The sequence below is a fragment of the Orcinus orca genome, chromosome 12 (assembly GCF_937001465.1).
Source record: "Orcinus orca chromosome 12, mOrcOrc1.1, whole genome shotgun sequence".
NCBI classification, from domain to species: Eukaryota; Metazoa; Chordata; class Mammalia; order Artiodactyla; family Delphinidae; genus Orcinus; species Orcinus orca.
The window spans coordinates 47,741,687-48,010,796 of NC_064570.1; the positions used below are offsets into that span (position 1 = coordinate 47,741,687).

The 269,110-nt window shown below is 40.5% G+C and overlaps 4 protein-coding genes, 1 long non-coding RNA gene, 1 other non-coding gene and 1 pseudogene across 8 annotated transcripts; 2 read left to right on the forward strand and 5 right to left on the reverse strand.

The window, feature by feature from the left end:
* Window positions 1–1,192: 1,192 nt before the first annotated feature.
* Window positions 1,193–143,861, reverse strand: SLC16A10 (solute carrier family 16 member 10). Its single transcript, XM_004264718.4, has 6 exons — window positions 143,349–143,861; window positions 56,910–57,054; window positions 46,584–47,046; window positions 22,251–22,394; window positions 11,767–11,995; window positions 1,193–9,448 (listed from the first exon to the last, which is right to left on the reverse strand). Exons 1-6 carry the CDS (start codon window positions 143,692–143,694, stop codon window positions 9,216–9,218), a joined length of 1,560 nt encoding a protein of 519 aa, XP_004264766.2. The 5' UTR covers window positions 143,695–143,861; the 3' UTR covers window positions 1,193–9,215.
* Window positions 112,140–112,212, forward strand: TRNAW-CCA (transfer RNA tryptophan (anticodon CCA)). The gene has a single exon. It is a non-coding gene; the product is annotated as a tRNA-Trp (tRNA).
* Window positions 117,683–118,713, forward strand: LOC101280962 (mitochondrial dimethyladenosine transferase 1-like). The gene has a single exon (XM_033418646.2). The coding sequence runs from the start codon at window positions 117,688–117,690 to the stop codon at window positions 118,711–118,713; it is 1,026 nt and encodes a 341-aa protein (XP_033274537.2). The 5' UTR covers window positions 117,683–117,687.
* A 6,027-nt stretch (window positions 143,862–149,888) lies between the features above and the next one.
* On the reverse strand, window positions 149,889–175,632 carry LOC117199370 (uncharacterized). Its single transcript, XR_007470628.1, has 4 exons — window positions 171,757–175,632; window positions 168,269–170,275; window positions 167,944–168,131; window positions 149,889–151,188 (listed from the first exon to the last, which is right to left on the reverse strand). It is a non-coding gene; the product is annotated as an uncharacterized LOC117199370 (long non-coding RNA).
* An 18,867-nt stretch (window positions 175,633–194,499) lies between these two features.
* Window positions 194,500–231,815, reverse strand: RPF2 (ribosome production factor 2 homolog). Of its 3 annotated transcripts, none has more exons than XM_033418650.2 (10): window positions 231,664–231,815; window positions 229,546–229,678; window positions 228,563–228,600; window positions 223,214–223,274; window positions 219,202–219,283; window positions 218,457–218,533; window positions 212,633–212,732; window positions 202,126–202,228; window positions 197,177–197,321; window positions 194,500–196,429 (listed from the first exon to the last, which is right to left on the reverse strand). In XM_033418650.2, the coding sequence occupies exons 1-10, from the start codon at window positions 231,684–231,686 to the stop codon at window positions 196,250–196,252; spliced, it is 942 nt and encodes a 313-aa protein (XP_033274541.1). In that variant the 5' UTR covers window positions 231,687–231,815; the 3' UTR covers window positions 194,500–196,249. The 3 variants fall into 3 exon arrangements, with proteins under 3 accessions (XP_033274541.1, XP_004264767.1, XP_033274542.1); XM_004264719.4 differs by having other exon boundaries at window positions 195,032–196,429; window positions 223,214–223,253; XM_033418651.2 differs by lacking the exon at window positions 231,664–231,815 and adding an exon at window positions 231,361–231,617 and having other exon boundaries at window positions 195,032–196,429.
* Window positions 215,933–218,438, reverse strand: LOC117199372 (ubiquitin-conjugating enzyme E2 D3-like; annotated as a pseudogene).
* Window positions 231,816–235,514: 3,699 nt separating the features above from the next.
* Window positions 235,515–247,112, reverse strand: GTF3C6 (general transcription factor IIIC subunit 6). The gene is made up of 7 exons (XM_033418653.2): window positions 247,102–247,112; window positions 244,703–245,039; window positions 244,271–244,351; window positions 241,971–242,034; window positions 241,823–241,867; window positions 240,275–240,388; window positions 235,515–237,112 (listed from the first exon to the last, which is right to left on the reverse strand). Exons 1-7 carry the CDS (start codon window positions 247,110–247,112, stop codon window positions 236,811–236,813), a joined length of 954 nt encoding a protein of 317 aa, XP_033274544.2. The 3' UTR covers window positions 235,515–236,810.
* Between the last annotated feature and the right edge of the window lie 21,998 nt (window positions 247,113–269,110).

Sequence of the window (269,110 nt, forward strand, 5' to 3'; positions counted from 1 at the left end):
CAAAAAGACACATGCACCCCAATGTTCGTTGCAGCACTATTTATAATAGCCAGGTCATAGAAGCAACCTAAATGCCCATCGACAGACGAATGGATAAAGAAGATGTGGTACATATATACAGTGGAATATTACTCAGCCATAAAAAGGAATGAAGTTGGGTCATTTGTTGAGATGTGGATGGATCTAGAGACTGTCATACAGAGTGAAGTAAGTCGGAAAGAGAAAAACAAATATCGTATATTAACACACATATGTGGAGCCTAGAAAAATGGTACAGATGAACCTGTTTGCAGGGCAGAAATAGAGACACAGATGTAGAGAACAAACGTATGGACACCAAGGGGGGAAAGTGGGGGTGGTGGTGGGATGAATTGGGCGATTGGGATTGACATGTATACACTGATGTGTATAAAATGGATGACTAATAAGAACCTGCTGTATAAAAAAATAAAATAAAATTTAAAAAAGAATCGCTCAACTATGGAATGAGTTTACTTTGCGAAGTAAGCAATCGTCTATCATTTTAATTTAACAAAAAAAGTGAGTGAATTTTATCCTGCTTAGGATCAGTAACAATTTGTCATATCCATTCTCTTCCATTTCCCTCAAAAGCCCTCCTATGGCCTGTACGTCTGGTACCTATTTACAGGCATATAAATAATATATTCAATGCATATTGCAAATTTCATGTTTGATGTATAAAATCTACTTAGCACCATTAAACATCAATAGTGATTTGCTTTGTAGTTAGGTCTCATCAAATAATAAACATCTTCTGACTGCAGCCAGTTTTTCTCCAAGTGAGTAATCCACAATAGCAGGGGATTTTTAAAAAAGTTCCAGCCTGGCTCTTGATCATCCCATGAAATTTTCAGTGACTAGGAGATCACTTAGTACCAGCTGAATTAATCAGTTTAATCAGTGTAAGTAAAAGAAGCAATAATGTAAGTAAACTGCAAAAAAAAAAGTATCAAATATAGTTTTTGGACTATCCGGTGCTTTTGGTTTATTTCTATCTGTGTTCTTTGCCCTAGAGAAATAACAATACCCAAACACACTTGAAATACATATAGGAAGCTTTAAAAGCACACAGCTTATTTCTCTTTTATTCCACATAGACTGTTTCCTTTTCTTTAGTAATTTTTCCTTCCCCCTTCTCCCCAGGGAATTTCATAAATATAATCACAAAGCCTTATAGAAATTTGCTAAAAGTTTTTTATTGTATTTACTGAGAACATCACATTGTTCCACAGTAAAATGATCTTATCCTCCAAATGATTACAAAGCACTTTTCATTAAAAAAGTTTCGGTTATCTATATTAAATTGCACATTATAAAAAAATCAGTTATAAATCATACTCTTTAAAAAGAAACATAAGGCAAGTACTAAAATACTGCACACTGATCAAACCCAGCATAATCATTTCACATAGTGATCTATATTTAAACAACTACTGTGCCAAAAATGGCATCCTGTGTAGGTAGGTAGAGAAGCAGACTCACACTGCAGCGTGCAGCGTGCACTTGGAACAACTTGCTTTTGATGTCTAAAATAAAACATGTTTTTCTAACTTTGAAAATATGCAAAATAATTTAAAAATTACTTTTCAGGTAAACATTAAAATAAAACAAGTTGACATAAAAAATATCATGTTATACTAGGAGATAGTTAAAATATCCAAGCTCTCTCTCAGTAATACTGCAGGGTTCAGTTTGTCATAGCTATAACTTTCAGGCTAAAGTAAACTGGTAGGAGAACAAAATGACAAAATGCAAATTTATCAAGCATTGGGCAATGCCTTTATAATCTTACATTTCTCAAACCACAATATTTTAACAATTACATGAGAAGTTATTACTAAAGGGATATTTCACCTCTAGTGTAATTTTTTAAAAATTTTTATTGGAGTATAGTTGATTTACGATGTTGTGTTAGTTTCAGGTGCACAGCAAAGTGAATCAGTTACACATACACATATATCCACTCTTTTTTTTTAGACTCTTTTCCCATATAGGTCATTACAGAGTATTGAGTTCCCTGTGCTGTACAGTAGGTCCTTATTAGTTATCTATTTTATATATAGTGTGATATGTCAATCCCAATCTCCCAATTTATCTTCCCCCTGTAACTTCAGATTAACAAGCCCCCGTTCTCCCTTCCACATACAACTAATGTTAACAGTAGAATGGAATTATCATTAGTTAACACAGAATCCAGTACATTCCAGTAGATTCTAAATGTCTGGTTTTCCTAATTAGGAAAATGATAGTGTTATTTTCCTAATTTATATTTTTAAAATCTTCATAAAATAGAGTTAAGGCAAAGTCTACAAAGACAGCAAGGTTAAATAAAAACCTGTGGTCCCCACTTCCTGTGAATACTACTTACAGGTACATTAGGATTCAGAGACCCACGTGGAATTTGGGGTAGAGTTTTAGGTGCGTGTCACACAGTCAGCCACGACCATGATGCTGAGAGCCCTTGATAATCATAGGTCTGAGATTTGCTGACACTGATCCAGACACAGTCCTTTCTAATTTCTTTATGTTAAATCTGAAAGATGAACAGTGATACTTTCAGTGTCATTTTTTTAAAAAAGTAACTCATTGTCCAAGTTTTAAGATTGATGACTCCCAAAACTCTAATCTTAGCCTGAAAAATAGCTTAAAATATCTACTTAAACAAGCTCAATAGAAAGCTATTTTGTATATATAGCTATATGTATAATAAAATATACATAACATTTTTTCACATACCCTCCGAGTCACAGAATACCTTGAATAGCTAACTATGCTAGAAACATTGACCAGGGATTTTTCTTTAAAGGCATTACGTTGGGGGGCTGTGTTCATCATTAAGTTTTCATTTGGTGATCATTTTCTGACTTTCATAGTGAACGCCTTCTGTGTTAACAAAAATTGCATACCTCTAAGAGATTTTGAACTCAGTAATTATTTTATAGGAGGTTTTTCTCCTCAGACATATAAACAAAATGCAACATGCATAGTACTGCTAGATCTACACATTTCTTATTGACATATATATTTAAAAAGAAAAAATAATTTTGCAAGGAACATGAAATTTAGCACCAATCTTGATCTGATCTTTCTCTGGTAGGAAAAAAAGGCACCAAATACAGTCAGTTCATAGCCTCAGGTCAAAATACAGCACTCTTGATAACAAACCCTGGGTCCCTGAAATAATATTCCAATATAGGCTAAATTACGAAAGATATGTTGACCCATTACTGTCTAGCATTTTAGAACATACTATAGAAGATTACATTTGGTGAAGATAACAGTAGAAAAGGTTTATGTGTTTACACACATATTTAACAAATGGACTCTTCTAATAACTGACAGATACTGAAAAGTATTATCTGATGAAGAATAAAAGTCATGTATCAGAGGCTCCAAAATAGTGTCACAGATCTAATTTGATTTCTAAATGTTGTTTTATATTGATAGTGATATCACATACATGCTTAGTGACATTCAACTCCAAAATACTCTTCTTACAGCACACATATAGAAAGGCTAGAAACATCTTTAGATTGGGAACTTGTGGGTTAACTCCTACACTATTGCCACACTCAACGGTAGCATTTTCAAAAACTCCAGCAAGACAAAAATTCATTGCCACGGTCCCTGTTCCACTAGGAAAGGGGTGCCTCTTACAGGAGTTGTTTAACATGTAAGCTGTAAGGTTAAGGCACAAGCATACAATCTTATGTCAGTGATCATCCATCTTCCTGCCAAAGAAAACACAGATGAAAACGACCTCATCGTCAAGCTGCCAGTGTAATTTGAAAAGCCACTGGTGAAGCATATTAGTAAGTGTTCATTATTGTATATAGATTATAAATTTCTTCACTTTTTTCCTTTTTCAGATTATCCACAGGCCACAATAGTTAATATTCCATTTTTGTTCCTTTTAAATCCATTTATCAGAAAAAAACACTTAAATTTTATCGATATTTCGACCCCCTTAACAACTTGTATTCCCTTGCCTTTTAATCCCAGAATCACCATTAACTCACTGACTAAGCAAGAATTAAGCTGGATTTTTAGTCAGACACTGAAAGCTGAGGTAGGTGGACCGCCATGATCAAGTGAGTGTCATGGTAAAGCACTTAGAAAGGTTTTATTTCATTCCCACTGTCTTTCCAACATACTAATAAAAGATTGAAATCTTGTTTCATAAATGAGGTAGCCTATTTTATATCTGTCAAAAAAAATAGTACCATGGAGAATTTCCTTGAATGTATAGAGGCCAAGATGATTAATGTTTACTTTAAAAAAAATTAATAATTTTTTTTTTTTGGCTGTGCCAGGTGGCATGCGCAATCTTAGTTTCCTGACCAGGGATCGAACCCACGCCCCCTGCATTGGTGTGCAGAGTCTTAACCACCGGACCGCCAGGGAAGTCCCCCAAAACTAATTTTTAAAAGGACAAGCTAAATAGACTACTATGTCCCAAATATCAAGGTTTGGGTGGTTCAAAGATGTGACAGTGAATTGTTTCATGGGTCATAAGGAGTTATCTGATAAAATCCGTATTTATCAGGAATTATGATTCTAAGTTATGTGCAGGTTTCATATTTAGCTATGGGCATTTGGCCCTTTATTCTTGAAAATTGTAGCCTATCACTTGTAGTATATTTATAAAACAAAGCATTAGTCTCTGCCAACAAATAAAGTGATAAAATATGGCTGCAGCTATCCCATTACAGTGAACCTGGGAGCTGTGTGTGCCTGTTGTCCACATTATTCTTTGCTCCTTCTTTGCCAGCTACAATGAAGTTTTCAGTTAGAAATTTCCCACAGAGTTTTAAATACTTATATAAATTATTCACATATTTAAAAACTACAGACTTAATTAGCTTATACTTTTCACTTGTATCTCTAGACTCTGGGAAGTTACTCTTAATACCATTCACCATAAAGTGTAACCCAGCCTAAGGCAGGTTCATTAGGAACTGCATCCCAGAGGCCCCCTACATTCTAAGGCATCCTCCATGATGTGCTTTCAGGACTATGATTTAGCAAAACGTTAATGGAATATGAAAATCAAAGTTAAAAAGTGAGCTCTCTGAAAATATTTATATTAAGAACTTGAGAGTCTTTTCTCTCAAAGTATTTACCTTAAACATTTAAAGTTTTATATGTTAGCACAAAAGATGACAATTATATGAAACTTATTACCCCTCCCAGTTTTAATCATGTAATTAAAATTTTTTTCGGTGTTATCATTAGAACTCTAAGTTGAAAGCTAAGAGCAAGCCATTCTCCAGGTTACACAAAATTGGATGGAGTTCCATCCTCTGAAATCACAGGGACTGGTAAGCAGTGCAGCTAAGCAACCAGTAGCACTAAGCAAGGATATTAATGGACTTTTCAGCAGGTTTTTGAAGGATGTGGGGAAGTAAAGGGAAAAATGATAAAGATAATATAAAAAGAGGCATACTAAAGGGTCTGAAAGTTTACCATCACCAGGAAGTCCTCAGAGGCACCCATGCTATAGGTTGCCTACCTCAAATCTCATACCACATTTTCTATTCAGTCTTATTTAACATCAAGAGTTATCTGGACATGGGACAGCTTACAAATAATAATAGCACAAATTAGAATGTTCTTAAGTGCAGTTAAAAGGGGTATAATTACCAGAAGTAAACATGTTTACTTTACAACCAAGTGTACATTGACTTTAAAAGTGGGAAGTTGAAGCTAATAGAATTAAAGTATTTTTTTTTCCATACTTGGGCAGAGCCCATGGGTCTGCAAACATGTATAAACAGATAATGCATGATCATGAAATGCAAATGAAGTCCTGTTTCTATTTATGAATAGAATTTGAAGCTTAATGCAAGCACTATGCAGTTTTCAGTGTAAATTACACATCTTGTAGTAGGGCTATAGACGAAGCATTACAACCATGATCAAAGAGATTTATAAATTTTGAATACAGTATCAATAATCTGGGTGGTTTATTATTACTTAAATGGATGCATCCCAGCAATGTCTACTGCAATAAAATTTAACCAGAATGTTTCTGTAAGATCCTTGGGCATCTGTTACAATACCCAATCCAGCCTTTCTGTAAAGTTGCTCCTCTTCTTATGCTATTGTTGGCCTCAAATGCCAGAACCTTTTAAATTTGAGTTCGCTTAGTCCTATCAGAATTAGGAGGATGAGATGAGAAAGTAGAGTTCTGTATCTATTCCTTTTTGGGGGTGGGGAGTGGGCAAGGAATAGCAACTTTATTCAGAAAGCCAGCCGAACAAGAAGACGGTGGACTTGTGTCCCGAAAACCACTGCGCCTGAGTTAGAATTCAGGCTTCTTTTATACTAAAAGGGGAGGGAGTAAAGTCAAACATTTCCTGGTTCTGTTCAGCCTCAGGAGGGGATGTGTTAATTTCTTCCTCCCTGCAGTCATTCACAGGTGGGCCTGGTCAGGATGTTTCCTGTGAGCTAAACAAAGGTATTTTATTTTATTTTTATTTTTATTTTTTTTACAAAAAACTTTTATTGTATTTGAATTATAACGTTGTGTGAATTTCTGCTGTACAGCAAAGTGACAGTTTGTATCTATTCTTTTAAACAAGTGTCTTGGATTGAACAAAAAAAAATGTAGGCCCATCAGGTCACTTTACTGCAACAGTAACACTCTGTTCAGAAATTAGAAAGGATTTACTTTGAAAGATTAAAGTAATATTTCTTGGTCTAAAACAAATCTTTGTGAATATTAATATTTTTTATTTTCTTAGTATATATTTTAGATGTTTATAACTATTTGTACCAAACATATTACTAAATATGCATTTTATGGAATTTAGCATCTTACCTTTCATACTTTTTAACTTTATATTATTACAGCACAGAACTCCCCATAAGAGTCTATGTTAGTGGAGCCTTTTCAGTGTTGTAGATCCTGTTTGATTCATTCCATTAGACTGAAAACTAACATATGTATAATATTATACACAAACACAATATTCTGAGATCTAAGTTTTATTATAAATACTTGTCATGTTGCTCTTTTATCATGGAAAATAAGCAAGATCAAGTCTTTGAGTTTCAGATTATTACTTTTCTTCCCCTAAAATCAGCAACATTTTGAAAGGAAAAACATTTTGGAGGTCTTTACAAAATAAATTTTCTATTTTAGATCTAGTCTTTCTGTAAAATTGGGAGGTAGTCAGGAGTTTGTGCTGAAACTGTAGGAAAAATAAAAATAATGGCAGGTTCGATGATTGTACTTAGTTGTATGGTTTTGCTAATTTCAAAAGCACTGATAATAATGAGGAAATAATGTTTTATATAACTGGGCATGAATAAATGAAGAAACTAATAATGTATTACATTATCATTTCTAAGTCATTTTGTAAAAGCTTAAATAAAATAAGAACATCAAAGGGCAGCATGGTCAAAATATATATATATTTTTTTTTAATGCAACAGAACCTTCCAAAAAACAAATTATCTAAGTCCCCTGAATATGAAATGTGGAAGAATTGGAAGTAGTAAGTTGCAGAGTGTCTCCAAGATCAAAATTATTTAAAGTTCTGTTAGAAATAAATTCCATATTTAGTATTTACACTTTGAACCTTCAAGGTTGCAGTATTTACACTTTGAACCTTCAAGGTTGATACTAAAAGGAAAAGTTATTGGGTTTTCTAGAAGTTTAATTAACAGCCTCACTTTGCTCCTCCCCCTGCCTGCCCTCCTTTCCCATCAACAACTGCAAATCCATATGCTTTCCAGGCATCTCCATCCTCAGCTAGAGACAGGACTGGAAGGACTTTGCCTTTCACAAACGATCGAAGCTGAAAAGAGAAGTAGGGAGATAATAGGTTTCATTTCTCTCAGCACAGAGACTTTAGAAACAGGTGAATCCTGGAGGTGGTTTATAAAAACAGCATTTTCCCAGGTGAACAAGCTACATTTGAGGAAGATCTAAAATACATATGTATTTAGGATTTAAATATGCTTTGCACATTATTAACTTAAAGACCTAAATAAGAAAGAAAAATGTACTAAAATATAATTTCAGGAATGAGGGACGTGTTCTGATGTTTTTTAGATGAATATGGGTCATGTCATGACTTCGGTTTTAATTTTAAGTCTTTAAAACTCAAATAGCCTTCTTATATTTGTCTGTGTATAAAAATATTTTTAAAAATACAGACAATGGTAAAGGGGAACACAATAGGATAAGTACATATGAACGCAAATTTCTGTCAGAAAGTTTTACCGATTTGAGCAATTCTTTCTATCAGAAATAGATATTTTCTTCACAAATGTTTTTTTCCCATTTGTGCCTAAAACTGCAACTTGATAACATGCACTAGGACCTGATATTTAAACAAAGTCTTACTGAGCAACAAATCAGAAGTCAGAAAAATTCTAAGTTAAAATGCCAGAATATCTTTCAGTTCTTCTATTTTACTTTATTGTTACAATTTAAACAAATTCAGAAATCTGGGGTGTTTCTGGCTACTTGAGTAAAACACACTGCAAATCCAAAGGGGAAAAATGTAAATGGAAGAAATGTCTGATTTCTGAACTGTTCTGCCCTTATGAACATGATCCTGTTCATCTCACACCTCGATTCTGAACACCTTGTCAGTACCTGCTCCAAAAAGGTCCCTTGACACTGGAGCAAGTCAGAATAACTTACTTTCAAAGCTTATTTAAGAGCAGGGGAGCAATTTTAACATAGACTTGAGATTTAAGTAGATCTGATATTATCTAGAATCCAGGCTTAAATTTTGTTTCCAAATAGCAGAAGAAATTAAAGATACCAAAACTAAAAACGCCAAGTGAGACAACAAACAATATTTCCAGTCCTAACCAAACTGCAACCCTTTCAATACAGCTTGAGGTATTTTTAAATATTTGTATAAGCTAAATAGCGCTCACAGTTTCTGAAGTTACTTTTTACTGAGATAGCTTCATATTCTCATAATATTTGACTTTCAGACAGGTTTTCTTGTACATGAAATTGAGTCTGAGTCTCCGGCCTCAGACTCATGGAAATATTGGACAGCTTTCAGTGGCAGAAAATGATTCTTGTAGTAATAAGGTTCTATTTCCCAATTATTGTGCTATTCCTAGGATGTGATTAAAAAAATAAGAAATTTGCAATTCATATAAAAGGAAAACTTGCTTAAACTTCTAAAAGCAAGTCCAGTCTGGTGGAGGTATATAAGACATTAAATAACAGAGTCAGATTCCTTCTTAAAGATTCCAGATGAGCTTGACAACAGAGAGTTCTGGTTCTCCAACATTTTCTCCATCTTTTCTCCTCCAGTGGTTTTATTGATCTCTCTTTGCTTCTTACTATGGATCCATGGGATAAAACAAAGGACAGCACCTCCAATAAGGGGAGGGATTCCAGCGAGGTAGAATGCCACATCATAGGAGCCCAGCTTGTCACGGAGTAACCCTGGGAAGGGAAAAAACTGTCACCAAGAGAGAACAAGTATGGCTCTTGGGGTCTCAGATTAGTCACTCTGGTGGCCTACTGCCAACCTAGTATCTTCATCTCAGCAGGATAGTTCAAACATCTCAGATATCAGACATTTTTAAGGAAATGGGTCTGAAATATAAACCTTTTCTGATATGAGGAAGGAAAAGATCTCATTTCTTTAATCTTGTTGCAAGTCTGTGACAGGCCTTTGAGTTTTCCTACCAAGATATTACACGGAAAAAATATTTTCAACCAAGCCTTGGCTTTCTCAAAACCCTTCAGAGGCCATTTGGGATATTCTGACACATGGTGTAAAGGTCCTGTTTTAGCTGAAGGTGGACAGACCGTCAAGCTGAAACTTCTCTCATACACACAGACCTCAAAATGTCTACGTTTTAAACCTTTCTTGGGCCTGTTTATGAAATAACATGAAACTACTTAAAAGTATAATCCAAAATCATGAAAAATTATAAATCTAAGAGTCAGGATGAAAAAACTAGGTTGTTAAATACATTTTGGAAAGAAACTAAGGTTTGTCAGCACATGGGAGGAAAATATAAGAATATATGTGTGGTGCTCTAATAGATCCTAGGGCTCTGCTTCTAAAAACTGTCAGAATACTCCTTATTTCTAATTTCTCTAACCAAATCCAGATTTTAAAAGTTATCTTAGTGTTTTAAACTTTTACTATATAACCTAAGTTATCTGAAATGTTCTAGGAACACATTGTACTGAATATCTGACTCTGCTAAGTAAACAGCTGAGGATTTGTTCAGGTAAGTACCAACATCAAAAAAAAAAAAAACAAAAGAAAAAGGTGTACAGTCATTTCAAATAGAAACCTAAAATATACAACATATCTAAATATATGCTTTTCCTATCCCCTGAATCAGAACATTCCACATATAACTGAACCTTTCATCCTTATGAACATAAATTAATATGTTTGTTTGTAATACTATGATCCCTCAGAACCTCCTGCTGTTCTGCCTGCTTTGAAAGTTTCCTGTTAACTCCTTCATTCTTGATCTGTTATAGTCACTTCTAGTAGCAAACACCGTTTCTACAAAAGTGCTGCTTGTAATTTGCTGTGGACTTGGAAACCCTAACAAACTAAGCTTGTAAGATGTAAAAATAGTGTATTACCTGGGGGAGAGGGGAAGGACTGGAGGGTTTTCCCTAAAAGGAGACTGTGATCTTGAGAACTTATCTTTTATTTGGTCTGCTCAGTAGTGGTTCTGCTTGCTTGATACATGACTAGATTCCCAACTGGCAAATTTGCTGATATGTGTGGTTCTGAATGTGAGAATGAATTGAACTGAACTTTCACTGAGCCACTCAGATACCAGACACAGATGACAGTACATACATTTAAATTTTATAATAATTTTAGCAAATCTTATCATAATTTACAGTGGCACCCAACTAATACTGAACGTGAAACATCTTTATACTATCATTCAGAAGATTTCTAAAGGTGAAATTCACATAACATAAAATTAACCATTTTAATGGCATTTAGTATACTAACAATGTTGTACAACCACCACCTCTCTCTAGTTCCAAAATATTTTCATCACACCAAAAGAAAACTCCACACCCATTAAGCAGTTACTCCCTAATCCCCCATCCCTCCAGCCCCTGGCAACCACCAATCTGTTCTCTGTCTCTATGGATTTACCTATTCTGGATATTTCACAGAAACAGAATCATATAATATGGGACCTTTTGTATTTGGCTTCTTTCACTTAGCACATGTTTGAGGTTCATCTGCCTGGTAGCATGTATCAGTACAGCACTTCATTCCTTTTTATGGCTGAATAATACTCCGCTGTATGGATATACCACATTTTGTTTATCCATTCATCTGCTGACGGACATTTGGGTTGTTTCTACTAAGTGTTATTTTTCATTAACTACTTCTCAGGGGGCTATGATCTCTTACACAAAGCATACATATTTAGAAATCTTTCAGAATCTTCACCTCTTCCTAAAAAGAAATCACACTGCTATTCCTCCAAAACACATACTAAGTGAAATATAGGAACTCTGAAAGCTCAAAGTCCAGAACCTAACTGCTACACATTTCACTGAGAGTTTTAGATATCAATGAGAATAAGAGGACTCATCGGCAAATTTTTCCAACATGCCATCTACAGCTGGTCTTATTAAAAATGTTATAGATAAGGCACATACAAAGCAAGACACCAGAAACCAATAAATCATAATATATTTAACACATAAGTGAGACTTAGGACCTACAGTAGAAAATGCTATGAATTAATATAATTTACCTGCAATGGGTGGGCCCACAGTCATGGGTATAGACATGAATCCGAGTAGAAATCCAATTGCTTGTGAGACATCCTGGTCACCAACTAACTCAAAGGCAATGGGGGCCATAATGGAAATGAAGCATCCATCGAAGAGACCCATGATGAGACAGACAGCAATGAGGGCCCCAAAGAGGCTGCACAGGGGAATCATCATGGACATCAGACCAATGAAGAAAAAGGACAGTACCTAGGACAGACACCACAATGTCAACTCTGCTCTCGGGAAAAGTGAACATCACTATTACTGAGCAACAGGCTTAGGACTTTTAAGTGGTTACTGGTCAGTCGCCTCCTCAGCCCAGTTCGCCTTGATTTTATATACATAACCAACTCCCATAATCATCTCCCCCAAGTTTCCCCAGCACTTTCTCAATATTTCCATGAAGGGACAAGAAGAAAGTAAGGATTTTTTTTAATAAATTTATTTATTTTATTTTTGGCTGCATTGGGTCTTCACTGCTGCACGGGCTTTCTCTAGTTGCAGCGAGCGGGGGCTACTCTTCATTGCGGAGCGTGGGCTTCTCATGCAGTGGCTTCTTTTGTTGCAGAGCACGGGCTCTAGGCGCGCAGGCTTCAGTAGTTGTGGCATGCAGGCTCAGTAGTTGTGGCTCATGGGCTCTAGAGTGCAGGCTCAGTAGTTGTGGTGCACGGGCTCAGCTGCTCCATGGCATGTGGGATCTTCCCGGACCAGAGCTCGAACCCGTGTCCCCTGCATTGGCAGGCGGATTCTTAACCACTGCGCCACCAGGGAAGCCCAAAAGTAAGAATTTTTATATACTTACTTTTCTTTCCAGGCTGAAAGCTCTTTGAGATCAGAATCCGTACAAAAGTCATCTTTGAACTACATATTATAAGGTTTAAGGATCTTGAACCTGGGCACTGCTCAATACATATTTGTTCCTTGAATATCAGCTCAAATTCACTTATCAAACATGATTTAAAAATTTTACCCTTGAAATTATATGCACTTTACTGGTATTAGTCCTCTGCATAATGAAAATATGCCAGCCAGATCCGTCCTTCACATCACAGAGCTTCCAGTTTGGAGAATACAGAGATGTAAGTTTTAGATATTTAAATAATCAATTTAGAATATAGTGCCTGCTAATATTCCAGACATGGTGAGCATAGGTAGATCAAGTGAGAGAGATTAAAATAAGTAGCTATGATTTGATATTCTATAAATGTGTACTGAATTTTGATTATTCCAATTCCAATTAAATTTTGACTGTCAGAGGAAATATATGATGCATAATATGCAGTGAAAACAGTGAACACATTCTGCTATAACATCCTAAGAACTCATTTATATAATCCAGTTTTATTTACAGTGTAAATCAGTGACTATTATTGCCAAAGAATATTTTCAAACATTGTCTTTTGATGCTAAGTCATAGATATACCCTATTTAAGCACCCCAGAGTTAAGGCTGAGAAATATTTTGCACCACAGAACACTTTCATTTTAGCGTTAGAGTAATTAATAGAATCAAACACTTGATTTTCCCTGCCATTTGGTAGCTACTGTGCTATGTTCTGTGTACGGTGCTATGTGAATAACACCTGGTTCCTACCCTTGGGTTGTGGGGAGATGACCGTGTAAATAAATAAATGCACATGAAGTGTTCTAGATGTTGCTGTTGTATATTCAAAGTATGGTGGGTACAAAAAAGGAAGGAGTGGCCAATTCAATAGCTTTTTTAGGCAAAGAACTAATTAAAATTGGATCATTCACTCATTAGTGGAAGAAATGTTTTAAAAAGAATCAGCTTTTTAAAAAAGTGTTCATATAATAGCAACTATTATTTATTTAATGTTTATGAAATGCCAGGCATTTTTCTAAGGACTTTAGATCGTGATTCTCATAACAGTTTTATGAGATGGGTACTAATGTTTTCCCCGTTTTACAGATGAAGAGAATGATGCTGAGAGGTTTAGTAACCCTGGATGGAGCCAGCCTGGAACCCATGGTCTGCCTGGGCAGTAGGTAGCAGGGAACGATGGAACAATTTCTAGAGGGTACCCTCCGATGACAGTGGGGCTGGGGAGGAAGGGAGAGGCCACATAAAGCAGTCATCTGGATCACCGTCTTCATCTGCTCTGTTTTTCCCAGGACCCACTAGGCACGTCTGTGGCATACCAAGCTTGACTGCACGCCTCAGGGCAGCCCCTCACAACCTTAGTGCACATCAAGATCACCTGAGGAACAGGGATCTGGGAACGGTGATTTTCACAAGCTCCCCAGGTGACTCTGACACAAGTTGTCCACTGACCCCACAATAAGAAACACACTGTTGAAAGAGGTTTTAAACTCCAAGTTGGTTGCTTTTTGACAACAACATATTATACAGCTGAATCAATTTTTCTTCTTCATTATTAAAATACAGCTTTGTGGTAGAATTATGATTAGTTTAAGACTCTGAGTCGGCTGTTTGAAAAGTAAGTCTGGCACTTCACATTTTCTAAAGAACATAATCTCCCATATTCCGATTTTCTATGTTCTACTTAAACATCTTTTTCTCCAATCCAATTTCCCTCAAAGCGTAAGCATAATTTCTTAGTGGTGGGTAATTACTGGGTTTGCAGCCTATAGACTGGAAATAACTAATAAGGCTCAGAGGGACAGACCGGGCTCTAGCTCTCTGTGACCTTGATAAAAAGACTCCCTGATGCTGCCCATCTACACAAAAAGAGATTTAAAGCTAAATCAGAATGTAGAAAGTGGGTTGAAACTAGCAAGTAAGTAAAGATTTGAGTTATTTTTATTGAAAAACTAATAAAGACAAATCCTAATATTATTAATTAGATACATTTTTACTCTATCTACAAACACAAAAGAAGATAAATACTTGAATCTTAGAAAGGTATCTATCATTACAAATTCCAGAGAACCTGGAATAAAATGTTAGGACATCACGGGGCCAGATGGAATGGGTTTAACTGGTAAAGCCACATACCAAATATTCCCAACCACACAACTGTAATTCTACTAGGTGAGCTTTCAATGTGCTTCCTATTCTTTTACTGTTTTGTTCAGAACAAATCTCTCCCAAGGTAAGACAACCAGAGTGACTGTTGAAAGCTTAGCCCAAAGTCATTTTTGCTCAATAAACAAATGTTTTCTTGGACCAGTTTATGTAACATGAGACCGAGGCACTTATGTTAGTTATCCTGATCTTTCTATCCATTTTTGGCCCCTTCAACTTTTTGTTCTTTGGTCAGTTTTGTAAGAAATCATATAAGAGGGGCTTCCCTGGTGGTGCAGTGGTTAAGAATCCGCCTGCCAATGCAGGGGACACGGGTTCGATCCCTGGTCCGGGAACATCCCACATGCCGCGGAGCAACTAAGCCCATGTGCCACAACTACCAAGCCTGCACTCCACAGCCCATGAGCCACACCTACTGAGCCCAAGTGCCACAACTACTGCAGCCCACCCACCTAGAGGCCGTGCTCTGCAACAAGAGAAGACACCACAATAAGAAGCCTGCGCACCGGCCCCCACTCGCCGCAACTAGAGAAAGCCTGTGGTCAGCAACGAAGACCCAACACAGCCAAAAATTAATTAATTAATTAATTATTTTAAAAAAGGATTGCTAGTGTATAGATACACAATGGATTTTGTAAAAAAAGAAATCATGTAAGAGTTTCGAATTTATTATTATATATTTTGAGCATATTACTTCTTAATACTTTACCTGACTGCAAGTTCTCCTTTTCTCAATTCAAATTATGTTAATTTATATTCTTTTTCAAATATTTAAAACTTAAATTTTAATAACAATTGTTAAATAAAAATTATTAGTTGTTATTTAAAAGTAAAATTTCTTGGTTTTTCTTTAAGAATTGAATTATAGAAATTTACACATTTATTCTTTAGCATTTCTCAGAAAATACCTAGCTACTTCTGCCTTATTTGTAGCTATAGTAGTGAGAAACGCTGCTCTTTCTCAGCAGATATAACTACCCCAAATGTAGCTAAATTAGGAGGTAAGCAGGCCAAGCTGGTGAGGACATACATATTCCCCACATGCAGGGACATCTGAGCCACAAGGAGCACAGGCCAAGGTTTATTTAGCACACTGCGTGTAGGAGGTTCATCACTTCCCCAAACATCTACTGATCTATAGATACTAGGCCCCAGTTTGAAAGGTGAATAAATTTAGTGTTACAATCTTTTTTTCCGCCCCAAACGCAGTAACTCTGGTTAGATTTAAATAAGAGATTCAAAGGTTCCTAATCCTCTTATAGGCTCTGGCACTGACATTTAATAAGGCATTGACTGTTGAGATGTCTTCCTTGCTTTTGTTTCTTAAAACCATACAAGGAAATATCTCCTGTCATAATTTAACAGGCTCTAGAAGAATAACGCCCCGCTTAAGTTAGTTTATGTACCTAAGAACAAACAAACAAAAAAAATGGGGTTTTTTTTGCTATTACCGTTCCCATTTCTGTCACAAAGAGAGCATTTTCAGAGAACTGTCAGGGGAAGTTTTGCTCAGGAATCTAAGTGTATGACTGAAGAGGAAAAATGAGCTGCACCTGAATAGCAGAAGGCACTTTCAGAGGCGGGCACACAATTGGCCACAGTTAGAATCAAGGGTTGCTCCTATAAATTTATTCACTATAAAGTTTCCAGACTTTCAGAGCCTCTGGCTAGGAACCCAGTAGTTGGCAGCAGAGACCTGCAGGTCCATCACACTTAAGGGAAGTGTTTAGGGCACAGCCAGGTGGCTGGCTTCTTCTAAAGCACACAGTTCTCTGGAAGTGCTTCACAGGGAGTCTGTTCAACTTTCCCCACGGCACGTGAGTACCACCATTTCTGCCTGGAGGGGGAACTGGCCCCAGTGCCACAGCCCAGGCAAGAACAGAGAATCAACGTCTGATTCCTTACTCAGGCCGGGGAACTACTAAATATTTGAATACCATTTGGGAAATAGTTTATGTTTGGTAAAGCATCTACCTTTATCCCAATGTATCTTCAGGAAAACATAAAATGCTAAAAGGGAACAAAAAGCAACAATAACAGCAACAACAAAAAAAAGAAAACTGGACAACGCTGATCAGTTCATTCTACTTCAACCAGAAGAGGAAGCTTACACAGGAAGTTGGATCCAAAAGTGATTAATTTTTCTAAATTACAAAAAAAGTTTCTGAATTTCAAAAGTAACTCATGAATACATTCTTGAAAAATTTCAAACCTTAGAAAAATATATAAAGTAATATATGAAACTCTCCCTTCAACCCCCTCCCACCCTCAACCCATTCCCACTTTCCTCGTCAGGAATAACCGCTCAACAATTTGGTGAGCCTCCTAGACCTCTTCTGTGTACACACATGTTGTTTGGGTTTGTCTGCTTTACATACATGGATATGACGTCCACACTTCAGTATGTCCATGGCACAGAGAAATCTGACACGATGGGAAAGTGATCTAAACCCAAAGTTTTTGATTCTGTCATTAGAGTTACAACTTCCAAACCTTTGAAAAACACTTTCACACTTTTACAACAGTTACATATTAAACACACAAATCTACAGTAATTTAATGGTGACTAGAAAAACAGGTCTGTGAAGTTAAGAAAGATGGCTGAGAAGATACCAGGACATAGCCTTTCCTCTCCTAATAAAGTACTCCAGGAACCCTTGCAAAGATTTTCTTTAACCATCATTATTCATCATTAATGCAGTTCGGTCATCTCTTTGCTTGGCATTTAGAATTGTTAGGCTGAAAATACCTGGAACCCAGGACCCTGATGGAAGTTTAAATTCAGAACTCTTAAGCAGAAGTGTAAGATATATTCCTAAACTCTGTTACCTATAAGCAAAGATCCCCAAATCAGGATAACCAAGGTCTCCTTGATACCTGTTCCAAACCAGGATCTGCCTCAGTATTTAATAGAATACTAAAACAATAAAAGCAAGGATCTATTAATGATCCACTCTGGGCCGGCACTTTAAATAAGCTGTCACCGGGACTTCCCTGGTGGCACAGTGGTTAAGAATCTGCCTGCCAGCACAGGGGATACAGGTTCGAGCCCTGGTCCGGGAAGATCCCACATGCCGTGGAGCAACTAAGCCTGTGCGCCACAACTACCGAGCCTGCGCTCTAGAGCCCGTGAGCCACACCTACTGAGCCTGCGAGCCACACTTACTGAGCCCGCAAGCCACAACTACTGAAGCCCGTGTGCCTAGAGCCTGTGCTCCACAACAAGAGAAGCCACCGCAATGAGAAGCCTGTGCACCACAACGAAGAGTAGCCCCCACTCGCCGCAACTAGAGAAAGCCTGTGTACAGCAACGAAGACCCAACAGCCAAAAATAAATAAAATAAAATGAATAAATTTATATAAATAAATAAGCAAGCAAGCTGTCACCATGAGTCCTCACACAGCCCTCTGCCGGATCTAGAGACAAGTCATATCACACTCCAGAGCCTGTGCTTTTCTACTCTGCGGCCTCCCAAACCCAAGATGACTGTGCCCCAAAAGTAGAACATGTGGGAGGCTGTGAAGTGTGTTCTGGGCCCGGAGGCTACTCAGAACCCGTGTGATGGGGACAGAGAGGGAGGGGAACTGCCGTGGCCCCACCAGGCTGAGCTGTAACAGACGAAAGCAAGGAGCAGGCACATCTGAGAAAACACAGCACCAACAAAAGGCAGGAGAGGAAGATAAGCAGCAGAAGCCTTCCAACCCTTGAAGGCCGCCAAAGGGCGGACAGCCAGGCAGGGAGACAGGGAGAGAAGGAAGAATAAGCAAACAGGCAGAGCTGGAGTTGGTCGCAGCAGAGAAGAAAGAGCCAAGAATCAAAACCCACACTGAATGTTTGGGAGGTGGGGCAAGGAAGCCAGGAACAGAGCGGGGTGGTGAGCCCGGCCGCCTGTGTGGGGTAGGCCTGCGTTGGCCCCTGTGCTGTCAGTGGCTCCCAGCAGCACAGGACACACCGAAGGCCGCCTTTCTCCTCCACGGGCCTCCTCGGGCTGGACTGCAGTCATCTCGCCTGTGACTCAGCCCGCACTACCAGGTGCTACACACACTGCACATTTGGATGAAAAAAATCAGATGCGACCTAAAAGAAGCCAGGCTGTGACTAACCTTTCATCCAAAACGAAATTACTGATTCTTAACGCACTGCCATGTAACTGCAGACCAAACATGGGACAAGCTAGGAAAGGCTATATTTTCTTTCATAAATCACATGAAATACTAACGTATGTGCCCCCAATATGTTGTAAGTGACCCGACTGCCCTGCCTATAGGGGGAAACTTTCTAAAGTTATAGTTGTTCCCGAGTAAAGTGCTGATGTATAAAACATACCATGACTTCATCCATCACAGCGCCTTAGTCTGGGCCCCAATCGCCTCGACCCGGGACACTGTATTGGCCTCCTAACTGGCCTCCCTCCCTCCAGCACTCCTGCTTCCCTCCCAGTAATACAGCCTCCACACACAGAGCAACCACAGCGACTAAGATGTAAAATCACGTCATTCCCCAACAAAGACCTACTATGCGTCAAGTAAAATGTCTGCATCAGGGATTTCAAGGTCCTGTTTAATCTGGGCCCTCCTCTTCCCAACCTCTTCCCAGGCCACTCTCCCTGTCTTCTTGAGTTCCCATTCACTCCCAGCTTCCTCCTGCCTCAAGTCTTGCTCCAGGAACTCAGGGACCACGTCTGTCTTGTTTGTATCACTCCTACCAGGGTCTGGGCTGGTGCTTGGGGCACAATGGGCACTCCTTTTTTATTTTAATAAATGAAAGGAAGCCAAAAGTCTGTAATACAACCAATTTCCATTAGAGGGCTCCCTTGACACTTGAGAACAAGACAATGTTCTGCTAAGTGTTCGACAGGGATATCCGCAGTTGGGTATTAATAAAAGGGGGAATGATCCTAACACAGTGAATATTTTTAAAAGTAGCACTCTACTAGCTGTCTGCACTTCCTTCTTGCCGTGTGACCAGACTCCTTCCTGCAGCTCTCTGCCTGGCCCTATACACAAACACCCACAGTGAGGTAGCTTCTCTGTTCTTCCGTGTTGGCATCCAAACAGCGACGGTGCCTTCCTCAAAGGGCTGGGCAAGGAGGAAAGAAGATACTGTACGTACACCATTCAGTTCATCGTCTGGCACATGGAAGTGCTCAGTAAATGGGGATGGCTATTATTTCAAATCAATTAAAGGCAATTTATCTGTAATAAATGTCTTTTCCAACCATGTCCTTCGCCCAAGTTCTACCTTTCCTTCAAGGCCCTGCTCAGATACTGCCCCTCATCTCTACAGTGAACGGACGTGCTCAATCCCCAGTCCCAAGCCCCCATTTTGTCTCTCCTTTACCTTCCTTCCACAGCCAAGCCCTTGACAAAGTTGCCTGTATTTCCATTTAATCAGCTGATCATGATCAGTCTTTTGCACCTGCCACTCCACTGAAACTCCCCTCTGTTGCTAAATCCAGTGAAAACCTGTTAGTCTTTAACATGCCTGCCCTCTCACTAGTTACTGACACTGCTGACCACTCCTGCCCCTGGAAACACTATGGTGTTTTTTTCCTACCAGGCTGGCCACTCCCTTTCAGTGTCCCCTGCACACACTCTACTCACCCCATACAAGCCCATGAATGCTGAAGTCCCACAGGGCTCTTAGCCACGCTCTCCCACGAGCTCCAAACTCAACTTGGCTTTCCCACAAGCACTACAAACTTAACATGGCAAAAACAAACTCATCATCTTACTCTGTTCTACTGAATTACTGATCTTGATAAAACAGCAAAACCTTCCACTGTTACCTGAGCCACAAATCTCAGACCCAGCTTAGGCGGCTCCACTGAATTCTCATTTCCTGTATCCCTGTTTTACTCCCTGTTTGACCCCAACATCTCTGCCCTGGTTCCTCCTGCCTAGACTATTTCAATATTCTCCAACTAGTCCCTGTGCCTCCGCTTTTTAAAAAAAATAATAACAATAGCTTTATTGAAATATAAATTCACACACCAAAGAATTCACCCACGCATTTAAAGTGCACAATTCACCGCGGGTTTTAGTTTAACAACAAGATTGTACAACCATCACTACTGCCTAGTTTTAGGATATTTACAACACCCCAAAAGAAACCCCATACCCAGGAGCAGTCACTCCCCATACCCTCCTTCCCCCAGCCACTAGCAACCACTAGGCTGCACTCTCTGTCTCAGGATCCGCCTATTCTGGACACTTCATATAAAGGGAACCACATGATATGTGGCCTTTTGTTCTGAACTCTTGCCCTTCCTCCTCTGTATTCCACCCTTCACAGTCACTAGGTTAAGCTTTATAAAATACAACTCATGTCGGGCTTCCCTGGTGGCGCAGTGGTTGAGAGTCCGCCTGCCGATGCAGGGGACACGGGTTCATGCCCTGGTCCGGGAAGATCCCACATGCCGCACAGCGGCTGGGCCCGTGAGCCATGGCCACTGAGCCTGAGCGTCTGGAGCCTGTGCTCCGCAACGGGAGAGGCCACAACAGTGAGAGGCCCGTGTACCACCAAAAAAAAAAAAAAAAAAAAATACAACTCATGTCATGTCACTCCCTTGCTTAAAATCCTTAATGGCTCCTGGTAGATTTCAGGATAGAGTTCAGCCTCTTCTGTGCTCATAAAGGCCTTTCCCAACTTGACTCCTGCCTATCCCTCAGCCAATCAATCTACTATTCTCTCTTTAGTCCATTCAAACATTGTTTCCCAGACCTAACATCTCTTTGCCCATGTGGCTTCCTCTGCTTGCAACAAACACCCTTTTCTGTCTTCCTTATCTATTTAACTATTGCTCACCTCTTAACACTCCACCAGCCCAGGAAGCCTGCTCAAACCTCCTCTAGTGATTTAGATGCTCTGTGCCTATGTTTCTATGGCACCCATCTAGCATACCATTATTCCACTGTGCTGCAGCACTGCTTTATCTTTCTTCCCCGGAGACCATTAACTACTGAGCACACAGACCATACTTCAGCTGTACCGTTTAGCACAGCGTCTGGCACGGAGGAGTCACTTAAATACTTGTCAAATAAGTGTCGACGTGATCTTGGAACAGCACACCCCACAATACCCAGGAGGCGATCTGCAGTAAAGAAACTCAGAAGACATGCACACCCCTGAATTTCACAGCGTATTGCAAAAGGCACGTGACTATGAGAACTATGCCAAAAATAAATCATTCTTAGAAAAAACAATGGGCAAACACCATTTTGGTTTGGTGGAGTTCCATGACAAGACAAAGATTGTTGTTTGTTCGCCAATTTCTCATGTTGAAAACCCAAAACTCATAACTGATTTTGCCCTTGAAAAACTGCTTGTAAAAGTTAGGTTCTAGAAAGTATTTCTCATTTTTACAGAAGAATTTAAGCAAATAAGTACATATAATGAGCCATTAGGTGGTAAGGATAAATTTGCTGGAGGAAAAAAGGCTTATTAAGAAAGCACCTGTAGATAAACTTTCTTCACACCAGGCACATAATCTGCGATCCGGCCGAAGAGCAGCCGTCCAACTCCTGAAGTGATGCCGATGCACATGAGAACCACCTCTTTATTTTTCTCATCTTGAAAGCTTTCATTCACATGTTTCATCTGTAGACCAAAGAGAAAGAAGCCACACTGAATGTGGTAGGAAAACTGGACAAGTTTTGAAGCTTTGTACAAATGCCTTTGTGTCTCTACCATGTTATGGACTCTCATCCCCTTCCAAATTCAAATATTTATAAAATTTGTTCTGTAAAAAATAATGTATAAAATTTTTCATGAGAACACATGAAGAAAAGCTAACATGGTTTAGCTTGTTTATAAATAAGAATTTTTATAAGAGGGTTTAAAAAAATTTTAATAAAAAGTAACCAGCACACCCTTTATCAGTTACCACCGGGCCATGAGCTAAAGGAAGAGACCTTTGAACACACCGTGCCACCTTGTCCTCACAAGGTCACCCGAGGATCCAGCCATCATCTGCTCCCCTGAAAGGTAGTTTAAGGCTCAATTCTGGAGTTTCCTCTCTTCTAGGAGGACCTGAACCAAACTGAAATAAGTTATACTGGAGCTTACAGGATAAAAGCATAAGGTTCTCTGCCTGAGGATTTGCCTATTTGTGTGGCATTAGAACAGATAAAAATAGAGTCAGTTTAACAGAAAGAAGAAAGGCCTGGAGAGAGAATGTTTGCATTTAAGTCCTGGTTCCATTCCTTGCTAGCCTTGTGACCTTGGGTAAGTTGTTAATCTCTAGGGCCTCAGTCTCCTTGTCTGTAAATTGGAGACAGCAACAGTACTTCAAGAGGGTGTTTGTGAGGATTAAATATCTCTGTAAAGAACTTAGTGCCTGACACACAGTTAATAGTGATATTAATTTTAGCCTTTTTTTTTTAAAGGACCTTTTCCCTCAATTTACAGTCTACTTAGAATAGTGACTGCAAATCTACAACCCAACAATGTTTTAAAAGGAGTGTGACTAGCAGGTGTTATAATGGGTGACAAAACCTGCGGCTCAGCACCCACTGCCTAACACAAGCTTTGCTCCCACGGCCCCTAAGTTCCACGCTTTCCACCTCTTGCTCAGCGCTTCCACTTTCTCAGTGATCACCTATCTGTGCTCACAGCAAGAAGAAAAAGCAGGTCTGTACTCCCACTGCTTTCTCTGAAATCACTGAGCTATCATAACAAACAGTTGTTTCAAACAGACTCACTGTCCCCTACACCAAACGCTGGCCTGAATTCTGAAAGCCTGCAAAGCAAATTTGCCGGAAAGCGCGATGGCCCAGCTGGTACCCTGCCGCACTCACCCCCTCACAGCCTGCCTCCCTCCGTTTCAGTTACCACCACTACTGCTGGCCCAGCTACCCAGGTTTAGACACTGGACAACCATCCTAGATTATGCCCTCCCTCCCTTCAGATCCAGCAGTCACCACCCAGTTCTGATGATTTTACCTCCTAAATCTCTCAGACACTCTTCCTTTGGTCCATGTCCCCCTCAGTGTTTGAGTCTGGGCGATCACTCCTCACCTGGACCCCTACAACAGCCTTTAACGTGCTTCATGCTACAGCCCCCAACTCCTGAATCTCTAACCTGCATTCTCTGAGACCACCTGATTAAGTTCAAAATTAAAAATAACACTGCTCTGCTATGACCCCACAGCCTTCAGGGTAAAGCTCAAACTCCTGGTTTGACCAATAAAGCCTCCCTACTTTGCTGCCCAGCCTCACCATGTCAGCACTGTGCTGTCCAGTACGGTAGGTGCTAGCCACGTGTGGGCTATCCAGCACTTGAAATGTGGTTAGTTTGAACTGAGATGTGCTTTAAGTGTAAAACGCAAAAACAAAATTTTAGAAAACTTAGTGGAAAAAAAAAACACAAAAAATATCTCAATAATTTTAAAATACTGATTCCATGTTAGAATAATAGTTTGGCTATATTGGCTAAATAAAATATATTATGAAACTAATTTCATTTTTTCTTTAACTTTTAAAAATGTGGTTACTAGAAAATTTTAAATTACTTATGTGGCTTGCATTATATTTCTACTGAACAGTGCTGGTCTAAGAAATTCACTTATGGTCACAAAGATAAAACAACTATTGATAAAAGTGACCTCAAACTGGCTAATTCCTCCAAGTCCTTATCAGAGATGGATTCCAGCTCAATTCTGAAGAAAATGAATAACCTGATCTAAGGCAGGTGAGATAATAATTATGTGTATTCATCAGCTTTATTTGGAATTTGAATCCAGACTCTGATGTATTAATCCACTTTAGGAAACACCCAAAGGATCTAGAATAACTTTTTAAGACACTCTTTAGTATTCAAATAAGACTGAATATGCTAGTCATTCTTTTGATGAAACTAAGAACACCTGCCTGCCAAATCGCTATTATCCTTTATTAGTCGTTTATTTTTTCCCCCTGTTCTACACTTTGTAATCCTTAAAAGAAATAATGAGGTGAAATGTTTTGGGTCTCTTGAAATAAGGTAAATTTGGTAAATTCAAATTACACTTAAGTGGAAACTTACTTCTTCAGCTATAAGGGGCATTATTTCATTGAATTTTATTATTGTTGTCATTGTTTAAGTAAAGCAAGAACTACAGCTTCTAATACTTCCTTCCCCACCCTCAGCCAAAATCTGCAAAATAAAGTTGAGGTTTATTTTGTTTTTTGGATTTTTGTCAGGAAGTCAGGGAATCTGGGTGACTGGAGAATGGAATCGGGGGGTGCTGCATCTCTGGATCTTAGAGAGCCTTTCTTGGTGAGGGAGTAGCACCCAGGAAAGCTGGTGTGTTCTACTTGCAGCCTGGGCCTCCCATGACTGCCACCAACTATTCTACGAATCCCTGCCCATCTCTCTATCCTCTGGAGACTGGCACACATTTTAGTTTAGCAGAATGCACGAACGCTGGGCAAAACTGATTACTTCCCATAAAGAGTCACATGGAAAGGGACATGAAAATGTTGAACAGATGTTTCCGTATTTAACCTAACTTATTTAAACCGATGCAAAGCTTATATTAGAAGCCACTATCTACACAGGGGATAACGCCATTTTGTATGGCAGTGGTTTAAAGTGGACTTTATCCAAATGCGTAAGTGCCTTTAGGGAATTAGTCTTTTGTTTCTATTCTAAACATGTGTCTACTCCAGGGCTGCACACCTTTCAGGGATTACCAGAGCCTTGCTGACTGACAGCTTGAACACTGCCTGCTCCTGAAACATTTTCCATCATTCAAACAACTGTCGCTAACCACAGAAGCCATTTTTGGATTGTGTGAAACCCTATTTATTGTTTTGTTATCCAAAAATAACCAAGAACTTAAATCCCATAATATCTGCGCATTCTTTATCCACGGGTGAAAGAAAGACACACTAGCTCACAGCTTACCCCCTTTCCTCCTAACCATCCCCACTTCAAGTAAATGGTGATTCAGCCTCTCTATAGATGACATGTTTCTGACCGGCCACATGAAGAGAGAAGTTCCTCCCCCCTCACTAGAGCCCAGAGGCAGAGCCGTTTTTGAGAGGTCGAGGGCAGCAGCCTAAGAAAGTGACCCTCCTGCTGGATCGGCCTAGCCCTGGCTTCTCCCCTCTCTACCTCTTCCCTACAGGGAGCCTCAGTACCAGACATCTGGAGACATCAGAGAGTGTTCTTCCACTGAGATCCCAGGCTGAGTCCTCTGGCTGTCAGAGAGTCAACCATGAAGGAAGCTCAGTTTGGGGTGGCCATAGTACAAAACCAGGTCCAATACAGCTGACGTAAATGCATTAGAAACTCAAGCTTCTCCTTGACAAATGGTTTCACGACAGAAGATGGCCCAACAGAAGGGCATCCCAACTCACTTTACGGAAGCCCCTGAAATCCAGTGATGCTACGCATCTGCAAAACAAGGAGGTCACTGGTCCAAAAGGTCCAATAATTAGGGAATTCCCTGGCGGTCCAGTGGTTAGGACTCGGCACTTTCACTGCCGAGGGCCCGGGTTCAATCCCTGGTCAGGGAACTAAGGTCCCACAAGCCACACGGTGCAGCCAAAAAAAAAAAAGTCTAATAATTACTTATAGTTCTGTTTTCTAAGATTGTGTTATTTGGCCATGCCATGATGGTCATTAGCCTCACTGTCCTTCCACACACACAACTTTTTAAGGGGATGGGTGGTTTTTGTTTAATATCTTTTATGTAACTTATTACATAAAAACATGATAAAACGTTGGTATATACAATTTAAACTATACATCTTTGGGGGTGTATAATAGTTAAGAAAGGAGGGCGGGCTTCCCTGGTGGTGGAGTGGTTGAGAGTCCGCCTGCCGATGCAGGGGACCCGGGTTTGTGCCCCGGTCCGGGCCCAATAGAGCACTGCAGGCTATGGGACTAATGAAACTACAACTGCCTTTGCAGGACTGAGGAAAAACAAAACAAAACGACAATATTTATCATCCACTGTTGTTGCAGTTACTACGTCCTTTGGGAGATTAACAGATTCCAGACAGCAGTCATCATCTGTCCTTGTCTGTGAGCATTTGATTCCCTGATCCTCTGCCCTCCTCTTCAGATCCATACCATCAAGCTGAAAAGAAGGTGGGCAACAGGTAGTCATGTGCACTCCTTCTGTGTCTGAGAATAAACTCTTGGCGAGGACAGGGGACCTGTATCATTTACATTTACGCAGTACATTCAAAAATGGGATAGTAAATGCTACACAGTATTTTCAGGGGTTGTGGAATTCAGAATGATTTCTGCAGCTTCCTACTTCCCAACAGAGGTGCTGCATTCAGAGTACTTCTCACTTGCTGTTCACTCCTGAGATTAGCAGTTTCAGCTTGTTGCCTCTCATTTGCATGCAGTTTCAGCTTGTTGCCTCTCATTTGCATGCAGTTTTTCTAAGAATATATCCTTTCAACATCTGAAAAGCTACTCCGTAACTCTAAAAGACCATTCTACTTAAATATACTTTTTGAAAGGTAAACACAAAGAAAAGAGCCTGGTCCCTTTAAAAATTAGATGTACATTTGAAAGGCAGTAGAAGGCCTGCTAGAGTGGTTAATGGATAATCTCAGATTTTGTTGCAAATCAAAACTTTATATTACCCTTTGACTTCAAAGAAAGATGAACAGAAATCTTCTGAATGGAACGAGGGTTTGGTTTGGTTTTTTTCTTTCTTTTTTAAACAACGGTGTTCTCTCTATCTCTGTTTTTGCTAAGAAAAGGAAGAAAGGGCATTCATTCCCTGAGCAAGTTTTACATGGGCAGTGTACACCAGCAAGCCCAGTGAGGTGACTAAAGATAGCAGGAAACTAAGTCCATATATATGGGTACATAAAATTAAGCCCTTTATATCATATAATATTGAAATCGGACTCTATAGCCAGAAGACAGTCATTGATTAGGTCAGCCTCAAAACATCATTTTAACTTGTGAAATTTGATAAACTGTGCTTTGAAATAAAACAGCTCCAAGATGTACTTGAAGTGAAAACGCAGAATTTCCTTGCCTGCCAACATTTTTAAGGACTAACATCTTAGGCAGCCCACTGTCTCTATACTAGTAAGATATTTGACATGACTAAACCCGTGGTGCGGGTACCGCCTGCCTGCTCAGCAGCTGACCCAGTGGAGGGCAGACCTTTGGCCTGGCAGGACTCTAGGAGGCATGGGTAGTTGGTTGTTTGTTTTTTTAAACGGCCAGTCTTTCCATTTCATTAAGATGGGTTTCCATAGTGCAAGTGTTCACACATGGCGCTGTTAAGACAGATAAATGTCAGGACTGAGAAAAAAAGAGGGAAGAGTTTCCAGGAAAATTATTTAACAGCCACCAAGGGGTAGAAAAAGAGTTCAGAAGGAAGGAAGATAGCTAATTATGTATATAGGTAGGTTTCATGACCTAGGAATTTTGTTTCAGGAGAGAAAAGGAGGCACTGGGTCTAACTCTAAAAATTCTTTAAACCCTTCATTTTTCTTTGTTTTTTTGAAAAATAATTTTCCTTAGATTAAAAAAGAAAAGTCCATCCTTAACATAGCATTATTTAGATCAGATCAAGATTTGGCAACATGTTCTAGAGGAAGTGTCTGTCAAAACCAATTTGGATTCAGATACCAGTTCAAATAATCCTGAATTACAGAAGTTAAGATGAACTTCATTTTAAAATAAAAAATAAGTCACTAGGATTTTTAGGTAACTTGAAATTATTTAGTGACCCTGACAATAATTTCTGTGTCAGATATTTCTCGAATTATCAAAAATTATTCTAGTCCTTCCAGAACAATGAAAGATGTTTAATCCATTTTTTAAAAAACTTTTATTCATTCCACCTAAATTCAAATATGATTCTGAAGAGTTTCTTTCTTGAAGTCTCATTCTTGGCACACCAGGGTCACCACTCTCTCAGACCCTTGGTTCCTGGATAGTTGGGATGAACACAATGGACTGTGAATTGTTAAGACAGTGCCCATCTGTGAAGGAGGTAGACTGTCTCTACTCTGGTCAAGATGGCTCGGGAGGTCTCAGCCATGGTCCACTGCATGACCGCCTGACTAACGCTTTAGTAGAGTACTTTGAAGATACACGGTGATAGAAAGGTCTCCGAAGATGTGGACTCCTGGTTGTGATTAATGCTCTTCTGAGGCATCATGTGTTTCTATGTTTGTATTTGTTTAAAAAAAGGTGGGGGGGGATATGCTCTTTTAAACTTACTCCTGGATTTATCTGGTGATAAAATCACCTATCAGCTAAATGTACATGCAAATAGATAGGTGTGGGTTATGGAGTCTGCAGTCATTAGCTGAATTGCATGAATTTGGAAAAGTAGTCCAAATTGAACAAATATACCCAACAAAAGGCTAGTTCAATTAAGGTTAAATTTTAGAAGTTTAAGATAGACTTCAACTTAAAATAGAAAGGGATAATTTCAGAAAGTATTATTTAAATCACTAGGATTCCTGGGTAATTTTATAACTTTACTTAATGACCCTGGCTATAATGCTAATAAGCCAGATATTTTGTAAATTATCATAACTGGTTCTATTTCTTCTTGAACACAGAAAGATGTGTAGACTGTTGTTTTACTGAAATTTTAATTTAAGGTAGATCTAATTTTTGAGAGAAATTAGAGCACTATTAGTTCTTATTCAGCTTAATTTTGCCCTTAATTCTAAAGTGAAAAAAGATTGATCCTTCCATGAAAATTCCACCTTCTTCTACCCTCTCCTCACTAAGATTCCCTCAGCCTAGTGGTGCTGGCTAGAGAACCCTTTTACCAAAAGCCATCTGGCCTCCTTTCTCCTCTAGTCTTCATAAGGCACACCATAGTGAGTGTCTTTTCTATTAATTCTAAGAGTTATCTAATTGCCAACTCTCTCCCTAGTATCACATAAAATTCAAAAAAAATTTTATCTGAATGAAGATTAAAAATTATTAGGATTAGGGAATTCCCTGGCAGTCCATTGGTTAGGACTCCGAGCTTCCACTGCAGGAGGCATGGGTTCAATCCCTGGTTGGGGAACTAAGATCCCGCATGCTGTGGGGCGCATCCAAAAAAAAAAAAAGCAATTGTTAGGATTAGGCCCAGAAAAGTTTTCCTTCCACTGCTGTCGCTTTCACATACTTCTGAGATTGTCTACCCCGATTTTTTACCCTTTTCTTAAGAATAAGGCTATTTCAGAGTTTGGGGGTGTTGGTGATTAACATTATTTTAAACATGTTCAGTCCTGTCTTGTGATTTTAGTGTTCAGGAAGAAAAGGACCACACCCCTTTAGGATAGATAAGAAAGTACAAAGCCTGAGTGGTCTGGATTAAGGCAGCTGGCATGGCAAAGAGAAAACTTTTGTGGACTGAGAGTTGGAAGGCCTAGGCATAGCAGGAAGAAAAAAGTCTTTGGAGTCAAATTATGAGCTCTACTCCTTATTGAGTCTAAGATCTTGGGCATCAGTTTCTTAGTTTCAAACCAATACTGCACACTGGTTCACAATAATGGCAGTACCACTCCCTTGGGGGTGTTTCGGAAATCTGTGGAGGCTATTTTTATCTTTCTGATATAGTTGTGTCCAAGCATTACCTTTTTTCCAATTATTGTTTTTTATTTTAACAACATTTATATCACATAACATTTACCATTTAAACCAGTTTTGAGTGTGTATAGTCATTGGCATTAAGTATTCACCTTCTTGTGCAAACATCACCACCATCTATCTCCAGAACTTTTCCATTTTCTCAAACTGAAACTCTGTACCCATTAAATAATAACCCCCATTTTCCCCCCTTCTCCAAGTCCCTGGCAGCCCCCATTCTACTTTCGTCTCTATGAATTCGACTCCTCTAGGTATCTCATCTAAGTGGAATCATAGACTTTGTATCTGGCTTATTTCATTTAGCATAATGTCTTCAAGGTTCCTCTATGTTGTCACATGTATCCCAAGCATTACCTTTATTTTATTCAAGAATTACTTTTTATTTCTCCTTGTGTTACAAGTGGGGCATTACTGATTTTTTTAAAAATTATGGGGTTTCCCTGGTGGCGCAGTGGTTGGGAGTCCGCCTGCCAATGCAGGGGACGCGGGTTCGTGCCCCGGTCCAGGAGGATCCCGCGTGCCGCGGAGCGGCTGGGCTCGTGAGCCGTGGCCACTGAGCCTGAGCGTCCGGAGCCTGTGCTCCGCAACGGGAGAGGCCACAGCAGTGAGAGGCCCGCGTACCGCAAAAATAAATAAATAAAAATAAAATAAAATAAAAATTAAAAAAAAAAAATTATGTATATAGGTAGGTTTCATGACCTAGGAATTTTGTTTCAGGAGAGAAAAGGAGGCACTGGGTCTGACACACTGCTCTAGATGTGTGACAGGGTGGCTGTGAAGGTGAACGTGATACAGAACTTAGAAAGCACCTCACAAGGAAGAGGTAGGACGGGAACCCTAGGACTGGGCAACCCCTACTCCAGGATCCAAGGCAGCCCCGAGAGCTGAAGAACAGGAGACACTGGCAGGGAATCGTGAGAAGTCCCTGAGACAGCTCCCGAGGAGAAAGAAACATAAAAGGAAAAAATGTATTCACAGAAGCAGATACAGTTAAGTAGGAACAGGGATACCGCATGTACGTTGAGGCTATTATAATGCTTCATAAATTAAATAATCAACATATGGCAACATTTTAAATTGCACAGATGGGTACATGGGTCAAGAGCGTGGGTCATCTGTTAGGCTACTTATTGGGCTGTGGTCACCTAGGCATCCCATTCTCCTGGAAGCAGCTTGGAAGATGGTACAAGGCCTAAGAGGTATTGTTTCACCTCAGCAGGGCTGACTATGTACCTCGAGCCACCCATTTCCGTATCTTTAAATTACTCCACATTGACACTAGTCTAGATAAGCATACTTTTACTTCTATTATTTAACCTTTAAACCACACCCTGTCACTAACTATTTGTATGTGGCCAGAGAAAGTCTCAAAAGCAACTAACTCCTCTTCCTATAAAATGGAGATAAAACTGTTCTCACCTCCAGGGGTTGTATATTGAGGATCAAAGAAAAAAGAATTTGAAGAACATAAAGTATTATTAGAATGAAAAGTAGTCACGAGTAGGGAAATTAGTAGACATCATATTCCAGCAATTCAACCAACCTATAGCTCAGCCTCAAACTGGTCAAAAAGTATTTGTGTGCCAGGCACATGCTCGGTGCTGGGGATGGAGCAATGGAAAGGAGGCTCTGTCCCTACCCTTGTCTAATCTACCTTACCTGGTTCTTCTTTATCATTTCCTGAGGTGTTAGGACACTCCCCACACAAAACTCCCCAATGTATTTTGTAGATAAATCCACAGTTTTCACCAGCCTTTCCCATACTTACATTGAATACATTATACAGGATAAGGGCCTAACAAAAATACACTACTGCTGCTTTTCAACTTAAGTTAAAATTAGATATTCTTAAATGTTTGTGGATTTCGTTCTCCCTCCAAATTTTAAATCTTTTAGCAGTTTGGGGCCTACATTCTAGGGATAATTTTCATGCCTGAATAAACCATGCATCACTTCTAAAAACTATTGTTGAATTATTTGTAAATACTTATTTTTGGCTAAATAAATACAATTTGGAACACATGACAAACTTACTCTACCTTACTAAAAGCAGCAGCTCTGTTTTAGTTTATTTGTAAATAATCAGTTTTCTAGATTTCTTATGTATTAATTACGTAATGTCTTCCTATCATGTTCCTATGCTAGTGTATTACAATTCTAAAGAAAAAAATTCCAAAAAAACCCAAAAACAACCCGGCTAGCTTTTTTTTGATGAAAATGTTCTGTAGATATTTAACTTTGCCATTAATTAGTCACACACAAGTGGCCAGAGAAGTAAAGATCCTTATTCATCTCAAGTAGGAGAATGCTGGTGAATACTGCCTAAGGCACAAAACTGATAAATGGGCAAATTTTCACTAACCTGAGTAGTCAAATTTCAGCAGATGTTGAGATCTGCAGGGAAATAAATGCAAGGTTAGAAAAGCAAGAAAAGCATAGACACCATTGAAAAAAATCTGAAAAGTGGGGATAAAGTGATGGAGAGAGGATGTCTATTCACTCCTGTAATAATCACATGAGAACTGAGAAACTGTAGTGTATTATCAGAAGTTATAAGTCGTGAATGAAGTATCTGGAGAAAAAGCAACGCTTGGGTCCTATGCAAGAATTTTAAAATTCTAACATGCAGATTTGAATATATCAGGTAAAAATAAGTTGAATAAAAAAATTCATCAACTGTTGGCTGGCCTTAAAGATGGAAACTAGAGAAATTCCATGTCACAGGCTTCCTGAGGGCAATAGGAAGCTGTATCATTTTTGTATCTTCCAAATACCTAACGCTACCCTTCACTGAGAGAAGGCACCTACTGGCACCTCCTCAAAGAGGCTGTCCCTGACTTTACAAACTAAGGTTACGTCCCACCATCACCTTCCATCTCATTTTATTTTCTTCAAAGAAAATATCACTATATGAAAACTACCTTGTTTATTTATGTGCTTACTTATTTATTGAGCTCCGTGAGAGCAGAGATCACGTCTGTTCTCACCACTGCATCCCCACACCGAGAGGCACCCAACAGGTGCTCAGTGAATATTTGTCAGATATTCACTTGAATGCTTGAATCTGCTCAACCTGAATCTGTACAACTGAGTTGTAATTAGAGGAAGTCACATATGTGTAAGAAAATACAACAGTGACAGAATGGAATAACCCATTCTAATTCTATTCTAATAACATCCTGCCACTGACTGTGCAACTTTGAGCAAAATACCACCTCTCTGATGGTCAAGGTTCTTATCTATTAGTGGGAGAAACCAGTATTAGCACTGCTTTCCTCATAAAAGGCTGCTGTCAGAGTTGAATCAGAAAATATATGTGTGAAGGAAATACCTTTATATTCTTTCTGGAAGTTCATTGGGATGGGAATGAATGAATGAAATGAAAATAAGTGAACAAACAAAACATTTCCAGACCACATAATAGGGAAAAAATGTAGGAGTTGTGCGTGGGTATATATAATCAGCACACAGGGAATCTTAATGGTTAATTCTGATATTTAAATTAATACACTATACAAAGAAATATTCTTGTGTCAAAGAAATTTTATAAGCCTATTTTTGAATGAAAAATAGAAGAAAAATTACTTAAATTAGAAAATCTTGGTGAAAAAGCAATGTGATTACTTTTTATTCTGCAAACTACCATAGCATTCTGCATAGCTAATAAGTGTTAAAGTAACAATAATCAGAATAATAAACCAAATCAAGAACAAAAAGAAGGAAGGGAGGGAGGAAATAATGAAACTTTAGCCCCTAGTACTTAGCCTCTAGTGTTTAGTGCCCAGGCTAAAAACAAAATTAAAACGTCAACTCTGCCTCTTTTATTTGCTTGCAGTGCCAAGAAGACTGAGATAGGGCAACTCTTCAGATTATGCAACTCCATTGGAAATCATTTTAAAAATGTTTCCAAAACTCTGCAATCATCATCCCAGGGCTGAGGACATGTAATGGGCACCAAGGCTCTTCTGCCAGAACCTTACAATGAACAGAGATAAACACAACAGGAGAGGTCAGCTCAGCAGCCCAGTCCTGGGCCAATATACAGTAACCTTTGGTTTACGTGGATTCTGCTATGAATCCTGCATTCTCAGGGCTCTGCCACACAATAACCATAACCCTGAGCTCTAAATATATCCATGAAAGAAAGACGACAAAGCCAGTACAACTGTTACTGGCAGCTTTGAAGAACTAGACTGTGTCAAAATGGGGAAGCAACCTCCCGATTGGGAAATGAACCCTATAAATTGACTAGAGTTATGTAAGGTGAGACAACTTCACTCCTCTAATGATTCAGTTTCTACTACATACACATTTACACTTCAGGCTACGATAAGCTTCCATTCATTTCCCACGGATATTCTTGCATGTTACACCAGGTTCTGCCACTTTTATAACTATGTGACATTTGGCAAGCAACTTAACCTTTCTGTGTCTTAGTCCCTCTACCAGACTTAAAAAAAAGAAAAGTGCAATTAAGTGACCCGTACAATCCCTTCAACGCCTAAATTACTGTCCTTTTTTTTGCAGGCATTTAAATATCTTACTTCAAAGCCACACTCTTAAGAAGACCAGGCTCAAGCCCCAGCTGCACCAGGCACCGGCCTTTCAACCCTAAGCAAGTTGTCTTAACAACCCCAAGTCCGGTTCCTTTCCTGCTGAATGGAAACCGATCCTGCCCATCTCATAGGGTGGCCCTGAGGCTCCAGTGACAGAGAATATTTGTGGGAGCTTCTTATAAACTAAATGTTAATTAAACATGTGGGAAATAAAAAATACTATATGTGTTTAAAAGAAACTATGGTTTAAAACAAACCCTTGCATGGCTGTGAGGACTGGGCACACAGAATCTTAAACCGTGCTCTGAAGACTGAATGCTACAGTTGTTCTGGTCATGTTACTCTGAGAATAAATTAGTTGAATTTGACATGGATGCAGACACAGCTGGATTACATAACTGCACACCAGTTGTCCATGTTTGCAATTTTGCCTCCAAATGGTAGGCACTACCTACCATTAAATGAGTTTTTCTCCAATCTGTTACGAGGGAATATAAACTTTCTGATTACAAGTGAGCTGCCAACAAGTAGAGGGGTGAAAAAAACTAGATACAGATAATGGGGCTAGAAAGTGGGGAAAATGGAAAGTGGCAGGGCATCTGGGAGCTAATACATAAGAGATGTGCAGCCCTCAAACTTCCTTTGGATCTCAAGACTCTTCCCTACAGCATGAATACATAAAGTGGCCTTTTCTCCTGGTGCTCTGTAATCCTTGGAGTTAGTGTCTGTGAGGCCTTTTCCAAAGAGGTGTGTCAGAATTTAGAGATAAGGTTAAACTAGCAGAAATATACTCTCAATGGATCAGACAATTCTTTCCCCTCACCAGAGCCACCTGGTAAATGTGGGGTAAAAGTCAATGTCCAGGTATAGCCTCACAAAGGAACATTCTGCAAATTAAGATTTCTATTTCTATTAATCCTCTATCATAACAATTTATTTTCTAGTTGATATAAAAATCATGATAGAACCCTTATCAGCTAAATTTAGGTTCCTCAAACTTGCACAAACTTTAATTTGATATTAATACAATGAGTTGAGGGATAAGCAAATATCCATACTACAGTTAAATTTTGAGATTATTCAAAAGTATATTATATTTTAACAAATAAAACATGAGACAGTTAAAAACAAAAGACCGGGGCTTCCCTGGTGGCGCAGTGGTTGAGGATCTGCCTGCCAATGCAGGGGACACGGGTTTGAGCCCTGGTCCGGGAAGATCCCACATGCCGTGGAGTAGCTGGGCCCGGAGCCACAACTACTGAGCCTGTGCGTTTGGAGCCTGTGCTCCGCAACAAGAGAGGCCACGATAGTGAGAGGCCTGCGCACCGCGATGAAGAGTCGCCCCCGCTTGCCACAACTAGAGAAAGCCCTCGCACAGAAATGAAGACCCAATAGAGCCAAAAATAAAATTAATTGATTTAAAAAAAAACAAAAGACCTGGTGAAATTTACACATTAACAAGACAGAAGGACAGAGAATGAACTAGTGGTTACCAGTGGGGAGAGGATGGGGGGAGGGGCAAAATAGAGGGTAGGACATGAAGAGGTGCAAACTATTATGTATAAAATAATTAAGCTACTAGGATATATTGTATAGCACAGAGAATATAGCCAATATCTTATAATAACTTTAAATGGAGTATAACCTATAAAAATACTGAAACACTATGCTGTACACCCGAAACTAATATAATATGGTAAATCAACTATATTTCATTTTAAAAAGAAGAAAAACATTACAGATATAGCTGGGGGGGGGGGGAAACAAGAGAGAAGGAACAGCTTTTCCAAGGCTTTTAGGGCCTTCTCAGGACACTTAATGATTCATCAGTGGCCTCAGAGAGTTTATATATAACTCTAAAATTCAAGCAATTTGCTTTTTTCCATTTTCCTCTAATAGTACTTATGTTATTAATCAAACATAAGATAGCTCTTGCTATAAATTTATACATTTGTCCATTTTTTCTTCTGCTATGCTTAATGTTTATTATAGGAAACAAAACTGAACATAAAACTATGTATATTCCATGTTCTGCTTGTCACAGGCTGTGAAAAGCAATTCAGTTTTCTCATATTCACAACATACTAAAGACCAAAAGAGGAGATGTGGGGTCTGGAAGAAAGGTTAGGTGGTATCCCATCATCCCCATTAGCCTGTTTCCTCAGGAGTCCTCTCCGTGGCTGCGCAGCATCCTCTGAGGGCCAGGATGGTCCAACCCTGCCTCTGTGCTTCGTTCTGAGAGAATAGAGGGAAACTTGCAAGGCAAAGAAAACTCTGGTCCAGGCCCAGTGTGGCTGACGGTAGGCAGCACTCCACCTCTGAGGTGATCCGATGAAGGAACAGCAGACTATTTTACGAAAAGAACATGAGACTTAGAGTCCGAGATCTATGTTCAAATCCCAGCTCTGAGCAAACTCAGTGAGTGACCTCAACTAAGCACAGCTTAATTTAGCAGAGTTGTTTCCTTAGCTCCAAGTATATAGTTATTTATTACACTTATTACACTCATTCTTATGATGGTTACCTGAGATTTTGTGGAGATGCCTGACACATGACAGATTCTTGACAAATGTTACCTGAATCCCCCTCTGAGGAAGCCACAAAAGAGATGAAAGCATGTCTGCTGTTCCTATTTGCATGGCTCAGCGCCCTGAGCTCTGGCTTGGGATAATATTCCTGCTGTCACCACAACATGGCCAGAGGTGACCTGGCCAGTGAGGTCTAACAGCTACATTCCAGTACTGAGCCATAGAGCATTTGGCATTAACCAAAGCCATAAAATATCTCCCAAGGTACTACATGTCCCATTTATCGGCTTATTTGCCTCAAATTTTCATTTCTAGCTTTAAAACACAACTTGTGGGGACTTCCCTGGTGGCGCAGTGGTTAAGAATCTGTCTGCCAATGCAGGGGACACGGGTTTCAGCCCTGGTCTGGGAGGATCCCACATGCGGTGGAGCAACTAAACCCACAACTACTGATCCTGTGCTCTGGAGCCCACGAGCCTCAACTACTGAGCCTGTGTGCCACAACTACTGAAGCCCACGTGTCTAGAGACTGCTCCACGATGAGAGAAGCCACTGCAATGAGAAGGCTGCACACCGCAATGAGGAGTAGCCCCCGCTCGCTGCAACTAAAGAAAGCCCATGCACAGCAACGAAGACCCAGTGCAGCCAAAAATAAATAAGATAAATAAATTTTAAAAAAATTAAAATAAGATAAATAAATTTTAAAAAAATTAAAAAATAAAATAAAATAAAACACAACTTGTTGGGACTTGCCTGGTGGCACAATGGTTAAGACTCTGTGCTCCCAATGCAGGGGGCCCAGGTTCAATCCCTCATCTGGGAATTAGATCCCATACGCAGGCCACAACTAAGAGCCCACATGCCACAAATAGTTGAGGCCGGCAAGCCGCAACTAAGGAGTCTACGTGCTGCAATTAAAACCCAATGCAACCAAATTAATAAATATTTTTAAAAATTAAAAAATAAAAACACAACTTGTTTGTTCCCAATTACAGCTGGACTTGGTGTCCACTTAAGTGCCCTGTCAGCAGGCAAATGACGGTGCCTTCAATCATAGTCTCAGAAAAGTGGGATCTTCCCTACCAGATCAGAGTTTCTTTTGAGAACAACTACTATCTGCCACAAAAATGACACACTTATAACTTACGGAGTTTTTTCAAAATGGGCTAATAAACATATATGTTGCAGATTTCAACGCATGAGTCAGTCGTCTTCTCTCCAATAGAGAACTATGTGGATCAGAGCTTAAAAACCAAAACTTGACTGCCATATGTTCTGGAGTCAAAGAACACAGGTGCAGCTTTTCAAGGCGAGTAGTGGTGGACAGATGTGAAAGCAATAAAAACTAAGTCATCATTCTCGTACTGAGGATGGAACACTGCCGCTGAGAAGAGTTGCATCATCGTTGTCATTTTGTAGGCATTTATCAGTCATCCGGCTGACGTGGCCCTGTGGTCAGTGCTCTACCAAAGCAATGCAGATTTGTGGTCAGGCTCTGGTCCTGCATCCTCATCCTGTTCTCACACACACCACCCAAGGCTCTGCGAGATTTTCAGCTGCTACACCGTAGAGAAGACACCAGTTGTCTGGATTTCCTTGTTAATGGGGATAGCCATTCACTCCTTCCTTACACTTACACAATAGTGACAGAGACACAGAAATTTCTTCCATTTATAAAGTTTCAATTTCAACATGCAGATAAAGCTATGGGTCAAAAGCAAAACACATCAACTCTTTTCCCCATCAACAGATGGCATTAGTGCTCCTTAGTCTTAGGTTTGCTGAATTTGAGCTTCTTGATTAAGTGTTGAATGGATATGAATACCATCATGTCCTATAGGTATAACATGTGAAACATCATTCTGGTATCAAAGTAGAGAATTTTAAAGATCAAAATGGAGAGAAAATGAATACTGCTTATATGGTGTCACTTTAGACTTATCCATAAGATAGTCATTCGACAAATACTTGAGCACTCACTGTACATTAGGCACCATGGTAGATGCTTGGGTTCATTCACTGAACAAGACAGAGAAGGACCCTCAGCCTCCTGAAGTTTACATTCTAGCAGAGGTATACACACAGAGAGCAAACAGTAATCATCACAAGTAAATTATGTAACATGTTAGAAGGTATGGGGACTTCCCTGGTGGTCCAGTGGTTAAGAATCCGCCTTCCAATGCAGGGGACGTGGGTTCGATCCCTGGTCGGGGAACTAAGATCCCACATGCTTTGGGGCAACTAAGTCCATGTGCTGCAACTACTGAGCGCATGCGCTCTGGAGCCCACCCACCACAACTAGAGAGAAGCCCTCAAGGTGCAACAAAGAGCCCACTAACTGCAAAGAAAGATCCCACATGCCACAACGAAGATCCCACATGCCGCAACTAAGACCCAACGCAGCCAAATAAATAAATAAATATATTCAAAAGAAAAAAAAAAGAAGGTATGAAGCGCTATGGAAAAAGAAATAGCAGTGTGAGGGGGTTTGGGAGTATGTGGAGGGGAGACAGAAGAAGGGGGTTTTAACCAGGTGGTCAGGGTGAGCCTCACTAAAAGCTGAATAGCAAAGAGAGCAGAGTGGCGAGAGCAGAGTGAATGACGGGGACCAGGCCTGATGAGATCAGAGATAGGAGGGGACAGACCATGGAGGACCTTGTAGGCCACTATAAGGACATTAGTCTTTACTCTCAGAGCAAATGGGGAGCCACCCAAAGATTTTGAGCAGAGTGACTTGTGTGTTGAAAGAACACCTGTGGCTTCTGTGTAGAGAACAGACTACAGGGGGCAGGGAAGGATACATTTTGAAAGGAGAACCGCCAGGATTTCTGGCCTGGATCAGGAGTGTGGTATGAAAGAAACAGGAGGTTTGGGGACTGATGGAACTGCCGCCTCCTGAGATAAGGATGGCTGAGGGCAGAGCAGGTTTTGGGGATGGGGGTAAAATCAGGATTTTAGGACTGGACATATTAAATCTGAAACATCTAACAATCATCCCAGTGGAGATATTAAGTAAGCAGATGGCTATAAAAGTCCGGTGAAGAATTCAAAAGAGGCCTGAGCTAAATATAAATTTTGAGCCACTGGCATATATATGATGTCTGAAGACAGGAAATTAGATGAAACCATCATTTGGAATGAGTAGAGAAAAAGATCAAGGTGTAAGCCCTAGGACTGCTATTCAGGGTCAGGGTGAAAAATAAGGAACCAGAAAAGAAACTAAGAAGGAGTGATAAGAGAGGTAGGAGGAAAAGAGCACGTTATGTTTCTGGAAGCTAATGAAGAAAAACTGGATAAGGAGGAGCCATAAAAACTTCAATCCTGGGCTTCCCTGGTGGCGCAGTGGTTGAGAGTCCACCTGCCCGTGCAGGGGACACGGGTTTGTGCCCTGGTCCGGGAGGATCCCACATGCCGTGGAGCGGCTGGGCCCGTGAGCCATAGCCGCTGAGCCTGCACGTCCAGAGCCTGTGCTCCGCAACGGGAAAGGCCACAACAGTGAGAGGCCCGCGTACCGCAAAAAAAAAAAAAAAAACTTCAATCCTGGGTTTCCCTGGTGGCGCAGTGGTTAAGAATCCGCCTGTCAATGCAGGAGACACGGGTTCGAGCCCTGGTCCAGGAAGATCCCACGTGCCGCAGAGCAACAAAGCCCCACGCCGTAACTACTGAGCCTGTGCTCTAGAGCCCACAAGCCACAACTACTGAAAGCCCACACGCCTAGAGCTCGTGCTCCGCAATAAGAGAAGCCACCGCAGTGAGAAGCCCGCGCACCGGAATGAAGACCCAATGCAGCCAAAAATAAAATAAACGAATGAATAAATAGATAAATTTATTTTTTAAAAAAACTTCAATCCAAGCAACCGACAAGGGATTATCTCCAAAATATATAAACAGCTCATGCAGCTCAATATCAAAAAAACAAACAACCCGATCAAAAAATGAGCAGATCTAAATAGTCATTTCTCCAAAGAAGACATACAGATGGCCAAGAGGCACATGAAAAGCTGCTCAACATCATTAATTACTAGAGAAATGCAAATCAAAACTACAATGAGGTATCACCCCACACCAGTCAGAATGGCCATCACCATTATGGCCAGCATCACAATAAACGCTGGAGCGGGTATGGAGAAAAGGGAACCCTCCTACACCGTTGGTGGGACTGTAACTGGTACAGCCACTACAGAGAACAGTATGCAGGTTCCTTAAAAAACTGAAAACAGAGCTACCATATGATCCAGCAATCCCACTCCTGTGCATATATCTAGAGAAAATCATAATTGAAAAGATACATGTACCCTCAATGTTCACTGCAGCACTATTTACAATAGCCAGGACATGGACACAATCTAAATGTCCATCAACAGAGGAATGGATAAAGAAGATATGGTACATATATATAATGGAATATTACTCAGCCATAAAAAAGAATGAAATAATGCCATTTGCAGCAACATGGATGGACCTAGAGATTGTCATACTGAGTGAAGTTAAGTCAGACACAGAAAGACAAATATCATGAGATACCGCTTATATGCGGAATTTTTTTAAATGGTACAAATGAACCTATTTACAAAACAGAAATAGAGTCACGGATGTAGAAAACAAACTTATGGTTACCAAAGGGAAGGGTGGAGGGATAAACTGAGAGATTGGGATTGACATATACACACCACTATATATAAAATAGATAACTAATGAGAACCTACTGTATAGCACAGGGAACTCTACTCAATACTCTGTAATGACCTATATGGGAAAAGAATCTGAAAAAGAGTAGATTAAAAACAAAAGGATATATGTATTATAATGTATAACTGATTCACTTCGCTGTATAGCAGAAACTAACACAACATTGTAAATCAGCTATACTCCAATTAAAAAAAAAAAACTTAATCCAGAAAACCAAAACAATTCTCAAGCAAAATGGGCAATTCGCAACAACTAAAGCAGCCATTACTGGGAATGGCTATTTAGAAAGTTATGTCTCACCTAAATTGATGTATAAGATTTGTACACTTACTCTATTTCTTTAATTTTGTATCTATGAGATGATGGATGTTTACTAAACTTGCTGTGATAATCATTTCATGATGTATATAAGTCAAATCATTATGCTATACACCTTAAACTTATACAGTGCTGTATGTCAACTGTATTTCAATAACAGTAGAAGAAAAAAAAGATCCATACCCTTACAGTAGAGATTACAAGTGGGTAGGCCTAAAAGAGATCACTGACCCCTTCCATGAAGCAATACGATTCTTCAGTTTCAAAGTTAACTACTAAAAGAAAATTTCCAACCTTGCTCGGAGAAAAAGAATGCCACAAAGCATACATATTTTCTCTCAAATCATCATGTATAATGTAATAAATAAGTAAAGATCTTAGGATCTTTAACATAACCATGAGAGCGCTTCACTGTATTTCAGAATCTTCAAAGGAGGCCTAGATAGATAAATTAGTTCCCTAGCTAATTAAGGATCCAGTTTCAACAAGTCTCAGGCTTAAGGACCAACTCCAATCCTATGAAACTTGTACTAACCACTTTTCCAAAGGGTCACTTTCTCCTTTGACTCTTCCACAGCCCCACTAAAACCAGCAATTCACAATCACGTTGCCTGAAATTTAAATAACTCTTATTTTTATACCAGAACTGAATAGACGCGTTACAGACATTTTCTCTCATCCTACAACAACTCTGCAAAATTGGGTCTATCCCTATTTTATAGATGTAGAAACTGATGCTTAGAGTGTGTTACCCAAGGTTACACAACTAGTAGGGGACAAAACCAGCTTTTAAACCCAGATCTCTTTTACTTCAGAGCCTTTACTTTTACCCACTATGCAGTACTACCTCTTGCATGAAAGTATAACACTAATAATTACTAGCTGCTGTGTCTTGTGACCCTGGGCAAGTTTCTAAACTTCTCAGTGCCTCATTCTTCTCATCCATGAAATGAGGACAATACATTATAGGTACTACACTGTGGTGAAGATTATATAAGATAATGTATGTAAAAGTCCTTTATAAACTATAATTGTTTATATTATTACATGTACTAGATTTTATGCTCCTTCAGAAGAGGTTCTTATGCCTTACATGCATATTCCCTTCAACAACCAGTAAAGGGTTTAACATGAATTGAACATCTACTAGTCTTTGGAAAAATTTGAGACACCTTTTCCCTCTCTAAGGAGGAAAGTAAGTGGTGTCCCATTGCATGAAGCCTGGGATTAAGTATCCGTAATCCAAACCTTAAATTACAACACAGTGACAAACTCAGTGTACCCATCAAACATGAGATTTAAACAGCCTCCATGACATTTAACTGTCTGGTGTTTCCTTTCCAACGTGGCTTTAGTGCCATAACAGTTCAAAAGGGGGAAAATCCCAAATGAAAATATCAACATATTTTGTAAGAAAACGTGCCCGGAAGGAGGGAGAGCAGAATAAGGCCTGATTTGTTATCCGAGTTAACAGAGACCCATTGTTTTGTGTACTATCTGAATTACAGCCTCCTGACGACAGTAGTAACTATAACACGGTCTAACTCGTTACTCACTGTGAAATTTCATTTACTTTAAGAAAAAGACCAATAACATATTTATTAAATTTCCTTACGCATACTCACATCCCCCTCAATAAGATGGACATATCTAGCAGTATATCCAGGGACGGGAGCCAATATGTCCCAGGCTAAGACTGTGCTAGATTTGCTACCAAGTAAGCACAGCAGAAGAGAACCAGCCCCTGCTCTGCTGATATGTGATTCTTGGGAAGCCACTTAACATCTCTGTTAATGATGGATCTGTTTTCCACTCTGTAAAACATGAGCTAATATTATTTTGCCTACCTCACAAGTTTACTGTGAAGGTCAAATGAAATAATAATATATGTGAAATTAATTTACAAATTATATTACCAGAAATAGCTAGATAATCACCTACCACTTGTCCTTTAGTAAATGCCACATACTAGCAAAGCTGACGTACAGATTTCTCTGAGTGTGTTCACCTTACAGTAACAAAGAGAATTTTTTAAAAAATCTACTCGGGGGACTTCCTTGGTGGTCCCAGTGGTTAAGACTCCGCACTTCCACTGCAGGGGGCGCAGATTCGATCCCTGGTCTGGGAACTAAGATCCCACATGCTGTGCAGTGCAGCCAAAAAATTAAATTAAAAAAATGAAAAGAACTATAAAATAAGAAAATAAAAATCTACTTGGGAATTCCCTGGGGGTCCAGTGGTTAGGACTCCAGGCTTTCACTGCCAGGGGCCTGCGTTCAATCCCTGGTTGGGGAACTAAGATCCCGCAAGCCTCAGGGCGTGGCCAAAAAAAAAAAAACACAGCAGGCATTTAAAAAAATAAATAAATAAATAATCTACTCGTCTCTGAGATGGACACAACAAAAACACTTTCTTATCTACAGAGCTATGGAAGAGGTAACTGGTAAAGCTGATCTTTCCACAATGGATCTATATAATTTTTTAAAAAATATCTTCAAATGGTTCAGCTATGCCTTCCTAAAAGTGTGAAAATGGATTATCAGATCAAGATGTAGCCAGAGACTTCATATGTGACAAGCATCATATACTAGGTCATTTTACCTAGTACCTCAGTCTCTGCAAAATGCCATGTGGCTCAGAGTACTAAAAACTAGTCCTCTCCTTCTCTCCCCACTGGTCATCCCAGCTGCTTCCTCAATACCTCTGGCAAAAAGAAAATAAGGAGAATTGAGAATTCAAAATTATCTTAGATACAGGACATGCCTACCACCCCTCTTCGGGTTTCCTTGACCTAATTCCTTTCTGAACTAAGCACAGGAACCCACAAAAGACTGATGATGTAGTGTACTGGCTGACCCCCTGACCCCAGTAATTCTCTGAACTGTATTGCCAACTTGCACCAGAACTTTAACTAAAGAAAAATTGCACAGATGTCCAAAAGTAGACTGAAAGCTAGAAAGGTTTCAAGTCACACACACAGTATACACACAAAAGAAAAACTTATCCCACTACCATTTTTGTTGATCATTTATCAACTATGTTGAACTGTATATACATTTTCAGTCATAACAGTAAGAAAAAAGGAAGAAACATAATAATAAGCACCTTTTTTTTTTTTTTTTACGGTACGCGGGCCTTTCACTGCTGTGGCCTCTCCCATTGCAGAGCACAGGCTCCGGACGCGCAGGCTCAGTGGCCATGGCTCACAGGCCCAGCCGCTCCGCGGCATGTGGGATCTTCCCGGACCGGGTCACAAACCCGTGTCCCCCGCATCAGCAGGCAGACTCTCAACCACTGCGCCACCAGGGAAGCCCAATAATAAGCACTTCTGAGGAAATTCTGCCAGGGGCAAATACTTTAGACGCTGCTTACTCTTATTTCATTATAAAGAGGCCAAAATTTGCCTTTGCAATATAAACAATATAAAGTGCTTGAGGCCGCACTTGCCTTCTGAGATGGCCCACATTCTGTGGAATGTGTTTCTCTCTAAATAAATCCATTTCTTACCTATCAAATAATAATAATGATGATAATAAAGTGCTTGAGCACTTGAAATCCTAATTTCCTATGAAACCCTTGTTCTCTCCCATCATTTGGAACTTGCTAACATTTCTCAAATAATCCTCTGAGTAGAATTTCCATTTTCTCAGAAGTGTCCCACAAGTAGACAAAATGTTTCTTTGTGTCAAGGCCGTTGGCTTTTACTATTTACTTAATTTTTGTACCCTTCTGTTGAAAAATAATTTATTGATGTTGACAAAATCATTGCACCATCTTTGTCCCTGATTATGATTTGTAAGCCACTTGAAGGAAAAGTGACCTATCAAATTTTTTGTACTGATGACATTTGTTCCAACATTTTAGTCTTTTTTCTTTAAAGAACTTGTTTTTGTTTGTGTAGGTTTAGCGATTTCTAAAAATACCAAAGCACACCATGAAACATATTATCTGTTTAATGATAGATGATGTGATGACCTCATCTTAGGAGACCTTGAATTTCAAGAGTCCCTGAATTACAAACAAGATAATTATTTAAGGCCAACTTCAACCTGATCTCTATTGCTCTTCTAAGAAGTTTTTGTGTATGAAATAATAATATCCATTACCAGCAAAGCCAGAGAAGCATACTTACCAAGTGAACATAAGGCACAAAGTATCCAAAAAGTGCAAGTGGTATTCCAACTGCCCACACTGCATATGCTGTCACCTTGAAGATGGCAAAATTGAAAATTTTTTTTGGAGGACTGAACTTTCTCCTGGAAAAGAGGGAGAATCTGTTGCCTCCTTTGGTTCCACTGTCTTTATCTTTGGCACTGGAAGCAAGAGGTCGGTAAGTAAAGCCAGCCAGAAAGAGAACAAACATGAAGATGCAGAGGACCCTCAGGGTATGAAAGAGGCCCACGCTGTCAGTCAGTACCCTTAAAAGGAAAGGCAGCAAAATTGTGAAGATACTGCTGCCGGCGGTGACAATGCCATTCACCAGTCCAAGGCGCTTCTTGAAATAGTGTCCCAAAATGACCAGTGAAGGCTGGTAGGCAAAGGAGCAGCCACAGGCAAATATGATTCCATAGGTCAGGTACAGAGGCTCGATGGAGCTGTGTAAAGACGAAAAAGATGGAAAGCAGCTTTCATTATTTTTATCATGTGCTTGGTAGAATAAAACCTTATTTTAAAACTGGGTTTCAGTTAATCAAAATATTTTCTACAAATAAAAATCAACCAAAAACAGAGGTGAAAAACTTAATAAGTCAAGAATACAACACTGAAATATTTTAATTTAATGTGAACGGATAATAAAAAATGCCTTGAGTATGTGAAAAAATGACCGTTAAGGTCATCAGTGATTTGATTCCTCCTTCTCTTTCTATGGATTTCAGGCAAACCATGCAGCACTGGGTAAAAACTGTTGTGTTCTCCGCAACTCAGAAATAAAGGACAGTGCCAGGAAGGGCCTCAGTAAAACTGACAATGATTAAAATTAAAAATTAAAAAAAAAACTAGTCGTGATAAAAGTTTTTAAAAAGTATAATTTAACTATGAAAGCTCACTTTTTTAATGGAGTTTTCCCAGGCACTTACTAAGCAATCTACTCAAAGAAAAGGCTGCATCTGATATTTTCTCCACAAGGTTATGTCACAAACGTTTGCACAGGGGAGCAGTTCTGTTGCATTTTGCTGGCCTAAGGGCTGCAGACCAACCTTCGCCCTGTACTGCACTGTTCTTGGTATTGTGCAAGATAAGGAGAAATCATATTCTAATTGCAGGAATACTAAATGAAGTGTGTTCACTAGTGATCCCAGTTTGTAAGCTTTAGGGCCGTGTAGGTCTCAAAAAAATAATAAAGGATTAAGAATTCTTTATTTTAACCAAATAACTTAATTATACACTTCTTATGAAAGTAAATGAACACAGGGAATTCCCTGGCGGCCCAGTGGTTACGACTCCTCATTCTCACTGCCGAGAGGGCCTGAGTTCGATCTCTGATCAGGGAGCTAAGATCCCAGGAGCCTCACGGTGGGGCAAAAAAAAAAAAGAAAAAGAAAAAGAGAGGGCTGAAGCAAGAGGAGGCTGCAGATGGAAGAAAGTAAAACAACAAAACAAAACAGTAAAGGAACATACAGCATCGCATTCTTTGAAACATTTAAGGTAAGGAGTGAAAGAAAGAAAACTAAAGTTTTTTTTCTTTTGAAAAGTTCAATTCAAAAGGCTGTTTATCAGTAGTAAAGGCAAGCTATTTATTAGAAACTAAGATAGATAAAGTTGGTTAATAATTAAATTTTGGACAATAATTCTAGCCTAGCAATATGCTGAGGTAATCACAAGGAATTCTAGAATCTGATAAAATTAAGGCAGGTTGTCAATTCTCTCTCCCTGAGATGCCCTTTCCCCCTCTATTAATCCACAGTTAGAACCATCTTCAAATCAGGCTCAAGAGCCACTCCCAGACTCTCCCAGATTAACCCTACCTCACTCTGATCACTCTTTACTGAAACTCCACTCTTTATTCAATAAACATATATTTAACAGCTACTATGCTCCAGATACTTGGTGAAAAGAATATTTAAAATGTGGTTATGCCCTACTTCTAGTCTGCTTAGTGAAACAAGACATCTACGCCAAATAATAAGAATACAGAACAAAGTATAAATAATACTTCACTCATTCTGCATCAGTTTTTCCACATAAGTAGCTTTCCAGGTAACTACAACTTACTTCTTAAGGTGCTAATTTATTTTTATTTAACAATTTTAAAGGAAAAATCTAAATCTAAATACATTTCTCTGCCTTCTTCAAAGTGTATATTAAAAATAGTATTGACAGCAAAGTATCATCATGAACACCAGTATCTACACAATTATACCACATTATTATAAAGCTGTCAGTTGGAAAACCAGAGAGCCACTGACATAAATCACAGACATTCTTTTGCACAACATTTAAACAGAGAGTGCTGGGTAAGATTAACTTTGTATCTCTCCCACAGAGTAAAGTACATAAGCTTTGTGATGGCATTTTCACTGCTGCTGGAACCTTCTTTACTTCTAAATTTTCACCTTAGTAACAGGTGGTTCAAACTATTGAAGTATGACAACTGAATAAGTACAGTGTAAATCAGTAAGATATCAAATATGTGTGGAAAAAGGATTCAAAGAAGAGACACTGATGCAACCTGGGGGTGCTAGAGAAGGCTTTCCTAAAAAGGCAGAACTTGAACTAGAGGAAAAGAGGGTTGGTGCACTGTTTGACACTTGGAATTTACACTACATCTCCCCCTTGCGCCTGAGTATTGTTCTGAAAGTCTGGCAGCTTTTGATCGGTGGGGGGTTAAATAATGAAACTGAATAGAAAACATGACAACATTACATACAGTAAGGTAAAGATGGCTTCAAGACATTTTGTTTTAGTTAGGGGTGGGGATGGGGGAGGGAAAGAGAAAGGAAGAACTAGGTCACAATGTAAAATACATTTCATAATTTTTATTTCTCAGCGGTCAAAACTATTTGAGAAACACTGCTTGCTGTAAGCAGGTTTGTGTATATGTGTTTTGTCTACCAAATTAGGTAATAAGTTACATGGATTTTCTATCTCTTAGTTTCTCTCTCCACCAAAGCCTGAGTGTTAACACTTCAGCAAGCGCTAAGAATACTGACAAATGGGTACCTGGAAGCTTCCAGACCAAGTGGGTATCTGACAAGGTGGTTATCACACCATGCTGTATTACTGATAAAAAAGAACTAAAAGTAAATGATCTCACAGAGCTACCTAAGCAGAATCTTATTCCAAACAAAACTGGGTTTTGTTTCTTTAAAAAAAAACTTTAGAAAAAGAAAAAAAAAACAAAACACAAAGGCACTTTAAAGGTAGAATATTTATTTTCTAACAAAAAATTAAAATAATTGTTTAGGGACTTCCCTGGCGGCACGGTGGTTGAGACTCCGCCTGCCAATGCAGGGGACACAGGTTCATGCCCTGGTCCAGGAAGATCCCACATGCCGCGGAGCAACTAAGCCTGTGCGCCACAACTACTGAGCTCACGTGCCACAACTACTGAAGCCTGCGCTCTAGAGCCCATGCTCCACAACAAGAGAAGCCACAGCAATGAGAAGCCCACGCACCGCAACAGAGTAGCCCCCGCTCGCCACAACTAGAGACACCCCACGCACAGAAACGAAGACCCAACGCAGCCAAAAATAAATAAATAAATAATTGTTTAGAAGCCAAATAAAATGTCTAAGTTAGGTGAAAGAAAGAGGCTCACTCTAGAGTTCAGAAAGGGGTATATATGGGGAGAATGGGGGTAAAATTAGCAAACAAAGGATTCTGTTGATTAAATCCTAAATATTTAAAAATAAACATGGCGGGAATTCCCTGGCGGTCCAGTGGTTAGGATGCCATGCTTCCACTGTAGTGGGCCTGGGTTTGATCTATGGTTGGGGAACTAAGATCCTATACGTTGCGTGGTGCAACCAAAATAAATAAACAAATAAATAAAGATTACAGGAACAAAAAAATAAAATAAAAAATAAAAATAGGGCTTCCCTGGTGGCGCAGTGGTTGAGAGTCCGCCTGCCAATGCAGGGGACACGGGTTCGTGCCCCGGTCCGGGAAGATCCCACATTCCGCGGAGCGGCTGGGCCCGTGAGCCATGGCCGGGGTGCCTGTGCATCCGGAGCCTGTGTTCCGCAGTGGGAGAGGCCTCAACAGTGAGAGGCCCGTGTACTGCAAAAAAAAAAAAAAACAGGGTAGGGGCTTCCCTGTTGGCACAGTGGTTAGGAATCCACCTGCCAATGCAGCAGACACAGGTTCGGGCCCTGGGCCAGGAAGATCCCACATGCCAAGGAGCAACTAAGCCCATGTGCCACAACTACTGAGCCTGCGCTCTAGAGCCCGTGAGCCATAACTACTGAGCCCATGTGTCACAACTATTGAAGCCCACGTGCCTAGAGCCCACGCTCCGTGACAAGAGAAGCCACTGCAATGAGAAGCCCACGCACCACAACGAGGAGTAGCCCCCACTCGCCAAAACTAGAGAAAACCCACAAGCAACAACGAAAACCCAAGCAGCCAAAAATAAAATAAATTAAAAAAAAATAAAGATGGCAAGCAACATAAGTTTGATTTTTTTTTTCTAATAACCACAATAATGCTTTTCAACTAGAGCACGAAGATAGCTAGGGAAGAGAAAGGCAAAGGATGAAAATTAACTACTAAAGTAGAGACAGGATGAAAATCATCTTAAGGTTTTTCTTGTTAATCACCTCCTGTTAGCCAGACCTACCTATTAAACCAGTGTTTCACTAACTGGGGATTATTTGGACAATGAAAGGGTATTTACAGGCAGAACTGGAGCTGGAGGTAGAGGTGCTTCTATGGTAATGTGCCCACCAGCTCTTTGCAGTTAGTTCCTCTGCAGTGCACAACAGCTTTTAACAGACACAGGGAAAAGAGTGTTGATAGGAAGTTTTATTTTAAGCTGCATTTGACCACTTCATTTTGTCATCATCTTTTTAAATTTCAGCATTGTTCTTTTTTTAAAAAGAGTCCCAGGCAGGATAAACCCAAGGAGAAACACGCCAAGACACATAGTAATCAAGCTAACAAAAATTAAAGACAAAGAAAAATTATTGAAAGCAACAAGGGAAAAACGACAAATAACATACAAGGGAACTCCCAGAAGGTTAACAGCTGATTTCTCAGCGGAAACTCTACAAGCCAGAAGGTAGTGGCATGATTATTTAAAGTGATGATGAAAGGGAAGAACCTACTACCAAGATTACTCTACCTAGAAAGGATGTCATTCAGATTCGATGGAGAAATCAAAAGCTTTACAGACAAGCAAAAGCTAAGAAAATTCAGCACCACCAAACCAGCTCTACAACAAATGCTAAAGGAACTTCTCTAAGTGGGAAACACAAGAGAAGAAAAGAACCTACAAAAACAAACCCATAACAATGAAGAAAATGGTAATATGGGCTTCCCTGGTGGCACAGTGGTTGAGAGTCTGCCTGCCGATGCAGGGGACACGGGTTCATGCCCTGGTCTGGGAGGATCCCACATGCCGCGGAGTGGCTAGGCCCGTAAGCCATGGCAGCTGAGCCTGCGTATCCGGAGCCTGCGCGTCCGGAGCCTGTGTGTCCGGAGCCTGTGCTCCGCAACGAGAGAGGCCACAGCAGTGAGAGGCCCGCGTACCGCAAAAAAACAAAAACAAACAAAAGAAAATGGTAATAGGAACATACATATCAATAATTACCTTAAATGTGAATGGATTAAATGCTCCAACCAAACGACACAAGCTCACTGAATGGATACAAAAACAAGACCCATATATATGCTGTCTACAAGAGACCTACTTCAAACCTAGGGACATATCCAGACTGAAAGTGAGGGGACAGAAAAAGATATTCAGTGCAAACGGAAATCAAAAGAAAGCTGCAGTAGCAATACTCATATCAGACAAAATAGACTTTAAAATAAAGAATGTTACAAGAGACAAGGAAGGACACTACATAATGATCAAGGGATCTATCCAAGAAGAAGATATAACAATTGTAAATATTTATGCACCCAACGTAGGAGCACCTCAATACATAAGGCAACTGCTAACAGATGTAAAAGAGGAAATCGACAGTAACACAAAATAGTTGGGGACTTTAACACCTCACATACACCAATGGACAGATCATCCAAAATGAAAATAAATAAGGAAACAGAAGCTTTAAATGACACAACAGACCAGATAGATTTAACTGATATTTATAGGACATTCCATCCAAAAACAGCAGATTACACTTTCTTCTCAAGTGTGCACAGAACATTCTCCAAGCTAGATCACATCTTGGGTCACAAATCAAGCCTCAGTAAATTTAAGAAAACTGAAATCATATCAAGCATCTTTTCTGACCACAACACTATGAGATTAGAAATAAATTACAGGGAAAAAAATGTAAAAAACACAAACACATGGAGCCTAAACAATACGTTACTAAATAACCAAGAGATCACAGAAGAAATCAAAGAGGAAATCAAAAAATACCTAGAGACAAATGACAATGAAAACACGATGATCCAAAACCTATGGGATGCAGCAAAAGCAGTTCTAAGAGGGAAGTTTATAGCAATACAAGCCTAACTCAAGAAACAATAAAAACCTCAAATAAACAATCTAACCTTATACGTAAAACAACTAGAGAAAGAGCAAACAAAACCCAAAGTTAGTAGAAGGAAAGAAATCATAAAGATCAGAGCAGAAATAAATGAAATAGAAACAAAGAAAACAACAGCAAAGATCAATAAAACAAAAAGCTGGTTCTTTGAGAAGATAAACAAAACTGATGAACCTTTAGCCAGACTCATCAAGAAAAAGAGGGAGAGGACTCAAATCAATAAAATTAGAAATGAAATAGAAGTTACAACAGACACTGCAGAAATACAAAGCATCCTAAGAGACTGCTACAAGCAACTCTATGCCAATAAAATGGACAACCTGGAAGAAATGGACAAATTCTTAGAAAGGTTAAAACTTCCAAGACTGAACCAGGAAGAAACAGAAGATATGAACAGACCACTCACAAGTAAGGAAATTGAAACTGTGATTAAAAATCTTCCAACAGGGCTTCCCTGGTGGCACAGTGGTTGACAGTTCACCTGCAGATGCAGGGGACACGGGTTCCTGCCCCGGTCCAGGAAGATCCCACATCCCACGGAGCGGCTGGGCCCGTGAGCCATGGCCGCTGACTCTGCGCATCCGGAGCCTGTGCTCCGCAACAGGAGAGGCCACAACAGTGAGAGGCCCACATACCGCAAAAGAAAAAAAAAATCTTCCAACAAACAAAACTGCAGGACCAGATAGCTTCACCAGTGAATTCTATCAAACATTTAGAGAAGAGCTAACACCTATCCTTCTCAAACTCTTCCAAAATATTGCAGAGGAAGGAACGCTCCCAAACTCATTCTATGAGGCCACCATCACCCTGATACCAAAACCAGACAGAGATACTACAAAAAAAGAAAATTACAGACTAATATCACTAATGAATACAGACGCAACAATCCTCAACAAAATCGTAGCAAACAGAATCCAACAACACATTAAAAGGATCATACACCTTGATCAAGTGGGATTTATCCCAGGGATACAAGGATTCTGCAATATACGCAAATCAATGTGATACACCATATTACCAAACTGAAGAATAAAAACCATATGATCATCTCAATAGATGCAGAAAAAGCTTTTTACAAAATTCAACAGCCATTTATGATAAAAACTCTCCAGAAAGTGGGCACACAGGGAAACTACCTCAACATAATAAAGGCCATATATGATAAACCCATAGCAAACATCATTCTCAATGGTGAAAAACTGAAAGCATTTTCTCTAAGATCAGGAACAAGACAAGGATGTCCAGTCTCGCCCCTATTATTCAACATAGTTTTGGAAGTCCTAGCCATGGCAATCAGAGAAGAAAAAGAAATAAAAGGAATACAAATTGGAAAAGAAGAAGTAAAACAGTCACTGTTTACAGATGACATGATACTATACGTAGAGAATCCTAAATATGCCACCAGAAAACAACTAGAGCTAATCAATGAATCTCGTAGAATAGTGGGATACAAAATTAATGCATAGAAATCTCTTGCATTCCTATACACTAATGATGAAAAATCTGAAAGAGAAATTAAGGAAACACTCCCATTTACCACTGCAACAAAAAGAATAAAATACCTAGGAATAAACCTACCTAAGGAGGTAAAAGACCAGTACTCAGAAAACTGTAAGACACTGATGAAAGAAATTAAAGATGATACAAACAGATGAAGAGATATACCATGTTCTTAGATTGGAGGAATCAATATTGTGAAAATGACTATACTACCCAAAGCAATCTACAGATTCAGTGCAATCCCTATCAAATTACAAATGGCATTTTTTTTTACAGAACTAGAATAAAAAAATCTTAAAATTTGTATGGAGACACAAAAGACCCCGAATAGCCAAAGCAGCCTGAGGGAAAAAACTGGAGCTGGAGGAATCAGACTCCCTGACTTCAGACTATACTACAAAGCTACAGTAATCAAGACAATATGGTACTGGCACAAAAACAGAACTATAGATCAATGGAACAGGATAGAAAGCCCAGAGATAAACCCACGCACCTTTGGTCAACTAATCTATGACAAAGGAGGCACAGATATACAATGGAGAAAAGACAGCTTCTTCAATAAGTGGTGCTGGGAAAACTGGACAACTATATGTAAAAGAATGAAATTAGAACACTCCCTGACACCATAAACAAAAATAAAGTCGAAACGATTAAAGACCTAAATGTAAGATCAGACACTATAAAACTCTTAGAGGAAAACACAGGAAGAACACTCTTTGACATAAATCACAGCAAGATCTTTTTTGATCTACCTCCTAGAGTAATGGAAATAAAAACAAAAATAAACAAATGGGACCTAATGAAACTTAACAGCTTTTGCAAGGCAAAGGAAACTACAAACAAGACAAAAAGACAACCCTCAGAATGAGAGAAAATATTTGCAAACGAATCAACGGACAAAGGATAATCTCTAAAAAGATTTATAAATATATAAATCTCTAAAATATATAAACAACTCATGCAGCTCAATATTTAAGAAACAAACAACCCAATCAAAAAATGGGCAGAAGACCTAAACAGACATTTCTCCAAAGAAGACATAGAGATGGCCAAGAAGCACATGAAAAGCTACTCAACATCACTAGTTATTAGAGAAATGCAAATCAAAACTACAATGAGGTATCACCTCACACCAGTTAGAATGGGCATCATCAGAAAATCTACCAACAACAAATGCTGGAGAGGGTGTGGAGAAAAGGGAACCCTCTTGCACTGTTGGTGGGAATGTAAATTGATACAGCCACTATGGAGAACAGTATGGTAATTCTAAAAATAGAATTACCATATGACCCAGCAATCCCACTACTGGGCATATACCCACAGAAAACCATAATTCAAAAAGACACATGCACCTCAGTGTTCATTGCAGCACTATTTACAACAGCCAGGTCATGGAAGCAACCTAAATGCCCATCGACAGACGAATGGATAAAGAAGATGTGGTACATTTATACAATGGAATATTACTCAACCATAAAAAGGAACAAAATTGGGTCATTTGTAGAGACGTGGATGGATCTAGAGACTGTCATACAGAGTGAAGTTAAGTGAGAAAGAGAAAAACAAATATCGTATATTAACGCATATATGTGGAACCTAGAAAAATGGTACAGATCAACCGGTGTGCAGGGCAAAGACGCAGATGTAGAGACCAAACGTATGGACACCAGAGGGGAGAGTGGCGGTGGGCAGGGTGGTAGTGTGATGAATTGGGAGATTGGGATTGACATGTATACACTAATAAGTATGAAATGGATAACTAATAAGAACCCGCTGTATAAAAATAATAAATAAAATTTTAAAAATAAATAAAATAAAATAAAGAATGCAGGCAGGAATTCTCTACCTGGGTTGAAATAAATAGCAAAGTCTGGATTTCATTAATAAAAATATTTCATATCAAGCCTATGAACAACCACTTCAAAATACCACTTCTCATACCCTTTGGGGCTCAGACTGAGCTGACCATAAACTCAGCCCATTGTTTTAGACAACTTACTGTTATGAGTTAAGATTCTTCTGTGAATGGAAAAAACAAAAGGAGAAACATTTTTTCTTGGCTCCAGAGAACATATGTATCCTGACTGACATCTAACTCTGAGGCACTGCAAGCAAAAGCATTCAAATTCACAAGCTCTGATTTGCTGCTGTAGACAACAATGCGTTAAGTGACGCTGCTTAGTTTAAGTGCTGAAAAGGAGGATTTTTCCTTGTAAACAGCAAAGTTTCTAAAAGGAAATCTTTAAGGTAGCTAACAGTTTTTGAAAAGCGACATGAAGAAGCCAAGTCCTTACCTTACAAAAGAACTTGATACGAGTCCAACAAATCCAACAGCAGCACCCACGACAGCTGTTCTCCGGCAACCAAACACGTCTGTGAAGACGCTGACAATTGGGCAGCAGAAGAAAATCATCCCCATGGAGAGAGAACTTACCCATGCTGTAAAAGAGGAAACAAAGGGACATTATGACATGGTAAATTCTATTTGTCCTTACCTAATAAGATATAATACATATTCAGAACAGTATTAATGCAGAAAAGGTATTACCCAGATTGATGAATGGGGGGAAGTTGGAATAAGTAACAAATCTGAATCACAGATGAAAGGACTGACCAATACTAATTATAATTAGCAAAGCAATTATTTGTGTTTAATGGAACTCTTGAAAAGTTTGTATTCTTAAATAAATCAAACATTCTCCTGTGACCTAATCACTATTAATCTCTATCCTGATATCTATGGTTAATTTTAAGCAACTTCTAATCTATGGAAAGAAATTTATTTCAAAAAATTGAGATACGTTTAGGAACACATGCCTAGGTGATCAAACTGCAAAGAAATGATGACCACCGAACTCAATACAGTGGTGAAACTCAGGGGAGAAAAAGGAATTATAACCATCTGGACCCAGTAGATAAGAACTGAACATTTGCCTAGAGTCTGGGCTTTGTGCTTTTGTTAAAGGAATCAAGTAGTACACAGGTAGGCTGTTTGTTGACCTGGGTTAACAGTTACTGTGTATTCACTTTACTTATAAAACCATACATACATTTTATCTTCTTTTCTGAAAGTATGCTATCTTTCACAATAGAAAAGATTTAAGAATCAGGTCATAATTTCCTGTTCTGATCTGTAAAGACCAAAACAAAAGGAAAGCCAAAAAGAGAAACATACTGAGTACAAATGATCATAAATTTGTGCCCAAGAAATGAGTGATCTTATAGGATATCAAGTCTGTAAATTCTTAAAAAGTATATAAACTAGTGGGGCCTAAGTGAACATGAGCTATAAAACAAACAGACCTGGGTCCAAATCCCCCAGCTCTGTAACTACAATATATCCTTCAGCAGGTCACTTCCTCTGAGTCTGTTTTCTCATCTGGAAAGGGAATTGAACACAGACTTTTCCAGAATTATTAGGATTAGAGAAAATGTATCTAAACCTCTGCATCTAGCACAGGAACAATTAATAATTCAGAGTTTTAACAACAACAACAAATTGTCTTATAAAATGAAACAGATGATCTCCAATGCTCCATCCAGCTCTGACAGTCTACTAGTATATTACTCTATTTCCTCAGCAAAGGAATTAAGTCCAGATCCTGTGCTAATGACCATTTCTTAATAATGTGGTCCAAATGGATCTTCACCAGACTAACAATTTCATTTAATTATTTGCCTTCTTACCTTTTAAATTATTTTTTTAATTATGTATATTTTAATCAGCCTTAATTCTCTTTTCTTTCTTCCCTTACGAGAAAGGAGACTATGATCTTAAAACAAAACACAATGGGATGCAAATAGAGATTATCATACTAAGCGAAGTCAGAAAGAGAAAGACAAATACCATATGATATCACTTATATGTGGAATCTAAAATATGGCACAAATGAACCTATCTACAAAACAGAAACAGACTCATAGACATAGAAAACAGACTTGTGGTTGCCAAGGAGGAGGGAAGATGGAGAGGGATTGACTGGGAGTTTGGGGTTGGTAGACACAAACTACCACATTTAGAATGGATAAACAACAAGGTCCTAATGTATAGCACAGGGAACTATATTCAATATCCTGTGATAAACCATAATGGAAAAGAATATATAAAAAAAGAAAGTCTATATGGGTATAACTGAGTCACTTTGCTGTACAGCAGAGATTGGTACAACACTGTAAATCAACTACACTTCAATAAAACACACACACACACACACACACAATGAAGAGACTGTACAAACAATGCAGTCTTGGCTTAGGTGTTGGTGGGGGAATTCAGAAGTGGACAGCAGAGAGGCGATTGGCCAGATGAACTAGCACAACCTCAACCCCAGATGTGCAGAGCTGTTTAGTATGGGCTTGCTCAAGGAGAAGTGCAAATTTTTTAGTCTATGTTATATAAAAATGTCACTGATTTATAATAATTTAATCTTATTCAAAAAAAGTTTAGTCATCTATCCTGTTTATGAAACAACCTAAACAACCTAGGCAGACTAGAAGAATAGCATCCTAACCTTTATTTTTGGATAAAGGTGCTTTTACAATTAAGTGAAACACCAACACTAAATTGGAGCCCACTTTAAGAAATCCAAGAGCGGAATTCCCTGGAGGTCCAGTGGTTAGGAGGACACCGCATTTCCACTGCAGGGGGCACGGGTTCGATCCCAGGAAACTACGATCCCGCATTCCGTGTGGTCCGGCCAGAAAAAAAGAAATCTAAGAACATACAGCAGCATTGCATGTAATGCTCACATAAGTCAAGGCACTTTTCAAGAATAAAAATAAGGCTTAATGCATTACCATAGATTTCGGACTACTGCAATGCCAAACGTGAAAATTTTTACAGAATTTTTATGTCCACTGAACATGCACTAACTGCAGGATATAATCAAATATAACTTTATTTTTGTCTCGGCTATCCTCTTAAAATGTATGCAGGGAGAAAATGTTCCCCTGGCACTGGATGACCACTCAGCAGGCCCACACGTTTCTTCTAGCCAGTGCTAAGTAACAAAGTCCTACAGTCACTTTAGGTTACAAACCAATCTTCACTAGGTAATCAAATCTCTTTTCCCACCCCCAGCTGGGAAAAGAGTAAGCTCAGCTATGTCTCTTTTCCATGACCCTTCTCCCCTGCCCTAGCTGCTGTTGTCTCCAAAGTGGATATGAGAGAGAGGAGTGCTGGGAGACGGAAGGCAACGAGATTCCAACTTAAGAGGTCCTGCCAAAAGGCCTGTCTGGTGATGTCTGAAGTGGACTCTTTTCCTCAGATGCACTTCTGTGGGTTCTTCAGAGTCTCACCTCAGAGTTTCTTCTGGCTATAGCTCCACCGACATGGACAGTTCAGTGGATAGTTCATTCTCCTCCTGGCTTTTTGGCTGTCACTTAAAAGACTCACTGTTGGAGCCTCATTGCCCTTCTAGGCAGTTTATTTGGGCAGGAATTAAAACAGCTCCAGGCCGCCTCTCTCCTCCACTAGGCCTGCCTCTGCTCTGCAGGAAGTATTCATATTTCCTTTGCCCGGACAAACACTGGAGTGTAGGCAAATTCCAGCACAGCCTACCTCTTGCTGTGGGAGCAGTCAGCCAGCTACAGTTCTCTCCTTGACGGATTTCTCAGGGGATCCAGACCTCAGTCCTCTGTACCCCCTAACTGAAGAGAATTCTTTAAATCTCTAGGTGGCCCCTCTAAAGCTCCTCGCACTAGATATCAAGTGAGCCTGTACCCCCAGTTCTCCCATGGTGTGTGTGGGGGGGGAAGCAACAGCATAATTTTTAAAAGAATCCTCACAAAATGTTCTTCCATGACCCATAAGTATCCTTCTTATGTGTTTTAGAGCCTCTAACTGGTTCTTGAACATGAAATACCCCACTTCCAAATTTCACACTCTTGTACCTTAATGCCTCTGTTAAAGTTCCAACATCTTTTTTTTCTTTTTTTAATTTTTGGCCACACCACGCGGCATGCAGGATCTTAGTTCCCCGACCAGTGACGGAACCCATGCCCCTGCAGTGGAAGTGGGGAGTCTTAACCACTGGACCGCCAGGGAAGTCCCCCAACATCATTTTTTTTTTAAATAAATTTATTTATTTATTTTTGGCTGTGTTGGGTCTTCGTTTCTGTGCGAGGGCTTTCTCTAGTTGCGGCAAGCAGGGGCTACTCTTCATTGCGGTGTGTGGGCCTTTCACTGTCGCAGCCTCTCTTGTTGCAGGTCACAGGCTCCAGATGCACAGGCTCAGTAGTTGTGGCTCACGGGCCTAGTTGCTCCGCAACATGTGGGATCTTCCCAGACCAGGGCTCGAACCCGTGTCCCCTGCATTGGCAGGCAGATTCTCAACCACTGCGCCACCAGGGAAGTCCCTCCCCAACATCTTATGTTACAATAAAAATTAGGAACAGATGAGGTTCGGTCTATCTTCTGAACAAATTCAAGAAGAAATTAATTCTTGTGAAGATTAAGCGAGACTCTTTTTTTTTTTTTTAATTTTTGGCCGCACTGCACTGCATGCGGGATCTTAACTTCCCGAACCAGGGACTGAACCCATGCCCCCTGCAGTGGAAGCAGGTAGTCCTAACCATTAGACCACCAGGAAATTCAAGAAATTCATTTTTTAAAAAACTTTTATTGGAGTATAGTTGATTTACAATGTTGTGTTAGTTTCAGGTGTACTGCAAAATGAATCAGTTATACATATACATATATCCACTCTTTTTTTCTAATATTCTTTTCCCATATAGGCCATTACAGAGAGTACTGAGTAGAGTTCACTGTCCTATACAGCAGGTTCTTATCAGTTATCTATTTTATATATAGTAGTGTGTGTATGTCAATCTCAATCTTCCAATTTATCCCTTCCCCTCTTATCCCCTGGTAACGATAAGTTTGTTTTCCACACCTGTGACTCTACTTCTGCTTTGTAAATAAGTTCATTTGTACCCTTTTTTTTTTAAGATTCCACATATAAGCAATATCATATATTTGCCTTTCTGTGTCTGACTTACTTCACTCAGTATGACAATCTCTACGTCCATCCATGTTGCTGCAAATGGCATTATGTTGTTCTTTTTTATGACTAATATTCTACTGTATATATATACCACATCTTCTTTAACCATTCCTCTGTTGATGGACATTTAGGTTGTTTCCATGTCCTGGCTATGGTAAACAGTGCTGCAGTGAACATTGGGGGTACATGTATCTTCTCAAATTATGATTTTCTCTGAATATCTGCCCAGGAGTGAAATTGCTGGGTCATATGGTAGCTCTATTTTTAGTGTTGTTTTTTTTTTTTTTTTTTTTTTTTTTTGCGGTACGCGGGCCTCTCACTGCTGTGGCCTCTCCCGTTGCGGAGCACAGGCTCCGGACGCGCAGGCTCATCGGCCATGGCTCACGGGCCCAGCCGCTCCGCGGCATGCGGGATCCTCCCAGACCGGGGCACGAACCCGCGTCCCCTGCATCGGCAGGCAGACCCCCAACCACTGCGCCACCAGGGAAGCCCTATTTTTAGTTTTTTAAGGAACCTCCATACTGTTCTCCATAGTGGCTACCAATTTATATCCCCACCAACAGTGTAGGAGAGTTCCCTTTTCTCCACACCCTCTCCAGCATTTATTGTTTGTAGAGTCTTTTAAAAATATTTATTTATTTATTTGGTTGTGCCAGGTCTTAGCTGTGGCAGGCGGGCTCCTTAGCTGTAGTGAGTGTGTGGGATCTAGTTCCCTGACCAGCAATCGAACGAGGGCCTCCTGCATTGGGAGTGCGGAGTCTTATCCACTGCGCCACCAGGGAAGTCCCCATTTGTAGATTTTTTTATGATGCCCATTCTGACCAGTGTGAGGTGATATCTCATTGTAGCTTTGATTTGCGTTTCTCTAATAATCAGTGATGTTGAACATCGTTTCATGTGCTTTTTGGCCATCTATATGTCTTCTTTGGAGAAATGTCTATTTAGATCTTCCACCCGTTTTTTGATTGGGTTGTTTTCTTGATATTGAGCTGCATGAGCTGTTTGTATATTTTGGAGATTAATCCCTTGTTGGTTGCTTCATTTGCAAATATTTTCTCCCATTCTGAGGGTTGTCTTTTTCTTTTGTTTGTGGTTTCCTTTCCTATGCAAACACTTTTAAGTTTAATTAGATCCCATTTGTTTACTTTTGTTTTTATTTCCATTTCTCTAGGAGGTGGGTCAAAAAAGATCTTGCTGCGATTTATGTCAAAGAGTGTTCTGCCTATGTTTTCACCTAAGAGTTTTATAGTGTCCGGCCTTACATTTAGGTTTTTAATCCATTTTGAACTTATTTTTGTGTATGGTGTTAGGGAATGTTCTAATTTCATTATTTTACGTGTAGCTGTCCAGTTTCCCCAGCACCACTTATTGAAGAGGCTGTCTTTTCTCCACTGTATATTCTTGACTCCTTCATCATCAATTAGGTGACCAAGAAATTAATTCTTGAATGAATATATTACTAGGCACTGTGAACTCATAAAATTTCTCATTTTTGTAAAATTTTAACATGGCATGACAAAGAATCCAAGGTCTTATGGGTTTTATGCTATACACCATAAAAATGAAAGAGACTGTTGTTCTCTTTTACCCCTTCCAAGTCTGACTATGATTATTATTAATAACAGAAACTGAGAAACTGAAGACATAGTCACTATACCCACCATGGTAAAATTTTTGTTTAAAAAAATGCAAACTAGCCCTAATCCCTCTATGTAATTCAACCAAACACCCACACAGGGTTTCCTAATGTTGCTGAAGAGCAAATATTTTTCAATGGAAGAGGTACTATTTAAAATATGGAATAACAACTTTTCCAAGTAAAAGTGCCTATTATGTTCTAGGCACTATCCTAGGCTGCTGAGAATATAAAAACAACTAAAAGATTTCTCTACCTTCCAATAATTTCCATCTAGTAACATATATGCAAACAGAGGTCCAACCAGAACACCATATAGAATGTGCTAATCACCTTAAAAAACACAGATGTCAAAAAATATGTAATGAAGAAGGGCTTAAAGATCTCCTGAAATTTTACCAGCTTGGAATCCCTAATCAGCAAACATTGTTACAGACTGTTGTACCTTCTTCACATTTGCAATACTGTTTCTCAAATGTATGTTAGTAATAAAATACGGATACATTTTAAAATGCTAATGACTTCATAGTAGACCTCTTTCTCATTAGGTATTTCTCAATGAATTGTACTTTATATATTTACTGCTGTTGGAGGAGCAGCGTACACATGTATCTAATGAATTGATTTTGAGGTTGTTGGCACTCCTCTATGATTCAAGTTAACTATAATACAAAAGCCCATTTCCCTTAAAAAAAAAAAAAAAGAAGAAAGAAAGGCTTTAGAATGTGCTTGTATACTCTTATTTGAATGTATGTGTGTTTGATGTTACAGAGAGAAACATCCAAAAAATAGCCAGGTTGGGAAATCTTTTTTAAAACATAACAATCAGCTTTCCAATTTCCCTATCCAGACCCTCTTTGTTTCCAACTCCATACTAAGAACAAATCCTCAGCTCTCAGTGCATGGCCAAAGGAGAATGCAAATCACTTGGAGAAAGTGGGTAGGTTTAATATTTTAAAAGATTTTCACTTGCAGGTGTTATAATTATGCAGATGTAAATGACTGCAAGGACAAAGTGTTTACAATTGAAAACACCCACAGGGAAGATTTACTATAGTTATTTTAAGGTTGATAAATATTTTTTTGCCCTGTTTTGAGAGCTCCAACCCCCATTTCCACTTGATCTTGGCCTCTTTCAAGACAGCTCTGCTCTATAATATCTGAACCTTGGTCTAACAGCCTCAAATAAAATGAAACAATATATTAAAACTGAGATTAAAATGCAAAATAGTATTTAACAAAGTCCCAATGACTTTTGGAGCATGGTGCTCTCTGGCAACTACACAATTTAGGAATGAGTAAACTGTACTTGATTTGACCATTTTATTGCCACCCTAAAGGTTATTTGGTAGTTATATGTCACTTAGGAGTGGTTTTTAAATTATTTGCTATCAACTTCTGTTAATGGCATCGGAGTGAAGTGGTCAAGTAAATCCTCTTGCAGATAATAACTGTGTGTAGCGGGGGGGGGACTTATTTAAACACACTGGAAAATGTCTAAAAACAGAAGTTGGAGGAGAGTTTACACTTGAGAAGCTGAAACCGGAAGAAATAAGAATTACAAGTTTGTGGGCTTTCCTGAGGATCAACGAACTATGCAGGTGCTGGGTAGACTAGTAAGGGGTCAAACTAAAGAAAAGCAAGAGATGGAGAAAAAGAAAAGAAGCAACAGTTGGAAACTGTATGAACTGAACAGAGATAGCAGCTGCTACCTAGCACAGAGAGACAGACTTTGCAGTCTGAGTCCAGGCAAACTAACTGCCTCCTAAGAACAAAAACTCAATAACCCTTGGAAGAACACAAGGGAACCAGAGTTGCTTTAAATATTATCTACAATGTCCAAGTATTGAACCTAAAATTACTAGACATGAAAAGAAACAGGTAATCAATATTAATTGACTCTGAATGGACTAAGATGTTGGATTCAGAAAACAAAGACTACAAAACGTCTATTACAATTATGTTAGAAGTATTAAAGGATAATATTTTCAAAGAAGTAAGTTAAAATATGGTCTTATTGAGGGAACAGATAGTGAATCTCAACAGTGAAATGTAAACTAGAAAAAAATGGAAATTCTAGGGGTGAAAAGTACAACAGCTGAAAAAAATGCATTTCAATAGGATCACTAGCAACTTGGAGATAAAACTTAAGAATGAATCTGGGAATTTGAAGACAAAAATTACCCAATCCCAGAAAAGAGAGAAAAATAATATTGAAAAAGAATGAACAAAGTCTTAGAGACCTGTAGGACAAAAATCAAGAGGCCCGGGGACTTCCCTGGTGGTCCAGTGGTAAAGAATCCACCTTAAAATGCAGGGGACGCAGGTTTGACCCCTGGTCAGGGAACTAAGATCTCACATGCCGCAGGGCAGCTCCGCATGCCACAAGTACTGAGCTCACGCACCTCAACTAGAGCCCGTGTGCCACACACTACAGAGCCCATGCACCCTGGAGCCTGCACGTCACACTAGAGAAGAGAAAACCCACATGCCACAACTAGAGAGAAGCCCGCGCACCACAAGGAAGAGCCCATGTGCCACAATGACAGATCCCGCATGCCTCAACGAAGATCCCACGTGCCAAAACTAAGACCTGACGCAGACAAAACTAAGTAAAACAAATAAATAAATCGTTAAAGAAAAAAAAAATCAAGAGGCCCAACATAAATATAACTGAAGTCTTAGAAAAGAGAGAAAGAGAAAAGAGCAGAAGCGCTTCCCTGGTGGTGCAGTGGTTAAGAATCCGCCTGCCAATGCAGGGGTCACAGGTTCGAGCCCTGGTCCAGGAATATCCCACATGCTGCAGAGCAACTAAGCCCGTGTGCCACAACTACTGAGCCTGTGCTCTAGAGCCCATGAGCCACAACTACTGAAGTCTGCGTGCCTAGAGCCCGTGCTCTGCAACAAGAGAAGCCACTGCAATGAGAAGCCCGCGCACCACAATGAAGAGTAGTCCCCGCTCACTGCAACTAGAGAAAGCCACACACAGCAACAAAGACAAGGAAGGGAGGGAGGGAGAAGGGAGGGAGAAGGGAGGAAGGGAGGAAGGAAGGGAGGAAGGGAGGAAGGAAGGGAGGAAGGAAGGAAGGAAGGAAAGAAAAGAAAAGAAAAAAGAGCAGAATAAAATATATGAAGGGCTTCCCCAGTGGCACAGTGGTTGAGAGTCCACCTGCCGATGCAGGGTACATGGGTTCATGCCCCGGTCCAGGAAGATCCCACATGCCGCGGAGCGGCTGGGCCCGTGAGCCATGGCCGGTGAGCCTGTGCGTCCGGAGCCTGTGCTCCGCAACGAGAGAGGCCACAACAGTGAGAGGCCCGCGTACCGCAAAAAAAAAAAAAAAAAAAAATGTGTATATATATATATATATATATATATATATATATATATATATGAAGAAATAATGCCCCCCACCCCAAAATCACAAATTTTGTGAAAAACATTAACTTACAAAAACAAAACAAAACGAAAAACATTAACTTACAAATCTAAGAAGCTCAGAGAAATGCCAGCAGTATAAACTCTAAGCAAACCATTCCTAAGCACATCATGGTTAATCTTCTGAATGCCAAAGATAAAAAGACAATTCTGAAAGCATCCAGAGAAAAACGACATACCGAGGGAGAACAAAGATACCATTATCAGTTGGCTTCTCATAAGAACTAATGGAGGACAGAAGACACTAGAACTGTCATATTAAAAGTGCTGAAAGAGAATAAACTGTCAATCATGAATTCTACAACCAGCTACTAGCCTTCAAAAAGTGAAAGCAGGGCTTCCCTGGTGGCCCAGTGGTTGAGAGTCTGCCTGCCGATGCAGGGGACACGGGTTCGTGCCCCAGTCCGGGAAGATCCCACATGCCGCGGAGCGGCTAGGCGCATGAGCCATGGCCGCTGAGCCTGCGCGTCCAGAGCCTGTGCTCCGCAACGGGAGAGGCCTCAACAGTGAGAGGCCTGTGTACTGCAAAAAAGAAAAAAAAAAGTGAAGGCAAAATAAAGATATTTTCAGATAATAAAAACTGAGAGACTTTGTCACCAGATTTCCACTGCAAGAAATCTTAAAGAAAGTTCTACAGACTGAAGGGAAATGATACCAGCTAGCAATTTGGGTCCAAAGGAAGGACTGAAACATACAAACACACACAACACACTGTTTTCTCATGATTTCTTTATAAGATATATGACTGTTTAAAGCAAAAATTATAACACCGTATACAGATGTACTATATACATGACAACGACAGTGCTAAAGATGAAGGTAAATGAAAATATACTGCCACAAGATTCCTATATTTCATCTGAAGCAACTTCATATCAACTTAAAATACACTGAGATGTATGTTGTAATCCCTAGAGAAAGCACTTTAAAAAATGCAAAGAGATACAGCTTGAAAGCCAATAGAGAAATTAAAATTGATTACTAAAAATTAGTTAATTAATTAAAGGAAGGCAGAAGAGAAAGAACAGAAGAACAAGAGGCAGATGAGGGACATAAAAAACAAACAGCAAAATGTCAGACCTAAATATACCCATATCAGTAATGACATTAAATAAAGACTCCAATCAAATGACAATATTGTCTAACTGGATAAAAAAAAATCAAGCATCAATTATATTCTGTTTAAAGAGATGCACTTTAAATATAAATACACAAATAACTTGGAAATAAAAAAGATATGTCATGTAAATAATAACCCCAAGTACGCTGGAGTGACTGTACTAATATTAGACAAAATACACCTCAAGACAAGTAGTATTACTAGAAACAAAGAGGGCTACTTCATAATGATAAAAGTCTCAACACATCAGGAAGATATAACAACGACAAGCTTATGTACATCTAATATAACACAGCTTCAGAAATACAGGAAGGAAATGTGATCCCTACCTTATACCATATTTTAAAATTACCTCAAAATGGATCACAAAACTGAAATGTGAAACTGAAAAGTATAAAACGCCTAGAAGAAAACATTGGAGAAAATCTTTTGTGACCTTGGGTTAGGCAAAGATTTCTTAGACACAACATCAAAAACATAATCCAGGGACTTCCCTGGTGGCACAGTGGTTAAGAATCCGCCTGCCAATGCCAGGGACACAGTTTGATCCCTGGTCCGCGAAGATCCCACATGCCACGGAGCAACTAAGCCCATGTGCCTAAACTACTGAGCCTGCGCTCTACAGCCTGCAAGCTACAACTACTGAGCCCATGTGCCACAACTACTGAAGCCCGCACACCTAGAGCCCACGCTCCACAACAAGAGAAGCCGCCACAATGAGAGGCCTGCGCACCACAGTGAAGAGTAGCCCCTGCTCGCTGCAACTAGAGAAAGCCCTCGTGCAGCAAAAAAGACCCAACACAGCCAAAAATAAAATAAATTAATTATTTAATTTAAAAAATATCCACCAAAGAAAAGGGAACCCTCCTACACTGTTGGTGGGAATGTAAATTGGTGTAGCCACTATGGAGAACAATATGGAGGTTCCTTAAAAAACAAAAAATAGTTACCATACGATCCAGCAATCCCACTCCTGGGCATATATCTGGAAAAACAAATACTTTAATTCAAAACGATACATGCACCCCAATATTCATAGCACTATTTTCAATAGCCAAGACATGGAAGCAACCGAAGTGTCCATCAACAGATGAATGGTTAAGAAGACGTGGTATATATGTGTGTGTGTATATATATATATATACACACACACACACACACACACACACACACACACACACACACACACACAATGGAATACTACTCAGCCATAAAAAATAATGATATAATGCCATTTGCAGCAACATGGATGGACCTAGAGATTATCATATTAAGTGAAGTAAACAGGAAAGAGAAACACAAATACTATATTATATCACTGATATGTGGAAACTAAAATATGATACAAATGAACTTATTTACAAAACAGAAACACTCACAGACATAACAAACAAACTTATTACCAAAGGGGAAAGGGGGTGGGGGAGGGATAGATTAGAAGTTTGGGATTAGCAGATAAAAACTACTATATATAAAATAGATAAACAACAAGGTCCTACTATATAGCACAGGGAACTTTATTCAATATCCTGTAATAAATCATAATGGAAAAGATATGAAATATATATTTATATGTATATATCTGAATCACTTTGCTGTACACTAGAAACTATATAATATATATATATATATACGCATGTATATACATCTGAATCACTGTGCTGTACACCAGAAACTAACACCCTGTAAATTGACTATACTTCAATTTAAAAAATAATAATTTCAGGGGCTTCCCTGGTGGCGCAGTGGTTGAGAGTCTGCCTGCCGATGCAGGCTACACGGGTTCATGCCCCAATCCGGGAAGATCCCACATGCCACAGAGCAGCTGGGCCTGTGAGCCATGGCCGCTGAGCCTGTGCGTCCGGAGCCTGTGCTCCACAACGGGAGAGGCCACAGCAGTGAGAGGCCCGCGTACCACACACAAAAAAAATAATAATAATGATAATAATTTCATTAAATAGAAAAGAAATAAGAGAGAGCATAGGAAAACAATATAAAAGATTAACAAAACTAAGAGCTGGTTCTTTAGAAAGATAAACAAAACTGAGAAGCCTTTAGCTAGACTAACCAAAAAAAACAAAAAAGACAGGACTCAAATAATATTGTAAAGGTACATGTACAGCATGGTGACTACAGGTTAACAGTACTCTATTGTACACTTGGAAGTTGCTAAGAGCATAAATCCTAAAATGCTCACCACAAAAATAAAATTGTAACTAGGTGAGATGATAGATGTGTTAACTAACCTATTTGTGGTAATCATTTCACACTATGTATGTATATAAAATAAACACACTGTACACCTCAAAAAAATAGAAAAATCCCACCAGGCGCTCAGAGCCAGGCACCATGCTTGATGCTGATGAAAAGCTATCCCTCCCCAGAGAAGCTCACAATCTAACTTAATTACAAAATCTAGACCTCAGTCAAGATGACACAGTGAATTCATCCTCTGTTCCAAACACAAATTAACAATACAGTCAAAATATTTTTTAAAAAAAGAAAAGGATACTGACAAAAAAAAAAAAAACACCTAGCCATGAGCTACAGACTAGCTGCAAAAAGGGATGGGGCAGTAAGTAGAGCCTGCCTGCTGGGGCCCAGGTCAGGAAGCAGGTATTGGCAATTGTAAAAAGGACAGAACGTGCTCCCTGTGAGATAGAAAAGGAGAGCCAAGCTCACCGGCTGAGGTGAGAGCAGAACTCCCCCCACACCTTGTGACAGGAGGCTAAAGGTGAGAACTTAGTGATTCCTATATACATTAAAGATTTGAGGGCTTCCCTGGTGGCGCAGTGGTTGAGAGTCCACCTGCCGATGCAGGGGACACAGGTTCGTGCCCCGATCCGGGAAGATCCCACATGCCGCGGAGCGGCTGGGCCCGTGAGCCATGGCCACTGAGCCTGCGTGTCCAGAGCCTGTGCTCCGCAACGGGAGAGGCCACAACAGTGAGAGGCCTGCGAACAGAAAAAAAAAAAAAAAAAAAAAAGATCTGAAACCCTACAAGCCTCTAGGGGAGGAGGATACAGACTCAGCCTCATGACCAGGCCCTGAAACAAGGTACCCACTGGCTCTCTGGCTGGGTCTGTAAGATTTTCAGTGTTACCGTGGAACAAGAAACTTAAAAGGCCTAATTCTAAACTGAGAATTCAGGGAGCCAGGTGGAAGAAAGTATAAACCGTTAGGTAGGGAGGGTAAAAAAAGGAGACAATCAAACAAAACAATATACCTCCCACTCAGAATGATTCTGTAAACTCAAATTCCAAACAACTGAAGCCAATCCAATGCTAAGACAGCCAACAAAATCACCAATTAGCAAATACAGTCACTCCAGATGAAATTAACTCTATAGACCAATCTGACCACTCCAAAATGACTATGTTTACAACTTTCGAAGAAATAAAATAATAATTTTCATTTTAGAAAATAAGAAATTATGAAACAAATAAGCAAAAATAAAACAAATACATTAAAAAATGAACAAAAACAATGAAACAAGCAAAACTAAAACAAGTGCATAAAAAAGTATTCATTAGAAATTCTGGATATGAAAAAAATAGTCACTGAAATTAAAAAATTCAATAATGGAAAAAACTTATTCCAGATTACAAAGCTAAAAAAAAAAAACTAGGATCTTAAAATAAAGGAGAAAATCTTGACCTCATGATAGAAAAGGACTTCCAGACATAAGCATAAATCATGAATGAAAATATGGATAAAATCTGACCTCACTAAAATACAAATTCTGTGCAACAAAAGACACTAGAATCAAAGCAAGAAGAGATGAGCCACAGAACAGGAGATCACTGCAGTACATATCACTAGTAAATTATCATCTTGCATTTATAAAAATAGCCTGTGAGTCATTAAGAAAAAGACAGCGCAGCAGAAAAACAGGCAGAAGAGTTGAGAGGAAATATACAAAAGAGAAAACACAATGGCCAACTAACATTTACAAAGATGCTCATTAGCAATCAGAAAAATGCAAATGAAAAGAATAATAAATCACCATAATTTGGCAAAAATTAAGAAGTCTGACCACACCATGTTTTAGCGAGACTATGGGAAAATAAGAACTCTTATGCATACCAACATAAATTGAAATAACCACTGTGAACAGTAATTTGGCAACATCTAGCAAAGCCAAAGATGTGTATACCCAAATTCTAGCAATTCCACTCCCAGGTGTGTACACCAGAGAAACCTAACACATGTGCACAAGGAGACATGATTAAGAATGTTCACCAAAGCATTGTTTGTAATAGTAAAAGAGCTGGAAACAACCTAAATGCCCATCAGCATTAGAACAAATAAATAAATGTATTAACATATACAATGGAATACGGACTCACACATATGAAGTAACAGTATAAAACATGATGGAAATAATAAAAGCAAATTCAGGAGAGTGATTACCTCTGGGAAGGCATAGATAAAGATTAGGAATGGAGAAGGGTACAAAGGGGACTACAATTGATTCTGTAATGTTTCACATCTTTTTAAAAGGAGAAAACACTAGAATCTGACTACTAAGTAGTTATATAGAACAGGCATTTGTTATATTATTCTCTACATTCCTCTGTCTGAAATACTGAATAAAAAAGATACATAAAGTTAGTTTTCAGATCCTCAAAAGGTTATTCTAGCAGAGGCAAAATAGCTTTACAAGAAAGGGCTAAAAACAGAGACAACAATTTCAAACTCCCTCCATTTTAAAGCTTGCTTTAAAAATGAGAGAGACGTTATTCTGGCAAAATGGAAACCTTCAAATCTTACTTACTAGACGCGGGCCTCACACTGCTGTGGCCTCTCCCGTTGTGGAGCACAGGCTCCAGACACACAGGCTCAGTGGCCATGGCTCACGGGCCCAGCCGCTCCGTGGCATGTGGGCTCTTCCCGGACCGGGGCACGAACCCGCGTCCCCTGCATCGGCAGGCGGACTCTCAACCACTGCGCCACCAGGAAAACCCTACTAGTTCTTTTAAAACATGAATACAACAGAAAGAGTGGAGTCAAGAGGGCAAACTAGGAGGACGTGGAATTCGCGTCTCCTCACAACTACGGCACCTGCCAGGCCAACGGTGGGGGACCACAGACAGCAAAGGGGATGGGAGGAACCCCCAGCGACGGGGTAGGACGTGGGGCATGGGGTGGGGTGAGGGGGGAAGAGAAGTGGAGGCGAGATGGGACTGGTGCCCCTGAGGGGCAGCTGGGGGAGGGGAAGGGATCCCACGCCCTAAGGGGGAAATTGGGGGGCCATTGGGAGGGCAGAGGATCAAAAGGTAGCTTGGCCAGGCTTCCCCTGCCCACTTGGGCCCCCAGAAGCCTGCTGAGATCCCGGGCCTGACTCTCTGCCCACCAAAGCCCCCTCCAGCCATGCGGGTCCTGAGGTAATTGAAGGAAGGTAAGGGGGAGCAAAAGTAAAGGCCAGACCTCCGGGACCAGCACCCCTGAGGGGTGGCTGGGGGAGGGGAGGAGTTCCTACACCCAGCGAGACCCACCCATGGTTAGGGGTCCAGTGGTGACGGGGGAAACCCTGGGGGAGATGGTGGGGGAAGGGCGCAAAGGAACGGAAGGGAACAGGGCCAGTGCTTTCCCTGTCAACTTAGGCACTGGGAAGCTTGTTGGGTTCCCGGGCCTAATCCTGTGCCTCCTGTCGCGCAGAACCCAGGCCCCGCCCCTACACCCCCACTAGGGCCCTACCTCTACACTCCAAGACCTCCTCCAACACGCTAGGCCTAAACCCCGCCCACACAGCCTCACTCAGGGACCTACCTCCAAACTCTGGAACTCCACACTCCAGAGGCCCTCCTTTCCATGTGCTGCCTCTCCCCTTCCACGCAGGTCCTAAGGAGAGGCCCCGACCCACGCTTCAACATCACCCCGCGTAGGCCCCACCCCACGCTCAAACGTCACCCCCCACACACACCCGCCTAGGTCCCGCCCCACCCAAAACCAGACCCTGCCTAAGTCCCACCCCTGCCTAAACTCCACCCCCATAGACAAGTCTTTTTTTCTTTTTTCCTCTTTTAGATTGGGGTTCTGTTTTACCTTGTTGATTCATTGTTGTTGATTCTTTTATATTTTTATTTTTCCTAATAAATATTTTATTTTTCTAATTTTATTTTATTCTTTATACTTTGTTAGTGATCTCTCCTTTTGGCTTGTTCTCCCCCCTTTTCTTTTTTTTTTTCTTTTTTCTGTGGTGGTTTTATTTTACCTTGTTGCAGTTGTTTCAATTATAGTTTTATTTTTCATAATATATTTTTCATCTTTCTAAATTTGTTTTTTATTCTTTAATATTGTACTGCTCCTTTTTTTCCTTCTTCTTCTTCTTTACCACACCACGAAGCTTGCAGGATCTTGGTTCCCAGGCCGGAGGTGAGGCCCGAGCTCCTGTGGTGGGAGCTCCAAGTCCAAACAGCTGGACTAACAGAGAACCTCAGACCCCAGGGAATATCAATTGGAGTGAGGCCTCCAGGAGGTCCTCATCTCAGCACCAAGACCCAGCTCTATCTAACTGCCTGCAAACTCCAGTGCTGGACATCTCAGGCCAAACAACCAGTAAGACAGGAATACAGCACCACTCATCAAAAAAAAAAAAAAAATGAAATGACAAAAAAATTTGTTACAGACGAAGGAGCAAGGTAAAAACCTACAAGACCAAACAAATGAAGACGAAATAGGCAACCTACCTGAAAAAGAATTCAGAGTAATGATAGTAAAAATGATCCAAAATCTTGGAAACAGAATGGAGAAAATATAAGAAATATTTAACAAGGATCTAGAAGAACTAAAGAGCAAACAAACAGTGATGAACAACACAATTACTGAAATTAAAAATACTCTAGAAGGAATCAATAAGAGAATAACTGAGGCAGAATAACGGATAAGTGAGCTGGAAGATAAAATGGTGGAAATAACTGCCAGGGAGCAGAATAAAGAAAAAAGAATGAAACAAATTGAGGACAGTCTCCGAGACCTCTGGGACAACATTAAACGCACCAACATTCGAATTATAGGGGTCCCAGAAGAAGAGAAAAAGAAAGGGTCTGAGAAAATATTTGAAGAGATTATAGTCGAAAACTCCCCTAACATGGGAAAGGAAATAATCAAGTCCAGGAAGCACAGAGAGTCCCATACAGGATAAACCCAAAGAGAAACATGCCGAGAAACATATTAATCAAACTATCAAAAATTAAATACAAAGGAAAAATATTGAAAGCAGCAAGCGAAAAGCAACAAATAACATACAAGAGAATACCCATAAGGTTAACAGCTGATTTTTAAGCAGAAACTCTGCAAGCCGGAACAGAGTGGCAGGACATATTTAAAGTGATGAAAGGGAAAAACCTACAACCAAGATTACTCTACCCAGCAAGGATCTCGACAGAGAAATTAAAACCTTTACAAATAAGCAAAAGTTAAACAGAATTCAGCACTACCAAACCAGCTTTACAACAAATGCTAAAGAAACTTCTCTAGGCAGGAAACACAAGAGAAGGAAAAGACCTACAATAACAAACCCAAAACAATTAAGAAAATGGTAATAGGAACACACATATTGATAATTACCTTAAATGTAAATGGATTAAATGCTCCAACTAAAAGACACAGACTGCCTGAAAGGATACACAAATAAGACCCATACATATGCTGTCTACAAGAGACCCACTCAGACCTAGGGACACATACAGACTGAAAGTGAAGGGATGGAAAAAGATATTTCATGCAAATGGAAATCAAAAGAAAACTGGAGTAGCAATTCTCATATCAGACAAAACAGACTTTAAAATAAGGACTATTACAAGAGAAAAAGAAGGACACTACATAATGATCAAGGGATCAATCCAAGAAGAAGATATAACAATTGTAAATATTTATGCACCCAACACAGAAGCACCTCAATACATAAGGCAAATGCTAACAGCCATAAACCGGGAAATCGACAGTAACACAATAATAGTAGGGGACTTTAACACCCCACTTTCACCAATGGACAGATCATCCAAAATGAAAATAAATAAGGAAACACAAGCTTTAAATGATTCATTAAACAAGATGGACTTAATTGATATTTATAGGACATTCCATCCAAAAACAACAGAATACACTTTCTTATCAAGTGCTCATGGAACATTCTCCAGGATAGATCATATCTTGGGTCCCAAATCAAGCCTTAGTAAATTTAAGAAAATTGAAATTGTATCAAGTATCTTTTCTGACCACAATGCTATGAGACCATATATCAATTACAGGGAAAAATCTGTAAAAAATACAAACACGTGGAGGCTAAACAATACACTACTAATTAACCAAGAGATCACTGAAGAAATCAAAGAGGAAATCAAAGATACCTAGAAACAATGACAATGACAAAGGCAACTACTGAAGCCCGTGCACCTAGAGCCCATGCTCCACAAGAAGAGAAGCCACTGCAATGAGAAGCCCACGCACCACAAAGAAGAGTAGCCCCCACTCGCCACAAGAGAAAGCCTGTGCACAGCAACGAAGACCCAATGCAGCCAAAAATAAATAAATAAATAATTTTTTTTTTTTTTTTTAAATCTTCCAACAAACAGAAGCCCAGGACCAGATGGCTTCACAGGCGAATTCTATCAAACATTTAGAGAAGAGCTAACACCTATCCTTCTCAAACTCTTCCAAAATATAGCAGAGGGAGGAACACTCCCAAACTCATTCTACAAGGCCACCATCACCCTGATACCAAAACCAAAGATGTCACAAAACTGAAAACTACAGGCCAATATCTCTGATGAACATAGATGTAAAAATCCTCAACAAAATACCAGCAAACAGAATCCAACAGCACATTAAAAGGAGCATACACCATGATCAAGTGAGATTTATCCCAGGAATGCAAGGATTCTTCAATATATGCAAATCAATCAATGTGATACACCGTATTAACAAATTGAAGTATAAAAACCATATGATCATCTCAATAGATGCAGAAAAAGCTTTTGACAAAATTCAACACCCATTTATGATAAAAACTCTCCAGAAAGTAGACACAGAGGGAACCTACCTCAACATAATAAAGGCCATATTTGACAAAGCCACAGCAAACATCATTCTCAGTGGCGAAAAACTGAAACCATTTCCTCTAAGATCAGGAACAATACAAGGTTGCCCACTCTCACCGCTATTATTCAACATAGTTTTGGAAGTTTTAGCCACAGCAATCAGAGAAGAGAAAGAAATAAAAGGAATCCAAATCGAAAAAGAAGTAAAACTGTCACTGTTTGCAGATGACATGATACTAGACATAGAGAATCCTAAAGATGCTATCAGAAAACTACTAGAGCTAATCAATGAATTTGGTAGAGTAGCAAGATACAAAATTAATGCACACAAATCTCTTGCACTCCTATACACTAATGATGAAAAATCTGAAAGAGAAATTAAGGAAACACTCCCATTTACCACTGCAACAAAAAGAATAAAATACCTAGGAATAAACCTACCTAAGGAGACAAAAGACCTATATGCAGAAAACTGTAAGACACTGTTGAAAGAAATTAAAGATGACATAAACAGATGGAGAGATATACTATGTTCTTGGATTGGAAGAATCAATATTGTGAAAATGACTATACTACCCAAAGCAATCTACAGATTCAATGCAATCCCTATCAAATTACCAATGACATTTTTCACAGAACTAGAACAAAAAATTGCACAATTTGTAGGAAACACAAAAGTCCCCGAATAGGCAAAACAATCTTGAAAAAGAAAAACACAGCTCGAGTAATCAGGCTCTCTGACTTCAGACTATGCTACAAAGTTACAGTAATCAAGACAATATGGTACTGGCACAAAAACAGAAATATAGATCAATGGAACAGGATAGAAAGCCCAGAGATAAATCCACGCACATATGGTCACCTTATCTTGGATAAAGGAGGCAGGAATATACAATGGAGAAAAGACAGTCTCTCCAATAAGTGGTGCTGGGAAAACTGGACAGCTACATGTAAAAGAATGAAATTAGAACGCTTCCTAACACCATACACAAAAATAAACTCCAAATGGATTAAAGACCTAAATGTAAGATCAGACACTATGAAACTCTTAGAGGAAAACACAGGCAGAACACTCTATGACATAAATCACAGCAAGATCCTTTTTGACTTACCTCCTAGAGAAATGGAAATACAAACAAAAATAAACAAATGGGACCTAATGAAACTTAAAGCCTTTTGCACAGCAAAGGAAACCATAAAAAAGACAAAAAGACAGCCCTCAGAATGGGAGAAAATATTTGCAAATGAAGCAACTGACAAAGGATTTAATCTCTAAAATATACAAGCAGCCCATGCAGCTCAATAACAAAAAAACAAACAACCCAATCCAAAAATGAGCAAAAGACTAAATAGACATTTCTCCAAAGAAGATATACAGACTGCCAACAAACACATGAAAGGATGCTCAACATCACTAATCATTAGAGAAATGCAAATCAAAACTACAATGAGGTATCACCTCATACAGGTCAGAATGGTCATCATCAAAAAATCTAGAAACAATAAATGCTGGAGAGGGTGTAGAGAAAAGGGAACCCTCTTGCTCTGTTGATGGGAATGTGAATTGATACAGCCACGATGGAGAACAGTATGGAGGTTCCTTAAAAAACTAAAAATAGAACTACTGTATGACCCAGCAATCCCACTACTGGGTATATACCCTGAGAAAACCATAATTCAAAAAGAGTCATGTACCACAATGTTCACTGCAGCACTATTTACAATAGCCAGGACATGGAAGCAACCTAAGTGTCCATCGACAGATTAATGGATAAAGAAGATGTGGCACATATATACAATGGAATATTACTCAGCCATAAAAGGAAACGAAACTGAGTTATTTGTAGTGAGGTGGATGGACCTACAGTCTGTCATACAGAGTGAAGTTAGCCAGAAAGAGAAAAACAAATACTGTATGCTAACACATATATGGAATCTAAAAAAAAAAAGGTTCTGATGAACCTAGGACCAGGACAGGAATAAAGACACAGACATAGCGAATGGACTTGAGGACACGGGGAGGGGGAAGGGTAAGCTGGAATGAAGTAAGAGAGTAGCACTGACATATGTACACTTCCAAATGTAAAATAGCGAGTGGGAAGCAGCTGCATAACACAGGAAGATCAGCTCAGTGCTTTGCGACCACCTAGAGGGGTGGGATAGGGAGGGTGGGAGGGAGACACAAGAGGAAGGGGATATGGGGATATATGTATGCATATAGCTGATTCACTTTTTTATACAGCAGAAACTAATACAACACTGTAAAACAATTATACTCCAATTAAGATGTTTAAAAAAAAAGGAAAAAACAGAAAAGCTCTCTGTTATCCCCCCCACCCCCTCCATCACTTCTGTATACCAATAGCATTTCATGATGCTTACAGTTGAGAAAAGCACCTTTGGGGGCTACAAATTCCTAAATGCTGGCAGTTAGGATCATAGTTCTGATTATGATCTAAGGCATACATTTGTCTTAAAAGTGTCAATACAAGTAGTTTGAGGTTATATTCTATGGTTTCACTCATACTGACTGCCTGGCTAACTTGTGTCTACAATTCTCAGAAACCTCATTCTCAGATAAAAACACCCAAGTCTTATCTCACCTGTAAGATCAAAACTTGAGACTTTTCTGCTTTTTTAAAAACGAATTTTAGGGCTTCCCTGGTGGCACAGTGGTTGAGAGTCCACCTGCCGATGCAGGGGACACGGGTTTGTGCCCCGGTCCGGGAAGATCCCACATGCCGCGGAGCGGCTGGGCCCGTGAGCCATGGCTGCTGAGCCTGCGCGTCCGGAGCCTGTGCTCCGCAACGGGAGAGGCCAAACAGTGAGAGGCCCGCGTACCGAAAAAAAAAAAAAAAAAAGAATTTTATTTTAGAATATTGTTAGATTTACAGAAAAATCGCGAAGACAGTATAGAGAGTGCCCATATACTCCCCATCCAGTTTCCCTGTTAACATCTTACATTAGTATGGTACACTTGTCATAAGTAATGAACCAATAACGGTACATTATTCAGTCTGTACTGAAGTCCATTCTTCATTCAGATTTCCTTAGTTTTAACCTAATGTCCTTTTTCTGTCCCAGGATCCCATCAAGGACACCACCTTACATTTAAGTCATCATGTCTCCTTAGGCTCCTCTTGACTGTGACAGTTTGCCATTTTCCTTGTTTTTGAAGACCTTGACAGTATTGAGAAGTACTGATCAGATATGTTGTAGAATATTCCTCAATTGGGATTTGTCTGATTTTTTTCTCATTAGATTGCAGATCGGAGGTTTTTAGAAGTCAGACCACAGAAGTGCCACATCATCACTTCATATCAAGAGTCCATAGTATTAACATGACTTCACTTTTGACATTAACCTTGATCACCTGGCTGAGATAGTATCTGTCAGGTTTTCCCACTGTAAAGTTTACCTTCTATTCCCCCTTTTCATACGGCATTCTTGCAAGTCGCTAACCACAGCCCACATTTAGGGAATAGGGAATTATACTCCACTTCCTTGAGGGCAAAGTATCTACCTACATAAATTATTTGGAATTCTTCTGCCTGGGAGATTTTTCTATTCTCCTACATGTACTTAGTTATTCAATCATTTACTTATATCAATTTGGACTCATGGATATTTATTTTACAATTTGACTTATAATCCAATACTGCTTTATTTGGTTGGCCATTGGGAGCTCTTTCAGTTGGCTCCCATCACCCTTTGACATACCCCAATTATTGTGGAGGAGGGTTTTCTTGTGGGTTTTTGTGAGGGTTTTTTTGGTTTTGTTTTGGGTTTGTTTTTTTGTTTGTTTGTTGAGTACTTCCTCCTGGCTTTCTGGTACTATAACATGCTCCAGGCTCATCGTGTATATTTTCTGCTCCAGCCCTATTTCTCTAAAGAGCCCTGGTTCCTTGTATTAGAGAATGGTGTTAGAAACCAAGACCTGGGTGCTAGGTGTGCTTGTTGCTACAGAGGTGCTGTTGCTTCTAGGCCTGCTTAACTGACAGAGCTGGAAATACAAGCATGTATTTACACATATGTAAATGTATTTACACATATGTATTTACAAACACCCATGTACATACACATATCTATAAATATTCTCTATATGTAACTATTCATATCTATATTAAACTAAACATGAATTCGTACTGTTATCTCCAACTCTAATCCATTATTGCATGAGTCATTCTAACCTTCTCCCTTGCTTGTCTGTACCTTCCATTTTTACATTGAAAATCTCCTACTTTTCACCTCAGAAAGTTACACAAGTAAAAGGGGAAATGAACTTATGCTTTGAAAGGAAATCACTTCTCCAAATAAGCATATTTTTCTGTCTTGTTCATAATATCAAGACACTATAAATAAAGAACTTTAAAGCAACACTGATCACCCAAATGTAAAGCGAACTAAAACTTCTCTTCCCCGTATCTTCCAGGTCATGGCATACATAGAAAATAATAACATTTGTACAGCCCACTGAGGCAAGATAGACAAGGCTGCTCATGGATGGAGGCAATGGCTGGAGGCAATGGATCGGGGACCTGGGACTCAGAAGCACTGAGGGAATCAACAGGGATGCTCACCCGTAACCATTCACCTCGCCTGGGAAGCACTGAACTGAAGTAACATAGCTCTAAGCACTACTACACAGATTTCTGGAATTGTGTATCACACACTCCTCCTAATATATGAAAAGTAACAAAGTTCACGGTTAAAAAATATGGGTGTCTCATACCCATATCAATGGCTAAGTCTCCAGGGTTCACCTTTAATTGATGGCTCTGAGAAATTCAAAGTAGTAAACTTACAGCCTTGAGTTTGAGGATTTTTTTTTTTTCACTCCTAACTTAGATTCACAATTCTGGCCTCTAATACAAAGCTCCTCACTTCTTCTTTATTAAAACTTACACCAAGAGTACTGAACACTTTCTAACCTTACCACTGTTTAAAGTAGAAGATAAAATCCCCCAGCCCACGTCCATAAGGCAGTGTGCTAGTCATATGGCTAAATGTGGGTGTTGATTAGGTTCTCAGTTTCCACAAGAGGATGCCAACCTGACAGTCTGCTGGTTTGATCGCTAAAGGAGATTAACCCACGATCTCTCAAAATACCCACAATACAGGTCCTAAACTCCTAGACAGCTCTTATCAAAAGACCTGTTGAAAGCAAGCATATGTAAAGAAGTTGGGAAAATTGTACAGTGCACCCTCCACATTACCTTGGATCCAGCCTGCCCTAGAACCTATGAGCTTGGATTGGATCACGCTGGCCTCTGGTATAGCTGCTTTCAGAGCTGTGTCTTGAAGTCAGTCTTGGCTTTCATCAGGAGACACTTAGAGAAACTGCCTGATGAAATCCATTATTACATCTACTGTAAGGGTAATGCCAACATTCCTTCATTACTCAGTGCTTCCTACAAAAAGCTAAGAGTTAGGGAACACTCGGCTTCCGTGAGTACTAGGTAAACGTTCTTCTCTGTACACCTCCACTGTGCTTCCCTTTTCAGTTTGGTTGCCAGGAAGCTTACAGTCAAATTTGTTATTGCATTACAACAACATAGGCCCTGTGACTTATGGATTAGGTACAATTTTCCCCCTGGTCTTCCCCACATACCATATATTTTCAATGGTTCCTGATTTCTTATTTTCTGTTCCCACATTACCATTTTATTTTGTGTAGTGTTTTATACTTCTGAAACGACTTCAAATCCTTTGTGGAATGTGGTAGTATAAATTAATACACATATAATCCTATTATTACTACAGTTGTTTAAACTTTGCAGTAATAACAGGATTAATGGCCTATAGTGGGAAACTTAGTTAAGAGTAACATTTTTTACTAAATTCATATATAAAATATTCTCCAAAATTGCAAGGAAATAAGCTGTTTTTCACCTGACCATCATTTTCTAGGCTATCAAGAAAAATACTTTCCTAATTAGATCCCCTTCAAACATCCGTTTTCCCTACACCCAATTCTGTGCACCTCTTCTCCTTCATGGTAAACCTTTGTCTTTTTTTTTAATTGCTGGAACTGTAAGAGTGGTAGCTACACCAAGAATTAAAATCATAACTAATGATGGTCAACAGGAACACTTAATATATATTCAGAGCAAAAAACTAGGGAACAAAAACCTAGGAAGAATGGTTGACATGCTGGTTGGCAACATCAGGACTCAAAATCCATACAAAGAAAAAACTGAAAGCAACAACATCAAATTTAATGGAGAAAAAATATAGCATTTTACATGTAGAGTCCAGGAAATTAAATGGACAAATATGAGTGGAAAATACAACTTTATTCATGCAAAAACATGTACTGAGTCCTAGACTTCTGGGCACTGGAGATCTCAAGTCTCTAATCTCAAGAAGCTCATAATCAAAACAGACAGACAGGGCTTCCCTGGTGGCGCAGTGGTTGAGAGTCCGCCTGCCGATGCAGGGGACACGGGTTCGTGCCCCTGTCGTGGAAGATCCCACATGCCGTGGAGCGGCTGGGCCCATGAGCCATGGCCACTGAGGCTGCGCGTCCGGAGCCTGTGCTCCACAACGGGAGAGGCCACAACAGGGAGAGACCCGCGTACCGCAAAAAAAAAAAAAAAAAAAAAACCAGACAGACAAGGACAGAACAATGTACAGTGTGAAAACTGACCCTGGTGTGAAACTTGTATTATGGGACCACTTAGGAGGGGTACCCACCCCAGACATGGGAGGGAAAGACCTATCCACTCTTTCCTCAGGGTAACACCCAAACTGTCTTGGAGAATGAACTGGCCTTAATCAGGCAAGGATTGGGGGGGTGGGGGGATGGGGGGAGGATGCAGGAGCATTCCAAGTAGAGGGGAAAAAGCATGAGCAAAATTAATATCAGTAAGTGGTTGTCTAAGGGTGCAGCCAGAATCACAGCACAGCCATGCCTGTCAAATACAGACTTTACCCTTTAGATGTTACGGAGTCATCATTAGGTTTCAACCTGGGAATTCACATCATCAGATGGTCCTTTAAAAAACTTCACTCTGCCAAGGTTGGAGAGTGGGCTCTTCATGGGGGAGACTGGGAGGGAGGCAGCAGGAAGGCTCCTACAAGTGACAAATGGCAATGATCTGAACTCAGAAGTAGTGGGGTATCCAAAGGAACAGACCGAAGAGATGTGAGTGATGGAATCAACAGAACTTATGATTCTTTAGATATAAAAAGATGGAGGGAGGGGCAACAAGGTTGACACTTAAGAGATCTGACTAGGTGACAAAGTCGGGGAGGGGCAGAGACAGAGTCTAAGAATAAAGAAAATGAACGGATTTGGGGAGTAGAGAAAGGGGAAGATGATGAGTTGGTTTGAAAATGCCAGGAACTTAATATACCTGAACGTAAGGTAAGTTTCTTTTTCCAAAAGTACTCCTCAGGGAAGATGTAGTTGCTTTATATTAAATTCTCTTTCAAAGGTTTCCATAACATGGGGCACTTTCTCAATTTCTATATTTTGAAAAATTATTGTTGGAGAAGACAAATAAGCCAGAAACTACCTCAACTGTTGCTACCTGAGATCACCTGATGCTACCTGAGCTCACCTGAGAGTTGGAATTGGTTAAACAGGAGCAAAGAAACTTAACACCAATTTATAATTCTCCTGGGAGCATACCTCACATTTGCATGTTTAAATGTTTCAAATTTCAAAAAGTACATAGTAAGCAGGTATGTTGCAGAGATCACAAATAGGTATCCACAGGACAAAAGCATCTGTCCTAATGTTGTCTGGGTAGGGACTTGCCACAAGCAACCTTCTTTATTCCCCAGCCTCTAGTTTCCCTTCAGGGGCTTCCCAGGGGAGTCAACTCAAGGCCTGTCTCCACCCCTCAGCAACTACTCCTGGGGAAGATGACTTTGGTAGAAGGAACTGAGCATGCTCAGTCAGCTCCCTTCTGGGCTTCTCTCCTCCTTCCTAGTGGCTTGTCCTCAGGAGGTCCAAATTCTCTGATCATTCAGGATACAAGCCTACAGGGCAAAGCCTGCAGGAGAGATTTACAGCTGACCACTTCAACTGTAAATGCCACCACACCAGTCCCATCCTTTAAATGCAAAGAGAGACATTTAGATGGCCATAGATCATAATGATATTGATGATGATGATGATGATGATAGCTGAAATTTACTTAAAACTCACTGTGTGCCAGACACTCTGGATGCTCCATACTTAAGTTGTTTAATATCCACAGCAATGCACAGAAATCTCTGACTTTCTTATACACTAACAATGAAAAATCAGAAAGAGAAATTAAGCAAACAATCCCATTTACCATCACAACAAAAAGAATAAAATACCTAGAAATAAACCTACCTAAGGAAGCGAAAGACTTGTAATCAGAAAACTATAAAACACTGACGAAAGAAATCAAAGATGATACAAACAGATGAAGAAACATACCACGTTCCTGGATTGGAAGAATCAATATTGTGAAAATGACTATACTACCCAACACAATCTACAGATTCAATGTAATCCCTATCAAACTACCAATGGTATTCTTCACAGAATTAAAACAAAAAATTTTACAATTCGTATGGAAACACAAAAGACCCCAAATAGCCAAAGCAATCTTGAGAAAGAAAAACGGAGCTGGAGGAATCAGACTCTCTGACTTCAGACTATACTACAAAGCTACAGTAATCAAGACAGTATGGTACTGGCACAAAAAACAGAAACATAGATCAATGGTACAGGATAGAAAACCCAGAGATAAACCCACAGACCTATGGTCACCTAATTTACGACAAAGGAGGCAAGAACACACAGTGGAGAAAAGACAGCCTCTTCAATAAGTGGTGCTGGGAAAACTGGACAGCTACATGTAAAAGAATGAAATTAGAACACTACCTAACACCATACACAAAAATAAACTCCAAATGGATTAAAGACCTAAATGTAACACCAGACACTATAAAACTCTTAGAGGAAAACAAAGGAAAAACACGCTTTGACATAAACCATGTCAAGATCTTTTTTGACCCACCTCCTAGAGTAATGAAAATAAAAACAAAAATAAACAAATGGGACCTAATGAAACTTAAAAGCTTTTGCACAGCAAAGGAAACCATAAACAAGATGAAAAGACAGCTCTCAGAATGGGAGAAAATATTTGCAAATGAAACAACAGACAAAGGATTAATCTCCAAAATATACAAACAGCTCATGGAGCTCAATATCAAAAAAAAAAATCCAATTTAAAATGAGTGGAAGACCTAAATAGACATTTCACCAAAGCCAACATACAGATGGCAAAGAGGCACATGAAAAAATGCTCAACATTAGAGAAATGCAAATCAAAACTACAATGAGGTATCACCTCACACTGGTCAGAATGGCCATTATCAAAAAATCTACAAACAATAAATGCTGGAAAGGGTGTGGTGAAAAGGGAACCCTCCTGCATTGCTGGTAGGAATGTAAATTGATACAACCACTATTGAGAACAGTATTCAGGTTCCTTAAAAAACTAAAAATAGAACTACCATATGACCCAGAAATCCCACTACTGGGCATATACCCTGAGAAAACCATAATTCAAAAAGAGTCATGCACCACAATGTTCATTGCAGCACTATTTACAATAGCCAGGACATGGAAGCAACCTAAGTGTCCATCATCGGATGAATGGATAAAAAAGATGTGGCACATATATACAATGGAGTATTACTCTGCCATAAAAAGAAACGAAATTGAGTTATCTGTAGTGAGGTGGATGGACCTACAGTCTGTCATACAGAGTGAAGTAAGTCAGAAAGAGAAAAATACCGTATGCTAACGCATATATATGGAATCTAAAAAAAAATAAATGGTACTGATGAACCTAGTGGCAGGGCAGGAATAAAGACATAAACATAGAGAATGGACTTGAGGACACGGTGGGGGGGTGGGGGTGGATGGGGAAGCTGGGGCAAAGTGAGAGTAGCATCAACATATATATATGTATAACCAACTGTAAAATAGATAGCTAGTGGGAAGCAGCAGCATAGCACAGGGAGATCAGCCCAGTGCTTCACAATGACCTAGAGGGGTGGGTGGGAGGGTGGGAGGGGTGGGATAGGGAGAGTCAGAGGGAGGCTCAAGAGGGAGGGGATATGGGGACATGTGTATGCATACGGCTGATTCACTTTGTTGTGCAGCAGAAACTAACACAGTACTGTGAAGCAATTATACTCCAATAAAGATCTTTGAAAAAGAAAAAAAAAAGAATTGAGAGAAAATTTTAAAAACCCACAGCAATCCTGAGGTAGGTTATTCTTGAGGAAACTGAGGCACTAAGATTAAAAAACTTGCTCCAAATCACAAAATACTAGTGGATGGTGAGGCTGGAATTCGAGCCCTGAGCCCTCACTCTTTGCCACTATGCTATTCTGCCTTTGAAATGATTTAACCAAAAACTGTAATACAGTCTATATTAGAAGGATTAGAAAAGAGGTAGAATAAAAGAGTTAAATCTTCACCTTCCATAGAAGGAAGTCTACAGATAAGTTTGAAAATTCATAATACAGTCATATAAGCATTTCATTTAAAAATATGAAGGTAACCACAAGAAACAGCTGAAAGAGTTGAAAGCAGTTGCCTCTGGAGCAGGATGCCCAGGATGAGGTGGAGTGGGACGGGGAAATGCTACTTTCTATTACAAGCCTTACAGAAATTGGATCTTTTATACTACATACATATATAACTTTAAACATATAAATTAATTTTAGGGACTTCCCTGGTGGTCCAGTGGTTAAGACTAGGGGTCCCCAACCCCCAGGCCGTGGACCAGTACCAGTCCACGGCCTGTTAGGAACCCAGCCACACAGCCGGAGGTGAGCAGTGGGCGGAGTGAGCGAAGCTTCATCTGCCACTCCCCCATTGCTTGCATTACCGCCTGAACAATCCCCCCCCACCCCGTCTGTGGAAAAACTGTCTTCCACGAAACCAGTCCCTGGTGCCAAAAAGGCTGGGGACCACTAGTTAAGACTCCACGCTCCTGGGACTTCCCAGGTGGCAGAGTGGTTAAGAATCTGCCTGCCAATGCAGGGGACATGCGTTCGATCACTGGTCCGGGAAGACCTCACATGCCACGGAACAACTAAGCCCATGCACCACAAATGCTAAGCCCGTGCACCACAACTGCTGAGCCCACACGCCACAACTACTGAAGCCCACGCACTCTAGGGCCCACGCATCCTAGGGCCCACATGCCCCAATTACTGAGCCCGCATGCTGCAACTACTGAAGCCCGCGTGCCTAGAGCCTGTGATCCGCAACAAGAGAGGCCACTGCAATGAGAAGTCCGCGCTCCACAACTTAGAGTAGCCCCCAGTAGCCACAACTAGAGAAAGCCCACACACCTAGAGCCCGTTCTCCACAACGAGAGAAGCCACTGCAATGAGAAGTCCATGCACCAGAATGAAGAGTAGCCCCACTTGCTGCAACTAGAGAAGCCCGCGCACAGCAACGAAGACCTAACGCAGCCAAAAATAAATTTAAAGAAAGTAATTAATTAATTTTAAAAATTAAAAAAAAAGAAAAAGATCCTGCATGCCCCAAACTAAGACCTGGTGCAGCCAAATAAATAAATTTTTTTAAAAAATATTCCTAGGCATAGACTAAATCTGTGGGTCTGATATCAAAGACAGAGCAGTCTTCCCTAGCCACAGTCAGAATACAGTTTCTCCTGATCAGGGAGCAGACGGATGGGTAATAAAAAGCAGCCTTATGCTTATAACTAGTTTTGTCTGAGCTAGAAACCTAGTTCAATTACTAACTTGCCAGAACATCTAACCCTTAAAAGCATAAAGACAACTATCCTTCCTTTAACAATAAGAATATTTGCAATGTGAAGGGAAAATGGAGGGTTAAAGTAATAGCTAGAGAGCAAGCCAGAGAAGGGTCCTGACGATGAACAGGCTGCTTTGTTAAGCAAATCATCAGTTCTGCTGAAGAGGGTAGCTATCAGGCCAGCACAAGCAAAGGAAGACAATTATTTCCCCAAAAAAGCACTTTGTGAGATTTTAGAGAATTTAAAAGTGATTTAAAATAATAAAACTTTATCTTGCTATTTAATACTGAACAACAGCATGACTTGTTTTAAAAAATAAAGAGGAATATTACACCTAGCAGAGTTCAGAGTAATAAGGTCATTCTAGACAGCTACATTCTCCCCATTCCCTTCAAGAGTGAAGAAAGAACTGCCTTCTCCACTCAAAGGGGTTTACCTGAGTACAAGTAAATTAGGTAGGTCTAGGACAAACTCAAGGGTAAAATTTCCAGTTAATCTCAAACCATCACCCCTTCTGCAGCCCAACACAGAACTATGCATACATTTCCTATAGTTTTGTACTACGTAACTTTTATTAAGTGCTTATTATGTTCAGGGCACTGTTTAAGTGCTTTGTATGCATTACTCATCTAATTCTTGTTATCCTTGTACAGCAGAAGAAACTGAGGCAAAGAATGGTTCAACCGATTGCCCAAGGACCCAAAGATAGAGCAGAAGAAGAGAACCCGACAGTCTGGAGGCCGTGTTCTTCACCACACCACACTCCCCACCAACAGCAGCCAAGTTCTTGTAAAGAGCTACAGCAAACCTTTGGAGACACACGGGAGCACCTCCGCCTGAAACTGTCACAGACAAACATATCTTGATTATCTAAGAAAGCATCGACCCACACAGATAAGAATCCATCTGTTAGGCAGAAACCCATCTCAGTAAAACCAGTGCCTCCTTGCCCTGTCCTAAGTACCAACTAAACAAACATGCTGTGATAACAGCATTCCTAGCCACAGGTAATTCTGCCAGGGAGTGAGTTACTATCAAGTAGCAGAACATTAAGAGATAACATTTAAACTGCCAAAATAAACCATAAACTGCATGTATAGACTGGATTGCAAGACAAGGGTCTCACTCACATTCCTCCCTGACAGTGGATATTGGACGCAGATCATCTTTTATACAAAAGGATTTACTAAGACAAGTTGAGTTGATGAATGATTGAGGGGAAAAAAATAGCTTAAAAGAAAGATAGAAAGGATACCAAAACCATTCACCCTTTGCTCTGTTCTACTATGTTCTAGAAATCTTGATCTTTTTTTTTAATTGAAGTATAGTTGATTTACAATGTTTTGTTAGTTTCAGGTGTACAGAAAAATGATTCAGTTATACATACACACACACACACATATATATATATTCTTTTTCAGATTCTTTTCCAATATAGGTTATTAAAAAATATTGAGTATAGTTCCCTGTGCTATACAGTAGGTCCTTGTTGTTTACCTATTTTATATATAGCAGTGTGTATATGTTATTACCAAATTCCTAATTTATCCCTCCCCCACCCCCTTTCCCCTTTGGTAACCATAAGTTTGTTTTCTATGCCTGTGAGTCTGTTTCTGTTTTGTAAATAAGTTCATTGTATCACTTTTTCAGGTTCCACATATAAGTAATATCATATGATATTTGTCTTTCTCTGACAGTTCACTTACTATGATAATCTCTATGTCTATCCATGTTGCTGCAAATGGCATTATTTCATTCTTCTTTATGGCTGAATGGTATTCTGTTAACCTGTCGTTGGACATTTAGGTTGCTTCCATGTCCTGGCTATTGTAAACAGTGCTGCAATGAACACTGGGGTGCGTGTATCTTTCTCTTTTTTTAAGTTATTTTTATTTTTGGCCATATTGGGTCTTTGTTGCTGTGCACAGGCTCTCTCTAGTTGCAGTGAGTGGGGCTACTCTTCGTTGCAGTGCGCGGGCTTCTCATTGCGGTGACTTCTCTTGTTGCAGAGCATGGGCTCTAGGTGCATGGGCTTCAGTAGTTGCAGCACGTGGGCTCAGCAGTTGTGGCTCGCGGGCTCTAGAGCACAGGCTCTGTAGCTGTGGCACATAGGTTTTACATTCCCAACAATAGTGCAGGGGGGATCCCTTTTCTCCACACCCTCTCCAGCGTTTATTATTTGTAGACCTTTTTTTTTTTTTTTTTGTGGTACGCAGGCCTCTCACTGTTGTGGCCTCTCCCGTTGCGGAGCACAGACGCAGGCTCAGCAGCAATGGCTCATGGGCCTAGCCGCTCCACGGCATGTGGGATCTTCCCGGACCGGGGCACGAACCCGTGTCCCCTGCATTGGCAGGCGGACTCTCAACCACTGCGCCACCAGGGAAGCCCTACTTGTAGACTTTTTGATGATGGCCATTCTGACTGGTGTGAGGCAATATCTCATTGTAGTTTTGATAGAAATCTTTATCTTCTTGCCCACAGCACGAAAGGAAAGAAAGATTTGTCTTAACCAAATCAAAAGTATCTCTGCCATTCTGTTTAATCTCAAAATCAAACATAACAGGCTATGGAAAGTGTTAAGAGTGAAAAGGTAGACGGATGACCAAGTAAGGCCTAAAATGGGTGTGATGTGATTAGTAGCACTCCCTAGAGCCCCACAAGAATGACCCCTGCCCTGGTCCCCTACAGATCACAGATACACACTCTCACAGAAATCTCATCAAACAAAACCTGGACTCTTGGCGCTGATACAGTGAGACTCATAACTCTTAACACTTTTCCTTGTTCAGGCCTCAGAGAAGCACATCTCCACACCTGCTGTCCTGTGTCCATGAAACAAAAGGGATTCTGCCTGAATATCATGACGTTGTGGCTGTGCCACTGCCACACTCAAACTCTGGCACCACAGAGGGCTTGAGTGTGTGCAGAGGATATGAGCAGTGGAAGCACTTAGGTAAGAGACAAGTAAAGCCCTTCCTCTATGACAGCCCAAATACAATAGGTTCTTTGTGTTTTTTTAATTATAAATTTATTTACTTACTTATTTATTTATTTTTAGCCACACTGGGTCTTCGTTGCTGCGCACAGGCTTTCTCTAGTTGCGGCGAGCGGGGCCTACCCTTCGTTGCGGTGGCTTCTCTTTGTTGCAGAATCTGGGCTCTAGGCGCACGGGCTCAGTAGCTGCAGCTCGTGGGCTCTAGAGTGCAGGCTCAGTAGTTGTGGCACAGGGGCTTAGTTGCTCCGCGGCACGTGGGATCTTCCCTGACCAGGGTTCAAACCCGTGTCCCCTGCACTGGCAGGCGGATTCTTAACCACTGCGCCACCAGGGAAGTCCTGCAATAGGTTCTTGCATAATGAAGCTTTACTTCACAGTACTGCTGAGTGTTCATTTCCTGTGCAATTCATGGTTCTGGCGTACTAAGTAGCGTGGTAGTCATAGCTATTACTCTTAAATAAATACACATCTTGGTGAATCTAATATGAGTGACACATGACACTGACAGTTTATGCTGGGAATTAATAGACACTGAATGCTCAAACAGTTCTGATTTTACAGAACTATTTAATAAGACTTAAATAACTCTCAAAAATAAATTCAGCTATAAATATATTTCAAAATTAAAATTCTGATTTACCTTCTTTGTTTTGCCTTGATTTTTTTCCTCACGTAACTATTTTAGTGAGATATAACTCACATACCATAAAATTTGAACTTTTTTTAAAATAGTAAAGTCAGTGGTGTTCAGTATATCCACAAAGTTGTACAACCATCATGATCTAATTACAGACCATTTTCCTCATCCTCACAGAAACCCTGTACCCAGTAGCAGTCACTCCCATTCCTTCTTCCCCACAGCCCCTGGCAGCCACTAATCTGATTTCTGTCTTTACAGAATTGCCTATTCTGGACATAAAACATGCTTCCATTTTTGTGTAGCTTCTTTCATTTAATATAATGTTTTCAAAGCTCATCCACTTTGTGTTAGTACTTTGTTAGTACAGTACTTTGTTCCTCTTTGTGACTAAATAATATTCCATTTATGAATATACCACATGTCATTTATCCACTCATTCACTGATAGACACCTAGGTTGTTTCCTCTTTTCAGTTATTATGAATAACACTACTATGAATGTTTGTGAACAAAGTTCTGTGCGCACATATATTTTCTTTATTCTGTTTTTTTTTTTGATCTTTTGATCATGCCACACAGCATGGGGGAAGATTCCTCAACAAGATTCCTTAACAAGAATCGAACCCATGCCCGCTGCAGTGGAAGTGTGGAGTCTTAACCACTGGACTGCCAGGGAAGTCCCATGCACATGTATTTTCAGTTCTCTTGGGTAGAACTGCTGCGTCATATGGCCACTTTCTGAGGAATTGCCAGACTATTTTCCAAAGTGGTTGCACCATTTCACATTCCCACCAGTAATGTATGAAGGTTCTAATATTTCCACATCCTTGCCAACATTTGTTACTGTCCATCCTTTTTTTATTACAGCTATCCTAGTGGGAGTAAAGTGTACTTCACTGGATTTCTATTTGCATGTCCCTAATGACTACTGATGTTGAGCATCTTTTCATATGCTCATTGGCTGTCTCTACACCTTTTTTGGAGAAATGTCTATTCAAATGCTTTGCCCAATTTTAAATTGTGTTACTTGTCTTTTTATTGTTGCATTGTAAGAGTTCTTTATATATTCAGGATTTGCAAAAAATTTTCCCCCATTCTGTGGGTTCTCTTTTCCCTTTCTTCATAGTGTCCTTTGAAACACAAAAGTTTTTAATTTTGATGAAGCTCAATTTATCTATTTTTTCTTTTGTTGCCTGTGCTTCCGATGTCATATCTAAGAAATCATTGCCTAATCCAAGGTCATGAAGATCTATGCCTATGTTTTCTTCTGATAGTTTTGTAGTTTTAGCTCTTATATTTAAGTCCTTGATCCATTTTGAATTAATTTGTGTATATGGTGTGAGATAAAGAGTCCAACTTCAGGGACTTTCCTGGTGGCTCAGTGGTTAAGAATCCGCCTACCAATGCAGGGGACATGGGTTCGATCCCTGGTCCGGTAAGATCCCACATGCCTCAGAGCAAGTAAGCCCGTGTGCCACAAATACTGAGCCTGCACTCTAGAGCCCGCAAGCCACAACTACCGAGCCCATGCGCCACAACTACTGAAGCCCGTGTGCCTAGAGCCCGTGCTCTGCAACAAGAGAAACCCCTGCAATGAGAAGCCCGTGCCCTGCAACAAAGACTAGCCCCCGCTCATCACAACTAGAGAAAGCCCATGCACAGCAATAAAGACCCAACGCCGCCAAAAATAAATAAATAAACAGAAATTTATTAAAAAAGAGTCCAACTTCATTCTTCAAGTGGCTGTCCAGTTTTCCCAATGCCATTAGTTAAAAAGATTATCCTTTCCCCCACTGAACTGTTTTGCTTTGCCTTTTTATCTTAATAATTTTTAATATTTAGAACAAAAATCATAGCATTTTGAAAACAAGATTTTCATTTATTTTTTACAGTTTTACAGACATAATTGTTATGCAATAAACTGCACATAAAGTGCTCATTGAGAAGCTCTGGCACGTGTATACACTCATGAAACCATTGCCACAATCAAGATAATGAATATTTCTATCATTCCAAAAGTTTCTTCATGCCCCACTGTAATTCCTTCCTCTTGTCACTCGCCAGACAACACTGATTCATTTTCTGTCACTATAGATTAGTTTGCATGTTTTAGACTTTTACATAAATGGAATCATACAATATCTATTTTAGTTTTTACTTTTACATTTACTTATATTTTTATTTATTTATTTTTTTTGGCCATGCCATGCAGCACGCAGGATCTTAGTTCCCCAACCACGGATCAAATCTATGCTCACTGCAGTGGAAGTGCAGAATACTAACCACTGTACTGCCAGGGAATTCCTACATTTATTTACATTTAATTACATTCCTACAATTAATTTACATCTTTGTAGAAAATTATTCAAAGACTGTGGTTTGAATACCAATACATTTTTTAGCTTATTCTATTTTTTATTGATTTTTATTGGAGTATAGTTGCTTTATAATGTTGCAAAGCAAAGTACAGCAAAGTGAATCAGTTATATGTATACATATATCCCCTCTTTTTTAGATTTCCTTCCCATTTAAGCCACCACAGAACAAGGAGTAGAGTTCCCTGTGCTATACACATTAGGTTCTCATTAGTTATCTATTTTATACATAGTAGTGTATATATGTCTATCCCAATCACCCAATTCATCCCACTGCCCCTTCCCCCTTGGTATCTGTAAGTTTGTTCTCTACATCTGTGTCTCTATTTCTGCTTTGCAAATAAGTTCATCTGTACCATTTTTCTAGATTCCACATATAAGCGATATTACATGATGTTTTTCTCTTTCTGACTTACTTCACTCTGTATGACAGTCTCTAGGTCCATCCACGTCTCTGCAAATGACACTATTTTGTTCCTTTTTATGGTTGAGTAATATTCCATTGTATATATGTACCATATCTTCTTTATCCATCCCTCTGTTGATGGACATTTAGGTTGCTCCCATGGCCTGGCTACAGTAAATAGTGCTGCAATGAACATTGGGGTGCATGTATCTTTTCGAATGATGGTTTTCTCTGGGTATATGACCAGGAGTGGGATTCCTGGGTCATACAGTAGTTCTATTTTTAGTTTTTAAGGAACCTCCATACTATTCTCCATAGTGGCTGCATCAATTTACATTCCCACCAACAGTGTAGGAGGGTTTCCTTTTCTCCACACCCTCTCCAGCATTTACTGTTTGCAGATTTTTTGATGATGGCCATTCTGACTGGTGTGAGGTGATACCTCATTGTAGTTTTGATTTGCATTTCTCTAATAATTAGTGATGTTGAGCATCTTTTCATGTATTTGTTGGTCATCTCTAAGTCTTCTTTGGAGAAATGTCTATTTAGGTCTTCCACCCATTTTTTCATTGGGTTGTTCATTTTTTTTTTATATTGATCTGTATGAGCTATTTGTATATTTTGGAGACTAAGCCCTTGTCAGCTGCTTCCTTTACAAATATTTTCTCCCATTCGGAGGGCTGTCTTTTCATTTTGTTTATGGTTTCCTTTGTTGTGCAAAGGTTTTTAAGTTTTAATTAGATCCCATTTATTTTTGTTTTTATTTTCATTACTCTAGAAGGTGGGTCAAAAAAGATCTTGCTAACCACTCTTCCCAGGCCACATCCAAAGTGGAGGAATCTTTTTAAGGAGTCTTAAAAGTAATGCTTACTCATTGGAAAAATAAAAAGAAACACCTTAGAAAGGCAAAAAAAAGGATCTTGTGGCAATTTATGTCAAAAAGTGTTCTGCCTATGTTTTCGTCTAACAGTTTTATAGTGTCCGGCCTTACATTTAGGTTTTTAATCCATTTTGAGTTTATTTTTGTGTATGGTGTTAGGGAGTGTTCTAATTTCATTCTTTTACATGTAGCTGTCCAGTTTTCCCAGCACCACTTATTGAAGAGACTGTCTTTCTCCATTGTATGTTCTTGCCTCCTTTGTCATAGATTAGGTGACCACAGGTTCGTGGGTTTATCTCTGGGTTTTCTATCCTGTTCCATTGATTTACGTTTCTGTTTTTGTGCCAGTACCATACTGTCTTGATTACTGTAGCTTTGTAGTATAGTTTGAAGTCAGGGAGCCTGATTCCTCCAGCTCCGTTTTTCTTTCTCAAAATTGCTTTGGCTATTCTGGGTCTTTTGTGTCCCCCAGACCAGGGATTGAACCTGTGCCCCTTGCAGCAGAAGCATGGAGTCCTAACCACTGGACCGCCAGGGAATTCCTACAGTTACTTTAATTTACACTTTATAGAAAATTATTCAAAGACTGTGGTTTGAATACAAATACATTATTTTTTAATCCTTAAATCATCATAAGACTAGATCTTGTTACTAGTACACCGAAATATCTTAATAACATAGTGATTTTGCTGAAACAAAGTAATTAATTGTATAGAATAATTACATAGTAATTTTTTAATATCTGTCTTTATTTTACTTTATTACTCATCTAAACATCACAGGCCTATCAAAAGAATACTAAGACATTTAAAATAATAATTGAATTCAGTCATCTTTGACATTTTGCTAAGTTTCAATTATTTAAAGCCATAACTTTACATATTTCCTAGTTTTCTTGCTATGAAGGTTGTCAAGGTAGAGAGCATATTTTAACCGTTTTTAGACATAAGGTATATAGGACTCCATTTGTACTTTTTTTTTTTTTAATTTATTTTTGGCTGCACTGTGTCTTCATTGCTGTGCGCGGGCTTCCTCTAGTTGCAGTGAGCAGGAGCTACTCTTCATTGGCCTGCGGGCTTCAGTAGTTGTGGCACGTGGGCTCAGTAGTTGTGGCTCACAGGCTCTAGAACGCAGGCTCAGTAGTTGTGGTGCATAGGCTTAGTTGCTCTGTGGCATGTGGGATCTTCCCGGGCCAGGGCTCGAACCCATGTCCCCTGCGCATTGGCAAGCGGATTCTTAACCACTGTGCCACCAGGGAAGTCCCATTTGTACTTTAGAAGTAGGCTGGGCTGGCAACATTCTGTTTCTTCATGTTTGTAATTATCCTTCAAACTATACAGGTAAGTTTTTGCTCTTTTCTATACATAGGTTATATTTCACAGTAAAAGAAAGAGAAAAGGAAAAAAGCAGCTCAGAAAATCACATTACATGACCCTAATGAACACTATACAACTTCCAACTAAACTTGGCATAAATAATGGGTGAACTCCCCTGGGCGGTCCAGGGGTTAAGACTCCGCGCTTTCACTGCAAGGGGTGCAGGTTCGATCCCTGGTTGGGAAACTAGGATCCCGCATGCCGTGTAGCACGGCAAAAGGAAAAAAAAAAAAAGAATGGGTGAAGTAGAGTCATTTTGCTCACTTTGTTTATATATGAATTCAGCTTCTGGAGGATTTGAATCAAACGTACAACTCTCCAGGATCATTGCTCCCTGAGGCAACCAGGGACCTTCTACATAGATCAACTTCAATACTATCAGAAGAGCTGGGAGGGAACCAAGGGAAAAGCAACCATCCAAACAGCACCGTGGCAGGCCAGGCACAGAGCCAAGGGCTTTCCACATACATATGTCATTTAATCCTTGCAGCAACTCTGCCAGACAGGGAGCACGGGCTCCATTTCACCGCTAGGAAAGCTAAAGCTCACAAAGATTTATTCTCCGAAAGGCCACAGAGCTGGTTAGTAGGGTGCTGGCTCAAGGTCAGCGTGCTGAAGATTCATTCATCAAATACACCCAATTTATTGATTCATCAATGATGGTAGAAAGAACTAGGAATTGGAAAAACCAGCAAACCATCAAGATGAATAAGACAACCAGGCTAGGGGTTCAAAGACCAGATTCTAGTCTCAGCTCCTTGACACACACACCTCCCTGCCTGAAATACACTCCTGCCATCCTGTACCCCATTTATTTATTTATTCCAACTCTTACTAGGTAATACAACTTTTCTGAATTCTCCAAGTCTTCTACAATGTTAGTGTATTACTTCTATGATTGGAAAAAGAAGTATTTGTTTCACGTTATGCTTATATAATGTATACTGTATACCAGGCAAAGTTCTAAGTGTTTTCTTAAATATTAACTCATTTAACCCTCATAACAGCCCTATGAGGAAGGCATCATTAGGATCCCCCTTTTACCTAAGGAAACCAAGGAATAGAGAAATTAATTTGCCCAAGATTACATAGCTAGTAAGTAACCTAGCCAGGATTCAAACACAAGCAGGTGGATCCTGCTCTTAACTGCTATACATTGTTACCTGTCTATTAAAAACCAGATTATCCTGAAAAACAAAACAGAACAAACCGGACTATCCTGGTGGGAAAAAGCTACTCTATTATCCTAGAGGACTCAAACAAAACAGAGGTGGGCAGGTGGCAGCATGGATGATGGCTAAATGGAGCTCAAGTCTAGGGCCCAGGGATGGGGGTACACTAACAGAAAGAGAGGTACCTCGTTAACAGCAGCAGCAAACAAGAGTGGCCTTTCTGCCTGATAAGACTGCAGCCTCCCTGAGGGCAGATGCAATGCCTACCAGACCACAAGGCAGCTCTACACATGCACATCAGGATGCCTGGTGCTGAGAGTACATCAACCAGGGCACCCAAAAAAGGTAAAGGCCACCCAAAAAAGAACAGCCTGGGGAAAGATGCTTCCTTCCAGGCACTGTTCATATGTAAACATCAAGGAAATGGCCACATGTCAGTGACAGGTTCACTGAAGACTGTCACATAAACAAGTTTCCATACTACAGAAGAAAGCCTGTATGTGAATTTAACAGGAAGATCTGCTCCCCTGGAAATCTCACTGTGCTGACTCCACTGCGGTGCATTTCATCTAGAACGCATTCCCCTGACCTATATATCAATATATATGCTCCAGTACCAACGTTTGGCTCACATTTTTGTTGTGATAGAAGTAGGGGGCAAAGCCTTAGGGCATACAAAGAGATGCTTTAAAGTAAACTACGTATTTTGATACAGTGATGTGTCTCATAATTAAATATTCCACTTCATCACTCAAATGTAGGCTTCCTTAATTTAAAGTGTGATGGCCTGAACTTAACATAAAACCTGATTTTGGAATTCTAGTTTATATAAATTATTTTCTCTCAACCAGATGGAATCCAATGTGCCACAGCCAAAAAAAAAAAAAAGAAAGAAAGAAAAAGTAAAATTCAAAGTAATAATGAAGGCGAAAAGAGGAAACAAGTGTCTCTATCAACTGTCTCAGGCCTTCTCCAAACAGGTTTAACAGGATTTATACTTTGTCCCATTGTTTTTCCCTTACCTCTTGTCACGTCCAGAAGCCCAAGAGAAAGGGCAATTTGGGTAGGGGAGCTATCAGTAAACATTCTGAACATAGGACTCCATCCTCAGAGTGTTTGGATTTAGATCATGGAGGACTTGAGTGCCAAGTGGTTAGTCTGTAGTTATACAAATCTGAAACTTAAAAATCACTTTGAATTAAACTAAATTTAAATATAGAATAACAGCTTTATCACTAAAATCGTATTTGTCAAGGATGTACTTTGTTCTTCCACTCTGATAAAACTGGTTTTATAAACAATAAGTAACTATTAAAGCCACTGAAAAGAGCAAAATATTGATAATTCTGACAGACTCTGATGCACTGCCTACTGGCTAAAGCTTTACCCTCAAAGTACCATATCAGGTAGGGATTGTTTTTCCTCTTTTCCAACACTGAACTCAACCATATTGTAAGTTTCACATGGTTCCAAATCACTGTATTTTTCCATTTCCACCTGGCTTTCTTGGAAGCCTGACAGACTGCATGGAAAGATGAAGGCTTTCCAAGGTCCAAACGTACAGCTGCTCCTTCCAAGGCCAGCTCTAAAACTGACGTGGCTGCCTCGTAGGCATCACCCCAATCAATTATTAATGCCTTGTAGCCTTTACACATTCCACTCTTTTCCTTTTCACGGGAGAGGCTTAACTTAAAAACCCATTATAACATAATGTTAAATGAAAAATTAATATGCTATAACTATGTACAAACTATACACAAATAAACACAAGAACTGGAAGTGAATGTGAAAAACTAAAAGCAGTTAATTTGCTGGGGTAAAGATTTTTCTTGATTTATAAAATACTATTATTATTATATTGTTTGTGCAATAAAAAAACCACTAAAGAGGTAAAAATCACAATCTGTCACTGGTTAAGCACCCTTCTATAAGGGACAACACATCCTCTATGAAGAAAGAGAGGTATTGGTTCTCTCCTCAATAAACAGCCTTTCTTAAAAGATTGCACTTCATGTGTATACAGGTGGAACTATTCAGAATAGAGAGGTGTATTATATGGTCCATGGAATGAACGTCTATATTCCTTCTTAAAACCAACTGGTATTGTCTTGATCAGCTAGCCTTTTTCCAATAGAAGAGTGCCACCCCCCGACTTCTTACCAGACCACTAAATAACCAATTAGTAACCGATAAATATATAAAAGTGTGAAAAAGTGATTAAGAGCATAGTCTCTAGTCTGGAGTTAAGCATGGGTTTGAGCCCTGGCTTCACTGACCCACTCTGCGACCACAGGCAGATTAATTAAACTCTCTATGCCTCATTTTCCTCAAAAGTGGAAAGATATCACCTACCTTGCAAGGTTTAAGGATCAGTAGAATAACGTAGGTAAAAAAGTGTATAACTAGCTCTCAGTAAGCACTCAGTAAATGTTAGCTAATATCATATTATATATAATTATTATAATGTTAATTGATAATTATCATAGCTAAACTGATGAAATGATTCAAAGAAACAAACTTCCAAGGGACTAGAACCCTGTTCTGAGAAGATAACACAAGAGTATCCCTGCCCCTTTTGGCCTCGGCAGAGATGAGAAAAGATACTGACAGAGTCTCAGGCCAAGAGCCAAGGAGGCAGCATCAGGGGTTGTGCTGCCTGAATTCACAGGGAACCTGGGAGAGAAGTGGTCCAGCCCATGCAGGCTCACTTAGGCCACCTCAAGGAGCCAGTTTCAACAGCATCCCTCATCTCTGTGCACAACAGAATCTTGCTTTTCCCTTCACTCCTCTACTTCCTAATCTCTATTTTGTACCCAGTGTTCAGAAATAGCCTCTTTACCCTTTTCTCCCACTGTCTCTACCTTCCGTGCCCTTTACATAAATTGTTAGAGAAGCAGATAACAAGAACGTGTCACTGGAGAGCTGACTCTGTGAGAATACATGATAAACAGCATCCCTTATCAGATAAGGCGTACACCAGCAGGAACACTGTGCAGTGCTGAAACTGCTAATCTGCTGTACACTAGTCTCATGACACAGAAGACTGCTAGCTACAGGAAGAAATAAATGTTTCATCCATACCTTTGTTTGTTTCACAGCACCTGGCCTGGGCTTGTCCCCAATTGGACACATCTCTTGCCTGCTCAAAACCCCACACTTAGAAGAAAATCAAGCTCTTTACCCTGGCCCCTCCACCTCTCTACACTGGACAACGTCTTTCTGTTCTGTGCCACCCTCATCCTGCCTCTCAGCCTTTGAACTTCTGTCTTCCCCCTCCTGGAAGGCTATTTCCCCAGATCTTCACATGGCTATGGCCACTCGGGTCTCAGATTAAACGGCACTTTCTCCAACAGGACTTCCCAACTAAGAATGCCCCTTTCAAGAATTGTCCCATTACTTTCCTCAAAGTCCCTGCCACTCCATGAACTTCATATTGACTCATTTACCATTTCTACCACTAAAATGTAACTTCGATTAGAGTAAGGACCCTATCTGTCTAGTTCACCACTGTGTCCCTGATCCCTAGCCTAGTGACTAGCACATAGAAAAGGGCTCTTGATTTTTGTGGAGTTAATAAATAAAAGAGTGATAACCTCTGAAGATGATAATGCTACCTAATAATTATTGTTTGCCTACTGTTTGCCTCCACTGTTCTAAATACTTTGTACTCATTATCTTATTTAAACACTCAGACAACATTACAAGGTTTCCCATTTTACGTATTAGAATACCAAGGCTTAGAGAGACTAACTTGCTGTAAGGTCACTCAGACAGTAATTGGCAGAGCCAGGATTCTGGTCTGATTCATAAAAGAATATATAAGGATATAAGAATAGGGGCTTCCCTGGTGGCTCAGTGGTTAAGAATCCACCTTCCAATGCAGGGGACACGAGTTCGATCCCTGGTTCGGGAAGATCCCACATGCCACGGCGCACCTAAGCCCATGTGCCACAACTACTGAGCCTGCATTCTAGAGACCGTGAGCCACAACTACTGAAGCCCATATGCCTAGAGCCCCGTGCTCCGCAACAAGAGAAGACACCACAATGAAAAGATCACGCATCACAACGAACAGTAGCCCCCGCTCACCGCAACTAGAGAAAGCCCGCGTGCAGCAACGAAGACCCAATGCAGAGAAATAAAATAAATAAATTTAAAATATATATATATAAGAATATAAAAATGTATATTCTTAGCCATGGTGCTATATTATCTCCAAGTCAGATTTCTTCATTTGTAATATGATAATAACCATGTCATTTCACATGACTTAACATGTTTATTATGAGGAACAAATATATAAGAACAGATTGGAAAATATAAAGTGCTATACAGATATATTACAATATCCTAAAATAGTCATGAACTGCCTAGGATACATCTAACTAGGTCAAAAAGAAACTCGGTAAGCAATAAAATTCTTTAATCTCACACTTCATCTCTGGTACAACTGTCAGCAGTGGCATGAATCTGACACTCCTAGATATATTTCAGCATAATTCAATGCCTGTTCTACCCACCTACCCTTCTGCTGCTACTGCATAACTATGAAGTATGGGAAGAAGCCAACCAAAGGACTGATGTTAAAAAGAGGACCTATAAATACCAAGAAAATACTCCTGGTGAAGTCAGCTTCACCTTTATAACCAAACACCAGCAAACTGGTTCCTCATTCATCATGTGGGTAAACATGAGATAACTGGAACAGTCTTCAAAATCTTAAGTATCTCTGATTCTAGGACTTTAAGATAATTCTCACTAAAGTAAGTGGTTCTCAACTGCAAATCTAAAAATAAGGCACTACTGATTATAATTCTAACATTTATGACAAATCTGATATACACATAAACGTATGCCATAAAATGTACATGTGCCTGTGTCTGAACAAAGCCACTAATGATTCAAGTTACAATTGCCATGCGTGTCTTCGCTAAGAATGTATCATGTAAGTCAATCGGTACAGAGAAGAAGAAGGAACATGGAGTTTGGAGTCCAAAGGTCTAGGTTTGTGTCGTAGGGTGTGCAGGTACCTCCTGTTTGATCTAGTCAATCTGAGCCTCAGTTTCCTCAACTGCACAGTGAGGATGATGATAATGATGATGACAATAATAATACCACCACCATCCTACATGTTGGTCAAGTTAGGATTAAGGGTGTTATTTATGCAAAAATATACCAGAAAGCATAAAGCAGTAACAGACTTTACATTTTTTATACAGAAATTGGCAATTCTAACAGCAAATATCCAGTATAAATAAAAACTTTTATTGATATTCAGGAATGAAGAGAGTTGTAGTACATCTTATTTAACCATAGAAATATCCAAGTAATACGCTCCCTTATTCAGACTGTCTAGAAAACTTAACAGAGGCAAAAAGATCTCAAGGGCAATTTGATGAGACATCGAGAGAGTAGTTTTTTGGCAAACTCGTCAAGTCAGATACTTTTTCAATGAATATTAATCTTAACATCTTACTGTGTGTCCTGGTTTTCTAGAATATGTCTTTCCAGAAATTTTAAGGGAGGTAAGTGAAAACCACTCCATGCCCATATACATTTATCAAAACATACTACCAATTCTACAAAGGCTCACCCCAAACTACTTGCATTAGCCCTGGAGATGAACTAATAATCTGTAACTTAATAACACTGCTTTTAAGGTCGATAATGTGAGCTTTAGTGCGGTTATAGAAACAGAAAGATCTTTGGATTAAAATAAGTCTCTGCAGATTTCATGATCTATTTAGATCTAGTTGAGGAATTTAGAAACAAAAATAAAGACTAATTCAGAGTTAAAATTATGTTTATTAATAAAATTTAAGGGCTTCCCTGGTGGTGCAGTGGTTGAGAATCTGCCTGCTAATGCAGGGGACACGGGTTCGGGTCCTGGTCTGGGAGGATCCCACATGCCACAGAGCAACTAGGCCTGTGAGCCACAACTACTGAGCCTGTGCATCTGGAGCCTGTGCTCCGTAACAAGAGAGGCCGTGATAGTGAGAGGCCCGCGCACCGCGATGAAGAGTGGCCCCCACTTGCCACAACTAGAGAAAGCCCTCGCACAGAAACGAAGACCCAACACAGCAAAAATAAATTAATTAATTAATAAACTCCTACCCCCAACATCTAAAAATAAAATAAAATTTAAGATATTTTAATAAAATACTTTTCTAACTATATTTCATCTTCCCAGTATAGCAGTACTAAGGTTAAAGTATGATTATCTCTAATGAATTGTGCTATTTAGCCATCAGCACTTATGAAACCAAGTGCCCCTAAAACTGAGTTCCCTTACCAAGTTTATAACTACTCTCTCTATCCAAAACTTTATTCCCTTTCTTGTCCCCTCTGAACTCAGTCCTGTGCTAACTGAACACTAATCAACCAGAGTCCGATGACTAAGGTTGCTGTTGTAGATAACATCGTTAATGTACTAAAATTGCTGTTGTCGATATTATCATTAAAGTACAAACTCTGGTTGTCTCTCCAGGACCAGGTGAGCTCAAAGACCACCTGGCAAGAGATCTGTAAACCGGAGACATCCTGACTCCGAAACCACAATTGAGAAATGTCACAGAGATGTCACAAGACGATGAGGAACCCCAGCTTCTCTGTTCTTCCCCTTTGAAACACCCCCAACTCTAAGACCATGAAGAAGCAGATCTGAGGCTTGTCTCACACTCCCTTGCTTGGCGCCCTGCACTAAGCCCTTACTTTGCTACAGACACCCGCTGTCAGAGTTTGGCTTTCTGTGCCACGGGCACATGAGCACACTTACAATTCAAAGTCTTACTAATTAACAGTGAGGAAAATTTCCAGATACTGCACAATGAACTGAATTCTGACAGTTATTAATGGATGAAACTGCAGAGGTAGGAAAAACAGTTGATAAGCAGAGTTTATAAACATTGGTTTTTCCTATAGAAAGTCTTTAAGGAACATTTCCTACTTCATGTCTTCAGAGATTTATTTTTACATCATACTAAAGATCACACTAAAAATTATCACTCTCTGCCACTCCCACTCAGTAACCTAAGCCAGAATAAAGTTGTAGGGATTCAACGAAGGAAAAGCACTCTATTGGGGAAATTGAAAAACTTTTAAAGTGTTTTTTTTTTTTTTCAAGCTATAAGTACAAAAGTCTATTTCTCAGCCATCAACCAACCCTGAATAATTAGGTTCAGAATGAGCAGATAAAAGGTCCTAACTTAAGAGCTGAAAGCATAGGGCCCTCTGTATTTCTATGGCCAATCCCACCACCCAAAGTTTACCTACTTCATGGCAACTACAAAGCCCACTGCTAATCAAGAACCCCTCCATCTTATGTCTGAGGATGAGATCACCCTGGACTTAGACCAATTTTCTCTTAGGACCTCAGGGTGTTTGGTTTGCCCTAATGCTTCCTGTCAGTGTGTCCCGGAGTAGAGCCCTGGAGCCCATGGCTTTTTCCCACCTCTGACCGGCTAACTTTCCTGCTTCTTCTCATCCAGTCCTGACACCCCAACTCTGGGCCTTCTTGGAGATTTAAAAAGGAAAAAAAGGGAGGAGGTGGGATTTAAGCCAGTGTCTCTCTGATGGTAACATAACAGAAACTGTACTGCTCTTTTTCTGATGAATGAATGTTGGTGCCTCCTTTCGGGAGGGCATTTAGGTGAGAAAGGACCCTTCGAGCTGAGGGTCACAGAAGTTAGTATGAAGAAGGACAAAAACAAATGCAGCACGCCAGGGAAACTATCTCTGATGAGGAGCTCCGATTCCTATTTGCCCCTTAGACCTACATCAGAATATTTAGGAACTTTTACTGGTTGTTAGTCTACTGGAATACAACAGAATCAGATGAAGTTACTGCCAACTCCTGATTCTGGGGTTCAAACAGTGAACCAAGTAACTGAGGGGCAGTGAGCCTCAGCCAGTAGGTCTCCCTGATTTAATCCTCACTGAATTAGACACCGAGGAAGGAGACTGTCAGACACAGATCCTTCTCCAGAGGGAGCAACAGTCTCAGAGCAACACTAACACATACCTGAGCGTGGGCATGAATTACACAAGTGAATAAATAATTGATCCAGAGGCTGAAAGGGAAAGGATTCTATTACACTGTAGTAATCTGAAGAGACTTCTTTGAAGAAGAAGAGATAAAAATCCAGAAGCAAAGTTATTGTGGAACCAGGCAGAGATCAGCCTGCTAGGATGGGGACAGGTGGGAGGAATGGGCTAGAGTCGGAAGAAACGCCTGAAGATAAAAACACACACATGGGGAGTAATAAGATCCAGCTCACACCAGCTCCAAGATCATGCTGATCTTTTCAGAAGGAAAGTTAATATGCAACATGTGAGTAAAAGGCAAAGGTGAAAATATTATGCCACGAACAGGTGAGGCAATGTTTATTTTCTAAATGAAATGATTCTCAGTGATGAAGAACTGGTAGTAGATAAAATACCAACAACAGTATCTAGTCATTATGCTCAGCACCCCTCTCCCAGGAGATGGGCAATGGTCAGCAACTGAGGGTGAATCCAACCCAGCAAACAGCCTAAAAAGAACCCACCAATTCCCTCTGGGAAGCAGAAGCTGTGCTGAGTGTGCTAAGAACTTGACAAGAACCGGGCAACAAGAGCTCTCACCTAAACCAGGCGTTATGTCTGCATAGAAGAGCTGCACCTGAATGATCTCAATCAGAGCAGAGTGAGGCAAAAGGCCAGAGTTCCTCCCCAGCCAGCCACTGTGGAGAAGGGAGTTCTCACTGGTGCACAGCCCAACAAGCATTAAAGTTTCTCTTGCCTGGAAAATCAGTGACCCAGTCCAGCCAGGATCGCAACTCCTTTCTGACAGCATATTGGGTTCCATCTTTAAAATCCCAAATCATCTCCTTTGTCTATGCAACTGAAGTGGGTTTCTAGGGAATACCAAGAAGCAGACTAGACTAAAGCAAAGGGGCAGAGTCAGGTCCAGGTTTAGGACATATAAGAGCAAGACACGGGAGGCTGTCAATGAGGGGAATGCATGAGCGAAGGGCCGTATCTATCAAGGCCAAGAGACTCACAAGCAACCGTAAGGGCAAGCCATGGTCAAAAAGCCCATGGGCTCCCAAAGTGAGAAACCAGGACGTTGACAGGCACAGGGACAGGGGGACAGGAAGGAAACTTAGTTTGGAGCAGAAATCATTCCTGGCATTACATGCTCACGTAAAAACCACCTGCTTAGTATAGTAAAGATGTGTTCCTGTAGAATTTACTATATACAGTGGGAATATAGTAAATTCAGGGGAATTACTCTTCTGACCAAAAAGCTTCACAGGTCCGTTTCATCACACATTAGATTTCATGTTTGTATGATCCAACTTGAAGAGAGCTTACCTTTCTATCTGAAACAAATCAACAGAGGCCACTGAAACTGTGCAGTCACAGTAAAGAAAAATAAAAAGTTTTAATGATAAAATTCATGCTAATAAATATCTTTATGCTATGCAATGCCAGGCTTAAATGCAAATATAAGAATGTTTAACTTATATGTAGAATCACTGAAATTACACAATTTACATTTCACAGCCCATCCCCAGAAGGTACCTGGAGCTAGCCAGAAGAGACCAATTCAAGCCAGGCTCAAGAAGGTTGGAAGGAAGAAGAGAAGGTGCTATGTGCGTGCAGCCAAAGCAACAGCATTCCTCTGGGCACAAGGGTTCTCATGGGAAGAGCGTGGACTCTCAGGGGCAGGTGGGGAAGCGGGGCAGTGTTGCAAGCATACGCTCAGGCCTGATGGCTGCTGGCTTTTCTCTTCTGACCACCAACCAGACCAAGGCTGTGGGGAAATAGAGCCAGGTGTCTCTCCTGCCCATTGGCCAGTCACTGCAATCCATGCTAAGGGACACCCAAGGGGTTTTAAACCTCCACACCTGGACAGAGTAGACACCTGGATTGGGGGCGAGCTAGAGGTGGACACACCAAACGTGTCAGCGTGCTGCCAGCCTGGGGCAGGGTTGGCTGTCGCCACTCCCCACAACGCTGCGAGACATAGGCACCTGACCCCAACCCTCCCCGAGCTTGTACCCAGGCCCCAGCAGGAGGTGGAGGGTGACAGCAGAACATGGGCCTCCTCCTCCCCAACATGAGCCAGTCAGCACCCCAGGTGAAGGGTAGCAGTGGACATGGCCGCTGGCTGGAAGGGGAAGCAGAACAGGGCCTAGGGATATGGAAAGGTAGAACTGCACATGAGCCAAGGCTCCAAACCTCCAGCACAGGCTCCACTGTCCCACTGGACCTCATTTACAAAATAAGATCAAATATAAAATTATCAAGAATTTCAAGATGCTGACAGCAAAACATTAAACCAAGCACAGAACCCTTCTGAGCACAGAGCCCTTTGGGACTGCACAGGCCACATGTCCAGGAAGCCAGCCCTGCCTGATTCCCTGCTATAACATGAAAAAAAATTTTAAAGGAGGCTAGTGTGTAGCTTTCCACGAAGTTTCCTTAAACTACGCTTTAAATGGAAATGGAATAACAACACAATTTCTCTAAAAAATATGTTCTTCCAAATACAATGAAATCTTGATAATGCTGGTGCCAAAGAATTAAACTAATCCGGGCCTGCAGGGTAATTAGACTGCTTCAGCTCCTCCAACAGAGTGAGGGAAGCATGTGTGTCATTCTGTTTGCCAGGTTATTATTTGACCCGTGACTCATTTAAACTGGAGGTTTAAGAAGATGGTCGTATTGTATACACAAAATCACTTGGCAATAAACATTCCAAATACACTTTGAATAAATAAATAAATGAATAGAAATAATTGATTAAACACTTTATATTTTTTCCATTAGGAAAACAAAACTCCCACTTGCCTCATATCCACACACACACACACACACACACACACACCCCTTAAAAATTGTTCCCCATGGGCTTCCCTGGTGGTGCAGTGGTTGAGAGTCCACCTGCCGATGCAGGGGACACGGGTTCGTGCCCCGGTCCGGGAAGATCCCACATGCCGCGGAACAGCTGGGCCCGTGAGCCATGGCCGCTGAGCCTGCGCGTCCGGAGCCTGTGCTCCGCAACGGGAGAGGCCACGGCAGTGAGAGGCCCGCGTACCGCAAAAAAGAAAAAAAAAAATTATTCCCCACAAGATAAGCTGTGTTTCAGAGTGGCTCAGATTATACCAGAAGTTCTAAAGAGTAAAAATAACCCTGACATCTTAAGATAGATTTTGTCAAATCAATTCTTCCTTTTTCTTTTTTTTTTTGGCCATGCTCCAGTTCCCCCGACCAGGGATCCAACCCGCGCCCCCTGCATTGGAAGCTCGGAGTCTTTAACCACTGGACCGCCAGGGAAGTCCCACCAATTCTTAAAAAAAAAAAAAAAAAATTAACCATTCTGCAGTGATTGCAACAACTCTAATATCTTGTTCAAATACTAATAATCATCACTATGATATGATGGTCATCCTCTTTCCAAAAAGGCTGTCAAGTGAACTACAGTACCTGTTGGCACACAGCATAAGTTAAAGTTACCAAGATCAGTGCTTAAAATGGTTCATGGATGGGTGCTGGTCCATCAGCTACTTATTACCAGTTCACGACAAGATAACTAAATAAACTGAGAGTGTTTAGAAATATTTATAGCAATTTGAAAGGGGAGTTTTATGTCTGATAGATTTATAATATAAAATACAAATCCGGGGTTTCCCTGGTGGTGCAGTGGTTGAGAATCTGCCTGCCAATGCAGGGGACACGGGTTCGAGCCCTGGTCTGGGAAGATCCCACATGCCGTGGAGCAGCTGGGCCCGTGAGCCACAATTACTGAGCCTGTGCATCTGGAACCTGTGCTCCGCAACGAGAGGTCACGATAGTGAGAGGCCCGCACACCGCGATGAACAGTGGCCCCCGCTTGCCACAACTAGAGAAAGCCCTCGCACGGAAACGAAAACCCAACACAGCCATAAATAAATAAATAAAGCAAACTGTCAACAAGTAAAAATAAATAAACATTATTATTAAAACAAAATACAAATCCAACATTATATGTTGCTTTTTCCTTTTTTAGTAATTTTGGACTGGAGATATACACACAATAACAGATTCCTATTGGCATTTTACTTTACTTCCATTTAAGGTATGAAATTTATACGGTATAGAAACTCAACTCTTTTTTTTTTTTTTTTTCTGCGGTACGCGGGCCTCTCACTGTTGTGACCTCTCCCGTTCCGGAGCACAGGCTCCGGACGCGCAGGCTCAGCGGCCATGGCTCACGGGCCCAGCCGCTCCGCGGCATGTGGGATCTTCCCGGACCGGGGCACGAACCCGTGTCCCCTGCATCGGCAGGTGGACTCTCAACCACTGCGCCACCAGGGAAGCCCCTGTGTAGAAACTCTTAAGTGCAGAAAAACATATTGAAAATGCAAACGCTGCCAGAGTTATCTGGCCCTAAATTAAACTAAGTTAAATCTGTAAAACAGTGACATGTAGGAAAACTAACATGTCTCAACTCTAATCTCTGGTGCAGGGGCCCATTTTTGTGTACTTATGTATACTTTAAAACAATGTTAATGAGCACATTTCACACTGGTATTATGCCAGTGATTATAAGTAGACCCAGAGCAAAATGTCTTGATTATTTTTCCAAGAATCTGAGAAAGTATTACACAGAGAAAAAGGAGAAATGGAAGAAATGCTTCATGAAACCCAAACTAGAGATGTTGGAAGAACAATGTCAGCATCTTTCTCTGAATGTCAGTGTGATTCTGCAATATGAAAACGTGCAAATCAGCATTTATAGAGACAGATGCAAGCAATACAGTTGTGACCATATTTTTAATATTTCTAAATATTTTAAATTAATTTCTATGATGGATGTTCCCCTTAATACTACTTAATGATTTAAACCAGCTACATATTTAAAAACTGCCCCTATGGGACTTCCCTGGTGGTCCAGTGGTTAAGACTTCACCTTCCAATGCAGGTGGCGCGGGTTCGATCCCTGGTAGGGGAGCTAAGATCCCACATGCCTCAGGAACAAAAAACCGAAACATAAAACAGAAGCAATATTGTAACAAATTCAATAAAGACTTTAAAAATGGTCCACATAAAAAAAAAAAAATCTAAAAAAAACTGCCCCTAATCAGCTTTAAAAGAAATTCCTTTATCATGGAAATTATGAGTGTGGATACATAAAATATTTGAAGGAAGACATCCAAAATAATAAAAATAAAGACCAGAAATCCTACCAGTACCATGGTTTCCAAACCAGTAAGGTTATGGAGTTCTTTTGTAGTGTTCTTTAGTTTCCAAAATTCCAAGTCCTAGATAAGACCTGGATACGATCAAGTTTCAGACAACTTTAAATATATTCACCATAACTGTTTTTCATTTTTTTCTGAGAGCCAGAGTTAACAACCCATGGCACAGTGGGGTTAACAGCAATTATTTAAGTCCAAAATAAATGCATCCTATTTTATTTGGTTTACTCACTCCTTATACTAAGAGGTGAAAATCTGCCTCTTCCTTTCTTATATTAGGATATCTACTGATATCTAAGCACACCTGTGTATTTGATTATAAAATCTAAATATAATACAAAATATTCCTGCCAGTACTTCATGACTTCAAAATGTCCCGAATGCAAACAAACAGCAACAATTTTTAAAACACTGTAGGGGACTTCCCTGGTGGTCCAGTGGGTAAGACTCCGTGCTTCCAATGCAGGGAGCCCAGGTTCGATCCCTGGTCAGGGAACTAGATCCCACAGGTTGCAACTAAAGATCCCACGTGCCACAACTAAGACCCAACACAGCCTAAATAAATAAATAAATATTTTTTTAAAAAAAAGAACACCATAAAGACAAAAAACAAATGACAAACTGGGAAAAATATTTGCAGCTCATATCACTGACAAATGGCTGAGCTTCTCAATAAATTAGGAATTCCTACAAATCAATAAAAAAGCCAACATCCCAGTAGAAAAACAAAGGATATAAGGGACAGTTTAGAAGAAGGAAATACAAATAAGTGACTCTCTGAACACAAAAGATCCTCAACCTTATCCATAATTATTATTAAAATTACCCATATAAGATACCATAATGATTACCAGTTACAATTTTCCATAATATAATTTTACCCAGAATAAGAGAAACGTGTTATAATGAAATGCCACTCTTTTTCTAACACACTGTCAAAAGCTGTTAACTAATTGTGTTAGTGCAATTGAGGGTAAATTGTGCATTCTCATATACTACTTTCGGGAATGTATAGTGGCACCACCTCTATGGAGACAATATGGTAATTTTTGTTAAAATTATAAATACATACCAAAAAGCATATTATTGGGTCAAATGATGAAATTAAATTCAGATGGCATATATTAGAGAAATATATTGTATCTATGTTCAATTTATTGAAGTTAATAACTTGTGGTTATATAAGAGGATATCCTTATTTTGAGAAAATACACATTGAAGCATTTAAAAGAAAAGGGCAATAATATATTCAACTTAAATGGCTCAGAAAAAATGTTTCCTCGAATACATGTGTGTATATGTAAATGCACACACACAGACACAGAGAGCACGAGAGAGAGTAGAGAGCAAATGATAAAGCAAATGGAATAAAATGTTAGGAGATGATAAAGGGTTTTCAGCAATTCTTTATACTATTCTTATTCTTGCAACTTTATTGTTAAATAACATTTTTAAAAGTGTGGAAAAATGCACATACCCGTTGACCCATAACTTTCCCTTTTAGGATATAAAACCATTTGTTAACTCTTGCTACAGACGATGAAAAAGAATGAAGCATCTCTATGTGGTCTGACTGGGCCCATCTCTAAAATATATAATTTAGTTTAGAAAGCAACATTGAGTATTTACTACTTTTACCCTGTTTACTTCCAATTAGAATCTAAGGGGACCTATTTGTGTGTCGGTGATTTTTCTTCCTTTTTTTTTTTTTTTTTGGCTGCACTGCACAGCACGTGGGATCTTAATTCCCTGACCAGGGATCAAACCCATGCCCCCTGCACTGGGAGCGCAGAGTCTTAACCAGGGAAGTCCCTGTGTGTCAGTAATATTAAGTTCAATCCTCTTTTCAGAACTCCTGGGCTGATTTAGCCCAGATGATAAGGTCTGTTCAGAAGATGTGGCACATGGTTACCAAGGACAGATAGCCCACTCAGTCCCCTTGATCTTGGCTTCGCTGAACCACACTTGCCTTCAGAGTCACAGCAAAGTCCCACCCCCATCTTCTTCAGCAGGACATCTGTTACTGTGCTTGCCTTTGGTCCCAGTCCTGTTTTGATGATTCTCTTTCCCTGGTTTCGTCCTCCTGGGGCCCTGTAGTATCTTCTGGGTGGGGATGAGGACATTTCCTTAGTCAGATCTGAACCAGCTTCTCTAGTTGTGTGGGGCAGGAGAGGAAAGTAAAATTATGTGCTCAATTACACCTATTCTCAACTGCTTTGAGCCCTTCACAGCTTCCTTCCTAGTGGTCCACTTCAGCAAAACCACCTGGGCTAAATCATCTATGGGTGCCACACAGGACTGAGTAAATGAATAAAAAGAGGTGTAAGGCTACCACAACTTTCATGAAATTCAAGGTTGTACTTTGCCTTTTACTGTTTGCATCAGTTTTTCAATTATAATTAATTTCCTAAAAATAGAGTAGATTGTCAACAAGAAGCCCTACAAGGCCAATGGTCTGAATGATAAAGTTCGTCTGTAAATGTTTCACCTTGAGGCAGCAAGACGCATTTACTTTATATTTTACATTTCTTCAATGACATTGCATATTTTTTCGTGTTATATTGTATTTCTTCTTTGGTGAGTTGTCTGTTGATGTTCTTTACCTATTTTTGTTTTGGAGTGGTAGTCTTCGTAAAAACTGTAAGTTAAGATAATAATGACATCATATCCAATGTTCTGTCCATCCTGAAAAAATGGCCCCTAAAATGTCAATAATTTGGTTCTGCTCTCTCTCCCTTTCCCTCCTTCTTTCCTTGTGGTATAGTAGAAAGGGCACTAAATTTGGAGGCCTAAAACGCAGGTTCATTGCTGAGTCCCTGGGATTTATCTACTTACATATAAAGTGAAGGGGCTGGATTAACTGGTCAGCAAGGCCTTAGATGTCTAAAATTCTTTAGTCTTTTTCTATTCCCTCCCCAATCATCACCAGCCTCATTCTACCTCTGATGGTAAGATGACTTAACTGTGAGTTAATTATAGGACTTTTTTTTAGTAGCCATAAATCACTGGTGATGTAAAAATCAAAGGAAGAAGTACAGAGAAAAGAAATGGTCCTTCATGCCCTCAGAAGTTTCAGTTTCTTTGTAAATGATAAAATTAGTTAAGATTCTACCATCTCAGGGTCAGACTTTGGCTCTGTTGAGGATGTTAATGGCATTATTGCAAACAAATAGCTTCAAAGCAAATAACCAAATATTAACTAAAGCAGACACAGTCCAAAATTTTGGTTTATTTGGTAGTGCAAATGGAAAAGCTAGTCACATCAGCTCTGATCCTCCCACTTCTTGTACCAATCCTCTTCAATATTCTGATTTCCACACACTTGCCCTCAGCCAACTTACTTCTAAAAAGACAAAATTTAAATAATCAATTTGTGCATTGCTAAAGCAAAGCTGGTTTAGAATGTTTTAGTTTTATCATCAAAAGGGCCACTACTTTGCATTTTCTAGTATCCCCCATCCTAATATCTGCTATTTTCTTAGAAATTCAAATTTTTCTTTCAAAGATCTGGCTGCCCCAAAAATATAAGTACAATTTTTTTTTTTTTTTTTACAAATGGTGAGGGGAGAAATCCACTCAAAATTCTACCATTCTAGTACAACTATTGCTTGTTTGTTTCTCCATATTCCCTTCATCTTTGTTCACGTTCATGCACATTTTTAGAGTCACAGTCGGGTGATACACCCTGACTATGTATCACCATCAAACATTTTCCATGTTGCTACATAGAAGTCATTATCATTATCAGTTGCAACATAATTCATAAAGTAGATCAACATCATTTATTTAACCACTTCTATAGTTGGGGGCATTTGACTCCAAAGTTTTACTCTTTTACAGTAATGGTATCGTGAAGATCTTCATGCATAAAGCTTTTTCTTAGGAGTCATTAGGCAAGGTCCTAGGGAATGAGATTCTGAGTTAAGTGGTGTGACTATATTTGGCTTTTTTTTTTAATTTATTTATTTTATTTATCTTTGGCTTCGTTGGGTCTTCATTGCTGTGCGCGGGCTTTCTCTAGTTGTGGAGAGCGGGGGCTACTCTTCATTGTCGTGCACGGTCTTCTCATTGCGGTGGCTTCTCTTGCTGTGGAGCACAGGCTCTAGGGCGCATGGGCTTCAGTATTATCTTTTAATTCATACACAAAAACGGAGATGTAGAAAGCCCTCGGCCTTCCAACAACAACAACAAACCCCACTGCTGTGGTATGATAGATATAGGAAAAAGTCTGAAAGAACACAAAATCAAATGCAGTCGTCCCTCAGTACCTGCAGGGGATTGGTTCCAGGACCCCTCTTGGATACCAAATTCCAGGGATGCTTAAGTCCCTTATATAAAATGGTGTACATCCTCCTATATACTTTAAATATCTAGATTACTTATAATATCTAATACAATGTAAATGCTATGTAAATAGTTGTAAATACTATGTAAATACTATGTAAATAGTTGCCAGGCATGTGGCAAATTCAAGTTTTGCATTTTGGAACTTCCTGGAATTTTTTTTCCCGGAATATTTTCGATCCACAGTTGGTTGAATTCGCAGATACAGAACCATAGACATGGAAGGCCAACAATACTATACTAGAAAGTAAAACAAGATCCACTATATATATAGGCTTTTGCAACTTGCTTTTTATGTAGCTTCTAAATATATACTTTTCATTAGGAAATATTTACAGCATACATAAAATTATAGGAACTCACCAACCAGCTTTATCTTTTTTTAATATTTATTTATTTATTTTTATTTGGTTGTGCTGGGTCTTAGTTGCAGCAGGCAGGCTCCTTAGTTTTGGCACGTGAACTCTTAGTTGCGGCATGCGAACTCTGAGTTGCGGCATGCATGTGGGATCTAGTTCCCTGACCAGGGATAGAACCCGGGGCCCCTCCATTGGGAGCGCAGAGTCTTAACCACTGCGTGACCAGGGAAGTCCCCAACCAACTTTATCTAACGTTTTGCAATATTTGCTTTAGATTTAAAAATATAGGGCTTCCCTGGTGTCGCAGTGGTTGAGAGTCCATCTGCCGATGCAGGGGATGCGGGTTCGTGCCCCAGTCCGGGAAGATCCCACATGCCGTGGAGCGGCTGGGCCCATGAGCCATGGCCGCTGAGCCTGCGCATCCGGAGCCTGTGCTCCGCAACGGGAGAGGCCACAACACTGAGGGGCCTGCGTACCAAAATAAATAAATAAAAATTCAAAAAAATTAAAAATAATAAAAATATAGAGAGTTGAAGCCCCTCGTGTGCCCCCATTATCTGTTTCCCTCCCTCGCTTCATAGAGATAAATCACATCCTGAATTGGCTATATATCATTTCAATGCGTGTTTTTATATTTTTATTACATAAGTATGTTTCAATAAAATATATTTACCTTATTCAATTCTAAAATGCATGCCTTTTCATATTATATCTCTAAAACTGGGATGCACCTTACAATCCACAATAAAGCACTACATTACAATTTAATCTGCAGGTTTTCCCCTTCGTCAGTGTACATAAAATGGGGGTGCATCTCAGCAACAGTGTTTTAGATTCTATGAAATGCGGTAGTATTTTTTCCTTAGTTTTTTTTTAATGAAATGTAAATGGTATCATGTTAAACATTCTACAACTTCATATTTTCAACCAATACTATGAGATTTACCAATACTGTTACATGTATGTGCCATCTTTAAATGTTCTTAACTCACCACTACACACCACAAGATTAGGAGTCCTCTAGGTAAGGAGCAAGTCCTATGCTAGCTAGTGAAAATGGCAACCATTATTGCTCAAATGTGTGTGCTTGGCTAAAACAAAGAAAAGGAGTTAACGAGATGGAAATAAGAAAAAAGGGAAGGAAAGAAGATAAACAGAAGACGCTTCCTTGATACGTAAGTAGCTGGGGACAGCAGACAACTGCATAACTAAACACGATGATTCAGGAATAAAAATGATGACAGGAGGAAGGAACCGCGGGGAAGGACATGCGTGAGACCTGTGCGGCCAGGCCGGGGCTCATGGCCGCCTCCAGGACGCTCGGCACCTTCCGCCTCCCACCATTACCCACAATTCGAGAAATCATTAAGTTGTTTAGACTGCAAGCTGTGAAGCAGCTATCCCAGAATTTTCTCTTGGACTTGAGGCTGACAGATAAAATTGTAAGGAAAGCTGGCAGTCTGACAAATGCTTATGTTTATGAAGTGGGCCCTGGGCCTGGGGGAATCACAAGATCCATTCTCAATGCCGGTGTTGCTGAACTTCTGGTGGTTGAAAAGGATAGTCGATTTATTCCTGGATTACAGATGCTTTCTGATGCAGCACCTGGAAAACTGAGAATTGTCCATGGAGATGTCTTGACATTTAAGATAGAAAGGGCTTTTCCAGAAAATCTCAAAAGACAGTGGGAGGATGATCTTCCAAATGTACATATTATTGACAATCTGCCTTTTAGTGTATCAACTCCACTGATTATCACATGGCTTGAAAATGTTTCTCATAGAAATGGACCTTTTGCTTATGGCAGAACCCAGATGACTTTTCAAAAGGAAGTGGCAGAGAGACTTACAGCCAGTACCGGAAGCAAGCAGCGAAGTCGCCTCTCCATCATGGCCCAGTACCTCTGCGACGTTCAGCACATCTTGACAGTTCCAGGTCAGGCTTTCATCCCCAAACCAGAGATGGACTCGGGGGTGGTGCATTTCACCCCCCTGACCCGGCTCAGGATAGAGCAGCCATTCAGGCTGGTGGAGAGAGTCGTTCAGAATGCCTTTCAGTTCCGAAGGAAATGCCGCCACCGAGGGCCTGGAATGTCATTCCCTGAATGTCGGCGATTAGAAAGCACTGGGAAACTGTTCCACTTGGCAGATGTGGACCCTACCCTTCGACCCACCCAGCTCTCTGTGTTACATTTTAAGAGCCTCGCATACCGAAAAATGTGTGATGAAGACCCACACCACTTTGCTTACAATTTCAGAGAAGAACTCAAGCAAAAATCAGAAAAAAGGGGATGACAAGGACAGTTACAGACTGTAGCTGCTACTTCAGGGGCTGGCAGCCAACTGGATGTTGATTTTCACAGTGTTGAACTTCTCATATGTGTGCTCCCCAGGTGTGACTTATTTCCCCTTTTACAGCTTGGTAAAGAGAATAAATATCATCAAATAAATTTAAAAGTGAAATCAGCAACTTAACCCATATCTGAATTAGACCTGTATTATGCCTTTCCATGGCTCTCTGTTTCATAAAAACACTCCCCGTTGACAACCGACGTTAAGCTCTGGACGCTGAATTCTCGCTCGAGAACGGAGCTGAGATCAAGGTTGGCATTTTCCGATTGACTGTCCAGGGACTGGTGACGCATCTGCGCCTTCAGCAGAGTTCCCCCGTCCCTCTTGGTGCTGTTGGCTTTGCGTTTGATGGCGCAGAAGTGCCCCCGGACCAGCTTGGGCTGCCCGTCCTTGCCGGGCGGCTGCTGAGCTGGCCGAGCATCCGGGTCCTCCGAGATCCTCAGTCTCTGGAACTGGATCTCCATGTCTGTGGTAGGGCTGTCCTGCTTCCCAGTCTGGTGGTAGTCCTCCTCGTCGTTGCTCAGAATGTCGCTCTCCTTGGTGAGACTGTCGGAGAAGTCGGCCAGGCCCTCGTGGGGGTGTTTCTGGGCGTCCTGTCTGCTCCCGGCCGGGGGGCAGCTGCTGCTCTGGGTACCACTGCTCAGGCTGCCCTCATCCGAGTCCAGCGAGCTGCCTTTGCCCGGCTCCCCGGGCCACTCGCTGCTGGAGGAATTCTTAAGGACTTTTAAGGACCTGGATGAAGCTGCAGTGAGAAAAGCACATCTTCCCTTATGATAGAGGAACCGATTCCACAATGTGTTCATTTTTGCCTTGTAGGTTATCAGATTTAACATCTTAATTAAAATTTTATCACCTCACTTCAATCCTGGGACTATCCTGGGACTTGGGCAAAAAAAAGTGTAGATACTGCAAATATGGACATTTTTTATTTATGCTTATTTGAAATTTTAAGTTGGAATTTGGCATTTTTAGAGGACCAATTACCAGAGCTTAATTACTGAGAACAATAAGCTATAAACTATCATAAGGGCTAGGATTCCTATTACTAATGAATAAATTTAAAAGTCAGTTTTACAGCTAATTAATGAATAAATTAGCTCTTGCTAATGAATAAATTTAAAAGTCAGTTGCTAATAAAATCTAGGTTCCTTTCTTTCACTAAAGTACTTTGTAGTTTGAGAACTAAGATTACACCATATTTCTCTGCCCACCTTCTCACCTGTTTATTTCCCTTGCTGCTCAATTAAAAGTACAAAAATGCTTTTTCTCTCTCAAAAAAGAAAAAAAACAAAACGATGACAGGAGGAACTGTTCCCTGGAAATCTGTGCTGTTGCTACTCCAGAACCCAGCTGGAGATGCAGTCTGCTCATGTCAACCAAGCAGGCACTAAGACCCCAAGCCCCACCCGCCTTTACCCAGCCAACTCTGCTCACTGACTCCAAGGGGGCCCAAAACCAGCATCAGGACAGGGCAGGCCCCAGGGACGGAGAGATGACAAACAAGCGGCATTTACGCAACAGGGACTGCAGTCTCAGTCTGCTTCCTCTGCTTCTGCTCCTCCCTGCCCCTCCATCCCACCTCCTCTCTCCACTCCCCTCCCCTGCTCATTTATGTTTACTCGAGGAAGTCTACTCGAAGACCTGTGTCCACTGTCTGTCTGTCTGCTCTCCTACACACAGACACACACGCACAATTATTCAGTGAAAAGCCATAATGATCACTCAGTACTAGATTTTGCTGATGAGACATAAGAAAATTTCCATTACTGGTTCCTGAAGCCAAACTCCAGTTTTAGCTTATTCGGAGTTTTAAAAGGTAAGAAAATAATAGGACTAGAGTTCCTAATAGCTTTTTCTTTTCTCTTTCCATATGATACAAAAATACCTTGGTGGAGACAGATTTTATTTCTAAAAAGAGCCTCAGTGGCCAAACACACATACAGAGTCCTTACCTTCCAGAATCAGAGGCGTACTGTGATAAGTAGCAATATAATACGTCCCTGTAAGAATTAACACTTAGATTGTATTTTGCCCCTTTATCTCCATTTAACCACAAGCTTATGACACTAGTTTATCTAATAGCAGAAACACCCATATTTATGCATATTTCTTAAAAAATAAAAGTATTACTGAATTCATTAATAAATGTACCTTTAAAGAAAAACAGAATTCCTCAATTAATTTATTAATAAACTATATCTTTTTACCTGTAAGAAAGATAGTATTTTAAACTCTAGTGCATTTTATTTAGTATAAGGTAATAGAACTAAACAGTCCCCAACCATTTTACTGATTTTCTTTCTCCAAAACATTCTGCAGGTGTTCTGGTGTTTTGGAGCATTCTGCAACTTAAGTTCCTGTTACTTGCTGACATATTTGATGTGTATTTGAACATAAATTATTGGAACATTCTTTCAACTGTCAAGTTTGATTGACTCACTTTCTGTCAAGTTATCCTAATTAACCCACAGCCTTCAAGCTTTGGGATTATTGCTGTCAATTCTGTACAGCCATTTGTTTAATGCACAGTCTGCTCTAATACCTTCCATGGTGAACCTGCAAATATAAACCCTTTTTGATTTTTACTCATTAACTAGACATTGGAAAGTGCCATGCCGTATAATCTGTATTAATGTGTGAATACAAGTTTTGCCTACTTCATACGAAGCATTCAGAAAGAACTTATTAAACAAATAAATCCTCTCAGTGAAGGACTTTCAGTTGTTCAAAAACTTCACTGAATGCCCACTATGGGTCAAGCACTGTGCTGGACAGTAGAGATATAATTGTAAACAAGGCAGACATAGACAGCCCCCGCTCTCATGGGCCTTCTACATTTAGTAAGGAAGACAGACATTAACACATAATTACAACCAAACAGAGAGAAAGCTAATGCCACAATTTGTGCCTTGCACAGCATCCGCCAAAGTTAAGCTCAGTACATACTGTTATCACTACCTCAATTTCAAAAATACAAATAGTCTACCCAGTAAAGAACTATGTTAAAGTTATAAATCAGGAGTGATACAAAGGGAGGAAAAGAGATGATAGTCATGCTTCAAATTTAAATTCTGGTATAGTGGTGATGCATGCACAACACTGTGAATGTACTTAATGCCACTGAAGTGTACACTTAAAAATGGTTAAAATGATAGATTCTGTTATATATATTTTACTACAATTAAAAAAACAGCATTTAAAAATTGTATTAGGTTGTTAAATGTTGAATCAACTTCACCAAAGACTTATAGCACGTGAGTACTTCCGCATCTCAGAATGGTGCATAAAAGGTGGAGAGAAGAGAAAGCCATACAGCACACAGCTGAAAGCAGACAGAAAATGTGAAACTACTTTGCTTCAATTCTTTTCTAACCTTACTGAATTGTTCAGTTCACCTGCTCTGCTCACACAGGAGAGCACAGCTGAGAAGGAAAAAAAAAAAAAAGCCACAACCTTAGAAACGGGTTTCACTACAAATTCACAATTTCCAATATTTCCAATCTCGGTTCAGTTCTCAGAACTCTTCTCAATCCTTTTCCTTAGCAGTAATCAGCTCCCAAACCTTTGCCACTCTCTCAAATCTGCTGTTAAGTCCCATGTTATGCTTAACACATACCCTCCTTCTCAGAGGAAGCAAAGGCCCCCTCAGTTTCCTGATCCTCACCAACCCTACCCCTCCATTTGTTTCCGTTCTTACTTTCCCCTCTCCAGGTCCTGAATAGGTGGCATCTCTGGCAAATGCACTGCCCCCCACCCCTCACCAGCAGCAGCAGCTGTGCTCTGAATTCCCGCATCTGTGACCTGCTCATGAATCTTATTCCATCAACTAGCCACTTTGTAACTTGACCTTCTCCCTCTGTACAGGCTCCTTCTCCTCAAGCTACTCCCATGTTTAAAAAAAATTGTTATTCCCCCCACCCCTGACCCTAATCCTCTTCTAGCTACCACCCTATTTCTCCCCTTTCTCACTTCTAAGCTTGCACCACCATCCCTACCTCACAGTCACTGCTCCACTCCCTGCACACCCAGGCCAATGAGTGTATGCTAGCTGAAGACATCAGTGATTTCCCAATGACTCATTTCAATGGACCCTCTTCAGTTTTTTTAAAAATAGAAAATCTCAGCCATATTTGACTCTCTTGATTGGCAGTACCACCAATCACCTAAAATCACCCAAGTGAAAAACCTGCCTTTCCAGAGTCCTTGCATACTATTTCACCTCCTCATTCAGTCACACACACACACACACACAAAAAAAAAAATACATAGTATTATCCTCTTGTTAAATTTAAAAATACAGGTAAGCTTATAGAATAAAATGAAAATTAAAATAAGGTGCATGAGAGACAAAAACATGTCCACACAAAGACTTGCACGCAAATGCTCATAGCAGCACTATTCATAGCAGGCAAAAACTGGAAACAACCCAAATGTCCATCAACATGTGAATGGATAAAAAATTGTAGTACAGGCATGCAACGGAATACTACTCAGCAATAAAAAGGACTGAACTGCTAGTACAGTTGTCCCTCAGTATCTAAGAGGAGTTGGTTCCAGCAACCCAGCAGATACCAAAGTCTGCAGATGCTCAAGTCCCTTATATAAAGTGACGAAGTATTTGCATATAACCTATTCACATCCTCTTGTATACATACTTTAAAACATCTCTAGGTTGTAACCCAGCAGGACCCTCTGGGGCCTTCCCGGGACAGACCCCTCCCCCATATCCTCTGCTTTAGCTCCTCTCTGAAGTGCAGATAATAGTGTCTGACGCACATTTCCTGAGTTATTTTACAGATGCTAAAGCCACCACCAAATGGAAGAAATTAACTACTTGACCATGAGCATGTAGCCCCCAGACCTAATGGCACCTGAGGATTGATAATGTTAACCCCTGTGACCCTGCCCTGTTACCTCACCATCAACCAATCAGAGAGTTGTGCATGAGCTGACCACACACCCTGGGACTCCCCTCCCACACCTGGCTTTTAAAAATGTTTCGCTGAAACCCATGGGGAGTTCGGGTGTTTTGACACAAGCTGTCCTAGACTCCTTGCTTGAGTCTCTGCAATAAACGCTGTGCTCTCCTTCACCACAACCCGGTGTCAGTAGATTGGCTTTACCACCTGCCTCCGGCAGACCCAATTTGGTTCAGTAACAGGTTACTTATAATACCTAATGTAAATACTATGTAAACAGTTGCCAGCATGTGGCAAATTACAATTCCGCTTTTTGGAGCTTTCTGGAATTTTTTTTCTTTATATTTTCTATCTGTGGTTGGTTGAACCCAGGATAGCAAAACCATGGATATGGAGGGCCAACTGCATATGCAACGACACGGTAGAGTCTCAAAAGCATCACGCTGAGTGAAAGCTAGACACAAAAGAAAACATACTGTGGGATTCCATTTATAGAAAATTTTAGAAAAAGCAAAACTATAGTGACAGAAAGCAGATCGATAGTTGTCAGGGGCAGAGGTTCCAGGGATAGACTGGCTGCAAAGGGGCATGCAGCAACATCCTGGGGTGATGGAAGGCCCTGTATCATGACTGCAGTGGTGATTACATTACCTTATACATTTGTCAAAACTCATCAAATTATAGACTTAAAATGGTGAATTTTATCATATGTAAACTATCCCTCAATAAAGCTGACTTCCAAAAGTTAAAGTGAGTCTTCTAAAATGCATCCTAGGGACTTCCCTGGTGGCGCAGTGCTCAAGAATGTGCCTGCCAATGCAGGGGACACAGGTTCGAGCTCTGGTCCGGGAAGATCCCACATGCCGTGGAATAACTAAGCTCATGTGCCACAACTACTGAGCCTGTGTTCTTGAGCCCACCAGCCACAACTACTGAGCCCGCATGCCACAACTACTGAAGCCTGCACACCTAGAGCCCGTGTTCCGCAACAAGGGAAGCCACCGCAATGAGAAGCCCACGTACCGCAACGAAGAGTAGCCCCTGCTCGACACAACCAGAGAAAACCCGTGAGCAGCAACGAAGACCCAAAGAAGCCAAAAATAAATAAATTTTAAAAATAAAAAATATTTAAAAATAAAAAATAAAATACATTCTACTAAAGATTTCTGTGTCTGCATTTGTTTTCCATAGTCCTAATTCATATTTTAGTTCTATGGTAATTCAGTCCTATATAGAGTATTGTGTTTCTCATAATAATACAAATCCTTCTCTAACTGACTGGAAACAATACATAGAATTCTGTTTTATTTCCAGAAACCTTATCAAGGCAACAATTTACAGTGTAAGTGTGTGAATTTTATTATTATCAAAATGGGAGTATCCTGATTATGATAAATAAGTAGTATGTCTCTGATTCCACCTGCATAGCAATTTCATTGACTCTCAAAAAGGTTCTTTGGGAACCTCTTGAATGAAGACCTCAAACTCCAAAAGGTGAACACTGGTCTGTCTTTGAGACATTGTACCCATGTGGAAAACATGAGACAAGGACTTCCTCCTTATTTTATTCCCTTGGGATTGAAATGTGTACTTTTCTTTATTCCCATCCCACCGCTAGCACTTAATAAATACAGTAGTTTATGTTGACTCCTTCAAAATATTTAAGGCATAAATAAATGGAACTGCTGTCAGCAAAAGACTCACTTCCTAAACAATCTATATTCAAACCAATTTTATAATGTTATCAATTTGCCTAATCCTAACAATTTGACTTCTCTGGTGGTCCAGTGGCTAAGACTTTGCCTTCCAATGCAAGGGGTGCAGGTTCAATCCCTGGTTGGGAGCTAAGATCCCACATGCCTCGTGGCCAAAAAACCAAAACATAAAACAGAAGCAATATTGCAACAAATTCAATAAAGACTTTAAAAATGGTCCACATCAAAAAAAAACCTTAAAAAAAAAAATTCTTGTCTAGTCCTAGTAACCAGAAATACATACACAAGTTGCAAGCCTTAACCTGTTAAGGCAGTTCTGTCAATCCTTAGCTGGGGTAAACCTATGAATGCTTACCACAGGATAGTGTATTAAAAACCCCAAGATAGTGTATTAATGTATGTTCCCTGTGGTTCCACATACAGTTTCCAGAGTTACAGAATGATCATGCTATAATGCAGGGGAGAAAAGGGTGAAGGCAACTAGTTTCCATTCACTTATAATTAGTCTTACAAAGGCTGACTAATTATGACAGTTCCACTAACTCACTGACTTGCTTTCCAGAAATTAAGGATATTTCCAGCTAAACAGAGTAATTATCCAAAGATTAGTGGCTGGTGATTAATTTATCCTCTTAAGTGACCATAAATAATAGGGATTACATTGCCTTGACATTTTTCCATAACCCATTCTCAGTTGCCACCAGACACCCAAAGTCATCATGATGAATTAGAGGAAGAGACAGTTTAATTGGATTAAGCATTACTTTTATCTGATTTTTTTCCAAAAAATAATAATAGTCTGCCTTTTGCTTTAAGTGTCTCAATATTTGTTTCCTAATCAAAGCTACAAAAAAAAACTACCATGTATACCAACTAATTATAATAGCATACACATAATGAACACTAAGTTATACAAAACAGTGTATTTTCAAGTCAACACCAAAAAACATACATTGCTCTTTTGTGATTCCTGACCTTTGGTATTAGCAAATCTCTCTGGTGTGTTGGCATGGGATTTAAAAGACTATATGGCTTCTGTTTCTCAAACTCTGAGGAAAAAATACTTGAGTTGGCCTTCCCTCTGCCTCCCCTCCCCATGATCACTGGATATCAAATTGACTTGTCATCAGGCCAGTACTTGCGTTCAACCCCACAAGCACAACAGTAGACAAGCATGGTTGAAACACTGCCTTAAACCCTGACATGTACTTTAATACAGACCTTGCAAATGAAGCCAAAAGGTACTAAAAGATGAAACAGTTACTGGAAGGAAGGGTAGGGGGTAGGGGTGTCTTGGCTTACAAAATAAGGCAGATACCCTCTTCTTGCACAATCATCAATTCCCTTTCACCCACCCCCTGCTTTTACTGGTTCTTCCTCCAGGGTCACTGCACTTCCAGCACCTTCAGCTGGGCTTCAATCACAAGAGAGCAATTCAGAACCTGAATTCTGAGAGATTACAGCACAGCACATGAGTCAACACACACGCCCACATACAGGGACTGTGCCAACCTACTCAGTAACAAGAGTGTCTGACATATCTGTTGTGCATCCAAAGCACTTTGACATTCTTCTATCTTACTTGAGTCTCACTGCTACAGCTGAGGGAACTGAGTAGCTGACTCAGTTCCTAAACTCTGTGATGGCTGATCTACAAGATAACATCTTCCTGTTGAACAAGTTTTCCACCACTATCAATACTTTACATTTAAATTAGAAATATATAAATTAATTGAAACGATTCTAAGCCACTCCCACAGGCTCTTGGTCTAGAACATCTTGAAAATAAGACTTACAGACTGGTTTAATTAATTATACGGTGAATGCAAGAAACCGTAAATGCAGATAGTCTCAGAGGTCACGTAAAACTAAAGGGGGAAAAAAAAAACCAAGTCTTAGGACTAAGTTTTGGAAATACTTAAGACAATGACAGTAAAAAATACAATCTGACCTTTGGAAAGTTGCAAATCTGAATTAGAGAAATCTAAATGCTGGAAAGTTTTTTTTTAAGGATGAAGTGTTGTTACTTTTAAATAAGATGATTTCAATGGAAACCAACTAAGCTACCTAGGAGCAGCCCCTGGGGCTTCTTGAGACAGAATTTCTCAGTTTCTATGATAACATCACATTCCTCATAAAGAGACGGGCTCTTTCCAAAGCTCTACCTCCGGCCTCAGCTCCACTCTGAGGCTCCAGGTTTACGTGTCCAGTTATCTGCTTGACATCATCCCCTGATGTCCTGCTGGCATTTCACACTCATATGTCTAACATCTGAGTCAGCCTTTCCCTGTCAACTCCTCCTCCACATGCCCCTGGTCCTGTCAGTGGCACCATCCAGGACTGTCTACATCATTTGCAGGGCCGAGTACAAAACGAAAATGTGGGGCTCCTAGTTCAAAAATTATTTAGATGCTGTCCCCAGGCATAAGCATCATCTGTTTCCATGTCACTGTCCACACGCATCACTTGCCAGACTTCCCTCAGTCTGTCCTTTGAAATGTCTCACATCTACCCCTTCCTTCCCACTTCCACTGCTGGGCCTCCAATCTACCCCGGCTCTCAGCCAAGACCTCCGTAATTGATGTTCCTCCTCTTTCTTTAACTCTGCAACCCAGTCACAATTTTTTAAGGCACACTTCAAACATCCTTGATATCTTCCCATTGCCTATTAAATCACATGCAAACTTCCTAACTCGGCACTCAAACCTTCCATTCCCCATTCTTTCCCAGCCTTATCTTCTGGGACTTTCCTCTACAATTCCTGGGCTCTTGCCAAACCAAATTCCTTGTCATTCATTTAATGAGCCCAGTGCATAGTTGAGTATTAAAGAACCCGGGTCCTGGGCTTCCCTGGTGGCGCAGTGGTTGGGAGTCCGCCTGCCGATACAGGGGACATGGGTGCGTGCCCCGGTCCGGGAAGATCCCACATGCCACGGAGCGGCTGGGCCCGTAAGCCATGGCCGCTGAGCCTGCGCTCCGCAACGGGAAAGGCCACAACAGTGAGAGGCCCGCGTACCGCAAAAAAAGAAAAGAAAAAAAAGATGTCTACAGATATGTTATTTACATTGCATAACACAGCCTGCGATTCAAACACCCTGCAAAAGGAGGTCTGGCTGAGTAATCTAGGGTAGATCAGTATGATAGCCGAATATCGCATTTACTGAAAACATGAAGCAGGTACGCTACCTAATAAAGAAAAATGTACCTTAAAAATATTGTTCACTGAGAAACAGAAAACAAAATATTCACATATAAATCTACAATTCCTTATTTCCAACTTTGGAATCCCAAACCCAAAGTTTTTTTTATAAGATGGCATCAATAATCACTTGGAAGTAAAACATGATCTGAACTGACATGAAGGTACTTATGGTCTCTATTTGTCCCAATTACTCTGAATAGTCATACATTTTTTTGCAGAAATATCAGTGTATTAGATTATAGGGTGCTGCCTCAGACTCCCCTGGGTGGGGAGGGACGGGGGGTAAAAGACACAGCTGTATGAACCAGGTTACTTTTTTTTTTTTTTTTTTTTTTTTTGCGTTATGTGGGCCTCTCACTGTCGTGGCCTCTCTCGTTGCGGAGCACAGGCTCCGGACATGCTGGCTCAGCGGCCATGGCTTATGGGCCTAGCCGCTCTGCGGCATGTGGGATCCCCCCGGACCAGGGCACGAACCCGTGTCCCCTGCATCGGCAGGTGGACTCTCAACCACTGTGCCACCAGGGAAGCCCAGGTTACTTTTTTAAAATCAAAAAAATTCGACCCCAAAACACATATGGCCCCAAGAGTTTCAGATAAGGAACTGTGGCTCTGTGCTAATGACATCAATTGTAAATTTAAAGAGTTAAACTTTGGTATTCCTCAGCTTTGTTGAAAAAAAGTGTCTGAGGGACTTCCCTGGTGGTGCAGTAGTTAAGAATCTGCCTGCCAATGCAGGGGACATGGGTTCAAGCCCTGGTCCGGGAAGATCCCACACACCGTGGAGCAACTAAGCCCGTGTGCCACAACTACTGAGCCTGCGCTCTAGAGCCCACAAGCCACAACTCCTGAGCCCTCGTGCCACAACTGCTGAAGCCCGCGCACCTAGAGCCCATGCTCTGCAACAAGAGAAGCCACTGCAAGGAGAAACCTACACACTGCAACGAAGAGTAGTCCCTGCTTGCCACAACTAGAGAAAGCCCAAGTGCAGCAACAAAGACCCAATGCAGACAAAAATAAATAAATAAAATAAATAAATTTATTTTTTTTTAAAAGTGTCTGAAAGGCATGCATTCTTTTAGGAAGGCTCTTTGTAATGCTACAACTGCAGGAGTGTGTGAAAAGACAAACCAAATCCCTCTCCAAATAACTACAAATTCCAAACCAATAAAACTGAACTAATTACAATTTCTTTTTGCTTAGATTCAAGATTTCACATTTCTGGAAAAGGGTCAGTCTTCTGTCCTACTGAGCATCATTTTACAGACACAAGTTTATTGAAAGAAATGATAAACTCTCATATTTTTATAAAGAACACTGAGCTAAAATTTAGGTCATTTAAAAGCATTATTTTAAATCTTTTAGTTTAAATAGTCATTTAATATGTAACCATTTTTATCCAGGCAAAGATTTTTTTTTTCTGGTGGCAACACAATGCGGCTTTGAGATTTTTTTTTTTCTGGTGGCCAGCAGCAAAATGTGGGGAATGCTCTATTTGCCTTTGCCCTCGTACAAGTAGCCTGTGTACCAGAAACACAAAAGAACCACCAAACAAGAGGATTCTTGATTAGTAATTATTTATCACTCTGGATTTAAAATTATGCATACAAACACAAATATTCATCTATTATCTCTTCTGCCCCTTCTCTAGTCCCTCTACCCGCCCCCCAAAAGAGAAATATCAATAATAATTTTCTGTGCTGTGTCTGGCTGGGGATCAGGTATGATTAGCATCGCATGATCTAGCTCTTAGTGACTGTCCATCTGATATAAAATATCTCCATTTTGATCCAAAACAAAATGTGGCCAAATAATGTAACGTGATTTAAAATCAGTTCCCTGGGACTTCCCTGGTGATCCAGTGGTTAAGACTCCACACTTCAAATGTAGGAGCCACGGGTTCGATCCCTGGTCGGGGAACTAGGATCCCATAAGCTGTGCGACACAGCCAAAAAAAAAAAGAAAAAAGCCTCTCCTCCTAATCTGTTTATATACAATTAACGAAAGATTGTCATTATAAAACTAAAATCAGTTCCCTTTACCAGTTCCAGCCTATTCCATAATTAACATTTTTCTCTGAGAAGAGACAAAACCTAACAACTACAATGAAAACTCCATACATCTATCATCTATTCCCACAAAACCGCTTCATCTTAGGCCAAATTTACTATTACAGTCATTAAAGTTAATACATCTAATGCTAATGGTTAATTATTTTTACTATTATAAAAGCAACGCTTGTTCAACATAGAAAAACTAGAAGCTACAGATAAACCAACAGAGACTAAGAAGCCCAAAAACCTGGCACTGGGAGGTAACTTTGGAGTTGGGGGTACTGCTGCCAAAGTTCAAGTGTTACATTACTGCAGGAAAACAACTGGAACTTTCTGCCCCCATCTGTGCTAAAACATCAATTAACTTTGTGGAATGCCGTTGTTTAAACAACCATTGACAAATGTGAATCCTTTGAGATGCTGAAGTCAAAACTAATAAAAAGGATAATTAAGCAAGATGAAAAGGTTTTCACTATTAAAACCAGTCACCAGACCAACCCACCCCACTTGGCATTAGTACCTACACAGAAAAAGTCAATAAGTACCTCTGTTTAATGAGTAGTGGTTTTCTACTCTAATGAAACGTATCTCAGAATTGTTTCTTGGATCCAGTCTAAGTTGGTCACAAGACTAAATAAATTTTGACTTTCTGAACACATGCAGAACACTGTTGATGCAATTTACTCTTTAGCAAAAAGAAAAAAAAAAAAAAAAGGGTAAAGCTGAACCACAGACCAATGCACCTTTCCCTGAGTTTTATACGTTAATTTAACCACTGACCTTTCATTTAGATTTAACTATCTAATGATAGAAACGCATACCTTGAACGGAATTCAAAACTCCAGTCACTGATTCTCAAGTTGGGGGACTGGAGGAGGAAGGCAGCACAGTTCCCCTTCACTAAGAGGAGCATATCAGAGAGGCACACTTAGTTTTTGGGGTTTTTTTTTTTGCGGTACACGGGCCTCTCACTGTTGTGGCCTCTCCCGTTGCGGAGCACAGGCTCCAGACGCGCAGGCTCAGCAGCCATGGCTCACGGGCCCAGCCGCTCCGCAGCATGTGGGATCTTCCCAGACCGGGGCACGAACCCGTGTGCCCTGCATCAGCAGGCGGACTCTCAACCACTGCGCCACCAGGGAAGCTCCACACTTAGTTTTAAAAAGCGTATTCAGTATTATACTTTTGTCTTCAAAAAAACAAATAAAGAATCCTAGGGGATTCCCTGGCCATCCAGTGGTTAGGACTCGGCACTTCACCGCAGGGGCCTGGGTTCAATCCCTGGTGGGGCAACTAAGATTCCGCATACCACGTGGTGCGGCCAAAAAAAAAAATCTTAATTATTTCCATAATACCACTAAAAGTAAAGGGACAGAATCTTAGCTGGTGGAAAAATACAGAAACATGGCTTTATCTTCCAGGTATTAGGGAATCTCACTCAAAAGTTAAACTACCCTTGGAGGTGTGTATCAAAATTTTCAACAGCAGTGGGACTTTTATGTTTGGGAACAAAGGGGGTTAGAAACACTGCTTTGGTCCACATACCTTATTTCAAATCTTTATTTCATGTGTATCCCCATAATTAAAAATTAGTGAAATGCAAAAGCCAAGACATGGAAACAACCTAAATGTCCATTGACAGATGAATGGATAAGGGAGATGTAGTACTAGGTTGACCAAAAAGTTCCTTCAGTTTTTAAGTAAAAATAAAAGACACATTTTTCATTTTCACCAAGAACTTTAAAGAACAATGTATTCACCGTTTTGTTCCACTGCCTTCTGTCATTTTTCAGGCAACTTCATGATTCCATCTTCCAAAACTTTTTCTTTTTGAGCAAAGAACTGTTCCAGGTGCCTTTTACAGTCTTACAGGGAAATGAAATTTTTTCCATTAAGAGGATTTTGTAAAGACCAAAATAAATCGAAATCTGAAGGTGCAATGTCTGGTGAATACAGCGGATGAATCAGAACTTCCCAGCCAAGCTGTAACAGTTTTTGCCTGGTCATCAAAGAAACATGCGGCCTTGCGTTATCCTCATGTAAGATTACGCATTTTCTGTTGACTAATTCCGGATGCTTTTCGTCGAGTGCTGCCTTCAGTTGGTCTAACTGGGAGCAGTATTTCTTGGAATTAATCGTTTGGTTTTCTGGAAGGAACTCATAATAGAGGACTCCCTTCCAATCCCACCATATACACAACATCACCTTCTATGAATGAAGACCAGCCTTCGTTGCGGTTGGTGGTGGTTCATTTCGCTTGCCCCACAATCTCTTCCGTTCCACATTACTGTACAGTATCCACTTTTCATCGCCTGTCACAATTTATTTTAAAAAACAGAACGTTTTCATTGCGCTTAAGTAGAGAATTGCAGGCAGAAATACGGTGAAGAAAGTTTTCTTCACTTAACTTATGTGGAACCCAAATATCAAAGCGATTAACATAACCAAGCTGGTGCAAATGATTTTCAACACTTGATTTGGATATTTTGAGTATGTCGGCTATCTCCCACATGGTATAACTTTGATTGTTCTCAATGCCTCGATTTGATCACTATCAACTTCAACTGGACTACCGACCGTGGAGCGTCGTCCAGAGAGAAATCTCCAGCACTAAACTTCGCAAACCACTTTTGACACATTCGATCAGTCGCAGCACCTTCTCTATACATTGCACAAATCTTTTCTTTGCATTTGATTTGCATTTTACCTTTCTTGAAATAATAAAGCATAATATGCCAAAAATGTTGCCTTTTTTCTTCCATCTTCAATATTAAAATGGCTACACAAAAATTCACCAATTTTGATGTTTTTTTTAAGTGCACGCTGATATGACAGCTGTCACAATACAATCCAACAAAATTGTTTCTAATGAACTTAAAGACAACTAAGCACTTAGAGTCAGCTTACAGAAAAACCCAAACTTTTTGACCAACCCAATATATATATACAATGGAATACTACTCAGCCATTAAAAAGAATGAAATAATGCTATTTGCTGCAACATGGACACAACTAGAGATTATCATACTAAGTTAAGTAAGTCAGAAAGAGAAAGACAAATACCATATGATATCACTTGTACGTGGAATCTAAAAATATGACACAAATGAACCTATCTATGAAACAGAAACAGAATCACGGACATAGAGAAGACTGGTGGCTGCCAAGGGGGAGGGGGTTGGAGGAGGGATGGAGTGGGAGGTTGGGGTTAGCAGATGTAAGCTTTTATATATAGAATGGATAAACAACAAGGTCCTATACAGCAAAGAGAACTATATTCAATATCTTATGAGAAACCATAATGGAAAAGAATATAAAAAAAAGAATAATTCAGTTATATGTATAACTGAATCACTTTGCTGTACAGCAGTAATTAATACAACATTGTAAATCAACTACACTTCAATTAAAAAAACTTAGTGGGACTTCCCTGGTGGCACAGTGGTTAAGAATCCACCTGCCAATGCAGGGGACATGGGCTCGATCCCTGGTCCAGGAAGATCCCACATGCCACGGAGCAACTAAGCCTGTGCGTCACAACTACTGAGCCTGCGCTCTAGAACCCACGCACCACAACTACTGAGCCCACGTACCACAACTACTGAGCCCGCATGCCTACAGCCCGTGCTCCACAACGAGATACCACCGCAATGAGAAGCCCGCAAACTGCAAAAAAGAGTAGCCCCCGCTCACTGCAACTAGAGAAAGTCCGCGCGCAGCAACGAAGCCCCAACACAGCCAAAAAATTTTAAATTTTTTAAATTCAAAAAAAAGAAAATCATGACTACATTAATATAAGCATGTAATAAAGTTAGAAATTCTATCTGGCCACCTTCTTAAAAAAATGAAATAAAATAAAATTTTAAAACTTAGTGAAATGAAAAAAGACTTCAATTTGGGAATAAGGCAAGTCACCTCCTCAATTTCCTAGTTCTAGTTCCTACATGCAAGGCGGAATGCAGGCATTTTGCTGTTAATGAAGATAACTTAGCTAAGAAGGTATGATCACACACATCTGGTACACAGATAACTAGGAGCACTGCTTTCCTCCATTACTCCAGTCCTAGAGGGTGGTTCTGTGTAGTGCTTCTGCACAGGTCCCAGGAGAGCTGGAGTTGTTCCTTCTGAAACACTGCCAATAAAAACACCCACAGTTGTGCCTGCGTGGCACCAGGCTAGACGGGTGCTCAGAGCTGGGGTGAGCTGACTGTTGGAGCAGTGTTTGGGGTTTCGTTTGTTTTTGTTAAGGTTTGTTTTACTTCAATATGAGATCAGATCTCTAGCTGGGTTGTGATAACTCTAAATGGAATGGATTGGACGACTTCACAGGATTTCTGATAACTTGGGTAGGAGACACTAAAGGTTCTAGAGAACATTTAGGTAAATATGCAGAAAATAGTTTCAAGGGGATAAAAAGGCAGTATTCTACATTTCAAGACAACTTTAACAGAAGGATAAATCTTTGTCCAGATAAAAAGATGCTCTTAAATTCAACTTAACGGATGTAAATACTGATATCATGTGTCCCAACCTTAAACCGTGCAAGTTGCAACTTCACTATCTATAAATAGAGGTAATGACACACTACAATGCTACTCTAAAAAATAAAATTGAGTAATGTATATGAAAACCCTTTCTTTATGGTAAAGAACTATGCAAATTATCACTTAAACAAATATGGATTATCTTAAAAGTGCCTTTCACAGAATGCTAGATTAGGATGGGTTGAAATTAGGTTCTATGTCTTCCACTCTACTCTAAGCTTAATTCGTAACTCATTTGAATTCGTGCTACCCCCAAAACATTCCACATGCATCCTCCAAAAACGTAACAACAGTTGCATAAAAACATTGTTTATCCCATAGTTGTGATAAAAGAAATAAAATGGCCAACCATTTCATCAGAACTTTATAAGGACCAACAACCACACTGAAGAGAGGAGTGGCACACATAAAGTCACAGAGGCAAAGACAGCAGGACAGATTTGGAAAAGTGCAAGACCTTCGGCTAGGCTGGAGCATAAAAAGCAAGAAGGGAGAGGGAATTCCCTGGCGGTCCAGTGGTTAGGGCTCCATGCTCCCACTGCAGGGGGCCCGGGTTCGATCCCTGGTCAGGGAACTAAGATCCTGCATGCCACGCAAGATGGGAGAGAGGTGAGAAGCAAGGCTAGAGGGTCAGGCAAGGGCCAGTGCTCAAAGGCATTTGGTTTTCCCAGAACTAATGGGTATCACTGATGGCTTTTAAATAGAAAAATGATATGGTCCAATGTTTCAGAAAAACCACTCACTTGTATAACTGAGGACAGGTAGACCAGTTAATGGGTTATGACAATAATTGAGGCCAAAAGTAATGAAGGCATGAATTAAGGCACAGCACTAAAGGAAAAGACAGGGATTGACTTATGAGGCATTAAGGAGGGAAACACAAAAGGACTGTCTAATTTAACGAAATAGGAAAGGAAAGAGGAGAAATAAGAAATTAAGATGGATTCCAGGTTTCTGACATGAGCCATCAGAGGTGTTATATACTGAGAGAATTCAGAAGGAAGGTTACGCCTATCCACAGGTGGGCTGTTGTTTTTGGTGTCAGGTGAACACTAAGTGGGGTGGCTAAGAAATGAGTTCATTTTAGCTAAGTATGATGTACCTGTGCATCCAAATGGAATTTTCTAGAAATAGGTAATATGGGTCTTGAACACAAAGAAAAAATTTGGAAATAACACCCCAAGATAGTGGCTGGAGCCACAGGGCATATAAGACACGCAGGGAAGGCAAGAAAAGTGAAGCAAGCACATGGCCTGGGACCAAGCCTCAAGGAACTGCAACATGGATTCAACAAGGACCCATTGGGCTTCCCTGGTGGCGCAGTGGTTGAGAGTCCGCCTGCCGATGCAGGGGACACGGGTTCGTGCCCCGGTCCGGGAAGATCCCACATGCCGCGGAGCGGCTGGGCCCATGAGCCATGGCCGCTGAGCCTGCGCGTTCGGAGCCTGTGCTCCGCAACGGGAGAGGCCACAACAGTGAGAGGCGTGCGTACCGCCAAAAAAAAAAAACAAGGACCCATATAAAAATGATACAACAAATCACATCAAGAGCACAGAGTACAATTTATTCTAAAAGACACCTCAAAACCTCTCCTGAAATAATTCATACACTTTTATTTTTGGTTGAGTTGGTTCTTTAGACTGTTAATTCTATTGATAAAAATTCTACGATAAAACACCACAGAAATACTCATATTGTTGTACTTAATCAGAATTCACTACACACTATTTACACTTTTCAGTCTTGCTCTGAACTCAGAAACATTCTGGAAATGGAGTATGAAATGCTCACACCATGCTCATGTCTTTATCATTCCAAAATCCCGTAACAATTTTTGTGGTCTAATAACTTATTTTAACAGGCAGTTTAGATGAATTCACATGGAATATAAGGTTGGATGTTTTAAGACGGAAGAGAATGAAGGAAAATCAAGCATCGTAACAGCTGCCATAAGTGAGTTCTCTTGGCTTTTCAACATCTCCTTGAGTGCAAATAAGAGTCAGGTATTTTCCTTATAGTGAAACATGTATATAGTATAGGACCACGAATCAGATCATTCGTTCACTGAAATCATATTAAGAAAACACCATTACCAAAAACTTTCCTATGACATAGAAATGGTTAGCTATGCAGACAGCTTTCCCCACCAAAAATAAAGTCCTCTCCATAAAAACCAGACATAGCAGTTCAGTTCTGAGCTATAGCCAAAACCTCCTGTAAGTTCAGGTGTAGCATACAACTGCAGTATGTATATATCAGCATAATATCAGTATGTAAATACAAAAGCTTTTTTTAAAAAACCTTCAGGAAGAGCTAACTGACAAACTTTCAGAGGTGCTAGTAAGACCACGTTGAGAGGTGTTGCAAGATGCATTCATCCCTAAATGCTACTAAAACTCCTACTTTGTGATTATAACTATCTGAAGAGCAATCTACCTCCACACAGGGAAGATAGAGTTGCGTTAATGATTATAACCAAAGAGCGTCCCTTTTTGGACCTTTTTGATAACCTACTTTTCTTTAAAACTGAATTGAATTTTTAATACCTTGATTTATACTTGAAAATATCCAAAAGAGGAAGATAATGTGCAGTGTTTCTCAAACTTATTTAACCACAGGCCTCTTCTTTAAAGAAAGGCTATTAAAGAACACATTTTGGGAATTACTAAAAGAAGCAGGGGTCTTCTTGACCAAGCCTCTGGACAACAAAGACATAATTTCTTCAAAAGAATATCACTAATGACCCTAAATACTGATTCTGAAAACATACTTGTTTTAAATAGTTAGTTTTTAAACATCAATATACCACTAAAATATTTTTTTTTTCCAGGAAGAAAGTAGATAAGTAAACTAGACTAATACCCTAGTAAGATCCCAGAGAATATCCACAGCACTGTGTCAGGAAGCTAAAAGAACCCTAGACTCTTTCTCAGTTCCATGAAGGAACTAAAAATAGGTTTTCCAATAACCAAAGTTAAAGCAAAGTTGCAATTTCTAAGGGAAAACAATGTTCCAGTTAATTGTAGCATCTGTATTAGTTTTCCCAAAAGTGTCTGACTTCCCCCCATCCGGGCAAGAAGCATGTACATATGAACAGATAAAACTTAACTGAAAAGAGACAACTCAAGCTCAGCTTGCTCCCTCTGATGGACCTTTCTAACACAGCAGTATGTGCAAGGCATATCTCTGAGTGCCACGTCAACAGCAGCCAGGATAACGTAATAGGGCTGTGATGCACTCAACATTTTTAATTGGTTCTACTGCCTAAATCGGAGTTCGGCTTTCTTCCCCTTTCCAAAGCCTTAATTTCACCAAGTGAGATTTATTGCCACAGAGAAAGAGGCCATCAAATGCCTTTCCCAGCCTCCACCGTTGGTGGGAATTTCCTTAGAATTTCAGCCTCTTACATTAAGACTGAGTCCTGGTATACTGCAAAGAGAAGTACTCTGTTTACTTATTTGTATCCCACAGCAGATCAAAAGGGAATCAGCTGTTCTCCTTGGGAACAGCTGACTTCCTCTCTCTATTACCACCTCCAGTGCGCAGCACAGAGGGTGTCAGATGCTTGGTAAACATTTGTAGAATGAATAAGGAGTAACATTAAGATGTGTAAACTCGCTTATATCTTAGTGTGAATGAATTTCTCCACGCCCTTTTCCTGAGAAATTTTGGGTGGATCGTCAGTGACATAGAAAGAGGTAAGAGAGCCCTGAAGAGAAAAAGTAAAGCCTGAGGAAGGTTCCTCTTCAGTTCTGCCTGGAAGTACTGTCCTGCTATGGATCAGTCTAAAGGAGCCTGGTTCTTCAAAGGAAACCCCAGACTTCTTGAATGCCATGTGAAATTATCTTGCTTCTCCGTGAACATCTCCCTATACTTCAAAAACCTAACTCTTTCTGGGCTTCCCTGGTGGCGCAGTGGTTGAGAGTCCGCCTGCCGATGCAGGCGACACGGGCTCGTGCCCCAGTCTGGGAAGATCCCACATGCCGCGGAGCGGCTGGGCCCGTGAGCCATGGCCGCTGAGCCTGCGCATCCGGAGCCTGTGCTCCGCAACGGGAGAGGCCCCAGCAGTGAGAGGCCCGCGTACCGCAAAAAAAACACCTAATTCTTTCTTTCTTTCTTTTTTAATTTTGGCCACGCCGCACGGCTTGCAGGATCTCAGTTCCCCAACCAGGGACTGAACCCGGGCCACAGCAGTGAAAGCACCAAATCCTAACCACTAGACCACCATGGAACACCCAAAAACCGATTTCAACGAGACATCAACAATTGGCAATTGCTTACTGACAGCCAAGTAAGACCAAGAAACAGGGACCCTAATCTTTCAGACCTCTTTTCTAACGCCAGAATTCTCGGTATAGTACTCAATCAATTTCTAATACTTGAATTAACCAAACATAAAGAACACTGGATTAGCAGAATGTTATCTAGCCAATGCAATATGATCAAGCATTAAAAACCTAGCTTCTGAAGTCACATAAACCTGAGGTTGAACCCTGGCTCCACCACTTACTTAATCTCTATAAGCCTGAGTTTCCACATCGGAAAAGAAAGATTAAATAAAGCCTATCTCGGGACTTCCCTGGTGGTCCAGTGGGTAAGACTCCATGCTTCCAATGCAGGGGGCCCGGGTTCAATCTCTGGTCGGGGAACTAGATCCCACACGCATGCCACAACTAAACATCCCGCATGCCACAACGAAGACTCGGCACAGCCAAAATACATAAATAAATTAAATAAATAATAAATAAAAGCTCAACAGATAAGTTTCTTTAAAAATAAATAAATAAATAAAGCCTATCTCATGGAGTTGCAGTAAGGTTTAAAATAGAAATGCATGTAAAGTGCTTAGCACTGGGCCTGGCACATGTGAAGTTCTCAAGAAATATAAACCATCATTTGGAAGCCTAGGTTCCCATTCCAACACCACCTCCCTGGGTATCCTTGGGCTTATAATTATAAAGAAGCTAATGAACACGTGGAGACTGCCCTCTAATGCCGGAATTATCAATCATGAATAACGTAATAGAAAATGGACCGAGGGCTTCCCCGGTGGCGCAGTGGTTGAGAATCTGCCTGCCAATGCAGGGGCCACTGGTTCGAGCCCTGGTCTAGGAAGATCCCACATGCCGCGAAGCAACTAAGCCCTAGCGCCACATCTACTGAGCCTGCGCGTCTGGAGCCCGTGCTCCGCAACGAGAGGCCGCGATAGTGAGAGGCCCGCGCACCGCGATGAAGAGCGGCCCCCGCTTGCCGCAACTAGAGAAAGCCCTCGTACAGAAACGAAGACCCAACACAGCCAAAAATAAATTAATTAATTAATTTTTTAAAAAAAGAAAGAGAAAAGGAGGGAGAGGATATGGAATGCACGGGCTCTAGTCTCTCTGTTCCAGACTTCGAAAATGGACCGAAACTTTGAAAAAATAAAAGCCTTAAACAGTTCCAGATATGTTTTACGTTGTACTTGAAGTTAGCATACGTTTGATCACAGATGACTCAGCATTAGAATATCCAAAAAAAAAGACTGAAGAGTCAAACTTCAAAGCAGGTGTTCTCAAACACTTCAGGGCCTACTGTAGATGAGACTTTATATGAAACACGTGTGTGTGTGTGTGTGTGTGTGTGCATGTGTGTGAGTGAGTGTGAGAGAGAGATGGAGGGAGGGAGGGAAAGAGAAAGTGGGGAGAGAGAGAAAGAGAGGAAGGAAGAAGGGAGCAAAGAAAGGAGAGAGAGACAGAAGGGGGGTGGATCTCAACATTAACTGGCTAAAAGACTATCCTGTCACCATTTTTTCACCGATGAGGTGATCTCAGACCTTAAAGTTTATCGGCTGTACATGTTTCACATATCGACCAAGTACAAGTACAGGCTTTTGTGCCATCTAGCTGGGGTGTTACACAGGGCCATTACAAGTGCACAGGGCCCCTCTGCAGGAATTAGATAAAAGGCACCCAGAGCACAGGCTGGTTTCCAGCCACCACTGACCCTGAATTGTGTACCTCTGTGCAAGGGCACAACCAACCACACATGGCAGTCATGCAGACGAGCACAAAGATCTTCAGTATTTAGCTGGCACCCCTGTATACTTGTTTGTGTGTACACACCCCCACACACACAAACACGGCTGAAAGCCATCAAGGATTTAAATGAGTAAATGGAGAAAGACATTCAACAAAACTGAAAATAGAGAGTTTCAAAAAGTTCAAGAGAGCAGGTCCCTGTGGCCTCCCTCCCCTTCAGCTACCCAGAATTGGCCTGTTGTAGCAATGGGAACCTTGGGGACGGTAGAGATACAGAGGCTTCGACACTGCAAAACTCTGATCCCTGGTAAAGCTATGGTCTCTCTCCAGCAGTTGCTCACTCTCTCTCAAAAAAAGTTAGGAAGGAGAAAAAATAAGACACTCCACAGATACCAATGGATCTACTCACCTGAGTTTGCAAAACCAGTGGTAAACAAAAGACTGTTTTGTTTTGGTGTTTTGACTTCAATAAACGTCTGTAATCCCAGGCAAGAATATGCTAAATGCTGAAGGACCTAGTCTTAAAATGTTGACTCTGTGAATTCTGCCTCCTTGGGCTTTTCCCTCCCAGATACCCGATACGCATAGAGAAAAGACACAAAATAATTTTTGTTTACTACTACATATGCATATCTATCCTGATAAACTGTACAATAGTTGCCTTCCAAGCAGGTACATCATATTACATTTTGAACACTTTTGTATCCTGTGACCTGCAGAACACAACAGCTTTAAAAGCTATTTAAGGAACAGAAATTCCAGGTTAAATATGGTACCTGATTCACATGCGCAAGGAGCCAATGTACAAGAATATGCATGGCAGCATTGTCTATAGTAAATTTGGAAGTAACCTAAATGTTTATTAAAGGAAAAATGCATATAAAGTATAATATATTCATACAATGGAAAACTATGAGTTAAAATGCAAAGAATTTAAGCTACCAGCTCAAATTGAGGTATTATGGGGATAAACTGCAAACAATGCAGAGTAGAAGAAAGGCTGAATAATGATACATATAGTATAATACTCTTTATATATAAGGCTTTAAAACTCCCAACATTACCTCTCTCTTAGAATTTGTTACGAGTCTTATGTATTTTTTGTATGCACACTAAAGACCTAAGGAAAACTCTAAAAATAAACGAAAATTAAAATTTAAAAAAAAAAAAAGACCATTAACCATATAGTTGCCCAAATGGCAAGGAGGGAGCCTGATTTAGTAATGGAAATCACTTGGCCCTTTAAGTCATAAGATGTGTGTCTTATCTCCATTCTGGGCTCATTAGGACACTTTATTTCAACAAGCTTCACTTTTCTCACCTAAATGGGGTTGACAACGCCTGCCTTGCAGGATGACATGAAATAATGTATGTAAAGGCATTATACAGAAGGTCTTGGATTTGGTAGATCAGGTAATAACCAACCCTCTACACGGAAAAAAAATTTTGAGTCTGCACCTTTTTCATCTAATTTGGTATATGATTAAATATGACAAAGAACACACTAGGAAAGGGCAACCCTTCACCTCCCTCTTCCCAGTCCCTGATCTGGCTGTCTCCTATATTTAGCAGAGTGACAACCCCTTCCCCCCACCGCAAAAAAAAAAAAAACGCCACGAAACCGTGGTTCCTTCAGGGCCCCCTTCCGAACTCCCGTGACCTTGGAATACATATCTTTCATCTCGCCAACCCTGCCTCCCCGCAACACAAACAGCCCTCTGCAGCGCCGGGAGCAGATGAACAAAAACCCAACCGTCACGGTCACGAAAGAGACCGTAAAAATGACGGAGCGGTGTAATAGGGTTTGGAAGGGTCTGTTTGTTTTCAAAAATTAAGAGAAAGTCTACCGCAGACTCTTAGCCCCTATTCTGCAGAGAGGAAAGCAGGAAGATCTAGGCAAATAAGTTTTGCGACTTGTTTCCAAATACAGTGCCTACATCTGGATTCAACACAAAGACAGGCGCACCGAGCATGCTGCTTTTGCAACTGGACAGACCCACCCCTCACAACCTCCGCACACACGGACCCACAGAGGCGCACTAGGCGGCGCCGACGCTCGCTCCGCACGCGGGATGCCCGGGGGTCCCCGCGCCAGCCCCCTCGGGGATGGCCGCGGCGGGTGCTGTGCCTCACCTGTCTTGAAGACCATCTTGTCATCGTCCTTGGACCCGAAGGTCTTCAGCATGGACACGAAGAGCACCCCGCAGGCGTTCTGGATGCCGAACACCGACCCGTTGCACCACATAGCCGCCAGCATCACCAGCCAACCCCAGCCGCCCTCAGGGGGCTCAAGCGGCTCAGCGCCCGCCGGCCCCGCCGGCCCCGCCAGCTCTACCTCCACCTTCTCGGCCCCCGCCGCCTCCGGGCCATCCAAGGGTCCCGGGCCGGTCAGCGGAGCGGCCCCTGGGGGCGCAGGGCCGGGCGGCTGCGCCTCGCTCGGCCCCCGCGCGGCGGCGGGCTCCTCCTGGGAGGGCACCATGGCCCGAGGCGGCCCCCTCGGGGGCCGGGGAGCGCGAGGGGCGCGAGTTCCCGGCAGGCTCGCGGAGGAGCCGCCGAGTTGGGTTGGCGGGCTAGTGAGGCCGAGGTGAGGGTGGTGGAGGCCCCCGTGGGCAGGCGGCGCAGGGCTAAGTCTCAAGCCTCCTGGTCCACAGCTCCGCACCCTGACTGAGCAGGCGGCTGGGCAGCCCGGTCTTAAAGACTCCCGCCCCCCCGCCCCACCTCCTGGGGGCGTGGCCGGCGGTGGGACCTGCCCCGGCCCACCCCCCTCCCGCGGCGCGCGGAGCCAGGTGCCTGCGGGTGGCTGTATCTGCGCGCGCGTCTGCAGCGGGGCCTCCTCCTACCCGGCGGGGGTCACAGATGTGTAGGTCACCCCGCCACAAAGTGTTAACGGAAGGGGCGCGTCTCCTCCTAGGTGCACGCTGGGTGGATCATTAGGACCACAGTGCGGGACCTTCTTTAGCCTCAGCTCACTGACAGCCTCACGACTAAACTAACATTGTCTCTTTGTTTTATTTTTGTTTTGTTTTATGGCATTCACCTCTTATTACTAATTCTAATACATAACATACGTTATGCCACCTGCTGACTTAAAAAGGAAGTCGGAAAGATTAGAGGCCTTGTTTAATTTCTCCTGCATTCATATGCAATTTCCTGTGAATACTTGGCATAATGAACAGGCTCATTTTGGAAGACTGTTATACCAGTCTTCAAATAACAAACATTTTTGACAGACAGCTGAAAAACACTAAACTACAGCACAGTTGTTTGTACTTTAAACAAACACTAGCACCTGTATTCAACTCCTCTGTCTCCCTGAAGCATGGAGCAACAATGTATGTAAAAGAAATGAAGAGTAATTAGCTGCGCAACATTGAGCACAATTTTTTTTTTTTTTTTTTTTTGGCTGCACGGGGTCTTAGTTGCTGCATGCATGGGGGATCTAGTTCCCAGACCAGGGATAAAACCTGGGCCCCCTGCATTGGGAGCACAGATTCTTACCCACTGGACCACCAGGAAAGTCCCTTGAGCAAAATTCTTAATTTCTCAGTTACTCAGATTCTTCACTTCGAAGTCAAAATATGCTAGTTACTTTATGATGGAGTACACAAATGAGCGTGATTGATCACATTTCTGCCTCTATCTGTTCAAAATCTAGTAGAGAGAAGTCCTGGGATAGGAGTGTCGGATAATAAGTGTTACAACACATATACAACAAAGAGAAGTGGGATGGAACCATTAAATTCTCTTCAAAATGCTAGAGAAGAACTTATACAGCAAATAGCCTTTGAGCTGAACCCTGAATCATACAGGCAACTTCAGTGGACAAAGATAGGGGAAGAGCCTTCTAGGTAAATAGCGGAAGCTAAGGGAAAGCAGGGTGTACTTGAGGAACAGGGAACAAAGCTCAAGTATATGTCTTAGGGATGGGATTAGAATGGTAAACTAAAGAACAGTTGCCCAAGTGCACAAAAATGAATGTACAAGGATGTTATTCCAGCACTGCTGGAAATAAAAAGTGGAAGCAAAAGTGTGCATCAGTAGAGAATTGATTAAATACGTACTATATAACCACTAAAAGTTATGATGTTCACCTCTGTTGACTTTGAAAGTCACAACATTTCATTGAGCAAAGAAAGCACATCCAAAAAAAAATGGTATGGATTATAACACAAAATATAAAATAGATATCCATGAGTCAATATTGATATAAGTAAATGATTAAGTACATAAATAAGGGGGGAATAAACACCTCCTTGCCTGACCTTCTTTCCCCTCTTTTGAATGGTGAATTCTCACTCTATCTTCAAGGCTTAACTCTAAAAGGAAGTCACCTTTATCAATTCTCCCTCCAGGCTTCCATATTTTATCAATTCTCCCTCCAGGCTTCCACTTTTCACAGTCAGCAGAGTGGTTTTCAGTCTCCTTAACTGAAGTAAAAATTTTCAGACGGTCAGATGATGTCTCATGGAGCTTTGAACCATAGCACCACGCACAGTGTAAGTGAACAACAAATAGTTGTTGAACCAAATTGAATTGAATTGAAAAAAATTTTTTTAAGAATCACACAGCATGAAATTGATCACATCAACTTCATCCCATATTTTCAGGTGGAAAATTGTCAGTATTTTTTAAACAACATGAATTTATTTCCCAATTGTAAAAGTAATACAAGCTCGCTATAGTAGATACCATAAAAAATAATAAAATTTTTAAAGTTTATTATTACACCACTCATATAACCTCTCTTAACATTTAATAGTTTTTAATTATTTATGTATTCATGGAAGATAGAGCATCAGTTTTGTAACTACCATTATTGCATATTTCCCCTATGAACTATGGTATGGCATCGTAAAAAAAATTACGAGTCTTTTAACCCTTAATGAAAATTGCTACATCCAAGATGATGAATGAAACATAAAGAAGCCCAATGAGATGAGGATGCCCAGTAGACTTTGCCGCAGGCCATCTTCAAAGGTCCATGTGACTTAGATTTGTACATCAGCAAAGTTATTTACCAGTTACCACATGTTATGAATCTTCAGGACTGCTCATAAAGCTACAAATCTACTATGTTTCCTTCGAGTCTTTTTTTTTCTTTACATTTTTAAATAAAATCAGAATCACGGTATTGTGGACTGTGTACCCTCCCCCCACCCAGGCAAAAACTCGTATTGAAGCCTTAATCCCCAGTACCTTAGAATGTGACTGTGTCTGGAGATAGGGCCTATAATAAAGGTAATTAAGTTAGAATAAGTTAGAATGAGGCCATGAGAGTGGGCCCTAATCCAATCTGACTGGTGTCCTTATAAGAAGAGGATATTATGACACAGAAAGAGAGAGACACAAGGGAAAACCATGTGAGGCCACAGGAGGAAGGCAGCCATCTGCAAGCCAAGGAGAGAGGCCTCAGAAGAAAACAAACAAACCTGCTGACACCTTGATCTTGGACTTCTATCCTCCAGATCTGTGAGAGATAAATTTCTATTGTTTGAGCCAGCCAGTCTGCAATATTTTGTTATGGCAGTCCTAGTAAACTAATATACATAACTAAGCAAAATTTTGTACACTGCATTCTTTTCACTTAAGCCATTGTATCATAAATAACTTCCCATGCTATTAAATATTCTTCAAAAACATGTTTAGTGGCTATATAGGCTTCAACTATAGAGATGGACCATAACTGATTTAACCATTTCCTATCACTGCACATATAATTTATTTCCGGTTTTTCACGATTATAAATAATACTGTAATAAACATCCTTACACACAAATATTTATCAGCATCTGTGATTTTTTTTTTTTTTTTTGCAGTTCTCGGGCCTCTCACTGTCGTGGCCTCTCCCGTCGTGGAGCACAGGCTGCGGACGCACAGGCTCAGCGGCCATGGCTCACGGGCCCAGCCGCCCCATGGCATGTGGGATCCTCCCGGACCGGGGCACAAACCTGTGTCCCCTGCATCGTCAGGCAGACTCTCAACCACTGTGCCACCAGGGAAGCCCTGTGATAATTTTTTAAAATAAATTTCTAGATGTGAGATTACTGGTGAAAAGCACATGCATATTTTAAGACACTAAACACGTTGATAAATTTTAAAGCAAATTTGTCAGTTTATAACCCCACCAGCACTATATGAGAATGCCATGTTAGTGCCCCTCAGGAAGTATGGAATAATATGATTATTTTTAAATCCTGCCAATTTAGGATTAAAATGAAATTTCATTATTAGTTTATTTTTCAAATCTTTAGCTATAAGTGACAAATATATTTATTAATCATCTGAATGTCCTTTTTTATAAATGGTCTCTTGATAGTCATTCTCCACTTTTCCCAACAGGGAAATTGATGTTTTTTTCTTAGTGATGTTTACTAATGTTTCTCATATAAGTCCCATGCATTTCTCATTAGGATCATTTTCAGACATTTCACTTTCATGTTGTTGTTGCTGCTGATGTCGTTGTCACTGCTTTTGTGAATGAATTTTTTTCCATGAGAGCTTCTAACTGGTTGTTGCTAATACAGTAAAAAACAATTAAGTTTTTATTTTTACTTTGGTCTAAATTTGACGGTAAAGCATTATCTACTAGATTAAGATAATGAACACCAGCCTAATAAAAAAAAGAAACCTTATCATTTTATAGCTTGTTAGATCCAATCCTACATCTTAAATGGATAAGTTTTAACTATGTGTACACATTTACCCATTCTACATTCCTAATTGAAAGTAACTTCAACATTTTTTTTCTAATGCAAACAACTTCTAATGCAATGACTTCTCCCTTCACATATTTTATTTTTATATAAAGTGTCTTTAAAAGCAAACACTGTGCATCAGTTTTTATACTGTTGATTGTTCAATAAGTCTTCTCAAACCCCTATTAGGGGATCCGAAACCAGGTTAAGAAGGTTGAATAATCTTCAGAGAAGATGTCTCCAAACTATGCTATGCTGACACCCTCCAACAGAAGACACAGGCTATGGTGGCAAGAGCACTTGGAATCAGAAGATGAGCTCTGTCACTTCACCATCTGTGTGACCTTGGCCCAGTCACTTGCCTATCTGCAGGTCAGTTTTCTTTGTTTTTGTTTTGTTTTAATTAATTAATTTATTTATTCAATTTTGTCTGCATTGGGTCTTCATAGCTGTGCGCTGGCTTTCTCTAGTTGTGACAAGTGGAGGCTACTCTTCGTTGCGGTGCATGGGCTTCTCATTGCGGTGGCTTCTCTTGTTGCAGAGCACAGGCTCTAGGCGCACGGGCTTCAGTAGTTGTGGCCCGCAGGCTCAGCAGTTGTGGCTTGCAGCCTCTTGAGCACAGGTTCAGTAGTTGTGGCACATGGGCTTAGTTGCTCTGCAGACTGCAGGTTCTTACCGGACCAGGGCTCAAACCCGTGTCCCCTGCATTGGCAGGTGGATTCTTAACCACTGTGCCACCAGGGAAGCCCGCAGGTCAGTGTTTGAAACCCAAACACAATTCCTTGGCCTCTAACCCCAATCCATCCACCCCACACTCCATCCTGACAGCGCTACCTCAGTCATACTACAGTTTACCTCAGATATATTTTAGTATCACTAAAGAGGTTTGGGGAAACCCATTCTTTAGCAGCATTTTCTTTGCAAATATTCTGGAACGAGAACTATGGATTAGATACTTAATCAGCTTCATTTGCAGAGGGTAACACTGTGCAACCCTATCCCGAATTGTAGGAGTGTGTCCTATTGGTGGCCTGTGGCTCCCCATGCTTTGACCATCTACACCAAGTGTCCCCAAAGCATGGCTGCCCAACACAGATCGGTTAACTGCAGCGTCCTACCATTAGCACCCTGCTACTGTTGAAGCATACTAAATGGAATTAAATGTACTGTCATGACAAGGGAAAACATATTGATAATTTAAATTTGGTAATAGGAGTCCCTTTCCCTGTGGTACAATGGAATTTAAGAGGATTTTGGAGGAAGGAGATTTGAACTCAAGTCCTGGCTCGACCCTTCACAAGCTGCCAACACAAGGCCTTAAGACTGTTGAGGAGATGAAGTAGGATAATGACCAGAAGCTGTCTGTGACCTGTGCCTCCCTGTGGAGGGGCTGTGGCATTATTGTTGCTGGAAGAATGTCCTTAGTTGTAAATATTTCTTGAAATTTTGTATTCTTGGAATCATACGATATTACCTCTAGAGAAGGGATCTTATTACTTTGTTCAACTTCCTGCTTAAAGCAAGAGTCTCTTCTAAAGCATCACAGCAAAACCAAAGAGTGTACGATGTGTGAGAAATTGTGTGCATGTATAGAAAAGCCCACACGATGTCTGGAATCCATTGTGTAACAACGTGGCTCACGGTTACACCTCAGCCTCTCCTCACTTTCTGAGGGGCTGTGCTCTTCTTGGGCTCGGTACAAAGACTGGCTGCTTGGGTTGAAGGTGTGGGATGGTGTCATGGAAACTTGTTCTCCCAAATCACCATGGAAGTAAATCCCTATGGAGTACCTTCTGCAGGCACAGGGAAACCTAAAACACCAGGCAGAGGGAACTTCAGGAATCGTGAATTTTAAAAATATTTTTACTGTGATCCACAGTTAGAAACACATTTGATGTCTCAACCCAGTACATACACACACACTCACGGACACACACACAAACTGGAACAAAAGTTTAACAGAACAGTTTTTTACGATACAGCACATTCTGATCTATTTTATTTCATTGAAAAAAACCCAACCTGCTGGTAAAAACTCTAAATTGATTTTACAACCTCCTAATGAATTTTGGTTTGAGGTTTGAAAAACACTGATCCTATCCAATGCTCCCATCTTACAAATGAAGAAACTGAGTCTGGGAAAAAGGAACTGGCTAACTATTCCACAAAGACACACACATTTACAGCATGAGAGTGACAAGACTCCAGGTCTCCTGATCCTCGTCATGGCCTTCCCTCAGAACCTCCTAATACTTCTCCTGTCGTCTTTTTTTTTTGTGGTACGTGGGCCTCTCACTGTTGTGGTCTCTCCCGTTGCGGAGCACAGGCTCCGGACACGCAGGCTCAGAGGCCATAGCTCACAGGCCCAGCCGCTCCGCGGCATGTGGTATCTTCCCGGACCAGGGCACGAACCCGTGTCCCTTGCATCGGCAGGCGGACTCTCAACCACTGCGCCACCAGGGAAGCCCTCCTGTCTTCTTGTATAGAGATACAATATTGCTTATCTCTATTTTAGGAGCAAGATATCAGTCTTCTATCAGAGAGGGGAGGAAGTGTCCTCCTCTCTCCCATCTTCCCTGGATGCCCCCCATTGTTGTGGCTGCAACAGGGGCCCCTGCAAGCTCTTTTCCCAAAAACCTAACATACCAGGGACCCCAGAAAAGAGACCCTTGCGGGGGGGGGGGGGGAGATGCATAGGTATCTATTTCCCCTTATAGGTATCTATTTCCCCTTATAGGTGTCTATTTCCCCCCAGTCTCATGCTTGTGGGGATTTTTTCTTTGGATTAGTTTGCCAACCCCTAGGAAAGGTCATCTGAGAGTCTGTCCTCAGGAAATTAAAATAAAGGGTAGTTCTTTTCTATGGGGAAAGATGGGATGTGGGGAGGATCCTGCAGAGAACTGGTCCATGACTAACTCTGTTGATCAAAAGCTGTTTGGGGCAATTTGGCACTGTTGATGGGGAACCCATGTCCCAAAGCTAGTTGTGATGGACTTCAGAGAAGCAAGACAGCACCTATTTACCCTCAAGCAATAGCTACCTCTGCCCTCTTGCCCTAAGGCCATTCCATCTCTTTGCTCTATTCCCCTTTGCCTATCCTGCATGAGGGGGCCTTTAAAGGGCGTATATTTTTCAACCAATAATCCCTGATAAGATGGGCACTATCTTATATACAGTTATTTAAAGGAGTCAGGAAAACAAATAAAGAAACAAAATCCAGAGCCTCTTTTTGTTGTTGGCTTTTCCACAGGCCATACTTTTGAACACGAAGAAGAAGACTGTGGAGATATCAAGGAGGAGGAAATTGTTAGAGAAGACAGACAAATTGACTACCGGCCATGAAAAGCTTATGACTGGGAGGTTTTTGCTTATCTCTTCCTAGAAAAAGAATGTGCAGACTCTAGGAAGTTTGATCTGTTTTTCCCTAGAGTGTCACAATACTTCTTGTAGTTCTTCTTTCTTCTCCCCACCCATCTTCCCAGCCCATCCCACTTCCAAACAATGACTTAAGACCAAGATACAGAACTTGAGATAAGGAGTCAAGGACGGGAAGCAGAACTGCAAAATTGGCAGGTTAGAGCCAGAGACATGTGAATCCTGGAGAAAGAATTGTCTTATTTATCTCTCTCTGCTCAGAATGCAATGCAGCTCCTGCCTGGCACCTGGTAGGTGTTTTGTATATTCTTATAGAAAAAAAAATTGACAAATACAATATGAGAATAAGCAGAAGGTCCATAGAAAATCAGCTCAGACACTGGATTCCAGACTCCAGGAATGCAATCTGGACACCAGGAAGGACAATCAGCAGAGAAGACTGAGCTTGACTCAGAATTCATAGATAGTCACAAGTCAGAATCAAAAATAGCAGAGAACAGGCTTTCCATGGTTAACACAAAATGGCTTTCTCCCATTATACAGCAGGTATACTTATATGACCAATGACGATAGATTGGCTTAGCATCGGTTAAAAGAAGTGAAGGTTTTCAGTAAAGAAAAAAACCCTCAAAATGAATCTATGGCTACTCTGAAACAATGCAAAATTATTCTATATTTTAAGAGTTATAATATCTAGAATTGTGATGTTCAATGTGATAGCCACTAGCCACATGCAGCTATTTAAGTTTAAAATAATTAAAGTTAAATAAAATTAAAACTTCCAGACTTCCCTGGTGGCACAGTGGTTAAGAATCCACCTGCCAATGCAGGGGACACGGGTTGGAGCCCTGGTCCGGGAAGATCCCCCCTGCCACAGAGCAACTAAGCCCGTGTGCCACAACTACTGAGCCCATGTGCTGCAACTACTGAAGCCCACGTGCCTAGAGCCCGTGCTCAGCAACAAGAGAAGCCACCACAATTAGAAGCCCGCACACCACAGCGAAGAGTAGTCCCCACTCACCGCAGCTGAAGAAAACCCACATGCAGCAGCAATGACCCAACGCAGCCAAAAAATAAATTAATTAAATTAAATTAAAAATTAAAACTTCCTCATTCTCATTAGTCACAGTTCAGATGCCCAACAACTACATGTGGCTGGCGACTACCATATTGGACATCACAGATACAGAATATTTTGACCATAACATTAGGTTCTATTGGACAGTGCTGATCTAATGAGCAAGTTAGTAGTTCCCCCTGCTCTGGTGCATTCATTCAGAATGCATCACTCTTCAAATAAAATATAGACAAACAAACAAAACAAAAACTTCAAAAGAGGATAACTGCAAAGCTAAAAAGACATCATTTGGGGAATAGTTCAAAGAACTAGAGATATATAGTCTGGAGAAGAGGAAATCCAGAGTAAATATGAAGATTAACTTCAAATATTGAAGAACTGTCATATTGTTCCATGTGACTTAAGGGATAGACTTAAACCCATGCGTCAGAGTTACAAAAGATTCTAGCTCAAGAGAAGGAAAAACTTCTTTCCCATCAGAGCTACCCAAAGGCAGAATGGGCTGCCTCATTAAGGAATGAGCCCTCTAACTTGGAGTGTTCAAGCAAAGGCTGGGCACATGCCTTACACACAGATATTAAAAAACAAAAAATCTTGTGAAAGAAAGGTTATTTGTCAAATATATCAGGAAGGAGGTATGAATTCAAACATGAATGAGCAGTTAAACTTGATGATCTTTGTAACCCCTTCAAATTCTGAGAATCTCTGACTCCTAGGATTGTTTTTCAGCTACTGGGTAAGAAATTCAGGAGAGCATGGGGAGTAGGGAAACTGTCTGTACTATTTTGAGCAAGATCAGGTGGAAACTCAAGAATGCGACAGGGTGAGAGAGAGCTCCAGAGAAAAAGAGAGGAAGAAGGTGGATGATGAAGCAATTTAACTGGAATTAAAAATGGAGCACAGGGGGCTTCCCTGGTGGTGCAGTGGTTGAGAGTCCGCCTGCCGATGCAGGGGACATGGGTTCGTGTCCCGGTCCAGGAAGATCCCACATGCCGTGGAGCGGCTAGGCCCATGAGCCATGGCCACTGAGCCTGCACGTCCAGAGCCTGTGCTCCGCAACAGGAGAGGCCACAACAGTAAGAGGCCCACGTACCGCAAAAAAAAAAAAAAAAAAAAAAATGGAGCAGAGGGACAGAAAAGAAGGTGCAAGAGGAAAGGGGGATCCTGAGAAAAAGAAAGACAAAGAGAAGAAAGAATGGTACGGGGAGAAAGAATGATACATGTGTGGGACGTTTGTGAAAAAAGGCACAAATAGAAGCCTCAATTTTAACTCTCCCTAACTCAAAAAATGACCAAATAAGCTCTTTTTAAGATAGTTTGCTTAGAGGTCTGGGCGGAGGGCTGGCAGGCAGCGGCTGGGGCCACGAGTGGGGATCACGGCATGGGGATGCTGGCAGACGCGGGCGGTGGCCAGTCCGGAGCCCCCGGGCCAGAGCCGAGCTAACCGCAGTGGGGACCAGGGCCCAGAGCCGCGGCAACTGCGGCTGGAGGACGATGGCAGCACCCGCCGGGGCCGGGACACTGATTGCATCCCCAGACTGCAGGCGCTGGCTGTGGTCGGTGCTTGGGGTGGTGCTCAGGCCCTTGACTGCTGGTGTATCGGCCATGGAGGTGTATACACCAAAAGAAACCTTCGTGGCAAATGGGACACAAGGGAAGCTGACATGATGGGAAAGGAAATAGCCACCAAAGTCCAGGAAGCACAGCGAGTCCCATACAGGATAAACTTGAGTAGAAACACGCTGAGACACATAGTAATCAAATTGGCAAAAATTAAAGACAAACAAATTATTGAAAGCAGCAAGGGAAAAATGACAAATAACATACAAGGGAACTCCCATAGGTTAACAGCTGATTTCTCAGCAGAAACTCTACAAGCCAGAAGGCAGTGGCATGATATACTTAAAATTATGAAAGGGAAGAACCTACAACCAAGATTACTCTACCTGGCAAGGATCTCATTCAGATTCGATGGAGAAATCAAAAGCTTTACAGACAAGCAAAAGCTAAGATAATTCAGCACCACCAAACCAGCTCTACAACAAATGCTAAAGGAAATTCTCTAAGTGGGAAACACAAGAGAAGAAAAGGACCTACAAAAGCAAACCCAAAACAATTAAGAAAATGGTCATAGGAACATACATATCGATAATTACCTTAAACGTGAATGGATTAAATGCTCCAACCAAAAGACACAGGCTTGCTGAATGGATACAAAAACAAGATCCATATATATGCTGTCTACAAGAGACCCACTTCAGACCTAGGGACACATACAGACTGAAAGTGAGGGGATGGAAAAAGATATTCCATGCAAATGGAAATCAAAAGAAAGCTGGAGTAGCAATACTCATATCAGATAAAATAGACTTTAAAATAAAGAATGTTACAAGAGACAAGGAAGGACACTACAAAATGATCAAGGGATCAATCCAAGAAGAAGATATAGGGCTTCCCTGGTGGTGCTGTGGTTGAGAGTCCGCCTGCCGATGCAGGGGACATGGGTTCGTGCCCCAGTCTGGGAAGATCCCACATGCCGCGGAGCAGCTGGGCCCATGAGCCATGGCTGCTGAGCCTGTGCGTCCGGAGCCTGTGCTCCACAATGGGAGAGGCCACAACAGTGAGAGGCCCACGTACCACAAAAAAAAAAAAAAAAAAGTAGAAGATATAACAATTATAAATATATGTGTATCCAACATAGGAGCACCTCAATACATAAGGTAAATGCTAACAGCTATAAAAGAGGAAATCGACAGTAACACAATAATAGTGGGGGGCTTTAACACCTCACTTACACCAAAAGACAGATCATCCAAAATGAAAATAAATAAGTAAAGAGAAGCTTTAAATGACACAATAGACCAGACAGATTTAACTGATATTTATAGGACATTCCATCCAAAAACAGCAGATTACACTTTCTTCTCAAGTGCACACGGAACATTCCCCAGGATAGATCACATCTTGGGTCACAAATCAAGCCTCAGTAAATTTAAGAAAATTGAAATCATATCAAGCATCTTTTCTGACCACAACGCTATGAGATTAGAAATAAATTACAGGGAAAAAAACGTAAAAAACACAAACACATGGAGGCTAAACAATACATTACTAAATAACCAAGATATCACTAAAGAAATCAAAGAGGAAATCAAAAAATACCTACAGACAAATGACAATGAAAACACAACGATCCAAAACCAATGGGATGCAGCAAAAGCAGTTCTAAGAGGGAAGTTTATAGCTATACAAGCCTACCTCAAGAGACAAGAAACATCTGAAATAAACAATCTAACCTTACACCTAAAGGAACTAGAGAAAGAAGAAAAAACAAAACCCAAAGTTAGCAGAAGGAAAGAATCATAAAGATCAGGGCAGAAATAAATGAAATAGAAACAAAGAAAACAATAGCAAAGATCAATAAAACTAAAAGCTCGTTCTTTGAGAAGATAAACAAAATTGATAAACCATTAGCCAGATTCATCAAGAAAAAGAGGGAGAGAACTCAAATCAATAAAATTAGAAATGAAAAAGGAGAAGTTACAACAGACACTGCAGAAATACAAAGCATCCTAAGAGACTACTACCAGCAACTCTATGCCAATAAATTGGACAACCTGGAAGAAATGGACAAATTCTTAGAAAGGTATAACCTTCCAAGACTGAACCAGGAAGAAACAGAAAACATGAACAGACTAATCACAAGTAAAGAAATTGAAACTGTGATTAAAAATATTCCAACAAACAAAAGTCAAGGACCAGATGGCTTCACAGGTGAATTCTATCAAACAATTAGCGAAGAGCTAACACCCATCCTTCTCAAACTCTTCCAAAATATAGCAGAGGGAGGAACACTCCCAAACTCATTCTATGAGGCCACCATCACCCTGATACCAAAACCAGACAAAGATACTACAAGAAAGGAAAATTACAGACCAATATCACTGATGAATATAGATGCAAAAATTCTCAACATAATACCAGCAAACAGAATCCAACAACACATTAAAAGGATCATACACCATGATCAAGTGGGATTTACCCCAGGGATGCAAGGATTCTCCAATATATGCAAATCAATCAATGTGATACACCATATTAACAAATTGTAGAATAAAAACCATATGATCATCTCAATAGATGCAGAAAAAGCTTTTGACAAAATTCAACATCAATTTACAATAAAAACTCTCCAGAAAGTGGGCATAGAGAGAACCCACCTCAACATAACAAAGGCCATATATATGACAAACCCACAGCAAACATCATTCTCAACAGTGAAAAACTGAAAGCATTTCCTCTAAGATCAGGAAAAAGACAAGGATGTCCACTCGCACCACTATTATTCAACATAGTTTTGGAAGTCCTAGTCATGGCAATCAGAGAAGGAAAAGAAATAAAAGGAATACAAATTGGAAAAGAAGAAGTAAACTGTCACTGTTTGCAGATGACATGATACTATACATAGAGAAACCTAAAGATGCCACCAGAAAACTACTAGAGCTAATCAGTGAATTTGGTAAAGTTGTACAAAATGCACAGAAATCTCTTGCATTCCTATACACTAATGATGGAAAATCTGAAAAAGAAATTAAGGAAACACTCCCATTTACCATTGCAACAAAAAGAATAAAATACCTAGGAATAAACCTACCTAGGGAGACAAAAGACCTGTATGCAGAAAACTATAAGACACTGATGAAAGAAATTAAAGATGATACCAACAGATGGAGAGATATACCATGTTCTTGGATTGGAAGAATCAATACTGTGAAAATGACTATACTACCCAAAGCAATCTACAGATTCAATGCAATCCCTTTCAAATTACCAATGGCATTTTTTACGGACTAGAACAAAAAATCTTAAAATTTGTATGGAGACACAAAAGACCCCGAATAGCCAAAGCAGTCTTGAGGGAAAAAAACGGAGCTGGAGAAATCAGGCTCCCTGATTTCAGACTATACTACAAAGCTACAGTAATCAAGACAATATGGTACTGACACAAAAACAGAAACCTAGATCAATGGAACAAGATAGAAAGCCCAGAGATAAACCCGTGCACCTATGGTCAACTAATCTATGACAAAGGAGGCAGGGATATACAATGGAAAAAAGACAGTCTCTTCAATAAGCAGTGCTGCGAAAACTGGACAGCTACATGTAAAAGAATGAAATTAGAACACTCCCTAACACCATACACAAAAATCAACTCAAAATGGATTGGAGACCCAAAGGTAAGACCAGATACTATAAAACTCTCAGAAGAAAACATAGGAAGAACACTCTTTGACATAAATCACAGCAAGACCTTTTTTGATCCATCTTCGAGAATAATGGAAATAAAAACAAAAATAAACAAATGGGACCTAATGAAACTTAAAAGCTTTTGCACAGCAAAGGAGACCATAAACAAGATGAAAAGACAATCCTCAGAATGGGAGAAAATATTTGCAAATCAAATATTGAATTAATATTGAAATAATTGATTCATTTCAAATAATATTGAAATGAATCAATGGACAAAGGATCAATCTCCAAAATATATAAACAGCTCATGCAGCTCAATATTAAAGAAACAAACAGCCTAATCCATAAATGGGCAGAAGACCTAAATAGACATTTCTCCAAAGAAGACATACAGATGGCCAAGAAGCACGTGAAAAGCTGCTCAACATCACTAATTATTAGAGAAATGCAAATCAAAACTACAATGAGGTATCACCTCACACCAGTTAGAATGGGCATCATCAGAAAATCTACAAACAACAAATGCTGGAGAGGGTGTGGAGAAAAGGGAACCCTCTTGCACTGTTGGTGGGAATGTAAATTGATACAGCCACTATGGAGAACAGTATGGAGGTTCCTTAAAAAACTAAAAATAGAATTACCATATGATCCAGCAATCCCACTACTGGGCATATACCCAGAGAAAACCATAATTCAAAAAGACACATGCACCCCAATGTTCATTGCAGCACTGTTTACAATAGCCAGGTCATGGAAGCAACCTAAATGCCCATTGACAGACGAATGGATAAAGAAGATGTGGTAAATATATGCAATGGAATATTACTCAGCCATAAAAAGGAACGAAATTGAGTCATTTGTTGAGATGTGGATGGATCAAGAGACTGTCATACAGAGTGAAGTAAGTCAGAAAGAGAAAAACAAATATCGTATATTAACACACGTATGTGGAACCTAGAAAAATGGTACAGATGAACCGGTTTGCAGGGCAGAGGTTGAGACACAGATGTAGAGAACAAACGTATGGACACCAAGGGGGGAAAGCCATGGGGGGGTGGGGATGGTGGTGTGCTGAATTGGGCAATTGGGATTGACATGTATACACTGATGTGTATAAAATTCATGACTAATAAGAACCTGCTGTATAAAAAATAAATAAAATTAAATTAAAAAAATAGTTTGCTTAAATAGGAATAGAAAAAATTAGAATCAGATATGTAACTAGAGAGCTTGTTAAAAGGAGAGACAAAAACAGATGAATATGATAAATACAAAATACTACAAAGGTTCTGAAACAGCAAAGCAGAGATTTGACCACCCACAGAGCCAAAAGGTTTCTTCTTCTACCACATATTCAATCTCTAGCCTTTAATAGTCTAATAAAAATAAAAGAACTATTCTGAAATAAATATTATATCATTTTCCTATTAGCTGCTTTAACAAATTACCACAAATTTACTGGTCTAAAACAACACAAATTGGTTCTCAAACAGTTTTGGAGGTCAGAAGTCTGAAATGAATCTTACTGGACTAAAATCAAGATGTCATCAGAGCTGGTTCCTTCTGGAGGCTCCAGGTGAAAATCTGTTCCTTGTCTCTTCCAACTTCTAGAGGCTGCTAGCATCCCTTGGCTCACAGCTACATGGTAATCCAGGATAATATCCCCATCTCACATTTTCAAAGTCCCTTTTACTGTGTAGGGTAACATATTCACAGGACTTCTTTGAGAAACCATTATTTTGTCTATCATAAGGATGGTAAGCATCTGCTTTTCATAGTTAGAAATGTCATGTGAGTATTCGAAATTGAGGTCACTGACCCAGTATTTGTAGGACATATGTTATTATTATGTAGCATGGTGCAGAAAAAGCAATAATCAGGATTCTGGGGGCCTGGGTTCTTGTCCTATCACTGCCATTAGCTAGTTGTATGACCTTGAGCAAGTCACTACCTCTTCTCTGGAATTCTCCTTGCCTATGAAATAAACTCATTCTCCAATGGGAAATTGTTGAACCTGTGTCCTTGGCCTATTCTTTCTTCCTTGTGATAAAGGGCATAAATTTTCCCTAAAAGTTAGCAGTTCATTCATTGTCGCTAGGAAGCAATTTTTTTTCTTAGTAGCCAAGTGGTCCAGGCTTCCAGACAAACTCTGGGGCACTTTGTGAAGCATGTCACTTAGTCTCTGTGATGGTGTTAGTCTGCACTCTGTGTATGTCAATTAAGTCTCCTAAGAAAACAATGTTCTGAAGTTTGTTAAGACCTCTGAACTCATGTGAGTACAACATCCTAGGCTTGTTTCCTCAAATAATATTTGAAACTATTATTTAAATACATATATTCAACAAACATTCATTGAGAACGAACTAGGTACAAAACACTGTACTAGGCTAATTCCTAGCAAGCTTGGTTCTTGAGTATAATAAAGACTCATACCTAATAGATTAAATGGAACACTTGAACATTACCAGTTAGCATACAGTTCAATAAACATCTATGAGGACTAAACACAGGAAATAAGGAACTCAAGTGCTCTGACCTCAAGCAATACCATATAAATATAATACATATGAACATGCGTTAAGATCAGGTTGCTTTTCTTTTCCCCAAAGTTTTCATTTTCCTTTGTATTTATTTATTTATTGGCTGCACCGAGCAGCATGCGGGATCTTAGTACCCCGACCAGGGCTCAAACCCTCACTCCCTGCAGTGGAAGCGTGGAGTCTTAACCACTGGACCTCCAGGGAAGTCCTTTTCCTTTTTATTTATAATTTATGAAAAAAGTGTCAGCCTCCATCCCTATCCCTTTCCAGGTGATGCTTCTTCTAGTACAGGAATATGAAAGCAGAAGTTTTTTTTTCTGTGTGTGTGTGTGTGTGTGTGTTTTTAAAAAAATTATTTATTTTTGGCTGCATTGGGTCTTGTGAGTGGGCTTTTCCCCAGTTGCGGCTAGCGGGGGCCATTCTTCATTGTGGTGCACGGGCCTCTCACTGCGGTGGCCTCTCTTGCTGAAGAACACAGGCTCCAGGCATGCGGGCTCAGTAGTTGTGGCACGCGGGCTCAGTAGTTGTGGCTCACAGGCTCTAGAGCGCAGGCTCACTAGTTGTGGTGCACGGGCTTAGTTGCTCCGCGGCATGTGGGATCTTCCTGGACCAGGGCTCGAACCCATGTCTCCTGAATTGGCAGGCGGATTTTTAACCACGGTGCCACCAGGGAAGCTCGAAAGCAGAAGTTTTGATCTTAGGTTCTGAGTGTTTTTTCTGTTACAAATAGTATAATCCCATTTTTTAATTTTAAAAAGTATGTTGTGATTTTTCCTCTACAGGGTGGAATTTTGAGTGGTTTTTTTTTCTCTTTTTCATTTATCTACATTTTCTAATTTTTCAATAATGAACATTTATTTATCGTATAAGGAAATATGTCAAAAGGTTTTGATGAAAAATAAATAGATCCTTACCATTTTGACAAATTAACCTTCAATGTAATTTTCTGCTGGAAAACTTGTATACTACTCAATTTCCACAATAGTAGTAGATGTCTATACCACCTGATAGCTTCAAGTAATAATTATAGTCATAAAGCATTTATGAGATTGTAAGATTAAGTTTTGACTCCTCTCCAACTCATTCTGGAACTTGGGGAATTGTCAAACTTCTCTGTACTGTGATTTCTGGCCACATTTCACTCTGGGATTTTTTTTTTCCCTGACCTGGCACAAATTAAGAGAGATATGGGCTTTAATGGTCAAATAGCCTTTGAAATCTTTCTACTAATTATATTTATATCCACTAATGGTCACTTTATGTTATAAAAAAATTGAGGGAGTTAATTTGGCACAATTATTGTAAATCTCTTGAAAGTAGCAAGTTTCAAAACCTGACAAGCTAATTGATTCCCAAATTAGATACTAAATCCTCATTGCAGCTTCCTGAAGGTCAACCCGGAAAGACAGAGCTAACGTAAGCACCCACGTAAGGTTATAATTTAACCAGTGGTTCCCATTTGAAATGACCACATTCCTGCACAGAAAAGGAAATGTTTGTTCAACAGTTTTATCTGTTTTCTTCCATGGGATTTGAAGGAATTTACAATGTATTATTCTAACTCCAGCTACTGTCTTGAACAAACTTCAGGATGAGCCCAATTCACAAATAAAATATATCAAAGGTAGTAGTCTGATACGGTTGTACTCCTTTACTCAACCCCTGAGAGATTAAGTCACTCGAGGTCACATGGTTACAAGAAAAGGAGGCTTGAGCACATCGAGTTCCCAGTCTCTGGAATAATCAAGAAGCCCTGTTTGGTGTTTTAATGAATCACACAGATCTCCTCTTGAGTTTTCAGCCCCTACAGTCTCCAGTTCTCAGATATTATAGCTTGTTGTTTCAGACTCTCTCCTTATTCTTTCCTTCCACAGCTATTTTTGAGCACCTGCTCTGTGCCAGCACTGTATTAAATGTTGGAAGAATAACCAACATGTAGTGCTGGGCCATTCACAAGCCCTTCTCACCAACATCGTATCATTTGGCCATGTAATGTGAGCCATTTACAATGTAAACCGAGACTCAGTCACACTTGCATCATCTCGGACTTAGTTTGGTGCCTGCTCAATGCACCAAATGTTTGTTGAATGGATGCGTAAATGTAGGAGAGAATGAGGAATGAATACATGAAAGCTTATATCCCTGGTTTATGCATTTTTTGTTTTCACGGGATTACCAAGCATTCATTCGCTTTTCTCCTTAACTCTTTTTTCCCTTGGAAAAGCTTTCTGGTCCCTCTCATTTCTTTCTCCCCTGTAGAGCATCTCTTAATGATGCTCAGAGGCAACACCTTAGCTCCCCAGAAATCCCTAAACCTTCTGCCTCTCCTTGCCATTGGCTGCTAACAACCTCTGGGTGACACCGTATGTCAGTCCCAATCTGGCCTCTTTTTTTGAAACTAATGAACACTTTTTTTTTTTTTTGGCTGTGCCGCAGGGCTTGTAGGATCTTAGTTCCCCAATCAGGGATCAAACCTAGGCTCCAGCAGTGAAAGCACAGAGTCCTAACAACCGGACCACCAGGGAATTCCCAAAACTGGCCAACTCTTATGAAGAGTTTGTCAATTGGATTAAGATGCAAATTCTGTACTCCTATTACTGTTGTAGAATAATTTTAATTGGGATAAAAATCTGTGTAACTAGGTTTTCCTTGTTAGATTAGAAATCAAGAAAGCAACATGTCAAGAAAACTGTGATGGAAACCATAAGCTAAGCTGATGTACATTTAGTGCTCAGGGTAAGGGTAACAGGCAAAATCAGGAAATGGATGGTGTTCAGGGATTGCTAAAAATATTTCAAGCAATTATCTACTAGCCTCACAAACAGAAAGGTGTTTTTTTTTTTTTTTAAGTACCTTCCAGATCCACCAAAAGTTTAAAACGTTCCAGAGCATCACCTTGAAAATAGCCCTGAGGACAGAGAAGACTCCAAGAAAATAAGACCTACCTTTCCCACCTAAAGTGGCAATGGTCCAGTTCCTTCCTGCACTTGTTAACAACTATTTATTGAACATCTATTTGCCAGGCATTCTTTTTTTCTTTTTATAAATTTATTTATTTATTTATTTTTGGCTGCATTGGGTCTTCATTGCTGTGTGTGGGCTTTCTCTAGTTGCGGCGAGCGAGGTCTACTCTTCATTGTGGTGTGCAGGTTTCTCATTGCTGTGGCTTCTCTTATTGCAGAGCACAGGCTCTAGGCATGCGGGCTTCAGTAGTTGTGGCATGCGGGCTCAGCAGTTGTGGCGCACGGGCTTAGTCGCTCAACTGCATGTGGGATCTTCCTGGACCAGGGCTCGAACCCGTGTCCCCTGCATTGGCAGGCAGATTCTTAACCACTGGACCACCAGGGAAGTCCTGTCAGGCATTCTTGAGGATACAGTGGTTTAAAAAAAAAAAAAGACTAACAAAGACACCACTGGGTGGTCAGGGAAGGAGATACTGCTCCCCCAGCCAAGAGACCAGAGAGGGAGAGGGTGTGAGATGAGATCCTGGAGGCAAGAGGCAGAGGGAGAAGGGCTTGAAGTCGGAGGCAGGGGGGTTTATTCTGAGGACGATGGCGCGCCATAAGAGCAGTGGAGTGGCAGCGTCTGATGGGTTTCTATCTGTGCCACATTCTGTGGCTGGAACAACGTTAAGAAAAAATGGCCATCTCAAGTGGCACAAAAGTTACTGACCCCCCCCTTTGCCTCATTCATCTGGATACTACTGTAGAGGATTAGCATTGCCATTATATGTTTTGTTACTTCACTAACCTCTTCCCTGTTAATAAAGATTGTGCCAGGTTTTACCTAAATTACCACATTAAATCATCATGAAAACTTTATGTCTAAACCATCCGTAAGACTTCAAAGGCCTCCCTCTCCCAGGGCATCTACAGGACTGTGCCCTGTTGAAATGACACTCCGATAATGTGGCAGGAAGAGTGTCAAGATTAGGGTCTTCCACAACACCTTTCGCCACCGAGGCAAATAAATGTGCCTGTAGATTCTGATCAGAAGTAAAAGTGTATTCCTTCTCTCAGCACACATTTATGGGCATTAGAGATATGAAAACAGAACATAGCCCCAGTCCTTGTCCTTAGTCAAGTAGGAGGGAATCTGGTAAGAGCTCTTATCTGTTGCCCCCTTTTTAATCCCTCCCTCTCCATCTACGCCCCTCGTGTATTTCTGTGATAGATAATGGAAGAGAGAACTGGGGGTGAGACACATGGAAAGAGGGAGAATTGCTCACGCCTGGTAAACACACCCCAGAACCATTATGCATGAGATCAGGTGCAAACTGAGATCAAGGTTGGCCTCTGGAAAACAAGAAGACAGGCTGGGCGAGTGGCTGACTACAAGCATCGGGGCCAGGGTTTGGGGCTCTGTTCTGCCACTGACGAGCAGCGTGACTCTGGGCAAGTTACTTATTCTCTTTAAGTCTTAAGTTCTCATGTGTAAAATGGGGGAAATAATGCCTAACTCACTGGGTTGCTGTTAAGGAAGTGGTACGTAAAGCGCGTGGCTCAGAGCCTGACATACTGCGTTTAATTATGGGTGGCTTTTCTTACCCCAGAGAATAGGAGAGGAGACCCGGATGTGGAGGTGGGGAGAGGTTACAGTGGAGGTGTGGGAGAAGGGGTGGGCTGGCGAAGGCTGGGCCCACCAGGCCACGTGTGAAGTGAAATTCACGTTTCCTCTGCCATCTTGTGTGCAGGTAAGCCCCAGATCAGAAGGGAGGTAAGCAGGGCGTTGGCACCATTGAGAGAGCCACCCTCCCAGTCCCCTCCCCACCTTTCCCTGGCCATACTGCCACTAGCTGTTGCTCATTGAAGGCACTGACAGGGCAGCCCCCACAGGGAGGAGACGCTGGGAGACGGGGTCTCTTTACTTGTCCTGTTACGCTGCTGCTGTCTCCCTCAGCCCGTCCCGTTCACCCAGGTAAGGTGTCTAAGGAAAACGGACACTTTAACTGGGCCTAGAGGAACACAGTGTGGCCCAGAACCTGCTGACTTTACAGTCTTTACACATGCCACAAATAGTTATCAAATGTCTGCAAGTGCAAATCTGGAAGATACGATGACACCGAACTGGACAGCAGTACAAAGGAGCACTGGGGGTTAGAGGAGACAGGCGGGGGAAGTGACCGCATCCCATGGGGATGCTCCATGGGGCAAGTGTCTTCCGAGTCAACGGAAAGGGAGGGTGTGTTTACCACAGAGGCTATCTTTCAAGCAGCTCTTACTGAGACAGAGAGATTGAGAATTAGCTAAAAGAAAACAGGCTAAGAGGAGGGTGTGTTTTAACACCAGAGTGACTTGGGCATGGGTGTAGGCTGAGAGACAGAGCAGAGTTGGCTGAAGGAGCAAGTTCCCCCTAGGGGCTGTGAGGGAGCTGGATGGGCCTGAGCAGAGGGGGCAGCGCTTCCTGTGACAGGGAGGAGGGGAGCTTAGCTGGAGATGTAGGTTAAATGGAAGGGGAGCAGGGTTTTCAGGTCCTTGTAGCTTCCCGGCTCAATTTTCTCCATGAAGCAGGGAGTCCATTCCTGAGACAGAATGAAGGAGGGTCGTGTGGGGCTTGGAGAGAGAGGTGACGCTTTGCAAGAGTCATTGAACACTGCTGATGGGCATAGAGGGCCTGGCTGCCGCTGGAAACAGAGGTTTTGTTAGGGCCCTAGACCTCAGGGGTGTGCAGTCTCTTTCAGCAAACTACAGAGCCGCTGCGTCCCGTTGAGGGAGACAGACTGTAGGGTGAGTAACAGGAAGTCGGAGGCAGGGTGTTAAGGTTCAGGTCATCAACTGTGTGGTCAAGCCTGGATAGGAAAGTTGGAGGACGTTGACACACTCAGACAAAGCAGGGAGACAGTGAGACTGAAGGTCCCCGTGAGCGAAAAGAGGAAGTGCAGGAGGAGTGGGACTGTGACGACTGGAGAAAGCTGTGCTGGGCTGAATAGTCTCCTCCAAAAGCCCATGCCCACCAGGAACTTCAGAATGTCACCTTATTTGGACACAGGGTCTTTGCAGACGAAATTAGTTAAGATGAAGTCATAATGTATTAGGATGGATCCTAAATTCAGTGATTGGTATTCTCATAAAAAACAGAGACACAGAAATACACACACACAGAAGAGAATGTCTTATAAAGACAGAGGCAGAGGTTGGAGTGACGTGGGTATAGGAACCAGGGAATACCAAGGATTGCCGGCAACTACCAGAAGCTATAGGAGAGCGGCATGGAGCAGATGCTCTTCAAGGGCCTCTAGAAGGAACCCATCTGCTGACACCTTGATATTGGACTTACAGCCTCCAGAACTATGACAATAAATTTCTGTTGTTTTAAGGCACTCGGTTTGTGATATTTGTTACGGCAACCCTAGGAAATGAATACAGACGGGAGGAAGGTCATGGTTGGAGAGTTGGGGTTGATGGTGGCAGCGTCCCCTTTCCCACTTTTGTGCTTTGCCAAGACAATGAGGATGAAGAGGTTGGTAGACGTTAGAGAGAACGTGAGGTGGACTCGGTGGGACCTGGCAACTCATTAGATGATGGGATGGTGAGGGGAAGGGGACGTGGACAAAAGGGGCAAAGAGGACTCGAAGGTTTCACAGCCAGTAAATGAGTGACCACTGACCTCCCCGTCCCGTGGCTGGCACTGCCATTCTCCCCGAGAAGAAGAGCACACAGTCTGAGAAGATTCAGGAGGCTGCATGTCTTCTCAGGAAAGAAGTGGAGGAGGGGGCCACTCATCACTGCAAAGTGATGAGTGAGTTTGTGGTGAGGAGTGGGGGTGGTCAGAAGAGAAGTCTTCTGAAGTTTAGGAATGAAAGAGAGAAGGTTCAAAAGACCAAGTTTAGCACTGGTCTTTGCTGGGCTAGAAGAGGGTTTTGGTTTTTTTAAAAATATTTATTTATTTATTTGGCTGTGCCAGATCTTTAGTTGTGGCATGTGGGATCTAGTTCCCTGACCAGGGATCAAACAAAGGCCCCCTGCATTGGGAGCTCAGAGTCTTAACCGCTGGACGGCCGGGGAAGTCCCGAGGTGTGTTCTTTGGACATCAGTGTGGTTTGTCTGCTAAAGGGTTATCTTGGGCTGAGAAAAATTTGTATTATCATTTTTTTTCTCTCCCACCCCATATATGTATATTAAATATACACATATATGAACCATAAATTAAATTGAACCATATCTCTGCAACATAATCCTGGCTATTAAAACCTTCTACCTGAGTTGGCCACAGACAATGAAACAGAATTGGAAGAAAGCTCAAAAGAAAGCGCACATAGGGCTTCCCTGGTGGTGCAGTGGTTAAGAATCTGCCTGCCAGTGCAGGGGACATGGGTTCGAGGCCTGGTCCAGGAAGATCCCACACGCCTCGAAGCAACTAAGCCGTGCACCACAACTACTGATCCTGCGCTCAAGAGGCCGCAAGCCACAACTACTGAGCCCATGTGCCACAACTACTGAAGCCCACGCGCCAAGAGCCCGTGCTCTGCAACAAGAGAAGCCACTGCAATGAGAAGCCCGCGCACCGCAATGAAGAGTAGCCCCCGCTCACCGCAACTAGAGAAAGCCCGCGTGCAGCAACAAAGACCCAACACGGCCATAAATTAATTAGAAACGAAAAGAAAGAGTACATGACTGTGACCGTGTGTGTGTGTTTGTGTGTGTGTGTGTGTGTGTGTGTGTGTGTGTGTGTGTGTGTGTGTGTGTGTGGTGAGGAGACGGGAAGTACTTAGAAACTAGGCGTCTCATCCCAACAATTCCCTTTGGTACACCTGTGTGGTCGATTTCTAGGATGGTGGCTTCCACCCTTACCTGTCCCCACTCTGTCCACGTGATGATCTTCCTCTGGAGGTGTGGCCACAGCACCTGCCTTCAGGGAGTCCTCGGTCTGGGTCTCCTCTGGTCAGCAGGGGCCGTGGCTCAAGGTTCCCTTGGAGGGGATTACCTCCTCCCCTGTGTAGGTAGATCACAGCCAAGGCTGCTCCCGCTTCTTGTCTCTGCTGGATAAGGACCCATCCCTAATGTTGTGTTATGTCTTACTTTGACAGCAATTTGTTGTTGTTATTTAGTATTTCTAAGTACAACCCCTTTGTCGACATTCCTGGCGTAGAAACAAAGAGCTGGTTAAAGCTAATACCTTGTTCTAATGGAGCCTGGAGATCAAAGCCAGAGGATCAGGGTGGGCAACTCTTCCAAGAGCATGAAGGCCATTTTTCTTCCAGCACAATCTTGATGCTCTCCTTCTCTCTGTTTGCTCGGATGATTCTTAGATGTAATAGAATCCTCTTACTCCACTTGCAGCCTCATGCCAAGAAAGAATTCATGCTTATTTATCAAAACTTTCCAAAGAATAAATAGGATGAAAATTAAGAACAGAGGCAAATCAAAGCTTAGGTATTTTATTATGCATACCGCCACCCAGGGAGCCCAGGTCTGCTGATTTGAAAGATAAGCAGGAAAGGGCTGGAGGGGAAGAACCAGGGAAACCGGTGAAAGGGAAGTTTCCTGTGCTCCTCTTATCCACAGCTCTGTGTTGCCCAGTGACTTCACAACATTTGAAGGCCAGTATAACACATGAGGAGTACAGAAGAAATGCAAATCTTTCGTTAATTCATTCAACGTTTTGAGCATCTACTATGCACTGGGCATTGAGTAAGGAGAGTTCTGGGAATATAAAAAAGAGTACTATACATTCTCTGTCTTGCAGTAGGATTAGGATTAAGGCCTGGACAAAGCACACGGAGGAGGGAGTTGCAGATACTGCCTGGGGAAGTTGGGAAGGCTTCAGGGAGGAGGTGATAATTCAGGTAATTCTGCAGGAAGAGTAGAAGATTGCTAAGTATTAGAACAGCATGCACTACGGTACAGAGCTGTAAAGAACACACCTTTTTTTTTTTTTTTTTTTTTTTGCGGTACGCGGTCCTCTCACTGTTGTGGCCTCTCCCGTTGCGGAGCACAGGCTCCAGACGCACAGGCTCAGCGGCCATGGCTCACGGGCCTAGCTGCTCCGCGGCATGCGGGATCTTCCCGGACTGGGGCATGAACCCCTGTCCCCTGCATCGGCAGGCGGACTCTCAAGCACTGCGCCACTAGGGAAACCCAAGAACATATTTTGTCCAAGGAACATTAAGAAGCTGAAGGCTGGTGTAATTTAGGCAGTGGTATGGGATGTGGCCAGAGAGGCAGGCTGGGAATATTCTATGAAGAACCTTTTCTACCCTGCAAGAAATTTGGGTTTTTATCCCATGAATGGAGCTCTGCTGGGAGTCAAGTAGGAGAGCTGCTTGGTGATAGACTGGACTAAAAGCTGGGAGACTAAGGATGAAGGGTGATAGGCGATGGCATGGAAGAAAAAGGAAAACTGGCAGAAGGGAGGGAGAGGAAAGAGTCGAGGTGAACTGCCAAGATCCCTGGCTGGGCAACTGCATGGGTGGTAATGCTATTAACAGAACTGAGGAGTACAAAGTTTGGCAGCAGGTTTGGCAGGGGAACCTCACATTCACTCCAAACCTGTTTAATGCACCTTGGAGCACTCCGCAAGATACTCGGAGGTAGCTGACAATACAAGACTGCAGAGCTGGAGGTTGGGACTTGTAGCACAGGAGGGGACAGACCTACCGGAGGAGATCCACCCACAAGTCGAGAATCAAGATGGGCACTACTGGGGACTTTCTGGCTGTCCAGTGGTTAGGACTCACGCTTCCACTGCAGGGGGCACGGGTTGGATCCCTGGTCAGGGAACTAAGATCCCCACACGCCACGTGGCATGGCCAAAAAAAAAGAGATGGGCACAGTATAGGAGTTAAATATGACATGATGAGCTACAAACGAGAAAGAACCTAGAAGAGTTGGTGATCCAGGAGGCTGGAGCACAGTAGATGGAGAAAGCTCCAAGGAGCAGGTATATTCAGCCAGGAATACCTGACTCCCACACTCCCACACACATCTGTGATGAAAGTGAAGAAAATCCATCAGGTAGAAAGCAGCTGACATTCTTCCTTTTTCTTTCTTTGTTCGACTCTTCCCAATGCCTCTAGGCCTCATCTCTGGTTCAAATCTACCCCTGCAGCCAGAAGGGGAGTCAAGACCACAAGTCAAGGAGTGGACACGTTAGTCCTTTCCTGGGTAGCTCAGTTGCTGCAACCTGGAAAGGAAAAGCAATTTATTTTCTTTGTTCTAAGGTTTATTTTTTTCACCATTATGCAATAAAAGATATAATAAAAGAAAATTTGGAAATAATGAAAAAAAAGGAGAAAATACCTATAGTTTCAGAAATCACCATTAACTTTGTGGTACATCTCCTTCCAGTCCTTTTCTATATACCTAAGAGTTTTGCTTATTGTTAGTAAATGATGAGGTTGTTAAGTTTTGTTTAGGTTAGCATACATATAATGGTTCATTTAAAATGATATTATAAACTACGTTATTACATGTGTTTCATAAATACCACTTTTAGTGGCTGCATAAATTGCTTTGATTGGAAATAATCATTTATTTGAATCAGTTATAACATGTACATGGTAAAAAATTCAAAATGCAAAAAAGGTATACATAAAAAATATCTCTCCCATCCCTATTTCCCAGCCACTCACTTCTCCTTAAACATAGTACTAGTTCCAGTCTGTTGTGTGTTCTTCCAGAGATATTCTACATATATGCAAATAAGCATGTACAAATAAATAATCTTCCTTCTTCTCCCCCTAATGATAGCGTATTACACACACTCTCTGAACTTTGTTTTTTTCACTTATCAGTGTATCTTGGAGTCTGTTCCAGATTATCAAATTAAAGCTGCCCTGTTCTTTTTATTGGAAAAGCAATTTCTTAAAAGGCAACAAATGGTGGCTCTCCCAGGAGCAGCGGGACCCTCCCTTGAGCCAAGGTGACAGGCAGCAAGTGGCCCGCCAGACAGGTCTGCCCCTGTGAGCCAGGAATGTCAAGTCTGATATCTCCATCTCCTGCCCACAGGGTGGGGGCACTCAGAAGCCCAGGAGGCAGCAATGTGTCTTGTTGATAAATGGAGGCAGCAAGTACAGAGAAAACCAGACTGGAAGACTGAAATTTGCTCCAGATATGAGGTTGTTTTCTGTCTCATGTTCACTGGCTTGCGCAAGTCTACATGCTCTAGGAAACTTCCCCAGACCTCTCCAGCCTTCCGTCTCTCCAATGCCTCAAAGATGGGCTGCTCCAGGGATGGTGTGACAACCTTGCCACAAACAGCCCTCCATCTCCTAGCCATGGCCCTTTTCTCTTAGTTTTCTTGATGTTTCCCAGTTAGAGGAAAGCCTTCTGCCCTAGCTCTATTCTGCTAGTATTTTAGGTTGTCTTACATTACTAAATCAACTAGTCCATGAACTGAATATTCAGAAAGACACCAAAAATCTGAGGTTTGATATTATCATAATAATATTAAAAGTCCTACAAAGAGGGAGATTATTGAAGAGAGATGTGGACAGTGTCCTAAAATATTTGTTGGAAACAAGATTTTCATGTTTTCCTGAACTTCTAAGACCTCCCCCTGGAGACTGGTTCAAGATGGTGGAGTAGAAGGACATGCGCTCACTCCCTCTTGTGAGAGCACCGGAATCACAACTAACTGCTGAACAGGAAGACAATGGAACTCACCAAAAAAGATACCGCACATCCAAAGACAAAGGAGAAGCTGCAATGAGATTGTAGGAGGGGCGCAACAGCAGATTACACTTTCTTCTCAAGTGCACACGGAACATTCTCCAGGACAGATCACATCTTGGGTCACAAATCAAACCTCTGTAAATATAAGAAAATTGAAATCATATCAAGCATCTTTTTGGACCACAACGCTATGAGATTAGAAATAAATTACAGGGAAAAAAACGTAAAAAACACAAACACATGGAGGCTAAACAATACATTACTAAATAACCAAGAGATCACTGGAAGAAATCAAAGAGGAAATCAAAAATTACCTAGAAACAAATGACAATGAAAACACAATGACCCAAAACCTATGGGATGCAGCAAAAGCAGTTCTAAGAGGGAAGTTTATAGCTATACAAGCCTACCTCAAGAAACAACAAACATATCAAATAAACAACCTAACCTTACACCTAAAGCAATTAGAGAAAGAAGAACAAACAAAACCCAAAGTTAGTAGAAGGAAAGAAATCATAAAGATCAGAGGAGAAATAAATGAAATGGAAACAAAGAAAACAATAGCAAAGGTCAATAAAACTAAAAGCTGATTCTTTGAGAAGATAAACAAAATTGATAAACCTTTATCCAGACTCATCAAGAAAAAGAGGGAGAGGACTCAAATTAATAAAATTAGATATGAAAAAGGAGAAGTTACAAGAGACACTGCAGAAATACAAAGCAATATAAGAGACTACTACAAGCACCTCTATGCCAATAAAATGGACAACTTGGAATCAATGCACAAATTCTTAGAAAGGTTGAACCTTCCAAAACTGAACCAGGAAGAAATAGAAAATATGAACAGATGAATCACAAGTAGGAACTTGAAACTGTGATTAAAAATCTTCCAACAAACAAAAGTCCAGGACCAGATGGCTTCACAGGTGAATTCTATCAAACATTTAGAGAAGAGCTAACACCCATCCTTCTCAAACTCTTCCAAAATATAGCAGAGGAAGGAACACTCCCAAACTCATTCTATGAGGCCACCATCACCCTGATACCAAAACCAGACAAAGATACTACAAGAAAGGAAAATTACAGACCAATATCACTGATGAATATAGATGCAAAAATTCTCAACATAATACTAGCAAACAGAATCCAGTAACACACTAAAAGGGTCATACACCATGATCAAGTGGGATTTACCCCAGGGATGCAAGGATTCTTTAATATATGCAAATCAATCAATATGATACACCATATTAATAAACTGAAGAATAAAAACCATATGATCATTTCAATAGATGCAGAAAAAGCTTTTGACAAAATTCAACACCGACTGATGATAAAAACTCTCCAGAAAGTGGGCATAGAGGGAAACTACCTCAACATAATAAAGACCATATACAACAAACCCACAGCAAACATCATTCTCAACAGTGAAAAAGTGAAAGCATTTCCTCTAAGATCAGGAAGAAGACAAGGAGGTCCACTCTCACCACTATTATTCAACATAGTTTTGGAAGTCCTAGCCATGGCAATCAGAGAAGAAAAAGAAATAAAAGGAATACAAATTGGAAAAGAAGAAGTAAAACTGTCACTGTTTGCAGATGACATGATATTATACATAGAGAATCCTAAAGATGCCACCAGAAAACTACTAGAGCTAATCAGTGAATTTGGTAAAGTTGTACAAAATGCACAGAAATCTCTTGCATTCCTATATACTAACAATGAAAGATCAGAAAGAGAAATTAAGGAAACAATCCTATTTACCACTGCAACAAAAAGAATAAAATACCTGAGAATAAACCTACCAAAGGAGGTAAAAGACCTGTGCTCAGAAAACTATAAGACACTGATGAAAGAAATCAAATATGACACAAACAGATGGAGAGTTATACCTTGTTCTTAGATTGGAAGAATCAATATTGTGAAAATGACTATACTACCCAAAGCAATCTACAGATTCAATGCAATCCTTATCAAATTACCAGTGGCATTTTTTACAGAACTAGAACAAAAAAATCTTTAAATTTGTATGGAGACACAAAAGACCCTGAATAGCCAAAGCAATCTTGAGGGAAAAAAACGGAGCTGGAGGAATCGGACTCCCTGACTTCAGACTATGTACAAAGCTACAGTAATCAAGACAATATGGTACTGGCACAAAAACAGAACTATAGATCAATGGAACAGGATAGAAAGCCCAGAGATAAACCCACACATATATGGTCACCTTATCTTTGATAAAGGAGGCAAGAATATACAATGAAGAAAAGACAGTCTCTTCAATAAGTGGTTCTGGGAACACTGGACAGCTACATGTAAAAGAATGAAACTAGAACACTCCCTAACATAATACACAAAAATAAATTCAAAATGGATTGGAGACCTAAATGTAAGACCGGACACTATAAAACTCTTAGAGGAAAACATAGGAAGAACACTCTTTGACATAAATTACAGCAAGATCCTTTTTGACCCACCTCCTAGAGAAATGGAAATAAAAACAAAAATAAACAAATGGGAGCTAATGAAACTTAAAGTCTTTTGCACAGCAAAGGAAACCATAAACAAGATGAAAAGACAACCCTCAGAATGGGAGAAAATATTTGCAAACGAAGCAACTGACAAAGGATTAATCTCCAAAATTTACAAGCACCTCATGCAGCTCAATATCAAAAAAACAAACAACCCAGGAGAAAAGGGAACACTCCTGCACTGCTGGTGGGAATGTGAATTGGTACAGCCACTATGGAGAACAGTATGGAGGTTCCTTAAAAAACTACAAATAGAACTACCATATGATCCAGCAATCCCACTACTGGGCATATACCCTGAGAAGACCATAATTCAAAAAGAGTCATGTACCAAAATGTTCATTGCAGCTCTATTTACAATAGCCAGGAGATGGAAGCAACCTAAGCGTCCATCATCGGATGAATGGATAAAGAAGATGTGGTACATATATACAATGGAATATTACTCAGCCATAAAAAGAAACGAAATTGAGCTATTTGTAATGAGGTGGATGGACCTAGAGTCTGTCATACAGAGTGAAGTAAGTCAGAAAGAGAAAGACAAATACCGTATGCTAACACATATATATGGAATTTAAGAAAAAAAAAATGTCATGAAGAACCTAGGGGTAAGACAGGAATAAAGACACAGACCTACTGGAGAACGGACTTGAGGATATGGGGAGGGGGAAGGGTGAGCTGTGACAAAGCGAGAGAGAGGCATGGACATATATACACTACCAAACGTAAGGTAGATAGCTAGTGGGAAGCAGCCGCATAGCACAGGGATATCAGCTCGGTGCTTTGTGACCGCCTGGAGGGGTGGGATAGGGAGGGTGGGAGGGAGGGAGACGCAAGAGGGAAGAGATATGGGAACATATGTATATGTATGACTGATTCAGTTTGTTATAAAGCAGAAACTAACACACCATTGTAAAGCAATTATACCCCAATAAAGATGTTACAAAAACAAAAAAAACAAAACAAAACCAAACAACCCAGTCAAAAAATGGGCAGAAGACCTAAATAGACATTTCTCCAAAGAACATATACAGATTGGCAACAAACACATGAAAGGATGCTCAACATCACTAATCATTCGAGAAGTGCAAATCAAAACTACAATGAGGTATCACCTCACACCAGTTAGAATGGGCATCATCAGAAAATCTACAAACAACAAATGCTGGAGAGGGTGTGGAGAAAAGGGAACCCTCTTGCACTGTTGGTGGGAATGTAAATTGATACAGCCACTATGGAGAACAGTATGGAGGTTCCTTAAAAAACTAAAAATAGAACTACCATATGACCCAGGAATCCCACTACTGGGCATATACCCAGAGAAAACCATAATTCAAAAAGACACATGCACCCCAATGTTCATTGCAGCACTATTTACAATAGCCAGGTCACGGAAGCAACCTAAATGCCCATCGACAGACGAATGGATAAAGAAGTTGTGGCACATATATACAATGGAATATTTTCAGCCATAAAAAGGAACGAAATTGAGTCATTTGTTGAGACGTGGATGGATCTAGAGACTGTCATACAGAGTGAAGTAAGTCAGAAAGAGAAAAACAAATATCGTATATTAACGCATGTATGTGGAACCTAGAAAAATGGTACAGATGAACTGGCTTGCAGGGCAGAAGTTGAGACACAGATGTAGAGAACAAACGTATGGACACCAAGGGGGGGAAAGTTGTGGGGGTTGGGGATGGTGGTGTGCTGAATTGGGCGATTGGGATTGACATGTATACACTGATGTATATAAAATAGATGACTAATAAGAAGCTGCTGTATAAAAAAATAAATTAAATTAAATTAAAAAAAAAAAAAAGGCTTCCCTGGTGGCGCACTGGTTGAGAGTCTGCCTGCCGATTCAGGGGACATGGGTTTGTGCCCCGGTCCGGGAGGATCCCACATGCCGCGGAGCAGCTGGGCCCGTTAGCCACGGCCGCTGAGCCTGCACGTCCGGAGCCTGTGCTCCGCAACGGGAGAGGCCACAACAGTGAGAGGCCCGCGTACTGCAAAAAAAAAAAAAAAAACTACAATGAGGTATCACCTCATACCGGTCAGAATGGTCATCATCAAAAAAATCTACAAACAATAAATGCTGGAGAGGGTGTGGAGAAAAGGGGACCCTCTTGCACTGTTGGTGGGATAAAGAAGATGTGGCACATTTATACAATGGAATATTACTCAGCCATAAAAAGGAACAAAACTGGGTCATTTGTAGAGACATGGATGGACCTACAGACTGTCATACAGAGTGAAGTAAGTCAGAAAGAGAAAAACAAATATCGTATATTAACGCATAATGTGGAATCTAGAAAAATGGAACAGATGAACCAGTTTGCAAAGCAGAAATAGAGACACAGATGTAGAGAACAAACATATGGACACCAAGGGGGTAAAAGCGGGGGACAGGGGGATGGTGGTGGTGGTGATATGAATTGGGAGATTGGGATTGACATATATACACTAATATGCATAAAATAGATAACTAATAAGAACCTGCTGTATAAAAAATAAATTAAATTAAATTAAAAAAAAAAAAGACCACCGCTTACCCAACCCCAGACAAATGGGAAGGGTGGATTTCTCATGTTCATAGTGCTGAGGGGACCCAAAGCGTCACACTCTGCAGCTCTTGATCTCAAGGAGTGTGCAATCCACTATGTGCCTGGCACAGTGCCCAGCACTATGGCTAGATACAATACGGTGGGGAGGGGCTCATGGTCCAGATGGTAAAACAAATATCAGTTCAAGAGATATCACTAGGTAGTGAAGAATGGAGGCCATAAGAATGATAGAGATTGAGTTTTCAAACCACGGTCATTGGTGGATCATGAAAGCAAACTTAGTAAGTGGTAGATGTGATCAGGATCTTTTTGTAAACAGTGGAATAGAATGAAAAATAATGAAGCTTGTGGCACATACTTCAAATACTGCTGAGTGAAGCTTTTCTTTTTCAGTTATATATCAAGTTGCATGGGTTTTGGTCATGATATAAAATATAGTTATTACTGTGGATTACAGACATAAAGTTGAAAACAACTGATTCCATAGGAAAGAGTGATCAATGTACTAGTGAGCAGCCAGGGAAAAACACCTCAAAACTACAGGACCCAGCACAGAGGTAGGTGCTCCAGAAATGTGTATTGAGGCTGTGCATGCTAGAGGACTTTATAAATTTATTTATTTATTGGTTTTTTTATTTTTGGCTGTGTTGGGTCTTTGTTTCAGTGCGCAGGCTTCTCGTTGCAGTGCGCAGGCTTCTCTTGTTGCGGAGCAAGGCTCTAGGCACGTGGGCTCAGTAGTTGTGGCTTGCAGGCTGCAGAAGCACAGGCTCAGTAGTTGTGGCACGTGGGCTCAGTAGTTGTGGCTTGCGGGCTCTAGAGCGCAGGCTCAGTAGTTGTGGCGCACAGGCTTAGTTGCTCTGTGGCATGTGGGATCTTCCCAGACCAGGGCTCGAACCCATGTCCCCTGCATTGGCAGGCAGATTCTTAACCACTGCACCACCAGGGAAGCCCCTATAGGACTTTAAGAGAAGGCAAATAAAGCAAACTCAAAGGCCCTAACAAGGGAGGGGAAATTCTTGGGATCAAATGTGCGGGCTGCTCAGGCAGTGCATCTTGCATCTGGGATCCGTCCACTTTGCGCCAAGGCCATTGCTGCCATTCTAATGCAGGTCCTTGTCATCTCTGGTCTGGACTCTAGCAAAGGTCTCTAAACTGGTATTCCTTCTTCTCCTCTAGCTCTCTGTACCAGGAAGTAGTGTGTTCAGCTGTAACAGGAATCCCTACCTCAGTGGTTTAAATAAGTAGGGATTTATTATTCACATGTAACAAAAAGTCTGGATGTAGATTGACCAGAGCTTATGTAGCAGCTCAGGGGTATGATCTGAAAACCAAGCTGTTTCTACCTGCCTGCTCTATATCTTTAGCATGAAACCTTCATCCTCGTGGTTGCAAGATGACGGCTGTACCTCCAGGCATTGTATCCTTTTCCCAGATAGGAAGAAGAAGAAAGAGTGTAGGATAAAGGAACATATCTTTTTTCAGTAAAGCAACAGCCTCCCCTGAGACTATTGAAGCCCACTCAGTAGACTTCCAAATTATATCTCTTTAGCCACTTATACTGTCACATGGCCTCCCAAGAGGTTCCCTGTGCCAAGGGAACCAATCAATTTTGCATTTTTGACTGAACACATTGAAGCCTTGAACAAAAAGCAGGGTTTTGTTAATTTAAAAAAATGATGTCTGGAAGCATTGGCTACATCCCCTTTAACATAGCCCTTGCTTCTAATCTTTCGATGGTTTTCCATTGCTCTTAAGAGCAAATCTGAAATCCTTAATGTTGCCATTATGGACTGGATTGTGTTCCCCCGCCCTCCCAGTTCATATGTTCATATGACTAAAAGATAAACTAAGGTATATTAAAAATTTTAAGAGTTTATTTGAGCAAAAATCAATTAGAATTGGGCAGCAGCCAATGTGGCAGATAGAAAGGAGCTCCAAGGAGCTGTACAAAATGAAAGACTTTTATAGCCAGAAGGGAACAGGATCAAGGAAATTATACTAGGCAAAAAAGCGGGTTAGTTATTGTAAGGTCACTTTCCTTTAGGGGATGACTCGGGTCTCTTGGCAGATCATCTAACTAGTGCTGATCAGGCAATTCCTGATTGACTGGTTTAAGATTCCATTTCCGGGACAGCCAAAACTGTAATTAAGTCTCAGTTTGATGACATGGGGCTTAGTATAAGCAACTCCACTTTGGACCTGTTGTTTGTTTTTTAACATCCCACTACTTCAGAATGTAACTGTATTTGGAGATAGGGCCTTTAAAGAGGTAATTAAGTTAAAATGCCTTTAGGGTGGGCCATAATCAAATCTGACTAGTGTCCTTATAAGAAGAGATTAGAACATACAGAGACACCAGGGATGCATGGGCACAGAGGAAAAGCCATGTGAGGACACAGAGAAGGCAGCCACCTGCAAACCAAGGAGAGATGCCTCAGGAGAAAGCACACTGCCAACACCTTGATCTTAGTCTTCCAGCCTCCATTTCTCCACTGTGAGAAATAAATTTCTGTTGTTGAAGCCACCTAGTCTGTGCTATTTTGTTATGGTAGCCTGTGATATTGTGATTTATAATAAGAACTATATATTTGGTTTTCCTCCACTAGCTAGCACAGACCTCCTAAAACCCTTGGAATTTTCAAAGTGATGAGAGCAATAAAGGTGTCTTTTGTTATGTTAATAAGGTGACTTTTGGAAAGCTCCTAGGTAACTTAAGGATCTGGGCTGGTTGCCAGGTGAACCAACCAAGGGATTAGAGGATTGGAAATTTCAGTCCTCCAAAGAGGGGAGAGGGGCTGAAGATGGAGTTCAATCACCAGAGGCCAATAATTTAATCAATCTTGCCTATGTAATGAAGCCTCCGTTAAAACCCAAAAGGACCGAGTTCAGAGAGCTTCTGGGCTGGTTAACACATGGAAATGCAGGGAGAGTGTTGCTCCCAGAGAGCATGGAAGCTCCTCCCCACTTCCCACATACCTTGCCCTAAGCATCTCTTCCATCTGGCTGTTCTTGAGTTATATCCTTTTATAATAAAGCAGCAATCTAGTAAGTAAAATGTTTCTCAGTGCTCTGTGAATTGTTCTAGAAAATTAATTGAACCCGGGGGTGGGGGGTGCATCTTGTAAGACTAAGCCCTTAACCTGTGGGATCTAAGCCTATCTCCAGGTAGACAGTGTCAGAATTGAGTTACTTGCTTCATGGTATAGAAAAAAACGAAACAAACCCCACATATCCTAGGCCCTAGTAAACTAATACAGTTGCTTAAAAGAGCTGAGCATGATCTGGGTGCCCACTAACCTTGGGCTCCCTCCAGTGCCATTCTCCCTTGCTTACTACCTTCCAGACAAGCTGGCCTTCTTTAGTTACTAGAACAGGTGAGTCCTGTTCCAGGCTCTGGACCTTTGCATGCGCTGTTCCTTCTCCCTAGAGCTCTGTTCCCCTGCTTTTTTTTTTTTTTTTTTAACTTATCTTTGGCTGCGTTGGGTCTTTGTTGCTGTACGCTGACTTTCTCTAGTTGCGGTGAGCAGGGGCTACTCTTTTTTTGTGTGTGGTACGCGGGCCCCTCTCACTGTTGTGGCCTCTCCCGTTGCAGAGCACACGCTCCGTTCGCGCAGGCTCAGCAGCCATGGCTCACGGGCCCAGCCGCTCCACGGCATGTGGGATCTTCCCAGACCGGGGCACAAACCCGTGTCCCCTGCATCAGCAGGCGGACTCTCAACCACTGTGCCACCAGGGAAGCCCAGGGGCTACTCTTCATTGCAGTGTGCGGGCTTCTCATTGCGGTGGCTTCTCTTGTTGCGGAGCATGGGCTCTAGTCATGCGGGGTTCAGTAGTTGTGGCTCGCGGGCTCAGTAGTTGTGGCTCATAGGCTCTAGAGTGCAGGCTCAGTAGTTGTGGCTCATGGGCTTAGTTGCTCTGTGGCATGTGGGATCTTCCCGAACCAGGGATCGAACTCGTGTCCCCTGCATTGGAAGGTGGATTCTTAACCACTGCGCCACCAGGGAAGCCCTGTTCCCCTGCTCTTTACATGACCAACCTCTTGTCCCACAGGTCTCATAAATCTTATGAAAGGTTATTATGATTTATAATAATTTTGTTTGTTTACTTTTGTCATGTTCTTTGTCTGTCTTTTCCAGTAGAGGACCTCAAGCTTCATCAGGGCAGGAAGATGTCTAGTTCCTACTTGTGTCCCTATGGCCTAGCACATCCTATACCTTCCATAAATAATTTCTGAAAGAGTGAATAGGATGTATGTTATCTGATATTTTCTGTTGGTTAAATTTATTTTTAACTATGTGTGGAATGAGAGGAGGAAGAGCAAGTCTGGACATTTTGGATGGAGGATGGGTAGCAGTTGGATACAATCACCACCCACAAATATGCTCCTGGGGTTTTGGGGGAGAGTGGCACTCTCCTGCTTCCTTTAAGCCATTTAACACCTTTTACTAACCTCATTGGCATGGAGTGAAGATGATCTTCCAAGCAGTTTGCTTGTTAGTGGTTCTAGTAACAACTTGGTGAAGGAAGAGGTTAGAAGTAATCGTGTGACCTAAAGTTGGTCAGAATCTCATCAGCTGCAGTGCATCCTTTTCCAACTCTAAGCCAAACTCAACCTAGTTCATTAAATGAAGACATCCAAATGTATTCAAATCCTTATGTGTTCCCTTTGTAACAATCCAGCAACAAAAAACAAAACCCAAGCTATTTTTATAAGTTTTCTAGAGGGGACGATTATTCCAATCATCACATATCACAAAGGCTGAACGTTCCACAAAGGACTATCAAATGGAAATTGGAATCTACTCCAAGTCTCTAACACTGAGCCAGAAGTAAAAAGAGTCTGTTATAGGGACCTCCCTGGTGCCACAGTGGTTAAGAATCCACCTGCCAATGCAGGGGACATGGGTTCGATCCCTGGCCCGGGAAGATCCCACATGCCGTGGAGCAACTAAGCCTGTGAGCCGCAACTACTGAGCCCATGTGCCTAGAGCCCATGCTCCGCAACAAGAGAAGCCACCACAAGGAGAAGCCTGCACACCGCAACGAACAGTAGCCCCCGCTTACTGCAACTAGAGAGAGTCCGCGCACAGCAACAAAGACCCAACACAGCCAAAAAAAAGAAAAAGAGTATGTTAGAGTCTCTACGTCTAAGGTGAAATCTTAAGGTTCAGAGCAGTGATTGCCCTGCCTCAGCCAGCCATAAATATCTCCTGGTCTGAAAAATTCATGCCTGCCAGATTGTTGGAACAATGCAATATTATATCAAAACATCCATGATTATGCAAATACAGAGAGACTAATTAAAAATAAGGATATAATAAGAGTTACTGGAGTTCCATTAATAAAATCTACCTCAAGGGACTTCCCTGGGGGTCCAGTGGTTAAGACTCTGTACTCCCAATGCAGGAAGCACAGGTTTGATCGCTGGTCAGGGAGCTAAGATCCTACATGCCATGAGGCCGAAAACTAAAATAAAATAATTTTTTTTTAATTAAAAAAAATTTTTTAATAAATAAATAAAATCTACCCCAAAAGGTATTCTGTCCCAAAGGTTTCTGGGCCACTGAACATGTTGAAAGGGAGCAAAAATATTATGTTTGCATGTTTCTGCTAAATGAATAAAATGTGGAGAGTTGGCTAATCCTCTCAATAATTAGATCAGGGCTTTTCCTCTAAAAGAAATCCAAATATTAGCTTTCCCTTTTTCTCATTTTGTAACCATAGGTGTGCCTTATTTTAAAAGACATTGTGTTCCTGGAAGGATGTATGCAAACAATACTTTTAGAAATGAAATCATATAATATCTAAAGATGCCAACTATTTTAGGGCTCCTTATCCTGAATTTTTTAAAAAATTAATAAATGTGTTTGCAGTGAAAATATTCACTTTCTAATTCTTCCACCTTTGCAAAAGCAGATTTTAGAGGCTCACATTTATCTTGTAGAGTATAAAAAGAATTATAGGGCTTCCCTGGTGGTGCAGTGGTTAAGAATCCACCTGCCGGGCTTCCCTGGTGGCACAGTGGTTGAGAGTCCGCCTGCCAATGCAGGGGACACGGGTTCGTGCCCCGGTCCGGGAAGATCCCACATGCCGCGCGGAGCGGCCAGGCCCGTGAGCCATGGCCGCTGAGCCTGCGCGTCCGGAGCCTGTGCTCCGCAACGGGAGAGGCCACAGCAGTGAGAGGCCCGCATACCACAAAAAAAAAAAAAAAAAAAAATTAATAAATTGGACTTCATCAAAATTTTCATGCGTCAAAGGATATCATCAAGAAAATGAAAAGACAGGGGCTTCCCTGGTGGCGCAGTGGTTTGGAGTCCACCTGCTGATGCAGGGGACGCGGGTTTGTGCCCTGGTCCGGGAGAATCCCACATGCCGCGGAGCCGCTGGGCCCGTGGGCCATGGCCGCTGGGCCTGCGCGTCCAGAGCCTGTGCTCCGCAACGGTAAAGGCCACAACAGTGAGAGGCCCGCGTACCGCAAAAAAAAAAAAAAAAAAGAAAATGAAAAGACAACTCACAGGATAGGAGGAAATATTTACAAGTCATGTATATAATAGGAGACTTGTTTCTAGAATATCTAAAGAACCCATACAACTTAGTAATAAAAAGACAACCCAATTGTAATATGAGGAAAGGATCTGAATAGATATTTCTGCAAGGAAGATTTACAAATAGCCAATAAGCACATAAAAAGATGTTTAACATCACTGATCATGCATATCAAAACCACAATGAAAAGCAAATCTGTCTGAAAACAGCTTATGGCAACCTGTTGTTTATAAAAAATTATTATTTTTTAAATTTTTGGCTGCATTGGGTCTCCTTTGCTGCATGGGGGCTTTCTCTAGTTGTGGCGAACAGGGGCTACTCTTGTTGCAGTGCATGGGCTTCTCATTGCAGTGGCTTCTCTTGTGCGGATAACAGGCTCTAGGCATGCAAGCTTCAGTAGTTGCAGCATGCAGGGTCAGTAGTTGTGGCTTACAGGCTGTAGAGTGCAGGCTCAGGGGTTGTGGCTCACGGGCTTAGTTGCTCTGTGGCATGTGCAATCTTCCCGGACCAGGGCTCGAACCCATGTCCCCTGCATTGGCAGATGGATTCTCAACCACTGTGCCACCAGGGAAGTCCCGCAACCTGTTATTTACTGGCAAAGAAATATCTTTCTTTGCCAGTAAATAACACAAAAGACAAAAACACAGAATGAGATACCATTTAATATCCATTAGGAAAATGAAAAATAACAAGTTTTGGTAAGAATGTGGAGAAATTGGAACACAGAATTACCACATAATTCATTTATTCTTCCCCTAGTTATACACCCAAAAGAATTAAAAACAGGTATTCAAACAAAAACATGTACATAAACATTCATAGCAGCATTGCTTACAATAGCCAAATGCTGAAAATAATCCAAATGGCCATCAACAGAAGAATGGATAAATAAAAAGTGGTATATCCATACAGTGGAATACTACTTGACAATTAAAAAATTAATGAAGTACTGATACATTGTACAAAATGGATGAGTCTTGAAAACATTATGCTAAGTGAAAAAGGATCCTATTTCATATTATTCCATTTATATGAAATGTCCAGATTAGGCAAATCCATAGAGCAAATAGGTTAGTAGTCATCTAGGACTAGGGAAGGAGAGGGGAACTGGAGGATGATGGCTAAGAGGAGAAAGGTTTCTTTTGGGATAATGAAAATGTTATAAAATTGAATGTAGTGATAGTTGCACAACTCTATGAATATTCTAAAGCCATTGAATCATACATTTTAAATGGATGAATTGTATGGTATATGAGTTATAGCTCAATAAAACTGTTTAAAAAATTAACACTAAGTACTTTTTAGAAAAAAGCAAGCTACTTCCTTGGAAGAAGCACTACTATTTCTGGTATCAAGACTGAAGAGACTAAGACAGATGTTCAGAGTATATCCTGTAAGATGTGGTAAGTGATAGTCTCAGTGATATCCTTCAAGAAATGCAACAACTTAAGGATGTTTTTAGAATACTCTTTAACACAGGGTAGCGCACTAAAGAAAATGCAATTCAGTGCCCTCTGGCTTACTCCAGGAATGTACTCTGGAGAAATGGACAGACTACACATCTTTCAGGAGAACTTCCATAACTGTTTCTTTCAGCCTGTTTTTTTGTCTGTTTTTCTCTTTCCTTCCCCTCTTATTTAAAAATATAATGCATGTTTGTTGAGGAAACTAGAGACAAATGAAAAGAGAAAATCAACATCTCCCATAATTTTACCACCTAGAAATGATCATTGTTAGCTTCTGAAGTTGGAGATAATCAGTATTGGAAAAAAGTTGTTTAAAAGAAATCCATTTAAAACAGGAGCCAACATTTCATAGTAAATAGTATGTGGGGTGGGGAAGGAAAGATTTGATTCGGATACTCTCTTAAAAAATAAAACAGGGGCTTCCCTGGTGGCGCAGTGGTTGAGAATCTGCCTGCTAATGCAGGGGACACGGGTTCGAGCCCTGGTCTGGGAAGATCCCACATGCCGCGGAGCAACTAGGTCCGTGAGCCACAATTACTGAGCCTGCGCATCTGGAGCCTGTGCCCCGCAACAAGAGTGGGTGCGATAGTGAGAGGCCCGCGCACCGCGATGAAGAGTGGCCTCCACTTGCCACAACTAGAGAAAGCCCTCACACAGAAACAAAGACCCAACACAGCCATAAATAAATAAATAAATAAAATTTAAAAAAATAAATAAAACAAAAAATTATGAAGAGTTATGCAATTTATATTGTTTTTACAAATATGAGTGAATCAAACTTCCATTTTAGAGATGTGTAACTTTATTAACATATTTGTTTGATAACTTGATTAGACAATCTTCATATCATTGTTTGACCTTTGCGGCACAATTCCATACAGAGCATTGTTTTTCATATATGTTTCAGTACTTCACCCATTTTTCCAAGGGCCTAACTGTTGAATACTGAGTGAGAGTGAGTTCAAGATTATACTCTCTGGGGACTCCCCTGGTGGTCCAGTGGTTAAGAATCCACCTTCCAATGCTGGGGACGCAGGTTCAATCCCTGGTTGGAGAACTAAGATCCCACATGCCACAACTACTGAGCCCGCACAATCTGGAGCCCGAGCGCCACAACTAGAGAGAAGCTTGTGCACAGAAATGAAAGATCCCATGTGCTGCAATGGAGACGTGAAGCAGCCAAAAATTTAAAAATAAAAATAAATATTAGGGCTTCCCTGGTGGCGCAGTGGTTGAGAGTCCGCCTGCAGATGCAGGAGACGCGGGTTCGTGCCCCGGTCCGGGAAGATCCCACATGCCGCGGAGCGGCTAGGCCCATGAGCCATGGCCACTGAGCCTGCGCGTCGGGAGCCTGTGCTCCGCAAGGGGAGAGGCCACAACAGTAAGAGGTCCGTGTACCACAAAAAAAAAAAAAAAGAAAAAAGAAATAAAAATATTAAAAAAAAAGATTATACCCTGGTATATCCATACAAAGGAATATTATTCAGCCATAAAAAGGAGTAAAGTACTTACACATGCTGCAACATGGATGAACCTTGAAAATATTACGCTAAATGAAAGCCAATCACAAAAGACCACACATTGTACCATTCCACTTAAATGAAATATCCAGGATAGGCAACTCCATGGAGATAGAAAGTGGATTAGTCAGAGGAGGGAAGAATGAGGAGTGACTGCTAATGGATATGGTACTTCTTCTCAAGGTGATAAAAATGCTCTGAAGGTTGTACAACTCTCTGAATATACTGAAACCACTGATACATACACTTTAAAATGGTGAATTTTATGACACATGAATCTGTCCCAATAAAGATTATACTCTCTGACAAGTTCATGGAGAACAGCTGTCCTCTGCTACTGGTAAATGAGCTGTCTTCTTGCACAAATTGAGGACCCTGAGAATGACAAGGGCTGGAAAAGTAGGCCATACCACATCCCCTAGAGGTGATGGGACCACAGCTTGAGGAGCCCTGCCTTAGAGAGTTTTATCTTACCCCTATCCTTTATGCACCCTTCCCATAGCAAAGAAGCTGGCAAGAAATCCTCCTGTTGATGACCCTATATTGTTCATTCATGTAAGGAATCAATAATTGATGATATGCTTTATTGAATTGATATGACACAAAGCCGTATAGTACTAAAAACATGCCTGCACTCTTACCTGATGATTACAGAAGCATCTAGACAAGGACTGAGGATATCATGGAAGGATGAAAGCAGCAGTTTCTTAAGTCAGTGAAATAGATGGTTTTCTACTCCTCTCTGCCTTCCTCCTCCTCCTTTCCTTCCTTCTCCTCCTTCTTCTGTTCCTTTATTGTTAAGTTTGCACAATAATTAAAAGTAATTATATAATTTAGTCTTCTAATACATTTTCAAAAAGACTGCATCTTTTATCTGCATTAATATGTTGGTAGATATCATTTAATTTCAAATCACTATTACTATTTTTAAATGGACAGATGTAGGTAAATGCTGAAGGATTATCTCTATTTTTATTAACATGTCCTCACACTTCCTTATACACTAACCATAGAAGGTGTCATTTAACTGAAAGAAGATAATGCATCCTTCTTTTTCTGGCCTCTCAAGGAACACTTGAATGTTTTCTGAGTGCCTATTGTTAAGCCCAAAATTAGTAGAAAAATGAAATTTTTTTTTCTATCAGTTGCCTTACAAATTAGCGCAAGTTACTGCAGTTTTTTTTTTTTCTTTTTTTCCTTAACACTTGGCTGCCACAAGCCAGTGTAATTAGTTTTTAAGCTGGATTTATATCTGCTCAATAATTCACTTATTATAAGTGGTCAAGTAAGACCACTTATTTGGTCTCTAACTAGAGACCAAAGTCCCTAGTTAGTTCCATGTCCATCTAGTTGTAGTTGTTATTCATATTAGTAGGGAAGGTCTTAAGAACAACAACAAAAAGAAATAAAGAACGAAAAGAAAACCTCAACAACAGAAAAGGACTTAAAACTTGGTCCTTTTCCTACCCCCAAACATCCCACTATGAAAAGTTTCAACTGAACCCAAGCTCTTCTCTACCTAATGTCTGCTCGCTGGTCATATTTATGCCTCTAAAATTTCATAGAATAAATGTAATCCCTTTTCCTCCTGATTGTTTTTTGAACCTCTGGAGACAACTATTACATCCTTCTTAAGTCAAACTCCATCCTTTCTCAAGGACTTTGCTCTTAAAGTTCCCGGTTCCTGGAATGTGCTCCCTCAAACCTTCATACATTGCTTCATACATTGGAGAACTAAGATCCCACATGCCACAACTACTGAGCCCGCACACTCTGGAGCCCAAGTCCCATTCGGGACTCGGCTCAACTTAAATGTCAGCTCTACAGAGAGATCTTCCTTCATCATTCTAGTTAAGATAAACCCTTCTTAGTCACTTTCAGCAACTCTTTTACTATCCTTATATCATTTATCACTTTCTGAACTTACCATTTGTTGACATGTTTTACTGCCTCTTTCCCCGCTAGAAAGTGAGTCTAGGAACCTGCTTCTCTTGTTCATAAAGTTCCTAGTGGAACTGAGTGTTCAACAGGACCCAGCCATTCCATTCCTAGGCATCTACCCAAAAGAAATGAAAACATGTGTTCACACAAAAACTTGTAACATGAATGTACATAGCAGCTTTTTCCATAATGGCCCCAAACTGGAAACAACTCAAATGTCCAAAATCAGATAAATAAACAAAATGTGGTACATCCATATGATGACATACCATCCAGTAACGAACTACGGATAGATGAAGCAAGATGTGCAAACCTCAAAATCTTCAGACTGAGTGCAAGAGGCCAATCACAAGAGTTCTGCTCTTCTGTTCCATGTATATACAATTCTAGAAAATATTAATTCATCTATAGTGACAGAAAGCAGATCAGCGGTTGCCTAAGCCTTGGGGTAGAAGGAGAATGGACTACAAAGAGGCATAAGGAATCCTTTCAGAGTAATGAAAATGTTCCCATCTCTATCGTGCTAGTGTTTTCATGGGTTTATACAAATGTCAAAACTCACCAAATCATACACGCTAAGTGGATGTACTTTAGTGTACATAAATTATATTCCAATTAAGCTGATAAAAACAAATTTTGTTCAATGACTGCCTTTCTCCCCCCTGGTAAACCATTTCTGCCTGATCTGGCAAGGTTTGGAGATTTTTCATTACCTTCATCACCATCTTCTGAACACAGTCCAGGGAGCTCAAGTTCCTCCAAGGGTGTGCCCAGAACTGGGACAAATACTGCAGATGTGGTTTGAGCAGATTAGAGTACAATGGGTCTCTGTTCCTCCACTTTTTTATTACTGTATATTCATATCAGGCTTTGCTGTTTTCAGACTTTCTTGTCTATCTCATGTATTCTATTTCAGTCAACCTGAATGTTCTACTTCTGTCAGTGCAGCTTAAATTTCTGTGGACCTTTCTGGAAGTCTGCTCACACTGATCACTGACATAGGGTTTGTCCCCTGGGTCATTTCCCAACTGTAGATCTACACTTCCCTTATTCTAAAAATGTTCACATTTTCCCCTCTAAGTACTGAACTTTTCATTTATCTTACTAAATTTCTCTTTTGGCTTCAGTCCACCTTTCAAGCCTGTTAAGATATTTTACATTTATGTCCTCTAATATTCTCACTGCTTTGTCATCCACAAATTTAACAAATGTGTCTTGCCTTCATTCAAGTGGAAGATAAACTTATTTAAGGAACAAAAGTCAAGGACAGGGCTTCCCTGGTGGGAAGTCAAGGACAGAGCCCTGAGGCTTGCCAATAAAGATTTCCTTTGTAGATACCACAGATTTATGCATCATTCATCAACACTCTTTGGGTATACTAGTCCTTCGAATCGTTTTGCATTAGCCTAACTGCTTTTTTAGTTATATCACCTTTCCCCATTTGATTCACAAGAATACCTTGAGACTTAGATGTCCTGTTGAGAATCTACGCAACTAGGAATTAGAAAACAGAGGTTCTACGTCCAGCTTTAGCTCTTTAGCTGTGTAACTTCAGACAAGTTAATCTTTCTGAGCCTAATTATATATAATACCAGCTGCACTATACATCTCACAGGTTATTTTAAATGTCAAACAAAATCAACATGTGAAAATATTTTCTAAAAATATTTCTCTGAAAGGATATACATCACATTACATGTAACAATGCCAAAAGGAATTGACATTAATGCCCAATAGTAGAATGACAAAATTTTAACACATCCATATAACCAAGTATTGTGTAGCTATCAAAAATAGTGTTTTCAAAAAAAATTAATGACAGGAAAATACTTACAATTTAATATTGATTTTAAGAGCAGGGTACCTAGTAGTTAACTGGCTCATGACTGAAGGCGGTACAAAGGGCTTCTGTAGGTCTTGACAATATTTCTATTTCTTTATCTGGATAATGGTTATAACAGTACATTCACTTTGTAAAAATGCATTGCATTTACTCATCTGAACACTTCCCCATTTGTGGTATTAGTTTAAAATTTTTAACTTTAAAAAGTTTACTTTTTTTTTTAAAGCAGAACTCCAAATAATATAGTAAGATCATGTTCTTATTTTAAGAACCTGTATTTTTAAAGTGGTAAAAAATACAGCAAAATGTTAATAGTGGTATTCTGGATTGCAAGATTACACATAATTTTATTTCTTCTCTGCAAGTTTCTCTTCAATAATCAGAAAAATGAGGGACTTCCCTGGTGGTCCAGTGGTTAAGACTCTGCACTTCCAATGCAGGGGCTGTGGGTTCGATCCCTGGTCAGGGAACTAAGATCCCACATGACACACAGCAACCCCCCCAAAAAAAATCAGAAAAATGATTTGTTTTTTATAATCAGGAAAAAAATCAAAATTGTACTTTATTTATTTATTCATTCATTCATTCATTTATGGCCAGGCTGCCCAGCTTGTGGGAGCCTAGCTCCCTGACCAGGGATCAGACCCGGGCCCCCTGCTGTGGAAGCACAGCATCCTAACCACTGGACCACCAGGGAATTCCCAAAATTGTATTTTAAAGAAAATGCTTTCTAAATTGTAAACATACACAATGCCTGAAACAGAATGCTTGATAAATGTGGAGTGAATGACTACTCCCCTATCTATCAGGGAAGGACTCCTTTCAAAACAGGAATGTGATCAGTTGACACTCTTAGCTCCCAGGGAACCCGTGGTTGGCTCTTAGCAATGACTACGTTCATGTCTAAGTAAGAGCTCACAAGCCACCTATGTAATGATTTTTCCCAAAATGTTGCCAGGACCAAATCTCTACCTCACTCTGCTTCCTCACAATTCCTTCAAGATTAGCTGATTGTCCTTTTCTGGGATTAAGACTCCAGGTCATTTCAATCAGCCTGGTGCTTTCCATACCACATCTCACCCACCTTGAGGTTAGGATAGGACTATGGAGCACCACTCCTCAACCATGGTGGCTCTGCTCTTCTCAGTTTCTAAGCATGGAAATCAGATAAGAATTCTGTCAGCTAGCATTGTACCATTTGCCTTATCAGGCCCCCTTTAAAAAAATTATTTGTCGTACTACTACTACTACTACCACAAAACAAAATAAAGCCTCATTTATTTTCTTTGCATTTCTCGAAAAACGCTGGGAACTAACACTTCTAACATTACTTAGAGAACCATACCACTAATTGGTATTGCCAATGGTTTTGCCTGTCTTTAATTGGGTCCTTGTCCTTTTAAGTCTTAGCTGAGGGCTCAGAGAGCATCAGGAGAGGATGTCAGTTTCTTTCTTTCTTTTTTAATATTTATTTATTTTTGGCAGCGTTGGGTCTTCGTTGCTGCATGTGGGCTTTTTCTGTTGTGGCGAGTGGGGGATATTCTTCATTGCAGTGTGCGGGCTTCTCATTGCAGTGGTTTCTCTTGTTGCAGAGCATGGGCTCTAGGTGCACGGGCTTCAGTAGTTGTGGCACACGGGCTCAGTAGTGCTGGCTCACGGCCTCTAGAGCGCAAGTTCAGTAGTTGTGGTTCACGGGCTTAGTTGCTCCGCAGCATGTGGGATCTTCCTGGACCAGGGCTCGAACCTGTGTTCCCTACATTGGCAGATTCTTTTAACCACTGCGCCACCAGGGAAGCCCTGTCAGTTTCTTTTAAGGCCACAACTTTCGGCCCCAACACTGCACTACCTGCTGTCCCTCTCTCCCACATATTCCACTTTTGAGGAGCTCCTAGCCACTTGAGCATTGTTTATTGATTTTTCAAGATTCAGTTTAATCCTTCCCCAAGGTCTCCCTATGCAAAGGAAGGTGCTGGGCATAAAACTCAGACACATTTGTGACACAGACTAGCTTTAAGTGGTGAGTCAAATGGATGGAAATGGGGCTTAAGGGGACAGCAATGAATTCTCCTGCTCTTTCCCACAGTGCCATAAACCCTAGGGCTGCCTCTGAGTGCCAAGCCAGAGGCCCTGTTGCAGGTTGTCATCTAAAGTGATCTCTCTACTCAGGTCACCTTGCCATCTGCTTTGTCAGCTGACTCTGGGGAACTAGCTAAGGGATTGAGAAAATAAACTTCTCAAGTTGATGGGTGTGAATCTTCCAAGTCCATTCCAGATGCACCCGTTAAACAGGTTGTGCTCTGCCCTCCAGGAACCTCTTTCTGAGCTAACTTGCAGTGTTTGAGAAGGACAGAGGAGATCCCTGAACACAGTCTCTGCTTAAGCTCAACTCTGACTCTGGTTACAGGTCCTTTCCCCGGATCTGGCATCCAGAACCAGCACCTCTGCAGCTCTGGGTTCCAGCTTAGCCAGAGGGCATGCCTCACAGATCCAACACCTGCCACTCTGCTTCTAGCTGAGCCTGTCTTGAGCTTGAGGAATCAATCCCAATCCAGTAAAAGACTTAAAAGCTCAAGGGCTTTGATCTTTGCTTCGCAAAAGCCTTAACTGCTGAGTTCTAAAGGCTTTGCCATTTCCCTTTTTTTAACCTTCTTTCATATAGGCCTCAACCCCACTAAGTAGCAGGTGCCTGCCCAGCGCCAGACTTTTCTCCCTGTGTTTAGAACCTATTTTCAGATGCTCAGAATGTGAAGGGTCGGGGTGGGGGGTGAGAATGCGTTGGGGAAAGGAGGAGGGAAGTTGTTTAAAGGACGCAGCAGAACAAGAACAAAATTAAAATGCATGTTGGTTATCTAGAACATGGTTGGCCATGTGCTAAAACTTTTTCCCTAAGGGTTTTGAATTGGAAAAATTGCAAAATGGCTCCAGTTCAAGCAAGGCAGTCAAACTTTCTAACATGGCCTAACATGGTCCACTTACAGGAAACTCAGTGTTATTTTCTCTGATTTTAAACTTCAACCACTCGCGTTGTTGGTATGAGAGGAAAACAACATACATTTAAAAGCAAATTAACTTTCTTCTCACAGCTGGCATAAACCTCACGCCAGCAAGCCTAATTTATCTTCTTGTTTACAGTAGCTTATTTAAAGGGATGTGAATAATATTCTATATAATTTCATAATGTATATATATACTAGGATATATGTGCCTTTCATGCAGTTATGGGATGTTTTGACCATTTCTATGATCTATTAAAAGTACATTAAGGACATGATAAAGACCCTGTATTTTTGCAGGCTCTTAATTTTATAATGGACAAAGTACCGATACCTGAAATTCCATTAAAAAACAAACCTTCTCTTCTTGGTCAAATTTAGCAGTGGTTTTAGCGATTTTAACTTCTTCCATTTTAAAGCTTCTGTGAATCTTTTCCTGGCCTCACCCTTGGGTAGGGGGGAGGAGAAGTGGCTAAAAATATAAATAAAAGGAAGGAGAGATCAGAAGCAGCTAGATAATCAGATAATTGAAAACTAGCTTGGGGCAAGTTCTTTTTTGCCCTCTTTCTTTATTGATTTGGGTAATAACATCTCTACTTTGGATTATGTTCAATACCAAGAAAACAAACAGCAGCATTTAAGTTATTAAAAGGAATCAGATTTCATGAAATCATATATAGCTTGGTATTAGTATTAGCATCCTGGAAAATAGGAAAAATACAAAGGGAACGAAAGATGCCCACCAAACTGAGACAGGATCTTGAAACCGAAAAATGAGGCAGGCCACTCCATATAATCAGTGGATCAGCTTATTATAAGGCAGTTTGCTCACAGGGTGGGATAGGGTGGATGACATCCAGAAGCATCCATAACTGCCACTGGGAGAATTTTATAGTTAACCTAGGGTTTGGGGGTACGTGCTTGGAAACAGGAAGTGAATTCCAAAGTCCAGATTTATGAACGGGTAACTAGTCTCATGGGCACCGGGAATACGTCAGCGAAGCTCTTCATTATTGTTTGGAGACTAACAGCACAGGGGCCACCTGGACCTAATGGTCATTAAACAACATCTATTAACTACAAAGCCCCTGACAACAGAGATTTACTACACAGTACAGCCCTAGGTAGGGTCAGCTGAAGGACGGGAGGAACTGAACAGGCCCAAGATGGCATCAGTTATGCTAACAGCCATACAGTGTGGCAGGGTCCTTCCTGTAAGTGGCTGGTGAAAAGGACCCATGGCTCTGCCTCCTGAATCTGCCTACCTTCATTATTGTTAGCTGGACCAGCCAGGGGTCACACATTGGGTAAGGGCTATGCATCCATCATTTCTTTTTCTTTTTTTTTTTTTTGTCTGCGTTGGATCTTTGTTGCTGTGCACAGCTTTCTCTAGCTGTGGTCAGTGGGGGCTACTCTTCATTGCACTGTGTGGGCTTCTCGTTACAGTGGCTTCTCTTGTTGCGAAGCACGGGCTCAAGGTGCGTGGGCTTCAGTACTTGTGGCTCACACGCTGTAGAGAGCAGGCTCAGTAGTTGTGGCACATGGGCTTAATTTCTCCGCAGCATGTGGGATCTTCCTGGACCAGGGCTCGAACCCGTGTCCCCTGCATTGGCAGACAGGTTCTTAACAATTGCGCCACCAGAGAAGTCCTGCATCCACCATTTCTGATGCCCCTTTCATGACGCCCCTTCTCCCCAACTATCGTCCATTGTCCATCTACTTGCAGATGGCAGAATATGAATCATTTTAATTTCGCCCTCTCTCCCCATTTAGACATATAATGCAAATGCCTACTTCCGATCTAAAACCGTGTAGTCTTTGGTTAAATGTATAATCAAGTAACAAGTGTAAATGAGTGATACCAGCTCCCTCTTTTTTAAGAGACTATTAGCCAGGAAAGGGCTGGGGAGAAGGAAGGCTAAGGAATGGGTTTACAAGAGAAGGGAAAGGATAAAAAAAGTAAAATTGAGGTTCTAGCTTTTAGCAAACTCACATAAATGCATGCACACATAGACATGGAGGAGCTCCTTGACATGGAAATGAAAACAATAGCATTTCTACTTTACATAACACATCATGGTTTATGTATGTTTGTACTTTTACAGCATAATTGGCTTGTGCTTGTATAAAGGAGCCTCTATGCCAGGGACTCAGTCAAGGAAACTAAATTGTACATTTAGGGAACACAAGTTTGCAGTACTAGAAGCAGGAAGCAGAAAGCTTTCCCCCACTTTCCTAGGCACAGGGCCAGTCTTCAAGAAATTTCAAAATAAGCTGTTTGGCTTTGGCTTACTCCTACTCTGTATGCAAACACCCAGGGCCTTCATGTGACCTTTAGCTACCTACGGCTACCCAGTACCCTAAAATGTCGTGTGTCTTAACTTATCTAATCTCTCCTTTCTCACGTCAACCCTTATCAAAACTTTCTTTCTCCCAAAGAAGAGGAATAGGGCTCCTTTATTAGCAGAATCTCTTAAACTAATCAATAGTAAGGTAGCATGTCAATGATCAGGTAGTGGACATCTCAGAGATCTGTTTTAAGACACAGAGCTTAAAATCTCAAAATTAATCTCTAACTGGTAGAATTTCAGGTAAAACAACAGGAAAGTAAAAAAATAAAAGTCAGGTTATATGTATATGCTGGGAGATGGGGTCAACTTTCCAGGTAGCTCATACTGAGCATGTATACAGTTACTTTGGAGCATTTCTACTTTCCATAACTTTCTCCCTTTATCTAAAGCTTAACCCAAAATTCTCTAAAATACCCATGATTGTTCTGGAGATCCCTCCTCACTCACCCACCCAATGAGATAGGAGACTTTGTATGGGGTAGGCAGAGGGAAATGTCACATCACAGAGAGAAAACGGCATACCAGGGTGTAATGTCTCCAGTAAGAGCCTAACTTTCAACCTAATACTAGTATGTTACTGTTCACAATGTATATAATATATAATTTAGGTAAATTATCAAGTTATAAAAATACACAATAAAACCTTACAAGAAACTCTGAAATAATTGATGCTTGATAAGTCTAAGTAAAGACTACAATAAAAATGCAGTTATTGGCTATATTCCATCAATCCTTTTTAATTCTCTTTGATTTTTTCTCCTGGTCTTCTGCTTTCCTTTCTGCAGGTCGCTTCTTCAACCCCTTCATTTTCCTGGTTTGTAGTTTGCTTAGGTCTTGCTTCTGCATATGAATTCTTCCATAAGTTGTACCAAAAGTATCATGAGAGACATTTTTCTTCTTCTTTGGCTATGAAACAAGAATATATTATATTTAGTTGGGTCTACTACCATGAACTGGTAAAAATCTAGTGTACAACAACTATCGTATCAACAATCTCCATTAGTGAGCACACGTTTAATGATATAGAGTCTATAGCCCTACAGCCCTTTCTCCAACTTAGGTATAAACAGATCACTCAGAGCTTGTTAAAATGCCAATTCTAATTCAGTAGGACTACGGTGGGATCTGCAAATTCAGCATTTCTAACAATTCTCAGGTAAACTGTCAGACCATACTTTGAGAAGCAACACAACAGACTAATCACTGTCATGCACTGAGAGAATTTCCTGTGTTTAGCTTAAGGATTATAACTATCATTTCAATCTTTATTGGCATTCCAGAGATGCCATGTCTACTTGCTTTTTAAAACCATTCAAAAGTCAAAACACATTTTATGCAAGTATGGGTTACACATACTATGCTTGAAATTACATTTTCACAATGCCTAAAATGAGCCCCATTTTTGCTGAAAACTGGCAGTCTTGACTACTAGGAAGCTCTCAGCAACACCTGATGCCTGGTTTCTACAATTTTATTATCAATTATGGTTGGCTTATTTGCTGCTTCCTCCTTTCTTTGGCTCTCAGAGTCTAATTTTATCTATTTTATTGACCTCTTTATGTATGCTCTTCAATATAATAAGCCACAAATCCTTTTTTGGAAAGAAGAATGGAATATACAAATAAACATGGCACCAATCTACAAGCCATGTACCTTGAGGGCTTTGGGCATTTTCATAGATAACTTATAAAGGTCATCTGATGCTAGGTGTGTCCTCCTCAGAACCAGATCCAATGAGGGTCCCATCTCCTCCAATTCAATCCGAGGTGTTCTGCAGCCAGATTTCTTCAACAGCAACCTTTATGAAATAGCAAAAAAGAAATGTTGCTTTGACTTTGATAAAAGTCCCGCCACCCTCCCCACAAATATTTTTGTTCTAGAAGATTACAGTTCCATAAAATATCATAAAATGTTTAGAAAGGCTAAGCTTAGAGACTTCCCTGGCAGTCCAGTGGTTAAGGCTCTGCGCTCCCAATGCAGGGGGAATGGGTTTTATCCCTAGTCAGGGAACTAATATCCCAGATACCACATAGCATGGCCAAAAAGATTAAAAAAAAAAAAAAAAGGAAAGGCTAAGCTTAATACTTTATATATTTAGACCAAGTATTTTTTTTATTTTTTTAAAATAAATTTATTTATTTTATTTATTTATTTTTGGCTGCACTGGGCCTTCGTTGCTGCTTGCGGGCTTTCTCTAGTTGCAGCGAGCAGGGGCTACTCTTTGTTGCGCCGCGTGGCTTCTCGCTGCAGTGGCTTCTCTTGTTTCGGAGCACAGGCTCTAGGTGCATGGGCTTCAGTAGTTGTGGCACGTGGGCTCAATAGTTGTGGCTCGCAGGCTCAGTAGCTGTGGTGCATGGGCTTAGTTGCTCTGCGGCATGTGGGATCTTCCCGCACCAGGGCTCGAACCCGTGTCCCCTGCATTGGCAGGCGGATTCTTAACCACTGAACCACCAGGGAAGCCCCAAGACCAAGTATTTTCTTTAGTCTACTTATTTTCAAAATAAAACATAAGAGTATGCAATATTGTTGAGAAACAGCAGGTGATATAGTTCTAAGAAGTGAAGTGGAATCCTTTTATTTGACTTCATCTTACGCAAGATTTACATGATTATAAAAAAATCTTAATTGGGTTTTTGAAACATTATATTACATGATTGATTAACAAATTCTTATTTCTCTAAGACCTATTCAGAATCAACTTCTGTCCATAGCATAGACATTTACTGATCTCTATAGATTGGAATGAACTTAATATAACAAAACCACAACTTTCTGGATACCATACGTCCAAATAGCTCTGGATTTGAAAGCATATGAAGGATACAATGGGGAGGAAGGGAGACTCACAAATTCTTTTTTTGTGAGAGATACAACAAGAACTGCTCAAAGACCTGAAGGTTATTTGAGTTAAAAGACTCAATTTGTTACTGTGGCCAGATCTCCATACAGGGGAAAAAAAGGACTAAATAATAATGTTTTTAAAAGATCAGCCTTGGGCTTCCCTGGTGGCACAGTGGTTGAAAATCTGCCTGCTAATGCAGGGCACACGGGTTCGAGCCCCGGTCTGGGAAGATCCCATATGCCATGGAGCAACTAGGCCCGTGAGCCACAACTACTGAGCCTGCGTGTCTGGAGCCTGTGCTCCACAACAAGAGAGGCCGCGAGAGTGAGAGGCCCGCACACCGCGATGAGAGAACTAGAGAAAGCCCTCGCACAGAAAGTTAAGAACTATTGCCCAGAACCTTTACACCCCATGTAAATCTCCAGTTCAGATCTTAACCTCAAGCTTTGTTTGTTTTGTTTCCCTATAAGCTCTAAATCAAAAGTGACATTCGGGCTTCCCTTGTGGCGCAGTGGTTGAGAGTCCGCCTGACGATGCAGGGGACGCAGGTTCGTGCCCTGGACCGGGAGGATCCCACGTGCCGCGGAGCGGCTGGGCCTGTGAGCCATGGCCGCTGGGCCTGCGCGTCAGGAGACTGTGCTTGCCTATTTCTTGAGAAAGACTGGCATTACCACTCTTGTTTAAATTGCAATTTCCTTATTTTTCTCCCTTCCATATCCCTCTCTTCTGTTGACATTCTGTGTTCATTACTTAACTCCTTGCCTAGAATGTTGTGTTTGCTTTTTAAGGTATGCTAATACTTCCTGTTTTGCATATTTCTCCCCATAAAACCTACCCAATGCCATGGCAAAGGCATACGTGGCAGTTACTAAAGATCTTCAGTTTCATATTAATAGCTCTGGCCCTATAGTGAATAAAATTCTCCAAGGAATTAATTATTATAGGATATACAGGAAGGTGCCAGTAACACTATGATTTATTTCCCCCAAACAGGAAAGGTCAAAGGTTCTATTAATGTAATTCCATGCTCAGAGTTCCTTTCATACAAGAAGCTCAAAACCATTTTATAAGCCTTACTGATCTTCACAAATTAATAAGCGTCAATATTAACTACCTTTAACCAACTGCCTAAGGGCTGGTTGGAAGAGGGCAGGACACCCAAGAGCAGCCTGTGAGAATGCCTAAGGAGCCACAGTAGGTCAGACACACTTCTATGGCACATTCCCACCTCTATCTGCACCCCTCTCCCTCTCATAAAGGAGAATTATCCGTCTCAGAGGGACCTCAGAATTACCTATATGATATTACTACACTTTGCAAAGGAAAAACAGGGGCCCTGAGAAGTGACTTGCCCATGTCATGTGGCAAAGCCTGACAAAGAGCCAGGTCACTAGGCTCAGAGGTGATGCTCATTCCCGGGACCACCTCTTCCTTCCCCTCCCAAGCAGAGCACAGCCCTTGGAGGCTAAGCTAATCCACATCTAGGGATTTTCCCCAGTAGCAGCTTGCTCTCAATCACACTGTCCACTTTCTATTTCAAATCAATAGCTAGCAGGTATTACAGGATATAGATATGAAAAGCTGGGATTAAAATTTTACACTAGGAAAAAAAAAAAAAATTTTACACTGGGGGGCTTCCCTAGTGGCGCAGTGGTTGAGAGTCCGCCTGCCGATGCAGGGGACACGGGTTCGTGCCCCGGTCCGTGAAGATCCCACATGCCGTGGAGCAGCTGGGCCCGTGAGCCATGGCAGCTGAGCCTGCGCGTCTGGAGCCTGTGCTCCGCAAGGGGAGAGGCCACAACACTGAGAGGCCCGCGTACAGCAAAAAAAAAAAAAAAAAAATTTTACAATAGGGTTTCTGATCTTAAAAATTCAGATCTTGGGACTTCCCTGGTGGTCCGGTGGTTAAGAACCTGCCTTCCAATGCAGGGGACGTAGGTTCAATCCCTGGTCAGGGGAACTAAGATCCCACATGCCACAGGGCAACTAAGCCCTGTCACAACTACTAAGTCCATGGGCCTCAACTAGAGAGCCCATGTGCCACAAACTACAGAGCCCACGCACTCTGGAGCCCATGCAAAACTAGCGAAGCCTGCGTGCTGCAACTGAAAGATCCTGCATGGTGCAAAGACGACCCTGAGTGCCGCAGCTAAGTCCCAATGCAGCCAAAAATAAATACATAAATACATAAATACATAAAATAATTTCGTAAAAATTTCAAATCTTTTTTTTTCATTATGGCAGATGCCATGCTAACCTAACAGTGATTCCAGCAATTACATACTTCTTAAAGTAAGTGGACGGACGAATACGTGTAGTTACACTGCCAATTTATCCTTGTTCTTAAGACTGATTTGCTAATTTTCTGTCCATTTTGCTTTATTTCTGTGTATTTTCTTTCTTTCTTTACAAATTTATCTTTCTTTTCACTAAATACAAGTTCTGATACAAGAGAATACTTCCTTTGAAATTGTTCACCATGAGTTTTAGATTATTATTATTCATTTCTCATTCTCAAAGACTTTTATCTTTATTTTTTAGCTCCTTTGTATCCCAGGGTCTCCTTGTTTAACATAAGTTTTCAAAAAGATATTTTTTTATGTTAGTGATTTTTCATCTTTTATCTCTTGCTCTATAAATAGGAGTCACCTACTTCATAATATTCTTAGCTGCCCCAAAATCAAGTTTGGAAATGAAAACAACAGATTATAGGGACTTTCAATCTCAACTAGTTAAAAATGATTATAAAATCCTTTGCCTGTTATTATTTAAATGAGAAAAAAATAGAAAAATAGAAATGGTGGTACCACTCATGTGGTGAAAAGAACCGAGCATCTCTGACTCCATACAGTTGAGACAAAGATGGACATTACTAACAAAAAAGAGGTGATTACTTAGTTCATTTGGATGTTCACCGGACACAAGCTGGTCAACCATGTATTCCATTATGATAAAAAAACAAAATTAAAACCATGGATGAAATGCTGAAGTCCACGAATGGTTTCACAAACGGCACCACTGCACGAAGACACTGTCAACACTGGGCTGCCGGCGCTCAGGCCGCACTGCCACGCCACAGCGCGAAGCAGATGTCAGGCTGAATTCAATGTACCAAGGGAGGCAGTTAGTGGGAGTCAATGTATTCTCTAGGAAAGTGTGTGCTCCATCAATCAGCGCTAACACTTTATTTTAAATAAGGGAAAAAACAAGTTATGCTTACCTCAAAAGGCAGTTGCAGCACGTCATTAAGGTTTTTATGAAAACAGAATGTGCTTGTTAGGATTTATATTTATATTGTGGTGGGGGTATGGGTAGAGGCCTGGGCTGGAGAAAGAAGGTAAAATGAATCTAGCCACTGAATCTTATTACTTTCAGACTCCATTTTTTAGACTCAGGACTTTGAGATTCGCTTTGGCTGGGCTAAGACTTGTGGCTTGGCGCTCTAAATTTAGTCAAGAAAAACAGGGAGATACTGCATAAAAGTATGGCAAGTTAGGACTGAATAAGCGTTCTAAGCTCAGAGGGAGTGTACTGTTTGATGCCCCAGGGCCCTGGAAAAGCAGGGTTTCCGGGAGGCAGAAGTTAGCAGGGGAGTGACAGACCTGAGGATCAGCACAGAGCTACTTTGTCACTGCTATTCTGAAAACTCTCCAAATAAACTTTTGGCCAGACACCAATTCTAAGTCTGAGCTCTATAAAACAGTCACACTAAAATGCTAACCCTGAGGATTAACAAAAACATGCTAAGAAATGCACTTACTTATAGCTTCGAAAGTAAATCTTCCCATTCAGTGCAGTGAAGTGCAGAACATACTCTAAACCAGCCAGACGGACATTTGATACTGTGGGGCCTCTGAAGAAATCTAAAAGCACACATCAGGTTGTTTGGGGAAAAAAAAAAAGATTAATTAAGATTAATTAAAAGATCAATTAAAAATAATTAAAATTAATTAAAATTAATTAATTAAAAATTTTAAAAGATTAATTAAAAGACTAATTAAAATTAATTAACTTTAATTAATTAAAAGATTGATTAAAATCTTAATTAAAAGATTAATTAAGATTAATTGTTACAAATCAGCTGCACTCTAAACGCAACTCTCTGTATCTCATCTAAAAAGCAGCACAAAAACTCATGCCTGAAAAATCTGATGGTCCCGCCCCTCTACCATTTAATCTCATGACTGTATTTCTGTTTAATTCACTGAGCCATGTAATTTTTCAGTTTTGCAGTTCTCCCTCTAAGCCAATGCTCAGCACCAGAGTATAACAGGTTTATTGTGAACAGTAATTTTTTAGAAAATGTAAAACAAGGTATACAATTTTAATCAACTAAGACAGACAGGTTAAGATGGCAAAAGTCTATAAAAATGGCTGTTCAAACTTTGACTATTAAATTGAACTAGTGTTTGTCATATGGCAGACGCCAACAAACAAGAAAATTCTAACAAGGTATCTCAATTATATGAGCAAAGAAAAGCTATCTAGTGTCAAAGCCAGAAAAGAACCATCAAGATCAATGAGTAGACTGTTTTCCCACAGAGTGGTAATAATACCCAAGTGGCACATATGAGATAATTTTAAATGATACACAGGCAGATATAATCTACAATGCATTATTTATGTTATCATACACCATTTTGCACTGAGAGTAGGGACATAGGGTTTCCTTTTAAAAAGAGGAGTCAGGGGCTTCCCTGGTGGCGCAGTGGTTGAGAGTCCACCCGCCAATGCAGGGAACACGGGTTCGTGCCCCGGTCCGGGAAGATCCCACATGCCGCGGAGCGGCTGGGTGAGCCTGTGCGTCCGGAGCCTGTGCTCTGCAACGGGAGAGGCCACGGCGGTGAGAGGCCCACGTACCGCAAAAAAAATAAATAAAAATAAAAAATAAAAAGAGGAGTCAATTTAAAGAAAAATCTCCAGTGAACAATGCTATGGATACTACACAGACATGGCTAACGTTATGAAGGTGGCACATGAATGAAAAGAGTTTGGAAAACAGCATACAAGTTTGGTCACCTCATTTTTACAGATAAAAAGACTGAACTTGGGGGGAGGCTAAATGGGAACACATGAATAACATCTAGCTAAGAAAAAGTTAGGCATAAAAGGGTCATCCAAATTAATTACTTAGGAAGAGGTGCCCTAAGACAGGTGATGTCATAAACAGGAAATATCTCATTCTGTCCCAATCTGTAGCCACTCAGCACTTGCTTCCCTCCTCCCATTAGCTCATAAGATGGGAATTATCTCCATGTGCATGGACATATACATCTTTTACAGTTTGCTTTTTCCTTCTTACAGATAACTAAAAGAAAATCACATCACTAACATACATAAAGCAGACGTTAAGTGTGCATACCCTTGTACACACCACCCTTCCTTACTACCACAAATAAAAATCCCTTGGGGGTACTTTTATAAACCAAATATGTACGTTTTCAAGGTATTTTGATCTAAAAATTGATTTTAATTAATGAAGAACTTTCCCATAGTTTTGCCAAAACCTGACTCTCCTTCAGTGGCCAAGTTAATAAAGCCCCATTCACGGTTGTGGCAGCATTATTGAAGTCAGAGTCATTCTGGGGAACAAGATATGTACATTCCAGTCTCCCCTGAAACAGTTTTTGTAATGCAAACCTTATAGGCATGTGCTTTTCCCATAAGCTTTTAAGAAAGAAAAAAAAAAAAAAAAAAAGAATGAAATGAGGTAGAAAGTTTTAAGAACATTGACCCTTACCTCACACCATATACAAAAATTAACTCAAAATGGATCATAAACCTAAATGTAAGATCTAAAGTTATAAGACTTCAAAAAAATATTTGTAAGAGAAAAAAATCTTTGCAATCTTGGGATAAGCAAAGGTTTCTTAAACAAAACACTGTATGAACAACCATTAAAGAAAAAAATTGGATAAAGTACACTTCACAAAAATTTAAAATTTCTGCTCTTTAAAAGACATCACTGTTTGCAGATTACATGATACTATACACAGAAAATCCTAAATATGCCACCAAAAAACTACTAGAGTTCATCAATGAATACAGTAAAGTTGCAGGATATAAAATTAATACACAGAAATTTGTTGCATTTCTATACACTAACAGCACACTGTCAGAGAAATACCTAGGAATAAACCTACCTAGGGAGTTAAAAGACCTATACTTGGAAACCTGTAAGACATGGATGAAAGAAATTGAAGACAACACAAACACATGGAAAGATATACTGTGTTCATGGATTGGAAGAATTAATATTGTTAAAATGACCATAATACTCTATAGATTCAATGCAACCCCTATCAAAATACCAATGCCATAGAACTAGAATAATTTTAAAATGTGTATGGAAACACAAAAGACCCAAATAGTCAAAACAATCTTGAGAAAAAACAGAGCTGGAGGAATCATGCTCCCTGACTTCAGACAGACAGAAAAAGTTACATGGATCAATGGAACAGAATAGAGAGCCCAGAAATAAACTCACATACTTAAGGTCAATTAATCTATGACAAAGGAAGCAAGCATATACAATGTTGAAAAATCTCTTTGGTAAATGGTGCTGGGAAAACTGGACAGCTACACGTAAAAGAATGAAATCAGAACATTTTCTCACACAATATATAAAAATAAACTCAAAATGCATTAAAGATCTAAATGTAAGACCAGAAACTACAAAACTCCTAGAAGAAAACATAGGCAGAACACTCTTTGACATAAATCGTAGCAATATTTTTTTTTGAACCTGTCTCCTAAGGCAAAGGAAACACAAGCAAAAATAAACAAATGGGACCTACTTAAACCTAAAAGCAGAAGACCTGACTAGACATTTTTCCAAAGAACACATACTGATGGCCAACAGGCACATGAAAAGATGATCAACACTGCTAATCATCAGAAAAATGCTAATCAAAAGCACAATGAAATATCACCTTACACCAGTCAGAATGGCTATCATCAAAAAGACCACTAATAACAAATGTTGGTGAGGATGTAGAGAAAATGGAGTCCTTGTAGGAATGTAAGTTCTACAGCCACTGAGGAAAACAATATGGAGGTTCCTAAAAAACTAAAAATAAAACTATCATGTCCAGCAATTCCACTCCTGGGTACATATCCAAAGAAAACAACACACTAATTTGAAAGGATACATGTACTACCTCAATGTTCACAGCAGCATTATTTACAATAGCCAAGATATGGAAGCAACCTAAGTGTCCATACACACACACACACACACACACACACGTGTGTGTGTATATATATATATACACACACGCACACACACGCACACACACATACATACAATGAAATACTACTCAGCCATCAAAAGAATGAAATTTTGCCATTTGCAGCAACATGGATGGACTTGGAGAGCATCATGCTAAGTGAAATTAGAGGAAGACAATGTATGATATCACTTGTATGTGGAATCTAAAAAATACAACAAACTAGTGCACATAACAAAAAGGAAGCTGACTCACAGATACAGAGAACCAGTGGTTACCAGTAGGGAGAGGGAAAGGCGAGGGGCAAGAGAGGGACACGGGCTTAAAGGTACAAACTACTATGCATAAAATAAATAAGCTACAAGGATATACTGTACAGCACAGGGAAAATAGCCAACAATTTATAATAACTGTAAGTGTAGCATAATCTTTAAAAATTGTGAATTGGGCTTCCCTGGTGGCGCAGTGGTTGAGAGTCTGCCTGCCGATGCAGGGGACACAGGTTCGTGCCCCGGTCTGGGAAGATCCCACGTGCCACGGAGCGGCTGGGCCCGTGAGCCATGGCAGCTGAGCCTGCACGTCCGGAGCCTGTGCTCCGCAACGGGAGAGGCCACAACAGTGAGAGGCCCACGTACAGCAAAAAAAAAAAAAAAAAAAAAAATTGTGAATCACTATGTTGTACACCTGAAACTTACATAATATTATAAATCAGCTATATCTCGATAAAAATTTTTTTTTTAAAAAAGACATCATTAAAAACAAAAAGGCAAGGGACTTCCCTGGTGGTGCAGTGGTTAAAGACTCCGTGCTTCCACTGCAGGGGGAGCGAGTTCAATCCCTGGTTGGGGAACTAAGATCCCACATGCTGCATGGTGTGGCCAATAAATAAATACATAAATCAATAAAACAAAAAGGCAAGCCACAGTCCAGGAGAGAATATTCAAAGATATATGTCAGACAGACAAAAGACTTCTCTCTCTCTCTCTCTCTCTCTCTCTCTCTCTCTCACACACACACACACACACACACACTCTTCCACATTAGTACCCAATGAAAAGACAAATAACCAAATAAAAAAATCAGGCAAAGATCTGAACACACACTTTACCAAAGATATACAAATGGCCAATAAGCACATGAAAAGATGTTCAACCTTATAAGTCACCAGAAAATGCAAATTAAAACTGCAACACTACCACTCCTTTATTTTGTAGATTTGACTTTGGAAACATACTACTGTCGGTATTCAACACCTATTAGAGTAACTAAAATTAAAAAGAACGGCCTACCAAGTATTGACAAGGAGATGGAGCACCTACAGTTAGTGGGAATGCAAAATAGTGCAACCATGTTGAACAGTTTGGCAGTTTCTTAAAAATGTTTAACATAGGGCTTCCCTGGTGGCACAGTGGTTGAGAATCTGCCTGCCAGTGCAGGGGACACGGGTTCGAGCCCTGGTCTGGGAGGATCTCACATGCCGCGGAGCAGCTGGGCCCATGAGCCACAACTATTGAGCCCGTGCGTCTGGAGCCTGTGCTCCGCAACAAGAGAGGCCACGACAGTGAGAGGCCCACGCAAAAAAAAAAAAATGTTTAACATACGCTATTCAAATGATCCAACCATTTTATTCCTAGGTATTCACCCAAAGGAAATGAAAACATAGGTCCTCACAAAAATTTGTATATAAATGTTCATAGCAGTTCTACTGGTAATAATTAAAAGCTGGAATCAATCTAAATGTCCATCAACAGATGAAGGTATAAACAAACTGCAGAATAGCTATAAATGGAATACTGCTCAGTTATAAAAAGAAATGGAGGATTGATACATACAACAACATGAATGAATCTCAAAACAAACTGAGTGAAAGAAGTCAGGCCAAGAAAAGTACATACTCTATGATTCCATTTACCTAAATTCTGGAAAATGCAAAAATGACAGAAAGCAGATCAATGTTTGCTTAGAATAGAGAAAAATAATGGATTACCAAATGGCACAGGGAAATTCTGGGGGGTGGTGGAAAGGTTCTATATCTTGATTGCAGTGGTGTTTTTAGAGGTATATAAATATGTCAAAATCCATTAAATTTTAAAACTTTAAATATGTGCATTTGGACTTCCCTGGTGGCGCAATGGTTAAGAATCCATCTGCCAATGCAGGGTTCGATCCCTGGTGCAGGAAGATCCCACATGCCGCGGAGCAACTAAGCCTGTGCGCCACAACTACTGAGCCTGTGCGCTAGAGCCCGCATGCCACAACTACTGCAGCCCGCGCGCCTAGAGCCCATGATCCGCAACAAGAGAAGCCACCGCCTGCGCACCGCATCGAAGAGTAGGCCCCACTTGCTGCAACTAGAGAAAGCCCGTGCGCAGCAACAAAAACCCAATGCAGCCAAAAAATAAAACTTTAAAAAAAAGAATTAAAAAAAGAATTTAAAAATAAATACGTGCACTTGATTGTATGTAAATCATACCCCAAAAAATAATTTATAATGAAAAAACTTAATAAAGTTATCCCTAAAAATTGAAAACAAAATGAAATGAAACTGTGTATTGGGCTGAAGGCATAATCATACAGAAAAGGACTGTTTCAAATGACTTCAAAACACAGTAATTTGACCATATTCCTAATAGGATATATAGACATACAGAACTGCAAAAAAAAAAAACCACACACACAAAAGAAACCAAACACCATTCAGTTGCACTCAATATTCATACTACCAGTAGTAATAACAGTATTTTATTCTGAGACTGTTGTATGTGTAGTACAGTATAAAGTAAATGCATCATTATGTTGGAGTCATTGAGAACCTGGATTTTTGTCATGGATGAAAGAAGGTATGTACGTGTACATATCCTTCTGTCCTAAATTTGAGTTAGAAGTTTCAGTATGAACTCAGGATATATTTTATCTTAACAAATAAATCTCATAGTTCTGTCCACTGAAAAAGCCTAGAAACAATGACCAACCCAGAAATACTCCCTAGCACACAAAATGTGATTTCTAAAATAATCTCACTTAAAAAATACCCAGGATCCTTACAGAAATAGCTGATTCCAGGACTGGAGCAATTAAAGTACAAGAGGAGTCTAAAACATCAAGGGGGTGATGGATTAAAATGTGTTGAAACTCAGAGCACTGTCAAAAAGGCTGACCCTAAACTGGGCAGGAATGATGGTTGAGGTAAAAAGGAAGATATTATGAGAATAGGGATAAGGAGAAAAACCTGGTTAAACAGAAATAAGGGGGTAGCAGATAAATTGGTTATAATTAGAAAGAAAGCCCCAGTTTGGACATTTTTTCAATGGATCAATTCCAAGCAAAAATAACACCTTTAGTGTGACTGTGTCCATGAGTAAAAACACTGGGAAAGGGCACAGGAGGATGACCAGGGTGTTGACGGGAAAGACTGGGGGATGTGGAGTCAGAGAATGGATAAGATCCTGATTCTGACACTTACTAACTCTTCACTCTGGACATCAGTGAACTGGTCTCAATTTCTTCATCCACAACATGGGAATAATATTACCATAATTAACTGAATGTTTGTTTAACCTCTAGTGTGACTATATTTGGAAATAAGGCTTCTAAGGAAGTACTTAAGGTTAAATGAGGTATGTCATAAGGGTAGGGTCTGCTCCCATAGGATTAGAGTCCATATAAGAAGAGACACCAGAAAACTTAAACCCCTCTTTCCTCTGTCTATCTCCCTCCTTCCCTTCCTCCCCAAGGAAAAGCCTTGTAAGCACAAAGCAAGAAGCCAGCAAGAGAGTCCTCACCAGAAACCTGGACTTCTAGAACTGTGAGAAAATAAATTTCTGTTGCTTATAAGCCACCCAGTCTATGGTCTTTTGTATGGCACCCTGAGCAGACTAATACAATTATCTCTGTAGAGCTGTAGAAAGGATTAAATTTAATAAATTACCTGACCTAATCTATGGCAGTTATTTTCATTATTATATGTATTAAAGTGGAATAAGAATTAGGAAATGAGAAAGGTTAAAAAAAAATTATAACAATGACCACAGATGTAGATATGACCACTAATATAGACAAAGGCAATGAAGAAAAAAAAAAACAAAACCCAGTTAGGTAGTTAAGTTAAAGGTAGGCTTTAAAGGGACACTTAATAAAACTAACCTATTACTTGATTCATTATCATCTTTATATACGAGGAGTAGTCATACTAAAAAATAACCATAAAAAGTAGGATGGACTGGGAGTTCCATGGTGATCTAGTGGTTATGATTTGGCACTTTCACTACTGTGGCCTGGGTTCAATCCCTGGTCCTTTTTGGGGAACTGAGATCCCACAAGCCACACGGCACAACCAGAATTAAAAAAAAAAAAAATTAGGATGGACTGAATCAAAAAACAGGCACTGGTTTTCTGTAAAGAAAAGCAGGACCTGCTAAGATTAACTACAAATCTATATAATATTTAAAGCAAAAGAGAAGCAAAATTCGAATGAACAAAATGGGTATCTGGCATGAAAATACTGAAGTAACTTTTCTTTCTGGCCAATTACAAAAAGAAAACAAAAACACAACTTCCAAACAGGAAAAAAGCCCTTGATAAAATTCTCTTTACCTACTGCTCTACATTATTTCATTTGAACACACAACACAAACCAAGAACTCTGCAACTTTCTTACTTCTTATTTATATTAAAAACTCAACTTTGCTTAGTGCCAGACAATGTCACTCCATCCTGCTACCTGTCTTTCTTCTTTCTTAATTCCTTTTTGGTTTTCACTCCCTCCCTCTCATTACTGCATCATGTGGTTATTCCTGCCATCTAGTGGAAGCACAAAATAGTAAGATAAAACCATTTAAACAGAAGCAACAAAGCTCTGTTATAACAAATTATAAGTACTTCCCTCACTAATAATAATTATACAGAAGAACAAGGGGAAAAAAGCAGGAAATCTGAGCCAACGCAGTACAACTACTAGGAATCTTGGCTAAAAAAAACTCCCTTGATGTTTTGGGCTATGTAATATTCAAAGAAATGTTGGTCGCTGTCTTCCATGTATGATTTTTTTTAATTAATTTATTTTTTTGGCTACGTTGGGTCTTCGTTGCTGCGTGTGGGCTTTCTCTAGCTGAGGTGAGTGGGGGCTACTCTTCGTTGCGGTGCAACGTGCAATGCAGGCTTCTCATTGCAGTGGCTTCTCTTGTGGAGCACGGGCTCTAGGTGCATGGATTTCAGTAGCTGTGGCACGCAGGCTCAGTAGTTGTGGCTCACAGGCTCTAGAGCGCAGGCTCAGCAGTTGTGGTGCACGGGCTTAGTTGCTCCGTGGCATGTGGGATCTTCCCGGACCAGGGATCAAACCCGTGTCCCCTGCACTGGCAGGCGGATTCTTAACCACTGCGTCACCAGGGAAGTCCCTTTTCTTTTTTTTTTTTAATTCATGGAAAACAGAGGTAAGAACCTACAGCAAAGACTCTGCAAAGGAATTATTCACCGTGGGCAGGATGAAGAGCAGAAGAAGAAAAGCACAGGCTTTGGGTTTTGATTCTGCTTCACCTACTTAATGGCTCTTAACCTCTCTGAGCCTCCAACTTCCCATCTGTAAAATGAAATGTTACCAAACTCAAGAGTTTTAGTAAGGATTAAACGGGTAACAGTGATACTTAGTTTTTCAAAAATAGCCATTATGAACAAGAGAAATGAGAAGTCCCGAAAACTGTATTCCTAACAATAAGAGCATAACTAATCCCAATAAGGAAAACCGAAAGCAATGTGTCTGCCCACAAACATTCTTTGGTTGGCTCAGATTTGTAAAAAGCATGTATATAATTTATAATATATCCCCCACCAACTTTTCAAAAGTCATCTAGGGCAAAGTATATAAAAATCCAAAAGAAGGGCAACCAAAAAAGTTAAGCCATAGCTTGTAAGAATGGTGCAAGAAAAGCTCAAATAGAATAAATTATTTAAACTTCAGAAAATGCCACTAAGTATAAGAAGAGTTCATATCTCTAGGGATGAACTAAATTACCTTCCAGAGTAAGAACAGAGCTGGCAGATGTGATCACACAATATTAAGTATTAGTAACCGTTAAGAAACCATGGAGAACAATAATGTCAGCTTTTCAAAAAAGGAGAGAAAAAGTGGTTTAAAATTGGTAAATTTAACATCAATCTCAGACAATAACTATATATTGTATATTGGATTTTTTTTTTTTTTTTTTTTTATAACTTGGATTTTATTATTTAGTGTATTTTTACTTCTTCGAGAGTCTTCACTTTTTTTTTTTTTGCGGTACACGGGCCTCTCCCGTTGCGGAGCACAGGCTCCGGACGCGCAGGCTCAGCAGCCATGGCTCACGGGCCCAGCCTTTCCGCGGCATGTGGGATCTTCCCGGACCGGGGCATGAACCCGCGTCCCCTGCATCGGCAGGCGGACTCTCAACCACTGCGCCACCAGGGAAGCCCTGTATATTGGATTTTAAGAAGGTGGCTTGTGAACACACAAAAAGTAATGTAGTCATTAGATAAAACATTAGGAATGAGCAGAGTTCACTAAGAACCAATCACCTTTAAAACAACCCTACAAGGTTTTTTTTTGTTTTTTTTAAAATGGAAAAGGGAGGAATGAAATTGGTGGAGATTAAGAAAGCAAGTCATATGGGGTTATAGTGTGAAAAGCCTTGTATATCAGACTAAGAAAAACTAATAGAGGTGTTTGAATTGGAAGTGGATGATGTATAATAATCTCGAAAATTTAACTTTTCAATTTTCTAAATTTAATTTAATAATGCCAATAATGACAGGAGACGGGTGCAAGCATTAAACAGGTTGCTACCAAAGTTACTATACCATCAAAAAGTAATAATGATCTATAGAGTATAGCATCCTTTTAACTCTCTCCTGCTTCTAGTGGGGAATAAACAAAATAATGAAAAGGAGAAAAAGAGATCAAAGAGAAAAAGCTGTATATCTAGAGTGAAGTTGCAAACTGCCACGACCAATGGCAACTCTTAGAATGCCTACCTGAGCTATCCTGCAGATATGTATTAAAATACTTACCAATAAGAAGGCTTTTTAGCCTTCTGTAGTCTTCTGTTACATCAAAATCATCACCTGCAAATATTAACATGGGTTTTGTTCCCTCCGGACATTTACTATTCTAGGAAATAAAAAAAAGTAATTATATAATTATCAAGTCTAAATTGTTTATATGCTGATTTTAAAGCAGTAAATATGTATATATAGCAGGGGTCCCCAATCCCTGGACTGGCATCAGTCCTCGGCCTGTTAGGAACCGGGCCGCACAGCAAGAGGTGAGCGGCAGGCGAGCGAGTGAAGCTTCATCTGCTGCTCCCCATCGCTCGCATCACTGCCTGAACCATTCCCCATCCCCCCATCCATCTGTGGAAAACTTGTCTTCCATGAAACTGGTCCCAGATGCCAAACAGGTTGGGGACCGCTGATATACAGTGACTCATTTTCACATTTTCTTAACTGTCCTAAAACTATGTCTATGAATGCTGATTTTATTTATTTATTTAGTTTGGCCACACGGTACAGCATGCAGAATCTCAGTTCCCCAACGGGAATTGAACCCGTGCCCCCTGCAGTGGAAGCGCGGAGCCTTAACCACTGGACCACCAAGGATGTCCCTATGAACACTGATTTTAGACTTAAAACCAGAGTGGGGATTTTTTAATTTACAGATTTTTATACTAAAAAATGATTTTTCATTCCACTCCCTCTTAGTGCCAAATTAGTAAGTGATTAAAGAATGATGTAAGCTACTTTTTATCACTTTCTATGCAAAGAATAAAATAAAAAGCTAAACTTGCGGCAAAACAAACACAGCCCTCTAACAGCCAACATCTCAGAGTCAAAATAAATTTAATTTCTTTGAATTATTTGTAACAATGTGCCTTTCCTACTATGTCACACCAGCAGTATTTTTAAATGAAAGCTAAACTGAACTACCAACTAAACATTAACATGGGAAGAAATATAATGTTATACAAGCTACAGAAAATATGGGCAATCCTCACTCAGCAGGATCGAAGTTCTACTCTAAAAGATATTTTGTCTCGCTCTGGATTTTCTTTTCTTTCTTTTTTTTGGCTGCACCACACAGCTTGTGGGATCTTAGCTTCCACACCAGGGAATGAACCCGAGCCCTCGACAGTGAAAGTGTGGAGTCCTAACACGGGACCGCCAGGGAACTCCCTAGTTCTGGATTTTCTATACCAAAAAGAATGTGAATTTTTGTTTTACCAAAGTGAAAGAAAAAATCAAATAGAAAAAATTCTTTAACTGAAGGGTTAATTTATGGAGGAAGAAGAATCGGTCTGAGCTTCCCACTGATTCTAATATCTCTGCTCTGACACTAATCAAGGATTATCCAAGTGGAGGGGGTAGGGGGAGACAGGACAACAAACAAACAAACATCCTCTGCCCTTGGACCAGAGGTCACGTGTTGCTTCGCTGTTCACCATGACCACTCTTGTTGACATTCTCTGCTTCCAACACGAACCTGAACTGTCTAAACTTAGGAGATGGGCCTAAAATCTGTCTGTCTGATTGTGGGCCTGAATAGACCTTCCAGACCCAATGACTCTTCTGTGTTCCACCTGTGCCCAGCTAACCTTTAATTTTAAATCATCTCATTTCTTAGGCTTATTTTATGCAGAATAACCATCCCTAGAATTTTGGCCATCTTAGAAAACAGACTTCTAGAATAATCACTCTATTTCCTGGTAGCGTCTAATCACCTGTTGCTTAAGAGTTAATAGAGGGATGAGGCTTGGCCATAAAAGTGGGCAAGTAAGAAAAGAAATACCTGGTAAAGACGTCTTAAAAACGAGGAGGTAGAAATAAAGAAGAAATAAATATGGAAGGAAAGTACAACAAAACATGCAACTCCAAAACAAACTAAAAATACGAGGTTGTAGCCAAATAACGGGGTCAAAGTGAAGGGGACTGGCTAATAGTCTACGTAGGAATTGCCAATGTAAGCACATTCTCATCAATTAATGAATTTTATAGTTATGGATATGCTCCATGAGTGAAAATTTAGTACTCAATTTATTTTTATTTTTTTCCCCACACCAAAACAGTACTTTTGTAAATTTTGACCCATATTACTCCCATGTTATGGTTTTTTCAGCTGTCAAGTGTACAAGGTGAAGAAAAAATTTAGTTAGATGGGGGTTGCACCTGGAAAATAAATTTCTTAAACTCCATATACACGTTTCAAAACTGCTGGGTCCCAAGTCCATCTATGAACCCCCGGGCTGCCAGTATCATGTGCAGCATACTAAAGCTACACTATCTGAATAGCTTATTAATTCTGCATAAATCAGGTCAATCAATGTGTCAACCTGTAACAGATTACACACTTTTAACTGAACATGGCAAAATATTCACTCTCTAGAACTTTACATCATCATTTGATGTCAAACAATGAAGCAAATCCCAACAGTATATACAAAAAACAGCTTTGCATTTACAAAAGATTGCTCCCATACTGATTAATCCAGGCAGTTAACTCATTGGTTTATGCAACTTTATTGAAGAAAAATAAATCAATTACTAGCAGAGCTATTAGTTGATCACTCATCCATTGACAACTTGCATCATTTATTCAGTACTATATTAAACAGTGTACTGGAAGATAGATTAACTAATAGCTCCAAGCCTCCTAATAATTTAAATGAAAATTACAAAATGTTTGAGACCCTATTTTGGAATACAAAGGGTGTTTGACTTCCAATTTCCATTCTCTGTAAAACAGGTCATTCCTTTGTTGACATGCATAAAATACATCACATTTTCTGTCCTGCTGATGCTATAAATTCAATACCAATTTTCCAGCCACGTCAGTTACGAGCATAAAGTATATCATGTAACCTCAAATCTCTAACAGTGGAAGGCTTACACATGAATGGGTGCTGCTAGAATAATGCTGCTTCCTTTGATGTGATAACTCAGCATCCACCTCCCTCCCCCTCAGATGATTCTTCAGCATGTTAGAGCAGTGAGGAATGGTTTTAGTCTCATAACCAAGTTAGAGTGAAGACACTGGCCACATAATACACATGCTCCATTTTTTAAAAAATTCTGACTCTTGGGCAACTGTTCTCTTGTAACTACTTTACAGTTTCTAAAAGCAGTTATTGTCCAAAGCTGGAAGGACTTAAGTCTTCTCAGATGAGCATGTGAATGAATGGAGGGAGGTAAACAAAAAGTAAAATTAAAGAAGATGAGTTCTGATAGGGGAGCAGCCGGGTAAGAAAATCAAAAAAGGAACAGTAATTTAAAGTTTATTCCAGCTATAATGCAGGTTATTCCAACTTTAAGCTAGCATCACATGGCATACTTCTGAGTCTATTCCCGAGATATTCTGTTGTACTTATCTCTGTTTCATAGATCTGTGCAATCTCTGGCACTAGAGGGTTTGGATCACATAGCAGTGAACAAATGGATAAAAGAACTTTAGAAATAGTTAAAGCAGGAGAACACTGTGATCTTAGAATATCAAGACAAATGCTGCCATTACTGTTAATATTTGGATGATAAATTCTTGTTGTAAATGCAACCTTAGGTGGTTTGAAGGGGTAGTCTGTAGGAAAATGAACTGTCAAAAGGAATACACTGCCTTGATATGGGCTGTCATTAGGTCCCATAATTGTGGCTTGCCAATGAAACATATCATCCCCAACTGGACCTGCAAAACATTGTGCTGGAGGGTCACGGGCCAAATCACTAAGTTCCTTATTAATCCGTTTCAGCACCATCATCTGTGCTTTTCACCTGGCTCCTCACTATTTCGGTGTGTGCTCAAAGTTCCGGCCAAAACTCTTGATGATCCCGGCGGCTGGGAAGGACTGTCTCTTGGTCTCACACCAGCTCTGCCATACACAGGTGCAGAGGGACCAGGGCCTCCCTCAAGCTGCAGCCTCGGCCTCCTCCCTGTGCGGCAGCTGGTGCCTCCCTGGCCCTACGGGGCTCACGCGCACGACACAGCCACGAGATCTAGTACTCAATTTAAATGGTTCTTGTTAAGAATACGCCTGCCAAACGATACTGATTTTGTGGTTCAGTTTAGAAGCTGCACAGTGACGGGGTATTTCTTTGCTTTGGAAGGGAAGTGGAAAGAGCAGAGGGATTGGCATGCAGGCATCAGCCACTGCTCACACCCACTAACTGGTAACCATGCTAACAGCAGCGGTACTGCTCATCTCCAGGGATTCACACACAGCCCCAAAGACAACCTGTAATAAACTGTAATAAAATGATGGCATCCATAATAAAGTATCACAGTTTATACAGTTTTCAAAATACCTTTCAATACATTAAATTCATTGATAAGCATTTTCACATATATTATCTCGTTTGATGTTGTTATACCTGTTTAATACTTGATTGCAATTGTGGGTCAGGGAAGTAACTGAATGTCAGGTCACAAATGCTATCTAACTGACCAAGAAAGGCCTCAAACCCAAGTGTTCTGCCTCCAAATCCAATCTCACTGTTCTGCCCTGTACCTGAGGAAGGTGGTATAGCTAACCAAGTAGGGATCTGGTAAGAGCCTTTTTTCAAACACACAGGAAACCTAGAAGGCATGTCCTCTTCTTAGGGGAGGCTGGGAAAAGGAGTGATTATATATTTGTTATAATTCTTTCAACTATACAAAGACCCACAGACTGAGAACAATTATGTAACTTTCCATTACAAACTTCAATATCCTTTCTTTCAAAGCCCTTCAGTCCTAATCTTCGTTATACCATTTACTGTATGTATGACTCCAGGTCACCAGTGGAATTCCCCTGGGCCTCAGTCACCAAATCTATATAATAGGGAAAATAATTTCAGCCTTAGAGGGTAGCTAAGAGGTCTTAAGTGAAATAATGTATTTGATGGACTAGATTAAGCCAGGAGCAGAGGTCTGAGGGAGCAGAAGCCCAATCTGGATCCAGGAACTGCATTAGGACAGTTTTCTTGCCTTTCTGTTTCATAATTCCATTCAAACAAAGGAGACACAAAGATGCAAATCCTCAAGGGGAAAAGTGAGCTAGCAATTTGGTTCCCAGCAGCCAAAATACTGTAGGATCAGCCAAAGCTTCCTAGGTTTAAAACAGGGCTCACTTTGAAAACTGTGGGGACTTCACTGGTGGCGTAATGGTTAAGAATCCGCCTGCCAATTCACGGGATATGGGTTCGAGCCCTGGTCTGGGAGGATCCCACATGCCACGGAGCAACTAAGCCCGTGCACCACAACTACTGAGTCTGTGCTCTAGATGCTGCGAGCCACAACTACTGAGCCCACATGCCACAACTACTGAAGCTCGCGCACCTAGAGCTCATGCTCCACAAAAAGAGAAGCCACCGCAATGAGAAGCCGCGCACTGCAATGAAGAGCAGAACCCCTGCTCGCTGCAATTAGAGAAAGCCTGTGCACAGCAATGAAGACCCAACACGGCCATAAATAAATAAATAAATACAATTAAGAAGGAAGGAAGGAAGGAGGAAAGAAAGGAAGGAAGGAAGGAAGGAAGAAAGAAAGAAAGAAAGAAAATTGTGGTATTTCTGAGGTTACATAAAATGGGTGCTGTGATAATTCAGAGGGAGAGGAGAGCATCTCAACTATGGGCCTAGACAAGAAGTTAGTAATGACTCTAAGTCTAACTGCCTACATATGTGTTATATGCTGTAAACATCTCCTTCTTTTTAAAGGTAAAATGAAATTGTGCTTTTTAGTTTAGAGCACACTAGAATAAAACCAAAGTTCTTTCTTACTTAAGCCTGTATCTTTACTCTTCACCACAAGATGTCACTATTGCCCAAGAGCAACGTTATAAAATGCTTATTTTTATGATCAGTATCTTACCTTAATATCTTTAAGGGAGACAAACTTCTCGATACCTACTTCAATCATATCCAGCACATGGTAGTCATACATACGACCTAGAAGGAAAATACATTTTCTTTTAACCATTTATTTTTTCCCAAACAGCTGCCTTATATTCACCTACTTATCTGCGTGTTCAAAATGTCCTAATAGCTGCCTCTTTTCTTTCTCCTTAAACCTCCCAAACATGTCTCTTCTTTCTTAAATTTTCAACTCTACCTAGAATGTACTGTTGCAACTTTGGACCTGGAAAGGATCTTAAAAGATCACTTAGCCAAACTCGCTTACTTTACAGAAGAGTAAATAAAGGCCCACAGAGGGTAAAGGGCTTTACCTAAGCCAGTGAGCATGTCAGCCCAAGCCTCAATACACAATACAGGGCAAGGGTTTATTTTCAAATGTATTCATTATACAGGTATTTATTAGGGAAGGGTTAATTTGTGTGTGTGAGTATGCTACTTCTCTTTTTCTAACTCTAATACTGATTTAGGATATATGTTTTATATTTGAAAAACTTCCACAACTTGAGGTAGGGTGATATTTACATGCCCCTTCTTTACCTGAAGACTGGTAGGTAAAAATAAATTTTATTCACACTCACAAGGAAAATAAAAAACTAGTTTAGTGCTAACTGGCTACTCCTGAATCCTCAATACCATCAATTAATCTGAGTCACAGAACTGACTCTATAAAATAAAAGTATTAAAAAGTAAATGATATTTACCTATTACTAGATTATTTGGCCGCTTCTTATTATGGGAGCCAAACATGAATAAAGAACAATCTGACTTCTTTGAAAAAAATTCCTGTAAAACCAAAGAAATCTCCTTCAATCAATGCATAAATGTAAGAACCTTAAGAATTGTACCTCTTTGAAATAAAAGGTATCCAAATTGTAAAGGAAGAGGTAAAACTGTCGTTATATGCAGATGACACAATACTACATATAGAAAACCCTAAAGATTCCACACAAAAACTACTAGAACTGATCAACATAAATAAAACAAAAAGACAACCTACGGACTTCGAGAAAATATTTGCAAACAATGAGACTGACAAGGGCTTAATTTCCAAAACATACAAACAGCTCATACAAGTCAATAACAAAAAAACCAACCTGATCAAACAATGGGCAGAAGACCTAAATAGACATTTCTCCAAAGAAGACATACAAATGGTCAAGAGGCACATGAGAAGATGCTCAACATCACTAACTATTAGAGAAACGCAAATTAAAACTACAATGAGATACCACCTCACATCAGTCCGAATGGCCATCACTAAAAAGTCTACAAGTGGGCTTCCCTGGTGGCGCAGTGGTTGAGAGTCCACCTGCCAATGCAGGGGACACAGGTTCGTGCCCCGGTCTGGGAAGATCCCACATGCTGTGGAGCGGCTGGGCCCGTGAGCCATGGCCGCTGAGCCTGCGCGTCTGGAGCCTGTGCTCCGCAATGGGAGAGGCCACAACAGTGAGAGGCCCGAGTACCGCAAAAAAAAAAAAAAAAAAAAAAGATGTGATACATACCTATACTAAGGAATACTACTCAGCCATAAAAAAGAATGAAATCATGCCATTTGCAGCAACATGGATGGACCTACAGATTATCATACTAAGTGAAGTCACACAGAAAAAGACAAAATATATCACTTATCATATGATATATATGTGTTATATGTGTTATGTATGTTATATATGGAACAAATGAACTTATTTACAAAACACAAACAGACTCACAGGCACAGAAAATAAATTTATGGTTACCAAAGGAGAAAGAGGGTGGGGAAGGGATAAATTAGGAGTTTGGATTAGCAGATACAATCTACTATATATATTGGGGTGGCCAAGAAGTTCCTTCGGGTTTTTCTTAACATATTACTAGAAAAATAAACAAGGTCCTATTGTATAGCACACAGAACTATATTCAATATCCTGTAATAAATCACAATGGAAAAGAATATGAAAATGAATATATATATATAAAACTGAATCACTTTGCTGTACACCAGAAACTAACACAACATTGTAAATCAACTATACTTCAATTTAAAAAAAAGAAAAAGAATTGTACCTCTGAACTAAAAACAAAATGTACATCAGTTTTTTTCAGTGGAAATTAAAGAAGACTTAATGAACTAGATAAGAATAAACAAAGAAAAAGGACTTTATTTGTAGCTTTTTACTTCAAATTTTCTGATTTGGGGTACCTAGGGAAAAGATGTAAGTTTAAGACTAAAAATATATGAAAACTACTAGGTTAATAAATTTTAAAAGGCCCTTTATTTTCAGCTATGCAGTTATTTTGGAATAGCACACCAAGTTTTCCATTTGCTGAACAAATGCCTTCACTCAAAGGACACACACGGGGCTTCCCTGGTGGCGCAGTGGTTGAGAGTTCGCCTGCCGATGCAGGGGACACGGGTTCGTCCCCCGGTCCAGGAAGATCCCACATGCCACGGAGCGGCTGGGCCCATGGGCCATGGCCACTAAGCCTGCGCGTCCGGAGCCTGTACTCCGCAACGGGAGAGGCCACAACAGTGAGAGGCCTGCATACCGCAAAAAAAAAAAAAAAAAAAAAAAAAAAATTGACTTCTATTACAGATTTGAGAGGGATGGAAACACAATTATGGGGTTTCAATCCTGGACAGCTCCTTCTACACTAGTGCCTATACTTTATATCCTACATACTTTGATTCAGTTTATTGACATTCCCAATCTTAGCACAAAAATTAGATTGAATGTGTTCTTGTCTAGTTCTAGCATAGTTGGAAAAGCTTCCTAAATTAATGACAAAAATGTTACAGAACATTCGAAGCAACCACGGTCCTCAACTTTTCTTTATTGAGTGCAAGACCCCCTGAGGTATGGGCCCCTCGTTTGGTTATCATTCATTCCAGTGTTTAAGCAGAAGCAAATAGGAACAAACAACTACCTACTTGCCTATCCACTCCCTATGTAGAGGATACAGAGTCAGAAAGTCCAAGAATTCTGGCTTTGCCAATTGCTATGGGATCTGGTCAGCCTTTCTGAGAATTAGTTTTATCATGTGTAAATCAAAGACAATAACACTTCCTGAAAAAAATCTGCAAGGGCCACGTGACACGTCATATGGGAAAGCAACTTACACTGTGTCTGGCACAAAGCAGGTGTTCAGAAATGTTTTTTAAATGTCCAAATCAATGAAAATCCTTTCTTAAAAAAAATTTTTTTCTACATTCTCATGTTAACAGCCCAAAGCTTTCCATAAACTACCTTTCACATATATATAGTACTCATCTGTCATCCTTCTCCATAAAGTCCGCTTTTTGTTAAAATTCTACAACAAGAGTAGACAAATTATCTTCAAAAGACTAGATAGTATATATTTTAGACTTTTTATATGGTGTAAAAAAAAAAAACTTTAAAAACCATTATTAGCTTGTGGTCCTCACAGAAACAGGGATTTAGCCCACAGGAGGTATATTTGCTAACTCTTGTGCTAAAGCACAGTTCCAAGATTACAGCGTAAGAAATGTGCTATTGGGGGATGGGCAGTCAGGAGGAGGAATTCAACCAAATTTCCAACATGATCACTGTTTCCACAGTCATTTTGAGCTCTAGTGGTCTGAGATTTATTACAGCCAATGAAATATCTCCTGTCTCTGGAAGTGGGAGATCAAAGAGAGGAAATGCCACAATTTTAAGTATAAGAAAAGCTGTCATATTGACACTGGATTGAAAAAAAAGTACAGAATGCTACAGATTCTACAACATAACACTTCTACAAAGTGGTCACTCAACTGAAAGCACCATGGTGTCACAAAACAAAATCAGCCCTGGATAACTCACTTGTGGAAGAGAGAGATTTCTGGGTTAGACCCTCCATTTTTACTTTCATGATCTCTTCAAAACTGATGGTGAAAAACCCAAGACTATGATAAAAGCAATTTTATTAAAAAAAACTGTTTATTTTGACAATATTTTCTTAATATAATTTTCACTGCAGTTAGTTGCCAAATTAGGATAAGATGCTCAATTCCAGTTTTCTAATTAGTTATTGAGATTCTTTTCAAACATTTTTTCTTTTAAATTCACTAACTAAAAGAACAAGCAATGGCGGTCCTGTCAAGAGAACATAATCACGTTCTGATTTTTTTTAAGTCAACTTAAATAGTTTAATCCACGTATTCCCTTAAGATTTTCTTTAGTAAGAAACTAATATCATCACATACTCAAAGTCCACTCATCATTCTCCATTTATTATATACCACCTTTATCTTCTGATTTCATTCACTAGACTTTTTCATTTAGTTTTGATTGCCAATACACTCAAACGGGAATTTGATTAACTCTAGTAAAGCAACTGACAATTGTTAGTAATCATTTGGGTAGTGTTTCTTGTTCTAAAAACACTCAAAAAAAGAAAAGTAAAATTTTTTTAAATCAAACTTGCTCTATAAAAAGATCCATAACAAGCTTCCTTTTGACAATCCATTAATTATGCACTTAAAATGTAATTTTTAAAAATTCTATCAATATACTTGCAAGCAGTGAATACGTAACATTCAGTGAAATGTAAGCTCTATAGTCATCTTTTTGAAAGTATAAAAGTCTTATTTCTCCTGCATTCTGCATTAAAATTCCCTCACATAGGATGATTTTCTAATTCAAAATCATAAATTAGGAGTACTATTAAATTAAATGAATTAGTTTGAATAATCACTTATATGCCTTCTTAAATCAGAAAGATTCTACTTACCAATGATGTCTGATCCTCAAACGGTCTTGTAATATTTTTCCTAATATTAAAAAAAGTTACCCTAATTTTAATAATCTTAATAATTCATCCATAACAATAAATATTAAGATAATTTTATATTCAGATGATCAAGAAAAAGAAGCTAGAAGAATATTTATTCATTCAAATATTTATTTAGTGCCTATTATGTGCCAGGCACTGTTCTAGGAGCTAGGGATACCATAATACCATGTCAAACAAGACCCTTGCTTTCACGGAGCTTACATTTTAGAGGAAAAATGAACAATTTCAAAAAGTAATATCTGTTGTGACAAAAATAAAACAGGGCACTGTGTTAGTGTGAAGAATGGAAAATGATTATTTGAGCTGAGACCTGATAAATGAGGAGTTAGCCATGGAAAAGTTTTGAGGTTAAGAGTATTCCAGGAAAAGGAAACAGAATAAGAAAAGATTCTGAGATGGAAACAAGCTTAGACTATTCAAGAAACAGACGACAAATGTCACTGGAGCTTAGTGAACAAAGGGTTAACGGTGGGGTACGAGGTCAAAGATGTAGACTCGGCCCAGAATATGTAGGGCCTTGTTGGTCAAGGTAAGGAACGTAAGTTATTAAAAGAGTAACAGGAAGCACTGGAGGGTTTTAGGCAAGACAGTGATATGATTGGATTCAAGTGTTCTTTTTTTTTTTTTTTTTTTAATTTACTTATTTTATTTATTTATTTTTGGCTGCGTTGGGTCTTTGTTGCTTTCCCCAGGCTTTCTCTAGTTGCGGTGAGCGGGGGCTACTCTTCGTTGCAGTGCACGGGCTTCTCATTGCGGTGGCTTTTCTTGTTGCAGAGCACGGGCTCTAGGTGTGCAGGCTTCAGTAGCTCTGGAGCGCGGGCTCAGTAGTTGTGGCTCACGGGCTCCAGAGTGCAGGCTCAGTAGCTGTGGCATACGGGCCCAGCTGCTCTGTGGCATGTGGGATCCTCCCGGACCAGGGCTCGAACCCATGTCCCCTGCATTGGCAGGCGTATTCTTAACCACGGTGCCACCAGGGAAGCCCCAAATGTTCTTTTTTTTTGCGGTACACGGGCCTCTCACTGTTGTGGCCTCTCCCACTGCGGAGCACAGGCTCCAGACGCCCAGGCTCAGTGGCCATGGCTCACGGGCCCAGCCGCTCTGCGGCATGTGGGATCTTCCCAGACCGGGGCACGAACCCGTATCCCCTGCATCAGCAGGCGGACTCTCAACAACTGCGCCACCAGGGAAGCCCCAAATGTTCTTTTTAAAGGACTGCTCTGTCTGCTATGTAAGGATGGAATGTACCACAGCAAGAGTGAAGGGGTTAGTAAGGAGCTATCACAGTAATCCAGGAGAGAAAGAAAAAAATGGTGGGTTGGACCAGGAATAGTAGTGGTGAAGATGGAGAAACAGTGGGTAGAGAAACGCAGAATGCTATCTTTCATGCAAAAGGGAGAAAAATAAGATTATGTATTCTTATTTGCTTAAATATGCATAAAGAAATTCTGTTAAGACATACAAGAAACTAATGATAGTGGCTGTTCTGGGAAGAGTGTGTGTTTATATTTTCACTGTATATTTTTGGATTTTTAGTCATGTAAGTAAAGTATAAAACAGTTCATAATTTTTATGAATTTAAAGAGAAATAAAATCATATATACATGATCTCAATTTTGTTCAAAGAAAAAGATATATAGATATAAAACTGCATGAGGAGAAAATATACATAGTGCTTATCTATGGGTGATTATTTACTCTTATCCCAATTATCTAAGATAAATATATATTACTTTTTTAATCAGTAAAAAACAAAAAACGTATTTAAAAAAATGATGCAACACAAACAAATCAGGAAAAATTACTGCAGCATTTATGATTAACAGCTAACGGCAATTCACAAATAGGCAAATATGACCTGCTGGAAACAGGGAAAATCCAAGTTTAAACAAAATGTCATTTTCACTTCTTAATTTTAAAAAACAAACCAAAAGTAGGTAGTGACCCATGAAACTCATACATTTTACTCTGCCAAACTTCTCAAAAAGCACTACTGTTAATATGCTAGATTGGGCATGAAGCTATACCCAGTAATCTCACGTCTAGAAATCTCATGTAGGAACCAATACAAAAGAAGAACTCATTTGTGTAAAAATGGCCATTTTAGCATTATTTATAAGAACAACAACAACAAAAAAGAAAATCAAAATTTCCGCAAGTTAAGGAAAAGTTAAATAAATTTTAGTATAACCATTTAATAGGCATTATACTAGCATTAAAAATAATATCTAAAGGACACCTATCAGTAGAAAAATGCTTACAAGACAAATGAAAAAGGCACAAAAGAATTGTCAGAATAATTAAACTGTTTCTGTACCATGACTGCAGTGGCAGACACAACTCAATGTATTAGTCAAAACCCATGGAAGTATACACCACAAACAGTAAATTTTACATACATAAATTAAAAAAACCACCGGGGGCTTCCCTGGTGGCGCAGTGGTTGAGAGTCCGCCTGCAGATGCAGGGGACGCGGGTTCGTGCCCCGGTCCGGGAGGATCCTGCGTGCCGCGGAGCAGCTGGGCCTGTGAGCCATGGCTACTGGGCCTGCGTGTCCGGAGCCTGTGCTTCGCAACGAGAGAGGCCGCAGCGGTGGGAGGCCCTCGTACCGCAAAAAAAAAAAAAAAACACACCAGGAAGTGATAGAAAACCCAAAATAGAATACAGACTGTAATAAATGACCTTAACTATAGTATAAATGAATAACACAATCACACTGAAGGGGCAAAAATAACCTAACCTGACTTACACTGGAAAACAATATTTTTACTGCATATTGTGAGGTTAAAGACAAAAAGAACTGCACATAAACTCCATACTCTAGTTAGTAAAATTGTTTCTTATAAGGTTAGAAATTCTGAAACTACTAGAATTACACAAATAAGTAAATATAACATAACAAAAGCAAGGTTTCATACTGTCAGAAGATAGAAGATACAAAGAAGAAAAGGAGAAAGGCTGGAATGAAGTCTCTGGTATTCGACTGGAATTGGAAGCACTAGTATGCACTCATGAATTTTTAGGAAGTATCAGTATTAACTCAGGGTTTTTTAATATATAAATAAATATAAACAAATATAGACATGCATACATGCATAGGTTAATGTACATAATATTTATTTTCAAGCTGTGTCTGCTGAGAGGACCTAGAGACAATGACACTCCAGTAGCAACTGAGCATAGATCTGTTTCTAAATTATCAGTCTCCAATATATGGAACCAGGGCTGATTCCAAGGCTGCGGCAATGAAAACTACAAGATGAACCCAGAGCATCTTGTGGTGCCAGAAAGGAAGTGCTCAAACACAGGGGGCACTTTGAAAAGCCAACCTGACAGAGATCCCAATGGCCAAATGGAGAACAATTTATGCAACAAAATAAATCATGACAGGACTTCCCGGGTGGCACAGTGGTTAAGAATCTGCCTGCCAATGCAGGGGACAAGGGTCGGAGCCCTGGTACGGGAAGATCCCACATGCTGCGGAGCAACTAAGTCCATGTGCCACAACTACTGAGCCTGCGTGCCACAACTACTGAAGCCCGCAAGCCTAGAGCCCCTGCTCCGCAACAAAGACAAGCACCGCAATGAGAAGCCCGCGCACCGCAACAAAGGGTAGCCCCTGCTCGCCACAACTAGTGAAAGCCCGCGTGCAGCAACGAAGACCAAACACAGCCAAAAATTAAATAAATAAATAAATCATGACAGCACTGGATTATAACCCCAAAGAACATAATAAATATCTGTAAGTCCACACTGACATAAATAAGTAATTAAACAAATGGAGGAAAAGGGACAGATTTTCCTTACAGAATTCCAATTAATAAACGCAGAGGGAATGAGAGAAATCGAAAACCACTACTAGAACACCACAGTAATCACTGTTGTAGACAAGATCCACTGATGAATGCTAAAATGAATACACAAAAGTTTGAGGAGAAATAGGATTATTTGCATAGTCTCTAAGTATCTCCTCTAAACGTTTGTTAATCACAAAGGGGAAAATAGAAGCTTTATAGTGGAGAAACCCAGCAGACACCACTTTAACCAAGGTTAACAACAATAGCAATAAGACATCATGTACTCCCTGGTATGATTTATTGAAAAAGGCACATCACTTTTGTGGTATTCCTGCCCATAATGCATAATCTCAATCCACTCATGAGAAACTTAAGACAAGTGCAAACTGAAGGATATTTTACAAAATAACTGACGAATACTCATCAAATTTTCAAGGTCATCAAAGACAAGGAAAGATTGAGGAACTGTAACAAACTGGAGGAGACTAAGGAGACACGACAACTGAATACAATGTGGGATCCTGGAAGAGAAAAAGGATATTAATGAAAAAACTGGGGCTTCCCTGGTGGCGCAGTGGTTAAGAATCCGTCTGCCAATGCAGGGTACATGGGTTTGAGCCCTGGTCCGGAAAGATCCCACATGCCACGGAGCAACTAAGCCCGTGCGCCACAACTACTGAGCCTGTGCTCTAGAGCCCGTGAGCCACAACTACTGAGCCTGCATGCCGCAACTACTGAAACCCATGCGCCTAGAGCCCGTGCTCCACAGTGAGAGAAGCCACCGTAATAAGAAGCCCACGCACTGCAACGAAGGGTAGCCCCTGCTCACTGCAACTAGAGAAAGCCCGTGCACAGCAACAAAGACCCAACACAAACAAAAATAAATAAATAAATTTATAAAAAAAGAGAAAGGAAAAACTGGTGTAAACCAAATCAAGCCTATGATTTAATTAACATTACTGTACCAATGTCCATTTCTTACTTTTGATAACTGTATTATGGTTATGGAAGTTATAACATTAAGAGATGCTGGGAGAGGGTATATGGGAACTCTACTATTTTTGTAACTTTTCTGTAAGTCTATTACTATTTAAAAATAATACATAATGCTATGATTACAACTCTGAAAGAATATTCAGTACAAATGAAAACACAGACAGGAAACAAACAAATTTTAAATACTCATAGCAGGACTTCCTTGGTGGTTCAGCAGTTAAGACTCCGTGCTCCCAATGCAGGGGGTCGGGGTTCGATCCCTAGTCAGGGAACTAGATCCCGCACGCCGCAACCAAAGACCCAGCGCAGCCAAATAAATAAATATTTTAAAATAAATAAATTAAATAAAAATAAAATACTCATAGCTATGTATGTAAGGAACTGTAGTATTTTTTAACCAAAATATTTTTCTAAATCTCCCATAAAGTGGTTGGTTGTTACTTTTATAATGAAACAATATAATTTAATAAGTGAAATAAAAGAAATCATGACTTACTTTTTATACAGAACTCCATATGGTTTCCTCAGTGCATACTGTAAAACATAATTTATAGCTTTCAAAACAAAGCACATTCTGAAAAGCAGAGGTAAAAATCAAGCATGATAACAGTCATTATACAAGATTATCCTGGTCCCTGAATCCTATTCTGCTATCTTCTGCATGGCTCCCTTTTGATCACTTATAACGTGCAACACGAGCTTAGTATTCTTAGCTGGGACTTTCGTAATTAAAAATTTCTATGCCCTTTCAATATTCTATCCAATTTAAATGATTCCCTTCATTTCCTTAAATTCTAGCTTCATCTAGCCCACTCTTCTTTAGCCATCCCCAATTCTGCAGTTCCCCAAATGCATCATGCTCATTTACATGCCCTTTTGCACAAGCTTTTTCCTCAGCCTTGGAAGCCCTTCTCTTCCGCTTCCTTTTCTCCTTCTTGTTCCAACTCCTCCTTCAAAATGATGCTTAAGTGTCATCTCTAGGAAGCCCATCCTGTGTGTGGCAACCCCCGTGGGATTTTAACTCAGCCTCCCATCCTATCCTGTGTGTACCTCCAGCACAGCACTTCATTCACAATGCTGTTAACTTTTACTTGTCTGTCTTCCTCACTAAGCTCACTGAAAGGAAAGACTATGTCTTACGTAACTATTAATCCCTAGCACCTAGCACAGTAGTTGGTATTGTTGAAAGAATAGATAGTAATATGCAGTTACCTCGTTTTACAAATTAGATATGTTCCTGAAATGTGAGTAAATCAAATGCTAGTAATTGAAATCAGGTGAAATTTACTAAGGGAACTAGCTGCTGTAAGGAAAACCAGTAGTCAGTGCCTTGGTGAGACGTTAGCTTTTCTCTAAGGCTAGCATTTCTTAAAGCAAGCCAAACTTATCTATGTATTTCTCAGGCAGTCCAACTAGTATGCTAAAAATTTCCTAAAATGATTTCAACACCATTTAAAAAGTAAGTATATATATACATACCACATCTCTAAGTACTTGTGTCACTGTTGAACTTGCATTGCCCCCTTTAATCAGCATAGCATTTTTAATATTTTCACTGAGTTTCGGTTCTCTTTTCTCAAGGAATCTCTTGGCTCTTTTTGTTTTGGGCTTTCTATTCGGAAAAATCACAATTCATAACAACTTAAAACATGTTCCTCATATTACAAAACCATGACTTATGTGCAAATTCTTAAAAATCAACAGAGACATTACATGACATTTATCAGTTAGGATTCCACCACTAAACAAAATCTCACTTTTTAGGGGAATATTAGTAAAAGATATTCAGCTCTTACTGTTAAGTAAGTGTTAATTTTATTAGATATGGTCTTTAAAAAGATTCCCATTTTTATATTCCCAGCATTCTTTTATTACTGTTTTCTAAACCTTTTATTTAAAAAAAGAGATAGAACTTCCCTGGTGGCACAGTGGTTAAGAATCTGCCTGCCAATGCAGGGGACACGGGTAAGAGCCCTGGTCCGGGAAGATCCCACATGCCGCGGAGCAACTAAGCCCGTGCGCCACAACTCCTGAGCATGCGTTCTAGAGCCCACGAGCCACAACTACTGAGCCCGCGTGCCACAACTACTGAAGCCTGCACACCTAGAGCCTGTGCTCTGCAACTAAGAGAAGCCACTGCAACGAGAAGCCCGCGCACTGCAACGAAGAGTAGCCCCCGCTCGCCACAACTAGAGAAAGCCTGCACGCAGCAACGAAGACCCAATGCAGCCAAAAAATTAAAAAATAAATACAAAAGGCATTAAAAAAAAAAACTAACCTAGACCAATCACTCTGCAAGATATGAAGGGAAAACAAATCCATTATTCTGATTGTATGATGTTACAGCAGGAGTAGAATGTTTTTATACACTCTGTTCACCTCTGCTTACACTACAGTGAGAATCTTGATTTTCCAACAGTTCTCTGCCATCTACTGAAATAATTCCTCTTCTCTTAAATAACTATGACCCTCCCTCCTTCCAGTCCCACGGACACTTTGTGAAGTAAAAGCAAAACAGAATATGCACAAACTTACTTTACCATGCAGACTTTAAAAATTCACCAGATAAAATGTCAAGCACATTTAAAGCTTCTAATCATTTACTGGTTGATAAAGATACACAGTACTTTTTAAGTCAAACCAGGAGAGATTTAGTGTGTCTATAACCCAATAAAAGTGCTATATGTTCTATATTCCATGTGCTTTATTACTTCTGACTAACCAGCAACTAATGCAAATAACACCTTGTACGTTTTATTAGCTGTTTGTCCCACAATGAGACAGTAAACTAGTCTTACTCATTTTTGCGGTCCCCGCACCTGCAGAGGAATATTCAGCACATGTGCAAAAATCGCTGATTTAATGACCAAAAGAATAATTTGTCCTTTTGATAACATGTTAACCCAGGTAAAACGCAAGAAACCCATAACAAATAACAGCAGAACTATTTATGAGATCGATAAACATTTTCTGGACTAATATAAAGCAGACATTACCCAAGGATAACTCAGAAAAGTGTACAAGTTTGGGAAAAAGAAAAAAAGCTAATGAGCATCTCTACGTGCTGCCGCAAAGCCTTTACATATATTCTCGCAAATATTCCTCACAGTTCTATGAAGTACGACTATTATGAACGCTATTTTACAGAGTAAACTGAGACTTAGGGGGACTAAATGTCCCAGTCGCATAGCTTTACGTGGACGGGCCCGGACTGTCACCTAAATCTGTCACATTCCCAGGCCTGTGCTCAGAGCACCTCACTCAGGTGTTCTGTGCCCAGAACACCTCTCTCACCTTCCTCTCACTTCTGCGGAAGCCGAGACACTTCTTATTGTCTAGGATAAAAGCGGCCAACGCCTCGGTGCCACCTCCACGCCGCGGCTCCCACACACGGCCTTCCCTGCTCTCCGTCTCCCCGCAGGCCGTCCCAACAGACGGAAACCCAAACCAGTGGATACATCCGCACGGAGTCGCAACGGGTGTGAAGAAGGAGCGTGGGCGGCCAGGAGAAACGGGAGGCAGAGGCGCTACTCCTCCGTCCCGCTACAGAGGCCCTTCTCCCCAACGTTACCCGGGGAAAGAACCCACTGCACTTACACAACTCGATCCAAAGCGTCCATGCTACCGCAGCGCCCACCTGGCGCACGCACGTGTACCGCAGGGTTACAGGAGATACGGCAGCACAACGACCGAGGAGGAACCGGAACTTGGGCGTGACGTCACTTCCTGGCACCGCCGCCGACGTGGAGGCTTGGAGACGCTGGGGGCCGTTTGGGATGAAATAGCGCTCTGTTTCCTTGGTTACCGGTGTTTGTCTTGGCTCTTTTCCGGAAATCAACAGGCTCCTCTTGGAGCTTGATGTACACACCTGTGTGTGATAGACCAGGGTTCTCGGCCTTCCCCAATCAATAGAAGTTGGTAAGAGGCCAGCCAAGAAATTCAGACAAGGCTTTTGGGGGGCTTCTGTGGCTGCAGGAAGGAGCAAAACCAAGTAACAGGTTCCCTTGCTAGTTCCCGAAGGTAGGGGGTGGGGCGCAGGTGAGCTGGTTCCTTATATGGGGTGAGGGTAGGGTGTGTCCAGGGGTGGGCTGGAGGGGTAGCTTAGGTGGTTTGCTCATGCATTTGGTGGTGTTGGTTGCAGGGGGCATGCGCAGTACCCTGCTTTTACTCCCTTTGCACCCAGCTCTGCAGAAGTGGCAATGGGGTTTTTCTGATCTTTTTGTTTCTTGCCCATAATTTGCCCCAACTGTGCATGCACATATTTTTAGTCTCTTATAGTTTTTTTGTATTTTGTTACTCCAGGAGACGTTTGTTCAGGTGCAAGCATTGCAGCTCTGCAGGAAATGGTCCCAGGTCCCAGCCTGTCTCATGTGTATACCTGGACTCAGATATTCAGGGACCAGGTGTTATTCATCTGGGAATCCTCCAGGATGCTAGAAAGGTTGGTGGCATGGTAGGTATTCATAGTCACTAAAATTATCAATGTGAAATATGCACTGTTGACAAAACTGTGAGATCAGTAAGGCAGAGTTTATAAACAGAGTTTATAACTGCCACAGTGCCTGGCACATAAAATGTATGCAGAAAATAACACTTCTGATTGTTATTTTCCCCCCAATGTTTAAGTTGTCGTATACGTCACATGCCATAAATTACCCCATAAAGTGTACAATTTCTTGGTTTTTAGTATATTCACAAAGATGTACATCCATCACCACTATCTAATTCCAAAACATTTTTATCACCCTCTCATAACCCAGTAGCACTCTCCACTTTCCACCCTTGTCAACCCCTGGCAACCACTAACCTATGTCTCCGTAGATTTGACTATTGAGAACATACCATATTAATGGATTCATACAATATGTGGCCTTTTGCATATGGCTTATTTCACTTACTATGTTCATAAGTGTCCATGTTTAAGGTTCATATGTGTTGTAACATGTATCAGTACTTCTTTCTTAGTACATTAATTTCTTTACTTAGGACTGAATAATAGTCCATTCTATGGATATACCATGTTTGTTTATCCATTCAAAAATTTATGAACATTTGTGTTTCCACTTTTATACTATTATGCATTATGCTGCTTTGAACATTTATGTACAAGTTTTTGTGTAGACTTTTGTTTTCAGTTCTCTAGGAGTAGAACTGCATGTGGTAATTCTATGTTTGACATTTTGAGGAACTGCCAAACTATTTTCTGTCTGCACCATTTTACATTTTCATTAGCAATGTAAGAGGGTTTGGAATTGGTTTTTCTATTGGTGCTGTAACAAATTACCACAAATTTACTGTCATAACACAAATGTATTATGTTAGTGTTCTAGAAGCCCGAAGCCTAAAATTAGTTTTACACGTCTAAAATTAAGTTGTCACTAGGGGTACATTCCCCCAGAAGCTCCAGGGAGACTGTTTCTTTGCCTTTCCAGTTTATAGAAGCCGTTTGCATTCCTTAGTATTCCTCCATCTTCAAAAGGCATCACTTGAACTTCTGTTTCTACTGCCACAACTTCTTTTTCTCTCTGACACTTCTGAATCCCTCTTATAAAACCTGTGTGATTACATGTGGCACAACTGGATAATCCACAATAATAACCCCCATCGCAAGATCCTTAACGTAATCATATAGCAAATTCCCTTTGGCCAAATAAGGTAACGTATTCACAGATCCCTGAGTTTAGGCATGGGCATCTTTTGGGGAGAGCATTATTCTATTAATCACAGGTTCCAACTTCTCCATTCCTCTCCAAAATTTGCTATTGTCCATCTTTTTTCATTAAGCCATCCTAGCAGGTGTAAAGTAGTATCTCATTGTAGTTTTCACTTGCATTTCACTGATGACAAACGATTTTGAGCATTTTTTCCATGGGCTGATTGGCCATTTGTATACCTTTCTTCAGGAAAATGTCTATTCGAATCTTTGCTCATTTTTAAATTGGGTTGTCTTTTTATTGTTGGGTTGTAATAGTTTCCAATATATTCTACATACAAGTCCCTTATCTGATATATAATTTGAAATATTTTCTCCAATTGAATAGGCTTTTTCATTTTCTAGATAGTGTCCTCTGAAGCGAAAACCTTTTCAATTTTTTTTTTTTTTTTTTTTTTTTTTTGTGGTACGCGGGCCTCTCGCTGTTGTGGCCTCTACCGTTGCGGAGCACAGGCTCCGGACGCGCAGGTTCAGCGGCCACGGCTCACGGGCCCAGCCGCTCTGCGGCATGTGGGATCTTCCCGGACCGGGGCACGAACCCGTGTACCCTGCATCGGCAGGCGGACTCTCAACCACTGCGCCACCAGGGAAGCCCAAACTTTTCAATTTTGATGAAGTCCAATGTATCCATTTTTTTTTCGTTGCTTGCAATTTTTGTGTTATATCTAAGAGGACATTTCCTAATCCAACATAATAAACGATTTTTTTTTTTTTTTTTTGGCTGTATTGGGTCTTCGTTGCTGAGCACAGGCTTCCTCTAGTTGCAGCGAGCAAAGGCTACTCTTTGTTGCGGTGCGTGGTCTTCTCATTGCAGTGGCTTCTCTTCCTGGGGAGCACAGGCTCCAGGCATGTGGGCTTCCATAGTTGCAGCCCGCAGACCTTAGAGCGTGCAGGCTTCAGTAATTGTGGCGCATGGGCTTAGTAGTTGTGGCTCACAGGCTCTAGAGTGCAGGCTCAGTTGCTGTGGCACACAGGCTTAGTTGCTCTGCAACATGTGGGATCTTCCCGGACCAGGGACTGAACCCATGTCTCCTGTCTTCAGAGTTTTATCATTTTAAGCTCTTACATTTATTTAGACCTTTGGTCCATTTTGAATAAATCTATATATACATATAGTAGAGATGGGGGGGGTCCCGCTTCATTCTTTTGCATATGGATATTCAGTTGTCCCAGGACCATTTATTGAAAAGACTATGTTTGCTCCATTGTATTGCCTTTGCTCCTTGATCTAAGATCAGTTTACTATATGTATGTCTATTTCTGGGCTCTCTATTCTCTTCCATTGGCCTATTTGTCTATACTTTCAGCAGTTCCCACTGTCTCTATTACTGTAGTTTTACAGTAAGTCGTGAAGTCCTCCTACTGTTCTTCAATATTGTATTGACTATTCTGGGTCTTTCCCTCTCCATATAAACTTTAGAGTTGGTTTGACAATATCCATAAAAACCTTGCTGTGATTTTATTTCAGATTGCATTGAAACTATAGATCAAGCTGGGAAGAACTAACATCTAGATAATACGGCCACTTTCATATACATGAGGAAAGCTGTGCACACTGCTAACCTGAATAAATTCTGGGATTCTGTTACAAAGAAATAAAGGAAGACCAGATGCTGGCTCAAGTAATTAGCAGTCTCTCCACATAGAGACTTCATACCATTTGGTAGAAAAAAATAAGCTTTTGATTAAACAAAAGCTGACACTAAAGTCATATAAAAATTGGGAGCATACACACTTATGATTTGGAAATGCTTTTAATCAGGGTAAGTTGTTTTCCAAATAAACAGTAAAAATTTACAAAACCTACTGAAGGAAAAAATTCCTCGTCCTAGAACATTAGTTCTCTAATCTGTCACAACAGTTACACCTCCAACAGCTGTGAGATATAATTAACGTGAGGAGTGTTTTAACTTATTAGTACCAGGTTAAACCATATAAAATTGCAGAGTTTTATAGTCAGAAACAAATATTGGTAATTTCATATAGTTCAACCTGTATCAAAGTGTGTGACTAATTTACTTAAAAAATACAAGTTAGGGTAGATCTAGGTTATCACCATAATATTGTAGAATGTTACAGCTGAATTCCAACCATCTTTATTCAGTGGGAAAGAAGTGAAATTACAGCTGGAATATCAGAACTGTACCTTCACCCTTAAGCACTTCTGAATTCTTTTTCTGTTCTCAGGAGTAATACTGACATTGGTAGACTGGAAAATGGCCCCCCAAATGTTTTTATGCCATAATTCTCAGTTTTATGCCTGGTTAAATTACATGGCAAAAGGGACTTTGCAGATGGGATTAAGATTATAGACCTTGAAACAGGGAAGTTACCCAGATGTGCCCAGTGTAATCAAATGGACCTTTAAAAGAAGGCAGAAGGGTCCATCATCAATAGGATTATGGAAGAAGCAGGAGAGATTCAAAGACTGAGAGGGACTTGACCATTGCTGGCTTTGAAGAGAAGGGGACCATGAGTGAAGGAATGCAGGCAGCCTCTAGAAGTGGTTTGGCTGGGAATGGCTCTCAGCCAACAGCAAGGAAATGGGACCATGATCCTTCAGCTGCAAAGAACTGAATTCTGCCAACAACTGAATGAACGAGGAAATGGAGTCCCCCATGCCACATCCAGAAGAGAATGAAGCTCTGCAAATACCTTGATTTTAGCCCAGGTGAGACCCGTATCAGATGGCTGACCTACAAAACTATAAGACAATACACTTGTGTAGCTTAATACACTTTAGCCACTAAGTCTGTGGTAATTTGTGATGGCTGCAATAGAAACTCACACTTACCTTAGTAAAACCCCCATTTTAAAGGACTCATCACAGAAGGGTCCCTACAGTCATTGAAACCATATTTTTAAAAACTCGTATCTGGTCCTTAATGATTCTAGTATATTAAACTATATTATAATTGGAAATGTGTATATAGCCAACAAAAATAATAAAATTGTGAACTGAAAACTACAAAGCCAGTTATTTTATATAAAAACTCTAAAAACATCATGACTAGTTTTTATGAGAAACATTTCATCTAGGAGTGATTTCTAAGGCAGTTTCTTGAGTTTCCATAAAAACAGAGCCTTCTGTCTCAGAAGAAGGGATATCAATAAGAGGACCAGAATCCTCTATATCCAAGTTTGGTGGTTTCTCCTGTTCATAACTCAGGTTTGAATTATCTTTCATTTGAATCTCTTGCTCTTCCAACTCCAAAGATTTATCTGGGTCTGGAGCTACAACTTCATCCTCTTCATTTTCATGCAGAAAACTACAAATCATGTTGGGTCTACAGGAGAAATCATTTTCCTTGATTTGCAGCCATTCCACACCACCTAATGGAGGAGGCAGGGGGACAAACCAAGAAACATGAAAAAGGAATTTCAGTTACTTACATATATTTTTAATTGTTCATATGAATATTTATCAAAATAAAACCCCAACGTAAAGAAAGGAACATGGTGCCTGTACCTACTGATAAATGATCATGTAATTTCCATCTTACATGGAGACCTTGGAATGCCTATAGGGTATGCATCATCAAAATCACTAAAAGTAATCAACTTCAGTTACTATTCCAAGCCCTTTTCCCAGAGTCCAATTCCCAACTCATTCTGAGAGATAACTGAGCTCCCACTGCCATCTTTTGTCTTGAAGAAAATTTTGTCACTTCCCTACAATTTTCTCCCTACCCATTCAGTTTTCATAATACAATGGATGATACCACTCTATCATCTTGAGTCAACATTTATTTGTCATTTTGAGTTGAAAAATCCGATTGTGAAATAAGACACCTCTCCAAAAAAAACCCTTGAAAAAATTTTTTGTTCCTTTCCATACTCACAGTCAAAGCCCTTACCTGTCAATGAACTCCCATAATCGAGAATTGCTCCAGGGACTTCCCTGGTGGTCCAGTGGTAAAGAATCCTCCTTACAATGCAGGGGAAAACGGGTTTGATCCCTGGTCAGGGAACTAAGCTCCCACATGCTGCAGGGCAACTAACCCCGCATGCCACAACTACTGAGGTCGCGCGCCTCAACTAGAGCCTGTGTATTGCAAACTACAGAACCCACGCACCCTAGAGCCTGTGCACCACAACTAGAGAGAAGCCTGTGCACCACAACGAAGAGCTTATGCGCTGCAACGAAAGATCCCAAATGCCTTAACGAAGATCCCGTGTGCTGCAACTAAGACCTGACACAGCCAAAAATAAACAAAATAAATAAATAATAAATAAATCTTAAAAAAAAAAATTGCTCCAATAATGCTAGCCATTTTTTTCTTTCATCCTTATGACCCTTTCAGTTAAGTATTTTCAATGGATCCTCAATTCCTATAGCCCAAGCTGTTTACTCTCACCTTCAAAGTTCCATTAGATATCTGTAAGATATACCAACCTATCTTGTCACCCTGTTCACGCATTCATCTGTTCCTATCCCCATTCATAAACTAACTCTTCTGCAGCTGTTTGTTGAAACATCCTTACTGTTGATCCCATATCTTTTCTCATGTATTACTACTATAAAGTCTCCCTCTTTCAAAAATCGATTTGTTCTTTCCCTCCAGGTCAGCTTCAACTATTGACTTCATAGTTTTTTCTTGCTATAACGTCATTCTCCTAGTCACCAAGTTTAAAACCTCAAAGCCATCCTAAAGCCTACTCTGTTATCTAGCATAATACTTGGCACATAACAGATACTTAAAATAAGTTGAATGAAATGGGTGTCGAGTCATAGTCATCCATGTCTGTTTCAATGTGATTTGCTTTAGAGTACAAGTTCCTAGAAAGGACCACATTTCCTGTGTATTTTGTTCTGCCTCCAGCATCTTGCCATGTTTGGCAAACAGCCTCCAAGATGGTCCCCAATGATCCTCACCTTTCTGACAAGCACGCCGCTGTGCCGTCCCCTCCCACATGGAATAGGATATCACAGAAATGACAGAATGTGACTTCTAAGGATAGTTCATAAAAGACATTGTGGCTTCTACCTTGTTCTTAAGGATCACTTGGTCTGGGAAAGCCAGCCTCCGTGTCAGGAGGGCACTCAAACAGTAGTGTGAGGAGGTGAGGAAGTGAGGCCTCCTGCAACAGGCAGCACAAACTCACCAGCTATGTGAGTGAGCCATCTTACAATTAGATTTTCCGGCCCTACTCAAGCCTTCAGATGACTACAGCCCAGCCAACACAATGACTACAACCTCATGAGAGACCCCAGCCAGAACAACCTAGCTAAGCTGCTCCCCAATTCCTGATTCACAGAAACGTGTAAGATGGTGTTCTGTTGTTGTTTTAAGCCTTTATGTTTAGGGGTAACTTTTTATGCAGCAACAGGTAACCAATACAGCCTTGAATAGTTCGTTACTAATTTATTTGATTGAAAGATACACACAAATCTTCCCAAAGATCTATTAGATTATTAAGAACTATAGGAGAGGAAATTGTATAACTTCCTTTAAAAAGAATATCTAAATGATAGCTAAGCTATCTGGTATGTATCTGCCTTTCGAATTCATTCTAGAACTTCAAGTGCCTACTTCCTATTATTTTTGGAGTGCCTAAAAAAAGGGATAATTGTGGAATATATAAGAACAAAGATTTGTTATATAGTTACATGTAGCTGGTATAATTAATTTCTAAATGATTAATGTACCTTCAAATGTTTATTCCTTAAAATATAATAAATCAAACCATGAATATTCATCAATAGGGTCTCATTTACTAGAGTTTCAAATACGTCTTTGAGCAATAAGCCTTTTTTTTTGGGGGGGACAAACACCTTTATTCTGACTGTGTCACAAATTCCCTAGGGCAAGAGAAAGAGGTTGGTGTGGTGAACAATGGGCTTTTAAACCACCAAGTGTTTATTTGCTCATCTCCCCAAACATGCGCCTGCTATGGGTGCAAGAAGCACTGGCCTAACGTCTCTAGTGTGGGATGACGAGCAACTGGAGAAGGCTAAATGGATGCTTATTAAAGAACGAGACACAGGACTAACAACTCTGGTCCTAGAGTCCCTCCCACATATAAAGCCAGCTTCTTCCAGCTGTGAGCATCTTGGGGAAGGTTACTGCATCTGCCAAAAGTTCAGGAGATCCTATGGGGTTACTCCTTGGGAATCGAGAACTGCTATCATCATATCTTCTGCACTTACAAAGAAGTTTTAATGAGAGAGAGAGAGAGAGAGAGAGAGAGAGAGAAGTAGTTGCTGAATTCCCTGGGGTTGAAATCATGTCAAGTTTCTTGACAAACTCCTCACAATCGTTTCCAATGCAAAGAAGATAGAAATTTCTTATATGTCTCCAGTGCCCCCTGCTATGTGAGAATTCAACTCAATTTTAAATCTATGTTTGGTACTTTTCATGGAGTACCCTCAATTTTAATATACTTTACCTATCACATATAGTTATTACTACAAAGTACAAAGAACATCCTGGCAGCAGTGTTTCATAAAGCCAATACTAAATCACCTATTTTCAGAGAACTAAGTAAACTAACCTATGTTTTCTTCTCCTTCCTTCTTTTCTGTCAGAAGAGTTCTTGTCATGCTGAGCTTCTTCATCGTGTGGCATTTATATTTTAGCACTGTTTTATTATTGCCTTCTGCATCCACTAGAATATAAAATGGACACTATTATACTGCTTGATGCCATCAAATAATCATGTTAAGCCTCAATGATTCCAGTTTCCTCCAGCTCCAAGCACAGAGAAATATCAGATAAAATACATAAGAACAAAAGGCACAGTGAACTCAAAGACAACAAACATCTCTACGGGACAGAAACACAAAGTGAGATTAAAGCTATGGGCCTATTAGGCTCCAGCTCAGAAGCAGGAAAGGGAGGCCAGGAATTTGGCCTTACAGGGTAATGAGGTCGAAAACTCTGCCACTCAAAGTGAAGGACCAAAGGTAGACCTACTGCTTGAAGCCGGACTGGAGTGGAGAACATTACCGATCATGAAAGAAGATGAGAAAAAAACCACTGCCAACCTGCTGCTGGGGGTCACAGCTTTATAAAAACTGTGGGCGTAGGCAGGAGGGAGGATGAGGCTCTGTGCTAAGGATGTGAAGCACACGGAAAACTTCCACACCCTGCCACTGTGTGGCTGATACTACACTTTAGAAAGCAACACAGTGACATCTATTAAGTTCAACTACATGAAACTGTCGCTCTTCGGCCCAAATTGGTAATTTCATATGGTTGAATCTAGTACACACACTCATCAAGACATTTTTACATATATGCAAAAGGAAACATAAAAATATTCATGGCAGCATTTCTGTAGTGAGTTAATAAGCATAATTATGAAAATGGGCTCTGGAGCAGACCACCTGGGTTCAAATCCTGGCTCTGCCTCTTATTTTGTGTATGACCTCGGGAATGTTACTTACCTCTCTGTGCTTCAGTTTCTTCAAATATAAAATGAAAACAATGGCATCTACCTCATAGACTTGTGAGGATTCAATGAGTTAATACTTATAGCACCTAGAACAGTGCCTGACATACAGAAAGCACTCAATAAATTTTAGTAGTTATTAATAATTACTGGTAAAAACGGAAGCAACCTACATGTCCATAAATTGGAGAATAAACTGTGGTATAGTCACAAATAGAATCTTAAGCAACAGGGAAAACAGATATATATCAACACGTATAAATCTCGAAACATCTCTAATGGAAAAAAGACATAGAATAATATGTATAATATGCTATAACTTATATCAAGTGTGAAAATACACAAAGTGCTATTTATTGTGTGCGCATACATACATATGTAATATAAAATCAGGTATAGGAAAGAAAAACACCAAATTCAGGAGAGTGATTAACTCTGAAGACAGAGGAAGGGAGTAGGTTTGGAGAGGGGTATACAAGGGGCTTCAAAGGTATGTGGAATGTTTTTTAACTACCTAACCAAAAGGGAGGATTTGATACAGCTAGACAAGGGGTACATGAGATCTTATAATTTTAATATCCACCATACATAAGTATGTTTGAAATATTTCATAGTAAAAAGAGTTGAGTCAACATAGCAATCACTTACCATGTTCAACATTTTCTTCAAAGATAACACAGGTCCCAAGAGTGTCTGTAGAAAAACATGAAGGCAACTTGTTGAGAAGTAACAGAGCTACTTTCTTTGAAAGGCATATAAAAAAAAAGGGAGTTTCATCTCTCTGACTTCCTCCTACCTTCATACTCTCCAGCAAAGACATAGCTGTCCACTTGCAGAATGGGCTTCTCAGTATCAATTCCCTACAACAGAATATAGGATCATTAAAAAAATCATCATTAGAAAAAGCCTTGGGGGTGGGGGGAATGGGTGAAGTGGGGGCTCAAACGATACCAACTTGCAGTTACAAAATAAATAAGTCCTGGGATGTTTAAGAACATCATGGTGACTATAGTTAATAATACTGTACTTTATATTTGAAAATTGCTAAGAGAATAAACCTTCAAAGCTCTTACCAGAAGAAAAAAAAATTGTAACGATGTGTAGTGATGGGTGTTAACTAGACATGTGTAGTGATGGGTGTTAACTAGACATTGTGGTGATCATTTCACAATATATGCAAATATTGAAAACGTTGTACAGCTGAAACTAGTATAATGTTATATGTCAATTATTTCTCAATTTAAAAAAGAAAGCACAAGGGACTTCCCTGGTGGTACAGCGGTTAAGACTCTGCGCTTCCACTGCACGGGGCACGGGTTCGATCCCTGGTCAGGGAACTAAGATCCCACATCCCACATCCCGCATGCCGTGTGGCATGGCAAAAAAAGAACAAGACGTTTACATGAAACCTTGCTACCAAGGAGACTGATTTCCAAAGCTGGGGAACCTTTGGAGCTTCTTGTCCTAGCAAGTAAAAGATAAGCTAAAACTGCTCTCATCACAGCAGCTACAAACTGAAGACTACTTAATTCATACCCAAGTAGCAAGGTCTATTTCAATCAACATCCTCTTCAACATAAAGTAAGAACAGAGGAAGTTTTGTCAAAAATGCTCAAAAGAGGGCTTCCCTGGTGACGCAGTGGTTGAGAGTCCGCCTGCCAATGCACGGGACACGGCTTCGTGTCCCGGTCCAGGAAGATCCCACATGCCGCGGAGCGGCTGGGCCCGTGAGCCATGGCCGCTGAGCCTGGGCGTCCGGAGCCTGTGCTCCGCAGTGGGAGAGGCCACAACAGTGAGAGGCCCGCGAACTGCAAAAAAAAAAAAAAAAATGCTCAAAAGATTTTAAACATAAAACAGACGGTAACTCCCGGTACCATAGCTCAAGTCAACAGTACTCGGGCCTCTCACCACCGTGGCCTCTCCCGTTGCGGAGCACAGGCTCCGGGCGCGCAAGCTCAGCGGCCATGGCTCACGGGCTGCACGAACCCGCGTCCCTGCATCGGCAGGCAGACTCCCAATCACTGCGTCACCAGGGAAGCCCTGAAGTCCTTTCTTTTTTTTTTTTTTTTTTTTTTTGCGGTACGCGGGCCTCTCACTGTTGTGGCCTCTCCCGTTGCGGAGCACAGGCTCCGGACGCACAGGCTCAGCGGCCATGGCTCACGGGCCCAGCCGCTCTACAGCATGTGGGATCTTCCCAGACCGGGGCACGAACCGGTGTCCCCTGCATCGGCAGGCGGACTCTCAACCACTGCGCCACCAGGGAAGCGCCCTGAAGTCCTTTCTTAATAGGTATTCTCTCTCCCTTCTCCACACTCTTTTTGTTTGTTTTCCATACTTTATTTTTTGAAGTTTTTAAAATTTTTTTTATTATTTTTGCGGTACGCGGGCCTCTCACTGTTGTGGCCTCTCCCGTTGCGGAGCACAGGCTCCGGAGGCGCAGGCTCCGCGGCCCGTGGGATCTTCCCGGACCGGGGCACGAACCCGTGTCCCCTGCATCAGCAGGCGGACTCTCAACCACTGCGCCTCCAGGGAAGCCGCTTTAATTTTGTTTTTTACTGAAGTATAGTTGAAGTACAATGTTGTGTAATCACTGCTGTACAACAAAGTGACTCAATTGTACATATATACATTTTTTCATATTCTCCATTATCATTTATCACAGGATATTGAAATATAGTTCCCTGTGCTATACAGTAGAACCTTGTTGTTTACCCATTCTATATATACCAGTTTGCATCTGTTTAACCTCTGTGTGCATATCTAATTATCCTCTCTGCCCTTTGTGTTTTACTCACTCTCCTCACTATATAAAACGGTGTATTTTTTCAAAACCTAATGTTCCATATCAAAATGCTTTAACCCTCCAAATCTTTACCTCTCTCCAGCCACACAGGCAGACACTCAGGCAGAGTTAGGCATTAACTTTCTCCCAGCTGCTCCCACAGTCCCCCTGTACTCCTGTAATTGTCTCCAGCGTTCACTGCTTTGTTCACGTGAAATTAATATATCAATCTTAGGGACGGGTATATTTCACCACTCATTCTTGTTTTAAATTTAAGAAAATCTACAACAACCCCCCAATTCTACAAGACTCACCAAAATCTTGCATTTATTTTCACATTTTGAGAGAAAGTCTGAATCAATAATTCCTGATAATTCCACCAGAACCAACTGCTCCTGGTGGAAGAAAGAGGAGTTAAAGGCGCTAGCTTGCGAGTGTGCAGGAAGAAGCAGGCATTAACGAGAGAAGCCAAACCTCCCCAGTGCAACGACCCCACCTTTGTGAAAACTAGGTCCTGCTTTCAACAAGAGGAAGCGCGCGCCGTTACTTAAGGTAACTTCCCTCCTTCCCCCTCGAACTTCCGTGTAGCCCATAAGGCTGGGGCCAGCTGCCCGCCGCTCCGCGCGCCCTGAGGCACAATCCCGCCAGGAGCCCCCGCAAGCCCGCCGCGTCCCGACTCCCTTCCCCGCACACAGCCGAGCAGCCACCCTCTCCACCGCCGCGCGGGCTTCCGCCGTCGCACTCACTGCCTCCTCCTCCTCCTCCTCCTCCTCCTCGTCGTCCCAGTATCCCCGACTCGGCTCCTCGGCCACCGCCGCCATGCCGCCGCTCCTCCGCGCGGTCTCCGAGCCGTGGGCCCCGCCCGCCGGGGCCGCCATCTTGAGTACGGGCAGCAGCTTCCGCCCCGCCGCGGTTCCGACAGCGCCAGTTGCTCCTGCCAGCACGCGAGATGGCGGCTCCCAGGCCCACGTGGAGCCTGTTGTCCCTGTCCCGAGAGCCGGAGCCGGGGCCCTGGCGGGTCGGCCGGGCAGGTCCCGCGACCTAGGGAACCCTCGGGCTCCCGGCCCAGCTGGGACGAGAGCACTATGGAAGCCGAGGGGTTGAAGTAGGTGCAGGCAAGGAGGCTACGGTGCGCGAGGGAAATGGAGAGGCCTCGTGTGGCCCCAGCCTACAATGCTTGGAAAGAAATTCCTAATGTCGTGTGAGCACTGATCATCAATTCAGGTTCTCCACGAGCTAAGTAAAGGGCAGTCCTCAGTGTTCCACGTATCGGGCGCCCACTGCGCGAGGAAGTGAGCTGGGGTTTCAGGCCGCTAGGAGAGGTAGAATAAGGGACCAACCAATGCTAATCAGATGGCCCTAGGTGCTGTAAGAGACCCAGATTGTTTGGGGAGTACAGTAGACTCCGAGAAGTGAAGTTTTGAACAGGATTTTCTTAAACTAACCTCATGGATTTTTCTGATTATAAAATAAATGATCTTTGTACGTGAGACAGGATGATCTACCTTCAAAGAGCATGAGGTTTGGGGTTTGATACCCGTCCGGTTCTGCTGCGTTACTTAACAGTAAGCCTTTAGGCAAGTTGGTTATTGTGAGGATTAAATGAGATAATCCCACTATTCACATATTAAGCACTAATGTGCATTTAATCTAGTATTAGTAATAATATATAAAAATTTAGAGTATTACAACTTTTAAAAAACGTTTTCCGGGGGAATTCCCTGGCGGTCCAGTGGGCAGGACTTGGTGCTTTCTCTGCCGTGGCCCTGGGTTCAGTCCCTGGTCCCGGAACTAAGATCCTTCAAGTCACGCGGTGCGGCCAAACAAAACAAAACAAAGAAAACAACGAGGGGACTTCCCTGGTGGCCCAGTTGTTAAGTCTCCGAGCTCCCAATGCAGGGGGCACGGGTTTGAACCCTGGTCGGGGAACTAAGATCCTGCGTGCCCTATGGCACGGCCAAAAAATAATAATAAAAAGTAAAAAAAAAAAAAAAAGTTTATTAAAAAAATCAAAAAACCCATTTTCCTACACAATATATCTTTCCAGCTTCTTTCTACGTAAACACATTGTTTAAAAAACTCATTTTCCTACACATATCTTTCCAGCTTCTTTCTACATAAACACATTGTTTATGTGTACATCTGTTTTAAACTTGCTTTTCTCACTATATGTAGTATTATGGATGTTTGTCCATATTTTCCATGATAAATACAGATCTATGTGATGGTATTTATTGTGCAATATTGATATTGCACAACACTTTAGTAAACATCTTTGTGCATTTTTACCCAGTTCCTCCATTAGATGAATAGGATTTCGTAGCTTAAAAAAAGTGGGAAAAATCACTGGACTTGTTAGCAGTTGTAGATTTGAATTATAGCTCTGAAATATAAGAATTGTGACCTGGCACAAGCTGCTGCACTTTCTCATCCCCTGTGTTCTTATTTATTAAATGAGGATAAAATTATTCATCTTCACTGTATATATTTTTTTTGTTTGAAGATTAGATCATGTATCTAAAAGTGCTTTGTAGGGGACTTGCCTAGTGGTCCAGTGGTTAGGACTCCCTGCTCCCAATTCAGGGGCCACAGAGTTCCATCCTTGGTTGGGGAATTGATATCCTGCATACCTTGCAGCGCAGCCAAAAATTTTTTTTAAAAAGTGCTTTGTAAATTGAAAAATTATATAAATTGTCAGATTTTATTGAAGGTTCAGGGAAGATAAAGAGGAGAAGGACAATCCAAGCTGAGGGAGCAGCAGACAGTGAAGGAAGGCTTGAGGAATGAAAATATGTTTTACGAGGTCAGTGTAATGACTCAAGATGTCCCTTTCAAATAAACAAACCTCATACTTCTAGTCGAGGTTATTATTGTTTACTATTTAAGACATAATTATTATTTTTATTTTGAATGATTTACGAAAGGATAGAGACTGAAAAGTAAGCCTTCCATCCCTGTCCCCCAGCACCCCTTTCTATAGGCAATTAGTGCTAGCGGTCTAGCCTTTCTAAGCAGACCATAGGTCTTGACACTTCTCCAGGGTGCTGCTAGGGGAATGAGGATGCACCAGTTTACACTCCTTCCCAGCCTAAGGAAATCTCATTTATTTCCTCCAGTGTAAATAAAGGCACCTCTTCCCTTTTACCTCTCAGACATGTAGCATAATTTCCTCAGTGAGCTCAGACTCTAACAATAGATGGGAAAAGCCACGGTCTTCAAGTAGCTTCAGCTTTCCATCCTTTAGACATCCAAGACAAAGGAATACAAATGGCCTGGCTGCCCGCTTGGAAGAGATCAAGGGGAAAATGTAGTGTACTAGTATCTCCATAAATTATCCTGCCATATTGATAAAATCTTTTGGAAGAAATCAAACCTGTCTTGTTGATTTTAAGAGTCAAAGGATTCTGTTCACACCCTAAGTCAATATAGCCTAGGGGCTTGAGGGCTCAAAGTGTTCACTGAAAAGAGATTCGGAGGCAGTGGCTCTCCCAGTACCCTGGAGATTTTGTGTGGTTCCCGTGGCATTGCCAGAAAGGGAGCGGTGGTGAGAGGAATAAAGGTAAACACCTGGATGTTGTTGACATTCTGTAAAGGAAGAAAACTCATTTCAAATGTTCTAAGTAATGAATTTCTACTGCTAAGAAGTTGGTAACAAAATGAGGGAAGATTTACAAGTCAGATTAAAAAGAGCCAAGGGGGCTTCCCTGGTGGCGCAGTGGTTGAGAGTCGGCCTGCCAATGCAGGGGACACGGGTTTGTGCCCCGGTCTGGGAGGATCCCACATGCCGCGGAGCGGCTGCGCCCGTGAGCCATGACCGCTGAGCCTGCGCGTCCCGAGCCTGTGCTCTGCAACGGGAGAGGCCACAGCAGTGAGAGGCCCGCGTACCGCAAAAAAAAAAAAAGAGAAGAAAAAAAAAGAGCCAAGGAAGAGATAAATTACATGGTTTTCTACAGCCATAGTTGGAGCTAATATAGAAGAATCTATGTAATTTGGTAGGAGGGCCAATTGACTTTAATTGTAGCTAATAAGAGGAATCATGAAAAAAATTCAGAACTATGATTTCTGAGAAACATAAATGAAACATAAATGAGGTTGTCGTGGTCAATATTTAAAAGCCTGCCACTAGGAGGAGACAAATGAACTAAAAATTGTTTAATCTGGTCTTCCTTTAGAACACATTTTCTAAATTAAGAAGAACCTATATGAAAATTATATTTAGTAGCAGAATTCTAGTAAAAGAGCCTTTAGTGAGTGTTAACATTTTGTCTTAAAAAAAGATTTTGCACTTAAATAATAGTTTATATTCCATTAGGTGTTTCTTTTTTTTTTTGAAATCCATTTCTTACTCCATTTGAAATTCAAAAACTAAATGCTAGACCAGCGGCCCTCAAACTTCAGCTGCATCAGAATCACCGTGGAGGGCTTGCTAGAGCGCAGATTGCTCAGCCAGAGTTTCTGATTCAGCAGGTCTGGTATAGGACAGGACGTAAAATACACATTTCTAACAAGTTCTCAGGTGATGCTGATGTTTCTGGTCTGGGGAACACACTCTGAGAACCACTGTGCTAGCTAAATGGCTATGGAAGTAAGCCACATGCCAACAACCAGATTCAATTAAAATACTGAGAACATACTAATCAAAGCATTTCAGCTTGCAAAAAAGTAACTTAGTATCAGAAATAAAATTGGAGTGATCATTTTTGGAGGGCTTTGAATCAAAAGAAACCAGCTTATACTTAATTTGGTAGCAGCGTGGCACTACTGGAGTGTGTGATGAAGTAAAATGGCACATACACACAGACCGAGGGCAGAGAGACCAGGTGGGGTCTACAGGGATTCTTCTCAAACCAGAACACAGATACGCCATGTGAAGCTCCTGATAAACGTAGAAAATGTTCTCAAAGCATCAGTTTGTCTCACCGACAGCTAACTAGACGCTTCCTAGAATGTTAAAGCGAAAATAGATGGAGGAACCGCAATGAGAAGCCTGCGCACCGCAACAAAGAGTAGCCCCCGCTCGCTGGAACTAGAGAAAGCCCGCGTGCAGCAATGACGACCCAGTGGAGACAAAAATAAATTAATTTAAAAAAAAAAAAGAGTAATACAAAGTTTCAGATATTGATTATTGCCCATCATCAGTTTATTCTAAAAGAAGGAGCTAGCATGTCCACATCTGTAGGATCTGAGTACCTTGGATATGTAAATAAGCCTTTTGTATTCTTAAAAAAAAGATGGGGGAGGATGCGAAATCTGCCTAACTTTTTAAAGATAACAGGAGTCTACAAAGAAATTTCTCCAAAGTGGGTATAGAAAGATTTAAAAGCCGCTAAGGGTTACATTCCATAAGGGTACCCTCCTCCCCACCGTTTATATTTTCTCTGCTGTTAGAGGTACTTTTGTAGAAACATTGGAGGAATACTGGTGTAGATCAAAAGTGGTTGATGGCTTAGAACATCATGATGACATTCATAGTTGGAAAGTGCCAGGTTTCAGCAGCACCTGTGATATGTGGTACAATCCGTAGAACTTGGCTTCTCATTAGATGGAGTAGGGTGAGGGGAGTAGAAAGAAGAGGAGCAGATAGAAAAATCGAAATTACTGTGATTAAGAGCCTGGATGACTGGTACAATGGGAGTGTGTGTGTGTGTGTGTGTGTGTGTGTGTGTGTTGTTTATTTTGTTTTGTTTTTAAAGGAATAAGAAAAACTCGAGGAGGAACTTGTATGAGTAGATAAATGTTGAGGTTGGCTTTGGACACCAAGTTCGAGCTTCTCAGAGTAGTTAGGTGGAGCTAGCAGCTAGTAGTTGAAATGTAGTGATGGAACTTGAGAGGGTTTAGAGGTTAAATTCTAGAGTCATCTTTATAAAAAAGAAGTTGAAGCTTTTTTCTAAGTAAATCTGGTCCTAAGAGCTCTCAAATAGGTGGGTTTCTCAAGGGAAAGAGTAGGAGGTCATGATAGAAAGGAAATGTCAGTGTGGGAAAATAAGCATGTAAATATTATTGACTTAAAAGGGAAAAGTTTAGAGGTGTTACAGTGATTAGTTTCATGAGATGGGCAAAGGGAGCCAATGGAAAAAGCATTTTGGGGGCTTCCCTGGTGGTGCAGTGGTTGAGAGTCCGCCTGCCGATGCAGGGGACACGGGTTCGTGCCCCGGTCCAGGAAGATCCCATATGCCATGAAGCGGCTGGGCCTGTGAGCCATGGCCACTGAGCCTACGCGTCCGGAGCCTATGCTCCGCAATGGGAGAGGCCACAACAGTGAGAGGCCCGCGTACCACAAAAAAAAAAAGAAAAAGAAAAAGCACTTTGGGACTGTCAGTGGGAAAGGTAGTTTGGTGTGGCTTGGAACAGGACGCTTTTCTGTAGATGTTCAGGTGTGGGGAGATGAGACCCTGGATTAGGGCAGTGACAGAGGAAAATAAAAGGGCAGGTCAGAGACATTCCAGCTGAAAAAGCAATAGGACTTGGGTGACTGCCTAAATGAAGAGGCCATTAAGAGATGGAAGTTTTAAAAAGTCTCCAATTATGAGCCTGAGAGTCAGAAGTATGGTATTTACAACATGAGGTAGAGCCCCATCTGCTCTGTCCAAACAGATACAAGAGGGACTAACCAGACCAGTGGTTCTCAGGTGTGGTCCCCAGACCCCTGTAGTCAGCATCACTTGGGATTCTGCTACAAATGCAAATTCTCAGATCCTACCCCAGGCTACTAAATCAGAAACACTGGGAATGAGGCCCAACAATTAGTGGTTTAACAAACTCTCCAGGTGATTCTGATGCACACTTAAGGTGAAAATGGAGCTAGGCCAGATTTTTTTTCCTTTTAAGAATTTGAAATGGATATACAGAGAGGATCAGTCTGTTGCTTGTGGGGAGAGAAGCTGGAAGTCAGCCATAGATACTATGAGTAAGCTGGAATTATGAGTAAGCAGAGCTATAACTAACTAAATGAGGTGGTTGGCTGGTAGTCACAGGGATACAGGAATGATGACACACTATGGCTGGGGAATACTGCATTCCTGCGGCAGCCAAGAGTGACAAGTTAACCCAGTCTCTAGGTGCACATGGAATTTGTCTAGTTCCATGTTCATTTCAGTTCCCAAGTGAAGCCTAATCATACTGCTATTCTTAGGTACCTATGATATTCTTATCTCTTTTATTGTCATGTGTATCCTTAAAATAGATAGGCTTCCAGTTACTTGAGGTGACCTGTGAGTCTGTGCTCCTAAAACATAAAAAGCTGATATAGCTCCAGAGTAGATGGAGCAAAAGTTTAATAGAAATAATTCCTTTTAAAAAAATTATGCACTTATTTTTTATTCTTTTTTAAAATAAAATTTACCATCTTAACTATTGTTAAGTGTACAGTCCAGTGGTTAAGTATATTCACATTGTTGTGCAACCAATCGCCAGAACTTTTTCTTTCGTGTTTTTTTGGCCTCACCACATGGCTTGCGGGATCTTAATTCCCTGACCAGGGATTGAAACCAGGCCACGGCAGCGAAAGCGTGAGTCCTAACCACTGGACAACCAGGGAACTCCCAGAACTTTTTCATCTTGCAAAGAATTGCTTTTTTTTTTTTTTAATTTTAGGTGTTTTAGGTATCTATTCTTTTTTTAAAATTTATTTTATTTATTTATTATTTTTGGCTGCATTGGGTCTTTGTTGCTGCACGTGGGCTTTCTCTAGTTGCGGCGAGCGGGGCTACTCTTTGTTGTGTTGCAGTGTGTGGGCTTCTCATTGTGGTGGCTTCTCTTGTTGCAGAGCACGGGCTCTAGGCACACGGGCTTCAGTAGTTGTGGCTGGCGGGCTCTAGAGCGCAGGCTCAGTAGTTGTGGTGCACTGGTTTAGCTGCTCCGCGGCATGTGAGACCTCCCTGGACCAGGGGTCGAACCCGTATCCCCTGCATTGGCAGGAGGATTCTTAACCACTGTGCTACCAGGGAAGCCCAAAGAATTGCTTTTTAAAGAACTAATTTTTGATGAAATCTATATTAATACTATCACCATTCCACCTGGACAACTGAGCAACTTCCAAACTTAACCATCAGGTCTGATGCTCAGGTTCATATTTGCAGTTTTTTGTTTGTTTGTTTTTACTCTCTTATTGGCCTCCTTATTCAGGCAGTCACTCAAAAAAGTATTGGGTTGGCCAAAAAGGTCGTTTGGAAAAACCCAAACAAACTTTTTACTTTTAGTACTTTTAGCTGGAATATCTCTTGACCTCTCCTTCCATTTTCCTCAGCTACTGCCCTAATCCAGGTCTAAACTTCCCACCCTTCAATTTCAACATCTTCTGTGTATGATGTCTTTATCTTTTCTTTTTCTAATTATTTATATGCTTCATATTTTCTGTATTGATCTTCAAATTATAACAATTATGCAGTTCAGGTGGAATTGTAAACATTAAAGATTCCATCAGCTGTTGTAAATAGGGCAGCAGCCTAACTTGGCACTGTCAATACCTTAGGACCCTAATCTGCCTGGATCCTTGACCCCTCAGCTTATAAAGAGGGGTTACATTAGAAGAGAGAGTCTCTAAATTTTCTCCATCCATGGCATTGCCTAGGCCATTATATTTTTGCTTTATCATCTTGATGGCATTTATTCTATATACAAAATATTACTTATTTAAATAGCTTGGTCTTACAGAATTAATGTTTTATTATCAATACATTTCAAGAGAGGAAGTCAAAGTTTTAAGAACAAAACTGTTATACTTAGGGTGTTACAAATGTTTAATTTGTTATGACAGTTTGGCTTGTATCAGAATGTACCATATGTACCAATGTACCATACCTTATCAAACCTCACACTCTTCCTTTTCACCCATCAACTAACCCTTTTGTTCCAACCAAGCCAATCTGTTGAAACTCTACATCCTGCATTTTTTTTTTTTTTCTGTTTGCCACTGGGCCTTTCCTAATGTCATTTGCTCTTCCAGGCTGACCTTTGCTCCTTAGTCTATCTCTGCCTATTACTTCTCTTACTCCAGGAAACTTGTCCTGACTAGCCTACTCTAATAGTATATTCATTCATTCAACCCACATTTACTAGCACTTAATATATGCCAGACCCTCCCTCTACTTTTCCTATGAATTTCTCTATGCAGCTGTTAATTAAACAAAAAGGACATTAGACTGAATTGGTTCTAATTCTGTGGCAGCCTAGGCAAGCAATTGGAGATCTAAGCCTGTACATGCCTCAAGGTTATGAAATTGAAACCTAAGGACAACAAATCACAAACAGCCAACTAAGCTTTAAGCTATAACCAACCAATAAATTCCTTACTTTGCTTCCCTGTCTTCTCTAAAAAAGTCTGTCCCCAGATTCTGTGGATGGAGCACTCCTGACCACTTCCAGTTTGGCACTGCCTAATGGGACCCGATTTTTTTTCAAATAAACTCTTAAAATTTTTAATATGCTTCATTTTATCTTTTAAGACAACTTTATATCATATTGCTCACATCTGTTTTGTATTTGTTAGTTCATGTATGTGTATTTTTTTCTCAACTTGATTTTTTTTTAAAATTTATTTATTTCTGGCTGTGTTGGGTCTTCGTTTCTGTGCTAGAGCTTTCTCTAGTTGTGGCGAGCGGGGGCCACTCTTCATCACGGTGCGTGGGCCTCTCACTATCGCAGCCTCTCTTGTTGCGGAGCACAGGCTCCAGACGCGCAGGCTCAGTAATTGTGGCTCATGGGCCCAGTTGCTCCGTGGCATGTGGGATCTTCCCAGACCAGGGCTCGAACCCGTGTCCCCGGCATTGGCAGGCAGATTCTCAACCACTGTGCCACCAGGGAAGCCCTCAACTTGATTTTAAGTGCCTTGAGTTAATTTTTTTGGCTTCCTTGCACACTGCTGTGGGTCCATTAAGATCATTAAATGAATGGGTGAATGGATGAATTAAATAATGTGAAACTGGTTTAACTCAGAGGATTTGAGGGGAATACTTAACTAGAATTTAAGTCTTAACTAGATAAAAGTCATTCAAAGGACTTCCCTGGTGGTGCAGTGGTTAAGAATCTGCCTGCCAATGCAGGGGACACAGGTTGGAGCCTTGGTCCGGGAAGATCCCATATGCCACAGAGCAACTAAGCCTGTGTGCCACAAGTACTGAGCCTGTGCTCTAGAGCCCGTGAGCTACAACTACTGAGCCCACATGCCACAACTACTGAAGCCCACGCATCTAGAGCCCGTGTTCTGTGACAAGGGAAGCCACCACAATGAGAAGCCCACGCACCACATCGAAGGGTAGCCCCCGCTCACCACAACTAGAGAAAGCCCGCATGCAGCAACCAAAGACCCAATGCAGCCATAAATAAATTAATTTATTTATTTTTTAAAGAAAGTCATTCTAAGTCCAAACAGCTTTGAGGGTTATGTTGTAGATGATTCAGCTGAGTGACCTATCTCTATATACTGTGCAGTCCTCCATAAGCATTTTTTACTGGAATCACTCAATTTTTACCCTTATTCATTCACTGTTTACATTATTTCTTCTCTACAGAAGACTTGACTCAGTGACTGACACATGTTAAGTGTTCAGAAAACACTTATTAATTATTAAAAGGAATTAATGTTGCCTTTGCAATAATGGTACAAGTTCTTTCATTGCAGGGGCCCAATACTTGAAGTAATTTCACACACAAATTTTTAGAATTAATATAATTCTGAATTTACAGTGGATACTTAATAAATGTTTCCGGAGTGGATGAATAAATTGCAAAGAAAAATGTTTTACCCTTAAAAGAAAGAGTCTTCCTTCCCTAAGTCTGTGTTTCTCAGTGTGATACTGGACCCCCTATATTAGAATCACTTGAGATGCTTGTTAGAAATAGAGATTCTTCAGCCACAGACCTACCAGAATCAGAATCTTCTGGGGGTGAAGTTGGGTGGGTGGGTGGGTGTAAAGACCAGAAATATGCGCTTATAACAAACGCCTCAGGTGATTCTGATGCTCCCATAAGTCTGAGCACCATTGCCCTAAGTACAAGGTATTGTAGGATTAATAAACAAGGCCCATGAATGCTCAGCAGTTAAGAGCACAGACCTTGAAGCCAGATTGCCTTAGCTTATCACTAAATGTATGTTCTGGGCATGCTATTTAACCTCTGTGCCTCAGTTTCCTCATCTATAAAATGGGAAGAACAGTCTATCTCAGAAAGTTGTTGTGAGGGTTATATGAGTCAATATATGTAAGGTGCCTGGAACAGAGCCTGGCGGTGTAAAAACTATATATACTTCCCATTATCAGAAAAGTATGTACTTTACAACAAAAAGATACATTTCTATATATAGCCTGTCTTATTGTAAGAAGACCTAACCCGCAGAGTTTGTTCTTTATTTCCTTTCTCCTTTTCTGTTTTAAAGGAGTAGACACTTCAGGATAGGGTATTACCTTATTGCAGAGCAAACCTGCACAAAGAAAGCTTAGATCTTTTGCCACATCCTGCTGAGCCGGAGAGCAGTATTCAGTCTTTTGTACAGCTTACCCATAATTAAAATCAAATAAAAAGGGCAGGGATTCAAATGAGTCTAACATGTTCTCTCACTTACCAGAAAGTGTTTGGATAGCTACAAAGAGTAACAAAACAGCCTATTGTAGCCACAGTCCTACAGCCAAGCCATCTGTTGTCCCAAGTCTCTGTGGAGATCACCTTGACTGTGGGGCCTCTTCTTCCTTCCTACTCTTGTCTCCAGGACACTTGTTAGCCTCTGGTGGATGGAAAACATTCCCAAGACCAAACCAGAGAGTTTATAACTCTCCCTCATAGAGTGAGATGAGCTTTGGCAACTGATGACTCGAGGATGAGTCCTTGACAGCAGGTGTGCCTGGGAAGTTTAGGAAGGTTTTTTGACAATGGGTTTCATGTTGGTGTATGACTCCAGATTGGATATGATTAATAGACTCTTTTAAAATTAGACTTTTATCATGTGACTTCTAGAAAGTTACTTAGAATTTCTATTTCCCTATTTGTAAAAAGGAACTTAGAATGTTAGTGCTAGAAGGAACATCTGAGAATTTAATACAACTCAGTAAATTTTTATAAAGAAGCTAGGTCCACAGAGGTTGAGGGACTTACTTAAGGTTAAAGAGCAAGTAAGTGGTTGGGTCAGGAATAAAACATGTGGAATTTAGTTAATTTTGCTATTAACAAAGGGATAAAATTGGGGAAATGATGAAATTTTTGCTTGAAGGCCAAAAATTTTAATGCATTGGTATTTTACTTTTTTGGTATTATTTCTGACAATCTAGCTAATGAATAATAACATAAAGAATTATTTTCTAGTATTTCATCTAATGAGAATATAATAGAAGCTTTGCTGTTAAACATAAGATATAGAATTTTTATGGTTTCTGTGAATACATATTTTTCATAATAATTTGGGATCATAATTTTAATTGATGTTTTAATGAAAAAATTCTTTTTAAAATTATTTCATTATGGTATATATCTCAATTAAAAATGATTCTAATTTTCCATCATTCATCAAAAGTATATTTCAATTCCATGAACTTTAATTATACTTAAAGATTTTTAAATATAATTTCAGATATACAGAAAAGTTGCAAGAATAGTATAAAGAATCTCCTGGCTAGTCTTCACCTTAAAACATTACATACATATAGTATATTTCTTTAGTTTTATTCACGTATCCACTTTTTTTTTTTTTTTTCTGAGACATTTAAGAGTGAGTTGCATGGGAGGGAGGGAGACGCAAGAGGGAAGACATATGGGAACATATGTTTATGTATGACTGATTTACTTTGTTATAAAGCAGAAACTAACACACCATTGTAAAGCAATTATACCCCAATAAAGATGTTAAAAAATAAAAAAAATAAAAAAATAAAAAGAGTGAGTTGCAGGCATGATGCCCTTCTAACCTTAATTCTTAACTGGAAAAAGTGTACCACACCCAGTAACTCTAGAGTAATCCAGTATCGGTCTTTTCAGCAACACCCACTCAGGCAGATAATAATCATTGTTGATAGCATCATTTTCAAATTGTAGCATCTTCTGACTTGAACAATGGTAGATAAAAATCTAGCTGTAAGAATTATTAATACAGTCTTTTCGCTCAATAGGTATTTACTAAAGAGTATTTTGGTGCCCTAAATGAATGAAAGAATAAAACATGTTCATAGTTTGCTCATTTGAGAGTTGCTGAGCTCAACAAAGACTTCTCTGTATTTTCCCCTAATACACTGAAGCATTTTCTTTCAGAGTGAGAAGAGAATTTAAAGTAAAATTGCATTTGCTTATGGATGAACGATCAAAGTATCAAATCAGAGATCTAAAACGACCAGTTCTGAACTCTCTAAGGATTCAGTTTTGCTTTCTGCAGTTTCATTATTGTGTTAGCTGTTTCCTTTTTGCTGAAGTTGCACTGAAATTGGATGGTGTCAAACAGATCTTTAAGAAGTTTCTCTTACTTGCTTCTATTGCATTGTTTTCCAAATGATGTTAACATTCACTGGATGCTTGCAGTACTTAAGGAAACCCTTTCCCTTGTCAGCCTTGAATACACATTCAGTCCAGATCTCCACATGAATCCTGATTACCTTGGCATCAATAGCAATAGAGTTTGTGAGATCATATAAGGGTATAGTGGACAATTAACACAGGAGCCCTTAGATTAAAATTGCCACAGGAGCTCTGAGGGGCAAAAGAGGACAGAGGGTCAGTAATAATACTTGGCATTTATTTAAGCATTTAAATTTCCAGTGCTGTCTTTTCCAAACAAAGCACCCTTGGGTAGAAAGTTAGTTATCATCACTATATAGATCAGCGTAAATAATCAGAGCACAAAATGGCCTGTTGTAAGCCAAGCTCATGTCTATGAGCAAGAAGGTTCTATAGCAACAAATTGTTGGCAACAATTAGACCCTTGTTCCTGGTTTTAAGCAAAGCCTTTAGAACACAATTGTTTCTCATACTTAAGAGGACACATTTGTGAAAGATGTCTAAACCTTAGTTATAACCTCATCATTCTGTGCTCCCTGATGTGAAACTGGCCTCTTACCAGATGAATAGAACATGACCTACTGTTTTAGTAGCATCAGATATTGCGAGGGTATTGCCATCTTTCTGGTGCCAATGTGTCTTTGGTTATTTAAGGTCCGAAGAAAAATACTTTATAATATGAACACAAGTAAAATACACCTTATTTTTGTTGTGTTGATAGTCCAAAGGCTACTGGTAAAAAAAAATCCCAGCTATCCTTATTGCCTTTTGTAGAAATGTAGTGTCAGTGAATATTTATCAAGCTCCCTTGCTACACGAGATACTCTTTTACATATTCGTGAAATGTGGAAATAAATTTAAAAGTTGATGATGCAATTTGATTAGTCTGCACTATGATTTATGAGGCTGTGATTTTTTCCACGAAGATAATGTTTCTTTTCATGCTTTGAGTGAAACAGGATAGCAACTAGTTAAGGATAAGAGCTTCCAACATTAAACAGAAAATTTCCAGTGTTTTAAAAAAAGAACCTGATTAAGTAGCTGTCATTGGATCTTCCTCTTATTTTGTTTCACCTCATTCTTTGTTTAAAATGACATCTTGACTGTAAGCAATGAGCACTACTAAGTATCATCTTGACTGGATTCCCTCATGTTCTGTTTTTTGTTTATATGTATTTTCTCATGTGTTAATTCATACACCTGCTTTTTGTGTGGAGGGAGGGTTGGGGTTGTTTTTCCCTTGGAGGGAGGTGCTCGCTTCAGTGTCACAGAATTCCTATAATGATTCATCACATAATTTTCTATATGGAAGTCACTCTGGTATGTTCGGAACACAAATGGGTATCACCCGTGGCTTTTCATAAGCCTCTGATAACTTTAGATATACTTTAGGAAAAAGAAGAAATATCTTACTCACATTATGCTAAATTAACAGCAGCTATTTATCTCTCATGAACTTGTGTTCCATGAAACACTGCCCAGTATCTGATAAGCAACTGGATAGTAGAGGACTATGTGTTACTTATTACTGTGTCCTTCAGTGTCAAGCATAAAACAGTACACATTGTAGGAAATTGATACATATTTGATGAATTGGAACAATTCATTGCAAAAGTCCAGTTTGCAGATAAAAATTCAGTACATAAGGGCAAAAAAGGATTGACTTGGGGGAACAAAGCAACCTCAGTTCTTCTAATGTTCCTAACATTAAAACCACATATATTTCTATTCAGAAGTATATTACCAAATCCAACTGGGTGTCATTTAAAGCTTGGGGGAAAAATATGTACTAATAAAAAGTAATTTTAAATTTCTTATGTATTATTGTGTTTGATAGTTTTCTTTGGAGAGGTACCAAAGGTTCTTTTTTAACTGTCACGGAAAGAAAGTGTTGCATCACTAGTGGGGAGATGGGGATGGGCAGCAGAAGCTTCTCAGAGCACTTAATTATATCAGTCTAACTTACTGCCACCAGTGTCACATCCTGGATTAGTCATGAGATAAGTTTAAGAAATGTCTAAAAATGGCAAATTATAACATAAAACTTAAATGTAAGTGCCGTTATCATTAAAGAAATGAATTAAAGAAAAAGCCTCATGACCTTTAAGCAAGTTCTGTAACAGACATCAGCTGTTTCATTTATAAAATGAGAAGAATGGATTGGATAATACTAAGGTCCCTTCCACACAGCTTGCTTAATGCTTTTTCAGGAACAAAAAGGTCTCGTGGCTGAGACAAGGAATTGACAAAAAACAGTTCCTATGAGAATAGTGAAAAGGATGATGATAGAAAAATACATAGTATCACCATTCTGTAGCCCTGTACCAGACCCTCTTGTTATTTACCTGATGTCATCCACAATTAGAGCATTTTGCCAGAGTTTGCCCTTAAAGGGGTTTACTGTGTTCTGGAAATGGACTACACAACAGTGTGGCAGTCAGGAGATTTTTGCTTCTGTCCTGGACCAACTTTCTGAGCTTCCTTTACTCTGCAAGCTGTTAGTCCGGGATTTAAATGTTGGTGTTCTCCACTATATTGTAATCTCTTCCAGGGCAGGGATCACATCCCATTCAGGTCTGTATCCCATTCTACCTTGCATAGTGCTTTGCAGATAGTCAGTACTCAATAAATGTCATTGGAATGATCTCTTTGTTAATGAAATAATAATGGAACCGAACTCTTTTTTTTTTTTTTCCCCTCTTTTATTTTCCTTTTTGGCCACTGTGTGTGGCTGGCGGAACTTCCTCGACCGGGGGTCAAACCCGCGCCCCCTGCAGTGGAAGCGCAGAATCTTAACCACTGTACCACCAGGGAAGCCCTTGTTTTTTTTTTGAAACCGAACTCTTAAATAGAGGTTCACATAAAGGACTATAATATTCAAATAGTACCTACCACCTAAAATGTATGCTTTTCCTTATGCTCATTAAACATTTGACCCTTTCTTCAGAATCAGATCAGGTTCAGCCTTCTCCGTGAAGCACTAATTGGTTGTCACAGCCTTTGATGATGGCTTATTTTTTTGTACCACTCAGGTGGCTGAGCATATTGGGTCTCTATCACATTAGATTTTCAGTTTATCATAGGGAAGAGGAGTTCAATGTCTCCTTGTATCCTGTAAACATGGCGCCTTCACAATATAGGTGCTAAATAATTTCTTGATGATGATCTCAGTGATCATAATGATCAATAATAAGTGATTTACTGTTGAGGGTTCAGATCAGTTGCTTATAGCAAACCCCAAATACTTCACTTACATGTTTTCTAGGAGGCAAGTGCTTTGGGAGTGACAGCTTTGCTCCTGTGTTCCTCAGTACAGGCCTCCCTTCCAAATCCCTGCACCCTGGCTCAGCTTGTACCCAGCCATAGCCTTCTCTATATTTTATTGTCATAGTTTTTCTGGAAGCCAGGGGATTTGGAGAAAGATCAAATGTTAAAAAAAAAAGTCAAAATGTTTTTCCAAGGGTTAATCATGAACGTACTGTACAAAGGGTAACAAAAGAATAGACATTATAGACACTGCAGTTCAGTATAATCTAATGGGATACTCTGGATACACACAATTGAAAATATGTAAGAACGTATAACATAGAAATACAAATGTATATATGATATATGAACAATTCTATCTCTATATCAGAGCCAGAAGTAGTCAAAGAAGGCCTGATGGAAGGAGAGAGGCAAGAAGAGGGGAGAAGGAAGGAAGGAAGGAAGGAAGGAAGGGGAGGTGAGATGAGATGAGCATGGGTCCTAGGAAGGAGGGATGGTGCTGTGTGAAGCTTTGGGGTGAGTGGGGATGACGTCTGTGTGGTATATTTAAACGACTGGGTTGCTGGAGTGGCGCTCACGTGCCGCAGCAGGTTAAGAGACTGGTAGAGTAAGGAGGAAGAGGTAAACTGAAAAGGGAGCAGAAGGCTCAGTGTAAATTATGGACAGTGTCTATGAGGAGCTGCTTACAGATGTGCGATGTATTCAAAACAGCACTTGAAAAAAAAAACAGCACTTGAGGAAGATGAATTGCACTATAACAATAATAGCTAACATTTATTGAACACTTACTATGTGCCAGATGCATATATGTAAGTGATTTATGTATTAGCCCATTTCATCTTACAACAGCCCTATGAGGAAGACACTGACATCTCTATTGTACAGGCAAGGAAACTGAGGCGAAGATCTGTTAAAGTGCTTCTGATATAGCAGACCTATAATGTGAACTTGGGCTGTCTGACTCTAAACCTGGTGTTCCTACCCCTATGTGACGTGGCCTCTCTTTTCATAGAGCTCTTTTTTTTTGTTTTAATTTATTCATTTTATTTATTTTTGGCTGCATTGGGTCTTTGTTGCTGTGCGTGGCTTTCTCTAGTTGCTGCGAGTGGGGGCTACTCGTTGTTGCGGTGCACGGGCTTCTCATTGCAGTGGCTTCTCCTGTTGCGGAGCACGGGCTCTAGGCACGCGGGCTTCAGTAGTTGTGGCACGCGGGCTCAGTAGTTGTGGCCTATGGGCTTAGTTGCTCCGCGGCATGTGGGATCTTCCCGGACCAGGGCTCGAACCCGTGTCCCCTGCATTAGCAGGTGGATTCTTAACCACTGCGCCACCAGGGAAGCCCTCCATAGAGCTCTTTACCTACGTGATAGAGACCTAGGAGATTCTTGAGGAGGTTGTGGTAGTCTGAGGCATATAGTGATTAGACCCTGAGCATGGACTGTGATCACAGAAAAAAGTGAGGAAGGGATGAAATTCTCCCATTGGAGAATCAATCAGACTTGCTAGATATATTTGAAAATGCAGAAGAGAGAGATTAGGAAGGTAAGGATGTTTGTGTCTAGATGACTTAATTCCAAAAATATTTATTGAGCACTTACTATATGCCAGGAACTGTGTTCCATGCTGGGGCAGGAAGAGTGACCCAAGTAGGCCACGTCCCTGCATTTATGGAGCAAGATTGTGCTATTAGTTTAAAAAAAAAACACAGAAAAACAAACAGTTATATGCATAGACTAAGTCTAGAAGGAATCCAGCAAACTGGTAACACTGGTTGTTTAGGAGGGGAAGAAGATGGAAACGGGCATGGGTAGAAGGGGAACCAGTGTTATGCCTACTGGATTTTAACACATCATGTGTAATCTATTCAAAAGTCATAATTGTTTTTTAAAAACTGAGATAATAAGACTGTGTACTAAGACATATATGTGTATGTGTGTGTGTTTGTGTATATTTGCCTCTGTATGCATAGACTTTCTGGCATTTCATAAGAAGAACTAGCAAAACTGGATGCTCTTGGAGAGGGGAATTGGGCAGGTGGGGAATAGAGGTAGGAGGGTGACCTTTCACTCTACACTCTTTTGTATCATTTGCACTTTTATGAATTCAGTTACTGAATATATTTTATATATATAAGTATTAATTTAAAAATTGAGGTTTGAAAATAGTAAGCAGAAACCTAGGAATAGAGGTTTTATATACAAAGAAAGTCGCTCAAATTTTTGACACGCTTTATAGACTAGCGAGCTTTCTCTAAGTTGTAACATTCAAAGAATGTTACAAACTTAACAGTCAAAGAAATAGTATGTGTGTGTGCATATTTGGTGCAGGGAAACAAGCAAAAACGTTGGTGTTTGTGAAAATAAGGGAACTGAAGTATTCTGGCCTTTGGCTAATGTAGGAAAAACTTCTCAGCAATCAAAATTCTCTAGATAAGGTTTCAAAAGACGCCTGAGGCAGTTTCACTTCATACAATAGACACACTGTTGAATAGGTTCAGCTGGTGGCCAACCTCCACCCAAGGCTTCAGGGGTTTTGTGCTTTCTTGTACAACTAACCCCGACAGGACAGCTTGTACTGGGCTTTTAATCTGAATTGATCCACTCAGTCCCAAACAAAGTTTAGATCATGAAACCCCTTATTCTTTCACAGAACTAGGAGGGCCAAATTTGGTGAAATCATGATTACAAAATTTAGTTTTGTTGCAGATATTTTAACTTTCAGAGTTTTAAACAGCTTTACTGAAGTATAATTGATGTACAAAAATTGCGCATGTTTTGGTATGGGTACAGCTATCACCACGGTCAAGAGAACAGACATTTCCATCGCCTGTAAAAATTGTGCCTTTTTGTAATCCCTCCCTCCTGTCACTCCAGGCCCTCTCCCCTCCCTAGGCAACCACTGACGGCTTTCTATCACTATAGAATAGTTTGCATTTTCTAGAATTTTATATAAATGGAATCATTCAGTATGTACTCTTTTGTCTTCTTACACTCAGCATAATTATTTAGAGGTTTATCTATGTTGTAAGTACGAAGAACTTTTTTTCATTAAAATATTTGAGATTATAGGTCCACATACAGTTGTAAGAAATAATACAGGGGCTTCCCTGGTGGCGCAGTTGTTGAGAATCTGCCTGCTAATGCAGGGGACACGGGTTCGGGCCCTGGTCTGGGAGGATCCCACATGCCGCGGAGCAACTAGGCCCGTGAGCCACAGCTACTGAGCCTGCGCATCTGGAGCCTGTGCTCCGCAACAAGAGAGGCCGCGATAGTGAGAGGCCCACACACCGCGATGAAGAGTGGCCCCTGCTTGCCACAACTAGAGAAAGCCCTCGCAAAGAAACGAAGACCCAACACAGCAAAAATAAATAAATAAACTAATAAACTCCTACCCCCAACATCTAAAAAAAAAAAACAGAAACCCCTTTGCTTGCAACTTCCCTGGTGGTCCAGTGGTTAAGACTCCTCGCTTCCACTGCAGGATGGGTTCAATCCCTGGTGGGGGAATTAAGATCTCATATGCTGCATGGTGCAGCCAAAAAAAAAAAAAAAAAAAAAAGAAATAATACAATGAGATCTTGTATACTCTTTACCCAGTTTCCCCCAATGGTAACATCTTATAAAACTATAGTACAATATGACAACCAGGATATTGGCATTGATACAATCTACTAATCTTATAGTCTTTTGTGTGGGTACATTTAGTTCTATAGTTTTTTTTAAATTTAAAAGTAATTTATTTGTTATTGATTCTTTTTTAATTTAATTTTTATTTTATATTGGAGTATAGTTGATTTACAATGTTGTGTTAGTTTTAGCAAAGTGATTCAATTATACATATATCCATTCTTTTTCAGATTCTTTTTGCATATAGGTTATTACAGAATATTGAGTTTCCTGTGCTATGCAGTAGGTCCTTGTTGATTATCTGTTTTATATAAAGTAGTGTGTATATGTTAATCTCAAACTCCTAATATTTCCTCCCCCCCACACCAGTTCTATACAGTTTATCACAAGTAGGTTCATGTATCCACCACCTCCTTCAAGATACAGAAGAGTTTTATCACTGCAAAGTTCTCATTTTGCCCTCCTATAACCTCACCAACCTCCCAACAATACCCCTCACATCAGTTTATTCCTTTTCGTTGCTGAGTAGTATTCCATTGTGTGAATATACCATAATTTGTTTTTTCATTTGCCTATTGCTGGACATTTGGGTTGTTTCCAGATTTTGACTGTTACAAATAAGGCTACTATAAACATTGCATTGCATGTACAAGTCTTTGAATGAACATATGCTTTCACTTCTCTTGTGTAAATATATAAGAATGGAATGGCTGATTCATGTGGTAGTTGTATTCTTAACTTTTTAAATAACTGACAAACTTTTTCAAAGTGATTGTACCCACTAGCAGTACATGGGAGTTCTAGTGGCTACACATTCTCTCCAACACTCCAACCTTTTTTAAAAATCAGCTTTGAGGGACTTCCCTGGTGGCGCAGTGGTTAAGAATCTGCCTGCCAATGCAGGGGACACGGGTTCGAACCCTGGTCCAGGAAGATCCCACATGCCGCGGAGCAACTAAACCCATGCGCCACAACTACTGAGCCTGCACTCTAGAGCCTGTGAGCCACAACTACTGAGCCTGTGTGCCACAACTACTGAAGCCTGCGTGCCTAGAGCCAGATTTCTGCAACAAGAGAAGCCACTGCGATCAGAAGCCCGCGCACAGCAACAAAGAGTAGCCGCCTCTCGTTGCAACTAGAGAAAGCCCGTGTGCAGCAACGAAGACCCAACACAGCCAAAAATAAATAAATAAATAAATAAATAAACAAATGTATTTATAAAAAGAAATCAGCTTTGAGATATGATTCACATACCATACAATTCACCCATTTATTTAAAGTATACAATTACAGTGTCTTTAGTGTATTTACAGAGCTGTGCATCTGTCACCACAGTCAATTTTAGAACATTTTCATCATCCCCAAAAGAAACCCCACGTCACAGTGAGGTCACTGCTCCTCATTCGCTCCCCAGCCCTCAACACCAGTCGTACACAACCACTAATCTACGTTCTGTCTGTGTGGATTTGCCTATTCTGGACATTTTACGTAAATGGAATCGTACAATATGTGGACTTCTGTGACTGGCATCTTACACACATTAGTGTTTTCAAGGTTCATTCATGTTGCAGCATGTATCCGTACTTCATTCCCGTTTATTCCATTGTATGGTTATACCAGAAACCCACCCACTAGTGTATGGACATTTGTGTTAATTCTACACTGCAGCCTTTTATTTTTAAATTTTTAAATTATTATTATTTTGTTTTGCTTTTTAAAAATTTATTTTATTTATTTATTTTTGGCTGCGTTGGGTCTTCGTTGCTGCACGCATGCTTTCTCTAGTTGCGGCGAGCGGGGGCTACTCTTTGTTGCGGTGCACGGGCTTCTCATTGCAGAGCACAAGCTCTAGACATGTAGGCTTCAGTAGTTGTGGCATGTGGGCTCAGTAGTTGTGGCTCGCGGGCTCTAGAGTGCAGGCTTCAGTAGTTGTGGCGCACAGGCTTAGTTGCTCCACGGCATGTGGGATCTTCCCAGATCAGGGCTCAGACCTATGTACCCTGCATTGGCAGGTGGATTCTTAACCACTGCGCCACCAGGGAAGCGCCACCAGGGAAGCACTGCAGCCTTTTTTTTTTTTTTTTTTTTTTTTCGGTACGCGGGCCTCTCACTGTTGTGGCCTCTTCCGTTACGGAGCACAGGCTCTAGACGCGCAGGCTCAGCGGCCATGGCTCACGGGCCCAGCTGCTCCGCGGCATGTGGGATCTTCCCGGACCGGGGCACGAACCCGTGTCCCCTGCATCGGCAGGCGGACTCTCAACCACTGCGCCACCAGGGAAGCCCCTACACTGCAGCCTTTTAAATTGAAGCCATTTTTATAGGTATGCAGTGACACCTCATTGTGATTTTTAGTTTGCGTTTTCCTAATGATTAATGATACTCTATGTCTGAAAAAGTCTTTATTTCATTTGGTTTTTGAAAGGTATTTTCAAAATACTGTGTAGAGAATTCTAGGTTTAGAAGTTTTTCTTTCATGCCTTTGAAAACGTTCCGGCTTGCACTGACAAGATATTTGTTCCCATCTTTAGCTTTGTTCCTCGGTAGGTAATGTATCTCTTTTTTCCCTTGGCTGTTTTTAAGATCTTTTTTAATCACTGATTTTAAGCAATTTGATGTTTCTTCATGTTTCCTGTGTTTGGGGGTTATTAAAATTCTTGGAACTGTGAGATTTTAGTTTTTATGACACTTGGGAAACTTCTAGCCAGTCTTCCTTCAAATATCTTCGCCCTTCAGGAACTTCAATTACATGTACATTTGGCCTCTTGGAGTTGTCCTATGGCTCACTGATGCCATCTCTTTTTTCTAGTCTTTTTTGTTCCATTTTGGATCTTTTCTATTGCTATGTCTTCAAAATTTGATCATCTGAATTACTTCTAGGTCCATTTTGATTGATTTTTTCTCCTCAGTATGGTTGTATTTTCCTGCTTCTTTGCATGCCTGGTAATGTATTGGATGATAGCATTTCTTGAGCTTTGTTCTGGGACCCAGTTATCAATACTTAGAAGCAATTAGATCCCTTTGGTTCTTGCTTTGCAGGAAGCACTTGGTCAAGGGCTCACTATGGAAACAAAAGCCTTCAGCCTATCCAATGTCCTGTGAAGTACATAGTTTTTTACTTGTTTCAGGTGAGAGGGTAAATCCTTTCCTTGTTAGTCCATCTTGGCCAGAAGCATAAGTTTATCTCCAACTTTTACAGAAATAATATTATGGGTTTATAATACCATAGTTAATTTATAATTTACATAGGCAAAATGGCAGAGATGGTACCCTAGGCAACTTTATTAATGCTCAAAAATTAATGAACTCTTAGGTGTAAGACATGATTGGCAATAAAAGATGGGAGGGAATTCTGGGGAAGAGTAACATTCCTTTCTACTTCATGTTACATCTCAAACTCAGCTTCTCTTCCTAAAATTTACCTACTGTATACCTGCTTACCTCAAAGCCTACGTCACTTTCTGCTAAGTGACAATAATCCTGGCTATTATTGATGAAAGTTGGGTTATTTCTGGCAGTTTTGTTCCTTCCTTCCTCTGTTATTTCTTAAATGCCTACTATGTGCCAGGGAAATAGTTCTAGGTGCTTGGTACATTAGCTCTTACTATGTTAAATAGCCCCAAATTTAGCAGCTTAAAACAATAAACTTTCAATAAGTCTGAAATCTGGGAGCAGCTTAATTGGTTCTGGGTCAGGGTTTCCTGAGGTTGTAGAAAAGATGTTGTTGACCAGGACTGCAGTTATCTAACGGCTTGACTGGGTCTAGAGGATTTATTTCCAAGATGCCTTTTATGACCTTTCTTTGGAAGCCATACTCTATAATTTCTGCGTTATCATACTGGCTACTTAAATCAGCCCTATCAATGTGAGAATAACTGGGGGCCATCTTGGAAGGTGGCCTCCACACTTGAGAAAGAGAAACAAAACAGACAGAACTCCCTGCCCTCAAAGTTTACATCCTAGTAGAAGCAGCTGGACAATAAATAATAACATGATAAATTACTCAGCAACTAATGGAAAAAAACTATTTAATAAAGATGAAGTGGTATTAGGATTGCTTTGGGGTCAGTTTGCAATTCTAAAATAAGATGTTCACAGTAGGTCGTACTGATATATTTAAACAAAGACTTTGGGTGGGGAGGGAGTGAGCTATGTAGGTATCTAAAGGAAGAGCATTCTAGGGCACAGTGCAAAGGTCCTGAGACAGAACCATGCCTGATGTGTTCTAGGAGCAGCAAGGAGCCAGCATACCTGGAGTGGAGTGTGCAAGTACAGTAGATGAGGTTAGAGATGAGGGAATAAAATTGAGTGAAATGGGGAACTATTGGAAGATTCTGAGCAGAGGGTTTTATACTTTTTTCATTCCCTCTTACTATGTCTTGCACTTCTGTTCAGTAAGTATTTGTGGACTGATTTCAATGGGAGCCATATGTGAAAATGCTGACTTAAGAGTTACATACTAATAGTGACGACTGCCCGATAGTCCTAGGGCAGCCAGAAGGGGAGTTTTCTTTTTGTTTGTTTGTTTTTTGTTTTGTTTTTAACATCTTTATTGGGGCATAATTGCTTTAAAATGGTGTATTAGTTTCTGCTTTATAACAAAGTGAATCAGGGGAGTTGTTTTGAGGCAGATAAAACATAGTGGAACCTTCAGGCTACACCACGTAGCTAAAAATAATTTAGAAATACCATTAAGATAATTTACATACTTAAAAAAAGGTCTTCAGTCCCATTGTCTCATTCTTTTGAATGGAAATAAAGGCGGCTTCCCTTTGTCTACTCTGACAACACATGATA

Excerpts from the sequence above, each read along its gene's own strand:
- RPF2 (XM_033418650.2), bottom strand. The coding sequence starts at position 231,686 with ATGGACGCTTTGGATCGAGTTGT. Across the intron at positions 219,284-223,213 it reads TTGAGGATCAGACATCATTG|GAATTTTTTTCAAAGAAGTC; the intron begins GTAAGTAGAATC and ends TTGGTTTTACAG. Across the intron at positions 197,322-202,125 it reads ATTTACTTTCGAAGCTATAA|GTTGCTGTTGAAGAAATCTG; the intron begins GTAAGTGCATTT and ends TATTTCATAAAG.
- GTF3C6 (XM_033418653.2), bottom strand. Across the intron at positions 240,389-241,822 it reads TGAAGAAAATGTTGAACATG|TGGATGCAGAAGGCAATAAT; the intron begins GTAAGTGATTGC and ends TTTATATTCTAG. Across the intron at positions 237,113-240,274 it reads GGAAGGAGAAGAAAACATAG|GTGGTGTGGAATGGCTGCAA; the intron begins GTTAGTTTACTT and ends CTCCTCCATTAG.
- LOC101280962 (XM_033418646.2), top strand. The coding sequence starts at position 117,688 with ATGCGTGAGACCTGTGCGGCCAGGCCGGGGCTCATGGCCGCCTCCAGG.
- SLC16A10 (XM_004264718.4), bottom strand. The coding sequence starts at position 143,694 with ATGGTGCCCTCCCAGGAGGAGCCCGCCGCCGCGCGGGGGCCGAGCGAG. Across the intron at positions 57,055-143,348 it reads CAAGATGGTCTTCAAGACAG|CATGGGTAAGTTCTCTCTCC; the intron begins GTGAGGCACAGC and ends CCTCTTTTACAG. Across the intron at positions 11,996-22,250 it reads TGAAGAAAGTTTATCTACAG|GTACTGTCCTTTTTCTTCAT; the intron begins GTGCTTTCTTAA and ends TGTCTGTCCTAG.